The sequence below is a fragment of the Leiobunum rupestre genome, chromosome 6 (assembly GCF_980474605.1).
Source record: "Leiobunum rupestre chromosome 6, qqLeiRupe1.1.hap1, whole genome shotgun sequence".
NCBI lineage: Eukaryota > Metazoa > Arthropoda > Arachnida > Opiliones > Sclerosomatidae > Leiobunum > Leiobunum rupestre.
This window is the reverse complement of record NC_143389.1, coordinates 50,013,817-50,289,020: the sequence shown is the minus strand read 5'-3', so window position 1 is coordinate 50,289,020 and position 275,204 is coordinate 50,013,817. Positions and strand designations below refer to the sequence as shown.

The window sequence follows — 275,204 nt, the reverse complement described above, 5'->3', positions numbered from 1 at the left end:
ACGTAGCGCGTTATCTTCCCCGTTAGGCTTCAGCGGCGCGATGACCCCTATTTTCTTGCCCTCATCATACATCCTAAGAAATGTGGCCAGCCACCCTTACACTAAGAAAACGGTATCTTCACCAAGAAAAAAATTCTTAAAATATTTCCTAGCTCTCAGTTATGTTTTTGTTCAAAAATGTATATATATATACGCAACTTGTATTTTTTACTCTCGCCGATAGTTTTCGGTCAAGCGGAGAAGCTGACTCTCAGGTGGCGTACCGGTTCTGATAACGGGGGTTAAAAGGGGGGACGGCAGAGTGAAGGGAGCTTGTGGAGAGTCCGAACTCGAGAATTACCGGCCAGTTGGATCAAACGCTGGGGATCCACCACGTCGCCTTTGATGGAGGAGTCGGGTAATCGGCGTCCTAACGGTACAAGGGGTGTCCCCCCCCCCCGAGTCCATCCCCGGCTCGTGCCATCGACCTAACATCTCCGCCCCCGACGGACGCGATGTGGAGATCGATCGAAAAATAGTTACCGCCGAGACCACCAGGGTACGCTCTTTTCTAGAGCCGGCTTTAATCCCGGCCGTTCTGTCTTTTCTCGAGTATTTTCGCTCCTATTTCCCTCCCCCCCCCCCTTTCGACGTTTTCAAACAGTTCGGGTCTCATACACTTCCGAACTTCCAAGGTTTTTTGCCTAGCGCTCTCTCCGAGCGAACCGGAAAAAAGGAAAATACTGAGCGAAGAAAAAGAGGCTTGGTACGGTGAAGCAATCGAAAATTCGTTTTCCCTTTCGTAAGAGAGAAGCCTAGGTCTCTTTTTCATTATTACGATTCCGACGAAAATCCTAAAAAGTCCCCTTATTATTTCGCGCTGTTTGTTTATAAATACGCCAGAATCTTAGGCGTCGCTAGTTTATTGACCCCTCTCCCTCCCCCACCCGTCACAGGGAAAGATGGGCGTTCTGCTAAAACGGAGAACCTTATAATAACCTTCAACTATGACTTGACGAGCATTATAGAACGCGGAGTTGGGCATTTTCATAAAATTTATTATCAGCTCATAAATGGCTCGTAATAACTTTCATAAAATTCTCTTGCTCCGCTCTTTTCAGCGCGGTTCTTGTAATATCGCTCTATCGTATCTGCTCGTATTTTTAGAACTAATGCTAGATTATCTGTTCCCTTCATCCTTTTACTTAAGAAAGTACATTCGCGCGGCTATGCAATAGGCTCCAATGGCTTTAAAATGGACGTGATCATCACAAGTATTTGAACTATCTTGTAGCCCATGTGTGTCCCAATAATATTGGCTCCTCACGGTATGAACTTGAAATCCAAAACTCAGTCTCTTTTATCGCTCAATATATCGTCTCTGAGCTCAGCTCATTTTCAAATAGAAAAAGACTCTCGTCCTAATGACCGTACAACCTCATTAACAGCTAAGTGCAGAAGTTTCTGGGCTCACTAGTAATAATTAACACTCATTTTGACTCTAAATTTTCCAACTGGCTCCCAAATGAGGTGATCCCGCCCAACACTGATAGAACCTAACTTTTCTCCCTTTCTCTTCCTTTAGCGCGCGCGCTCTCTCTCACTCCTATACGAAATGATTGATTCGAGTCCTGAAGGGGCAGTGGGGCTGGCTGATGAGCACGGCTTCGGTGTGCGTCGGTTGGAACACTTCTACAGGCGTTATAGCCTATTTTTGACCTACTTTGTTTTAAAAGCGAATTTTTCTCGGGTCGCGTTAAATTCGTTGATTTTTATATCAAGACAAAAGAAACTAAAAAGACGCTTTTTGGCCTATTTATCAGGCCGTTTCATCTCGGAATTCTCCGAAAGTCGATCGTTGTTGTGATAAAGAGTAGCGAAGGAAGCGTACTATTAAAATATGGGAGAGAATAACGGCTGTAATTATTTGCGCGCTACCGAGAAACGCGTAGATAATAACAATTAAGGCGAAGGGAAATTCAATACAACTAGAAAACAAAAGAGGGTGCTAACGTCGTATAAGTAAAAACGGGGCGAGTTAGCGGCGAAGCGGACCTATTTAGGAATTCTATCCGGCATCTTTATAAGGATGAAACAAAAAACTGCAGTATTTAGAAAAAGAACGAAGAGGAGGAAAACGCGTTCTTGTTTGAGAAAGTAAAGTAGATGGGTGCCGGAGGGGGCCGTAAAGAGATCCCCTGGCTTAATTTCCTCGAAGAAAGACTTAAGCCTCGGTGGCCCCACCAGCAGGCGCGGCGAGATGGAGATGCGTGGGGATGAAAGGGGGGGGGGGGAGGCAAGCGATTCCGCAGAAAGCGCCGCTAGAGAGAGAGAGAGAGAAGGCCCGGAATGAACGAGTTGCGTCACAAAAGGAAAAAAAGAGACAAAAATCCCCGTCGTTACAAAACAAAACTTGCTGGAGGAAAGAGCTGATTTTGGCAAAAATCTTTAAAGAGGGTTTCCCGCGGTAGACGCGCGCGTTTTTTCCCATCAAACTTCGCCGGCGAACCCGACGCGCGGAGGAATTTCTACAAATATATAGTTACACTCCCGGGCGCACGGTGTCGCTTTGATCGATGATAGGAAAAAACGAGTTGGGAAAAAAAATCCTTTGTGAAAAATCGGGGTCTTCGCAATCAGAAACGGGGAAATATTTTGGGAATACGAGATAATGGAATGGATAGTTTAGACTCGTTTTTATATACACTCCAGTAGGGTAGATATTAGATAAGTATTTATCAGGGATGTAAAACGCGTTCTTTTACAGAAATAAACACGGACGGCTTTCCGAGCGATGTAGGTTGTCCTTCCCGGCTTACTTTATCCAATATACCGTGCCGAGATACAAACCGGCAAATCCGCTACGAACCAAAAGCGGAGATAGTGTACACTGTACGTAAAAGAGAGGACGGAGGGGGGAGGGGGAGGAAAGAAAGATTTTTTCCCGTCGTCCTATTCTTACAATACATACACTGGCCACTTGATGTCGCGTCGTTCGGCTGGCAGCCTTTTCATTTTTAGCGGGGGAGCGCTTAATCTATCCGAAGCGGCCGCAGCAGGCCCGCTCAAAAGCACGACCTACTTTCGCGCCAGGCAAACTCTCTCTCTCTCTCTTTAGAGTACAAACTAGCTTGACAGCGCGATATAAGGCGGGCTCTAGATATTTTTCAAAGATATTTCCATCCATTCCCTTTAGCGTCGTAGCCGTGCCCGTGGAAAAGTTTGCGCCGAAAAGTCTAACTATAACTCGGTATAGGCTTTTCTAATCACGATGCCTGGGAAAGAAGGATATTTTACAAACCATATTACAAAAATATATTTCTAAGTGGGGAGTAGAAAAATTGGATTTCGAAAACGCTCGAATAAAGGAGAAAATTAATTATCCTAAACAGAGAGAGAACCGTTTTTGCGCGAGAAGCGTCTTTTAATTAAGTTCATTTCGAGAAATTTCCCAAATGAACTAATTAATGGAATGGGCAACGTTTCTCGATCCGGTAATGAATATTCAAACCGAAAATTGTTTATCTAGTTTGGCATCCCCGCTCGAAGGTTTAACTATACCAAATTTCGATTATAATACGGCGGTATACGGAGATAAATGAGGGCTTGAAAATAGCAACAGTAGGCGATTTATTAAATCCTACTAATCTTACGCAACGAATAAATCATCTAATTTCGGTCAAATACGTTGCAATAATTATTATAATTTACGAACACAATTTGAACGAAGGTAAAGGATCTGAAGTAACGTAAAATGTTTAAACGAAATATTTTACCCCCTTTTCAAACTTTCGGCTTCAATTTATTTTCGGTAAAAATAAATAAGTTGAGAAGCGTCTTTAACATAAATAATGGAGTATACGCCGAAAGCTAGAGTTCCCTCTCTAATTGAAATAAATCGTTATTTGACGGAGTATAATATTCTACGAAACTTTTGCAATTTTTGTTTGCTGGACAAAAATGACAAACCGGAAAATAGTAATAAATCTAGCCGCCGAAATTGTAGAGGCGCAAACACTCCCCCCCCCCCCCCCGCAAGATAATCGTTGAATATCCTCCCCAAGGACGTAGAGGCTATTTCGGCTTTCATTGATTTAAATATTGGCGCGTCAAATAGAGGAAAGCAATACGACGGCGCCATCTAGCGTATTAATTCAAACCAAATCTTAAAAAGGAGGATAATATAAACCTCGTACCCTAGATTTGCAATAACTGTCTCGCGTATTACCCACTTCCTGCCGGAGCTCCGAAAAAATTATTTATAGTTGGTAACTATGGGGCTAAGATCACGGCCAACTTTGATGACGCGCTGTTGGCCCAACAGAGCGTCATCAAAGTTGGCCGTGATATTTGGTTAAATGTTGTGAATTGTTTTTAAACCGTGCTCTCTTTAATCTTGGAGGAATAAAACAAGTATACAGGAGTTGCGGAGAGCTGCGAAATCGGTTTCGTCAGTGACCGTGAACTCGCGCGAGACGGAGGGGTTCAAACGCGACTAGCGCCAACTGCATACGGAATTTTGCAACTATTATCGTTTTATATCATTGTTTTCGCGTCGTCTGGTTTGTTTTATTCCTCCAAACAAATACGAGTCATTTTGGAAAAAGGCGCAAAGAATTTAGAAATGTTTCAAAACAAACCAGACGACGTGAAAACAATGCTATAAAATGATAATAGTTGCAAAATTCCGTATGCAGTTGGCGCTAGTCGCGTTTGAACCCCTCCGTCTCGCTTGAGTTCACGGTCACTGACGTAACCGATTTCGCAGCTCTCCGTATACTTGTTTTATTCCTCCAAGCTTTAATTTGGTGACGCCGCCAAGATTTCAAGGTATTGTACCAGAAGTAAATGAACCGAAGTTATTTAAATAGCGCTCAGAATCGGAGGGCGTTTTCCTTATGAAATTGATGAGAAAATCGAGTCAAATGAAAGCTAATTTCCATCCTGTTCTTTTGACGTGATAAATTTCACTTGAGGATTGTGGGTATAGCTATTTATATGTATAAAAAATGGTTTCTTAAAAACGAAAAGGTTTTTTTTCGGCCTAGGAGCTCACAAAATTTCAAATTCGAGGTAAAAATGTAACTTCATAAGGAAAACACCTCCAGCATGGGCAGTATAGCAGTCTGATAACTTCAGTTTCGGTTCATTTACTTCTGGTTGTACTTTGTACGGGTTTACCATTGAATCTTGATAGAGGCCGATTTTTCGGAAGTCACGTGCCAGAAGTGGTAAACGCTTTTACAAAACCAAAGATAATTTAAACTCGTACCCTTGATTCCGAGAGCTTTCCCATTGACGGTTTTGTTACGAAGCGTTTACCCATTTCCGGCACGTGACCTCAGAAAAATCGGGCTTCATCGGTTGCGGTAAGGTGCAAACCATGGAGCGAATTTTTTCTGAGTTCCAGAGGGAAGTGGGTAAACGCTTTCGGCAACGCGCGAGAGAGTGATTTCGAGAAAACCGTCAATGGAAAAGCTCCCAGAATTCGAATGTACGGTACGGCGTTCTATATTATCCTTCATTGATCATACAAAATTTATTCGCAATTTTCGAACTAAAAGAAATAGCATAGAAAATCATAAAAACAATTTATTCACAAAGAATGTCATTTATCCATTACACGTTCTTTAAAAAGCGAAAAATTATAAAGTTGACTTTTAGATAAAATATTGTACAAAGAAAATATTTATACTGTACACTTGACTAAACTGGTACACCTGACTCTTACATACATTAAATACAAGACTCCCTTTTTAAAATTAAAAAAATAATCGTAGGCAAAATATACAAGGATTATATACTTGCGCGTTTAAAAGTAAAAACCCTATTGGTTACCTTTAAAATAATCTTAAAGCTACGGTACATATTAAACTAAGAGTTACTGGGACTCAAGTAGTCCGTGATTCCCGGATGAAACTTCTCACCAGCCCCTAATATCACACGTAGATCCGCCTCTCGACACGATGCTTTGGAACTTCCTGATCCGAGGGAGTTTGGAATGCCCAGAAGCCATTGTTGAACCGTCGAGCGGTCTAGTCTCTTATCATTGCTATTACGACTTAATTTATGCTTTCCTTTATTACTATCGTAACATTGAGTAATCGCTTTGGAAGCCAAGGCCCCCTTCAGCCTCAAATGCCTGGCAAATAGCGAAGTGCCTTGGAGGTTGCTTATATCCGTACTAGTTCCAGTCATTGAACTTTCTACTTCGGGAATCCACTAAAATACGTTTTTTACTCGTAAATAAATAATATTTCTATAAAAAAAAAGGAATTTAAAATGAAATCTTACCAAATCAAGAAATTCTGTAACAAGTCTTCCAGTATCAGAGCTCAGAACAGTTCTGAGCTGACTTCTGCAATTTTTAAAAATATTTTCTTCTTAGGACTTTAATTGCGTTGGAGGATGGATTTTTTGCAGGAATAATATGCCAATCATTCATCAAATAAAACAACTACTACATGCCACTGGAAAAAGTGGAAACTATTCCACGACTGCAAATTAATACCACACGCATAGTAAAGGAAATAGTGAAATAAATCACTGCAAGCTTGTGAGAAAAACTAATAACGCAAATTAACAAGAATATTTACCTTTCGTTGCAAGGAGTTAGTACAGTGTTAGGCTGATCAGGATCCGAGCCCTTAACTTCAACTTCGTGAATATGACTACCTTTCACAATTGGTCTTGATAACTGTCTAATTTTACGTCGAGCTACATCAACCACCGACGGCGCATTTGGGCTTTTCAAAAGCTCTTCAATCGATATATCTCCATACTTATCAGACCACTGAAATTTATGGCAATGTACGTTAGAAAAAGAAAGAGGGATTAAATTTATAAAAGGTAATTATTACTTTCATTTTGGTTTGCAAGAACAGCCCTGGGCAAAAGCTGAACATTCCTTTATCTTCCTTAACGGGAATTGCTGATAAATCAGTGCATATTTTCTCTTCCTGGATAAGAAACTGTTCTAACAAATGCGGGACCTTCAAAATAAGGAAAAAGAATTTTAAAGTTCTAAAAGTTTATAGGAAAAATATTTATATTTAACTCACTTTAACAGAAAGGCTGGTACAAATAAAACCATTTTTGTCATCACAGATTAAAGATGATATTGGGGAATCAGGTTTCTCCAAAAGAACCAAGGAACAGCCCATTTGCAAGTGGGAAACTAAACACTTGGCCAAAAACATTGTTTCTTTTTCCTCCTCTAACTGTCCCATTCTTATCCTCGATCTCACAGAGTGCACGCTATCGGGACTCGCATCAGGGCTTGGCACTGGTGGTAATGACAAGGAAGTTTTCTCGTAGCTAAGACGACTTAATATTGCATTTAGTTTTTCCATCTCTTTACTAAGCACAACTGAATCCTCAAGTTTAGACTGAAAATTTAAAAAAAAAGTTGACAGCAATTTATATCGTTTAAAAACTCAAAATTCAAAGACCCACTTTAGAATATGATAAGGCTTTGACGGTAGAAGCTAAAGCCACTTCCACTATGCTCGAGAGTGACCATACTAAAGGAAGGTCTGTTGTGGAATAGACTAAGAGAAGAGCTAAGGGGCAGTCACTACGAAGATCCTTCAGAACTCTCGCGTGGGCGACTCTGTTTTGTTTAGCCTGAACGAGAATTTTGCATCTGGGATTGGAAAAGCTATCTTCTGCCGGCAGTGCATCTGGATGCAGAATTCTGGCTACCAAGTGTTCCAGATCTTTATGAGACTCTGATGAATTTGATTCGTTGTTTGGGGTCCATCTGTGAACTACCTGAGGGCCCATAGTGTGAGACCACGAACACAATATAGACCATCTTATAACGTGCCTAAGACTGCTTGATTTCAAAATAGCTGGTGCTGAAATATCACAGTGAGTTTTACCTACAGTGTAATTAATTTACACTGCGGGGTCACAAAAAGAAAATACTTACAGCTTAAAGAGCTTTTAATTTCAGATGTTACCGTTTTCTCTTCATTTGTCATTTTGCATTGGTAATTAGGAGCATTTAGGAATAATCATGTAGGGAACTTACAGTCTTCGCTTGTTTGGCACTAATCTACAAAAGAAACAGGAAAGGCGTAATTTTTACATTAAAAAGAAATTAATAGGATAAGCTAGTCAAAAATGAAAACCAATGCAAAATTATGTAACAAGAAACATTGCAGAATAGTTGCAGCAACAGGAAAATATATGGCCAAGGCTTAATCAAATTTAACTAATTTCAGCTCCCTTATTGTATTTCAATAAAAAGACGATAACCAAATTTAAAATTTAACAAATCCTACCAATCAAATTAAAAGATTATGAATTAAACTTTGGTAATAACAGACATAGTTCATCATAAATTGAAGATAAAAAATGTACGATTCATCATGGCGTATGGTAAAGAGTCGCAGCTCCGAGGTTGTAGAATTATTCTTGAAAAGTAGCAGACGGTGTTTTAGGCGTATCAGAACAGAAAATCAATAGAAAAATGACCCCCGTTGACCCCGTCCTGGGGAAAACTGGTCTCAAAAGACTAAAAAGCCCGCCAATTTTAAACGTTTAAATTCGTTTTGTATTTAAATAAAAATTGTAATAAAATATAAATAAAGTAATAAATTATAATAATAATATAAACAAATGATCACATAAGCAATATGATCAACTGTTCAATTTCGATCGGAAAAGCAGGTGTTCAAAACACTAAAGTGGTTTCGATAAGGGAAAACGCTAGGCAAAAAACCCTATATATTTCCAATATTATAAAGCCTTAATTTTTTTCTTTTATACATACTGCCTTTGGTTGGTTGGCCATTTGGCAAAGTCCCTAAGCATTCCTAATACTGTTGCCAAGCAACTCGTTGAAGAGCAAAGTCAACAGCGGAACAAATAATCAGAGAAAAGGGAGAGAAAGGTAAAGAGTGGAGGAGACGCGGCTAGCCGCCACGCGACCATATTTTTTTATCCTTTCATAATCTCCTCTTCTGGTCGGTATTAGGGGAAACGCGGAACTCTTTCAACCCCTCTAATATAAACACTACACTTTACCGCGATAAATAAAAAACAGCGTTCAAACTAGACCAAAACATTCCCCAAGAAAATCTGACCTATTTTTTGATCTAATCGGCCCCTAAAAATGCGGATGCGTCTTACTTCCGCGTGTGTAGGAAGAAACTAATTCTAAGGGGCACTCTTAAAAAAAATGAAACGGATTTTAGCATCTTCCGATTTAGAACCGTCAATCTAACTAGGTTAAATAAATTAGTCTAAGCCAAAAGGATAATGCTGCGTAATTAATTAACACCGTCATCGTGGTCGTAAAAAAGACGAATGATATTATCGGATCAGGTTCGAACGCGACCCTAATCGAAGGGCGTGATGGAAAAAGGTGGTTTCTAATCTGGACCGACCTTTGGGATTTACAAACAAAGCCAGCTGTCGGGGGTTACAATCATTTATTAAAAACTCGAAGGGCACCGGCCACTACTATCAGATGGCTTCCGAACTTCTCGGGATTACCCGCGCCCAAGTTTGGATACCTTAAACGTATTCTCAATTACAATCTATGGATAACCGCAATATGGGACAGTTCTCCGGTGACTGACAAAGAATTAATATTTTCGATTCGGCCAAGACAGGCATTATGTCGTAAAGTTCTCTTTCAAAAACCCGATATTATGCTCGCCTTGGCGAAGTGGAAAATATGCAAATTTCAACTCGTTCGGGATTTGAATCCGTGAATTTATCTACAGATAAACGGATAGAAGGTCTGTAAATGTCATAATTCGTAATTTACCACTTGAAATATTTGTCAATAGCATAATTCCCAATTTTTTAACTTCACAGTATTTGTAAATATCACAATTCGAAATTCTCCATTTCAAATAGTTATAAATAGCATAATAGGTAATGATACACTTGAAATATTTTAAATATCATAATTCGTTATTTTCCACTCGAAATATTGGTAAATAGCATAATTCGTAATTTTCAACTTAAATATTTGTAAATAGCATAATTTGTTATTTTCCACTCGAAATATTGGTAAATAGCATAATTCGTAATTTTCAACTTAAATATTTGTAAATAGCATAATTCGTTATTTTCCACTCGAAATATTGGTAAATAGAATAATTCGTAATTTTCAACTTAAATATTTGTAAATAGCACAACTTGTTATTTTCCACTTAAAATATTTGTAAATATAATTTTAGGTACCGAATGTTTTGAATTCCACTTTAATGTAACTAAATATATAATATTGTATATTTTTTTGCGTAAATAAAGTTTAAAAACTTTTGTAGAGAGTCTCATTTTAGGCGATTCAAAAAAATCAATAGTATCGGGTATCCTTGTAGATTTGGGCGATAGTCTAGCAATTAGTCTAGCCAAAAATCTCTAGTCATTTAAATAACCCTAAAACCGCCATTCAAGCAAGCTTATTTTGAGTCTTCTCCAAAAATCTATATTGAGAAAGGTTGACGACTTAAAAACGTGGAGAAAAAAAATAACCAAAAGAACATTCCGAGAAATTAATCGGCGCGAGGCCCAAAGTTGTTTACCGAACGAATTTCGGGAGATCGCTATCGACTAACATTCGCTATTTCGACACTCCATTAAAGAAATTTAATTTAATTTATTCAGAATTGGAAGTACTTGGAAGAAGAAGGAGAAGAAGGAGGTTTTTTTTATTTAAAATTAACTGAGAGTGAAAAAATAATTCGCGGAACTGTTAATGAATAAAATTAAGACGGATATTTTCGGTAGAACTTCCACGAAGGAAATATAAGGAGAGCCATCTCCTCATTTGTAGCACGAAAGGAGATTTTTGAAATGCGACGCTAACGCCTTCTACCGTCAGTCGTTTTTTTTAAATTTATTTTAGTGGTGAGAATTTGAAAAATTGGGGGATCTCATCATGATCTCATCTAGGAGCAACAAACACCGCACCCCACACCAGGAGAACGCAACCCGTCAAAATTCGTGCATTTTCTTGCGTACAGTTTTCATTGGTTAGACGCTTTAGCGCCTGCTGCCGTCGGAAGGGGAAAATTCGAAAATCATCTCCCCCCTGCCCGTAAAACGTTCCGCGTAAAGGCTCGTCCAACAAAATTTGTACACAACACTGCGTTAGCTTGTTTAAGGCTAGCTGCGTTCTCCTTGTGTTTTTCGCTCCTAGATCTCATTATCTCGTGGACGGTGGATAAAACAATTTTTGCAGTGTTACCAGCCATTTTTCAGAAATGGGCTGAGTTGGATAATATTATGAAAGCTCCTTCATAATGAAAAACGACGACAACCGCCACCAGATAGCTTAAAGAAGCGAGTTAGTGGAACTCGCTAATTGGAATTTGCACGACTAAAAGCAGCTCCTACAAGTACGGGAGTTCTAATTTTCATTCTACGCTTTCATTTAAGTCATAAGCCTATCATAAGGTCCCTCTCAGTAAAGGTCTAGTTCATATTGGCAGGAGCATTTAAGTGGTAGGAATTTATGGCAATGCCTAACGTACTTCCCAAAAGAATTTTGCGAAATGCACCAAGAATGCGAACAATTCTTGCGCGAACGCTTTAACATTAAAATTATGACGCTTTGAAAGTTGAAAATCACTCTTATACTTGGGCAAAATATGAGCGAATTATTGAATCTGTACCTAAAATTCATTAATTATTATTTTTTTAAATTTGGGACTTAGACCCGTTTTTTTCTCGTATTTATCGATATCACCCTAACCGTAAGTAACATTATAACAATAAGTATGACAATTAACGATACTTACAATCAAACTGATTTTCATAGTTATTGCGTAATCAAGATGTTTTCTCAGCACAGAGCCCTCTAGTGTCTAAAATACGCGAGACTTCCACAAAGCCGAAATATCTGGTTTCCGATAGATAGGCGGAATATTAGGCTAAAATGATAAAAATTAAAAAAGGTTTTCTCAGCGCCACGAGCTCATGTTTTCTTATCACGCGTGATTCGCACGCGGGCTTCAAAACAAAGCCAAAGCCCCTCGCGATTCCAGAACGTGCTCTCCGATATTAGGCTTAAATTTTTATCAAAACGTAGTCATCCAACACGGTAAGTCGCGAGTCCAAGTCACAGCTTGAAGAGAGTATCAGTGCCGAAAAAAGGTTCGGTTAGAAAATTAGCATTAAAGCAATAGGAAGTGTCATACTTATTGTGATTATGTTACTTATGCCTTAACCTAGTAATATTTCTTGCAAACTAAAAAACTACGGTCTTCTTTATGGAGGATAATTTTTTCAAATGGAGATGGCGCTGCTATCTTATCGATTTTCGTTAATTTTTCATTTCGATTGGACCTATACTTATGATAGTCTTATGTTTAGAGAAATAATTCATTTTGAAAATATAACTTTATCAAAACAAATAAGAACTGCAGTAGCCATTTATTTCGTTGGTATGATAACGGAAGCCTTCAAGAAGAGGAAATAATAAAGGAGTAGAAAACAATAGCTAATTAGAGATACAAATTGGCATATGCTAACTGTGCCATGTTTTTTCATTTTTTGTAATATTATTAATTCAAGTCAAAAAGTAAGGTCTGAATTTTTTAGGGGCCCCAAATTCTACTTTGCACAGGGCCGCCAATAGTGTTCATCGGGCAGTGACGTAGCCAGGGGGGGGGGCATGGGGCACAGGGGCACATGCCCCCCCCGAAACGTATGGTCGTACGTACAAATATTTTTATTTTTTTACTTTTTTTTCAATGGCGTGCCCCCCCTCCCCGAAACAAAATCCTGGCTACGCCACAGTAATTGGGCTCTGGGGATAATTACTTACGTAATTAAGTTCAAATAGTTTTAGAAAGATAATACATGAGGTATTTAGTGCCGCGTCATTTTTCTTCAGTAACGTATTTTAAAATATTAGCGGGATAGGTAGACGGATACTTATCTCGTGAAAGATATATTATATACTTCTGGTATAATTAAATTATTTCGAAAGAAAAATGGCAGAATATAGATTTATATTAAAATGTCGTTATATTATCTAAAATCTATTTCGCGTAATTAAGGTTTTTACTTTTAGATTCATTTCTTTAAACCGTGTGTTTTTATGGCGCAGCAGGGCCGTCTTAAGGCATGGGCTAAATGGGCTACAGCCCAGGGCCCCCAGCCAGTTTTGAGGCCCCGGAAAGGCCAGTCATACATCCTCTACTCTAGAGATAAGGGTTTAGTTGGTTAAATAACATTTATGCTCATTTAATATTACGTATCTTTTAGTTACGTCTAAAGTAATTTGACTCATCGCCACATCGCGTATCATACGGTACCAACAATTTCTAAAACCTAACATCAGCGAGTCACTGTCAGTAAAAATCTTATTTTCAGTAGGACTATGTTATACTTTTGAAATTAAAAGTTTTGGTTTGATTATTGTGTAGTTTAATTTAGACAACGGACATACAAAGGCTGACCGTTGGGGATCGCAAAGGTCTTAAGAAATAATTTAGCCCAGGGCCTCAAAGTTCTTAAGACGGGCCTATGGCGCAGAGGAAGTATATTTGCCAAAATAAGAAATAACATATTAAAACGTATCTCGTAAGAGATAAATGAGAAACGTCTGATGTTAGCGAACTTTAATCTAGACTCTTCGCTCTCGCGTCTCCTCTAGCCACTTCTTTCGAGATTCTTCATCCGCAACGAATAGAGAAACTCGGAAACCGAGATAATTTATCAGTAGAGAAGAAGCTTCCTGTTTAAATCCACTTACGAAGCCGTAACCTCCTAAGCGGGCTCTCCTCAACCGACCCGTACCCAAAGATTGCGAAAAATCGACTTACGCAATTACTGTCACTAGAAGAATCGTTTTTTCCCTCGTCTGATCTCACGCCGATTTTTTCCCTCGACAAATTTATCACTTCCCCGCATATACCGAAGCGTATGTAACATAAATATGCCATAAAGGTATTTTTACTAACGAAACCTCGTTCTATGGATATATTTTTGCATAAAACCGACTATTTTGCCCCCCTGCTGAACGTTTCTGTCAGAACTTTAATTGCAGTTTTGGCAGTATAATGAAAAACCTGTTTAAGTCCAGTCGCGGTAGTGCAAACTTTATAATTGACTTTGACGGGGAAGTTAATGGAAACATCTATTCGGAAACTTTTGGACGCGCGGCGTGACGGAAGACGAAATGTACGTCGTCAACTTTTTAGATCGGAGACGAAAGTTATAGAAATGTCTCATCATAAACGTTATTGAAACCTAGGAGCAACAAACACAAGGAGAACGCAGCTAGCCTTTAAACACGCTAACGAAGGGTTGTGTACGAATTTCATTGGACGAGCGTCACGAGCCTTTACGCTGAACGTTTTACGGGCGGGGGGGGGGGGGAAGACAATTTCCGGATTTTGCCCTTCCGACGGCAGCAGGCGCTAAAGCGTCTAGCCAATGAAAAACGTACGCAAGAAAATCCACGACTTTTGACGGGTTGCGTTCTCCTTGTGTGGGGTGTTGTGTTTGTTGCTCCTAGGTGGCAGTGACAAATTTATATCACGGAAATCTAGGATACGAGTTTTATATTATCTTTGCTGTAATCAAGACAATTCCTATAGAATCCAATTTAGTTTGGATTAAATAATTTGGATCCAATTGGAATAAAGTTGAAACAAATGCGACACATTTATGAATAGGTCAAATAGATGCTTTTAGCGTTATTTCGCTAAAGTCGAAAGCTTGAAGAACAAGTTAGCCATGCCATAAGATAGGTTTGCGTTGTACTTTACAAACGTCTTAAGCTTCTTTGGTCCTACTTATTATAGAAATTAGCTTGGAACATTCCAGACGTAGCACTGGTATGAAAACGTTGCATCGTGAGGCTCGCTTTTCAACAACAATAAAAAACGAATTAGGGGCCATATAACTAACAATTGTAAGGAGTTGCCATCTCGTTAACTATATGGAAACGTTTAGGAGTGCCTATTAAAAGGACTTACAAAAAAATATAAATTATATACGAAAAAAAAAGGGAAATTAAAAACCAATTTGTAGTTCCGGAAAGCGTTAAAAGGTTGGGCCCGAGAGGAAATCTCTTTAAATAAAAAATTGCCAGTCACGGATAAAAGCCAAACCATTTTTCTCGATTCTTTTCAGAGTTTCAAAAGAGTTTTCTAACCCTTAAAAACTGGCAATTTGTTCGACGGAAAAGAAACGTATAAAAGGGAAAATCAAAATGAACGAAAAATCGGACTCAGCAGAAATGGAATCCTTTAAAAATGAAAATTCGCCCTCGGGGTTTACCGTCTCGTAAATCTCGAACGTAAAAAGGGTCGTCTAACCATTACCAGCTTCGAAGTAAAAGTACTAAAATATCCATCTTAATTAAGCCTAGAACGACGCCATCAGGCCGATATGATGTACAACCTATAATCAGGTCGATATGATGTACAACCTATAATCAGGCCGATATGATGTACAACCTATAATCAGGCCGATATGATGTACAACCTATAATCAGGCCGATATGATGTACAACCTATAATCAGGCCGATATGATGTACAACCTATAATCAGGCCGATATGATGTACAACCTATAATCAGGCCGATATGATGTACAACCTATAATCAGGCCGATATGATGTACAACCTATAATCAGGCCGATATGATGTACAACCTATTTTAGTTAAAATGTATCTTTTAAGTGTTTTAAAAAACTTCTGGTTTTGGTGTTGTACCTTTAATTTGTTTAAATAATTGTCTTTAACAAGAAATAAAAATTGAATATTTAAAAAAAATTTAAAAAACATAAATTTAATTTAAACATATAGTTTTGGAACTTTTTTAAACTGTAATTATAGCTTTAGATAATGGAGAGTGTATATAGGTACCGTTAAATGAGACATAAACCAGTATTTGAAATCGAAACCAATTTTTACAAAAAAGTGATTTTTTACAAGTGACCATTCGGACGCTAAATTGATACTCGCTAATATTACTGCTCAAAGAACTGTTCAGGACTGAGCTCTGACATCAGCAAAATTTGCCGGACGGTTCGGGACTAGATCACGAATAGTCTAACCTAAAATAAAATTAAAAAATGGCGGCCTTAATGGGCATGTTACTAAAGTTAATTTATTAATTTCATTTATATCAAGCTCAGAATCCTCCTCTGATGATGAAATGGAAGTAATAGAAAATGTTTTAAGTACGGCACAAAATTTCCGTATGAGTATAATGAATTATGATAGTTTAATTGTTAATCAGTATCATGAAATTGAATTTAAGAGTATGTTTAGAGTTAGGCCTATCATTTACGAAGAGCTAGTCAGGAAATTTGGTACATTCTTCAGGGATGTTTCATTACTTAATATTGTAATGGTTTAAATAAAATTATAACATAATTATAGGGAGTGGAAGACGGGTATTGTCACCAGATAAACGTCTATTAGTATTCCTCTAGTTTGTTGGACATTGTAGTGTATCATTCCATGAAACTTCAGACAGATTCAACATAACATAAAACAGTGTTAGAAACATTGAGTTGGGAATATTAATCTAGAGATCCAATCAAATCTGCTCCCCGCGAAACAAGTTTTTGAAAAATACGAATGTGCCGTCTGCTCTAAAATGACGAGCAAACGTTATCATATGACCCGTGGCGCCATCCATTATTTTGAAGAAAAAAATCTTTTTGTTTGAAAACGCGTCTTATTTGAACGAATCATTGAGAGATAGACGGCGCCACGGGTAGAATGATAACGTTTTCTCGTCATTTGGGACGCCGATGGGAGCAGACGACAGTATTCTTATTTTTAAAAACTTGTTTCGCGAAATACTGAAATCCGACGTTTCGATTGGACCTCTAGATTAATATTCCCAACTCAATGGTTAGAAACATCTTAAAAAGACTCAATACATTTTTTGATAATAGGTCTGCAAGTATAATTCGTTAGCCAGAAGATAAGGAAGGGACGGTTTCAACAGATATCATTTACTATTTAAATAAGAAATACAAATATATTTTAGAGCTATAAATATTGAAGCAAACCCCTCTATTGATGTATGTTTTTGACCACTAATCTCATTTTTTTAAGAATCTCCATTTCACATAGGCTTTAATGTATACAATCATAAGTTGATTATACACTTATGATTCAACATATGCGGCTTTCGTTATTAAAATATTGAATCATTTTCTGTTCAGCTATCCTCCGTTTTACTTCATGTACTGAAAAATTTCAGGGGATTTTAGTGAACTCTTTACTCTAATTCAGGACATATTTGAAAACAAACCTTCAGCAAAAGAAAAACAATAAAACTAGTATAACCTTAAATTCGTTTTACTAAATTGTCAATTTTTATAGAAAATAAAGGAGATTTACCATTGATCCATCAACCAATTATGTGTTAATTTATTTTGTAATATGGTTGGCCTGTACTTGTAGACCTTTATATATCGATAAAGTAAACTGAAAATCCATTTGGAGGCAAACCAATTTTATTTGTTCTTACTATTCACATTTTTACAATTTGATTCCCTCATAGTTGCTTACTTTTTTGCCTTATTTAGAAGACACAGGTTTATCCAGTTGTAGAAAACATGTAGGGGGATGTTCTAATTGTTCCCAAACCTTAGTTGGGATTTCTGAAAGCAATAACTAAAAATTCAAAACCTTGTTTGGAGGTTATACCTGTCTAGTTTTGAAAATAATACTGAATTTTTGGCACTTATTAATATCACAATGCTTATTACAGTAGATATACATAGACTAGTTTAGCCCGCTGTAGAAAACTTGTAGGAGTGTAGACTGTACGCGATAAAACTATCTTCACTCGAATCACTCCTACAAGTTCGGTACACATTTTATAATCTAATTTCTATAATAGTAATTGTTAATTTCACAATGCTTAAAGGAAAAGTCCAGGTTGGGTAAAACTTGGGTCTATTTGAAAGATCATGTTTAAATATACTCAAAAATATCAGTCGTAAAATTGTATCTTTTCTTAATGACGATAAATTAATTTTTAAACGAGTGAAATTTAACCGCCAAGCGAGCTGCCATTTTCTTTCACCTTCCCTCCGCAGACCGCACGCGGAGCAAGCGCGCGCAGGGAACAGAGCGCTGTTATAGCGCGAACAGCGCGTGATTAAAGTCCTAAAACGTCACCGCGAAACAAAATGTCAGATCGCTTGGTGGGTAAATTTGGCTCGTTTAAAAATTAATTTCTCGTCTTTAAAAAAATATACAATTTTACGACTGATATTTTTGAGTTCATTTAACCATGATCTTTTAAATAGAACCAAGATTTACCCAACCTGGACTTTTCCTGTAATATACGCAGTTGAAGAATGAATTATTATTATCTGAGAATACGCCTGAGACTACAAGGTGCGCACTGTCTCTCACCCCTTAGCCGTGAAAAAACAAAATGAAATATAATCGATTTAGTTTAAGCATAAATTGGGTTCTCGCCAGTACCTGCTTTTGAGTAAGTACTGCTCGGACAGTCCCGAACGATCCGAAAACCGAGTGGCGGACTGGGTCTAATATTTAGGGCTGCCAGAAGACAAAGGGCCCCAGCTTTAATAACTATAACGCTATCATGTTTGAGGGGCCCACTTCAAATATATCATAAGTAACATAATAAACATAAGTATGCCACTTCTTATTCACTCAATGCAAAGTTTTGCTGATAATCTGTTTCGCCAATGACAACGTAAGCCATTACGTACCGACGGACTGACAACTCTCCGCGAACTGCTTCTAGTATTTGGAGGATATCTGGAAAATCGACGACGGTCCGCCGGCAGCCTTTTCGACGGAAAATTGAAATGCTTTCCAAAGTGTAAATAACATTTACTTTTGGAAAATAATGATGAATTCTTGAATTGGAAGATAAAAATAACTATTATAAACACTGGCTCCATTTCGTAAGTTAGTTATTTTAGAATTTCGTATTTTTCGCCACCAAACTAACCAACTATTTTGCCAACGGAAAGAGTAGGAAGGGACGAGTTTCCTGTTCGGAAACTTCCTATTTCGCAATCACTCCACGATAGACTATCATTAACCGAATTCGTTATGTGCCATACTTATGTATATTATGTTACTTATGATAAATGAATAACCAGAAAGCGTAGCCAAACACGGGTGTAATGCGAGCTGAGCCCTTCTACAGACGTGCGTAGGTCAATAATAGGTCAGTTAACGCGTGAAGAAAGCTAAAAGAGATCTTAGTAAAAGCGTGAAACGCGGCCGACAAGCGTGGGAGAAAAAGGTCCGTTAACTTCAAAGGCCGAAGTGACGCGAGGGTGTATTTATAGTGATCCCGAGAATGATACAGACACAAGCGCAAACGCGGCCAAGTTTAAAGCGTGTCAAATTTAAAGGTCTCGAAATAGCTAATTTTACCGCCAAAAAAGCGGCTCCTCCAACAAATCGTTCATTATGGGGCGCGCGGTCCAATTTTCAAATATTTCCTCTTTGTGGTACACTGCCTTTAAACTAAAGCGTGGGAATTCGGCGATAGCGCGAACAGTCTTCTGGATCTCGTCCAGGAATTTCTCCTCCGCGCGTAAAGAAAAGGAGAAGGTCGATATTATCTACCCGAAATTTTCTTCAACCGCTCGGAACAGCTCGAGTGTTAGAAAACGCGTTTCCTTTGACGGCCGGACCGAGGCTTACGGTTGACATTTCAACACGACGAAAACTCACTTCCTGATTTACAGTTTCAGAATTTCTCGTCTGAAAGTCCTCAGTTTCCCATTAGGCATTTCCTGTCTTTCGTCATATCATAAGTGGATAATAAACAAAAGTATGGCGCGGAACGATTTCGATTAATGTAGTATGTCGTGGAGTGATTGCGTAATAGGAAGTTTCCGAACAGGAAACTCGTCCGTTCCTACTCTTTCCGTTGGCAAAATAGTTGGTTAGTTTGATGGCGAGAAATACACGTGTTTAGGTTTGAAATTTGAAAACCACTAACTTCTGAAATGGAGCCAGTGTTTATAATGGTTAGTTTTAGCTTCCGATTCAATAATTCACAATTATTTTCCAAAAGTAATCGTTTTTTACATTTTTGAAAGTATTTCAATTTTGCTTTGGTTGGTCCGTCGAAAAGGCTGCCGGCGAACCGTCGGCGATTTTCCGGGCTTCCTCCAAATACTAGGAGCAATTCGCGGAGAGTTGTCAGTCCGTCGGTACGTAATAGTTTACGTTGTCATTGGCGAAACAGACTATCATTAAGAAATTTGCATTGTCATACTTATGTTTATTATCCACTTATAATTGTAGAAGCTTCAGCTATTTAAAACGCTCTTTCAATCTTAAATTAGACATTTATAATCTTTTATTACGTTAAGAAAATACATTAGTTTTGGAATATTTACGGCTACTTAATTATTGAGACGTAACTTTTTCGTAATTAAGCGGTACTATCCAAATAATCAACGTCTAAATGTAACGCGATACTGTCACGGAAAGCGAACGTGAAGAATAAATTGTTCTCCGGACCAAGGAACTAGCCGTGGCCATAAATTAGGGGACGCTTATTTTGGCAATACGAATAGTTGTTCGGTTCTTTAGAGCCATCGTTCTTCTCTGGAATTCCAACTGCAAATAGTACCAGAGAGAAGCTAATACAAATCACTTTTTTTCTTCTCCGTTCTCTCGCGTCTTCTCAATGCGACTGTAATTAGTCGTCTTTCGAGGAGAGTCCGCGTTCTGCAATTGAATTCTCAATTTGGAATTCCTGACGTCTACTTATTTAGAACAAAAAAGCTTTCTCCGTCGCGCGCTCTCTCTCTAGTGGCGCTCCCCCGTGGCGAGACGAAAAGACTACAGAATTAATTCTCGCTTCGACCTCCACCTCCCTAGACTTTCCGTTAATTAAAAGCTACTGATGGCAACCTACGAAATCTCATTTCGAAAGGTATTTACATCGGGACGTTTGAGATGGTTGCCCCGACGCGTTACGGAGTTAAGAAACGGTAAAATAGACTGTCGTTTCTTTAAATAAAATCTTTTCGAAACAACAGTCTCTCGTAACCCTGCTACAGCTGTCAGTTCTCTAGCTGGCCTTGACAGGCAGATACATCTATCGGGAAAGTAAAATATTAAATGGTGGAATTTTGACCTTCAAAAACGAATGTTTCGATATTTATTGAATAAGATAGCCCGCTGAAAAGAGGTCAATCGCGTGGCTGATAACACTTCCCGTAATTGGTGTACCAGCTCGTACTCTGGACTGTACTAAATTGATTACGTAATTGATTACAGATTTAGTATTTCCATGAGTACTTGTGGCACTGGGTGAAAACTCGGAACAACTCCTTCCACGTTGAGTTTGCAAGTTCTCTCCCCACTGGTTTAAGGGGTTTTCCCCCGAGCTCTTCGGTTTCCCCTTCCATAATAAACTTGTTGAGGTTAACGGTAATAGTTAGTGCAGGGAGCTGTTGGCTCGATCGCGTGGCATGCAGGGCTTGCCACCACCCGGCCACCCGAATTAAAGGCTTCAAGAGTCGCTTGATGATTTAGGCCTAAGGTGGTGCCTTGGGTATTAGCCTAGTTGATTATTATTTGTTGCGAGTCCAAATAGGACTTGGACAAGAGCCGTTTCGGTGGAATAGGGGGTACAGGGGTACATAGTACCCTCCTAGAATTCCAGCGTGGTTCAATCGGTGTATTTGTACCCTCCTCCAATTTGTCCTTCCAAAAATGTAAAAAATCACATTTTAGTTTAAAACTTTCCAAAACCCTCAGAAATAATAATAATATTATACACAATATATATGTGTATAATAATATAAATTAAGAAAGTGATTTTTTTTCGACTGTTCAGTCTCCCCCTGCCGATAAAAAGGGGAAGATGCCACAAGATTTAAAGGTATCTCAAAAGAAGCATTAGTGTTAATCTTTAAAGATTTCAAGACGGCGAGTCACAAAAAAGAATGGCTTGAAATGAAAAAAAAAAGCTTTAGAAGAAAGTAATACGGAACAACAACTAAAAAATTCTCTACTGAAGAAGAAAAACCAAGTTAATTAATAATTTACTTTTTATAAAAGTACGCCAAACAAAAACAAAGAAGAAATTTCTCAACGTACCCGTTCACGGTTTAAGAGCGGATTTTAAAGTTCACTAAAAATCGATGTTAATTAAAAATGAAACGGAAACTTTAATTTGGAACATGCTTTCTTAATTTGGTTTTTAGAAGTCAGATTTCGAATTTAAGTTGGGCTACATTTTGGTTGACGACAGGGCTGGTAAAACAAGGTTTAGTGTAGACGCTGCTTATAAATCCGCTTTAAATTCCGATTCTTTAACCAAATTAACATTTTTATACCGAAATATGTACGAAAAATTAACTTAAGTGCACTAAACCTTGTTTCATAAGCATCGTATACACTTAACCTTGTTTCATAAGCATCGTCTACACTTAACCTTGTTTCATAAGCATCGTCTACACTAAACCTTGTTTCATAAGCATCGTCTACACTAAACCTTGTTTCATGAGCATCGTCTACACTAAACCTTGTTTTATAAGCATCGTCTATACGAAACCTTGTTTCATAAGCATCGTATACACTAAACCTTGTTTCATAAGCATCGTCTACACTATACCTTATTTTATAAAGTTTCCATTATTTCAACAAGCACTGTATAAACCGTAACTTTCAGGTCCTAACGTTTGGACATATAACTTCTTGGCGATTTCCTCAAGAAGATGTTTTATTTAAGCGCCTAATAGTCTCTAGTGGCTGATGAATAATTTAATCCTAATTTAAAAAAGACCAATTAACTAATATACGTGTATCGAAATTGTCCTTTCTGTTTGGCGGCGCTTCAAAAATTATCTTTCAAGTTTTGGTAAAAAAGGAGAGGGCACGGAAAAGTCCCTATTAAGCTCTCTTATAGCGAAGCTGATAGGTATACAGTTTATCTGGGCGCGATGCCAAAGGCTGCAAAGCACACGGGTCATCTATTAATTAAAGGGACACCCGTAAATCTTTTGGGCTAAAGCGCTTCCTCCGCTACCCACGCCGGCGGGGAGGGGAAAAGCAAGAAAGGCCTAAAAGCTCGAGTGGATTGATACCCCCCCCCCCCTTGGGATCTGCCGCGACCAGCCAATGGCACTTTCGAGAAATAAGAATCGTTCTGTTAAAACGGGAGACATTCAATGGCGTTCGAGTGATAGCCCATTCTTATCCTTTACAATCTTATTTCTCTCAACATTATTTCCTCGGTTATCCTTTCTTCTTTTTTTGATTTCCTTTCCATTCATTTGACCCTTTTCCCCATAGATGGGGTAACCGGAAGGTCGTCTCAAAATGTTAGACGTACTTTTCCGCGCCCGTTTCGCTTTAGATTTCAAACTATAATACGAAGTGTAAAACCGAGGTTTACTCGTGGGTAGCTACTACAATCGCGATATCCGTTGTCATCGTTGACCGCCGTTTATTCTAAATATCGAAATAAATAGTGCGTGTGAAACGTAACGCCTGTAATTAATCGATATTGTTATTGGTTAATGCAAATTTGTGGGAAAATTAACGAATGAGCTAGTTTCAATAACCACACCACCCTCTACCGGTTTTAAAAATAACTATTATTATTGTATTTTTCACAACGAGGTCACGCTGAGGCACGGTTTATAGAATCTACACAGGTTGGAGCTCCCTGTACCTTCGTACACGCTAGCGATTAGGTCCCCTTATTTTCTACTGCCTGCCAACCATGTTCCAGACTTAGCTATCTATGCGCCACCTGTATTTTATAAAGAGTACTAATGTACTTTATATACAATTTGTTAAAAATTAATTTGAAATATAAATACCATAAAATCTTCACCTGTTTTTTTATTTAATTTATATATTTTAATATTTTAATTTAAAACCAAGGTTATAGATAGAGGTCGGTAACGGTTAATTATTATCCATGTTTAAATTGATTTTTTTCGGGAAAAAATGTAAACAAAGAAATTTACCGGTTAATATTTCGGAAAATGATTAAAAAACATGTATTATTCGTAAAATTTGAGCTTTTTATCGAAAAAAACGTCGTTTTTCCAATTAATTTTACAAATTTATCAAAAAATTAATCGGATAATACAGAAATATAAATTACTTGATCAAAACGTTTTACGAATAATTTTTGGGAGCTTTATCTATTGAATAAAAGTTAACCATCCCCGACCTCTAGTTATAGAGAAAAAATCCACGTGTCTATCTACTCTAAGGCCTAATAATAATATCATATTTTTAACAGGGAGCTTAAAACACATTCCAAAATACAATTTTGAAAATTATATAAGGTGTTTTAGGATTAAATAATATGAAAAATAAAAAACTGAAGCATTCAGTAACATTAAATCACTAGTTTTCGCCAGATGACGCTTTCGGCTCCTTAGCCTGATTTCAAACTTCTAAACGCGGGAGTAGCGAGTAAGTGGACCCTCCCATGTCTCAAGCGCCCCAACCTGTGTAGATTCTATAAACCGTGGCTGAGGCATGCGTCCGATAGAATTGAGACTGGCTTATTAAACTAAGAATTTGAAGGCAGTGTGAACTTCAACTTTTATGGTTGATTAACAAATTTATCATTTCTGCCATCAGGTTTAATATTAGCTAGGGATAACGGCGTTAAAAACAAGTCGTAGCGATGTGTTAGCGGATTATTTATTGATTTAGTTTAATAGGTTCTCTAATAAATCATCCTTCCAGGAAATCGCCAAGAAGTAATATTTCCGGAAGCCAGGATATTGTTTATATAGTGCAACGGTTTAAACTCACCTCTCTCGGTACGCCACGCTAACCGCTCTCATTTAATCGACGATCACGAATTATCTAATGTTAAGAGGTAAATGACTACGAGAAATTACCATGCCAATGGTCATTTATTATACCAATTAAACTCTTAAACAAATACAATATTAAGCACCTAAACAATTTCAATCACTATCGACAAATAACGTGCAAATCCCCGACAATCCCAACCCACATGCATCATCATTCCAAACCCTCATTAAAATAAACCCCGACGCTACTACTATACAAAATCATTAAACCGATACTAGTAAAATCTTATAAAAACTATTTGCCAAGCCAGCCATGTATTATTTATAATTGTACTTATCACAATGGTCGGTACCGACCGCCGATGCGTCACCTTCGGAAACGGAATTTGAAGAGTTGAGTACAGTTGGCCACAGAGGAAGACTAGACGATTGAAGATAGAAGCGACGAACGATGGCTCCGACAACGAGACAGGTGGTGTTCGCACATAGCGCGACTAACGAGCGAAAAAACGGATATTTATATGGTTCAACTACGAACTCTTTTAAACGCACATTTGACCCTTAGGTCCAAGCCCCATACTAGGGTTTTAATTTTACGAAACACTGTAAGTTGAGTTTTAAGTTGAGATTCCGGATTGAGAGACAAGTAAAGATAATAATAATAATAATTTCCACAGTTCCCTGGTTTTGATGTCAAGGTTCATCCGGGAATCTTGGGTCACGTGTGGGTGACCCAATCGCTGACCATGGGTGGAGTTTATACTACCCAATCCAAAAATTACGAGTTGTTACAATAGAGTTCTACAATTATTTGTGATTTACAACTGATACTAAGAAATTTTAAAAGTTATTCGGAAGATGGCTTTATGGCTTTATGGCTTATTCATCATGGCTTGGCAGTTGGCTTGGCAATTACCCCAATTACTAACCCACCAAAATACACTAATAAATTATATAAAAAGTAAAATCCCCTGACAAGTAAAAATATTCCCACAAAAACCTAAGCGTACACTTTCAAAACAAAGTCATAAATTCGTCAACACGAAAGGTGAAATATTTTTCCCGAGAAACTCGGACGTTTGGCGATTTGACCATCGGCACGGTATTTTTTTTTTGAAGAAAGGATTAAAAAGAAAGGTTGGGGGCTCCCTGGCGGCAATTACGTGGGGGAAGGGGGAGCACTTAGGACGGCGACCAAAAAAGGCGATTCTTATCTACGCCGACCGAGCGGGTTCCAAGAAATGGGCCCCACACCACTTCATCTCAAACGTAGGGAGGGGTTATTCTACTATTTTACCTCCCCGTATAAAATTAGGACTCTTATTTCAATAACTCTATTTAATTCAAAAATTTCGTTGCAATAGTGCTTGTGGAAATGATGGAAAATTTTCGCCTGTAAACAGAACTTCGTATTTTTGCCAAGCCTTAAAGGGAATATAACCTCTGTTATTTCTGTCGCCCTCCGAGGGTTCCAATATTGTCCGCTGCCTCCCATGGCTTTTCACACCGGCGGCGCTGATAATCGCTGATTGTGAAGGGAATAAAGGAAATTGGTGGGGTCTTCCATAAAGAACGCGTTGGAGGTGCTATTCCCTTTAATATGTCGAAAAAGTTACCCGGTTAAAAGGGAACGCCATGGGGAACCCTTATTGCTGCCGTAAAGGTAAAACATTTCCATTATTTTAACAAGCACTATATAAACAGTGACTTGCAGGTCCTGGCTCTCGGAAATATTACTTCTTGGCGATTTCCTGGGAGAATGATTTATTGAAGCGTTTATTGAGTATTGAAGGCAGCGCGATGCCGTAAATCTGATAGTGAAACGCGATATGGTCGTGGACTTCTTGTTTATATTGAAATCGAGCGGCTGCACGAGCCAGATTGTCGCTGTGTGTTTCCGATACGAGAGAGGACAGTTATAAAGAGGGGAAGTTGACATCAGCTGCTTTCAGACACAATACTCGAGTAGTGGCTTCGTCACTTTTCCTTATACATCACACTTATATATATATATACAAACTTCACTCTCCCCCGGAACCTTCTGGCACTTTGGCTGTTTCCGTAAAACAACAGGCCTGCATTTGCTGTTGCGCGTAAGCCAAAAACTACTCTGTTCTTTCCCTCCAAACTTCCACGACTCGTCTGGAGTAGTTGTAGCTTTCAGAAATGTCAACCTTTTCCAACCTCCCTCAACCCTCCTTTCCAATTTCAAAGTAATTCCCACAATCTCCATGTTTGAAAAATCCAGAGTTTAAATTATATAAACTTAGTGAAAATATTTCCTATTTTAGATTAAATAAAATTAAAATTAAATTAAATTAAATTTGGATTTTAGATTAAATAAAATTAAAATAAAATAAAATTAAATTTGGATTTTAGATTAAATAAAATTAAAATAAAATAAAATTAAATTTGGATTTTAGATTAAATTAAATTTGGATTTTAGATTAAATTAAATTTGGATTTTAGATTAAATTAAATTTGGATTTTATATTAAATTAAATTAAATTTGGATTTCATATTAAATTAAATTTAATTTGGATTTTATATTAAATTAAATTAGGATTTTATATTAAATTAAATTAGGATTTTATATTAAATTAAATTAGGGTTTTATATTAAATTAAATTTGGATTTTATATTAAATTAAATTAGGATTTTATATTAAATTAAATTAAATTTGGATTTTATATTATATTAAATTAAATTTGGATTTTATATTATATTAAATTAAATTAAATTTGCATTTTATATTAAATTAAATTACATTTGGATTTTATATTAAATTAAATTTGGATTTTATATTAAATTAAATTTGGATTTTATATTAAATTAAATTTGGATTTTATATTAAATTAAATTTGGATTTTATATTAAATTAAATTTGGATTTTATATTAAATTAAATTTGGATTTTATATTAAATTAAATTAAATTTGGATTTTATATTAAATTAAATTAAATTTGGATTTTATATTAAATTAAATTAAATTTGGATTTTATATTATATTAAATTAAATTAAATTTGCATTTTATATTAAATTAAATTACATTTGGATTTTATATTATATTAAATTAAATTAAATTTGGATTTTATATTAAATTAAATTAAATTTGGATTTTATATTATATTAAATTAAATTTGCATTTTATATTAAATTAAATTAAATTTGGATTTTATTTTAAATTAAATTTGGATTTTATATTAAATTAAATTAAATTTGGATTTTAGATTAAAGTAAATTTGGATTTTATATTATATTAAATTAAATTAAATTTGCATTTTATATTAAATTAAATTAAATTTGGATTTTATTTTAAATTAAATTAAATTTGGATTTTATTTTAAATTAAATTTGGATTTTATATTAAATTAAATTTGGATTTTAGATTAAATTAAATTTGGATTTTATATTAAATTAAATTTGGATTTTATATTAAATTAAATTTAATTTGGATTTTATATTAAATTAAATTTAATTTGGATTTTATATTAAATTAAATTAGGATTTTATATTAAATTAAATTAGGGTTTTATATTAAATTAAATTTGGATTTTATATTAAATTAAATTAGGATTTTATATTAAATTAAATTTGGATTTTATATTAAATTAAATTTGGATTTTATATTAAATTAAATTTGGATTTTATATTAAATTAAATTAAATTTGGATTTTATATTAAATTAAATTAAATTTGGATTTTATATTAAATTAAATTAAATTTGGATTTTATATTATATTAAATTAAATTAAATTTGCATTTTATATTAAATTAAATTACATTTGGATTTTATATTATATTAAATTAAATTAAATTTGGATTTTATATTAAATTAAATTAAATTTGGATTTTATATTATATTAAATTAAATTTGCATTTTATATTAAATTAAATTAAATTTGGATTTTATTTTAAATTAAATTTGGATTTTATATTAAATTAAATTAAATTTGGATTTTAGATTAAAGTAAATTTGGATTTTATATTATATTAAATTAAATTAAATTTGCATTTTATATTAAATTAAATTAAATTTGGATTTTATTTTAAATTAAATTAAATTTGGATTTTATTTTAAATTAAATTTGGATTTTATATTAAATTAAATTTGGATTTTAGATTAAATTAAATTTGGATTTTATATTAAATTAAATTTGGATTTTATATTAAATTAAATTTAATTTGGATTTTATATTAAATTAAATTTAATTTGGATTTTATATTAAATTAAATTAGGATTTTATATTAAATTAAATTATTGTTTTATATTAAATTAAATTTGGATTTTATATTAAATTAAATTAGGATTTTATATTAAATTAAATTTGGATTGTATATTAAATTAAATTTGGATTTTATATTAAATTAAATTTGGATTGTATATTAAATTAAATTTGGATTTTATATTAAATTAAATTTGGATTTTATATTAAATTAAATTTGGATTTTATATTAAACTAAATTAAATTTGGATTTTATATTAAATTAAATTAAATTTGGATTTTATATTAAATTAAATTAAATTTGGATTTTATATTAAATTAAATTTGGATTTTATATTATATTAAATTTGGATTTTATATTATATTAAATTAAATTAAATTTGCATTTTATATTAAATTAAATTAAATTAAATTTGGATTTTATTTTATTTTAAATTAAATTAAATTTGGATTTTATTTTAAATTAAATTTGGATTTTATATTAAATTAAATTTGGATTTTAGATTAAATTAAATTTGGATTTTATATTAAATTAAATTTAATTTGGATTTTATATTAAATTAAATTAGGATTTTATATTAAATTAAATTAGGATTTTATATTAAATTAAATTAGGGTTTTATATTAAATTAAATTTGGATTTTATATTAAATTAAATTTGGATTGTATATTAAATTAAATTTGGATTGTATATTAAATTAAATTTGGATTTTATATTAAATTAAATTTGGATTTTATATTAAATTAAATTTGGATTTTATATTAAATTAAATTAAATTTGGATTTTATATTAAATTAAATTAAATTTGGATTTTATATTAAATTAAATTAAATTTGGATTTTATATTAAATTAAATTAAATTTGGATTTTATATTATATTAAATTAAATTTGGATTTTATATTATATTAAATTAAATTAAATTTGCATTTTATATTAAATTAAATTACATTTGGATTTTATATTATATTAAATTAAATTAAATTTGCATTTTATATTAAATTAAATTAAATTTGGATTTTATATTATATTAAATTAAATTTGCATTTTATATTAAATTAAATTACATTTGGATTTTATATTATATTAAATTAAATTAAATTTGCATTTTATATTAAATTAAATTAAATTTGGATTTTATTTTAAATTAAATTTGGATTTTATATTAAATTAAATTAAATTTGCATTTTATATTAAATTAAATTAAATTTGGATTTTATTTTAAATTAAATTAAATTTGGATTTTATTTTAAATTAAATTTGGATTTTATATTAAATTAAATTTGGATTTTAGATTAAATTAAATTTGGATTTTAGATTAAATTAAATTTGGATTTTATATTAAATTAAATTCAATTTGGATTTTATATTAAATTAAATTAGGATTTTATATTAAATTAAATTAGGGTTTTATATTAAATTAAATTTGGATTTTATATTAAATTACATTTGGATTTTATATTAAATTAAATTAAATTTGGATTTTATATTAAATTAAATTAAATTTGGATTTTATATTAAATTAAATTAAATTTGGATTTTATATTATATTAAATTAAATTAAATTTGCATTTTATATTAAATTAAATTACATTTGGATTTTATATTATATTAAATTAAATTAAATTTGGATTTTATATTAAATTAAATTAAATTTGGATTTTATATTATATTAAATTAAATTTGCATTTTATATTAAATTAAATTACATTTGGATTTTAGATTAAAGTAAATTTGGATTTTATATTATATTAAATTAAATTAAATTTGCATTTTATATTAAATTAAATTAAATTTGGATTTTATTTTAAATTAAATTAAATTTGGATTTTATTTTAAATTAAATTTGGATTTTATTTTAAATTAAATTTGGATTTTATATTAAATTAAATTAAATTTGGATTTTAGATTAAAGTAAATTTGAATTTTAGATTAAAGTAAATTTGAATTTTGATTAAATTAAATTTGGATTTTAGATTAAATTAAATTTGGATTTTAGATTAAATTAAATTTGTATTTTATATTAAATTAAATTTGGATTTAGATTAAATAAAATTAAATTTGGATTTTAGATTAAAAATTAAATTATATTATATTAAAATTGAATTATTTAAATTAAATAACGCTTAGATAGTAACGAGGATAGTAAATAAAGATCATTTTTATAAAAGACAATTTAAAGAAGCAGTAGCTATTAAAAAAACTTTAAAATTAAATTTAGATATGGGTAAAATATGTGTACAAAATTGGGAGTAACTAAAACCCCTAAATGTACAAAAAATGAATTTACGATAAGGAAAATGTTAACTGTGATAAAATTATTACAAAATTAGTCTGTATTTAGACGTCGCTCGCCAAAGAGGTTTTTAACCATTTTTGTCGAGTAAAATGACATTTATTTTATAACGCTTTTACCAATTCCACCATAGACGCTGAAATTCCCACAAATATCAATTTTCACTAAGTTTAAATATAATAAATATAATAAATTTAATATACCAACAGCGCGAGAAGACGCAGGGTTTATGGAACCAATTAAATACAGGGCTGATTGGATTTTTAAGGGGATTCTTCAATACATTCTTGATGATATAATAATATTAACAGATTGACAAAGCGGTATACACTTATTGTAATCTGCATTTACAACGGATACGAAACATACAACATAAAGATCGATTCACTTCTGTTTCAATATTTTTATTTATACTAGATGGCGCTTATTAATTTTGGATATTTTTACATAAAACCACTGTTTATTTTAAATGACAGGTATGACAGACGCAAGAGGAGGAGCTACGTGAAATTTTGATCGAAATTTTTAAACGATTTTTATTTAAAAAATGTAAACGAAAGATTCTGCCCTAAAAAAAAACACGGAAAAATTAATTTTTCGCTTTTTTAGGTAATTTGTTTTAAGCCGTTGGCGCCATCTGTTAAGACTTCGAGTATTCAAAAATCATCCTCTAATGGCGTTACCCCTGACAGTGAAAGGATCTACTCTCTTGACAAATATAGTGAAGTGCCTCGCGGAGGAGGTCAATCGAAGCCGTAAAAATGATATTATTGTTGTTATTGACTTATGACCCCTCCGCGGGAGAGATGAAGGGGTGGGTGGGGTGGTTTTTCCAATATCGCGCGTCCCGAAACGCCCATGTTTACTGTACTGAAGCCACTTCGAAGTCAATACATTTTATACGTATGCCAAAAGAGAAAATAAACTCTACACTTTGTCAGGTTGCTTTTCGCAGACTTTACCTTGTGCCCGCTTATCAGTTAACTGCGAAGTTATATTTAAAAGTAAACAATGATGAACTTATTTTGCGAAATTGAGGTTTCGCTGGATGTTATCAGAAGTGTATAATATCGTTTTGGGGAGAAGTAGCCATTTTCCTAAATCGATCGTGTTATTTTTGATTGAAATATTTACCTTCGCAGGCTCCCACGGGGTGAAATAAAAATAAACCAAGGGCGTATCCAGGATTTTATTACGGGTGGGGTTCAAACTTTGCAACCCCCTGCCGAGTCCTATATTAACTTACGTTTTGATGCATCCCCCTGGGGGAATTAAAAATAATGTTACGTTTTATTTGATCCATTTCGGGATCCAAAAACCTTTCCTACCTATTTCTAAAACTATTACATCGAGAAAATTTGGTTTATAAATTAATTAATATAACTATAACTTTTACATTTTACATCGTTAGGCACGCTAATACACTTTCTTATAAAATTTTGGATCAGTTTGGTCGGCCATTTTGAATGACAGGCGTCTCTAGAATAACTACATCATGATCCTTCGAGTCATGTGGAAATCGCAAACAGTTGAACCATAAGTCTATAATATTTTACTGAGAGCTAGTAACGGAATGAGGTCATCACAAGAAGAAAATCTCCCCCTAGCGAGGCGCTGTCAAAGGCGACGTGTGACGCGTGAGCGCGCGGACGCAAAACGGTGACGAAGCCCGTAACGCAGTCTGTCTTTTGAATAGCTCTCAGTAAAACTTTTACATGTGAAGAATAGGAAGCGTCACACTTATATAACAATATTATACACTTATGGTTGAACGTTGCAGTTGATTTTCGAGCAGTTATGTATAGATTTAAAGGGAACGCGTATTTACCTTCTGTTTAATTTTATTCCAATCGCCTTCTCAAAGTGGAAACGCGTGATTGTCGGTTGTATCAGAAGTAAATAACAAATATCGTACGTGAGAGCAATCCATATAGACTATATAAAATGAAACATGGACATACGCAGGATCGAAGTAGTTTTTAAAGGGAGCTATTTCTCGCGGATGCGTACACCGCCTTACGTTTAACCATATTTTTCGAGATGTAACAGTTTTGTAAGTCCCTCGTTCTTATTCTATTATACGTAGTGTTGGGCATTTTCATCAAAGAGCCGCTCACGTCTTTTTGAGCGGTAAAATTTTCGCTCTTCTCTTTCCGCTCTTTTTTTGAGCGGTAAAATTTTCGCTCCTCTCTTTCCGCTCGTTTTTGAGCGGTAAAATTTTCGCTCCTCTCTTTCCGCTCTTTTTTGAGCGGTAAAACTTTCACTCTTATCTTTCCGCTCTTTTATTGAGCGGTAAAATTGGCGCTCCTCTCATTTTTGTTTTGCGCTCTTTTAAAAAGATATTTTACCGCTCATTTTCACTCATAATAACAAATCCGCTCACAATGAGAGGAGCGGTGCCCAACACTGATTATACGGAAGAAATTTGGTGTACAAATAGTGAGAAATCGAAATAATTATTTCCGGAAATATTTGAGATATTTCTGGAAATCTAGAAATACAGGATAAATATTAGAAATCTAGAGAAATAAACAGAAATATTTTCGATATTTCTAGAAATCGAGAAATCCAAAGAAATATAAGGAAATCTCGCGAAATCGAAAGAAATATTGGAAATATAGAAAAATAAAGGGAAATATTTTTGATATTTCTGGAAATCTGGAAATATTTAAGAAATATCGGAAATATTTAAGAAATATCGGAAATATTTAAGAAATATCGGAAATATTTAAGAAATATCGGAAATATTTAAGAAATATCGGAAATATTTAAGAAATATCGGAAAATATTTTAAGAAATATCGGAAAAAATATTTAAGAAAAATCGGAAATATTTAAGAAATATCGGAAATTTTTTAAGAAATATCGGAAATATTTAAGAAATATCGGTAAAAATATTTAAGAAAAATCGGAAATATTTAAGAAATATCGGAAGAAATATCGGAAATATTTGGAAATCAGAAATCTGATGTACAATTTCTTTCGAAGTGGAAGTAAATTTCGAAAAATCTGCCGGAGCCCGAAAACGTACGAGTTTCGAGCGATGAACATTATCAATTGCAGTGTAAGTAGGAGGATGTACTTCTTCGCTATACACGTCTGGTTATATCTTTAGTCTACTTGACGTAGATAGGAAGAGACGAGGCAGCGAGTTCTTCAAATTGACTATACGATAGTCGAAGTAAGCCAATTTTTATCGTATTGACATAATAAGCAGCGGCGATAAAGAAGAAGACGATTGAATTATCCCTTTTGTTATACTTCCTTTTTGACGAAGCGAGCGATTCGCCGTCAAACTTCGCCGAGAGAGAGCGTCCAATCCTATTAACGTCAAGCCGATGGAAATTTTCTAAAACCGCATTGACGCGGACGCGGCCATCTGCGGAAAAACGCGACTCTTGAAAAGGGACGGATAAAGAACACGGGCTTTTTACGCGGAGGTACGCCTCCTAGTAGGAGGGATCGGGACGATTGCTTGTCCGCGATTTTTAAATTCTGCTACGATTAAATAGAGTTTCTCCTAACAGAGTAGTGAGGAATTGTAAAACCTCGCGTATACCTGATTAGAGTTACGATGTCAGCATTTAAAAGGCCTAGGTATTCTTCCGCCTGTCACCCTTCAAATTTACTTTCCTGCCAAACAAATACCCTGGTGGTAGGCCAACCGCGGAACACATTGGCCTATCACCAGGGTATTTGTTTGGCGGGAAGTAAACTTAAAGGGTGACAGGCGGAAGAAAACCTAGGCCTTTAACTGAGAGCGGGCCCTGGTCCCGGTAAAATATCAGTTCCGGACCCCAAGAGAGCCGTTACTACTGGAGATAGCTATACGTTTTCGGAGAGAAACACGTCAGAAGTATACCCTATAAGTTTCCCCGGGCCCCGGTAATGTGTATCGGCCGAGTGGCAGATCACTTTGTTAAAGGGTGAACAGTGGCGTAGCTAAGACACCCTAGGCCCCCCGCGAAATTCTTTTCTGGGTTGTAGTCGCTATATAGCATATTATTTGATAGGTACTTAGGGGCCACCTGAAGCCCTGTTACCCTCCTGCACCGCGGGGTCTGCTGGGGGCCTTATTTACGCCACTGGGTGTCCTAATAATCACGATTAAAAATTTAATAATGATTTAATCATTTTCAATCTTTGTACAGCCAAAGCTACAAATTTAATTTTAATCTGATTTAATCATATGAGGGTGTCTTAATAATCATTGGAGTGAACTGTGGGCCCCATATTAAACCTTTCAAAATTTTAATAGCCTGGTTAACGCGAGGTAGCTCTGACTTCCTGGGCCCTTGAAAATTAAGTTGGGGGTTCGCGAGTAAAATGTTAAGTAGGCTATAGCTTGAGCAGCCCGACACTGCCTGATGCCTATTTTCGAAAAATGATCCGTGATTTCCAATTATTTCTAACAGTTATTTACGTGATTTCCAGTGAGTGCAGGTTCGGGTCTTCGTGGTCATATACTTTACGCCCTTTTTTTTCTCCTGAAAATGTGTATTATTAATGTGTAAAAAGTTGATCTTACTGCCTTCGTAGACCCGTCTGTGTAGAAAGTCTAACGCGCAGGGGCGTAGGAACGTTCTAGAAGTTGAAGGGGCAAAGATAAATGAAAAGGGGTCTGGATAATGGTTTTTAATTTTTAATGGAGTGTAGCTTCTCCGAATGCGTGTGTACTTGTTACTACTATGTAAATTGGCGGGAAAAGACTGCAATTTAAACACAGTTGAGGTTCTATAAACTGTATATGCTTTTAACATGATAATTTGAGCCTTTTGAAGATTTCAACTGACCACAGGTTGGAGGGGGCAATAACATTAGTAGTTGCCCCTCCCAGCAAAATTCTAGGGAGGGGCATTGCCCCCCCCGGCCCCTCCCGGTTCCTACGCCCCTGCTAACGCGCCTTTTGATAAATCCGACTTTGTTTTAGTGATTATTCGATTGACAAAAACCCGGCAGAGTAGCCAATTACCACGTACCAACTTTTCTTTAATTAGAGCTAAGTAGATAAAATAATAATTACTGGAAAAAATATTGTACTTTTCAAGTGAAATTGATTACGCATCTCTCTCGGTAGGAGATAAGCCGCAGCCAGAGGAACCGAGTCGCGGAAGGAAGGAAGAGCGAGAGCCTGATTATTAATACATCCGTAAAATCTTCTTGGCACGCTCTTCCAGGGCGCCTCTCATCATCCTCATCAGCCAGACCAGGCCAGGACAGGACTGAAGACTTTCGCATCACCGATGATGCGAATTCGAATTACCAAAAAAAAAAAAAACAATATCTGATGCGCAGCTTGCCCGATATAATATTCTTAGAGCGTTTGATTCCCGACGTCCCCCTTTACTAAAGTGTCACTGAATGTCAACTTGCCAGTAACGCAGACTGCACCTTTGGGACTAGGTACAACAGCGCTGTCGTTTGATTCTCGACTCGACTATAAATGTACGGTTTCCGTAGTGTTTATGGATTTCTCTCTTTCGCAACCCCCCCCCCCCCCCCACCTCTTCCTCTACGGAGAGAGAGAGCGAGAGAGAGGTTTTGGTAGCAACGTCGTCTGTGGCAAGGCACTCTTTGCCGACGCTAGTCCCCGAGGCAGAACCGTAAAGAACGCGCGTGGAGTGGGACCCCGAAGTAAACAGTGTGCGGAGAGAATCTCCACGAGGTGCGGACCGAAACGCGCGACTTCGAACTTTCACTCTCCATTTCCCAACGCGCGGGAACAGGACACGCCAAATATACAAAGTGTCTTTCTCCGTAACTTAAATACTCGTATCGAAATATCCTACGACCGTCTTTGGACGTGACGTAAAAAAATATGAAACTGCTCGAGTGAAGCGTCACCTTTCGTTTGGCCAGATACGTTCGGGCTCTTAAGCTTGGCTCGAAATGTAGCCGCGACCGGAGAAAGTTCCGCCAAAAAAACCAGGAAAATTACGCGTTTCTACTTTCTATTAATTTTCTCGCCGACGTCCAAGGTTACGTCGCCGCCGAAACGACTTTGGGCCCGAGACGGAAATACTCAGCGCGTGTTTTCTGGCCCGAGGGCCCACGGATCTCTCGACACGTGATAATGGCAATTAAAATTTGTTGATAGGGAATTTATAATTATTTATCTTCTTTACCTTTCGACGGATTACTCGCGGTCCGTTCGCCGGGATTGACTCGAATCGTCATGTCGGAAGCGGTGGCTATCGTGGCGTCACACGCCAACCCGGCGCCCAGTTCCAAGACTGTCAACAACCACCATCCGGGCCAGAGTGGCAGCCCGGGTTCACCCGGACCCATCAGGGACAGGCAATTCGGCAAGCACTTGCAACAGAGGAGAGGACGCAGGCATACCTTAGCTAATGTGCTGCGGTAAGTGCTATCTCTATATTCAACTATCTTTGAAGTGTTTGTGTGATTATTCTACGGTGCGGGTAATTGAACGAAAAATACTTTGTAGAAAATGGAATTTTATATGTAACTTACATTTTTTGGAATATTTCCTCTAACACTTGGGTAAAATACCTTTGGTTTGGGATATTATTAAGTTCATACTTAAACTATTGAAAATCGTTCTAGATATAGGTAGTGTTTTAACTATCGCGCCTCAACGTAAACAATGTTAAAAATATTAATCTAAAAATAATATCTACAGAATATAAATTATCTTTTATAACAGACAACAATTGGAATTACCGCGTATCTGAATAGATAACCAATGAAAATATTATCCAAACTTGTGCAGACAAAGCTGAGTTTAAAATGCTAAATTTTGTTAGTAGAAGTTGGAGGAGCTACACTATTACAACGTGGAATTGCATGGTCTTTAACCGATTACAGCGAAAAAAGTAGCATTTTTAAACCTTATATAAAAAGTTCTATTTGTTTTTTAAAGAATTAAATTATTTTAAATGTATCTAATAACATTGATAACTCAAAATAAAACTATTAATAGTTGAAAATTTATCATCTAGATAATTGTAGTTGTCAGGAGTACGGCGTAAAAACACCAATTCATCTTGTAATAACGTTTAAATGACTGCTTCGCAATCTTATCTGACGAGCGAGACCTGAAATATCAAAAAATTACGCGATACTATCAATAATCGGGAATTTCGCGCAAATTTGGATGTTCCTTACTTTTCGGCAGCCGCTTAATTCCATCAAAACGCGGCTAACATTGGAGACGAGCGGGAAAATAAGAGCTTTGATTGATGCGGCAACCTAATATTGAAAACCTCAACTACACCGTAAAATCCTTCGCGTTTCGCGATAAAACGATGACGTATGAAAAATCCGTGATGTAATAATCGACAGGTGCGCTTCTAGAGTTTAATCTAACGTGAACCGACTCTTCAGTCAAACGTGCTAATCGGGTAAAGTTTGCGCTTGAAAGTCGTATTAAATCGATTTTAACCCTTGTTTCTAAAAAATATACGCTGGAAGCAGCTGAGTGAGTACGGGAATAAACGAGATATTTTTTAGAAGGAAAATAATATATTTCATTCGCGGGGAATTTCGTAAATAAATTCTCGTTGATAACGGTACTAGGAAAGCCATATTTTGAAACGTAATATATCTCGTTTTCGGTTTTAAAAACGTCTGTTTTCGACTGCCGTATATATAAATAATGCGTTTGTGGATGAACCCTAAAATATTTAATAATAGTCAATAGCGTCGCCCTATTTGACCATTCTTATTAGACCATACACTAATAAAATAAAATATAAAATATAAGAAATAAATAAGAACCCCTCCACCAGGTTGTATACTATTGGACCAAATCCCGTTTGACCGAATCCCATTGAACCGAAAAGTATTTTCGTTTATAGCCCAACATGGCGGGATTCAGTTGAATGGGAAATTTCAATCTGGTTCGTTTTCACTTCGGGTAGGTTAGTTCAGGTTGGGTTAGGTTAGGTTAGGTTAGTTCAGGTTGGGTTGGGTTAGGTTAGGTTAGGTTAGTTCGGGTTGGGTTGGGTTAGGTTAGGTTAGGTTAGGTTGGGTTAGGTTAGATATGGTAGGCAACTATTTCACGTCGGGTCTTATCAAGGTTATTTTCCAAAATTAAACCCGGAAAATATCAAATTTCAAGGGAAAATATTTTACACGTCGGTACGAAATAATAAATATTTAAGACATAGTTTAGTCCAAATTAGATATACTATCGTCACGTAACCTACGATATATAAATATTTTGCGCGGTTTTCGGTCGATTGGAATTCGGTTGAATGGTACATTCGGACGAATGGGATTTCGGTCCAATGGTCTACAATCCCTCCGCCATAGTTCGGCGTTAAAAATAAGATTGGGTTTCCAGAAGTCGTTCAGTCACTCAGTACATTATATTCCAAGTGTTTATGGACGGATGGAAATTACCTTGTAATAACATTCGTAGTTAATGGGATTTCAGCCTATATGGTGTTATTTTTGGCAGAAGCGTAAGGAACTCTTAATGACTTAGAAGGTAGAACTAGAATAAACATAATGGATTATTTTTAAAAGTCCAATTCGAGCAAAGCCTTCCTAAGCTCCTACCGCGCTTGACAGATGATTTCTACGATTCTTTGAATTGTCGAGATGACGAAAAAACTAACACGATTTAGGTAATAAAAGAATGAACCGTTAAAATGAAGTTGGAATTGCTGACAATAGGGTTAAAGTCGTCTTCTACCCACACGTTTAAAACGCGTTAAGCCGGTTAATTCAAAGGATCGTTTTTGATCCCACGTGTTTGCGTTAAAAAACGCTTTTAATCTATAAAATATTGGCCCGAGAGCGATTGGAGGGCAAACGGCGTAAAGATGCCGATTTTAATGATAAGCTCGAGAGATTTATCCCCGTCGGTACGTATCAAATTGGCGGCGTAGGTGCTATACGTGGGATAATTACGTCCAAAGTCATTTGATCAAAAAGAAATCCCTTTAAAAGAAATATACCGTACGTACAAAGAAGAGATTTTTGAGTGACGCCATCGAGAGAGATCGAATTTTCAAAGTTGGAAAGCCAATGCGTAAAAACCGTTTGACTGACAGATTTAATTTTAGCAAAAGTGGATATAAAACAGAAAGTCTGGGAGGACCCGGTAGCCCTGTTCCATCAAAAATGAGGATCCCCAAGCATGCCCCTAGTTTGTGCCTACCCCCTTTGGCGGAGCATTACAAATGGCGCTTTACTCGCATGTACCTGCGTAAATCGGCTGATATATTATAGTTCTTCTTCAGTTCCTTATCCACCTGATTATATAGTCTTTGGGCTGGATTTGGTGAGTCTGCTCTTTGTGAAAATTCACATGTTTGGCAAGGCTTAGGTAGATAATTGATAAAAACATTTTGTTTTGTTTGAATGGGGTGTGCGGCTTAAAGTGTTTAACGAATTTAAAAACAATGGAACTTTAAAAGAACTACTAGAAGATATGTGTTCTCAACACGAGTTGTTACATTCGCATTACTCTGAAGAAAGAGGAGGATAGTGGCTTTCTGTACGCATGGAATAATTGGGTATACAATTTAGTACTTAATGAAGAAGGAATTGACCCAGTTATAATTTATGACCCAATATATGCAAATGAACTCTCCAATGTAGTACATTGGATAGCTTGGCCAAAAACTTCAATAAAATCCCTGTAGTTTTGAGGGGAATTAACAACGGAGGTTTATTTATTGCACATGATTCCCTAATGCCATATGTGTCAACAGTTACAAAAATGGTTATCGGATCAGTTTCGCCTCTCATCTGGTAGAAATAATCCAGGGAAAACAATTAAAGAAACTACTTCAATTGTGAAATATGATTAAAATTTAAAGAAACATTTTTAACTATAATTCGAAAAGTCCCAGCGGTGATTGAGAAAAGTTTCAATATAAAATATTATACACGACAGGCTACATGGGACATTATCAACTGAAGTTAGTAATTTAATCGGGGTGCAGTTATCCACTTTTTATTTCTTCAACAGTGTAAAAGCTTCATCACAATTTGTCTCCTTAGCAGCTTCATTTGGCTCACATTTACGTTTAGCACATTTAAGTTTATTAGTTGTAAAACAATTAATTTCGTCCCCCTTTTCTTGAGATACAATTGAACCCAAAATCTCAGTTTGCGATTCTGCATTATTACCTTGGTTATTACTATCATTGATTAAATAACCTTATAAGGTTATTTAATCCATGTTACTATACTAAAATTTGTCTGTACATCCCTATCTACTGGAATTTTAGTTAAGCCTTGGTTTAAATCTTCATTGGTTTGTATAGTACCAATTGAATACAAATCTTTTATAAATAAATTACACTGACTAAATTTACTTTTCGGCTTTAAAGCTAACTCTTCTGGTGTATATTTCTTACGAGCTTGAGCCACGCTGAACTTAACAGAGGCAAAATTTTTGAAAAAGGATTAAATTAACCAACGTGACAACGTCTTCGGGAATTTTACCAAGGAATGCTTCTTGGTTTTACCGCTAGGTTAGCTAGCATCGCCCATCTGAACTATTTCCTCTGACCGTGACGTCATGAGACATAGGCCAAACGTAACAGAGTCGTTCCTGATTGGCTCAATCATTGTATAGGGGAAACAGCTCCTCATTTTTGAAGGAAACCACTGAGAAAGCTAACGAACCCTTTTCCTCCCAGACTTTCTGTTTTATATCCACTTTTGATTTTAGCTAATCTTTTCTTCTTGAAATCGACGCGCCGAGATAATATATCAGGCAGGCAAATTTTGGTTTTCGTTGAAAGTAAACGGTTTCTCGTTAAAAGGGTAATAGACACGTAAGGATACCCACAGGGCACAGTTTTACCCGTTGCCCGATTTGTACGAAGCCTTTGCTTCAATTACATTTTGAAATAAGAGAATAATAATAAGCTATCGCAACAGGCCCGAAGCCCTTTTTCGCGGCGATACCGGCGAATTTAAAACGCGTAAGAGAGTTGTGGTCAGCCGTGCCACACACTAACTATTACTTTAAAACCTCTACAAGGAAACCGAAGCTGCTTTATCATACTATGCGAAAGTTATAGTCACTCTTCAAATACCATATATTTCATAATATATTTTATATTTTTTAAAATCACCGAAATTTGTTAAGTGTTTCTTTTTATTTCCAAATATTTTTCGAATTTAATTTAACTATTGTTAAAAGATCGCGTTAAAAGCGCTTTTTGTGTTAGATCAGTATTTAAAAACCAAAACAAAATGGTGCCCATTTAGTATAAATAAACGCAATTAAATCGGATCTCTAATGGCTTCGATATAAATATATGTTTCCCTGTTTGAAATTGGTGTATCGGTTTATTTACGAAAGGTTATACAAATATTTGAAGGAGTTGTAGGGGGTGAGTTGAGAAGTATGCCAGTTTTTTCCCATTTTCCTACGATGAGTGACAAGAGCGCCAGAGAGCTTTAAAGTGTGGCCTACTAGCCCCTGGAAGTAGGCTGCAACAAGCGCAAAACCAAGCAGCAGGGACTTTAAATACTGTTTAAGTTTACTGTTTTACGCTGGTTACCTCGATTTGTTTACAAAGTCCTTTTTTACCTATCACACGAACCCAAACCTTAATGTTCGCATTTCCCTGCGGCATACATATACATACATAAATATTTTCCTTTTTATTTTACAAACCCCTTTTGAAACAGGGGGAAACCATTTAAATATGGATTCACAGGAGTTGATACAAAAATAAAATTTCAGAAATATTTACACACAGAGGTAATGTAGACATATTATAAAACACTAAAAATGAAGAAATTAATATGTATACACAAATATACATGGTCTTATATTCTCCAACTCCCTCCGGCCGGTCACGGGCAGAAACTTTAAATTTGAAATCTACAGTTTTTTAAGCTCGAGACCACCCCAACGGCCTAAAATTCGCTGCTTGGTTTTGCGCTTGTTGCAGCCTACTTCCAGTCGCTAGTAGGCCACACTTTGAAGCTCTCTGGCGCTCTTGTAACTCATCGTAGGAAAATGGGAAAAAAACAGGCATACTTCTCAACTCCCCCACTACAACTCCTTCAAATTTTGCTTAAACATTTCAAACACCCTGTATATTTTAATATAAAATTTTGGGACGTGTCATGGCGACCAAGAAAAAAACACGTATCGAGAAATGAAATGAAGAAATTCCAAGAACTCTCAAACGGGAAAACAAAACAGAGAAGACGGTCGAGAATTCTTTCATTAAAATAACAGAGCGGCAGGCGGGTGACAAAGCGGTCGTGGTCTTTCGCCGATATTACAGTCTCGACGTCAAGGTCGACTCGATGCGCGGATGTAAAACGAGTTTAATAAGAAAATTGAGTCGGAGGAGTGACAGCGTCTAATTTGAGAGCTCGTTAAAGTGTTAGATATGGAATCACGAAACGAATTATCCGGGTTGCTATGGCAGCGGACGATCGCCTTCGAAATGACACTCTTCGAAACTAGCCATTTTTGGCCTTATTGTTATTGTCTTTATTTACGAATTAAATATTCGTCGAAAATTATTGATGAAATACTGGATCATTTACCATTACGGTTTAAGATAATACCAAGAACAATTTAATAATATAATAATAATAATCAGCTACGCTAAAGCCCAACGCACCACCCTAAGCCCAAGTCATCAAGCGACTTTTTAATGCCTTTCCGCTGTTATGCACATGGCCTAAAATCCTCATGTTTCACCCTCTGGAGGTTGAAAAAGTAGGATATTTTAGGTATTGAATTGGGAAGTTTTAAATATCCCGAATACCAGGCTTAATAATAGTTTTTTTAAACATTAAATATAAAATATTCCGATAAACGTTTTAAAGTTTTCAATAGTTAAAGCAAATACTAAAAACATTTTTACACTCAAAAACTATGGTCTAAACGTTTTTAAATGAAATTACGCATAGATTTTTCTTTCTAAAACAAAATTAAAAACATATTACTCGAGGGTTCAGGGATTTGACCACCAGATATTAGTATAATAGCATTGTCTAACGTACTTATTGACCTAAATCAGTTCTCGCGAATACCCTTCTGTACCGTCGCCCCGTTTTGTCAGCCTTTCACCCGTTTAATTGATAAGAAAACCACTGATAAGCTCACACACTCGATCGGATATGTAAGTGGCACTTTTCAGTTCTACAAAAAGATATTTTCGGTAAATCGATATTGACTTATTTCCTAACACGTAACAAAACACTCGAAGACATTGAAGAGCGTTAAACCCGCAACGCGTACAAGTGCAAAAACACGCTGACAAAGATTAGGTTTCCGATAGCCCAGTAGCGAATTCTCCAATTAATCGGTTTCCGTTAAGAGACGAGATTTCGTCAGCGTTAGGCCAATTAGTTCAGGATTAATTGATTTCTGCCAGTTGATGGATAAACCAGATGGTCTGATTTATAAAAATGACAATTACTTCTATTCTGACTTCGAGGACATTCGTGTAGGACTGTGCGAGTATGATTTTAGGCAATCGAGTCGAGTATCGAGTATGAATGTTTTTTATCGAGTATTCGAGTCGGATAATATTGAAGTCAAGCCGAGTAAGGGGAAACTTTCTCTTATTCGAGTCAAGTAATTCAGAAAAATTCTCGAGTAATATTTTTAACGAGTCGGGTTATCGAGTACTTTATTCGGAGCTGGTTTTATTCAAGAAATTAGGAAATTAAATTTAAAATGAGTTTAACTGACTTTCAATGCTGAAAAATATTCTTTTAAATTAAATGAAATACAGTTTTAGTAACTTTATAGTGACTAGTGGGATATAAAAGACTAGTATACTAGGCTACTAGCTGAATTATAGTAATTAATAGTAAAATAACAATGCAATATACATTTTTTTGTAATTATTAATTAAGGCTTCCGAGTACTAACGCCGGACGACATCCGAACTCGCGAAGAGACATCAAAGTGACACTCCAAACCAAAACTTAATGATATTGTTTGGAGAGAAACCGCGCAAGCGCACTACGTATTAAAAACCTTGATCCATCCCCAAGGGCATTCAAAGCATTTGTTGTTTGTACGTCTTGTAGGTACCGTTTATTATTACCATTTAAAAAAGCATTGTATTTTCTCAGTTACCCAAATTTTGTTAAAATTTAACCAAAATTGATAAATTTTAGCCAAAATCATCGATCAATTTTACCCAAAGTAGGTCAAATTCATCTTTTTGAGTAGGTTTTGAAAATTTAATTTTTTCAAATTTTTTAAGTAAGTGAAACCGAGAAAATCCCATGCTTTTTTAAATGGAGATTTTTTTGTTTTGAGAGATCAAAAACATTTTCGGTTGCCATGGGAAAACTAAAGCCCATTGCAACTTTTCCCTTTGCCAATTTTCATACTACCATAAGGTCTACCTAACCCCCGAGCTTCAACAAAATCGGTGATAACCACCTCGGGTAGTCTCCTTGTTAGAGCAGCTTATTCGAGTAGTCGAGTACCCGATAATTTTTTGTTACTCGATAATCGACGAGTATTTTCCAATTACTTATTCAAGGTCGAGTTCGAATACTCGACCTACAAAATGCCAAGTAATCGGTGATGTTCGAGATATACACTTCAATTACAATTTCTAGTTCTATCACTTCGATTGCCAATTCGAGTTGTACACAGGGCCGTCTTAAGGCATTTTCTAAGTGGGCTACAGCCCAGGGCCTCCAGCCAGTTTGGGGGCCCCGGAAAGGTTATCCATACCGCCTCTACTCTAGGGATAAGGGATAAGTTAATTAAATATTATTTATACTCATTTAATAATCTGTATCTTTTAATTACGTCTAAAGTAATTTGACTCATCGCCACATCGCGTATCATACGGTACCAACAATTTCTAAAACCTAACATCAGCGAGTCACTGTCAGTAAAAATCTTATTTTCAGTAGGACTATGTTATACTTTTGAAATTAAAAGCTTTGGTTTGATTATTGTGTAGTTGAATTTAGACAACGGACATACAAAGGCTGACCGTTGGGGATCACAAAGGTCTTAAGAAATAATTTAGCCCATGGCCCCAAAAGGTCTTAAGACGGCCCTGGTTGTACACTTCCATTGCCAATTCGAGTTGTACACTTCGATTGCCAATTCGAGTTGTACACTTGGATTAACAATTCGAGTTGTACACTTGGATTAACAATTCGAGTTGTACACTTCGATTAACAATTCGAGTTGTACACTTCGATTGTAAATTCAAGTTGTACACTTCGATTGTAAATTCAAGTTGTACACTTCGATTGTAAATTCAAGTTGTACACTTCGATTGCCAATTCGAGTTCGACCCTTCGATTACCAATTCGAGTTGTACACTTCGATTGTAAATTCAAGTTGTACACTTCGATTACCAATTCGAGTTGTACACTTTGATTGCCAATTCGAGTTGTACACTTGGATTAACAATTCGAGTTGTACACTTCGATTAACAATTCGAGTTGTACACTTCGATTACCAATTCGAGTTGTACACTTCGATTACCAATTCGAGTTGTACACTTCGATTGCCAATTCGAGTTCGACCCTTCGATTACCAATTCGAGTTGTACACTTCGATTGCCAATTCGAGTTGTACACTTCGATTAACAATTCGAGTTGTACACTTCGATTGTAAATTCAAGTTGTACACTTCGATTGTAAATTCAAGTTGTACACTTCGATTGCCAATTCGAGTTCGACCCTTCGATTACCAATTCGAGTTGTACACTTCGATTGTAAATTCAAGTTGTACACTTCGATTACCAATTCGAGTTGTACACTTGGATTAACAATTCGAGTTGTACACTTGGATTAACAATTCGAGTTGTACACTTGGATTAACAATTCGAGTTGTACACTTCGATTACCAATTCGAGTTGTACATTTCGATCGGCAATTTGGGGAAAAATAGTTTCAGTACGAAGCAGAGGCGTAGCACAGGGGGCTCGTGCCCCCTTGATCCATAATGCTGGTTATGCTACTGTTACGAAGGAACTAAATTGTGGAAACGAGCCTAATTAATCCGCCTCAGAATGCGGTTTGCGCAACCTTTGAAACGAGGCTCACTTTGAGCGGCCAACAAGAAGGCTGAAAAAAGGCGCGCCATATTTTTCTCTTTATGAAAAATAAACAAGGAAACGCCACCATCAAGAGCAGCATAAAGTGATTACATTTTTTCCTATACGCGTACTTAAAAGCATTTTAACCGCGTTGACGGATGAGGGAGACCGCGCGGCGTAGAAAATAAAACAGGGGGCGCTCACATACGCGCGAAAAAGTTGCCGAGGAACGAAGAAAAACAGAGAATACGCGTAACGTTGTAGGTCAACATCCGGTAGTCAAGGCGAAGAACTGGGGAAGGTAGCGTTGTCTCGTGGTGTCAAGTCCACTCCGCGAGTGCGACGGGAATAAGAAGCGAAAAATAGAAAAGGGCCCCGACTGAGTGTTAGAGACGAATGATGCCGCCTTGACGCGTTTCCCGCCCAATCGCGCTATTTTACTACAATATTTGGGCTACTTTTGAAAATTTGTTGAGGTTAACGGTAATAGTCAGTGTAGGGAGCTGTTGGCTTGCAGGGCTTGCCACCACCCTCCTACGCATTTAAAGGCTTTAAAAGTCGCTCGATTACTTGGGTATTAGCCTAGCTGATTATTATGTATTTAATTTATTTATTACGTTTATTTCTATAAAGTAACGCGGCGTTATGGTTTTAACGCGGCTCTTACGTCACTGACTCTTACCAGAAGTAAATGAACCGAAGTTATTGAAATAGCGGTCAGAATCGTAAGGCGTTTACTTATGAAAATGATGAAAAAATCTAGTCAAATAAAAGCTAATTTTCAATCCCGTCTTTTGACGTGTTAAATTGCACTTGGGAATTGTGGTTATAGCTATTTCTATGTATAAAAAATGGTTACATAAAAACAATAACCTTTTTTTGTCGGCCTAGGAGCGCGCAAAATTTCAAATTCGAGGTAAAAATGTAACTTCATAAGGAAAACGCCTCCAACATGGGCAGTATAGCAGTCTGATAACTTCGGTTCATTTACTTCCGCTCTTACTTTTATAAAGTCTAAGAGCGCGTGCTACAGTCGCCGGTTTAATAGGGGCTTGTCGCTGTGACGTCATTGAACGTCACGCACGTTTTTTCCCATAGATAGATACTTTATACATCATGATTAAAGCCAATTCTATAGAATTTCTACCACTCAGGGAATTCGCGTGAAAGCTCTGTTTCACCATGTAAGAGCACCATTTTATATATTTGTATAATCTTTTCACTTCATAGAAGTAATTAAGCATATTTTTAGAATGAAGGCGAATTGCCTATTTTGTGACACGAACTGGCGGGAAATGGATATGCGTGGCAACCCTGTTCGTCTCAAAAATGCGCGAAATGGAAAAATAAAAAGAAAAGAGTTTGTTGGCTTCTGGGGGGAAAAGGAGAAAAGTCGGCGAATCTTTTATTAAAAGGCGAGTTTCTCCTTTAATATACTTTGCAGGGAGTCGACGGAGTTCGGGAAACTGGGGAAGAAGAGCGCTAAAGCTCGCGCCTATTTATGCTAATGCAACGATAATATCTTTCCCACGGAAAAAGGGGGGTGCTTAGGAAATATGGGGGAGCAGTCAGATGACTTTCGTAGATTAAGACGCCTTAGGTGTCTCTCATCAGTTTCTTGGCGCTGTGGCCGGAGGGAACCTCGCGATTCGTGTTCGCTCCTCGGCGCTGTACAAATTGATTTCGTGATTAGGAATTACCTTGGCTGGAAAAGCCAACAGAAGGACGCGTTCGGGAGGGAAGACTAGTTACTGGGCGTTCAGGGACCAGCGGACGCCTCCAAATTAAATGGCCTGGGACGAAAGGACATAAATACCGGGCTTGGAAGAGAATAATACAAACGGGGACTGGATTGTTAGATAGGCGTAACGTATTGCTCGAGCCCGTCCAAGAAAGAGGAACGTCAAGGTATACTCCCTTAATTAGCTTACGAATGGAATGGCCCGTTGTACGCCGGAGGAATTTAAATTATGTTAATCTCGCGACAAATTTAGATAAAATACGACGACATTTCTGAATGGCTTCGAATAAACACGCGCTGCAAATTATGGAACGCCTCTAACGAGAATGCTCGATCAGCGTACCCAATTTACTACGAATCTGGTAGCTTAGTACGATGTAGACGCGCAAGGTGTAAGGTGGAATTATCGAACTAACCTGTGCCGTATTAACTCCCGACGGGGCCCCTAGGCTTTGAGCCGCTTTGGTCCTCTTCCCCTTGTGACGCGTGGGCCCCTACTTGGCTCGTGCTCGTAGTGGTCACTTGGGCTTCAGCCTAGTCAGCCTTATAGTAAGTGTAAGGTGGAATTAGCTAACTAAGGTTACGTGTTAGACGAGAGGGTAGGGGAAATAATCCCAGGACCCCGGAAAAAAGGGCCCCATAAGCATGTTTTTAGGGGCCCGGTATGATAGGAGCCCATCGTCTTACCCCTCCTTGAAAATTCCAGATGGAAGTGGCCGCGATGACACAATTTTCCCCGAGGCCCTAATTATCGATTTTCGCCGCAAAATATTATTAACAATAATGTCACCCCTTAAGGACACGTAGCTTTGATGTGAAGGAGATTGGAGCTCCTAGGAAAAACAAACAGTCCGGGGAGCGGGGGGACGCGTCACAGTTGGCCTACTTTATACTTGTTCCCTTCAATCACAATTTCGATCAAGTGATTCGGAGAGAATAGGATAGATTTTTTGCGTCGAATTTTGTAGGCCGTCGATAAGGGTTTAAAAGGATATGGAATTACGCCTAATTGATTTTCAATAGCTTCAACGTCGTCACCTGATTAGGTTACCAGCCGTGTTAACGCGCCCGTGCAATCTAATAAAGAGTCAACGCATTATTTCTACACTGTTTGTCCGGAATATCATTATAGTTAGTCCCCGAAGGGTGTAAATTGTACACCCCTTTCCTTAAACATTTCATTGTTTCCACTCGTTAGCTTCTAATTAGCAGCCAAACTATAAATCTCCATTACACCCCCTCCCCGTTTAATCCACGTATTTATATAAGCTTCAATTAAATTGCGTATTTTCTATTTTTAATTAAACTTGGAGTATTTAAAAATCAGTCGCGTTTGTTGGCTTACTTCGAAGAGATTGCCGTTAAAGGTGTAAATCTAACGCCGCTCGCAGTCTTCTCATTAAAATTTGATTTCCGCTCGAGGAAAGGTCCAGAATTGGCGATAAGGTCCAGAATCAAAGTCATTAGAGAGAAAGTTCAAGCGAAGCTAATTCCAAAAGGTAAAAGAGGACTACACTAAACTCATTAATTCCACGTACGATTTAAATTAAAAATCTCTTTATTGGAATTTATTTCCCCCCGCACAATTTAAAATAAATTACGGATTTAAAAGGGTACGACGCGCACTGATACGTATCGAGTTTAAAAAAGTAGTAGCTATACTTGAGCAAAATATATTTATTTAAGTGAAATGACAACGATATTAAAAGTGCATCAGAAATTTATTAATGATGGATCAATAATTCATTAAAAAGTAGTCGGGTTTCATTATTTTTATTTTTCAAATAAATTTTTAGTACAATTCCAAATTTTTATTTTTTTAAATCCGTACACTGATACGTATTAAATATAAAACTATTAAAGATTAACTTTATTTTTAGCAAATGTAAGGCAAGTGGACTTTGGGGAAAAATTAGAAATAATTCCCCTCGAGCAGTGGCGTAGCCAGAATTTTGATTTGGGGGCCGACTTATTACTTAATTTTGATATATATTTGTAAGCTTTTCTTTTTATTCGTGGTAATTATTTGATTACTGTTAATATTCTAGTTATAAAAAAAAAACAGTTTTTCCTAAATAGTCGTTTGTAGATTTGCTCCCAGGTGATTACGTATTTCGGTAATATTTTTGTTCTGCAAACGGACGTTCCACATTTAGCAACCAATAACATTAAGAGCTCTACTAAATACAACTTTAGGTGGTTTCTTTTCGCCTGTTCTCGTACTCGTTTTACCCCAAACCATTTTAATAACCTGTTCCGAGAATGAGAATTACTCCGTTCTATAAACTACTCGCTTGTTCCGGAGTATTAGGGCTACTCTTTTTACCCCTTCTGAAAAGGAGGTGTAAGGGAGTAAATCGGATTTTGTCGTCTGCTAGCCAGAATTTATCTGCTGAAAAGGCCAAAGGCAGCCATTCTGGAAAAACGTTTTTACTCCGACTCAAACTATTCGCCACCCCAGAATCGGAGTAAAATAGCCTTACTCTTCTTACCCTACTCCTTAATGCAGGAACAAGCGAAAATAAACCACCTATTAAGAGCTCTACCAAGAATGTATTTATTTATACTCAGGGAGAATGAATATGTCGAGATTATTTTTAGCGTTTCTCCAATTCCAAGCGTTGGGGCCCCCGGTATGCTCCTCCGCTTTAATAAAATCCAATAATACTGCAATCTCATTGGCTCTTAAAAATTACGTTTTTCGACGCGATTAACGCTGCTGCGAGGACGCAAAAAATAAGACCGCGTCCTTTTTTCCTCCCCCCCCCTCCCTTAGCGTGACGGGGTTAGGGCCTCAACGTGTCCGTCGATAGTCTCGACATATTCATTCTCCCTGAGTATACTACTAAATACAACTATACTATGTATACTAGCTTTAATACCCGGCTTCGCCCGGGGTCTTAGTTTTAATGAATTAGATCTGATTTGTACGTAAGAAAGGTAAACGCTGTAGCAAAAACGCAGCACACGCGTAGTAAAAACGCAGCAAACGCGTAAAGCTCGTTTTCCACTAGCGCGCGTCATATTGTTATTTTCTTTACGCGCGTAAAAACGTTTCAGCGTTTCGAAGCTGAGAAACGCGTCGTTGCGCGCGCCAGTGGAAAACAAGTTTAACAAAAACGCAGCACACGCGTAGCAAAAACGCAGCACACGTAACACGTGTAGCAAAAAGTCCTGAACTACTTAAAAATCCCAACTAAACGTTCTTTCACACTAACTCCCCTTCTACGAATTTCACACTAATCCGTTAAAAAAGTTTAAAGGTCGGGACGGGCGCGAGGAACTCATGCGATGAGATAAGGGAAGCAAAGGGGTCGTCCAAAGTCGAGTAAAATAAAATTGAATTATGACTAAAATTGAATAAGATAAATAACCATGTCAGGTATTTGGAATTAGGGGCGTTTAGTTGGAAATCAGGCCCTGAACATTGAGTTAAAATTTCAAAGCTCTAGAGCTAACCGTTCTCGAGTTTTTAGGAACATGACATACAAATAAATAAATAAAAGGACAGACTTTAAGACTTAAGCCCCATTTTCATGCTCGCTGGTAGCGGATAAAAATCGTCAAAATTCGCATCCGCCACTCGCAAGCGTGAAAATAAAGCTAAAATATCTGTTTGAAACAGATCGACGCGGAAAGTGAAAAAGTGTATAGATGAAGCGGATTTTTTCGATTTTTACCCGCTACCAGCGAGCATGAAAATGGGGCTTTATAGTTATAGATGTATACCACTTCATTATTCTCGAAACTATATTTTTGAAGGTCAGTTACTCAAATATAGCTCGAGAACGAGACAGAGGGAGAAGTAGGTATACAAAAGCGTATAGAGCGTAGACGTTGTCGTGGCCCGTACAAGGTTGAATTTTTCATCGATTGACCCATATCGACACAATGAGAACGTCGTGGTATAACCAGGCTGGCCCGCTCCCATACAAACGTACAGTCGATCGTCTTTCGTAATTGGCAGTCTGAAAAGCCGTCTTGGAATTTAAAATTAATAAACGGGCGAAAACGGCACGCGCCGAAGCCAAATGGCCAAATTCCGGGACTCATTCTAAAGGAAATCGGAAGACGCTTCTACCAGTGCCGTATATACGCCTAGGCCAACCTAGGGGCCCATCCTTGGAAGGGGCCCTCCAGTGACCGTAATTACTGAATTCTAAGGCATAAATCTATAATATCAGTCGTAATTTATATTGGAGAAATTCCTAGGTAGAAGATTTCTGCCAGGCAGTTTACGGACGCAGCCTTAAATCTCAATGTTGCATAATTATCACATATTCAGTCGACGATTGTTAAGAGCTTTTATTTAGTAATATATCCGTAGAGCTCAGACTTCTACGCTGAATCAGGGAAATTCTGGCACAGCTATAGTTCCAGGGATAAAAGTAAATGCAGCGCTTGAAAAGGGGGCCCAGACTCCTTATCTGCCTATGGGCCCAGGATCTCTAAGTCTGGCCCTGGCTTCTACACTATACGGCGAAGCCCGCCTTATCAACCTATATTTTCATCATATTTAACGTCGAATACTATTGTATAACCTTGAATTGAATTAATCTGACTGCTGGGGCGATAACCGATCGCGTTAGAGAAGGCAGTTTGCCTCGGAGGACGAGACAGTGAAATTCGTTATTATACTTTATAAGTAGGTCGAGCCCAATATCGATCTATATATTATCGATAAAATTCATAAGGACTAACGAGTTGAGCGAAGGCAGCGCCCTCTCGCTTTTGAAGATGAATTGATTAGAGCGGAAGAAGAACCCCATTTCCCCGAAACGTTTATTGGAGTTTCGCCCCTCGAGTGCTCACGGAGAAACGAGATCTGAGGAAACAATGAAGATTCTACGCGTATATATCACCTTTATTACCTTCATAATAGATAGGTTAAGCAACCGACGCTATGAATGGGGACTGGCTAGTACTTTTCAGATGGCTCGTCAAGCTAACGTCAAAACGTTCATGTACAAGGAAAATAAACTTTTGGATCCATTATAATATACTTTCTATCGTATATCTAATCGGAATAATCGATTAGAGTTTAGTCCGATTACGTTGATTCAAACGTAATTTAATTTATTATTTTAAATTTAGGAAATTATGGTTTAAATCTCCTCTACCGGTTATATAGGGGATTTGCGCTCGTGAAACGGCGCCTGTAAAAGTGTTCTACACGTACCGAATGAATGAATGAATATTAATTTGCTTCTTTTACAAAAGTCCCTTTTATAAAAGAAAGGAATCTAATATAGGATTAGAAGCAGAGATAAATATAACAAGTTGGCAAGCAATGAAGCGTAACTGTATTCGTGGTTCTGCGGTAGAACGCTCACCTGTCGTGCAAGAGGGCTCGGGTTCGAATCCCGGCCGATTAAAAATTATACTACACCCAATGACAAAAAGAGGGCGCTTTTGGAAAAACCTTTTCCCTGATTCTAAGAAACTGGGTACGCAGTGATTACCCTTTGCCCCGACAGACAAACAGACAGACAGACCCACCCACAGACAAACAGACAGACACGGTGGTTGTATAACCCCTCCTAGGGTACAAAGTCCCCTCGGAGAGGTAAAAAGAACAAGTTATACACTAATAGAGCGTCTCGATAAAAAACGTTAAACTAACGCCACCTTAGTAAATTTACAAATTTACACAAATTAAATTACAGATATTTACAACAAATATTATTTACAATGTATAAACCGGTATTCGAAGAACATACTAACTAATTGAGCTCTTTAAGCGCAGGCCACCCCAGCGACCGATAATTCTTTTTGTAACGACTAAATCAGGCGCAATTTGAACCTGAATGAATGAATGAATATTTATTAACACTTTTTTAACGAACAAATCCCTTTCATAAAAGGGAGGAAACCATAAATATGGATTCACGAGTTACATACTTTAAAATATATTTGACATCGTCAAAAACTTATTATATACAATAATTTCGTTTGAATATAAGATATAATAATAAGGTAAAAAGCTATAGAATTTGGAAAAATAAAACAAAAAGATGGATATGACAAATAATAAAGCTATTAACAATATGTACAGCTCATATATGAATGAATTTGCAAGAGGGAAATTTTGAATCTGGCACTAACTATAAAAAGGTTTAGTTTCCAATTGTCCCCAACGCCCCAGAATTCGTTTCGCAGTTTGAACCACGGCGGTGTTCAGGGAGAAGCGTCCCACCAAGGGTGAAATCCACGATTTCCTACTTTTTCGACTCCACGAGTTCTATCAAAACGAGGAATGTAACGTCAATTTAAATTATAAATGGTCTAACTTCTTAGAACCTGAGAAGGTCATATCCACCGCGGGCGGAGTGATTAAAAGAGGTGGTTGTAATCGTAGAGTCGAAAGGCGTACATTGTTAGTGGCATTGAAGGGGAAACGAACGGCTAAGGGCGTATAACGTACGGCACAAACTATGTCTAGGCAGATTTGTCATTGTCATCGGTGGTCGGGGAAGTGGACTGACAGGTTATTCGCTAATACATTCCAGGAACCGGATACGTCACGGAGATAAATTCTTCGCCGTCCACGCCGTAGTGGCGTGACGAGTGACGTATTACAAACGCGCTCGTTTAGGTTCCAAGTTCTTCAGTATATCACGAACTAAAACAATATCCGGCCAATGGCTAGAGTACTTCGTGGAATATCCCCAATTACCGGACAGCGCGGTTAAAGGAGGATGCCGATATTACTCCATTATAGTTAGAAATAGTTCAGTAATCCGCGCGTTTTGTCGACTAGCGCAATGATCTAAAAACAATAAATGGGCGTCCTCCATGGTCAGTGGTGGAGGGGGCACGTTGTTGGGTGGGGGGGGGGGGGGGCAGGAAGGGAGGGCGGGGGTTAATGGTCCGGTGCTCTGTTCCATCATCGGTGATGGATGGATGGTGTACCTAAAAAGCCCTCTTTAAGCCAAACTCCCGCTGAACTTTTATATCCAGTCGCCGACGCGTCAGACTAAGGGCTTATATAATAGATTATGCCTCAGCGACCGACGTATTCCTCAAGGCGAGGCGGGTTATAGCGACGGCCATGGATATACAGGGTGTCCACTAAAAATGATCCAGAGCTTATAATTGAAAAGCTATTTTTCCTAGGAATTGTATATTTTCAGATCGCATAGCACGAGCTGGGGGTCATTATATGAAACAAAACTCAATGACCTTGAACCATGTCCTCAAGGTCATTTACAATTTACGTCGAGAATCGTTGGGCTAAGAGACTCGGTTCCAATTAGAAAGGTGTGCGCCATCGCATTCTATGCCCAAGTGGCTCTGAACCGATGTAATTTGGCCAATACGAAGCCAAAACAAGAAGGTCATATTAAAATGTTCAATGACTAATTAGCAAAATTAACATTTATTTCAATTAAGCTCAGATTAGTTCGGTTAACGTAAATTTGGACCTAAAAAGTGATGGCGCACACATTTCGAATTGAACCCACCTTCCAAACCTAACGGTTTTCGAGGTACATTTTGAATGACTTTCAAAACATGGTTCAAGGTCCACCGAATTTTAATAACTTAAGATCTTACCAGAGTGAATTGGTCCTGAAAATGTCGATGCCGTAGCACAAGTGTTTTCTAAATTATTAACACCTAAGCATGATCTTTTGGACATTTATGTCCTTCTTGTTTTTGGTGTTTATTTTCCTAGCTTCCTATTGGCCAAATTACATCGGTTCAGAGCCACTTGGACATAAAATGCGATGGCGCACACCTTTCTTATTGGAACGGAGTCTCTAAACCCAACGGTTCTGGAGATAATTTTGAATGACCTTGAGGATATGGTTCAAGGTCATTGAGTTTGGTTTCAACTAATGACCCCTACACGTGCTATAGGATCTGAAAATATTAAATTCCTAGGAAAAAAAAGCTTTTCAATTACTAACTCTGGATCGATTTTTAGTGTACACCCTGTATATATGCAATAATGTTCCAATAAACGACCATCCCCGAAGACGCCGACATTATTTTCTTCACTATATACTTCTTTGGGGCGTTTCGATAACGCGTATGAAAATTTTGGTAAGAAAATCACTGTCCTAGTGAAGCAAGGCCGGTTCGATAAGAGGAACGAAGCCTAGAGCGTCACCTTGGGAGTTTTTTGACAAAATTTTATAAAAATGGCGGTTAACGAGCAACTACTATTGGCAAACTGATTTCCCTGATATTACCAGGTTTTCCCATTCATATTTTCTTGATTTTTCCAGGTGCAAGAGCACCCAAGGTTTTAAGATAACCTTAATAAAAACAATAAACACTTACCTAGTGTAACTTTCCATGCCATTGCTAACTTAACCAATATTAATAAATAGAAAATAATAAAAATATAAAAAATAATAATTCATGAAGAAGTATAGGATCACTAATTCCACGATTGGAAATGTAAGATAATTGTTGTAAATTTTTACTCTTTAGAGTAAACTCTCTGAATCCTCATAAAATTCACTGATTTTCCTGATTTTTACTAATTAGTGGGAATTTTCTTGATATTTCCCCGATTTTTACTAAATAATGGGAATTTTCCTGATATTTCTCTAATTTTAACTAAATAACGGGAATTTTCCTGATATTTCCCTGATTTTTAACTAATTAATGGGAATTTTCCTGATATTTTCTCGATTTTTACTAATTAATGTGAATTTTCCCGATATTTCCCCGATTTTACTAATTAATGGGAATTTTCCTGACATTTCTTTAATTTTTAATAAATTGTGGGAATTTTCCCGATATTTCCTTTATCTTTACTAAATAATGGGGATTTTCCTAATATTTCCCTGATTTTTCCTAAATAATGGGAATTTTAATGATTTTTACTAAATCATGGGAATTTTCCTGATATTTCCCTGACTTTTCTGTAGACTATCGAATTCCGTGATATTTCCCGGTTTGCATCAACCCTGTAATATTTTAAATTCCAATATATATCGTGAATAATATTAGCTTCATAATTCAAATCAGCGGGACGTAAAAATACAATTTATTTGTCAGTATTTCCATTTATTGGGGGTAATAAAACGAGATTATTTGAATGGCGCGGCGTAGATATATTTTGAAGGTCCTGCTTTTGACGTTCGGGACATTAATCACGAAACGCGTCATAGCTTTGATGCTGAAAAAACTGATCACTAGGTAAAAGAGAAAACACTTTTAAAATATTTGGTATATTAATAACGTTTTCGAAGGTATGCCGAAAAAGGGGAAGCCACGGATCTCCAACGTCAAATATGAAGTTCTAAAAAATGATCGAAATTTCACCCGCTGCGTTATACATAGAATTGCAAAACCCGCCCTAAACTATACGTCTGACTAGAAAAAAAGTATATTTAACAAAGTATGTTTCCACATAGTCCTTGGAATATTTTATAGCTGCACACCAATCTCAAAATTGTCGTTTAGACAATTCATGGTTAATACATAGTTTGCACCTAAGGGAGGGGCCTATGGTCTCCAGGGAAACCGGGAGGGGGAGTAAAAAATTCGAACCATTTTGCCCGTAGCTTCTAAATAAGTTGCCATTTTGTTGGTCATCTCATCGAAACCACAACACGTACGAAAATTAGATTTTTGCTTTCACATTTTTAAATTAATATCATGAAAGGCCCTAAACAAAATAAGATAAGATTTTAAACCCGGGTTATTTAAATAAAATAGCAAATTACGACAGGAATATCTACGAAAAGAAGTTGGCAAAGTTTATCGAATAAAATGACAATTTTCGGTTTTCCTTTTTAATTGAACTACTCGAACAATTATTAACAAGGCAGTTAACCAATTTTAAGGTGTAACTAAATTTTTAATCATTTTAAAATTAAAAAAATCCGCAAAACGACGATTAAAACTGTCAAACCACTAGTTTTACTAAGAAATCTACACCAGCAAAATGGCGGCATTGTACGGTTCATTCTTGCTCAAATTACATATTTATTCTTAGTGCATATATCTATACTTGGAACTGCGTCATCTATGACGTAGGGACCAGCGTTTGCAAAAACAAGGGTAGAAATTAAGTAGCTCTTTCATGCCTGGTGCTTAGGGGTGTGCGAATAACCGAATTTTAGAAAATTATTGTTTTTCGTTTCAAACGATTAATTGAATCGAAAGCCGAATATTTCAATTAAAAAAAACTACTAACCGAATTTTAATCGAATCGAAAGCCGAATATAAAATTTCAAAAAAGCGACTAACTGAATTTTCGAGGATGATAAAATTAGCGAATAAGTAGATTAGTCCATTATGAAAAGGGATAATAAAGCTAAATCCTAAACAAATTTGAAGAAATAAAAAACTTACTAATAGCTCGTACCGATAGGTCTTCGAGCAAACAGAAAAAGACGCGAAACTCGAACCAAATAGATCTTCGAGTGAAAAATTAAATTAATAATTTAATTTTTCACTCGAAGATCTATCTTTTTGTTTGCTCGAAGACCTATTGGTACGAGCTATTTGTAAATTTTTAAATTCCTTCAAATTTGTTTAGGGTTTAGCTTTATTATCCCTTTTCATAATGAACTAATCTACTTATTCGCTAATTTTATCATCCTTTACAATGCAGTCCATAGGTGGTTCAGCTTAACTGAATTTTCGAATATTATTAGTTTTTCTAAATGATTAATCGAATCGAAAGCCGAATATTAAATTTCAAAAAGCGACTAACCTAATTTTTGAATATCATTAGTTTTTTAAACGATTAATCGAATATTAAATATAAAAAAGCGGCTAACCGAATTGAAAACGTTTATTCGGAAAAAATCTTGTAGCCGTTTTTTAAATGATTACTTATTATTAAGCCGAATAACCGTTATAAAGCGAATAGAAAATGGTTATTTTGTATTCAAATGTTGTGGAAACTAGTCACACAGATTGCGATTTTTCGAATAACCGATTTAGTTTTCGAGTTAGGGATTACTATTCGAATCGGCTTGAAAACTCACACCCCTACTCGCGATAGCGGATCCTACCAATCATTCCGGGATTTTCTCCGTCTTATTTCCGGAACTCGCCCCGGAAAGTAGTAACAATCAAACGGCGGTGTGGCCCTTTATGATAGGGTGGCCAACGTTAAACGACTTTACCCTTGGCCAAGTTCCGCGCGCTGTGACGCGTGTATAGACCTATGATAAAAGCCAAGCTTAGGCGGATACATAATGGACAGTTTTAGCGAAACGAGCGAAGCTGCCGAGTAGTAGGATTTAGATGGCGAGCCTATAATACGAAAGCGGTACATCTCGGCAATCCTCTAATAACTATCTATTCGTGGCCCTTGGGTTAATCTATCCTGACCAGCATCAAAGATAATATAACTACGTACCCTAGATTCGAAATCAAGCTCCTTGCACGTAAACGCAGGCTCTTACTGAGTTCCCGGTGGAAGTCGGAAAAAACTGCCTCCATCGAGCTGGCAGGGCTACCAAGGACAGTAGATAGAGGGATGAGAAAGCAGGAAAATTTTTTCGATTTTAAAAGTCTTCATATTCACGGGGAGTTAGATGTAAACAAACCGCGGCCATTGTTAAGACGTGGTTCACCATGGACAGTATTATTGTCAGGGCCGTCTTAAGGCATGGGCTAAATGGGCTACAGCCCAGGGCCCCCAGCCAGTTTTGGGGCCCCGGAAAGGCCAGCCATACAGCCTCTACTTTAGGGATAAGGGTTTAGTTTGATAAATATTATTTATGCTCATTTAATGTTATGTATCTTTTAGTTACGCCTAAAGTAAATGGACTCTTCGCCACATCGCGTATCATACGGTACCAACAATTTCTAAAACCTAACAGCGAGTCATGTCAGTAAAATCTATTTTCGGTAGGTCTATTTTATGCTTTTGAAATTAAAAGTTTTGGTTTGATTTTTGTGTAGTTGAATTAAGACAACGCACATTCAAAGGCTGACCGTTGGGGATCGCAAAGGTCTTAAGAAATAATTTAGCCCAGGGCCCCAAGAGGTCTTAAGACGGCCCTGATTATTGTAGTTAGTTTTTACCATTTTGATGTTAAATTAAAAATAAAACTACGAGCGTAATTAAAAAAATGCCCATTTGTTTTGAACACTTAAGCCTCGTCAAGAACCGCTAAAATTAGGTGACCGCCATTTTTTTTGTTTACAACTAACTCTCCTGGCGTTTAGGTCGTTTTAGGTGATATATTCCAACAGAGGCCGCCAATACACTTTCTCGTCCCTGTATCTACGGTCCTTGGGGCTACCGACATCTAGTTAAAACGTAAAGTTTTAGTGAAAATTGCGCCTTGGTTTTTGACTCGCGGTTTTCAAGATACCAGATATTCTTGCGTTATATTGTTTTAAAACAATAATGGATCATGCCTGTAGCTCTAAAAATGTTTCTAAACGAAAGAAAACTAAAGGTGAGTAATATAATCTTGGGTTATCTATTAAAATTCCTTATTTCTCACCCTGCTATGGAGCACGAGTTTTCCGACTTCCGGCGCGAACTCAGTAAAAGCCTCACGAGAAAACGGGCTATCGAGAAACGCCGAGATTTCGAATCTAGGGTACGTAGTTATATTATCTTTGCCAGCATCGAAATGACGAAAAGCCTCGAGAAGAGTCTCAAATCTTAGTATTGGAAAGAGGATACCATAGGTTCAACGGCGCGAGAGAAGAAATTCAAACTGTGGGAAATCGGCTTTCATTTTGAAATCCCTTTCGAAGTAAATTTTCCACGGGACTGAATTTCATGGGCTCGTCTTCAATCGCTTTTTTCCTTCTTCTCGCGAAATTAAAGATTTAACCGCGAAAGTGGTTGGATAATTCGAATTTGAGGTTGAATACGAAATTTAACTTATTACAATTTTAATTAATGATGGAACAAATTAAAATTACCATCGATAAGGAGTTATTCGGGATAAATTTAGACAAGATGGTGGTCATGGCACCTAGGAGCAACAAACACAAGGAGAACGCAGCTAGCCTTTAAACACGCTAACGAAGGGTTGTGTACAAATTTCATTGGACGAGCGTCACGAGCCTTTACGATGAACGTTTTACGGGCGGGGGGAAGACAATTTCCAAATTTTCCCCTTCCGACGGCAGCAGGCGCTAAAGCGTCTAACCAATGAAAAACGTACGCGATAAAATCCACGACTTTTGATGGGTTGCGTTCTCCTAGTGTGGGGTGCTGTGTTTGTTGCTCCTAAATGGCACCTAGGAGCAACAAACATAAAGAGAACGCAGCTAGCCTTTAAACGAACTAACGCAGTGTTGTGTACATTTTTCATTGGACGAACCTTTACGCTGATCGTTTTACGGAAAGGGGGAAGACAATTTCCGAATTTTCCCCTTCCGACGGCAGCAGGCGCTAAAGCGTTTAACCAATGAAAAATGTACGCAAGAAAATGCACGACTTTTGACGGGTTGCGTTCTCTTTGTGTGGGGTACTGTGTTTGTTGCTCCTAGATGGAACAATTTAAAATTACTAGTGTTGTTAATTTTCCGGAAAAATAAAATGCGGAAAAGTTTCCGCAAAATCGGAAAAATTGAAACATAAATTACTTTTTAAGGGTTTTTAATGTTTTTAACTTTTTATCGATATAAAATGTCTAATATCAGTAAAAATACTACAAAACATTAATAGTGTTACATTGCTAATCAGTTTAAACTAGTCTAGAGGTTTAGTTTTACTATCAGATTCGAAACAATTAGGCGAAAATGCCGCTTTATTTAAATTTGCAAATAATATATTAGACTGATCATGGAATGAAAACTTTTTTTAATTTTTTCGGAAAAATACGGAAAATTATCCGAAAAAAAAGCCTCGGTCATTTTCCGGAAAATTTTCCGAGCGGGAAAATAACCGAATGATGTGAAGAAAGTGCCCAAACAGCCGAGAAAAGAGTATCGGATAATGTTTCTTCCATCGTTCCAAAAATCCCACTCTCTCGTGTCTTGAGGAACCACTTTATCGGACATGTAATTTTTTTATTTGTTTCATCCTATAGACTTTTAAATGGACCCTCTATAGAGTTAAAAAATGACCTTACGAGCGATCAAAACCGAGAGAACTGTGAAGTCTACGCGGTGCAAAGTAACAAATATCCAATCTTATGTCCGCCCTACAAGCTCTTAACGGGGTTCGTTTCGGGTATTACGATCACGAGCGAGCCAGAGGAGGCGAACATCGCTATTTAGGAATTCCGCGTATGAACCTGCCGATTTTCTTCGGCGAACTTCGTTATTAACGATAATCGCATTTTTAAAACTTTGGGGACCGCGTTGGACTCCTAAAGAGATCATTACTTTTTTTGGGGGGATGAGGAGACCGAATCATTTATCTGTCTAGAATTCCAGCCGGGAATCTTTTAAACATGAAAGAAAATTAATAATTTGTTGAATTTCGTATATGGGTCAAGGCGAAGATCAATGAAAATGTCTACGGATATGAAGGGGCCTTTTAGATACGTATTTATTTCTGCCTCTTGAGATTTGTTAGACGCGACTATTAACATAAGTATCTTAACACAATATAAGTGTGACACTGCCGGTCGTAGAGTTATTAGCTAATTATTTGCCAGGTTAATATAATAAAGATAAATATGAACAAAAACCAGGGTTGGAAAAAACCGGCTTGTTTAAAAATTAAAAAAAAAACCAGTATGGTTAAATGCGGTTGTAACCACTCATAAAAAATGCTCATATTGCTTATATCTAGCCCTCATTTCTTCTAAAATGCTCAAATTACGTTTTTGCGCGTGACAGTACCTTTACTTTGTGAGGTATAGCAGGTTTATTAATAACATCGCGGCGTATTTTCACGCGCCAAATGAATTTTAAGATCCCCCAATTGCTTATATCTAGCTCTCATTACTTACAACAAAAAGTCAAGGTTAAGTTTTAGTTTCGTTTCGGAATAAAAAATGCAGAATATTATATTCTGAATTTTTTATTCTGCATTCTATTATATTCTGCATTTTTTATTCTGCATTTTTTATTCTGCATTCTATTATATTCTGCATTTTTTATTCTGCATTCTATTATGTTCTGCATTTTTTATTCTGCATTCTATTATATTCTGCGTTTTTATTCTGCATTCTATTATATTCTGCATTTTTATTCTGCATTCTATTTATAAATAGTATTTAAAATGTTCAATATTTCTAATTCATTTCTCAATATTTTTTAATAAAAAAAAGTGGATTTAACCATTTTTTCGGCGGTTTAAACCAGTTTAAACCAGTCTAACTGGCTCTTGCCAACCCTTAGGTTTTAAAATAAAAGTAATTTAAAACTGACTATTATAAACACTATTATATAGGTTTCGATTTAATAATTCAATATTTGGCCAAAGCAAACGTTATTTTTACTGTTGGAAGCGTTTCAAATTTTAATAAGCCTTGCTTGGCTGATAATGCAAATGTGCTGTAGGCGGTGATTACTCTGGCAGCCTTATTTGACACTTCCAAAGACGAGTAATAACTGGTGTAGAGTTCTAAGTCCATGTAATTATTTACATGGTCATTGGCGAAACAGACTACTATTGAAAATAATTTACGTCGGGATAATATTAAGTGTCATACTTATTTTTATTATGTTACTTATGGTATTTACAACGACGCTCCCCGCGAGATGGGTAGAGCGTTTGACCTATTTTTTCGTCTATTTCTTATATTTTAGAATAAATATGAGAACCTTAATTACTCAAAATGTAGTATCGCGAATATAATGACATTTTTGCACGCAACCATGTGGTTAAATGGGAATTTATACTCCTATTTATAAATATACATTTTTTGCATTTTTCATTGAAAACGATTTAATTATACCAGAAGTATATAATACATCTCTTTTGTGAGAAGTATACCTTCTCTCCCAAGTACCGCGTTTTGAATTTTATTAAAAGTGCGATTTTTTTTTACCTTCGTTTTATAATTACATCTCTCTATAGCGCTAATGTTATTAGCTTGAAACATCTACCTTCACCGGCTTCCGTGGATTTTTCAAAATATCCACCCGAAAAAAATAATAAAGCATATACTAACTTTTAAAAACTATTAGTTCGGGAGCTTTACTTGTCTTTTATTAACTTCTGTTTATATTTATTATTTCCCTACTGGATCAAGAATGTATTTATTTAAACTTAGAGTTTAAATAAATATTTTTTTGGACTAGATGAATATACTAATTAGTAAATATTTACCAAACCTTGTGGCGTGTCTTTAAAGAAAACATTTTCCGCAATGACCCTATTTCAAAACAAAGCGAGGGGGAAATAACTTGAATAATCTGGTGTAATCAGTGTAATCCCTCAGGTAATCCCAAGAGAAAATAGTAATTTCAAGTAATATCTGTTATTCCATAATAATCTCAAGTAATATCTGTTATTCCATAATAATCTCAAGAAATGTCCGTAATTCCATAATAATCTCAGGTAATATCCGTAATTCCGAAATAATCTCAAGAAATATCCGTAATTCCATAATAATTTCAGGTAATATCCGTAATCATAATGAATTTCGATGACGTAATCTCTTTGAATCTAGCGTTATATCAGTAATATCCAGTAATCATAATAGACGAAATATCAGTAATCATAATAGACGAAATATCAGTAATCATAATAGACGAAATATCAGTAATCATAATAGACGAAATATCAGTAATCATAATAGACGAAATATCAGTAATCATAATAGACGAAATATCAGTAATCATAATAGACGAAATATCAGTAATCATAATGAATCTCGCGTAGTATCAGTAATCCCTAGTAATCTCGCGTAATCTCTAGTAATATCAGTAATCCCTAGTAATCTCGCGTAATCTCTAGTAATATCAGTAATCTCTAGTAATATCAGTAATCTCTAGTAATATCAGTAATCTCTAGTAATATCAGTAATCTCTAGTAATATCAGTAATCTCTAGTAATATCAGTAATCTCTACCCAGGTAGCAAAATGTGGTTAGAAAACCGTTTTAAAACCGTTGATAAATAGTAGGAAATCAAACGTTTTAATAACGTAGATCATGTCCGGTGATTTATACTATAAAAAAACCGTTAGAAATACGTTTAGTTAACGTTAGTATTTTTCTAATAGTAACGTTACTTGTGCAACGTAAATAAAACGTTATACAAAAAACCGTTTATTAAACGTTCAATAAACTACCATAACGTTAGTGCTCTAATTGAAACCAACTGTAAATCAACGTATTTTAGGAGTTAAAATAACGCCGTTCTTATACTAGAATGTATGCCTTTTACATACTAATTAAAGCAGGCGTGATCTCCGAAATGGCTCAATTTTTATTTAATGTATCTCTCACATAAAAATATAAACAGACACTGGAAAAAATTTAAGTTAAGAAAAGAACTGTACTTTTTATAAAACTTTTGGGTTACAATGCAATATGAACTACTAAAAAATATCAGTTAATTAGATCAACACAAATCACTTTTCTTGAAAATAAAAAATTGGATCTACTTAAAACTTGAATATACGTTATTTAAAAATACTTAAATCGTATTTCCAATAATCGAGAATATTTGAAACTAAACATTTAATTAACGAATTTTAAATATTAATTTCGATGCATACAGCGAATATAATATCTCACTTGTTTCTAAAATATCACAAATCGCTTTTTGCGGAAAATATACACGCTATTTATTGCAATTTTTAATCTTAAATCTCCATCAGTTTGGTCAAACATCTTAAAAAAGTTTAGTCTTACTTGTCGTTACTTCCTAAATATTTAAATCTTATTCAAATTAATAAAAAATACTTGGAGATAATCTTAAATCCCAATTTTGAAAAGCATAAACATATGGTATCACAAAATCTATTTCATTATTGAAGGTACACAAATCACCTTAACTCAATGACAACAGAAAAAAAAATTCTAAATATAACAATAATGACATTCCTCAAAATTATTTAGTACTAACTAAACAATATAAATTTCTCTATCCATATAAACAGAAACTGCAGATGAAGATTGATTTTCATTTATCACAGCTGACTATTACAAAACTTTTTTATTATGAATTTGTGATGGCCTATAGTATTTAAGATTAGCAGTAAATATAGCCCTAATGAAAATAATCCCATATTTTAGGGTTAAGAAAAATGTAGAATGTTTCCAAATTTCAACTCTCAACATTGAATTAAAAAGCATTATTTCTAATTTTTTTACCTAAAATAACTGAATGCAAACATGGTGAGCTAATGTAGAGACATCAATTTGAGAATGGAATTATATTTTCCCCCAGACTTTGAAATTTTTACTTTAAATACAGACTGCGGTATTTTGCTCACCCGCTGTACACATACTAAGAATCATATGTAATCAGAGCTAAATATTTGAATTTTTTATCACAACTCTCTATTGCTAAACTTTTAAATTAATAATATGAATTTCTGATGGCCTATAGTATTAAAGATAAGCAGTAAATATAGCCCTAATTAAAATAATCCCAAATTTTAAGGTTAAGAAAAATGTAGAATTTTTCAAAATTTCAACTCTCAACATTGAATTAAAAAGCATTATTTCTAATTTTTTTTCCTAAAATCACTTAATGCAAACATTGTGAACTCATGTAGAGACATCAATTTGGGAATGGAATTATATTTTCTCCCAGAATTTAAAATTTTCACATTAAATACACTGGTATTTTGCTCACCCGCTGTATCGCATACCAAGAATCATGTAATCAGAGCTAAATATTTGAATTTTGTTTGTCACAACTGTCTATTGCTAAACTTTTTAATTAATAATATGAATTTGCGATGGCCTATATTTTTCAAGATTAGCAGTAAATATAGCCCTGGTAATAATAATTCATTTTTAAGATTTAGAAAAATGTAGTTTTTCTCAATTTCAATACTCAACATTCAAATGAAAAGTATCATTTCTAAATTTTTAACTTATTGGAAACAAATTGAACCTACGTTAATTTATTGCACACAATGTGAACCGATTTATAGCTTGAATAAATTCATAAAATCAAAGTTTTTAAACAAAGTTTGTTAATGCAAATGAGACTTTGGAAAGTGATACAAAGGCTTAACTGCTATTGCCTGGGTCACGATAATCCATTATTAAATACCAAGCGATCTTGTCAAATGACATTTAGTAAATATCTATTAATGTTTTATAAGCTTATCATTAACTTTATAATATATATAATACTTATAATTACCATATTCATTCAAATTACAGCACTATCTATTAATTGTTTAAAACCGACCGTGCTAATGCTTATTGCCTAATGGCGCGATACTTTTACCACTGCCTATAGTACAAATGCGTAGGTACTGCCAAGGTGTATCCTCCTTGGTACTGCTTTTACTTTCACTTTAGATAATCTCTACCTGGGCAGAGCCACAGCCGACTTCGATTGGTCGCATGTATAGGGAGTTGTTAGTCCACGTGCGCGTGGCATGAAGGGCTTGCCACCACACTCCTACGCGCATTACAATTGTAACATCTAGAATCCCGTTTCGGGGTACAAAAAGTGTTTAATCACTTTCTATACCAGACAATAAAATTAATTAATATAACACATCACTTGAGCTATGCTTGAGCTAGGGGATGAAATGAATTTTTTTCTATAGATGGATAAATTACGAATAGGCAACTTAATTCGGGTGAAAATATGGTAAATGACAAATTGTAAGACCAAAAATAAGTTTTAGAGGTTTTGCTGTAGTATTTTTAACAACGATATACTAAAGTATTAAGTTAAAATTTGAAACTTTATAGTTGAATTAGACTCTATAAGAACGTTTATATGGTTATTTATCCTTGATGAAAAAATAGTTTTTAACAAAACCAAAAAGAAACGTTATATTTTCGTCTAAAAATAAACTTGGACGAAATTTATTAAAAACAACGTTATTTTAACGTTAAGAAGTTTATTGGAAAATTTGGTTCGAAACAGTTAAATTTATAAACTACAATTCAACGTTAGTAGAACGTTGAAAAAATAACTCATAACGATATTTCAACCAGATAACCAAAATTTAACCAAATTGCAACGTTGCTTTGCTACCTGGGTAGTAATATCAGTAATCTCTAGTAATATCAGTAATCTCTAGTAATATCAGTAATCTCTAGTAATATCAGTAATCTCTAGTAATATCAGTAATCTCTAGTAATATCAGTAATCTCTAGTAATATCAGTAATCTCTAGTAATATCAGTAATCTCTAGTAATATCAGTAATCTCTAGTAATATCAGTAATCTCTAGTAATATCAGTAATCTCTAGTAATATAAGTAATCTCTAGTAATATCAGTAATCTCTAGTAATATCAGTAATCTCTAGTAATCCTAGTAGTAATCTTTAGTAATCCTAGTAGTAATCTCTAGTAATCCTAGTAGTAATCTCTAGTAATCCTAGTAGTAATCTCGCGTAATCTCTAGTAATATCAGTAATCTCTAGTAATCCTCGTAGTAAACTCTTGTAATATCAGTAATCTCTAGTAATCTCGCGTAATCTCATAATAATCTCTAATAACATTTTTTGGTTTACTCGAAATAAGTAATCTCGCGTAACTTTTGGTAATCTGTAATTTTTTAAGTAATCTCTTAAAATATGTAATTTGTTGTTGTCTAGGTTAACGGTAATAGTTAGTGTAGGGAGCTGTTGGCTCGATCTCGTGGCATGCAGGGCTTGCCACCACCCTCCTACGCGTTGTAACCCGCCCACCTGAATTAAGGGCTTCAAAAGTCGCATGATGACTTAGGCCTAAGGTGATGCCTTGGGTATTAGCCTAGCTGATTATTATTATTATTATTATTATTATTATTATTATTATTATTATTATTATTACATTTTCAGTGAGATATTTCCCCCTCGAAATAAAGGCGCGTATCATCGTTAAAAATAAAAGTGATTAAATATGTATGCAAACTGAATATTGTTCGTTTCTAATAAACAGTTTAACCGAAGCGTATAAGTATTGGCCACTCTCTCTCTCTCTCTCTCTCTCTCTCTGGTATAATTCGAACGATATTCGCTTTAGCGCCGACGGCCATATTGTTCTTTATACAATTAAGGCGTGGTAATGTAATAACCCGTGGTAAAATGAAATTGAGTCTTAATTGGTGGCAATAGCGGCGGCTGCCCAATCCCATTCGCATTATACGCCACTCATTCTATTTGCTCGCGCCCAATTTGGCCCGTCCACCGGCCTCTCGAAACAATCAAAGCCCCCCAAATATAGCCACCAGGACGCCAGCCGCTGCTTCGGACATTGCCGAGAAATGGGGTGAAGTCGACTCGTCCGAGGGAAGAACGAAACGTCAGATGGAGGAAATCAGTCGACGAAATGACGCTTCCCTATTTTAGGCAAATTTGCGGTTTTTGATAGCTAGGCACAGTCCCGGGTTTCTCGCTAAATCGATTACGTAAGAGTCAAGGGCCGAGACTAAAACCCCGGATTCCCCCGGGGGCTCCCTTCCCAGCGTTACCTCCACCTGGCGCCACCCACTCGACGCCGCCTTTGACTGACGATCCCCCCTCTTAATTATTGCGCGTCACAAGGACCGGGCGCGACAAATCCGAAACATTGGGGGGAAACGGACCTTCCAGGCGGACACAGCCTCAAAAAGCCGCTGCTGCCGCTCAAAAGAGAACCCAACATCAGGAAGTCGGAAACGGGGGGATCCCCTAGATGTCGCTTCTCATTAAAATGAATAGTTTCAATGAGAGACGGGGGTTGACGCCCGGGGGCGGAAATTGGCTCTTTTACGATCCTACGATGACGTCATATCGCTTCGAACATCTGGGCCTTCGACAAACTTTTAAATCGATCGGGGGGGGGGGGGGGGACACGTGCGCCGCGATGTTTGAGGGTGAAAAGGAACGAGTTTAAGCCACTACATTTCAGACGTCTTTATTCGAACGCGTTCGGGGGGACTGGGATAAATACCGAGGCGCGTTTTTAGGCGTTTCGATGACGAGTTCAAAGTCTGTCGCGCTTAATCTCGGTGCACGCGAGCTCAGATTGAAACGGGGCAAAGTCGTCCGTTCCGTGTTGATAACGACGGAAGTGTAAATGAGAATAACGAATCCAAACATTGAGAGACAGGCCCTTCTACGCCAAGGCCGAAAAGGAAACGCCACTGATTTGCATACGTTTCTCCGGATAGCCAGCGACGTGCTCGGAATACGTACAGCGAGATACATACGAGGCGGCTTATGCTCGGGATTTCATTATGAAAACGACAAATTTACATATATTATGTCACACGAGCGGGATACGATGAAGGTTGATCCCGCGCCTTTACAGTACAGCCGCGCAAATTGCAACTTTCTTCAATTGTAAAAGCGAAGATGGTTACGCGGGTCGAATGATGATTCGAATTAAGTTAACGAACGTCCATTTAGGACCGCCCAAAATCTTTAATGGTTTAGCCGGCTTACGAAATATTCGAGGTATTAAATTTATTATAAAATTTAGGATTAAAGTTAGACCATAGGATGACGTTTTGATAATAATCAATAACCCGCTGGCGAATTTTGATAATGAGAAGATAAAGCCTTTTTCTAACACTTTGAGGGGAAAACCGCGTTAATAGGAGTTTAACCCCAGCAAGGATGGCTATGCCAGGGAAGATTAAAGAATGGAAAGCCAGTCTGGCGGAATTTTGCAGCCTACCCGTTCAAGGAAATTTCGAACTAGTCGGGGGTAAAAAAGGGCAAACGATCTACGATATTAAGTAGCTACTACCAAGGACAATAGATACAGGGACGAGAAAGTGTATTGGCGGCCTCTGTTGGAATATATCACCTAAAATGACCTAAACGCCAGGAGAGTTAGTTGTAAGCAAAAAAATGGTGGTCACCTAATTTTAGCGGTTCTTGACGAGGCTTAAGTGTTCAAAACAAACGGGCATTTCTTTATTTACGCTCGTAGTTTTATTTTTAATTTAACATTAACTAACTACAATAATACTGTCCATGGCGAACCACGTCTTAACAATGGCCGCGGTTTGTTTACATCTAACTCCCCGTGAATATGAAGATGTTCTTGGTAATACCTATAGGAGCAACAAACACAGCACCGCACGCAAGGAGAACGCAACCCGTCAAAAGTAGTGCTTTTTCTTGCGTACAGTTTTCATTGGTTAGACGCTTTAGCTCCTGCTGCCGTCGGAAGGGGAAAATTCGGAAATTGTCTTCCCCCCGCCCGTTAAACGTTCAGCGTAAGGGCTCGTCCAATGAAATTTGTACACAACCCTGTGTTTAAAGGCTAGCTGCGTTCTCATTGTGTTTGTTGCTCCTAGCTAATACCATCTACTTTTGGCTTGAACCAAATGCTGTGTATTCTGCTATATTATCTAAATTTTTCTCGAAATTTTGGCGCGTAAAAGCGATAGATTCCCACAAAGTATGTTTCATAATAATCTTAAATAATGGCCAAAGTTTGTGTGTTTATTTTAGAAGAATTCTGAATAGCTATCTTAAATATCGCTCCGAAATTTAATTTTAAAAAGGTCGAATTGTATAGTGGACCTAAAATTGAAAAGTATTTAAAGCGTACTTATAAGCTATTAAGCTTTGGCGATTGGCCAAGGCCTAAAAGCAGGTATTCGTATAAGAATAGGTACGCAATAAATATTTCCAAGGAAGAGTAAAGAAGATTAATTACAGATTCTTTAAACTTTCTTTGATATTTCTTACTTTTTGAAATATCCAAATCTTCCTTCGAATAAGTATGATCTCGTTTAATCGAATAGATGATATGATTGATATCACAGTTTTGCTTCTGATTAGATTATGCACCCGTATTATACAGGCCGTATGATGTCGCTAGTTCCGTCTGATCTAAAGAGATTTGAACGGGTAGGCTGCAAAATTACATTCTTTAATTTTCCTTGGCTATATGCTTCCTTGAATACTCGCTATTGACGCGACAGTATAATTATGTCTTACTTGTTAGTTGGAAATTACTATTTTCCATCCTGTTCCAAACAATATAGAAATAACGCGAGCAGTGGGAGTTTCTACTACGTTCTCGACTGTCGCGCCACGAGTGAGTATTTGCGAAAGCTTGAGCTTCCCCGCTGCTAGGGTTATTCTCCCTTTAAGCTTAGTTTCCGCTAAAGCGCGTAATAATTTATTTTTGAAATTCGTTCCGTGGAAGCTAAGCATTAAATAACTAACCAACTTGACCTGTATTACACGTCAGGCCTTTTCCAAACTCAACAAGGTCAGTTTTCGTACGCCTGTATTTTTTCCCGCCAAACGCGAATAAACTATCTATAAAAAAGATTAAAGGTAAGCTGCGGCAACACAATACAAATGACTTAATTCCGTGACTGTCAGGGTTGGATATTTATAAATATTTTGGGCTGCGTTTTTGGGAAACAATACACGCGAAGGGTCTCAAATTCCTTTTATCTTTTCCGATAAAATGATGTTTATATGCGATGACGGGCGACCTACAACGTATACTCGAGATAGAGCGCGTAATAACGAGAAGAAACCCATACAGGTTGATCTCTAATCAAGGGAAAATCTCTTGCTCTAATCTGTTCGCTTTTAAATAAATCGATTAATTCAACAGGAAATCTGGGCCGCGGTTTCCAAATAGAAAATGTTTCCCTGAAAGTAAGGATAGAATTAATATTTATTGACTTTTACATTACATTGTAATCCCTTTTATATCAGGGAGGAACCCAGTTACTGGGTTCGCAAGTCTCTACCAACACTTTTCCATAGATGGAATACGATTTTTATTAATACTCCTGGTTTTTTTACATAAACGTACATATACTATATCTAATATATAAAGATAAGTGTTTATATATATATGTGTGTTTGTCCGCTATAGGAATCTACAGTTTTCAAGTATTTCAACTTAGGTCGACCACATTTGGTATACTATCTCATGGTACCCTGACTGTTTGTTTCGACGGTTACGGTCGGCCAAACAACTTTAATTGATTTAATTTAATAATTAGGTATATCCGCTACATGCAAGTAACTACACTTTGTTCATATAGCCAAAATACCGAGTTTCTTAATTATTTAGGCATACACACGAAAAAAGCTTAAATTATTGCAATTTGTTTTTAAAAGCCTTTTTCTATAAACACTAGGCCGTGTAATAAAAGGCAAATTATTATGTAATCAACGTATAATTGGTTAATATTGTCATTAACCAGTTGGTTATATTGGGTACGGTGCCATGCGTGGACACACAGTTATCGCAGCGTTCTATTTTCGTGATGAATGTGTCAGAATTTCGTCACTGATGCTCTTTACTCTTTTAAACAAATAGCCATAATTCCCCGGGAAATAATGGAGGTTCGTTACTAGCGCTTTTACATTGATTATATAAATAGCCATAATTCCCCGGGAAATAATGGAGGTTCGTTACTAGCGCTTTTACATTGATTATATAAATAGCCATAATTCCCCGGGAAATAATGGAGGTTCGTTACTAGCGCTTTTACATTGATTATATAAATAGCCATAATTCCCCGGGAAATAATGGAGGTTCGTTACTAGCGCTTTTACATTGATTATATAAATAGCCATAATTCCCCGGGAAATAATGGAGGTTCGTTACTAGCGCTTTTACATTGATTATATAAATAGCCATAATTCCCCGGGAAATAATGGAAGTTCGTTACTAGCGCTTTTACATTGATTATATAAATAGCCATAATTCCCCGGGAAATAATGGAGGTTCGTTACTAGCGCTTTTACATTGATTATATAAATAGCCATAATTCCCCGGGAAATAATGGAGGTTCGTTACTAGCGCTTTTACATTGATTATATAAATAGCAATAATTCCCCGGGAAATAATGGAGGTTCGTTACTAGCGCTTTTACATTGATTATATAAATAGCCATAATTCCCCGGGAAATAATGGAGGTTCGTTACTAGCGCTTTTACATTGATTATATAAATAGCCATAATTCCCCGGGAAATAGTGGAGGTTCGTTACTAGCGCTTTTACATTGATTATATAAATAGCCATAATTCCCCGGGAAATAATGGAGGTTCGTTACTAGCGCTTTTACATTGATTATATAAATAGCCATAATTCCCCGGGAAATAATGGAGGTTCGTTACTAGCGCTTTTACATTGATTATATAAATAGCCATAATTCCCCGGGAAATAATGGAGGTTCGTTACTAGCGCTTTTACATTGATTATATAAATAGCCATAATTCCCCGGGAAATAATGGAGGTTCGTTACTAGCGCTTTTACATTGATTATATAAATAGCCATAATTCCCCGGGAAATAATGGAGGTTCGTTACTAGCGCTTTTACATTGATTATATAAATAGCCATAATTCCCCGGGAAATAATGGAGGTTCGTTACTAGCGCTTTTACATTGATTATATAAATAGCCATAATTCCCCGGGAAATAATGGAGGTTCGTTACTAGCGCTTTTACATTGATTATATAAATAGCCATAATTCCCCGGGAAATAATGGAGGTTCGTTACTAGCGCTTTTACATTGATTATATAAATAGCCATAATTCCCCGGGAAATAATGGAAGTTCGTTACTAGCGCTTTTACATTGATTATATAAATAGCCATAATTCCCCGGGAAATAATGGAGGTTCGTTACTAGCGCTTTTACATTGATTATATAAATAGCCATAATTCCCCGGGAAATAATGGAGGTTCGTTACTAGCGCTTTTACATTGATTATATAAATAGCCATAATTCCCCGGGAAATAATGGAGGTTCGTTACTAGCGCTTTTACATTGATTATATAAATAGCCATAATTCCCCGGGAAATAATGGAGGTTCGTTACTAGCGCTTTTACATTGATTATATAAATAGCCATAATTCCCCGGGAAATAATGGAGGTTCGTTACTAGCGCTTTTACATTGATTATATAAATAGCCATAATTCCCCGGGAAATAATGGAGGTTCGTTACTAGCGCTTTTACATTGATTATATAAATAGCCATAATTCCCCGGGAAATAAAGGAAGTTCGTTACTAGCGCTTTTACATTGATTATATAAATAGCCATAATTCCCCGGGAAATAATGGAGGTTCGTTACTAGCGCTTTTACATTGATTATATAAATAGCCATAATTCCCCGGGAAATAATGGAGGTTCGTTACTAGCGCTTTTACATTGATTATATAAATAGCAATAATTCCCCGGGAAATAATGGAGGTTCGTTACTAGCGCTTTTACATTGATTATATAAATAGCCATAATTCCCCGGGAAATAATGGAGGTTCGTTACTAGCGCTTTTACATTGATTATATAAATATCCATAATTCCCCGGGAAATAGTGGAGGTTCGTTACTAGCGCTTTTACATTGATTATATAAATAGCCATAATTCCCCGGGAAATAATGGAGGTTCGTTACTAGCGCTTTTACATTGATTATATAAATAGCCATAATTCCCCGGGAAATAATGGAGGTTCGTTACTAGCGCTTTTACATTGATTATATAAATAGCCATAATTCCCCGGGAAATAATGGAGGTTCGTTACTAGCGCTTTTACATTGATTATATAAATAGCCATAATTCCCCGGGAAATAATGGAGGTTCGTTACTAGCGCTTTTACATTGATTATATAAATAGCCATAATTCCCCGGGAAATAATGGAGGTTCGTTACTAGCGCTTTTACATTGATTATATAAATAGCCATAATTCCCCGGGAAATAATGGAGGTTCGTTACTAGCGCTTTTACATTGATTATATAAATAGCCATAATTCCCCGGGAAATAATGGAGGTTCGTTACTAGCGCTTTTACATTGATTATATAAATAGCCATAATTCCCCGGGAAATAATGGAGGTTCGTTACTAGCGCTTTTACATTGATTATATAAATAGCCATAATTCCCCGGGAAATAATGGAAGTTCGTTACTAGCGCTTTTACATTGATTATATAAATAGCCATAATTCCCCGGGAAATAATGGAGGTTCGTTACTAGCGCTTTTACATTGATTATATAAATAGCCATAATTCCCCGGGAAATAATGGAGGTTCGTTACTAGCGCTTTTACATTGATTATATAAATAGCCATAATTCCCCGGGAAATAATGGAGGTTCGTTACTAGCGCTTTTACATTGATTATATAAATAGCCATAATTCCCCGGGAAATAATGGAGGTTCGTTACTAGCGCTTTTACATTGATTATATAAATAGCCATAATTCCCCGGGAAATAATGGAGGTTCGTTACTAGCGCTTTTACATTGATTATATAAATAGCCATAATTCCCCGGGAAATAATGGAGGTTCGTTACTAGCGCTTTTACATTGATTATATAAATAGCCATAATTCCCCGGGAAATAATGGAGGTTCGTTACTAGCGCTTTTACATTGATTATATAAATAGCCATAATTCCCCGGGAAATAATGGAGGTTCGTTACTAGCGCTTTTACATTGATTATATAAATAGCCATAATTCCCCGGGAAATAATGGAGGTTCGTTACTAGCGCTTTTACATTGATTATATAAATAGCCATAATTCCCCGGGAAATAATGGAGGTTCGTTACTAGCGCTTTTACATTGATTATATAAATAGCCATAATTCCCCGGGAAATAATGGAGGTTCGTTACTAGCGCTTTTACATTGATTATATAAATAGCCATAATTCCCCGGGAAATAATGGAGGTTCGTTACTAGCGCTTTTACATTGATTATATAAATAGCCATAATTCCCCGGGAAATAATGGAGGTTCGTTACTAGCGCTTTTACATTGATTATATAAATAGCCATAATTCCCCGGGAAATAATGGAAGTTCGTTACTAGCGCTTTTACATTGATTATATAAATAGCCATAATTCCCCGGGAAATAATGGAGGTTCGTTACTAGCGCTTTTACATTGATTATATAAATAGCCATAATTCCCCGGGAAATAATGGAGGTTCGTTACTAGCGCTTTTACATTGATTATATAAATAGCCATAATTCCCCGGGAAATAATGGAGGTTCGTTACTAGCGCTTTTACATTGATTATATAAATAGCCATAATTCCCCGGGAAATAATGGAGGTTCGTTACTAGCGCTTTTACATTGATTATATAAATAGCCATAATTCCCCGGGAAATAATGGAGGTTCGTTACTAGCGCTTTTACATTGATTATATAAATAGCCATAATTCCCCGGGAAATAATGGAGGTTCGTTACTAGCGCTTTTACATTGATTATATAAATAGCCATAATTCCCCGGGAAATAATGGAGGTTCGTTACTAGCGCTTTTACATTGATTATATAAATAGCCATAATTCCCCGGGAAATAATGGAGGTTCGTTACTAGCGCTTTTACATTGATTATATAAATAGCCATAATTCCCCGGGAAATAATGGAGGTTCGTTACTAGCGCTTTTACATTGATTATATAAATAGCCATAATTCCCCGGGAAATAATGGAGGTTCGTTACTAGCGCTTTTACACTGATTATATAAATAGCCATAATTCCCCGGGAAATAATGGAGGTTCGTTACTAGCGCTTTTACATTGATTATATAAATAGCCATAATTCCCCGGGAAATAATGGAGGGTCGTTACTAGCGCTTTTACATTGATTATATAAATAGCCATAATTCCCCGGGAAATAATGGAGGTTCGTTACTAGCGCTTTTACATTGATTATATAAATAGCCATAATTCCCCGGGAAATAATGGAGGTTCGTTACTAGCGCTTTTACATTGATTATATAAATAGCCATAATTCCCCGGGAAATAATGGAGGTTCGTTACTAGCGCTTTTACATTGATTATATAAATAGCCATAATTCCCCGGGAAATAATGGAGGTTCGTTACTAGCGCTTTTACACTGATTATATAAATAGCCATAATTCCCCGGGAAATAATGGAGGTTCGTTACTAGCGCTTTTACATTGATTATATAAATAGCCATAATTCCCCGGGAAATACCGGGTACCCTAGCTAATTTACAATGAAACATTTAATACATTTTAAAACATATATCGGGTAAGGAAGGAAGGGTATTAATCTTTAGGGGTACTCTAGTGATAGTAATTCGACAGTGATAGTAATAGATAATTAAATCAAATTTATAGTTCGATCACACTTCCCAATGCTATATCAGCTAGCGACTCATTCTGTTGAGCCTTTGGCCAGCCCGTTTGACAATGATACTTTAAACATATTTGACAAGGGAGAATATTCTTTCACAGGGGTTACGCCATTAAAGGTAGATTTGTAAACAACCGAAGTTTTACCAGATGGCGTCAGTAGTATGAAACGTACATATTTTCAATTATTTAAAATCACCGAAATTTGTTAGTGTTTCTTTTTATTTCCGAATTTTGATAAAAGAATGCGTTGTGTTAGATCAGTATTTAAAGACCAAAACAAAATGGCACCCTTTTAGTATAAATAAACGCAATAAAATCGGATCTCTAATGAGTAACGGCTTCGATATAAATATATGTTTCGTGGTTTGAAATACAGGGTGTTTCAAAAGGTTATGCAAAAATTCTGAGGAGTTGTAGGGGAGTTGAGAAGTATGCCTGTTTTCCCCCCATTTTCCTACGATGAGTTAAAAGAGCACCAGAGAGCTTCAAAGTGTGGCCTACTAGCCCCTGGAAGTAGGATGCAACGAGCGTAAAACCAAGCAGCAGGGACTTTAAATACTGTTTAAGTTTACTTTTTTACGCTGGTTACCTCGATTTGTTTACAAAGTCCTTTTTTACCTATCACACGAACCCAAACCTTAATTTTCGCATTTCCCTGCTGCTTGGCTTTGCGCTTGTTGCAGCCTACTTCCAGGGGCTATTAGGACACACTTTGATGCTATCTGGCGCTCTTTTCACTCATCGTAGGAAAATGGGGGGAAAACAGGCATACTTCTCAACTCACCTCCTACAACTCCATCAAATTTTTGCATCACCTTTTGAAACACCCTGTATATAAAAGGTAGCGCCACCTAGCTTAGACATAATTGTTTATATATATGACAGTGACGCACCCAGAACAGACGGATTAACCAAGATTGATTTACTTAAATTACTTTTCATCCGCGCCTTCTACAAGCTATCACCCCCCCTCCCTATAATTAAATGTTGGGTCCGCCACTGATCTCTGATGCGTGTTCTAATGTCAAAGTCCCGAATTCGGAAAAGCTCTATAACCTTAAAAAAGAAGGTTAAAAACGAATATTCCAATTTAAGAAAAGAGAGAACGTCTCGAGAGTAAGAGTTCGCTAAACCGTGCAAATCGCGAAAAAAGAATAGCCCTCAAAGCGAGCATTTTTACGAACCTGGCCCTCAAAGTAAATTAAAGAGGGCGCGGGAAAATGGCGATTGGAAAATTCCTCCCGGATCAAAGACGGAAATAGATTCGCTCTCTTCAATATATTGAATGACGTCATACTCGTTCGAAAATAAACTTTCAAACTGAAACACCAAAACAAACAACTGCAATAAAAATAAATTACTCAAAATTCGTTTCCCGGCACTACAACTCGTCACCATCGCGACTGCCTCGACAGACCGTAAACCTCATTACAATCTCTACATTTAACAAAAATTAAAAAGTTATAACAAGCAGCGTTCAGACTAGGTGAAAATATTACGTTTGCGTCGATCGTGTCGGTTTTTTCGATTTCTTACACCGTTCAGACTTCTCAACAGAGACTTTAAATTTTCGCGAGTGTCGTTTACATATTTTCATTTCGTTGCGGACTGCCTAGATGGCGTCTCTGTTTAAAGGTCCAAAGGTTCATAGCAGACAATTCAGGATTTTAACGCGGGAACTCAGGGAAGACATCGGCTTAGGAGGAGCACAGACCTCTAACACCCATTCGCGTCGGAGTAAGATTGTGGAAATTTCCATCTTTCTCTCCATCTGTAAAAATCACTCATCCAAATTTCCCAATTTCTTCGGTTTTTAATTCTATTGATCATGAAGGGCGCAAGTATATTGTTATTATTCAAAATTAGCGCCTTTCTATTATCTGTCGCCATTGTAGCCTATTTCAATTTTTTCGCCATTATTACTGAGCTCTGATTGGAATCTCCGTGCAAGGTTGGTTCCTTTCTGAACAGTGAAATGAACGAACCGACGCGACCAACATAACCGAAACGATACGACCGACGCTAATGTAACATTTTCACATAGTCTGAACGCTGCTTAACAAATTCTACTAAACACGCCATTTTGCGACACTATCATCATAATGTAAATAACGTAATACGCGTAAGTATGAAATTGAAATGTTTTCGATAATGGTAGTGAGTCGCGAAGAGATTCCGTAATAAGAAGCTTGCTAACTCGTTATTTAATTCGTTGGCAAAATTACTGTCAGGTTAGTTTGATGGTGATAATTCGAGTGAGTGTTTACATAAGTGTATAATATTATAACATAAGTGTGACACTTCATATTCTTAACATGCAAAGGTTTTACTGACAAAGGTTTGGTTCAAACTCGGGTGGTAAGTAGACCTTCGTGTAACTTGAAAATCCTTAAAAGGGTGGACAAGAATGGGCTTTCGTTTTGCCATGGCAACGAAAAAGGTTTTTCGCAACTTAAAAACTAGTTTTCTCTATGAAAATTAACATGGGAAAATCGAAGATTTTAAGTGTCCCCCCTAACAATATTTTTCAAAAAATTAAAAAAGGTTCATCAATTAGATACATAATTCAGATCATGGCTAAATCTGGTACATTTGGACCAATATACGTCAATTTTGGTAAATATGAGTATTCAGTTTTTAAGTTGTGAAAAACATTTTTGGTTGCCATGGCAAAACGAAAGCCCATTCTTGTCCACCCTTTTAAGGATTTTCAAGTTACATGAAGGTCTACTTACCACCAGAGTTTGAACCTAATCGGAGATAACCACCTCGGGTAGTCTCCTTGTGAGAGCTATTCGCAAGACAGACTGCATTACAGGCTTCGTCGCAGTTTTGCGTCCGCTTGCTAACGCGTCACACGTAACCTTTGACAGCGCTTCGCTAGGGGTAGATTTTCTGCTGGCGATGACGTCACTTCGTTACTAGCTCTCAGTAAAATATTCCCCAAAGTGACAAACTTATGGAACAATATTATAGACTTATGGTGTTTGTAATAGTCAATTTTAATTTTTAATTCTAAAAGCGTTTATATTTTTATAAAGCATCGGTTGATCCGTTTAAAAGGCGGACGAGATTTTACGGACTTGGCCACATTATGATTTACGCGGTTATTGGCGAAACAGACTATCAATAAAAAACACGTTAGAATAACATTAAATGTCATACTTACTACGTTAATTATGGTCATAATACGTACTACCGCCTAAAATTAATACTAAGACTACTAGTATTATAACTAGAACCATATGTTACATAATCAAAAACTCCGTGACGAAAAACGCGTCACCCACGTTGTTGATGGGAAGAGGAAGTTTGGAAAGCGGTTTTTGAAACGTGCAGAATTCCTCGCCCATTTCTGCCGTTGACAATCATGCAAGGATGACCAGAATTTAAAATATTTAGGTCCACTTATTGTATGTTCCGTGCATACGGGCGCGTGGTAAGAACACGGAAGAGACAGCTAGCAGAAGAACCATATTTTCTGGATGCGCTTCGTAATAGTGCCATCTTGTTAAAAATTGGAAATTGTAAAATATTTTCTGGATGCGCTACGTAAGTGCCATCTATCGGTGTTAAAATTTAGAAATTGTAAAATATTTTCTGGATGCGCTTCGTAATAGTGACATCTATCGGTGTTAAAATTTAGAATTTGTAAAATATTTTCTGGATGCGCTACGTAATAGTGCCATCTATCGGTGTTAAAATTTAGAAATTGTAAAATAATTTCTGGATGCGCTACGTAATAGTGCCATCTATCGGTGTTAAAATTTAGAAATTGTAAAATATTTTCTGGATGCGCTACGTAATAGTGCCATCTATCGGTGTTAAAATTTAGAAATTGCAAAATATTTTCTGGATGCGCTACGTAATAGTGACATCTATCGGTGTTAAAATTTAGAATTTGTAAAATATTTTCTGGATGCGCTACGTAATCTATTACTTACGAGTAAGTACGAAACAATGGTTGATTTTTTAAAATAAAAAGTGTTCTTGCCCAACTTTTTAAAATGTCGCTCTAACGTCACAAGACACAGCTTTATTAGTATATTCTTCGCACGAGCAATTGGCACGCGCGCTAGAGAAACCTACATTCTTCTGGCGACTGTATCACGCGCTCGTTGGCTTGTAAAAGTAAGAGACTGTGACGTCAGAGCCACATTAAAACAAGAAGGCCACGCTACTTTATAAAAAGAACTATTTGCCAGTTTCAATAATGTAAAGGTATTTTCAAATACCACAAATACAGTCAACTTAAATAGGTTTGACACGCACTTTTATTTTATCGCAATATGGACTTGGCAGCATGACGTATATAATACGTCACCCATGCTTTTTACAATTGGAAAAAAAATATTACCAGCATGGCGGTCATAGTCAAAAGTATGGCGTGACGTCATGCTGCCAACTAGGAGCAGCAAACACAACACCCCACACAAGGAGAACGCAACATGTCAAAAGTCGTGGATTTTCTCGCGTACATTTTTCATTGGCTAGACGCTTTAGCGCCTGCTGCCGTCGGAAGGGGAAAATTCGGAAATTGTCTTCCCCCCGCCCGTAAAACATTCAGCGTAAAGGCTCGTCCAATGAAATTTGTACAAAACACTGCGTTAGCGTGTTTAAAGTCTAGCTGCGTTGTTCTTGTGTTTGTTGCTCCTAGCTGCCAAGTCCCTATTGACCAAGATGGTACTTTAGCGCGAGACTAATTTTAAGAACGCGCTGCCTTATTCGGTGCTAAATTTTTCAAACCGATAGATGGCGGTAATGTTATTGAAACTGGCAAAGAAACGTTCTTTTATGGTCTGGTAATTAGGGTCCAGGGTGGGGAGACACCGCCCTTATAGCCGCCACTGCGAATGCGCCATCTAGTTTCTAAAGAAAAACATCTCGATTTAGTTGAACTTTGTTCGCTAGATCCCGAATAATATGATCAAACTTTCACCAAACAAGTTTCCCTCGTTGTTTAAGAAGAGAAAGTGATTTCTGGGCAGATGTTACGTTTAAGGCCCAATTAAGTGGCTTCTACGGCGGAGGGGCCAAGAACCGGGAGGCTGACATCGAGAGAGATATCCCACCCGCCCCCTTTAGCCTTTATCCGTCCGCTAATCTCGGCGTTCTCTCTCTGGAGGAGATCTCCGTCCAAACTAATCTGACCTTTAAAATCGAATATCCCGTTCTCATTGGATGGAAACGAGTATCCGGAGAGGAAGACACCAGGCAGCCGCTTCTCGACCCGAAGAGAGTTTGGCTGACAACTCGGCCGCATGCGCGATATATCAATTAAGGGATAATTTATTAACGTCTAACGATCGTCCACGGTCATTATTCTCGGCCAAATTAACGGACTAAAAAAAGGGCCGCCAAAGAATAGAATGGCTCTTTAACAAGCGAGAACGACTTTAAGAGAATAATATAATTTCATTAGCGAAAAACCTTAGCAGTCTTTATTAGCCTACGTAAATTGAAAATTAAGCTTTACGGTTATTGTACGAATTCGCTGGTTTTTTATAATTAAAAAACCAAAGAATTATTTATTTGCACTTACAATCATTTCCATAATTAAAACATTTTTTAGAAGAGTAATTAAATGTAAAAAAAAGAGTACTTGATTTGAATTTATATATCAGCTCTAAATTCAAATCAAGTACTCTTTTTTTTCAATTAATTACTCTTCTAAAAAATGTTTTAATTATGGAAATGATTGTAAGTGCAAATAAATAATTCTTTGGTTTTATATATATATATATATATATATATATATATATATATATATATAAATATAAGAGTAATTAAATTTAAAAAAAGAGTACTTGATTTGAATTTATATAAATATATATATATAAATATATATATATATATATAAATATATATATATATAAATATATATATATATAAATATATAAATATAAGAGTAATTAAATTTAAAAAAAGAGTACTTGATTTGAATTTATATAAATATATATATATATATATAAATATATATATATATATAAATATATATATATATATAAATATATATATATATATAAATATATATATATATATAAATATATATATATATATATATATATATATATATATATATATATATATATATATATATATATATATATATATATATATATATATATATATATATATATATATATATATATATATATATATATATATATATATATATATTAAATAATAATAATAATAATAATAATAATAATAATCAGCTAGGCTAATACCCTTGGCACCACCTTAGGCCTAAGTCATCAAGCGACCTTTAAAGCCTTAATTCAGGTGGTCGGGTTACAATGCGTAGGAGGGTGGTGGCAAGCCAACAGCTCCCTACACTTACTATTACCATATGTAACATAATTACTCATAAGTATGCCTCTGTATAATATTTCCATTGAAAAAAATTCAATGAGACTTTGTTTCACGCGGATACATTAAGTGGACCCAAAAATGCAAAACTCTTACAATCCTTGCGCTATTGAAAAGGTTACCATGGAAATGATATCATGTGATCGCGAGGCACGAGCTAAACTTGACACGGGCAAAGCCAGAAACGCGCGAGGAATTATCACTAACTTCCGTTTCCCATCAGTAAAGTTGATGACGCGTATTTCGTCACGGAGTTGTAAGTGACGTAATTTACGTCATATCCCGTGAACAAGGTTTCATTAACGAAAAGGCTTTTGTGGCATACTTATGAGTGATTATGTTACATATGCTATTACCGTTAACCTCAACACTTTTTTGTGGAAAGGGAAACCGAAGAGCTCGGGGAAAAGCCCCTTAAACCAGTGGGGAGAGAACTTGCAAACTCAACGCGGAAGGAGTTGTTCCGAGTTTTCACCCAGTATATGTCTAATAACATTTTAGACCAAAATACGTTGAGTAGTTTTTCGCACGTTAACCAACCATTCTTCCAATATTAATTGCATTAATAAAAGATTTCGAATAAATATAAAAGTTATTATTATCCGTGGTTTAAGTTTCAATTAGAAGAATTAAGCGTGGAATAAGTTTCTTTCAATTAAAATAAATTTTTTACCTCGACTCATAGCTTGAGCGGATATTGAATTTGCAATTTACGAAGGAAGTGGAAAGTGAAGGAACTCAGGCCCGGGGAGGAGCGGAATGGGGTACTTTTACGAGTTTTAAATCACGATTTATTAGACTGGTGGTCTAGGAGGAAAAGGATTAAGAAGAGCTTGCTCGAGGATGCTCCTAAAAAGCAGTTACTCTAGAATGACGCCCGCGAAAACAAGACGTCGCTTTAAACAAATATGAAACTTAGCCCACTCTATGTATTCATCAAAAACTAATAAAAAAATAATCGGTTAAACAGAATTTGTTTCGCAACAAGGACTTTCCAGTTCACCATTATAGAAACATATATTACATGTATATTTGTTTGAAATAGGGTTTAAAAAAACCCAGCCCATTGGGCTTATTTGGGTTTTTTACCTAAAATGATACCCCAAATCGATGATTTACTTCATTATTATTTTTTATTTTCAATTTAACACTACTTATTACTCGCTCTTATTCTTATCTTTCGTAGACGTAAAGTATCGTCTGCTCCATGTTCTGCTAAATATTGATTGAAAGTTGCAGAAGTTTAAAACTTACTGTTTAGTTAACACTGTGAACTTGTTACTGTTTGATTAGTGTTTACCAAAACACTGGTAATGTATTTGGTGTAAATACGTTTTATAAAAAAGCAATATTTTTATAATATTATAGAATTTAAAGAATTAAAGTTTAATTCTTTAATATAGTTTAATATAGTTTAATTATTAAACTATAAATTTAAACTTTTTTCGTCATTTTTGAAATTTTTTAAGGTGGGTTTTTTTAAGTGGGCTTTATTGTGGGTTTTTTAAGGTGGGTCCAACCCAAAAAAACCCGTGGGTTTTTTTGGGTGGGTTTTTTAAATTCGAACCCTGGTTTGAAATCGAAACAGATATTTTAAAATAATTGTGAGGTTTTTCCCCGACTCTATACAATCATGCTCCGATGTCAGACGGACGGGAGTAGCGAGTTTCAGGAACGGGCCTAAAATTAGGCAAAAGAAGGAGGGCTGCTTTTCTGGAAACATTCGCAAGAAGGGATGAGATATTTCACGAGCTCGAGAGAAAATCCGGCAACCGCAATATTCTCTCTTTTTTACGAGAAAGGGAAATTTACAACTAAATAAAAATATCTCAACGAAAACCAGCACGGTAATGACTCGTGTCTACAATTCACGTCGCCCTATCACCTAAAACTCTGTTTGGATGAAGGACCGCGTAAACTCTACCCACTCCGAACATTCGACAGCGACTATAACTTAAACCTCACTTTAGAAATATTAAAAGCGACCTAAAAAAGTGATCGAAAAAAATACGATAAATCAGCGGTACCATTAAGCCTTTACCAAAAGGAGTTAATTTTTAACGGAGAGAAAGGAGTGTGGATACAAAAAGGAAGTCGGAATTTAGGTTTTATTACCGGACCATTAAACCACTTACGAAACAAAATACCGCGGTATAAAATGAAGATAAATTGGGAGGTTTAGCGGCCAAAACTGGCCCTCCGAGGCGAGCAATTTCCCATAAACTGAAAATGTAATAGCGGTTCACGTTTCACTTTTATCGCTGCAGTTTCGATTTTTTTAGTGTTGTAAGTCGGAAAATTTTGCGGAAAATGACAGAGGCCTTTTTTCCGGAAAATTTTCCGTATTTTTCCGAAAAAAATAAAAAAAGTTTGCATTTCATGATTAGTCTAATATATTGTTTGAAAATTTAAATAAAGCGGAATTTTCGCCTCATTTTTTCGAATCTGAAAGTAAAACTAAACCTCTAGACGAGTTTAAACTGATTAACAATGTAACGCTATTAATGTTTTGTAGTATGTTTACTGATATTAGACATTTTATATCGATAAAAAGTTAAAAACATTAAAAACCCTTAAAAGGTTATTTATGTTTCAAATTTTTATTTTTCCGCAATTCGGAAAATTTTCCGCATTTAATTTTTCCGGAAAATTAACAACACTAGATTTTTTTAATTAGTGGAAATAATTATTATTATACAGCGCTTGAATTTCGCAATTTTAAATTACAATACAAATAAACTACACCAAAAAGAGGTATATTTTCTTAAAAATAAATAAAAATATTGTTACGTAAAAAAAGAATTGAAAAAACCACGAAAAGTGGCACATCGCGAATTTTGGACACTAACATATAGACCTACTGTCACAAAGACATCCCCTTTTATACGAAAATGAAGTAAATTGGAGAAAAAACCGCTCGGAGCGGAGATGAGAAATGATTTTAATGTCTAAGTTGGCTCCGACAGATGTCTATATCTGGCGAGGAATTCGACTCCGAGTCCTGATTATACACATATTTTTTCCCCATTCATTCTTCGCTCGTGCCACCCCCACACATACTAGCCTCCAGCGCCATCTAGCCCCGATTCCCGTCATTTTCCGGATGACTAGCTGTAGGAATAAATCCCATTTGCGGCACCCGCACGCGAACAAATTCCGGGATTCTCTCTTTTTCCGCAGCCGCCATCCGCCGCAGTCAGTGACGTCTAGATTTTTGCCGTTTCTAAATTTACGCCCTTCGTCGAGCACCGCGTGGTCAAAAATTCCTTCCCAATTAAAGAGCTAAGCGACGCTACATCGTTCGAAGTTTTTGCGCGCTCTTTTACCTGGCTGAATGTAGAAAAGTTTAAAATATTTTTCGGTCGAAATTTTTTTTTGTGGAAAGTTTTGAGAAATGAATTCGTCGTTTCGTTCGCCAATGTCATTAATCATCTAAATTTAGTTCCGTAAAACGTCTAAAAACGAAGAGTACTAACTTATTTCTTTAATATAATCCACGGATAGCGAGAACGGCCTGACAAAATGAATGGTGAAAGTTGAAGCTGATCGTTCATTAACGGTTGAAGTTTCGAGAGGTCAGTCGGTATTGAAAAATTACGGGTAAAGTTATAGTGGCGTAGATTTCACCCTGTTTGCGGTTTTTGAGTCTATTGCCAGCTGATTTTTACGTACGACCACGTAAGCTCCAAAAAAATAGGTGGATCGAGACTAGCGTAGATGTCCGCGATGACAAACTCAAGGTCGTCTTTTATGAAAAATGAATGGAAATATTGAAAAGAGGAGCGTGAAATTTTTTAAAAATAGGGATGGTTAGAAAATTGCAACCCAGGGTTAAAATGGAATAGGGGCGTAGTTTGTCATTCAAATTTAAAATTAATAATTGTAAAATATAATGTCAACTTCAAAAACTTACTTAAGCGTCAATAACTAGCTTAAAACCAATATCTATTTATAAGCAATGTTCGTACGTAGTTGGTATGGACTGCACAAATAAAAATACAATATTTATACGCAGTGTTCGTACACTGAATAAATAAAAATATTTCCTTTTTTTCTACAGTCATAAAAATAGTAATAGTTAGTGTAGGGAGCTGTTGGCTCGCGTGTCATGATGGGCTTGCCACCACCCTCCTACGCATTGTAACCCGGCCACCTGAATAATGGCTTAAAAAGTCGCTTGATGAATTAGGCCTAAGGTGGTGCCTTGGGTATTAGCCTAGCTAATTATTTAAATTTTTATGGGAAGGGGAAACTGAAGATCTCGGGGAAAACCCCTTTAACCAGTGGGGTGAGAACTTGCAAACTCAACGCGGATGGAGTGGTTTCGAGTTTTCACCCAGTGCCACAACCTGGCTCCTCTTTCTGCGAGGCGAAAGTGCAACCCACTCCTCCACCCCACAAACATCGAATTCGCTATAAACGGGTTTCGCAATACGGCAATTGTATCGGGCAAGTTGAGAAAACCTATAAATTTTCGTAGAAGAAAGAAAAACTGTGTATACAAGAAGAAAACTGTGTATATACCAGGAGAAAAACAGTGTATACAAGGCGTTTCCTTCCCGGCTAATAACAAAGGACAACGAGAGGTTCGCGCGTGTTACCAGCACCGCCAACCACGAGTACAGCTGATTATTTCCGTGGCTTCTTGGCAACGCCTGTCTTCTTTTTCATCTCTGCCTCGTTTTTAGAACGGTAAAAACATCTCGAAATAGCTCCGAAAAGATCGAGTTTGTTTCGACACAAACTCTCCCTAATAGCAAAAAGCCGATACTCAACGGAATAACGCTTTAAACGATTTTTTTAACAAGAAACGTATCCAACACGCGAGAAACAACTATTACGTAATAGCGAAACTTTCAAAGTACTTAAAAAGCGAGAAAACTTCGCCTAAAAGGCCCAGAGAGTCAAATTATCTTATCCGAGGAGCTCGGAAGGGGTAGGAGTGATAAGTTGAGAGGAAGACTTTTCATCAACATTTGGGTAATATTCGAAGATACGGCGCGGAAAAATATTTTCCCGTCAAGAAATGAAGTATAAAAAATCGAAGAAGGGCCCAATTGCGGCCGTTGCCGAAGCAATAAAGAGTATCGGCGCCTGGCTGCGACCAAAGACATAAAAGGCATTTCCCCAAGGAGAGGATTTTCTCGCGGTTTTTCATCCAAAATCTGCTGCCTGTTTCTCCAGAGAAATAGCAGTTGAAATATTATTTTACTATAACCTAGTAACCTACTTTTTAAGCCTCGGTCAAATATTATTTACATTTTAAATTATTTAAAAATAATTTAATTTTCATTATTTTCAAATAATTTAATATTCATTATCTAAAAATAATTTAATTTTCATTATTTAAAAATAATTTAATTTTCATTATTTAAAAATAATTTAATTTTCATTATTTAAAAATAATTTAATTTTCATTATTTAAAAATAATTTAATTTTCATTATTTAAAAATAATTTAATTTTCATTATTTAAAAATAATTTAATTTTCATTATTTAAAAATAATTTAATTTTCATTATTTAAAAATAATTTAATTTTCATTATTTAAAAATAATTTAATTTTCATTATTTAAAAATAATTTAATTTTCATTATTTAAAAAAAATTTAATTTTCATTATTTAAAAATAATTTAATTTTCATTATTTTCAAATAATTTAATTTTCATTATTTAAAAATAATTTAATTTTCATTATTTAAAAATAATTTAATTTTCATTATTTAAAAATAATTTAATTTTCATTATTTAAAAATAATTTAATTTTCATTATTTAAAAATAATTTAATTTTCATTATTTAAAAATAATTTAATATTTATTATTTAAAAATAATTTAATATTTATTATTTAAAAATAATTTAATTTTCATTATTTAAAAATAATTTAATATTTATTATTTAAAAATAATTTAATTTTCATTATTTAAAAATAATTTAATTTTCATTATTTTCAAATAATTTAATATTTATTATTTAAAAATAATTTAATTTTCATTATTTAAAAATAATTTAATATTTATTATTTAAAAATAATTTAATTTTCATTATTTAAAAATAATTTAATTTTCATTATTTAAAAATAATTTAATTTTCATTATTTTCAAATAATTTAATATTTATTATTTAAAAATAATTTAATTTTCATTATTTAAAAATAATTTAATTTTCATTATTTTCAAATAATTTAATTTTCATTATTTAAAAATAATTTAATTTTCATTATTTAAAAATAATTTAATTTTCATTATTTAAAAATAATTTAATTTTCATTATTTTCAAATAATTTAATATTTATTATTTAAAAATAATTTAATTTTCATTATTTAAAAATAATTTAATTTTCATTATTTTCAAATAATATAATTTACGATTTGTCTACCATTCATTTTCTACGAATTAATATATTTATTTGCATAATTAAAATTAAATAGCTGCTTCATCAGATTACCAAAGACTCATTTTCTCGACACCCGTGACCTTCGTGAAATCACGTGGGATTATATAATTTCTTATTTAATCGTGTCACCGATAGAAGGCGCTTTCCTCAATTTTTACCTCACGACTGCTAGGTCTTGCTTGCACGAGCGCTCCGTGTAAAAATGTCTATGGTAGGAAAGTACCATAACACTTTCAAATCATTACCTAGATACAGCCAACTCCAATTACTATAAACATCGAAGTTGGATGTACATTTATAGCGGCCTGTACAGCCAACTTCGAACACGCGCGAAATCGAAGTTGGCCGTACCCAGGTAGCGCCCCGGTTCTTTTTTTAGGACTACACCACTGGTCAATTAAGAGCCCCGCTATTCAAATACATTGAATACCTCCCTCCCGATTTTGATCGTCCTTTTTCGCAACCACCACCAAAAGGTCGATTTTTTCCCCGAGACTATAATTTTGAAACCATGTATCAATTATGTAATAATAATAAAATTCTATACCAATAGACCGATGAAGGAATGAATATTTATTAGCTCAATGTACTGTACCAGGGAAGAATCCATTTCTGGATCCGCGAGCAGTTTAAAACAAAAAAACCCGATATAAATGTTATATCGGAAATAAAGTTGCACTAACAATATTTAAAAAAAAATCCATTATTTACAAAACATTTTATAATTCACATTTGACAAAGGGGAAGCTCGTTTGTCAGGGGTAACGCCTTTAAAGGCCGATTTTTGAATACCAGGTGGCGCCAATATTATGAAACGTAAAATTTTTTAAATTATAAAAAAGCGCTAAAATTATAGTTGGTTTTAATACCGTTTTTCTGTGTTGAACTTTTGTTTGTATTTTTACATTACACATCGTTTAAAATAGTGTTAGAAACTGTTATATATTTTATAATAAATTTGAATTTAATTCCTTTCCACCGACAAGTTTAAACTAGCGCCATCTAGTACAAATAACGGCATTAAAATCGAACCTCCAATGGCTTCGCTCTAAAAGTTGGTTTAATTTGAGCCATTTTTGAATCGATCTATTGGAAAAGCAAGGGAAACTACCAAATGTAAATAGGAGCAGTGAGTTTTGAACTGACTGCTGTGATTGACAAGATTTTAAATGAGCTCAGGAACACGTTACTCAAAGATCCAATAGAACTACTATTCTTAAAAATACTGCGCTCTTCCAGAGTCTGCATGCTGGGTAAATATTTGAGCTCTATTGTAAAATAAGTAATTATTGTACTTTGATTATTTTTTATTAAAATCTGATTTATTGTAGCAAAAGAAATTTGAAGTATCTAATTTTGTAAACACCAGGGCTCCCGGCGATTATTTTTTTTTAATATAAATTATAGGAATTTAACACAGAAAATATATAACTTTATAGGAAAAATCTCTGGAAAAAATAGGATTATATAGGAGCATCTTCCCCATAAAAACACTTTTACCAAAAGTAAAATACTTTAAAACTTTAACTTTAACATATCGTATTTATCATGGCTTCAATATTTACTTAAAACGTGTTTCAAAATAAAAATAGGAAAATATTTTAGTGTTTTTCTTTAAAAAAAAAAGATTCCATAAGAATGTCATAACGCTGCTTACAGCAGCCAGGGAAATAAGTGCTAGCCCCAGTCTTAGAGGTAATATACATCATTATTATCAAATAAGTCGAGGCCCGCTAAGTGATTTTTTTAAAGATGTTCTATAATTAAGTTAAGGTGTTCAGTACGTTCTTCATAAGCGTTTCAGCAGGTATCGAATGATTTTTTTTAGACTATAGGGATTTATAGGAACAATTTGAAAAATAAGAAAAAATAGGAACAATTTGAAAAATAAGAAAAAATAGGAACAATTTGAAAAATAAAAAAAAATAGGAACAATTTGAAAAATATGAAAAAATAGGAACAATTTGAAAAATATGAAAAAATAGGAACAATTTGAAAAATAAGAAAAAATAGGAACAATTTGAAAAATAAGAAAAAATAGGAACAATTTGAAAAATTAGAAAAAATAGGAACAATTTGAAAAATAAGAAAAAATAGGAACAATTTGAAAAATAAGAAAAAATAGGAACAATTTGAAAAATAAGAAAAAATAGGAACAATTTGAAAAATAAGAAAAAATAGGAACAATTTGAAAAATAAGAAAAAATAGGAACAATTTGAAAAATAAGAAAAAATAGGAACCATTTGAAAAATAAGAAAAAATAGGAACAATTTGAAAAATAAGAAAAAATAGGAACAATTTGAAAAATATGAAAAAATAGGAACAATTTGAAAAATAAGAAAAAATAGGAACAATTTGAAAAATAAGAAAAAATAGGAACAATTTGAAAAATAAGAAAAAATAGGAACAATTTGAAAAATAAGAAAAAATAGGAACAATTTGAAAAATAAGAAAAAATAGGAACAATTTGAAAAATAAGAAAAAATAGGAACAATTTGAAAAATAAGAAAAAATAGGAACAATTTGAAAAATAAGAAAAAATAGGAACAATTTGAAAAATAAGAAAAAATAGGAACAATTTGAAAAATAAGAAAAAATAGGAACAATTTGAAAAATAAGAAAAAATAGGAACAATTTGAAAAATAGGAACAATTTGAAAAATAGGAACAATTTGAAAAATAGGAACAATTTAAAAAATAGGAACAATTTGAACAATAAGAAAAAATAGGAACAATTTGAAAAATAAGAAAAAATAGGAACAATTTGAACAATAAGAAAAAATAGGAACAATTTGAAAAATAAGAAAAAATAGGAACAATTTGAAAAATATGAAAAAATAGGAACAATTTGAAAAATATGAAAAAATAGGAACAATTTGAAAAATAAGAAAAATAGGAACAATTTGAAAAATAAGAAAAAATAGGAACAATTTGAAAAATTAGAAAAAATAGGAACAATTTGAAAAATAAGAAAAAATAGGAACAATTTGAAAAATAAGAAAAAATAGGAACAATTTGAAAAATAAGAAAAAATAGGAACAATTTGAAAAATAAGAAAAAATAGGAACAATTTGAAAAATAAGAAAAAATAGGAACAATTTGAAAAATAAGAAAAAATAGGAACAATTTGAAAAATAAGAAAAAATAGGAACCATTTGAACAATAAGAAAAAATAGGAACAATTTGAAAAATAAGAAAAAATAGGAACAATTTGAAAAATAAGAAAAAATAGGAACAATTTGAAAAATAAGAAAAAATAGGAACAATTTAAAAAATAAGAAAAAATAGGAACAATTTGAAAAATAAGAAAAAATAGGAACAATTTGAAAAATAAGAAAAAATAGGAACAATTTGAAAAATAAGAAAAAATAGGAACAATTTGAAAAATATGAAAAAATAGGAACAATTTGAAAAATAAGAAAAAATAGGAACAATTTGAAAAATATGAAAAAATAGGAACAATTTGAAAAATAAGAAAAAATAGGAACAATTTGAAAAATAAGAAAAAATAGGAACAATTTGAAAAATATGAAAAAATAGGAACAATTTGAAAAATAAGAAAAAATAGGAACAATTTGAAAAATAAGAAAAAATAGGAACAATTTGAAAAATAAGAAAAAAATAGGAACAATTTGAAAAATAAGAAAAAATAGGAACAATTTGAAAAATAAGAAAAAATAGGAACAATTTGAACAATAAGAAAAAATAGGAACAATTTGAAAAATAAGAAAAAATAGGAACAATTTGAAAAATAAGAAAAAATAGGAACAATTTGAAAAATAGGAACAATTTGAAAAATAGGAACAATTTGAAAAATAGGAACAATTTGAAAAATAGGAACAATTTGAACAATAAGAAAAAATAGGAACAATTTGAAAAATAAGAAAAAATAGGAACAATTTGAACAATAAGAAAAAATAGGAACAATTTGAAAAATAAGAAAAAATAGGAACAATTTGAAAAATAAGAAAAAATAGGAACAATTTGAAAAATAAGAAAAAATAGGAACAATTTGAAAAATAAGAAAAAATAGGAACAATTTGAACAATAAGAAAAAATAGGAACAATTTGAAAAATAAGAAAAAATAGGAACAATTTGAACAATAAGAAAAAATAGGAACAATTTGAAAAATAAGAAAAAATAGGAACAATTTGAAAAATAAGAAAAAATAGGAACAATTTGAAAAATAAGAAAAAATAGGAACAATTTGAAAAATAAGAAAAAATAGGAACAATTTGAAAAATAAGAAAAAATAGGAACAATTTGAAAAATAAGAAAAAATAGGAACAATTTGAAAAATAAGAAAAAATAGGAACAATTTGAAAAATAAGAAAAAATAGGAACAATTTGAAAAATAAGAAAAAATAGGAACAATTTGAAAAATAAGAAAAAATAGGAACAATTTGAAAAATAAGAAAAAATAGGAACAATTTGAATTGGTTACCTAAAACTGACGTCTTCCGACGCGTTTGAAGCACAAACCGGTGACGTTTTTCCTTCCCCCCTCTCACGCCGACAGATCGTTTCAAATAGCTCTAGCTGATCCAAGACGAATACCATACGTGCTCTGAACAACGCGATCGATAAATGAAAAACCACCAATATCAGGATAAATAAAAAAGGTTTATTTTAGGAAACTACTTTATTTTATTATAAAATTTGAAAACAACTATGGCTTTCTATAGGAGGGCGGTGCCATTGCAATTAACTTCGGTTTTTAAATAATATTCGTAATTAGAAAGCGAAATTATTGGATAAATTTTAGGCTGGAAAATGAAGGTGTGGTTAAATGGTATACCTGTTTCCAATTAGGGCTCGTAAAGTAATTATCTTAATTATGATTGCCGCGATAAAAACAACAAACAAATTTTTACCGTAGAAATTAATGGTAGGCTATAGTCACAAGAGTGTCCAAATTGGTTATGGTCACGCAAAAGTCAATTAGTATCTTCCCAAAGTGATTATTAGTGGAACAGCTTCCAAGAACACAAAAGAAAATAATATGGGTGTGTATGGATACTAACATCCGCCAGACTGGCTACCCTCGTCTAAAAATAGATGTAATCACTTAGAAGTAACAATATCGAATTAAGCTTAATTAAAAAGTAAAAAACAGAATTAAATATAACATTAAGAATTATAAATTATTTTCTCTAGCCGTTGTAGAAACGCCTGTCAATAAGTCATACTCTTCCCCCCCCCCCTGCGTAGAAAGGGTGAATTTTGTAGATTTGCGGATACCGCCCTCTATGGGAAATAAATAGAAGATCCTCCTAAAAGCTCAAGAGAGGGGTTTATTAATAATGAAATTTAAATTCCTTAATTAACTTTTAAATATATAAAAATATTCTTGATAAATTATGACGCAGTTCAATCAAGATGGCGCTCGCGTCAAATAACGATTAAAGAAGGATCTGACTTACGGGTAACGGTCGAAAGCTCGCGTCAACCAACCTTCTAAGAAGTAAAATAGCCACGCTTAACTGAAAAATTAATTTTAAGAAAGACTATTATGTCTGGCTTTTTAGTAATTTGAATCCTATATTGAATCAAGTTGAAAAACCAACATTGCCACCCCATCAAGGTTAATTTACCACAAAATCGAGGAAAATGACTCGTCATCATGATTGCAGTCAGTAAGCGCGAGTTACCGTCATTTCTTCATTTCTATCCCACCGTTACAAAGAATTCCTATCATTACTTATAATGAGACCAAAATGCCATTTGTAACATTCTTGAAGTTTATCCCTGGGCCTCGAAACGCGCTCCTCCTGACGGTAGATAAAGTAACTAATTGAACGAGAAATATTTCAAATTAAGCTCCCTCACGCGTGGTGACAGATAAATTGATTTATTGTAAACGTCTTTTTAAAAAAAAATAATCCTAAAAAAACTGGGCTAAGCCTTGGGTTTTTTTTATTTTAAAAATGGGAATGAGCAAAAACTGTCAAAAGTCTACGTATTGAGAAATTCTTTAAATATCTTCGAGGACAAGATTGCGTTAGCAACGATAAATTAAAAAAGAGCGTTTTAGGAAGTAAAGGTTGGAGATGATAAATGGAGGTGAAAAATCAGCGAGTCGCCGAACTTCATTAAGAAACGCTCGAGTTTCGTTCGGGACTAACTAATTAGCCAGCGCGAGATGCTGATAACGGATTAGAGATAAGCGCGCGCTCGGAAAAGAACTTTTCTCATACGTTTGTAACTAATTCACTTCATTAACCCGACTCGCGCTAAGGGAAAATATATTAAAAATGTCATTTGTTAAGGGTTAAAGCCCTTGTACTCTCAACGTAAATCATTTGCTTTAAATTTATAACTTTGCGAGTCAGTTTGACACTCACCAAAATAGCTAGATGAACAATTATTAATAATTTTAAAGCGATAATTTCCAAACAAACCTACGCTTTCCAGCTTATGCCCCTTAAAGTCGTTAGACACTGTTCATACTGGTAAATAACAAGATGTCACGGATATTTAAGTACACACAATCCAACCGATGTGTTAAATATATTTTAAATATTAAATTTAAATTTGAACAAATTTTCATTCATATTGTTCAGGATGGTTTTGAGTTACCTGGTTTTGGAAATAAGGTAGCAAAACGCGAACATGTTAATTTAAATTAATTTTTAGACAAACCGAACTTTTTCAGTTACTTGGTTTTGGAAATAAGGTAGCGAGTTGTGGGGTTTTGCGAATTGACCAGAAATCTCAGTTAAAATTAAAATTTCTTAATTAAAACGTAGTTCAGAAATGATCAGTACTAAATAAAAATATAATATACAATAAAGTCGCCCTTAATATAGAAAAAAGTATGTACATTTTAAGGCTAAAATCGCCAAAAATCACTAAAATGGGCATATGCCCCACCAGGGGCGTATCGACCTGGGGGCAGGGGACAGGGGGGGGGCAATGCCCCTCCCTAGAATATTGCTGGGAGGCGCAACTAATGTTATTGCCCCTCCCACTTTTTGATCAGTTGAAATATTCAAAAGGCTCAAATTCTCATTTTAAAAGCATATATAGCTTATAGAACCTCAACTGTGTTTAAATTTCAGTCGTTTCCCGCCAATTTACATAGTAGTAAACAGTACAGACGCATTCGGAGAAGCTACACCCCATTACAAATTCAAAACTATTCTCCAGACCCCTTTTCGTTTCTCTTTGCCCCCTCCAACTTCTAGAACGTTCCTACGCCCCTGTGCCCCACTTCCAGGGCCCCGATCTCACAAATGTTAACAATGCCGGCGAGGATATGATATTTGCAATTGATTGCGAAGTTGCGAACACCGGCGGCGGCGGCGGACACAGTACGTGAAACTAATACACACAAATCCCATAAGGATTGCGTGTAAAAATCGATAAAAACTTTAAAGAAAAAACCGTTTTACGCGGGAAGATACTCGGTTTATCTTAACTTTATAATACTGAACCAAAATATAGATATTAAAAGCTTGGAACATGGACAGTAAATTAAGAGGACAGGTTTTCGATACCCTTCCACAGTGCATTTTATTTCTCCCCGCGTATCAATCAGCTCGAGAGACTCCGAGGGAGTCTTGCAAGGTCGTTTGTACCACGTGATCTTAAAATTTCAAAATGGCAATCTAATTTTTAATTTTGGTTTTTTAATTCAATAAAAACTATCAACTGATATTTAGTATATCATATTTAATCTATAAAAACGTGAAAAAATACCTTTTGGCGTAAAAATGTACTTCGTGTTTATATTTTTTCTTTTTTCGAACAGTATCGTCCACTCTTAGCGATACTTGTTTTTTCAAATAACCTTGGACGACTCCCTTAGTGTGATTGGCTTTCGGGGGCTAAAAACCAGGCTTTTTACCGATCCTCTAAAATCTACTATCCATGCTTGGAATAAAATTTTTAAGTTTTTCTAAGAGACGTACTAAGCCCATAGATAAAGAAAACGGAATCGAGGCATAAATATTTATCCTTTCTTAGTGTTTCCAACCCGGGGCTCCGCATTAACCGGCGGACAAATCCCCAGTTCCATTATCGAGTTTTTGCGGAAAAGGATTTTAGAGAGAGAGTCGCCATTTTTGTCTTGATGTATTCTACATAGAAACGAAGGGAGTAAGATCAAAACCTCCGGGCGCAATATGACGGCTATGAAAACCTTTTTGGGTGTACTTGAGATCCGTGTGTACTGTGTACACGGAAAATATTACTGTCCAGGGAAAAGCTTCATACGCGTTTTTCTTCCGTTTGCTCTTACTCCCAATTTCGTTACGGGGTAAGCTGATAGTTAAATCCAGAGTCGGTAGAGGGGTTGAGTTTATACCTTACTACGCTTAACAACCGATTTACGCGAGGAAGAATGTGGGACTTATACGAGCTTATAGCTTCCGTGATACGCTGTTATACCGACTATTTCAGCGTCCATTTTGATTTTAGGTTTAGAGTGCCATCTCTTGAACGAAACACGAGACAAGTATTATTATTTTAAATATTATAATCATATTATTTTTATACATTATTCATATTTTATAATATTTGCGTATCGCGTATAAATTCATTAATAATTTAATTTATATTTATGAATTATTTTGTAGATTTTTTAATATTTTTGAATTTTACTCATAATTAATAAATATTATGAAAATAACTTAGTTTATATAAAATTATCGCTACAAAGTTAGAATTATAAATACTTTCGATTTCGCTCACTAGATGACGGCATCTAACTCTTCCAAAAATAAATAAAATAATTTGGTAGAACTACATGTTCTTAGTTGCATAAATTGGTTCTTGGTACGCTTGATATGTTTCGTCAATGTAATATATTATAGACTTATAGACCCGCTCATTCTGTTAAATTATATATATATATATATATATATATATATATATTCCCCATTGTGTTCTTGAGCCAGACTTTCAATAAAGTTAATAATTTCGGGAACTATTATCCCGAACGGCAGAAAATAAATTTCCCTAAACACGGCAAACGGGAGAGCAAACTTCATTATAAAAATTGATAAAGTAATATAAATATGAACCATAGCGGGGGACTTAATATTACCCCAAAAATAAGAAACGCAATTTATAAGGTAATGAAACGTGCCAATGGAATTGTATACAGGATGTTTTTTAGGGCTGTGCGAGTACTCGAACATTAATCGAGTACTCGGCATTTTTTGAGGTCGAGTACTCGAACTCTACCCCGAATAAGTAATTGGAAAATACTCTTCGATTATCGAGTACCAAAAAATTACATAGTCGGGTACTCGACTACTCCAATAAGCTGCTCTAAGTTCAAAGAGGGGTTTTTTGCAACTTTTTGGGTTGGTAATAATAAATGGTTCCTACAAGACGTACAATCAACAAATGCTTTGAATGCCCTCGGGGATGGATCACGGTTTTTAATACGCGGTTTTTCTCCAAACAATATTATTAAGTTTTGGTTTTGGTTTGGAGTTCCACTTTGACGTCTCTTCGCGAGTTCGGATTTTTAGTACCGTTCTTCTTTAGGTATTATCATTACTTCTAATCTTAATTTTCATCAACATATCTCTACCTTATGTTCTCGTGCCAATAGTCTCCTTGCTGTAATTAAGTACAAACTTACAGGTCTCTCTCTAAACAATATTACCTTTTTGTATAATACCTTTGCGCGACCTCTTCTCGAGTCTGCTTCCTGTTTATGGAATCCCTATCATGCCCAGGGCATAAGGCAACTTGAAAATGTACAAGCTCGAGCTTCTAAAATACCCTTCAATCGCGTGGACAGGCTTTCGGCTCTTAACTGGCCCCCATTAAAACTTCGCCGTCTCTATCTGGACTTAGTGACCTTATATAAACTGCTCAGCAACCCTGGCCAGTCCTATACTTCTCTTACGTGGCTTCTACTATCTCAACGAGAGGGAACACCCGCAAACTCTGTCTACCACATTCCCACCGTGATTCGTCCAAATTCTCTTTTTTCCGACGTGTCATTATTCCTTGGAATTATCTTCCTGATGAAATTGTGTGTGCGGGCTCTGTTGAATTATTTAAAAAAAAAACTTAAAACTTTCATGACTGACAATATCCCCTCGAATTATTGACTATTAATGTTAACCGAATGGTCCCCGTGGGCTGTATGGATTTTCGCCCTAGCCCTTCCCAAACTCTAGAGAAAAAAAAAGGCGAATTTCTTTCTTAAAACGAAGGTCCGTTTTGTACAGTCACCCTGTACAGGGCGGTACGGTATTAAAAATTTAGGAGAAAAAGCACTATAGTCCGACGTAATCTAATAAATATATTTGACGGGAGTCAGTGAAAAAGGCCAGGAGTGTGGGCTTAGCGGCCACTTTAATCTTGGGAGTAATAAGGCGGAATTGGAAGCGCGGGATATGGAGTTATTTAGGCGGCGGAGAATATCTGGACATGGCCCAGGAAGGGCTTCGCCAAAAAAGGCTTGATTTATTTCAAGCGTCAGAGAGCTATAAACCCGAGAGTGCGCGGAGCCTATATATATTACGCTTTTCCGTATTTATATCCGTCATTGTTCTTGGCAAATCTTTTGGCCCTGCGCGCGCTATATCCGCCAGACTACAGGGATATTAAGTACTTCACTCCCCGGAAACGCGAGGACAGTCGGAATCTCTTTTATTCCGAACGTTTGCGCGGTTCTCTAGATTAGAAATAAGCTTACGATATTGACCCGAGCTTTACAGAACCAATAGGGGGTTTTTTTCCCCTGTTCTCGGACTAAAAGTGTATTCTTTTTACCCTAAATCGTTTTTTTCGCCTGTTCTCGGACTAAAAGTTTACCCTTTTTACCCTAAAACCGTTTTTTTCGCCTGTTCTCGGACTAAACGTTTACTCTTTTTACCATCAAACGTTTTTTTTCGCCTGTTCTCGGACTAAAAGTGTACTATTTTACCCTAAATCGTTTTTTTCGACTGTTCTCGGAATAAAAGTTTACTCTTTTTACCCTAAAACGTTTTTTTCTCGCCTGTTCTCGGACTAAAAGTTTACTCTTTTTACCCTTAAACGTTTTTTTCGCCTGTTCTCAGACTAAATGTTTACTCTTTTTACCCTAAAACGTTTTTCGCCTTTTCTCGGATTAAAAGTGTACTCTTTTTACCCTAAAACGTTTTTTCGCCTGTTCTCGAATTAAACGTGTTCTCTTTTTACCCTAAAAAGTTTTTTCGCCTGTTCTCGAATTAAACGTGTACTCTTTTTACCCGTAAACGTTTTTTTCGCCTGTTCTCGGACTAAAAGTGTACTCTTTTTACTCGTTCTGAAAAGGAGGTGCAAAGGAGTAAATCGGATTTGGTCGTCTGCTAGCCAGAATTTATCTGCAAAAAAGGCCACAGGCAGCCATTTTGGAAAAACGTTTTTACTCTGACTTAAACTATTCACCACAGAATCGGAGTAAAATGACGTCATCAGTGCCGGATTTAGGTGTTCGTAGGCCCTAGGCAGTTAGCTCTAGATTGGCTACCGTAAGCTCTTAAAGCTCTCTATCAGCTCTTTCGTAGGCCTTAGGCACTGTGCCTAAAGTGCCTAATGGTATGTCCTGCACTGGACGTCATAGCCTTACTCTTCTTACACTACTCCGAAATCCCGGAACAAGCGAAAAGAAACCACCTAATATTTCATATTCGCTAATCCTACACTAAGGGGCAGATCACTTTTTACAGGGTTTCCTAATAATCATGATTAAAAATTTAATCATTTAATTTTAATCCAATGTAATCATGATTTAATCATACGATGGTGTCCTAATAATCATTGGAGTGAGCCTTCACGGACAATGAGCGTTGGAGAATATCGTATACACAAAATTAAGAATATGATAAAGCAGTTTGAAACTCAAACACCCAGTTTCGTCGTAATATTTAGTGGCGAAACGGTTCAGGAAATATTTTATTTATACAGGTAAGGAAGGAACTTAGTTCGTAACAAAAACGAGAATCTGGGAAAATGAAATCGAGAAAATGTGAAGAGCATCTAAACTGAAAAGTTACATACTGGCAAAAGGTCCATCTGACATTACGGTAAAAGGCGAGGTATTACCTTTACTGAATAGTAATAAAATGTGCGGGTAAGGTTTAGTTCCCGAATTTTTATTGGACGTGAAAGTGTCGTAGGTAACGTTATCATCAAAGAAACACGAGCACTCGCGACGGAAAGTAAATATTAAATTGTAATTGAAAAATTGCGCTGAGAATTTTTACCATTTCCCAAAAGGTATCGTCATCTACAGCGTGGTTACGAAACGATATCTCATGTACCTTAAATAATTATTCCTTACGCCTTAGATGGAAGAAAGCGGTTAGTGGCATCAGTGGTGGATTAACCAATAGGCTGAACGGGCTTAAGCCTACATAGGGGCCCAGGAAGAGGCTAGTGCGTGTTTCAGGGGGGTGGGGGGTTAATAAAGCTAAAGCTTAGGGGCCAAGGAAGAGGCTAGTGGACGTTTCAGGGGCTTAATAAAGCTCAAGCATAGGGGCCCGGGAAGAGGCTAGTGGACGTTTCAGGGGCTTAATAAAGCTCAAGCATAGGGGCCCGGGAAGAGGCTAGTGGACGTTTCAGGGGCTTAATAAAGCTCAAGCCTAGGGGCCCAGTAAGAGGCTAGTGGACGTTTCAAGGGGGTTTAATAAAGCTCAAGCATAGGGGCCCGGGAAGAGGCTAGTGGACGTTTCAAGGGGGTTTAATAAAGCTCAAGCATAGGGGCCCGGGAAGGGGCTAGTGGACGTTTCAAGGGGGTTTAATAAAGCTCAAGCATAGGGGCCCGGGAAGAGGCTAGTGGACGTTTCAGGGGCTTAATAAAGCTCAAGCATAGGGGCCCGGGAAGAGGCTACTGGACGTTTCAAGGGGGTTTAATAAAGCTCAAGCCTAGGGGCCCAGGAAGAGGCTAGTGGACGTTTCAAGGGGGTTTAATAAAGCTCAAGCCTAGGGGCCCGGGAAGAGGCTAGTGGACGTTTCAGGGGCTTAATAAAGCTCAAGCATAGGGGCCCGGGAAGAGGCTAGTGGACGTTTCAGGGGCTTAATAAAGCTCAAGCATAGGGGCCCGGGAAGAGGCTAGTGGACGTTTCAGAGGCTTAATAAAGCTCAAGCATAGGGGCCCGGGAAGAGCCTAGTGGACGTTTCAAGGGGGTTTAATAAAGCTCAAGCCTAGGGGTCCGGGTTATAGTTGCTCTACCTCTAAGTTGCAGAAATTATCTATAAGTTACCTATATAAAGCCTCGATATCTTTATGTAAAATAAATAAAACCAAATTTGAAAAACCAGTATTCAACAAACAGTGATAAATTCAAGTCTAGGGATTTGCGCATCACCTCGTACGAGAATGAAGATAGCGAGATAAATAAAATCATAAAATTTAATAATGGATTCCGATATAAGATGTTTAGGTTTGTAAGAAAGCTAACGGAAGTGTAGGAATGCGAAAGAACGAGAAAGAGGAGATACGGGGAAAAAAATATATATTTCCCAAAAATTGGTATATTTCATCTTGTCACTTACTGGGGGGGGGGGGGGGGGGTCCAATGGCCACGCGTCACAAAATACAGCCTCGCGAGATCTCCCAAAATAGTAGCACCCGTTCCTCTATATATTGGTCTATTCTTAAAAATAGATAGCGAAGGAAAATAGCGCAACTCTTCTACGGGTCGGCGTAGATCGGAGAACAGGCTAACAAAGTTTTGACACTCTTCTACTCGAGTTGGAAAGTCAAAATAAACTGAAAATATTTATGGCTTTTTTCCCTTCCATTTTTCGTCCCCGGCAGAAGAAAAACGAGTTGTATTTCACGTTACTAGTCGTAAATAGTACGATATTCGAGTTATTTATACGGCGAAGTAAACTCCCCCTTTTCCCCCACGAGCCAAGGATTCCTCCGCGAGTTTCGTCATCAAAAGAGACCTAACTCTTTTAACCTTCCGCGACAGTGTAAACAAGTAAAAACTGTTACATCATATTAAAATACTTTTGAACAATTTTGCGGTCCGAAATCGGTACAGTTTAAAAATTCAGAACGTCCTTCTTCAGCTACGCGACTACCAAAATTGCTCGTAACTCTGGCAGTGGCGGCTTAAGAAGGCTGGGTCCCCGGGGGGCGGCAGTGTTTTGGGAAACCCCCCAGGACCGTGCAGAAGTTTTCACGGGTCCGTCTTCTGCAAGTTTAATCGTTCGAGCTTCTCCGATGGCACCCCTGGCTACCCTGGTACCCGGGGCGGACCGCCCCTCCCCTTAAGCCGCCACTGAACTCTGGTCGGAGTAGTGTCCGGTTTTCCATACTTTTCAACAGTTATTGAATAACTTGTGGGCCGTCATCCAGCCACGCCCCAACAACGTTCTACGAAAAGTCAAATATCACAGGCCCTATATAATTCGGGTAAGGTTGTCCTCGAAGGCGTAGATATATCCGCCGCTTCGAGGACAACCGAGAGAGAGAGAGAGAGAGAGCGATAAGGAATACAACGTCGGGCCAATTCCCCGTTCAAATAAGTTGATCGCTCGACCCTGGTAGTGGGACCAATTTGATGGTGTACGTAAAGAGAAAATTGAGCACCGGGCTGCCCATTATTCGGACAATAAATTCCCTTTTCTAGACGCACCCGAGATTGCCAGAAGAACAAAAAGTCGCCGCGACAGTAGAAAGAAAATACAGTTGCGATAATAATTACATAAATGGGACTGCATTTCCCTTACCTTACGAGTTTACCAAGCTGCAGCGTTGCTAAGATATATTTTCCATCGGCGCTTTCAACTACGTCGAAAGCGAAGTACAATAATACGATACGTTGTTAATGTCTTTGTAGCCGTTAAATTAGAGTTGTAAGTCGGAAAAAGTTACGGAAAATTATCGATGCCTTTTTTATGGAAACCTTTCCTTATTTTCCAGAAAAAAATGTTCATTCCATGTATAGTATTTTAATTTGTGGCATTTTTTCCCGTATTTATTTTTTCCGGAAAATTAACAACTTCACGTTAAATAGAGCTCTTAAAGGGGATAAATGTATTAGCTAGTGTAGAGTCGGTTATTGCTTACTTCGAAATCAATGTTACTCGAGACTACCATGGATAGTAGATTTTAGAGGATCGGTAAAAAGCCTGGTTTTTAGCCCCCGTAAACCAATAGAAAAAAAAGTATCGCTAAGAGTGGACGATACTGTTCGAAAAAAGAAAAAATATAAACACGAAGTACATTTTTACGCCAAAAGGTATTTTTTCACGTTTTTATAGATTACATATGATATAATAAATATCAGTTGATAGTTTAAAAAAACCAAAATTAAAAATTACTAAATAGGGTCAGTCCCCCTATTATCGGACGCTCCTATTATCGGACAGAATTCTTTTTAATATTATACAAAAAAAATCCCGCGAAAGAAAAACCAAACAAAATACATTTTTCTATAGGTGGTATCTCCATTTATATTTCAGAATAGTTAACAGGGGCGCCAGCCCCTGTAGCAAGAAGAAAGCAGCATCGAACCAGGGTCACTAAGTTTTCTTTGTTTTAAATTAAGAAGGGGGAGAGGAAATTACTTTCCCTACGGTTTTTGGATATTATTTTCAAGTGCTTTAGTAGTTGTTAATTATACATTCTTGGTATCAATGAAAAGACTGAATATTTCACTATAAATTTTTATAGTAAAAATGGCTTTGCGTTTTCTTATTGCAAAGAAACAATTCGATTACGTATTGTAATTAAAACCCTATTATCGGACACGTCTTATACTAATTTTCGGATTGCCTGTCAGACATCTATCATGAATATTAGTTCAGGGAAATAAGGATTTAACGTAAAAAAAATTATAAACAAGGGAAAATAAACGGGAATCGATTCCTTAAATAAAGTTAAATAAGGGGGGAGGACATTTTCCGACGTCAGAGGGGTGAAACCCCCCAGAATATTTAGTCTTTGTTTAACTTTAGGACACTACCACGAGAGATATTGAAATTCACGAAAAACCTAAGCTCTTCATGTGGCATAGCTCGCTTAGGGGGTCACTGAATAACGAAAATACAATGACCTTGAACCAAGTCGTCAAGGTCATTAAAAATGATTACTAGAACGATTAGATTAGTTACAACTGAGAAGTGTGAACCAGATCATTTTACATCGAAATGCCTGTAATCCGAGGTGAATTATCGAGGCTCGATGATGCCTAGGGGCCAAAATATAGGACCAATGCCTTCTAGAGCCCGTAACGAGGTTAATTGATATCTCGGGTTGGTAATTAGGTTTTATGCTATCTGGGGCCCGTAATGAGGTTTGAAGCTATCTGGGGCCCGTAATGAGGTTTAATGCTATCTGGGGCCCTTAACGATTTAATTGATATCTGGGGCCCGATAACAAGGTTCGATAAAATCTGGGGCCTGCAACGATGCTCAAAGCTTTCTAGGGCCCGTAGCGAAGTTTGATGATATCAGGGGCCCATAAAACGTTCTGCTGATACCGGGGCTCGTAACGAGTTCCCATGATATCGGTATGAAGAGCTATTATTAATAGGGCCCGCAGCGAAGCCCGATATTGTACAGGGCCTTAAAGAAGCTCATTTATTAAGAGGGCCCGCAATGAAACCCGGTTATGTCTAGGACCAGTATCGAAGCTCTATTATTAACAGGGCCCGAAACACGCTAGATGAAGTCAGAACCAGTGGAAATGTAGACAATGTCCGGTCTTAAGGGCCCTTTGTCCGGTTGAAAGGCACCGGTGTCCGAAACTTAAGTTCATGTGTCCGGTTCTTAGCTCCTAGTGTCCGAACCAAACGTACATCGTCCGATAAAAGGACCAGTGGTGTCCGATTCATTATCCAAATGTCCGATAATAGGTACTCGTACTAGCCAATTAATTTTTCAATTTAGAACTAATTTACATATTTTTTTAAAAACAATTTCAAAAGCATCTAGTCAATAATGTTCCATATTCCATAGTTTTGAGGTTTAAATAAGGCTCTCTGCTGTTTACCTTAGTTTAAAAATGAATTTTCTATAAGTTGTCCGATAATAGGGGGACTGACCCTATAAAGCGCAAACAATTACGTAACAATATCAACCGCTTTAGATTGCCATTTTGAAATTTTAAGATCACGTGGTACAAACGACCTTGCAAGACTCCCTCGGAGTTTCTCGAGCTGATTGATACGCGGGGAGAAATAAAATGCACTGTGGAAGGCTATCGAAAACCTGTCCTCTTAATTTACTGTCCATGAGACTACTGAAGTGGTTGACTTTTATCATTTATAAACATTCGTGGAGTTTCACTAACTGCTCGGTAGATGGCGTGAGGCGTCGGTCCTTTCTTTAGTGGCGCGATTTTTAAATCGGGGCATCTACACAAATACAACACTCGCAACTTACCGACTATGCACTCTAAGCTCACGAAGAAAAATTAACACGTTAATTTGCATAGAAAACTAACTGTTTTTCTGTCTGATTGTTAGTCTTTGTTTTCATCAAAAATTGATTTAGTTATACTTGAAGTGAATATGTTGAATTGAAGGGGAGGAGGTACATACATTGGGATTAAAATTTATGATCGTTAAGTATAAATTTCTACTTAGTTCTTCTTGTTGTTAGTAATTATTATCGCAATGCAGTCCATAGGTCGTTCTTATTAACTTTACAATAAAGTTCGTATACCAATTAGTGTCAGACAATATATTTCATTCAACTCAAATTTAAAATTAATTTAGAGTTATCACTAAATCTGGTGGACTATATTTTCGGTGAATGGTGAAAAATAAACGCTTGGTTAACGTTAATAGTTAGTGTAGGAAGCTGTTGGCTCACGTGGCATGAAGGGCTTGCCACCACCCTCCTACGCATTGTAACCCGGCCCCTGAATTAATGGCTTTAAAAGTCGCTTGATGACTTAGGCCTAAGATGGTACCCCGGGTATTAGCCTAGCTGATTATTATAACATTGCTGAGAAACATTGCATGATAATTCAGAAGTATTGTTATAATTATTAAATGACCTTGGAATTTATCCAGTTCACATAGACCATGTCTTAATTGGTTATAAAAATAGACTAGATTTTTTTCAACTGAAGGGATTTTCAGACTTTAAACTAAATAATTGGTCTTTTGGAATGTAAAAAGTTTTTCGGTGAATTTTTTAACTTTATCGTCCAGCTAGGTTTAACAAAATTGAATAGTTTCATAATTCCATAAGTAACATAATAAAAATAAGTATGACACTTCATATTGATTTAATGCTAATTTTCTAACCGAACCTTTTTTGGGCACTGATACTCTCTTCAAGCTGTGATTTGGACTTGCGACTTACCGTGTTGGATGACTACTTTTTTATAAAAATTTAAGCCTTATATAGGAGAGCACGTTCTGAAGTCGCGAGGGGATTTGGCTTTGTTTTGAAGCCCGCGTGAAAAAAAAAACATGAGCTCGTGGCGACGAGAATTTTTTTTTAATTTTTATTATTTTAGGTTAATATTCCGGCTATCTATCGGAAACCAGATATTTCGGCTTAGCGGAAGTCTCGCGTATTTTAGACAGTAGAGGGCTCTGTGCTGAGAAAACATCTTGATTGCGCAATAACTATGAAAATCCATTTGGTTGTAAATCTCGTTAATTGTCATACTTATTTTTATTATGTTACTTATGATAATTCTTATTTGTTTTTTATTTGCCTCTTCTGATTGTAAAGTATCCCATTTTCTACATTTAGCTTATTTAGCTTAGCAGTGTAGTTAAAAAAATAAAATAAATGATAACCTCGACCGTACCATCTAATTATCCAGGGTATATATTATTTTCTAAATTCCTATTCCGTGATGAAAAAACAAACCGGGTTCTAATCAGCTAAGCTAATACCCAAGGAACCACACAGGCCTAAGTCAACTAGAGACTTTCGAAGCCAATTACCGGTGGCCGGCTCAAATTGCGTTGGAGGGTGGTGTCAAGCCTTTCAAGCCACGCGAGCCAACAGCAGCTCCCTACACTTACTATTACCATAAGTGGATCATTCTCTCTAAGTAGACAAAACGCTATGCTACCTATGACTAGAGTCTTTGTCGGGGTCGGTCTGGCAGCCCTTTACAACCGCCCTATACTGTGTATCACCTCAACTTCACTCTGAATTTATACTGCCGAATCTAACGTTTCTCACATTTCTTATGGTACGTTTCACGTCTGAAACATGTCTCGAGGGCCCGAGAGAGATAAATTTTGGGGGTTGGCTCCTCGAATTTTTTCCCCCAAAAACCTATACCATATTTGTTCAAGGTCAGTTTCAGATACAACGGTAGAGGTTTGTTCAATAAACGACCCTTTAGTTGCCGTCTTGACCACTCGGTGGCGCCTCCGCCGAAATATTTAAAAAAAAAATTATCTTTGGAGTTGGCTCTCTATACAAGCTCTGACGTCACGAAACCCAGACTAAGATACCCGACCGAGACCCGGAATTTGTATACTTAGAGAGAATGATCCACTTATGCTATTACCATTAACCTCAACAAGTTTGCGACAAGACGCCGCTAGATGGCGACGGGACGCGGTATTTTTTTCCATTGAAACGTCCTTCAGAGAAGCTTGATAATTAATCCGCTCGTAACTCTAGTGCGATTGGGCAGAAAGGATCAATTTCCGAAGCAACTAATTAGCCACGAATTAGAGTACAGGTTTAGATGGGTAAGAATAACAAAAAAGTATTTTCTGGATACGGATCAGTTCACGTTTCGGCGATTTTTTCCCTTTGTCTCCACTTCAACAAAAAGAGGGACTTGGAAATCTAAGACGACACGGCGAACTCTTAAAGAGCGCCTGGATATGTCCAGGGAATCCGAAACTGTGCGGAGCGGAACGGGTCACGAGCCCTAGTTTCCGGACTAGTCCCCAGAGGGCGAAAGGAACGGAGAAAGAGATACCGATAATGGAATGAGATATTCCAACTGGTCGCGCCATCTAGTAGAATGATAAAAAAAAACTATTTCCGTTTCTGAGACCCATCCCGCATTTAGTACGATTTTACCCTTTGGCCCGAGAAGTAGAAAAAAGTATAGACTCAGTGTAAAAACCACGTTATTTTACTCCGCTATTCGCTACCACGTGCTAAATTCGGGCCGAATTTTTCAAACGCCGGTGTGGCCCTTTAAGTCGTTTTAAAATTAAAGGCTGGTTTTCGTTAGGGCAAAAACGCCACGACGGTGAAGGTCGACGCAAAAAACTCCCGTTAGGCCTAATGCAATATTTTTGCGTCGACTCTCACCGTTGAGACGTTTTTGCCGTAGTGAAAACCAGCCTTAATACATTCTTAAAAAAAAACGGTAACGTAAAGCCCACGTAGGCAGTGTCGTAAATAAGGCCCTAGCAGACCCCGCAATGCAGGTGGACCTCAGGCAGGGTTGCCACAGTTTTTTCACAATCAAATTCCCGGACTTTTCCAAGTTTTCCCTGACCATCTCCGGATCTTTTCCCTCACGCATTTTGTGTTACGATTTTGTATTTTTTTAACCAATATTTTAGTAAAAGTTTCCGAAATTAAATTCCCTGACTTTTCCCTGATTTTCAGACTGATTTTTAAAATTCCCTAACTTTTGCCTGATTTTTAGATTAATTTTTAAAATTCCCTGACTTTTCCCTGATTTTTATACCCATATTCAAATTCCCTTGATTTTTTCAGGAATTCCAGGTTTTCCAGATACGGTAGCAGCCTTGTCAGGGCTTCCCTAAATTCCTATCAAATAATATGTTAGATACCGACTAAAACCCAAAAAAGACATTCGCGGGCATAGTTTGTCTTAGCTACGCCACTGCGCGTAGGTCGGGAGGTTGTAATAGTTTCAAAACAGTCCTAAGCGATTGAGATCTCCTTCTAAGCTCAAAAATACGAAAATCAAGTTACGTCATTTACGCTTTCAAAATGAGAAAAATCGACTGAATTTCGGAGGTTTTCGTCACGTGCCGCCATCTGGAGCTAATACAATCGGCAGTTCCTTTTCAACGTTATTTGAAAGTCAAACTTTCTTATTTGTAACTGGGCGACGTGATTCGGTTACCTTATTTTAAACAGCAAATCCTCAACAAAAAAAAGGTGGTTTGTTTTGAATTATTTATGGTCTCTCTGTTGGCTCTCTCCAGTGAGCGCGTACTTTTAAATAAACGCCCCCAACTTTCAGTCTCCGAATGCGCTTTTTCAAGACAGAGAAACGCTTCCATCAAATGGCAGAGGGGGGCAGGGTGGATGCGGGAAAATATGTTGGAACGATCACAACTCGAAAACTGGCTCGGATATTTAAGTGGCATGTTTAGTTCTTCACTGTCGGGGGTTATTAATCAATAAAAAGGCGGTACCCTCCCAAAAATGACTGATAATATTCTACAAGAGTATAAAAAAATATTATATAAAACGCGGAATTTCGATCTCGAGAACGAACCAGTCAAAAGCGTAAATTTACAAAAGAGAAAAGCGTAATTTATCGAAACTTTTTAAGCGTGTCGAATGTTACGTGAATGGCATTTTATATTCAGGCCGAAAAGTGAAATCACGGTAGTGCCCCGTTACATGACGTGTGGGAAATCAGTAGGATATCTATTTTGTGGGCGGGGTTACCGAGTTGCCCCAATCGAGATACCCAAAGGAATCTAATTTTGAGTTTTAAAATTATATAGACCTACGAATTTATTTCTACTGTGGACTGAAGGGGTGTTATCAACATTAATCTCAGTGTATAACCTCAGTGGGTCTCGCGCACGTCACAGGGTTTAAAATATTGTACCGGGCCTAATGAAAATTATACGAATTTTGCCGATGATAAATGGTGGACCGCTTTCGCTTACATTGGCGCTTGTCACGAAAGCCATTATAGGGAGCGCAACACGCGAAACTACTTGTGGGTAGGGCTGAAAGGTCGCCCCCTGTGTGCCACGATAGTGGAAATTGCGGCCAGGGCGAGGTCAAAATAAGAATCAATCCATAACTGCCGAGGCTTACCGAATAAAAATTGACGATAAAGTTCCGCTCAAATGCCGACGTCCTCCCTCGGATCGATACGTCCAGTTCCATCGATTACTCAATAACATCAATCTATAAAATTAAAACAAAATTATCGAGAAGAAAACAGTATTTAAATTTATTATAATTAATAATTAAGCGGACGATCAAATAGCGTGAACTTAGGCCTAGCTATAAAATAATTCCGGAGTTTGGCCACCGGATGGCGAGATTTAGTGGTCGACCTTCGTACCCAAAAAATCAATGCGTCTTTTTTACGTTAGGCCTAAAGCTAGGTTTATGAAAACTTTAAAAACTAGCGTAAAGAATGGTTTTAACAACGTCTGCTCTACAATAGACGCTTATAAAACATCTTCAAGAAAATTGCTAAGAAGTAATATTTCCAAGAGCCAGGACCTGCAAGCTACTGTTTATATAGTGCTTGTTGAAATAATGGAAACTTTTCACTTGTAGGGTATGCAACCAGTGTTTCCTTTTAACCAGGTAGCTTTTTTTGCACATATTAAGGCTTAGAAAAAACACGACAGGTGAAAAGTTTCCATTATTTTAACAAGCACTATATAAACAGTGATTGGTAGGTTCTGGCTCTCGGAAATATTACTTCTGGGCAAATTCCTTGTAGATGTTTAATTGAAGCGCCTATTCCGCATTAGATGATATACGTTTCTTCGTAAGCCTATCATAAGGTCCCCATAAGCAAAGGTCTAGGCCAAATTTTTGACGATCGCATACCCATTATTAAGAGGTAGGTATTCAAAATCTGCACCTCCTATAGTGGGTATTTTCTCAACTAGGCATTTCCCAAAATGAATTTCACGCGTTGTATGATGAATGGGCAGAAGGCGTGCGCGAACGTTTTTAAACAAGGCTTATTCAAAATTTTATCACTTTCAAACTTAAAATTCACACTTATCGTTGTAAAATGATTCATCAGAACCTAAAACTAGCTTTTAGAAATAAAAGAACTTATTTCTGAAAGTAATTATTTTTCAAATTAAAGATTTAGACGAGTTTTGTGTGGCTGCTGCTCTACCAAGTAAGGTAGTATTTTAGATGTAGAAATTTTGGAAACAAATATGGCGCTACTGCCCTATCGTCTTGTGTTAATCTTCTTATACGCATTACAACGCCGTTAACACGGGCCCCTATGGTAGACCCAAAGATAATTTAAACTCGTACCCTAGATTCGAAATCACTCTCTCGCGCGTTGCCGATAGCGTTTACCCACTTCCCGCCGGAACTCAGAAAAAATTCGCTCCATGGTTTGCGCCTTACCGCAACCACGGCGAACTTCGATCACGCGCTGCCACGCTATATAGTTGGCCGTGTCGCAACCGATGGAGCCCAATTTTTCTGAGGTCACGTGCCGGAAAAGGGTAAACGCTTCGTAACAAAACCGTCAATGGGAAAGCTCTCAGTATTCGAATCTAGGGTACGAGTTTAAATTACTTTTGCTTATGGGGACCTTATGATAGGCTTATGGTTTCTTTAATTATTTCTAGTTATTTAAATGAGGTTTTTTTTCTAACGAAAACTGAAAATTAGCGTAGGCCCAGATTACTTTTGTTTGTCTGATTATGAATTTTGTTTTAGCAAACTGCCTAAAACTTACGAAATTGAAATAAATTGTTGGAATAATTTTTATATTTCTTTGTTTTCACGCGAGATTATCCCGTCAAAGCAGGCTGCGCGAAGTAATGGCTTAAAGTCGGAAAAGTCGACGGCCAGGCTACAAATCTAATTAGTGTTCCGAAAATGTTGGCTTAAATTTCCTCGCTTCCGAGAACATCTACTGGTCCTCCCTCCCAAATTTAAAGCTACAAATCTGGTCCGACACAGTAGAAGAAAAAATAAAAGTAGCAAAAAACTCATTAGCCCCAGGGTTTATGCTGAGTTCGACAATTAGATAAAGCCTCCAATTTCTTCCAAACCATTAGACGAAACGCAATGAATAAAACGAGGAAACATAACCGAGAATGGTTACTAGGATCGAGGGAAATTATTGTTTACCATTTTATAAAGAAATCCTAATCGCTAAATACGTGGAGGGTGAATTTAATTACTTTAAGTGGCATAGACCCCTTCATCCGAAGATAACATAACAAAGAACCTACTTAGGCCTCTAAGAACCGTGAACGGTAGAACTGTCTCTCGCTGCTATGAAGTTATATCTAGGAGTACGAAATACATACCCCCCTAAGGAGTCTGAATTTTCGAAATTCCACTAGTTCGCATTGGTGTACAAATCTGATTGGATACTAAAAATAGTCACGGAACCAATCATATTTATTTTTTATTTATGGGCTGATTGAGTCTGAGAAGACCGCGAGCCCGCCGTAGACACCCTCTGATTAATCAGGGCGAGATATGTGTAACGGCCACGCCAACGGGGGGATACGTGGGGACAGGGGTGGGGACACCCGTGGCGGAAGTATTCCGACCACCCGTTAGGGGATTGGTGGTTGTCCTCACACGGCCATCCACAAACTCTGCCTCCCGGACACCTGGGATTACAGGAGTGAGCCACTACTCCCGGGGAAATCATATTTAAGATTCACGCAGACCTATTGTGTCGGTTGCTTTTCTAATTTGTAGTGGTATTTGTATTAGCATAAGTATATAATATTTCCTATTCTTCACATGTAAAAGTTTTACTGAGAGCTATTCACAAGACAGACTGCATTACGGGCTTCGTCGCCGTTTTGCGTTCGCTTGCTAACGCGTCACAAGTAGCCTTTGAGATTTTCTTCTTGTGATGATGTCACTCCGTTACTAGCTCTCAGTAAAATATTCCCCAAAAGTGACAAACTTATGGAATATATTATAGACTTATGGTATTAGGTACTCCTAAGTGATACTTATCAGAATGAACAAGCCTTAAAAATCCGAATGTAGCACCATCTTCACGTTGCAAAAGTAGGATATTTTTGTTATTGAATGACTCAAATTTCCGATCCATCGGGTAAACATATTTTGAATAAAAGTTTTAAAAATGTATGTAATGTGGTATAAATTTGTATAATTTCTTTACATGATTTTTTTAAAGCGTCAAACCCAAGGTGTTAAGCAACTAAAAATAATTAATTTTTTAGCAATCAAAAACTTTAATTAAAATGCTTTTAACAAATATTTTTTTATTGAATTGAAATTATGTAGATCTTATAGTTAAAAGAATTTGTAAAAAAATATTACCCGTCTGATCCGGTATTTGAATAAGAAAATATCTAAGTTTTCCAGCAGCCAGATGGTACTACTGCTTGCAGATTTTTAGGCGTGGCTATTCTTTAAAGTGCCTTGGTTCAAGCACTGAAATGAAGCAAAGACCCACAAGAACTTTTTATCCCCGGTAAAACACATCATCATCTACCATATATTTCCCAAAGTTTGTGTCTGTCAGGCTGTCGTTCAAGTGCGACCCTAAACTACTAAAATAAAGGATAATTTTTTGTCTAATTCCTCACGGTGGCCTTTTTTTGACTCCAGTTAAAAGTGAGCACGGCAAGATGGAAATTTTTTGTTAATCAATTTTGGCCTCCAGTAAATTTGCTATTAAATTGTCAATGTTTTTGTGCATGTATTGAGATTTTGAGGTAGAGCGAAACGTGTTAACCTCGCTGAAGAAGGGAGTGGTGGCCCTTGGAAAATGTTTGACTACCTTTTCAATGGAATTTGTTTTATGACCCTAACCAGCGTAGAAAAGAATAACACCCAAATACTGTAAAACTCAAATCATATCAAGCAAATTTATTACAACTTATTTTTAGTACATCCTTCAATCACTTGTAGAACACTGGGGTTCCGCTAACAAAGGATCCAGCGATCTAATTAAGGCGACTGGTTTAAACAAATTCCATTCCCTCAAAACGTGGCTGTGGAAGACCCGATGTATATAGTGCTTTCCACCGATTCTCAGATAACGCAACCGACGAAATAATAGCTCTTTCTATAAAATAATATATACGCATACATGTATAAAAAGTGTTATTTTTTGGAGCACGCGCTTCCTAATATTTCCGTGTAGAGGGTCTCGTGCGTTTTCGCGCGAGCTCAACAAAAACAAAAATATGCGCGCGCTCTTTAACTTTAACTGCACGATGAATCTAACGTAATCACGTGACCTCCCGTATTTTATATAAAGAGCTATTAATATCGACTTTATCTCTCAGACTCTCAGATATTATCGAGGGGCTAACCACTTCCTTAAATTCTGTACACCGATTACAGCGAGTACAGCCTTTGGTAGAGCTTAATCTGTAATCGATTACGTAATCATTTTAGTACAGTCAAAGCTACGGGCTTTTACCCCGATTACGGATAGTGGTCAGCCCCTCGGATAGTATCAGATCAGTTGATATCCGTCAAAATGCAAACCATGTTGTTTAAGCCCGAAACGTATAGAATGTGAGCAGTTATCAAGGATAAATTCCTTTAAAAATTTTAATTAGTTTACTTTAATTTGCTTTGCAGTCTTAAAATGGTTCAGAAAACTGAATCTGGCGAGATGAACTATAGGAGATCATTTCAGTTCCCTTACATGGGAGAACGTTAACAAAATATTACCGGGATTTGACTCAGTGGAGTAGCCAGAAATCCTTCAAAGGAGGGGTTTAAACTATGTAAAATACCTAAGGGGGTCGAGAAGGGGTGAAATTTTAATACAGTCAAAATTACACCCAATTAGGGGTTTTGACACGGAAACCCTTCCCTTTTCTACGCCACTGATTTTACTAGCAAATTACCTTCAGGTATCTGAAAATTACGACCAGAATACCTCCAGGTATCTGAAAATTACGATCAGAATAGCTTCAGGTATCTGAAAATTACGACCAGAATTACTAGATCAGTTGTCGTTGGAATCCCTAGCTCTATAGCTGTTGTTGCTTAGAGACGTCTATCCGAAAAATTTACAAGAGTTTCGCCTTCCAATCCCTAGATGGCGCCACCACTCAAACATAAAGGGAAGTAGAATGAAAGTTCCGGGAGAAGCTCACTTAAGTAACGCGCTCTCCACATTAAAGAATGCCATTAAATCCCAAACGATAAATAATATAGCGAGATGGGGGGTGGGTGGAGACCAAAGGGAACACTGAAACAGCGTTCCTCGTGCGGGTAAACTGCGCTATTAATTAAAGAAGATGTTGGCCTCCCGCTAATAAACGAGTGCCGAAGAATGTCCATTCCCCTTCCACCCTTTAACGAGTAAGTTCCAGAATCGAATTATTTATCCTCTCGAATGCGATTTCGCACACTAGACAATGTCCCTCGTATTTTTATCTTGGGGGAAAAATAGCTGCAAAGCCGTGTTGAGGAATTTCATAAATTCTCTAAGTACGGACCGTGGATGCTATTCGATAAATTTGGAAATAATGGAGCCGAAAAAAGCCCATACATATTTATAAACTCGTGACTTGGAAAACGGACTGATTGCGCCGAGCTATTTTCCAATGTAAATATACGCTTTTTCGACAAAGCAAATCCATTCTCTCTATATTTATATTCTTATATATACATATATATATATATATATGTATGTTTCATCCCACTAGGATTTTTGCGTATAGTGAAAATGGCAATTTCAATATTTATATACGCCGATATAGACGCTAAAAGAAATTATTCACTCCAAAATAAAAACCGTCAAAAGGAAGGGTTTTTAAATTAAAAACGCGTGAATCTCGATGATATCGCCCATTTTTTCGTCGCACGTGTAATTATTTATTCTGATAATAAAATAGAATCACGTGGGCTTAGCAATATTTATCCGCATTTGTCTTAGCCAATAAGATTATCCCTTCCGAGCAAGCACGCGCCAATTTACACAATGTAACCGTTGAATTTTTTCAAATCAATTTCTTTTAAGATCTATTACAGACGATATAAATAAAAGGCACGATGAAAAAGAACAATTTTCATTTTTAAATATAAGTTTACCTTAGAAGTTTCATTTCCATATACTGCTAATGTTATTCGCTGGTTTTACAAAATGTGTTTCAGAACTTTAGAATAAAATAGTACGGGACGAAATGCATAAAATATTGACTTTCTATACACTCTTTTATATCCTTATTTGCGAGAGCTGCCATTTTATTACAAGTCTGATTTCAAATAGTGCATGCGAGGCCGCTTCACGCGGTCAAGTGCACGCGACGTCTCGAGCTGATGAGCACGTGCAGGCGCCCTTGCCTGTACTATTTTAAATTAGGCCTGTAATGAAATGGCCGATTTCGTAAAAGAGTGAATAGCTATTGCCATAAGAATATCAAGGCGCCCCTAATCGTGAAACGAATGGGATTTTAACGTTAGGATAATGACTGGCCAAACTGGCTACGTGAATCCACCTGGTGGTGAAAAACTGAAACATCCCGAAGTGTAACCCACCGATTTTGTTCAAACTCGGGGGATTGGTAGACCTTCATGTATCATGAAAAATCCTAAAGGGAATTTATTCAACCGAAAAATGTTTTTTACAATTGAAATTTTCCCATTGAAAATAACATGGAATTCTGACCGATTCCTAGCCTCCCCCCCCCCTGTGAAAAATTTGAACAAATTTAAAAATTTCTAAAATGCCAAAAAAAGAAAAAATAGACGAAAATTGACAATAAAAACATCAAAATTGATCAACTTTTGCTCAATTTGATGGGAAAATTTAATATTTTGTATTGTCAAAAACACTTTTCGTTGCCATGGCAAAACGGTTGCCCATTGAATAAATTCCCTTTAGGATTTTTCATGATACATGAACGTCTACCAATCCCCCGAGTTTGAACAAAATCGGTGGGTTACACTTCGGGATGTCTCCTTGTAAGTGTATGTTCCGTGTGAAACAAGGTCTTATTGAATATTTTTCTACGGAAAAGTTCTAAAGAGGCATACTTACGAGTGATTGTGTTACATATGATAAGAGCTATATTATAAATTGAAAATTTCCCTTCGAAAGTAGTTGAGATACTGATAGGGTGAAGACGTAGCCTCTATTTCCGCTAGTCGGTCGATATCTGACGTAAGAGAGAAACTTGGAAAGCTCTATGACGTCAAAACGTCAGTGAAAAGCGCTCTGACTTTTGATATGTTGCCGAGTTTCGAAATAAAAATGTAAAATGAATTGTTACGTTTTTATGTAAAGTAGAAAGTAGTTGCGTGCACTGGGAGGGTTACAGTTTGGGAGAGGAGCCACGTTGAATAACAAGGGGTGACCTCCAATCAAGGAAAGTGCCTCGAAAGAAAAGTTTCGCGTGTGGTCTAATCTGGGCTCCCAAGAGTGATTGAGACCTCAGAATCGTCTTTTCTCCTTTAACCCGAAGAAGATAGTAAAATCCGTATTAAAGGTAGAATCTCTACGCCCTTTCTTTCCAGTCAATACCGAGTCCTCGAGAGCGTTGAGGGAGTCACCGAATAATTTTTCGGACCATCTAAAAGAACAAAAACATTATCGGAACCTACCACTACGTGTGAGGGTATTCGCGCGTGTTCGAAGTGATTGGAATCGTGACCGAATCAAACGCGAAATAAATAGAAAACACCGGATAATGGTATTTTATTTATAATGACAAGGCGATCAATTTAGGGATGATCGTGGTAAGTAGGTCGTCATTACGAAGGTCAAGCGAATGGAGGTCGTGACCATACAATCAAGGTGGGCTCGGCGTGCCATTATTTATATCGACGGTGTTTCCGCGAGGAAGGTTACGTCCACCGGGTCGCGAATATCCCTCCGTCCAATACATTTGCAGTCGCGCGAGATCCGAATCTCCTTTATACGGAGGAATATACGGCGGCCAGTTGAGGAAAAATCAATTCCTTTTGCTCCTCTCTTCCTTCTGTTGGAATCCAAGGTCCTTCTTGAGCCAGCCGAGCGTTGGTAAAAAGATAAGAGTGGGGGAGACACTAGATATATAAATATATATGATCCCCTCGCACCCCCGCCTTCATATATATATAAATATATACGACAAGGGGGGTCTTATTGAGCGAAAAACCTGGTTTCTTTTAGAAGCCAACGATAAAAAAGTTAAATATCGCCTTGGAGATTTCGCGCCCGAAAAGCCCACGACCCTCTCTCTTTCCCGCTAAAATCCCCTATTCTTTTTATACCGGACACTACATGAGCGTATAAACTACGTAAGGACAGTAAGGACCGAAGTTGGCTTCTAATAGAAAATTGTGTCCGAGGCTTAACACTATTCCGGATGCGGGAAATTGAGAAGCTTCGCCCATTTATTGCCTTTAATATTTATTACTGGAAATCCGCTGTTTACGACGCGACTCCAAAGACATAAAGAGGACGCTATTATATCAACGGGAGGAGGTCAAAGTTTTCATCGCTTCAATCGCCCAAAGGCGAACCATAACGTCAGTAATAGAAACTACAAATATTGTAAATAAAATGAGCCCAAGTTCACAACGTCGGCGTTTGGATTTTAATAGTTTCGGCGCGAGCTCTGGGAATCGGGTTGGAGACATTGAGTTGGGAATATTAATCTAGAGATCCAATCAAATCTGCTCCCCGCGAAACAAGTTTTTGAAAATTACGAATGTGCTGTCTCCTCTAAAATTACGAGAAAACGTTATCATATGACCCGTGGCGCCATCCATTATTTTTGAAAAAAAACTTTTTACCGGAAAACGCGTCTTATTTGAACGAACCATTGAGAGATAGACGGCGCCACGGGTAGAATGATAAAGTTTTATCGTCATTTGGGAGCAGACGGCAGTATTCTTATTTTTTTAAAACTTGTTTCGCATAATACTGAAATCCGACGTTTTGATTGGACCTCTAGATTAATATTCCCAACTCACTGGTTGGAGATAGGTCACAATATGATTGGCTGGATCTACTACCATCTATGTTTTTTAAACGCCGTTGTGACCCTTTAACTAATCTAAAATTATTATAAAGTTTGGTTTGAATTTAAATTCTTACGAAATCAGAACAATTTTGGTACATTAAAACATAAACCAGCCAAGCCACCATTACAGCTATTTATTTAATTTGTTATCTATTGTTGGCTTTATAGTTTGATATATTTGAAAAGTTGGCCAACGTCCCTGGCTTTACATAAACATAAAGATTGTCTAAATTACGCCTATTATATCTGTGGGTAACGTCACTGGTACCCTAAAAGTGTAGATGTTTTGTAGCAAAACCTATACTTCCAGCTAAGAGCCAAACCGCCACCGCCGAGCCATTTACTTTTTCAGCGCGCCGCCGATAAATTTTGATCCCGCCGCCCAAGTTCTTTTGAGATTTTCTAAGTAACTTGTAAGGTTATTTAATCCATGGTTGACGGTTCTAGTAACGTCACAGAAATTATATCCAATGTCAAATGCTCTGCGTTGCCAGGCCCTAAAAACCAAATTATTGTACCAAGGACAGAAAATTATCGATATCAGTATAAAATTATCGTACGCTTGTAAATTCGATGTTAATTTTATTTTTGTGTTAATACTGGCGTTAAACTTATAGTGGAAGGTTACATTATGAAAAATAAACAAATAAAATAATATTAAAAGTTAAAAAATAGCACACTATTCGCGACCAAAACGAGTGTAGATGGCGTAACGGCACTAGCTTCTCCGAGGTAACATCTATGATCTAGCGCCTGCTACTGACAAATTAAAAAATCATAAGAACGTTTTTCTTAAATAATCTTATCAAAATATAAGCAAACGATACAAAAATTATATTAAAATGCAATTATCATTATTTATAAAGTCAAATTTACGAATAACGATGAGGAAAAACTTATTCGCGACAGAAACGAGTCTAGGTGGCAAAACGGCGCTATCTTCTCCGATGTAGCGCCCATGATTTAGCGTCTGCTACGGGCAAATTAAAAAATCATAATAATTGTTTTTCTTAAATAAACTTATAAAGATATAAGCAAACGATACAAAAATTATATTAAAATTCAAGTATCGTTATTTATAAAGTCTGTTTTAGCCGCTACCTATCTAGATTTCAATGGCGAACATAGAAATGATGGCGAACCAAAAGGGGCGTAGTGATAGTTTTCGGTCTCGAATATAGAAATTTCTGGCTAAAAATTATCATCGTGTACGATAATTATCGTACGTCTGGCAACGCTGCAAATAGTTGATAGTGTATAGGTCCCAGGATCGTCGTCTCCGCTTCAAAATAACCCGTCATTGTTTGTGTTAATGCCACTGATAAATAATAGGCCTATCCGCGATAGTTCAAGGCGAATCCCATAAAAGCATTAATGCGTCTGCCCTTTACAACGAGGAAAAAGGAGGGGGGGGGGGGGGCTCGTTCCAGAATTAATAAAAAAAGAAGAACGCGTGGGGTGGGAAGGATTGAAGAAGAGGGGATATTCGCCTCCGAGCTCGGCTCTCGTTACGGAAGATTTATAGGACGACATTAAGGACGTCTGAGTGCTACTTCATCAACTAACTATTTCCAGTTCGATCCGAAGGAACCCCTTACGGACACACTTCCAAATAGTGAAAAGATAAAAAAAGAGGGTTATGGGCGCACCTCTTATTGGACGTCGCGTCTATTTCGACAAGACGCCAATAATACGGATTTCGATCAAATTGCTCGAATTGGACCACCACCGATTTTCGAACGCTGGAGAGCTTGCCAGTAGCGTATCCCGGATATAGGTCAGCAACACTTTGGGTCTTTAGTCTCCGTTCCTCCAGTCACCATCCCGACTAGAGGTCCCCGGTCTCCGGTTGTCCAGTTTCCAATGGAAGGTTGGGCCTCCAGTCTCCATCACGAATTAAGGCACCTGGTTTCCAGGTCTCCAATCACCATCTCGACTTGAGGCCTCTGGACTCCAAGCCTCCAGTCTCCATCGCGATTCGAGGCCACCGGTCTCAAGTCACCATCTCGACTCAAGACCTTCGGTCTCCAGGTCTCCAGTCTCCATCGTGACTTGAGGTCTCCAGGTCTACAATCACCATTTCGACTAGATCCCTTCAGGTCTGGAGTCTCCATCGTGACTAGAGGCCTCCGGTCTCCACGCCTCCAGTCTCCATAGAAATCGCAGGTCTCCGGTCTCGGAGGCCGCAGACTGGAGGCCGGAGCCTCCGATGTAAGATCCCGGATTTCGGTTCGGGGGGGCACACAATTGTAACACGTATCAAGGGTGCGCCCCCCCCCCCTTGAGCTCACCCATAATATTAATTGCTTGTGTTTTATATTAAAAAATTTACCAAAATGTGTGCCACACGCCGAACCACGTACAAACAAACATTTCGCACCTCTGATATCTAACTTCACCCTGTACTCCGATGCGAAGCGGTTAGAACACTTTTACGGGCGAATTAGGCGACTTGGTCTAATTTTAAAATTCAAGTTGTATCAGGGAAGCTTAAATCAATTTAATTTCAAATTCGTAAGAAAAGGGCGTAAAACGCAAATCGAAATTCGAAAATTTTACCGATTTATAAAAGTAAATATATAAAAAAATGGCGTCTCCAATGCGTAAAAGGCGAAATTCGTCTCTTTGGCTTTCACCTACTTCACTTCGATTGAAAGGCGATTTAGGTTTGAGCCCGATCAATCTCGAGGACAGCGTTCTTCGAACCAAAACAAATGCGAGTGTATTACATCAAAACGTCGAAACCACTCGTAAAACGAATCTACTTCCTTTCCGTTCCTCAGAGAGGGCGCTGTACGCCTGGATAAATTGAAAAGCGCGAGAGGGTAGGAGCCAAAATTCCAATACCTTCGCTATCCTCCTCCGCCCGTTCGCTTAAGTTGACTTTGACAGTGTGTGACTGCACGCTGGAGAAATTAAGCCTCTTTTTTTCAAAGTCTACCTCTACCGGCAATACCCCCTCCCCAGGAATTGCGTCAGCAGCTAAATCTCTCGGGGGATCGGGCTGGAGGCAATTCTAACTTATTATGGAAACACGCTTAAAAGAGAAGCCATTTACGTATAGCTAACATCTACGCTAAAAAGCTTAAAATCATAGATGTTGTAAACGACATTTTATATCAAAATAATATCGATATTTATTTTACCTTTTAAAACGGAACTCGCCTCGTTTGATCGCGTTTCGAAAACTCAACCACTCATTATAGGTTTTAGTAAATTTATAATTTACACTGTATCGTTCGTTTAAAAAGTTCATTCGAAGCTCTTTCGTAATTTACGTTGTACCGTTCGCCCACAACGCTCATTCTAGGTTCTACCATAAGTGTATAATATTGTTATAGAAAGGTTTTACTGAGATCTATTCACAAGACAGAAGCCCTATATTACGGGCCGTTTTGCGTCCGCTTGCAAATGCGTCACACGTAGCCTTCGACAGCGCCTCGCTAGGGGGAGATTTTCTTCTTGTGATGATGTCACTCCGTTACTAGCTCTCAGTAAAATATTTTCGTTGTAACGTTCACCCGCAACGCTCAGTCTGGGTTCTACTAAATTCGTAATTTTCGTTGTAACGTTCACCCGCAACGCTCAGTCTGGGTTCTACTAAATTCGTAATTTTCGTTGTAACGTTCACCCGCAACGCTCAGTCTGGGTTCTACTAAATTCGTAATTTTTGTTGTAACGTTCACCCGCAACGCTCAGTCTGGGTTCTAATAAATTCGTAATTTTCGTTGTAACGTTCACCCGCAACGCTCAGTCTGGGTTCTAATAAATTCGTAATTTTCGTTGTAACGTTCACCCGCAACGCTCAATCTGGGTTCTAATAAATTCGTAATTTTCGTTGTAACGTTCACCCGCAACGCTCAGTCTGGGTTCTAATAAATTCGTAATTTTCGTTGTAACGTTCACCCGCAACGCTCAGTCTGGGTTCTACTAAATTCGTAATTTTCGTTGTAACGTTCACCCGCAACGCTCAGTCTGGGTTCTACTAAATTCGTAATTTTCGTTGTAACGTTCACCCGCAACGCTCAGTCTGGATTCTACTAAATTCGTAATTTTCGTTGTAACGTTCACCCGCAACGCTCAGTCTGGGTTCTACTAAATTCGTAATTTTCGTTGTAACGTTCACACGCAACGCTAAGTCTGGGTTCTACTAAATTCGTAATTTTCGTTGTAACGTTCACCCGCAACGCTCAGTCTGGGTTCTAATAAATTCGTAATTTTCGTTGTAACGTTCACCCGCAACGCTCAGTCTGGGTTCTACTAAATTCGTAATTTTCGTTGTAACGTTCACCCGCAACGCTCAGTCCGGGTTCTACTAAATTCGTAATTTTCGTTGTAACGTTCACCCGCAACGCTCAGTCTGGGTTCTAATAAATTCGTAATTTTCGTTGTAACGTTCACCCGCAACGCTCAGTCTGGGTTCTAATAAATTCGTAATTTTCGTTGTAAAATTCACCCGCAACGCTCAGTCTGGGTTCTACTAAATTCGTAATTTTCGTTGTAACGTTCACCCGCAACGCTCAGTCTGGGTTCTAATAAATTCGTAATTTTCGTTGTAACGTTCACCCGCAACGCTCAGTCTGGGTTCTAATAAATTCGTAATTTTCGTTGTAACGTTCACCCGCAACGCTCAGTCTGGGTTCTACTAAATTCGTAATTTTCGTTGTAACGTTCACCCGCAACGCTCAGTCTGGGTTCTACTAAATTCGTAATTTTCGTTGTAACGTTCACCCGCAACGCTCAGTCTGGGTTCTACTAAATTCGTAATTTTCGTTGTAACGTTCACCCGCAACGCTCAGTCTGGGTTCTACTAAATTCGTAATTTTCGTTGTAACGTTCACCCGCAACGCTCAGTCTGGGTTCTACTAAATTCGTAATTTTCGTTGTAACGTTCACCCGCAACGCTAAGTCTGGGTTCTACTAAATTCGTAATTTTCGTTGTAACGTTCACCCGCAACGCTCAGTCTGGGTTCTACTAAATTCGTAATTTTCGTTGTAACGTTCACCCGCAACGCTCAGTCTGGGTTCTACTAAATTCGTAATTTTCGTTGTAACGTTCACCCGCAACGCTCAGTCTGGGTTCTACTAAATTCGTAATTTTTGTTGTAACGTTCACCCGCAACGCTCAGTCTGGGTTCTACTAAATTCGTAATTTTCGTTGTAACGTTCACCCGCAACGCTTAGTCTGGGTTCTACTAAATTCGTAATTTTCGTTGTAACGTTCACCCGCAACGCTCAGTCTGGGTTCTACTAAATTCGTAATTTTCGTTGTAACGTTCACCCGCAACGCTCAGTCTGGGTTCTACTAAATTCGTAATTTTCGTTGTAACGTTCACCCGCAACGCTCAGTCTGGGTTCTACTAAATTCGTAATTTTCGTTGTAACGTTCACCCGTAACGCTAAGTCTGGGTTCTACTAAATTCGTAATTTTCGTTGTAACGTTCACCCGCAACGCTCAGTCTGGTTTCTACTAAATTCGTAATTTTCGTTGTACCATGCTCCTGAGCAGCTCATTCGAGGTTCAACTAAATTCGTAACTTTTGCTGTACCGTTTCATCTGAAACGCTTATTAGTAATTTATTTAACCACTTACTTCAAATACTACCAAATGTGATTAGAAACTAATCTTAAGCAGCGTGGAGATCTTTATTCATCAGACTCGGAGTACTTTTTTTCTGCGAGCATTCATTAAGCGAGAATACAAGTCGTCCGTATTTAGAGGAAGCGGGAGCGCGAGGTGGGCGGCGCGTGACCCTGGATCTAATCATAGCCCTAATGGGAGACCCGCCAAAACCCGTCTTTGTAAACAAAGGTCGCGCCAAATCTTAACTAATGTGTGACGCGGCTGAAAAGACTTCGGGGATTAAAACGAAAGTGGCTGTCCGAAGACGAAGAAATCCAAAGTTTGCGCGTGCCATATTTTCGCACCCATCTTCTCCATCCGTCGTCATCCGGGTCCCCCGCGGATGATAAATTAATAACCTCCCGAAAATAATTCCCTTTCTGTTTTCTTTTCTTTCAAACGCGCGTATTTTTTACTACCTTGGATTTACTGGGAGAAAAAGGGAGAGCTTAATGATTAATTCCGTCCAGAAATTTATTTCCAGGGTTTCGTTTCCGGGCGAATCGCGGGTTGGCACGTGTAACCCTCCGCGCGAAAGAAGAAGAACACGTTGTTGGCCTCTTTAGAAGAGTAGTAGCTTGCGAAGAGAAACAGCTGATTAATGTTAGACGACTTTGTTGATATTGATTTTTATCGTTCCTTTTTGTGTTGGATTTATATCGGTTGCGAGTTGATTGTCTGGAAACAGCTGGGATAGTTTTCGTAATTAATATTTCAATACCGGACTTGTGTGGTCGAGGGTTGTCAAGGCTGTTCTAAAAATAGAGTTAATGTGGCGGCGATTCTGTGGGGGTTCCGGGGTTCGAGCCCCCACAAGGAAATATTTATAATCTCACTGTGCAACTAGGAGCAACAAAACAGCACCCCACACAAGGAGAACGCAACCCGTCAAAAGTCGTCTATTTTCTTGTGTACAATTTTGATTGGCTAGAGCCGCTAGACGCTTTATAGTGCTTGCTGACGTCGGAAGGGGAAAATTGTCTTCTACCTTTCCGTAAAACGTGCAGCGTAAAGGTTCGTCCAATGAAATTTGTACACAACACTGCGTTAGCGTGTTTAAAGGCTTGCTGCGTTCTCCTTGTATATGTTGCTCCTAGGCTCCTAGCTGTCCAAATAGTTGAATTTATAAAATAAAAAGTTGCTCTTGCGTCACAGAAAATCGCGTCGTCGTGTACCCTGTTTTACACAATTATCTAGATAGCGTAAAATACTTTCGTAATGCACGTGGCCAAGAAAGGTTTAATGATCTAGCCTCGATCCATGTACACAGAGATTTTTCTGAAAATTTTTTACCAATGAATTCATTAACGTATGAGGTATTAGAAATAACACTTTTTAAAGAAATATAGTCAGCTTTCTAAAGATTTAGAGCTGTGCATTTTCTCGCTTAAGTTTGAAGTATATAATTTGTTTCGACCGCCACCGCTGAGTTAAATTACTCATTTTTCGTAGATCGGAATGAAGAAGGTTTCCTTTTCGCTTGTTCCGGAATTTCAGAGTAGGGTAAGAAGAGTAAGGATATGACGTCATTTTACTCCGATTCTGCGGGGGCGAATAGTTCGAGTCGGAGTAAAAACGTTTTTCCAAAAGGGCTGCCTTTGGCCTTTTCAGCAGATAAATTCTGGCTAGCAGACGACAAAATCCGATTTACTCCTTTACACCTCCTTTTCAGAAGGAGTAAAAAGAGTAGCCCCAATTCTCCGGAACAAGTGAATAGTTTATGAGCCGAAGTAATTCTTATCCCCGGAACAGGTGAATAAAACGTTAAAAGAGTACACTTTTAAAGTCCGAGAACAGGCGAAAAGGAACCACCTTGAGTCGGTTTAAAGTGACACTCACGCGTTAAATTATACGGGGATTCATTACTTAAAGAAAAATCAATTTAAAATATAATTTTAATAAACACGTGTATTCGTCTAATGGCTTACGTTACACTTAAGACTGTTTTACCACCAGCTAGCTGATCAAAAATTAACGCGACAGTTTTGAGACGGGAAGCCAAAATTACACGGTCTAAATTCCCTTTGAGATATGTCCGACCAAAACACCGTTAATAATAAATAGGATTTTCCGAGTAAATTTCTCTCCAATGATATGTCCGTTTTCGCCCAGACAAACTTACACGATGTATTACTACGCCTTTGATTTCAAGGTTCTCTAAATTCGTATATTTTGTTGCACCGTTCACCTCAGCCGCTCATTCGAGGTTCTACTAAATTCGTAACTTTTGTTGCACCTTTCACCTGAGCCGCTCATTCGAGGTTCTACTAAATTCGTCACTTTTGTTGCACCGTTCACTTCAGCCGCTCATTCGAGGTTCTACTAAATTCGTAACTTTGTTGCACCTTTCACCTGAGCCGCTCATTCGAGGTTCTACTAAATTCGTCACTTTTGTTGCACCGTTCACTTCAGGCGCTCATTCGAGGTTCTACTAAATTCGTAACTTTTGTTGCACCTTTCACCTGAGCCGCTCATTCGAGGTTCTACTAAATTCGTCACTTTTGTTGCACCGTTCACTTCAGCCGCTCATTCGAGGTTCTACTAAATTCGTAACTTTGTTGCACCTTTCACCTGAGCCGCTCATTCGAGGTTCTACTAAATTCGTAACTTTGGTTGCACCGTTCACTTCAGGCGCTCATTCGAGGTTCTACTAAATTCGTAACTTTTGTTGCACCGTTCACTTCAGCCGCTCATTCTAGGTTCTACTAAATTCGTAACTTTTGTTGCACCGTTCACTTCAGGCGCTCATTCGAGGTTCTACTAAATTCGTAACTTTTGTTGCACCGTTCACTTCAGCCGCTAATTCAAGGTTCTACTAAATTCGTAACTTTTGTTGCACCGTTCGCTAGGGGCGCTCAACGCCGAGAGATAATTTTGTTCGTAGGATAACATAGAAACTTCAACGAATGGGTTGGCCGCTATTGCGCGAGTGTCAAAGTTGGCCGTGCCTCAATAAAAGCGGATTAGGTGGAAAGAACCCGAGGGTGCCATTGCCCGAATCCCCAAGCGATTGAAGTTGGCAGTCATTTGTTTGTCCGGAACAACGTAATTAAAAACAGCGAGCGAGATAAAAAAAATATTAAGAAAATTCCGGACACTCTCTATACATTCTAGTTATTTAAATGATATGAGAGATAAGAGGCGACCTCTGGTGGGAGTCGGAATCGATACGCGGTTTGTCCCCGAAATTGTCACTTTTCGCTCCCCTCAATCGAAGCAACTAGCCAACGCGTCAGTACTGATTTCCAACCGCGCGGATATTTCTGTCTTGGTTGACGCGAAAGCCTCGGAATGATTAGTTCGGGAGTTCCAGTATTCGGACGTGCGACTTAATGGCGCCCGTTCCGTGAGGCGAAAGAGATCCGAGAGGCGGACGTTCGATCGCGGCTGCCTTGACCCTTTGAACCTATCATTAAAAAGACGTTAAAGCCACCGTCTCCCATTTAAACCTTTTCCTTCCGAACAATGTCCATCAGGATGTTTCCCTCCTAATCCCGGGCTTCACCGTTACCAATCTAGCGCCGACTATACCCTTCGCCCTCCTTTCACAAAGCCACCGGATTAGTTTGAGGATAAAACGTTAGGTTGATGATTAAAAAGAAGACCGAACCTTCCTCGGCGATAAGAAAATCGTTTTCTTTTCTAGACGTTCTTTTATACGATCATCATCACAAAAATAGATAATTAAGCAATAAAGATACCCGGAAATTTGCGATAAATTTCGGAGGCACGGGGATTCATTTCTCGGTATCTGTAGTGAATTTTTGTTGACTAGTACGAAAAGTGTTCGATCCTCCTTAGGAGTTAACGTCATGAAACCCTCCCCAGTAAGTGAAAAACGATATTGGTGACGTCATCTAAATTCACGTATCTAAATATCCTAAATCTATCAAATATCAACAATAACCTAAAAACCATAGTAACAATTTTGAAAGACAAGTTGCGGTGCATGGATCCAGTTTATAGATTTATTTAGTGTTGTAAGTAAAATTTTCCGGGATATGAAAATTTTCCGTATATTTCCGAAAAAATAAAAAAAAAGTTTTAATTCCATGATTAGTCTAATATTGTTTGCCAATTAAAATAAAGCGGAATTTTCGCCTCATTTTTTCGAATCAAAAAGTAAAACTAAACCTCTATAACTGATTAACAATGTAACACTATTAATGTTTTGTAGTATGTTTACTGTTATTAGACATTTTATATCGATAAAAAGTTAAAAAATTTAAAAACCCTTAAAAAGTAATTTATGTTTAAATTTTTTATTTTTCCGATTTGCGGAAAATTTGTCCGCTTTTTATTTTTCCGGAAAATTAACAACACTAGATTTATTTTTTAAAGAACAGTTGCTCGAAACATTTACATCAATTCACAGTCGTCTTCTAGGCAGTATTTGTAATTTAAACATGAACTAATAATTTAAACATGAACTAATAATTTAAACATGAACTAATCATTTAAACATGAACTAATAATTTAAACATGAACTAATAATTTAAACGTGAACTAATAATTTAAACGTGAACTAATAATTTAAACGTGAACTAATAATTTAAACATGAACTAACAATTTAAACGTGAACTAACAATTTAAACGTGAACTAACAATTTAAACGTGAACTAACAATTTAAACGTGAACTAATAATTTAAACGTGAACTAACAATTTAAACGTGAACTAATAATTTAAACATGAACTAACAATTTAAACGTGAACTAATAATTTAAACATGAACTAACAATTTAAACGTGAACTAATAATTTAAACGTGAACTAACAATTTAAACGTGAACTAATAACTTAAACGTGAACTAACAATTTAAACGTGAACTAATAATTTAAACGTGAACTATTAATTTAAACATGAACTAACAATTTAAACGTGAACTAATAATTTAAACGTGAACTAACAATTTAAACGTGAACTAACAATTTAAACGTGAACTTATAATTTAAACACGAACTAATAATTTAAACATGAACTAATTTAATATTATCGTAATTAAGTATAACGTTACGCGAATTGTAATTCCTTAAAGCGACGTTCAATTTTAAAAACAACTTAATAGGTTGCATCTCCGCAAGTTTTAATTTCTAATTCCTCAACGTACTCTGAAAACCGCGATGGAAATCGTCGGAATCCCAATCGATACGACAACCTTCATAGACAAGTCCGACGCGTTTTTCTTAGTAAAGTCGAACGCCCAAACCGCTTTTCACTCGTCAGTACGGGGAAACGCGTATAAGTGGGAGAAAAAATCTATCGACACGATCTCCCACCTCGATATCATTATGACGGGTGTGGGTTTGAGGAAAAGAGATCCAACAGGCGTCGTCGGATGAGGGGAGAGAATGGGAGCACGGAGAGCGAGTTGAGGAAATACAGTCCAGACGCCTCTAGACGCGGGGCGGTAAGAAGGTGCCAGAGAGGATCTTCGCGGCGTTTAAAGGGCTGCTACGAAGACATCGATTCCCAGTTTCGCCCTCCCCCGGCGACCCCTAGCATTTAACCTCCCCCGCGTTCCCAGCCCCCCTTTTTACGCGAGGGGGTCGAGGTGGGGAGGGAAGCATTTTCAACTGCCCTTGGCTTTCCACATCTCGCTTCGTCTCTGGCGTTTCGAATAAATGAAGTTAAATTACGCGAGCTTTCGTCGATTTTGCAGGCGTGACTTATTGAATCGAGGCTGACCAGGCACTACGTTCAAAGGTGGACAGAGGGGGTCAAGTTTAACGATAATGGGCGTGAACTTCCGATTAGATTACGGAACTGGACGCCGGGATATTAACGGTCAGAAGCTGGCCGTAGCTACGTGTTTGGATAACACGCGTCACCGTGTGGCCGTATTAATAATAATTACGAGGTAATTACCTTAATGGGTTAAAAGGATTACGGATATCCCCCCTTTTACGGCGAGACAACGAAAGGTCGAAACTTATCGATTAGACCTAGATTCGTGAGTCTCTAGTATGGGAAGACCTATAAAATATAAGGAAAACTTTGACGGTCCAGCCTGCGCGGGTGATCGAAAACTTGATGCATTATCGATAGACATTTTTGTCCCTATATTTTCGCGCCATTGTTTGGTTAGGAAAAGGTATGAAAGATTAGACCGGTGATGGCTCGTCCTACGGACAACGTGAAGGTCACGCTAATGTCCTCCCTTTATTCTATACCGCGTATATTTTGAGGAAAGAGTCGTAAATCACGAAATTTAATTTATGCCGATATTTTTATCCCCGCGTCGCGTATGAGCTAGATAAAACTTTTATTGCTAAGTATAAAATATGAAATATATACTACGATGTAGAATAAAAATCAATTCAGTTTTAGTATTTTTTTAAATCAATAGATTTCTAAATAGGAATGAAGGTCCAACGTCGCGCTCAATATTTTGAATAATAATTTAATTTCCGGCACGCTTGACGAAGCGTGGTTGCGTGGGAAAGGCAACATTCCGCAAATATCACGAACAACAAGCGTGAACAATTACTTCCACCGCACACGCGATTCGAACTGGCAGCAACGCGACCGAATATATCTATATAGTTCCTAGGTTTGGCGAATCACCGGTAGAGGGATCCACGTTCGTCCACCCGCACCGCTAACAAAACGGGCGATTTCCTCGCTAGTTTTTGGCGGTGAACGAAGGCGGGCTAGAGAATACAAAGGGGCTCTTTTAGCGCTCGTAAGCAACGAGGAAGATACACAATGCGCTAACGCGAGGGAGACGACCGAGATTATATAGGCCGCCAAAAATACGAGAGGGGGATGCTGAGAGAGAAGCCAGAGAAATCGGAAAAGGGGGTTCACTTTTCGGGGGTTGGCACCCGAGTTTAATGGCCAGCTTTCCCTCTCCGACTCGTTGGTTCCGCAGCGCTCCTTCTCATCTCGAGGAGAGCGAAGCTCGGCTGCTCCCGAACGTAGCCGGCTCCGAGTGGCTCGTGTCTGCGAGGAAGATCTTCCTTGGTGTCTGTCTCGGCGGTGGCCCGAATTGAAGGCACTCTCTCCATACAGACAGGCTTCGATTTTTATTTTCTTTGATAACGGTATTTTTGAAGATCGAGCTCCGGTAGACGGTTGACGTCCCGTTCGAGGCTCGAAGGTCGACGGAAAATCCGGCCCTAACGAGGTCCCGCGCCGCTATCTAGCGAGATCGTTCGGCGCCTAAAACTTGACACGTATCGGGGGAAAACGCCATGCCAGAGAGATAATACCCGAGGATACGTACGTATCTAACGTTCGCGTTGATCGAATTACTAGAAGCATTCTTTCCCTTTCTAAGTTTGACGAGGTAAGGATAAAATATATATTCCGTCTATATATCGAATGTGATGTGTTTAGAAAAACTGTAACGATTATTTCAACCTTATTTTCTCCCCCCCCCCCCCGCGTAAACGATCTGTGCGCGACGCGAAGAATAACTCAGGAAACGATAAGGAAAAACCCTTTCTGCTACTTTCATTTTGAACGCTTTTGTTTTTAATATTTTCTACAATCGCGTTTTTTTTTGGATTTTTTTGTCCCCGCTCCTTTGTGTAAAAGAGAACGAAAAAGAGTCTTTTTTGGGAAGCAAAGATTTTTTTCTTTTATGCCCGCGCAACGAGCGCCGATAACACCGACACCGTTTTCCTCATTACGAAGAACTGGAAATATATTCGGTAAAAAAAACCCTTTTATTTTCGCGTAAATATCCGCACCCAGAAAGAAAGGTCCATCGTTTCGAGGGACTTTGCGCAAAATGAAGGAGACATAAGTCTTCTTGATAGAGAACCTTTCTATTTACGATCGGACGAAAACGATTTTCTCGGAACAAATAAGTAAACACGCGACAGTACGAAACGGAAAAGCTATATAAGAGTGACTTTTCCGAGCGGCTAAAAGGGAGGATTTGAAGTAACGAATCCCGTCGATTAATACTCGGCTTTCCACTATTTGTTCGCGCCGTCCATCCGATAAAAGCCATTTAGTCACGCTTCTCCTTTTGCGAGAACGAAGAATTAAATCCCCGAATCAGAAGAAGAATAAAAAAGGCGGCATTAAAGAGAGTCGCCACGTTTTGTCGACGTTAAAACCTTCGCTTTCTCGGATATCCACCCTCTATTTTCTCATACGTGCCAACAGTTTGTATTTCTCCGCCGATAAACAACCGCGCGAAAAGCCCTCATCCTCCGAATCCCGCGCCGAAGAGAGAACATTTTAGGACAGTCTTTCTTTCCTCCGAGTGTGGACGCTCTCCGCGGGTCACGTACAAATTCAAAGGGGACTGAGAAAATATAGCCGAGCGAAGGGAAAGAAAAATATCCAGACGCGAGAGAAAAAAATGTGGTAGCCCCTTCGAGGAGAGGAGGACCCTACAGCTTGATATAGTGAGAGCGAGAAAAAGGCGGATACCTTTAGGTCCGCGACTATATAGAAAAGGAGAGATAGAGAGCGTGAGAGGGGGGCCAAAATTGGGAGAAAAGGGAGCCCGTAGAAGGCGAGAGAAAGGGGGGAAGTCAGAATGCTTCGCCAATTACCGGCAATGTCTCGACTGTCCGTTTTTTCGTCCACGAGACCAACAATATCTCGAGGCATCCTGCAGCGGCGGCCGACTTTCTCGACTTCGATCCAACCTCAAGTAGTGGAAATGCAAACAGTGGCGAGAGAGCCAGTGTCTGGATTGGACGTCCCATCGGCCACGGGTCAAGAAGCGCTTCGAGAGTCCGCCGCCAGAAGATCGCTCGAGGACGATAGCGCCGCTCGATCGTACCAACCGCAGCGAAGGAACTTGCCCTTCCGACGGGTCGCTCGGGTTCCGCGTCGGCCTTAAGAGCGCGTCCACTAGATTCCATCCACCGGTGCCGACGGGCATCTCGGACAAGCCAGTCGCCGACAACCCCCGCAACTTCCGCGGCCGCGTCTTCGACTTCGTTCTCCGGTGCTGCTGTTGTTGCGGTCGCGATCGGGCGGCTCGCGTCTCGTGCTCCTGCTCCAACTGTTGCCGACACGCGCCCCACACGAACGCCATCGTGGTCGACCGCGAGGACGGTCAGTTCGTCGACTGCGCGGGAAAAAAGGTCGATTCGACCAGCCTCCCTCCCCCTTATACTCCTCCGAACGTGGTCGACGTCGACATGTGCGACGTCTTCTTGGCCGAAGACGAACAGAGTTTGGTCGTCTGCCCCATCGTCCAGTGCGAGGTGGAAGAAAACGACCACGCGGAAAAACAACACGAAGAGAACGAAGTTGGCGAATATGACTCGGAATCGGCGCGGGACACGGTGCCGGCCATCCGGGTCATGCTCACCCCGGAAGGAGCCGCCATGGCTTCGAACCACCACTCGCTCGGCTACCATCGAAGAGGCAGTGGCGGCAATTCGGCCACCAGCCCGGCGGGCTCTTCCATCACCCAGAGCATCGGCACCAAGCCCTTGCTCGTCCCCACCGTCGTCAACCCCAAGAGAAGACATTCGTGGATATGCGGGTAAGTCCACCACTCTAAGCCGAACCCTCGAACCCTTTCAACGTCTTTTTCTATCGTAGCTCGCTCGCTCAAAGCATTTATTTCCGCTCCTTAATCAAAGCTCGACATCAAAGCGCGCTCTGAAAATCAATATACTTACTGAGAAACTGTTTTTCAGTCTTTACGCGATCGGATCAACTACAATACTGTTCTTAAAAACCTTTCCTATTATTATATACTATTCCTAATAGCTCAGACGAGTATCTGTTCCGAATTAAATTATACTCATCCGAACGACGGAAAAGAGTTAATAAGTAGTTAAGAAGCCCACTAACGTAATTGTATTGTAAAAAAAGATTAATAATTAACTTTTGACAAATTAAAGTTTTAATCGAATAATGAGGAAAAAGGGGAGTCCTTGAGCCGGAATATCATGTGGGTTAGTAATTAACGAAACTGCTTCTAAAATCTGTCTCGGAATCCCAGGAGGGGCTCTCGTCGGAAATTAGCGTTTCTTTTTCTATTCTAAAATCGAGAGTTTTGGAAAATGGCAAAAGTCAAAAGTGGTGTTTGCAAAAATAATTAATGACGTTGCGTCTAGAGGGAGCCTCTATACGCGAATAAAAGGGCGGAGCTTACGTAACGGAGGAATGGTACCGAAAGGCTTTTCGGCGGCCCCACCCTTTCATTGAAGAAAGTCACGCTCGGAGCCCAAAGACAGACGCTGCCCAAAATTTAACAAATTTATAAACCAGACCGCCTTGATTGAGTCACCTGACGCCTTAGATCACGTTGAAAACGCGCTATTCGGTAACACCGAAATGATACGCTCAAACTTACCCGAAAGCGACGGCCGTAGAGTTAGCTAAATCCCCGCGCCTTAGACAAAAGGATCCTCTAGCCGTACTCAAATTCGAAATGTCAACCCTTTGAGCACACACCCGCGAATCTAAAAAGTAGGTGGGGGGGAATTATGAAATATCTAGGTCGTTACTGGAGCACTAATACTAATACGGGGGGGGGGGGACGATATATCACTTTATTAAGCCTCCTGCCACCGCTATACGTATAAACCCCATAAACAGGCTAAAGTTAATAATGGCTTAACGTCAGCTTTCATAGTCCATTATATCACCCCGGAAGACCGGTGTCCGACAAAACAGAGGGTACCACGCGCGATGGAAGTTAAGGCATGGCGCCTGCTTCTGTGAAAAAAAGTCCGTGTTGGAAATCGCCTCAGACCGTCCAAAATAATGGACGACTAACACTTAAAAGGGTGGTGGGTGGGGTAGAAATTTTGACGCCTTTTTTCGGACACTCCCAAGACATACTTGGTCCGTTGCATCTCCAGTAACCTCGGCTCCGTTGTAGTTCACACCTAAAGAGTTAAAGGTTTCGCTGGAAAGTTTCGATCGCCGAAACCCCGAAGAAATCATTATAAGGGAAGACGCTCTGAAAACTTAACATACATTCCCCATTATATCTCGCCCGTCGCCACTCCCAAACGGGTACTTCTCATCTCGCGCTACTAATGATCATTAAAGAGAAAGTGTACCCGAAGGCGATACGAGTGTGCCCTTTCGCCTTATTGAAATATTATGTAAAACCAAACGTCTTCGCTTATTATTTGCCATTAAGATTATCATTAAAAGCAATACGGTCTGGCAAGCCCGGAACTTCGATATTCATTGTCAAACGACCGACGGCAGTGGCGCCGATCCCATGGGGGCGGCGGGGCCGAAGCCCCCATTTTTAAAACCGCCGATGTTAAAGGCCATTTACTTTTAAGCATCCGTAGCAAGAAAGTGTTGCCAGCAGCCTCATTCCAAGTTTATTAGCGAGCTTCGGCCCCCATTGGGTTAAAAAGCGAACGGCGCCACTGACCGACGGTAATCGATAGTGACGTCACGAGTATCGATTAAATTAAGGATCGATTTCCGGAAATTGGTATCTTTAGCGAACGGTTTCTGTGAACGGATTACTTAGTCTAATGACGTGAGAAGCCATTTTTAGCTGAGCCGCAACCGCGAAAATCGTTCAAAGTAACTACCATTACTATTCGCGTAATTCGGTGTAAATAACTCGCCGTTGATTCTTTCAAGCCCTGAATTAATTAAAGTGTGTTTAGTGCAAAATATGTTTCAGCTAATGAAACAAAGAGGTATTAATTATTCTTTACGCAAATGTGTTGAATGGTATACCTCTAGCGACAAAAATAGTTCTTTTTTTACGTTATGATTCAATAATTAATTATGTTTTCATTAAAGTTAAGCTTTAGTTTTAATTTTGGAAGTATTTTAAATTTCGGCCATTGTTGGCGGAGGCGCTTTTATTCGCAGAAGTACAGTTGACGAAGTCTGTACCGATCGAAAAAGAACGGCCGAAGTAAAACATTATCCCAAATAAATAATTACGAGGGGATAGAACAAAAAAAGTATCCCTGATTTCTGATTTCTAAATATTCTTCATATTTCCACTGGAATTCCATATTTTCCGATATTTCTCAAATATTTTCGACATTTTTTCAACTATTTCTCCATATTTTCGACTATTTTTCATCTATTTATCCATATTTTTTAAAAAATATTCAGATATTTATCCATATTTTCGACATTATTTTAGCTATTTCTCCATATTTCCAAATATTTACGACATTTTCAAAATAATTCCGATATTTTCCAAATATTTCCGATATTTTCCGTTATTTATCATTATTTTCGTCATTTCCCCGTTATTTCTCCATATTTCCGACATTTTTCCTGCTATTTCTCCTTATTTCCGATATTTCACAAATATTTCCGGCATTTCTTGTGGATTTCTGGAATATTGAAAACTTTTCTACGGATTTCACGAGATATCTAATATTTCTCAAGATTTGTATTACTTGTTAATTTCTGGACTTCCAGAAATATTGAACACATTCCACCGCATTTCTTGAGATTTCTAATATGTCTACGTATTTCCCGAAATTTCTAATCTTTTTACGTATTTCCCAAGATTTCTAATATTTATCGAAAATGTTCCATATTTCCGATATTTCTTATGGATTTCTAGAAATATGTATTTGGATTTCTAGCTACTTGAACACCAGATTCCTTGAGTCGTTAACTCTCTAAGTGTTACTTATTTTACATCTAATTAATAATAATGTTGCATTCTTGACCTTAATTTTAATAATAAATTATAATCGGTTTACCTATACGATCAAAATTATCTCGAAATTAAGAAATTTAAAGATATATAACAGTTAGGTAAAAATAGATCAAATCGCCCGTAAAGATGTTTAAATCGCTTGACAGTGCTGTACGGAACTTGAGCTTTCCACCAGGGGTTCATCCGCCGTTAATAGGCGTTTTTGCGCGAAAGGCGTAACTTATTATTTGGTCTATATTTATTCGTCTAACATTATAAGCGTGAAAATATGACCACAGCGATACTCGTATACTTCCCTCGAGTGAGAGAGAGAGCAAGAGAGGGCAGTTCAACACAGGCGCTATTTATAGAGTGTTACATCGATAAATCACACGTATTGCCAGGAAAAAATTGGAAAGAAGGAATTTGGGCCAAATACGAGAGTCGGTAACGTCAAAATGACGCGCATCGAACGAACGCTTTTGACAAGTGCGTTGAAAGAATGCCCTGCCAATTCTCTCCCACCATTAATTTAACCCACGCTTCCCTCGTAGGCTATAACCAATCGTAAACAACATTTCTTAGATAAGGTTAATTTCAAATATTAAACTAGAGTTTTAAAAACCATGTTTCTAATAATACGGTAAATTCACTAGCGATCAGATTGTGAAACGAAATAGAATATTATGACATGTTTAATGTGCACATACAAGGATATACATAGTGTTCGGCAGTCGATTAATTTTTATCCATGAATAAAATAAGCTCGGCTATATTTAAATAATATTTATTTAAATAACCAATATATTGGCTATAGTTGAATAAAACTTGTAAAATGTTTAAATAATCGAAAGTGAATAAGCCTATTATTTAAATAAAACCAACAATTATTTAAATAAATACCACTTTTATTCAAATAAATGCTTGGTTGAGTAAAAAACATAATTAAATAAGTTAAAATGATATTCTGTTTACCAACGTTTTTTAAATAAATCGGAAAATTTGTGGATAATGAATAAACAATTCCGAACACTAGATAGGCATTTTGAAACATGTATCGGGTGTCGCGCAAAATTTTTTTCGGAATGCTCTCACCCATACCTGTTACGACATACTAAACTCTGAAGAATCCTTGTTTTTCATTGCTCTTAATGGCAAGTAACGTTAAAAGATTATTTATTTACTTGCAGGAAATATTTATTTAATTCGAATAACATTTTGATCAAGGGCACTCTGCTCATAAACTTCGAGACAGTGCAATTGCAGATTACCCTCCATTGAAAGGTTATTCAAAACAATAATTTCGTGTCATCTGTTAAAATTCATTAGCTCTAGTTATGTGCCAAATTTTAATATTTTGCCTTGGTCGATGACAAATATTTGGCCATTTGAGTCGGTGTTAATCAAGCTTCACTTCAATTAGCGAAATGTGCTTGTATATTTCCTATATATTCAACCGAACGTTCCTATAATATTTCCTATAAATTCAACCGAACGTTCCTATAATATTTCCTATAAATTCAACCGAACGTTCCTATAATATTTCCTATAAATTCAACCGAACGTTCCTATAATATTTCCTATAAATTCAACCGAACGTTCCTATAATATTTCCTATAAATTCAACTGAACGTTCCTATAATATTTCCTATAAATTCAACTGAACGTTCCTATATGTACAGTAAAGAGCGATATAAAGATTGTACGCTACGTGTATACAAAAAATTTACACGCAAAGCATATTTTTTGTAAGATGCAGATAAAAATATTTTAAAATAGGCAAACTAAAATTATAAACTCGGGGTAGCTTCTAAAAAGCAAATTCGGCTTACGGGGGAGCTACTTAACGAAAATATATTTTATTGAGAGAAAAAAATATCTTTTACGTCAACGTTGTAGCCGTAAAAAATGTCCCTCTGTCGGAAAGAAGGCTAATTACATTTTTTATAACGAGCGAGAGAAGTGAAAATAAGCAGGATGTTTGCAAGCGCGGGCTTCACTTTGGGACGTAAATAGAATACGCACCTTTCCCGATGAGTTCCTTTGACGAGGTCACCTGCCGACACTTTACTATTAATACACGCTTGTAGTGAAATAAAGAAAAATATTATCAGCTGAAGCTCCATATACCTGCCATCCTTGGCGTAATTTTAAACCCGTCGACAAAGCGCTTTTAATAGAATCCTTAATTTCAATTAATTCAGCGCATCCTCTTTTGATTAAAAATAAGTTAATTCCTTCTATAGCACGAAGATAAATATTTAAAAAAATAATATTACAAAATAATTAGAAAGCAAACGGGATTTGAATCAATTATCATAAATTAAATTTAAATTTTGGACGAAATCTAATCTAATTAATACTTCCACCAATGTTTATTATTTTCAGCGATAGAATGTATTTATCCTCGGGTTAGTTTCGCCAATTTCTCGAGACGGTACGGAATCGATATCGAAGGACGGATTGAAGACGTTGACGCGAAATAATAATAATGAATAATTTGAACATCCGAAACCGTGTTCGTTTAATAAGAGTTTAAGATGTTTACGCAATCAAGACAGCCAAGAAAGGACCCCACCCTGACAGTTTCGCAAATTAGGGCAGCCCGCATTGACACCTAAAAGTGCCCGGAGCCAAATTCGGATCGTTCATCCCGGGCTTCTCTCATCGATTAAAAATTTCCTTCATCCTCGTTATCACCCTTCTTTCGCGTCGTTCGTTTTATGAGCTCACCTATAACACGCCATCGATTCTCAACTGACGTTACGTTCGGAGGTCTAGGGCGATGGTAAAATCTGCGCCCGTATTTATACGCGACCAAATGCGAGGTCACTCCGCTACGAAGCGGTTCGATATAGTTTCGGAGGGGGACTGAAATAAACTTAGCAAAGAGTGCGGAGGAGAGCGAAAGGTTTTGGAGTTTTGGCGTGTATCATCAATTCAAAAGCTATTGATTTTCAGCGCGCACAGGGTTGTGATTGATGACTAGGAACTAATTCGGGGACGGAAAATGCGAGATTGCGATATAAGCAACCATTATACGGTTGCCAAGACGATGTCAAGCATTGCATTTTGGTTTTTAAGTAATATTCTCTCCATTTAAGGGGGAAGAATACAGTAAAAACCTCTTTTTCGTTCAAGCTGCACGTTTCTGTTTAACAATTACATGATTTAATTATATTTTTCTTATTAGGCTGAACCTTCCTCTAGTGCTTAAAATAACTTTGATAATTATAATATTAATAGTTGACGAAATATAAGGTCCTAACTAAAGGGTAGTTTGGACGCTTGCCCAACTTGTTTAGCTCCGGGGGTCCGAATTAAAACGTAATAACTTAATTACTTTTAAATTTAAAATCGTCAAAATTATTTTAGTCACTAAACAAGAGGCTGTTCTACACTTAAATATTAATTTTATATTTTAAAATACAAAATTAAAAGAGTTTAGCTTGAAATAGAGCGAAAGTAGACAATGGCCACTGTAGTCTTCCCCCTTTTAAGACATATGGTCCGTTACGCTCGTGAAGTTTATAATTACAACCGTGTTTATTCGCGTTTTAGCTGCGTATAATAAACGGGTCTACATTTGCCGTTCTCATTGTTCTTACACTCGCTCGCCTCCAGGGAGATTGACCGACCCCTTTTACGAAAACGTTTCAAGTAGAATAATAAATAGAAAAAACATCCAAGTTTAAAATACTCGGTATTATTCTAGTCTATCGAGATCTAGGGTCTTAATGGCCGTTTACATTATCTTAAGGAAGTAGTCGTTTTACAAGCTTTGGAAGGCTCTTAAGACTTCAAAGTCCAGACCAAAACAACCAACGTCAAATAAATTGCAACGAGTGGCTGACTTTATAAAAAGAAAGTGAACCTACCCCGTATCAGAAGTAAATAAGAGAAAAGGCTGTTGTAATGTTTGGGTTAATTTGAAAGAAAATGGAAGGTAATTATTAATAACTAACAACAGATTTATTTAGGACGAGGCAGTTTTTAGGCCCGAGGTATTATTTTATCTGATTATATATAATTAGGTGTAGTAGGACACAATATTCAAACCGGTAACGGGTAGACAAAACTGCTTAAAAGTTTCGAATATTCTCATAGAAGGAAGTCTCAACCATATTAATACAGGGTGTTTCAAAAGGTTATGCAAAAATTTGAAGGGATTGAGAAGTATGCCCAATTTTTTCCCATTTGCCTACGATGAGTGAAAAGAGCGCCTGAGAGCTTCCAAGTGTGCCCTACTAGCCCCTGGAAGTAGGCTGCAACCAACGCAAAGCCAAACAGCAGGGACTTTAAATACTGTTTAAGTTAACTTTTTTACGCTGGTTACCTCGATTTGTTTACAAAGTCCTTTTTTACCTGTCACACGAACCCAAACCTTAATGTTCGTTGCTTGGTTTGGCGCTTGTTGCAGCCTACTTCCAGGGGCTAGTAGGACACACTTTGAAGCTCTCTGGCGCTCTTTTAACTCATCGTAGGAAAATGGGGGAAAACCGGCATACTTCTCAACTCAAACCCTGCAACTCCTTAATTTTTTTGCATAACCTTTTGAAAAACACCCTGTATACAACGCAAATTTTAGTAGGCGCGTATTTCCCCCCAAACATCGGCTTAACATTTACTAGCGATGTAAAAAGTAGGAATATTTAATTATTAATAAACCATATATCCTCGATTTAAAGGGTACTGCACAATTTTTTCTTCTTAACCGTGTTTCGAAAAATCAACGTGGGCTAAGGGCCGTGTAGAGTGGACAGTGCTGGCAAATTCCGTGGGGCCCTTGCCAAAAGTGCCGAAAAGCGTGCTTTTTAGGAGCCCTGTATGATAGGGTCCCATCGCCTTGCCCTTCACAAGTAACCCCCTTGAAAATTCCAGTTAAAAGGGCCCGTGATGACATAATTTACCCCGGGCCCTGAAATGTCCCTGCATGGCCCTGCAAACGTTTCAAACAAATTACATTATCAATATAGGGAGACGCATACTTCTAGTAAGAAATGTATTATTCGCTTCTGGCCGTACTTGATTTAAAATATTTAATAAAGCCCATATTTACGGTCCTATGCAAAGAAAGTCCCCGAGATATTACGCTCACCAACAACGTTCTTTACAACATTCTTATACGCGTGTACGGGAGATGTACTCGTAGGCCTGCTTTTCACGGCACATTTTCCCCCGAAATTCCTCAGTCGCGCATACATAAACCGAATCTGGGATTCTACCGAGATTCGCGTCGTATTCTCGAGAACGGCGCTGCTACGACACAAAAGACGCTCGAGATTCTCCCAAATCAATATAAAAGGAAGAAATGAAAAAAATCCTACAGTCTGCTCGACTTTTTGTTTGTGTCCGTCACACGTGACGCGTCAGAAAAAGGGACGCGAATAAAACCTTTTGGAACGCTCTCGGAATGATTTCAAATCTATTTTCGTCAATGCACGCGCCGTATCCGCCAAGACGTTTTCTTTTTCAAATGATAGCTACATTTTTTTACACATAAGTAGGGTGAAATGAAATATAAATAGCAGCCAGCAGTTACTTGATATTAGCGCTGAATAATCAGAGCGAGGTAAACGCTAAGAAGATTTCGGTTAGAAGTCATTCCCTCTAACTGGATTATGTCGAACGGAAAAAAATATATAACGAGTTTGCCAAATCGGAGGAAATCTAGCCCAATTGGCTGTATTTTAGGATTAGCTGATTATTATTACTGAAGTTGACGGAGCTGCAGCGAGAGCATGGACCAATAATCTAAGATTGTTCCCGATATTTGGACACGGTAGGCGTGGCCCAAATCGGAAGACTTACGGAGGTACACCAGCCGCTTTGAAGCGCCTCAAGAATTCTGTTCAACTATCACTACGAGAGGCTTAGTCGGGGTTTATGCGTCAAATTTTGTTGTGTAAACTCTATTTGTAATGAATTTTTATTGCGATTGGGTAGCCACCATATTTGCACCTTGCATTGAACACTTAAAATGTCAATAAAGTATATATTTAGGCTTAGTTCATTAACATTTTTAAATTTATAAATAAAATGGATTATAGCGAATTTGATTAAAAAACCTCAGCCATATGCGGCTTACTTTTTAATTTTACTTAACAGAATGTATAATTACCATTACTTTAACTTTTAAAGAACCAATTTAAAATATAAAAGCTCTAAGACTTACTAAGCCTAATCATTTAATCGACAACAACGGCGCCATTTTGTCAAAATTGAACGTGAACGCCTCCAGCTTCTCTTCGAAACTACGTCGGAAATTGACTTCAGTGGCGCCAAGTTTGTCCACATTGAACTAAAATTAACCGTGATTTTTAAAGCCTGAACAGTGAGTCCCCTTAGATTCTTGGTCCATGGCGAGAGTGAGTTCAGGTAGTCATACTCCAGGACAGCTATCTTCTCGAAAAAGCGTCTTCCCAACGTAGCCCTCGACTACTAGCGCCACCTTTTGAAAAAATGTTGCAAACGCAGAATTACATCACTATGGGTACAGCTTAGGTCATAGACGTTTTAAACGGAATATAACCTTAACAGGGGAGGTACAAAGAACGCGAGGGTGGTATCTGGGCCTAATGCTAGTGTTACCATATTCTTAGCAACCTGAATTAATTCTTGGTTGTAGATAGTTAATCTGGCAGACTACCAAATTAAAAACACTTAAGCAACTTAGTCCTATAGAAAAGCATAGAAAAAATAGAAAAAGTTTACTCGAATTTCGTTTTTTAATTTTTAACCAGGAATCCATACCTCTACTTGGAATGCTTTTCGCGCAGATTTTCGTCTTGATGTGGCGGACGGTTTTTTTGACGTCACTATGTTAACTTAACAAACAACAACGGGAGAGGGGAGCGCGCGCAGAGGGGATTTTTTCTCTCGTAGGCGGGGCCAAAGCCGTCAGAGTGATCTTACCAACAAAAAAATACATTTTCGATGTGCATTTTGGGCGATGCATAAAGAAATAAAAATATCTATTCTATTCTAAAATAAGCTGTTTTTCCCAGCTGGAAGTTTAGTCAATTGAAATTGAAATCTAAGCCAACCACGTCTTAGGATTCTAGAACAAAATATCTGATTAGGAAAGCGCCTTTCAGGCACTCTGTCCCTCGTTAGCCTGAGCGTCTTATTCTTTGGCTCAATCTCTCAGCTCGAGAGTCTCATCGGAATCCGCCTCTTGTTTCCGTCTCGCAGGCGGCATGCATCGCTCCCTTCATCATCATCAGCCCGCCAGAGGGAGCCGAAGCCCGAACATATTTTCAGCTAGTTTCTCGGCAAGGAGAGCCCAAAAGCTCATAAAACAGGCGCGCCGATAGAGTCGAGAGGGTGCCTATTAAGCGTCTTCCCTTTAATGTTTCTGGCCCCGATCTCCAGGCGGCGCTGTCGCCTTGACGCGTAATAAAAAGAGAGTTCGGATGAAGGCCGCCAGAGAGCGTCCGAGATCTTCCGTACGAGAAAAAGTAGGAAACGGAATCAGGGACGATTGGCCTCGGTGCACCGGCAGGAAGAAACCCATCTTTATTTTTGTTTGCTTCGCTATTTCGCGCCTACATCGCGCCCAGAGTACCGACAAAGTGCGTATTTGTACGATAAGAGCCACGGTGCGAGCGGCCATTACGAAACTATTTACTGACGCAAAATGGCCGACCATCTAAGAGTTCTCGAGGGGAAATGACGATAAGCGTACGCCATCGCGATTTTTAAAAGTCGTTTCCGAGAGCCTTTGTTGACGCGCATTTAAATGTGTAAACGAAATAGGAATTTTACTACTTTCAAGAACGCTCGACGCAAACCTAGCGTTGGAGCGCCATCTGTTGGACGAAAATTGTTTCTAATTTTACACTCGACGAAATTCGAAAACAGACGCGAATGGCGTTTGTCAAAACCCGAAAAGAAAATTAGCTTTTCGAGTGAATTCGGGTCATTTGGCGCTTGTATATCGTAATGAGAATTCGCTTATCAGCCCACCACGCACGCCACCAACGCGATACTTTCGTTTCGACACTTTATTACTTTTTACTCTTTATCACGTTGAGAAAAGTAGAGGAACAGCTTTTTCTTAAGATTAAAGACGCGTCAGAATGGAATCCCAAAGGGACTTATTTCCCAAAACCGCCGGCTTCAAATTTAATTACGAGAAAGCGCCACCCGGCGACGAATGTTGGTATTTTCGAACAAGATAAATAAAAAAATCCATTTTACGGTTCTACGGTCTAAATCCCTTTATTTTGTTCACGAGCAATCGCTAAAACGACGAAGGAACAATAACATTCGCCCGATAAACAAACACCAAACCGACTATCGAACCTAAAATAAAAATGCGATAATTTCCTAAATTCTTTGAAGAGACTGCCAACATCTCGAAACAACCTTAACCACAAACATAAACTATAAAGGAGCGAAAGGGTTCAGCAAACAGCCGGCAGAGGGTGCGACAGTTGTACATGGGTGGTAAAGGGGAAACTTAAAAGAGGCATTCCAAAGACCTAATAATATAACACGGCCAATAAAAACGGGGGGATAAAAAGGACGCGTTGCGAGGAGGGGATCGGGGTCCGGGATAAAGATGGAGAAGCTCGAGAGGATGGAAGAGACGAGGGAAAACCCCCCTTTCCTCCAATTTCGCGGAGAAGGATCGTACCACCCGGATGAATTTTCCCTATAAGAATTATTATCGTTTTCAGAAAGAGGCTGGGGGTGGGGCTATTTTGGCACGAGCCGTCGTTCAGTTCGTTGAACCAAATATGACACCGATGGGAAGGGGAGACATTTCGCTGCTGGATACGTAAATTTCTGGTACAGCGACGCGATTCGAGCCGACCGACAGAGTTATAAAACTTTTTAATGACTGTCGTGGAAATTAATACGCCATTTTAGAACGGCGTTATACAGCGCCTTCTAACGACTGCAGACGACCATTAGAATTTTTATTAGCCTGCAGACCGATAAATCTCCTCTTTCTATCTCGGGAGATCCCCGAACCTAACCTCTCCCATCTTTTCACTTTCTTTCGCCGGAGTTCGCCGGCTTTTACGATCCACCTTCGCACTCCTGGAGATTTGTGTTTAACGTCGAAAACGAATGTGAGAGAACGAGCGTCATTTGAAACAGCCGCCGATAACGCGTAGGCGCGGATATATAAATGACACTTGTTTCCAAACAAGTCGTTTCAAAATATTTTATTTGATAGAGAAACGAAGTTTGTAAGAGATAGCGAAACAGATAAACAGATCAGTCTCTTATCTCGATGTTTTCAAAGATGTAAACGTTATTAATCGGGCATTTTTGGGGCAATTGTTTTAGTGTTGTAAGTTGGAAAATTTTACGTATTTTTCGGAAAAAAGAAATAAAAGTTTTCATTCCATGATTAGTCTAATATATTGTTTGCAAATTTAAATAAAGCGACATTTTCACCTCATTTTTTCGAAGCTAAAAGTAAAACTAAACCTCTAGACTAGCTTTAAACTGATTAACAAAATACTATGTTAAAAGGAACCACCTATGGACTGCAATGCAAAGGATGAAAATATTAGCGAATGAGTAGATTAGTCCATTATGAAAAGGGATAATAAAGCTAAACCCTAAACAAATTTGAAGAAAATTAAAAACTTACAAATAGCTCGTACCGATAGGTCTTCGAGCAAACAAAAAGACGCAACTCGTTTTGAAATTTTTTATGTTTTAGTTTCTCTTTTCGATGTTATAGTCGCAAGCCAGCCTTCCCGCACGGCACTGACGAGTCCCAAATAGGACGAAACCGGTCTACCGTTGTAAATTCTGGCTATTTTATTTAATTGAATTTAGTTTTTCACTCGAAGATCTATTTGGTCCGAGTTTCGCGTCTTATTGTTTGCTCGAAGACCTATCGGTACGAGCTATTTGTAAGTTTTTAATTTTCTTAAAATTTGTTTAGGGTTTAGCTTTTTTATCCCTTTTCATTATGGACTAATCTACTTATTCGCTAATATTTTCATACTTAACAAAATACTATTAATGTTTTGTAGTATGTTTACTATTATTAGACATTTTATATCGATAAAAAGTTTAAAAAATTAAAAACCCTTAAAAAATAATTTGTTTCAATTTTTATTTTTTCGAATTTGTGAAATATTTTCTAAAAATTGTTCCGCATTTTATATTTCCGGAAAATTAACAACACTAAAAAGCCTATACAAAATGCAGTTAATTCGATAAAATTAGAAGTATATATATTTTACGAGGTAAGTATTTATCTGCGAATCATCAGGCATGATGCGTACACCTAACGTTGCGAAAAAAAAATAAATTATTGACTTATTTATAAACCATATTTTATCGGTGAAATAGTTTCGGAAAATCGCCATAGCAACGTATTTCACCCCTCACTAATTTTTCTTCCAAGATGTATTTGAAAAATCAGAGGAAAAAAAATGCGAAGTAAAAAAATATTATCAGTGTAGGTAGGTGAATACTTCTGAGAGATTATATACTTCTGATAAACCAATCAGCTTGCAAGACGTTTCCTCGGTGAGTTTGGGTGCATTGCGGAACAAACAATCTTAGATGGGTAGACTGCGAGAATAGAGCATCTTATCAAATTTGTCCGATTTGATTAGTGTCCCCCCCCCCAATTTCTTCTTTCGGGTTTTCTACGAGTATTTTATCCCTTTTTGTTTCCGTACTTTATCCACTGACCCATCGTTCCATGAGCCAGGACTCACGATAAAGAATTATTGATCAGCGCAAAGCGGAAACCTAATAAAAAGTGAAGAGTTCCCATCTCTCATAACTCGAGGACTGACTAGTATTCGAAAGTTAGCTTTGATGATAAAAGTCGGCTCACCCTTAATTTCATTTCATAAATTGTACGATTAAACCATCTATTTCCATCTATTTCCATATTAATACTATATTAATTCATCGAGCCTAAGTACGCCAGAACAGGTCTACAGGGTGTTTCAAAAGGTTATGCAGAAATTCGAAGAAGTTGTAGGGGGGAGTTGAGAAGTATGCCTGTTTTTCCCCCATTTTCCTACGATGAGTGACAAGAGCGCCAGAGAGCTTCAAAATGTGGCCTACTAGCCCCTGGAAGTAGGCTGCAACAAGCGCAAAACCAAGCAGCAGGGACTTTAAATACTGTTTAAGTTTACTGTTTTACGCTGGTTACCTCGATTTGTTTACAAAGTCCTTTTTACCTATCACACGAACCCAAACCTTAGTGTTCACATTTCCCTGCTGCTTGGTTTGGCGCTTGTTGCAGCCTACTTCCAGGGGCTATTAGGCCACACTTTGAAGCATTCTGGCGCTCTTTTAACTCATCGTAGGAAAATGTGAAAAAACAGACATACTTCTCAACTCACTCCCTGCAACTCCTTAAAGGTTTTGCATAACCTTTTCAAACACCCTGTATATTGAAGTAATGATTTTGCTCGGATTGGGAGACTGTAGGTCGAGAAGTTCCTTCAAAGGATGTCAGGCTGTCAGCTTATTAGATAAGAAGAAAAGGAAGACTTAGCAATACCAAAGAATTTAGGTTAGTTGATAGTCAATCCATACTTACGCGGAATATTCCCCAAAGCCCACCTACCGTTAACTGCAGTGTCAAATAACGACCAAATGTACTAAGAAAAGTAAAGATAAGACTTAGTTAGAAACGCGGGTACAGTCTACCTACAAAATACTAAGCCAGTTGATACGAGAAGAAGTGTGAAGAAGGCTGACCGAAGAAGATGGTGGCTTCCTTTGGAACGTCGAAGAAAAGGGCTCGTCTTAACACGCGCTGTCATAAAGCCGGAGCCTTTGTATTCTGTTACATTCGTTGGTTGAATTGCTTTTCCGCGCACTTTCTCAATAGCCAAAAACTCCGACCAGGGAAAAGATGAGGTGAGCCGGACCAACTCAATTTATCAACGCTACATACGGCCGTAACGCAATATCGTTTCAAAGAATATATCGAGAGCCTGCTTCCGAAGAAAAGGTACGTTCGATTCTTCATGAAATAAACTTTTGCCAAGTCGCCGTAATCGAATACAGCTGGATAAACGGTAAAAAGTCAAAGATGGAAGTTACCAGACTTAACCTTTTATTAAAGGGGAACGGCCAAGCTTTTCCAAATATCGCCTTATTTGAATATCAAAAGATCAACAAGACGTTCAATATACTTACACGTACCTTATTTTGTCTTGAAAAAATAGTTTTTGGCCTAAATAGTTGAAACGCAAAATAACGCCAAGTATTTGGGGTTGAAATTTCGCCGCCCTCTTAAGGTGTATCGCCAGCGCCAGCAGCACCTTAGTGAGCGATTTGCGAACTATCCTAACTTTAAAATCGAGCAATTTAGGCTTAGGTCTCGTATAACTGAAACGCGCTGCGCGTGCAAAACAAATTTTTCGCGTCTTCAGCAGCGCGCGCTTTTATGTTATTTTCCTGTCTCACCGATTTCTCACCAGGTGTAACGGCGGACGCGCGCTTTTCAATTTCCCGAAATTTCTTTATTTAATTAAAAATTACCCACTTAATATTTTTTATGCGGTTTTCGCCATAAATTTTAGTTTTTTAACTGGTTAAAGCTTGTCCGTTCCCCTTTAATAGCAATAGCTTGAATTGGGGTATCATCTAGCGTTCTAGCTACACGCTTTTATTGACGAGCTTAATCTATCTCATTTTTACGTGTACCAGTAAGTACGGGAGAAAAACAAGGTCTTGGAAAAGGGCCAAAACAAATTCAGACACTTTCAACTTTACCAAATTAAACAACCAAATAAATCGATTCGTCAAATAAGAATTCCGATTTAAGAACTTAAAGATATCAGGCTTTAGCCTAAGCTACCCTCAAAGCTAAATTCGTACGTCGAAAAAAAACAGATCCTTTAATCCGAAATGGAAATAAAAAAATCAATTTTGGCAGATCTAACGAAGAAGCCTCAAACGAATGCAAACGTCACTCAAGGTCCTCCCGCCTAAATCTAATTTGGGAACTCTACGAACGTCATCGCGATAATGCCACGCGTAAACAATCCAAAACAAAGGCAGTATTAACGCGAGCCAAAACAAAATTGGACAAATTGATTTTTCGAGATTGAAAACAAAATAAGTTCAAGGCTTAAATCTCATACGCTAATCGGATAAAGAAACAGAAACAAAAGATAAAGGTGATTAATCAAAATTGAAAACGCGTTTTTTTGTGATGAAAGAAGGGAAATAGAAATCGAGATTGAAAAGAGTGGGCGAAATTCCCTCTGACGTCATCGGGTTGAGACGAAGACGTCAGAGGAAAGTAGGAGATAAAGGCAGGGTTTGGAGGGCTCCAGGGTCAGCCGCGGTCGATCAGATGGCGAGATCGGAGGCGGCGCCGAGGCTGGATCCGGGTTCCGGAATCCGGACCGGAAGTCGTTAAGCCCCAGCTGATGTAGGCGTGGGGGGGGGGGGGAATTTAGGGATATTCCCCCCAAAAGGAACCGGAAGATGCGGATCAAACGATACAAGATTGCATATTATATTTATTTTTAACAATATGAACAATGCCATCGGGGATCCATTGTCAACGTACGCGAGACTTAACTGCCAAATCGGCTTTTCAAATGTACGTTTTAAGATATTGATTCTTTACTATATGAAAACCATAATAAAAAATAAGGATAGTTAAGTAAGCGGTTACAAATTTATTTTGCTATGGAACCCTGAATTACCCACCTAATTCTGGTGGAACCCCAACTATTTTTTTTTACTTATCTTAAAAGACTCTTGACACAAACAAAGATGGCCGCGCTGCGAATTGTCGGAACCCCTGTGACCCTTCCATGGAACCCCTGAGTTAAGTCTCCATGCAAAAACCGTATTGAAAGGGGAAAAAAATTATAAATAATATTAAAGATAAATAAATTGTAAATAAATAGTTTTATGTAGTTATTACATAGACGTTACACACTCAAAACTAACTAACAGCAAATACGGTTTATAATTTACTGCAAGGTGCAGTTGAAGTGGGTTAACAGCACATTGTCGTAAAATTTACAGCTTTCTGCTGTATTTTGAAGAAAACAGTAGCGACTGTAAAAATTCATATTCGTGCTGTTTTTAAAATGACAGTTATATTAAAATTAACAATATGAAACCGTGGTTGACGTTTTACTTAAAAAATGCGTAAAATTTACCACACGTTGCTGTTTTTTCTGTTATAAACGGCTAGCGCTAGTATATAAAACAAATAATTATTATTTAGTTGTCAAAACATTTTTTAAAATCGCGCAAGTTTCATTTTAGTTTTAAATATAATAATATCCGATAAAAATATTTTTATATACTCTTTTGTATAAGTAGCATCCCACGCAAAATGCTATATTAATTACAACCCTTGTTCATGGTGTGCTTAATCATTTGAAACCAAGTTAATAGTTTACTTTCCTTTGGTTCTCCCTATAACTCTAAACTACATAGGCTCGAACTAGACATGATCAACTAGAGTTGTAGTAATTTTTGATATTTTCGATAAAAAAATTTATTGGATTACGAAAATATATTGTTAAAGTTTTGGTTATGTTAATTTTATAAGTGATAAAAATTTAATATATTTGTATCATGAATTCGTTAATAAAATATTTTAAATTTTTTAATTAAACCAATGTGATAATGGTTTGATCCGTAAAATGTTTAATGACATTTTAAGGTTGTGAATAGGTTCTGTACTAAATACGTTTGATAACTAAATCTACGGCAAACACTGGAATTTTACAAACATTGGATTTGACTGTAAAAACTGCATGCATTTACCGTATTAAATACGTCTGGAATGAAGGTTAAATAAACAGCAATACTCTGTAAATATAACTTTATCTTGCTGTATTTTTAAACAGCAGAGTGTCCAGTAAATTTAACAGGAAGCATGACAATAAAAAAAAACAGTCAGAGTTGGTTGTGAAATTAACAGCATTCTGCTGGCATTTATGCTGACCGCAGCTTACTGTAAAATTTACAATAATATTTTTCTGTGTGTAACTTCAAATTTGGCCTAAGATCGCCTGTAGAAGTGTTCTAACCGCGGAATGAATGAATGAATGAATGAATTTTATTTACCCAGAAGATCCCTTTTAAATCAGGGAGGAGCAAAGGCTCGCAGGTACAAAATGGTATTACGGAAACCAAAATAAGAAACGTTGATATAATAGGTTTCGAGTTAATATAAAAAAAAGGGGTTAAAAAAAACAAAAACCAAAAAAAACTTAGGTTAAATGAACAAGTGCTATATACAAATATATACAAAATGGTAAACTATTACTTATAACACGGTCAGGGGGGGGGTAAACACTATGGCATAACCTTTCTTTTTTCACCGCGGACGGTCCACCAAAGCTTCAGAAGCGTTTTTGTATTATCAATCAGCCGGATATCGGGCTCATTATCAAACGCGAGGAGAGATTTAAGCGTTAACCGTCGATGGTCTTCCACTCTGGCGCGATCTAATTCTGGACAATCTCGGATAATGTGGAGGAGGTCTTCATTTGGCGCCCCACACAGAAGGCAAGCCGCGGCACGTTGGTGTTCAGGGAAAAGCCGACTACCAGGGTTTTGTCTTACGGGTCAGCTACCAAAAATTTATATAGTTTGGGTAATAAAGATTCTTTATTACCCGGATAAAAATATATTACCGGGAGTCTAGGTTATACAAAATTTTCAATAGCTATTCTTTATTACCCGGATAAAAAATATATTACCGGCAGTCAAGGTTATACAACCGGCAGTCAAGGTTATACAAAACTTTCAATAGCTTGGACCACCGCGACATTAACATAAATTGATCTAGGAAAATTGTCAAAAAAAGTCCGATTCGTACGGTAATCTCTAAATCAAAAGAAAGCCGGCACATCACATAAAAGCGAGCGAGATAGTTTCATCTTATAGGACGGAATGTATAAGATAGTATAAATGTTTTCCAAAGCCAGTCGGGAAATCCTCGTGGATCGTTCCGGGTTTCAAAGAGGCGCGGGTCACGACGGGGATATGCAAAACAAAAGGGGCTTTATGGACTGAGGCTTTCGGTCAGGAATGGCTTAAGGGGCCCAACTTCCGTCCTTAGAGGGCTTTAGCCTATCCGAGACATGTACATTTCGTCCTGAAAGAATGTTATTTGGGCGCGCGTGCCGGGGTCTCCTGATGGGATTTGCCGAAAGTGATAGAAATGTTCTCCTCTAAGCTTGATAGAACCCTTAGAGCGTAAAATGAATTTACCCCCCCCCTCCTTCCCTCAAATTACAGTATATTTTTATTCCTGTTATTCGTTTTGTAGGATCCAAAAATATTACGTCCGATTCAAGACGAGGTTTTTGAGTAGTGAAAAATTGATAGGAGCAACATGGTCTAGTATTCCCTCGGCATGGAGAGGTCGGAGTAAAACGTGACTGGCGTGTGTTTCAATGCAGGAAGGGAACGAATGAGATACCAGACCGATTTGATTTTCTTTTAAGGGGAGGAGCTTACTGTTAGAGCGTGAAGTGGAATGGCAGAAACGCTCAAAATCGTCTCACCAACGTTTGCAGATCTGGTCGCTCTTGCCTTTGCCTTTAAAAATGTTTGGCTTTATTATACAGGGAAATTTAAAAAATTGAACGCTTAATTTAGTTAGTTAATGAGGTAACTAAATAACGCGTCAGCGGAGACTTGGACGATCTTGAGGGGAAATCGGAACCGGATTCCATAACGAACCGAACTTGCTCTTTTAGATAAATTAAAAAATCCCTTACATTTTGTAAAGACCAATTTTTGCACACAATCTCTAAGGCTTTTGTGTACTAAGATCACGTAGCCGCCGACGACGACGAAACTTACATAAAAATTAGGTCTAGAAGGGTCAGTGATATATCAATCGACAGAAAATATCGATCATCAATAGCCCATTATTCATAGCCCTCAATTTTTTATTTTTGCCCTAGGGGGCCCAAAAGTGGGTAATTTGCCCATTTTAGTAATTTTTGGCGATTTTTAGACTTTAAATCTACATTTTATTTTAAAATAAGAAAAACGTGGTTGAAAATTTTATTTTTAGTTATTCCTGATCATTTTGGATGTACGTTTACGGTTGCATCGATAAATTTTAATTTTAAGTGAGATTCATATGCAATTTGAGGGGACCCCACAACCCGCGTACGCACTATTGTCATATTTGAATTCCGTACCAATTCAATATTCAGAAACCAGCGCCATCTGTCTCCAAATATTTGATCTTTGACCTTGGTAACCTCAACGAACTGTATCCATTGTCTTCTCCTTTCAGCGTTCTTATTACGGCACCGCGCGTTTGCTATACAGAGTGGTGGCTATGCTACGTTTTGCTGTCTTGACTACTGTTAGATGTGGGCTATGCTATTTTATTAGTACTTAGCGCCGCCGATACAATGCCGCCGCCGAATCAATTCCTTTTTGGCGCGCTGCCGTTCAATTTTGTTCCCGCCACCGAAAGTTTTTTTTAAGTTTTTCTACTTAACTTTATTTTTTTTTCTTTCAAGAACATTTTGGAATTTTTTTTTTAATTTTCAAAAAGGGGGAGATACATTTGTTCCCCTTTGGCGCCGCCACCGTCGGAAAAAATCAACGCCGGCGAGGATTTTTGAAAAATCGGCGCGCCCCGCCGCCGCCGACCGAAGTCAAATCGGCGCCGTGCTCTATATGTTATGACATTTTGGATTTACCTATGTTTATAAGGTAATTTCGGTGTTTATTTTAAATGTCGCCAATTATCTTATACAGGGTTTTTTAATGATAAAACTAATTTTTCACTGAATGACAAGGTGATTAGGATCGTTGTTAATGCACTAGGTTGTTGAGAGAGTGCCCTGATTATTTTAAAGGACAGGGTGATTGAGTTATTATTGATATTTTGCTATAAATTCATTTTAGGTTATTATAGTGTTCTTATCAAGCTAATGTACAGGGTGTTTTTAAATATGGTTCCTAATGAAAATGGTGATTGATATGGCGCTGTAGATTCCTGTAGTTATTTTTTGGTGGTAAAGTTACTCTTCGGTTGTCGAGAATTAGTTCCCTGATAATGTTAAAGGACAAGTTGATTAAGTTAATGTACAGAGTGGGTGATATTTTAATGAAATTTACACTTAGGTTGTAATAGTGCGTTTATTCATTTAATCTTCAGTGTGATTGAAATATTCTTCGCTCGATGACTTGGGCCTAAGGTGGTGCCTTGGATATTAGGCTAGCTCATTATTTATTATTTATTTATTTATTAATCAATGGACAGTGTTATTATTTATCCTTGAGTAAAAATTAATCTTTGGTTATTAATGCTTCGTGGGTTAAGCCCAGTTCACACTATACAATTAATTGGGCCACTTAATTGAAACCAACTAATTGTAAGCAAGAAAATTGTCCAGTGTGAACAGAAAAAGTTGGAACAATGGTTACAATTTTTCTGTTCACACTATTCAATTGTATTGCTTACAATTCGGTGGTTTCAATTAAGTGACCCAATTAATTGTATAGTGTGAACTGGGCTTTAGTTTTGTTAAACGACGAGCTGATTGAGATAATGTTTATAATATACAGGATGGTTAGGGTGTTATAGTGCGCTTACTAATAAAAGGGACAGGGTGATTGAAATTTTGTTCATAATTAATGTACAGGGCGATTACTAAAATGAGGTTATCGGTTTTTCTTTGATTTAAAATTACTCTTTGGTTGTCGAAGTGAGTTAATTATGTCAAACGACCGGGTGATTGAGATAATGTGGTTAAAAACCGTAATTTTAGACCATATTCATCTTAGTTTATTATAGAACCTTTATTAAATTAATGTACAAGATGATTAAAAATTGATTCAAATGTAAATACATCGGGGGGGGGGGGATTGTGTGTACTCAAATGTCCGTGACATCTTGTTTCATTCCCGAACACCTTCAGTAAGTTAAGTTATTGGTAGTTCTGAAATACATTTTCTGGCTGGTTATCAGATTCCTAGGCCTTGGAGAAACCCAGCTGTCGCTTGCGGTTGGCGGGCATCAGCACCGATTCTTTGACTTTAAAAACCTGTAAAACATTATATTTATTAAATTTCAATGTTAAAGGCCGACTACATAAATCTTCGGTTTACTCTGTCTTTCACTGGAAGTAGGCTGACTGCATGGCACAGGTGTATTGCAGTAAGCCTACTTCCAGTGAAAGACAGAGTAAACCGAAGATTTATGTAGTCGGCCTTTAAAGGAAAAATATGTAAACCTGGTAATAATGAAACATTTACGTAATTCATATTTTCTCCCAGCATTCCAAATTAAGCGTTTTTACGTTACAAATAGTGAAGATATTCACAGAGAATAAGCCTAATTAACCCTAGACCAAAAACGCCAGCTAGATCTACGGAACAATTTCCAGCGCTTAGACGCGTCTTTGGTTGTATTCATCCGCGTAAAAACTCCAGAAATGAGAGACATTCCAACTCTTTCTATCCAATTGGATTACAGCGGGAAATTAATATTTTTTCCAATCGCGAGGAAGCACATGGAATCTACTTTGTTATATCTTGTCAACCAGCAAAGAATGGCACCATGTTGGCAGAGTAATTAAATATAAATAATTTTAAACCAATTTAATTTAGATATTTTTACTTATTATAATTTTTTAAATTTGAAAAATATATTTGGTTTGTCCAAATATTCCAATAATCAGTTTATAATTATGATTTTTTAAAGAAATATTTGAGTAATAGCATAAGTGTATAATATTTTACATAAGTGTGACACATGCAAAAGTTTTATGAGAGCTATTCACAAGACAGACTGCATTACTGGCTTCGTCGCCGTTTTGCGTCCGCTTGCTAACGCGTCACACGTAGCCTTTGACAGCGCCTCGCTAGGGGTATATTTTCTTCTTGTGATGACTTTACTCCGTTACTAGCTCTTATCCAAAGTGACAAACTTTAAAACTTATGGAAAAATATTATACACTTATGATAATAGGAAAGCCAATTACGTGAAAAACGAATTCAGATTAAAAATGAATAACCGACGACAGCGTCAACTTGAAGAAATGTTTCGTCAGCGCGCGACGGGCTTAAGCAAACAAACTAAATGCGAAACGCTGTTGCCCGAATCACGTACCAATTAGCCGGCAATAATCGCCTTTCGGAACTTAATCCAACAAATACAGAACTACAGCAACAAACGGAACCAAATCAAAACGCAGTCGGCTTTATTTAGCAGTTAAATTAGAAGAGATAGAGAAAACTCATTCGGTCGAATTAAAGCTTCGAAAATTGAAATTGAGGAGAGAAATGAGTTGGCGTGGCCGTTATTTCCAGCCGGTTGAATTGAAACTGCGAAGGCGACTCTATTTAATAGTAGCGGAGACAGGCGCTGGGTGGCGCTCGGCCATCGTCGATCCAAGATTCCAAGCGCGCATCGATTTACTATTAAGACGGCGCGCACCAGCGAGACATTCGGAATGGGTCACTCTCTCCGAGGGACTACCGAAATTCACCGTAAACTCGGCCTCGACTCTCCACCTTCGATTAAAGATACGCGTTTAAGGAGACTCCCCTACTTGTCGGTCCTTCAAACGCCAACGCCTAGTATTAGAACATTCGGGGAATGATTCGCGTACGGGATGGAGTTGCGACAGACAACTATAAACTTCCTACGTTGTGGTTTCTAGTCTAAAATTGAATCCGCGATGAATAAATAATGCTGGTTATATAAATATTCTGTATATATATATATATATATATATATATATATATATAGATATATTCCTAATGTCATTATATCCATTAAAACTCGATTTGGGAGAGTGCGGGTGGATGGAGTCAAGGCGGCTTATTGGCCAATTGAAAGTACTCGAGACCTGGCTCTAGGCGGATGTCCGTCACCCATAACAGGCGGTTTGGGCTAAGCACCTTCGCCAGCATTGAGTTTTGACTATAAACAAACGCGAGGAACTCGAAAACGCACTTAAAATGCAACGTCAGTAAGCCGCTCCAAGGGGTGGGCTCCCCGATTCTTAGTCAATCAATATTTCACATTTTTATCGATAGAGGGAGCTGCCGCTACCAGTTGATAGGTTTTCCTCCCCCCTCTTTCTTTTCAAGCTCTAGTTTTTTAGTTCCACATGATTATATATATCGACTGGAACTATTGGTTTCGTTGCAAAGATGTGAATGTCGTGGCGTCGTCAACCGCATTTGAAAAAAAATTAAACACCTTCCATATCTTTTGATCGGGACAACTTATCATTAAATTATTTTTTCTAAATAGTCAGTAGGTTTATCCCTTCCTGCATGACTAAATTTCGCAGGATTAATAATAGTTACAGTATATTGGGCAGAACTTTTAATTCGACCCCCTTTAAAATATTTACGCAGTCTTATAAATTTAGATCCGATTGACTTTTAAATTCCGTTTTATTTTTAATCTATATTGCTGCTATACCTCTACATTATGTGCACGTTTCGGCTCTGTCTGGTAAACAGGGGGCGCAACACTCCCATTTTTTGGATTTTGGGCGTTGATTTACTCACTCTAATTATAACCCAACTGAGCGACTTAAGAAATTGGTTTATTTTTTAAAATATACTCTAATGGTGTGCCATGTTTCGGTGCCCTAGAAAAATTAGGGGCGCTTGGGCGCCGTATAAACCACATTACCGATGACGTTCGTTTTTGCCTTACGCAGAGTACGAAAGTTCACAAAAAATCTCCCTGAGAATGGGTTATTCATAGACTAGTTTCTATTGGATTTGAGATACGGATCTTAAACTTTGAATATAGGTAAAGAAGCTTACGTTGGACACTATTTTTAACCATAATAACATGTGCCAAGGCTTATATCCTATAGAGACTACAATAATTTTCTTCGTAGTTTGGATTTGATTTGAGATACGGGACTCAAACTTTGAATATAGGTAAAGGTGGTTACGTTTGGCACTATGCTTAACCATATTAACCTTATAGAACCTACACGAATTTTCTTCAAAGTTTGGATTAGATTATAAAATTAAATTTCACCTCATCGATGTGGACCTAATAATACGGCCTTGGCCGACTTGTTTATTATACGGTTGATTCGTTGTGGAAAAGCGTAATGGAAGTTGTTTTTTTGCTTCATTCTTTTTGGGCGAATGGAAAGGGAGGGTTTCTGAGAAAGAACATGTTCCTAAACATAACGGTATTCGGACCCAAAGAGGATCTCTTAATACAGTGGGGATCGTAGCGCCATCGTGTAACGGGTCGTGAAGATTTTATACATTGTTAATAATGGGGTGATTAGGGTTAGGTGTGAATTGGCTACAATTCGGAATATATAGATACTTCAATGCTACGAAGTTTTTCAAATCGCGCCATGTCATAGCAACAGGTTTAGTTAAAATGTATTTATTTAATAAAAGAAACACGACACTTATTGAATAAATTTAAATTATTTAAATGCAAATTTAAATTATTTAAATACAAATTTAAATTATTTAAATACCAAATTGAGTTATTTGAATACCAATTTGAGTTATTTAAATACCAATTTAAATTATTTGAATACCAATTTAAATTATTTGAATACCAATTTAAATTATTTGAATACCAATTTAAATTATTTGAATACCAATTTAAATTATTTGAATACCAATTTAAATTATTTGAATACCAATTTAAATTATTTGAATACCAATTTAATTATTTAAATTATTTAAATATTTAAATGATTTAAATTCAAATTTGAGTTATTTAAATGATTTAAATTCAAATTTGAGTTATTTAAATGATTTAATTTCAAATTTGAGTTATTTAAATGATTTAAATTCAAATTTGAGTTATTTAAATGATTTAAATTCAAATTTGAGTTATTTAAATGATTTAAATTCAAATTTGAGTTATTTAAATGATTTAAATTCAAATTTGAGTTATTTAAATGATTTAAATTCAAATTTGAGTTATTTAAATGATTTAAATTCAAATTTGAGTTATTTAAATGATTTAAATTCAAATTTGAGTTATTTAAATGATTTAAATTCAAATTTGAGTTATTTAAATGATTTAAATTCAAATTTGAGTTATTTAAATGATTTAAATTCAAATTTGAGTTATTTAAATGATTTAAATTCAAATTTGAGTTATTTAAATGATTTAAATTCAAATTTGAGTTATTTAAATGATTTAAATTCAAATTTAAATTATTTAAATATAAATAATTCAACAGCTTTATTTAACCCCATTACGCGGGAAAATAATTATAGTGACGTCACACTATGTTTCGCGTTGGACAGTCACGTAGAATTTTTTAAGTTTATTCCAATCTTAATATTTCAATTAATTAATATTAATTAAACCATCAAAACGCCGTAAATTGTTAAAATGATAAAGAACGTCATTAATTAAAAGGTTTGATTAATGAAGTTTACAAACCGCGTTAGGAATCGAGAATTTCTAAATAAACGTAAATAGAGTTTGGAATATAGGTCACTATAATTTCATTCTAATAAACGGGGGAGTCAAAACGTCCTTGTATGTCAATCTCTTTTCAAAGTTATTCATTCGAAACAAGCGTCCAAACATCTGGACCATGTACGGAATAACGTATTACGTTATAAAGAGCCTTAGGCTAACGGGGATGCTAACCGTACATTCATTGGCTTCAACTACCGCAACTCCACGCGAAATTTGGACCATTAGCGGAGACGGGCCCCCGTAATCCCTTCCCCGCCATAACACGACCAATCCATCATCCCAGAAATAATAATCTTCGAAACAAGGACGGGAAGGGGAAGACTGTTCTTCTCAGAGAGTCTATGGCGCCCCCCCCCCCCCCCCCGACAGAGTTTATCCTTTGTTAACAATATTTGAACTAAGCCGATATCCCTCGGTAAAAAAGTCAAAACGCGTCTGCCTTTACCCTCAAGAATAAAAGCTATTGGGGCTGTAAAAAACCGCGCTGTTTGAATAACTTATCTGAAGCGGAAAAGGAACCTAACTCAAACACACAAGCGGGGGACCTTTTTGGGGTGGGTACGGTTGGATACTGGGTGGCGAAATCGAAGGGGAGCCTTTCCTTGGATCAGGAACAAGATGACTAAAATCAATGGCTACTTCCATCGACCGAATTATGGGGGATCAAACGCAAAAAGCTTGGGATCAAAAGAAACATCAAAGATCAAGGACCTAAATTAAGATCCACATGGTATATACAATCACAATATAGTTTACGGTAATTTCGAGTGGTGTACGTTGAAAAAACGTTGAAAATTTACCAGAAATTTAGAAAATAACAGCAGCAAGAGGAGCATGGTTTGATCCTAATTTGTGGCACTGGGTGAAAACTCGGAACTACTCCTTCCGCGTTGAGTTTGAAAGTTCTCTCCCCACTGGTTAAAGGGGATTTCCCTCGAGTTCTTCGTTTTCCCCTTCAAAAAAACTTTTCGAGGTTAACGATAATAGTAAGGCTCGCGTGGCATGAAGGGCTTGCCACCACCCTCCTACGCATTGTAACCCGGCCACCTGTTTAAGGGCATTATAAGTCGCTAGATGACTTGGGCCTGCCTAGCTGATTATCATTATTATTATACTAAGAATTCTCAAAGATAATAGCTCCCGCTAATCGAATTGAAGATCGTTTCAGAATTATCTCGTTCTCAAAGATATATTACTTTAATGTTTTGAAGTACCCCAGGTTACAACGCTACGACGACGACAGCGTGTTTCCTTATTTCATAAGCTTTCCCTTCGTGAAAAAAACGGGTTTCGGATTAAACACCGAAAAACTGATTAAATTTCAGTCCATTGAGTACAAAGCCCTCAGCGAGTTTGATACCACGTCTTTTATTCTCACCCAATTTTTATTTGCCTTGAAATGAAAATCCACCGTTGCATCTGTAAAGAAAGAAAAAACAATTCTAGTTTTGAAGATTGAAAGAACAAGATGTCACCGACACATGAGCACACACAATTCCGCTGATTGCGCGACTAGAGAAACCACGAAAAGATGAGGTGGGGTGCCAAGAGGAGCCGGGTTCGATCCCAACTTGTGGCACTGGGTGAAAACTCGAAACTACTCCTTCCGCGTGGAGTTTGAAAGTTCTCTCTCCACTGGATTAAGGGGTTTTCCCCCGAGTTCTTCGGTTTCCCCTTCCATAAAAACTTGTAGAGGTTAACGTTAATAGTTAGTGTAGGGAGCTGTTGGCTCGCGTGGCATGTAGGGCTTGCTACCACCCTCCTACGCATTGTAACCTGCCACCTGTTTAAAGGCATAATAAGTCGCTAGATGACTTGGGCCTAAGTTGGTGCCTTGGGTATTAGCCTAGCTGATTAATTTATGACCTAAATTTGTAAATTAAAATTAATAAATGGCAATGTAAAAGAGGTCATGGTCCAACTATAAATACAATTTTCAATTAAATCTAAGTTAATTTTAGATCTCTGAGCACTGGCCAGTTCCGGGCCTCCGATCGCCGAAATAATGATAAATGGAGTTCGCGTCATTTTTGAACGATTGATGTATAATTTTCTATTTTAATGCCAATGTTGGAAGATTTATGTACAATACACTCAAATCCCCCGACGGGTTTGTGAGTAAAAACTCATCAGAAAAATGTCATTTCTATTTTAAGGGAAAATATATTTCGCTTTCATATTTTTCGATCCATTTTTTTAAACCAGACATCAATATGAATTGCGCGAAAATAAAGTACGACTTTTGATCAAGAATCGATTAGAAAGAAGTTCGAAGAGAAAAACGAATACTGGTTTTCTGTCCGTCGCTCAAACGAATTTATTTGCCACGAAAGTTAGACTTCCATTGGAATTGTCAAATTGTCAGTTGGGCCTCGATAAAGCAAAGAGAGAATATAAATTAGTCAGAATCCGAAAAAATACTTGACAGCGTCAAGGCGAAAATACTTCAGAAATTTATCGAAAAAAAAGAACACTATTAGGAAAAATTTTACTTTTAATACGGTCATCCTTGTAAATATCTTAGCAGATCAAAAATTCTTCACTGCACGTTCATTAAGTTAAAATAAATACAATACATTTTGTGCGTAAAACTAATTTTAATTATTTAAAATTATTTAAAAATTGTCGAAAATACAATAAATTAAGCTGATTTGTTTTAACTTGATTAACTAACAACGATTTTTAATTGGTTTTTAATAGTGTTGTAAGTCGGAAAATTTTCCGTATTTTTCCTAAATAAAATAAAAAAGAGTTTTGACTCCAGGATTGTTTGCAAATTTAAATAAAGCGGCATTTTCGCCTTATTTTTTCGAATCTGAAAGTAAAACTAAACCTCTAGACTAGCTTTAAACTGATTAACAATGTAACACTACTAGTATGTTGTAGTATGTTTACTGTTATTAGACATTTTATATCGATAAAAAGTTAAAAACATTAAAAATCCTTAAAAAGTAATTTATGTTTCAATTTTTTATTTTTCCGCAATTTGAAAAAAAAACATTTTAAATTTTTCCGCATTTTATTTTTCCGGAAAATTCACAACACCAGTTTTAATAATCAAATTTAATTTTTGAGTAAAAATTAACGTATTGGTGTCATTTATTGTATCTTAGCAGTTCCTCGAATAGGTAAGCACGCAATTACTCGTCTAAGTCTACGTATCTAGCTTTCCTAATCATAATTTTAGCCGTAAAAGCATCCGCAAATAACCGTTATCTTTATCTACGGCGACGATTTTATTCCGCTAAGATTCGCTGTTAGATAAAAACGCAACGTCACAGAATGGCGTAAGTCATTCCGACGAGACGTCGCGATTGAGGTTGAAATAAAGAGAAACACACGCTATCATCGCGTTCAATGATGAGAGCCCGTTGCGCCACCGGAGCCCCCCCATTACCCCAAATTTGTCTCCCGTCACCCATTCCAGAGAAAAATCAGCGCGAATCCTTGGAAAAACACCGCTCTTCCAAATTGGTAACAAACAACGCGTCATTTCTCCATGACGTCACTGTCAAGTCGACTCCACGTTCGAATTCCTCTTCGCTCATTCCGCGGACGACACATTCGCCAAATAAATTAAAAAAAACCCGATGCGAACGTAACCCTTTATACGATTAAATAGCCAAAAACCGCTACATCGCTCGCGCTTGCCAAGTAGTTTTACCCAATACCGAAGTCAAAGGGTAGTCGAAGGTAAATTACGAATACGTTCGAGGCCAGGTGACCGGAGTCCAAAGTGAACTCGGGTGCGCGTTCCCATTTCGCGGAAGATGGTAGACGATGAAAGGAGCGAATGTACATTGCTGATAAGAAAAACACCCTAGAGTATGAATAGGCAAAAAGTATAGAAGGACTAACTTGACTAGATCTCTTGAGGTTGACGAAGTAGCCGAGATATAAAGACTCTCGGAAGGAGTGCGCTGCCGAGATACAGAGGCGGGAAAAAAACCAAGGAATTCTTCGACAGAGCAGGTTGCTATTTTTGGGTACTCCACCTTCTCAACTACTCTCGGGATCCTAAATGCTGCCAACCAGCCCCTTCTCGTTCCAATCCGACGGAGGAGATAGAACTTCTTCTCGGTGTCGTAGCGAGAAACCTTCCCCAAATTTCGGCAAAGGTCCCCCTATACGTCGCTCTGATCCGTTGTCTTCGTAGAGCTCTCGGCGACCGGGAAACCATCCGCCATTGTAGACGTATGACGACAAACGACACTTTTAACCGTATTCCTCGAAAGAACGAAACTGCAACGGTTAAATGAAAATGTTGGAGAACAACTGCCGGGAATGACGCGGAGTGGTGAGCGCCTACAACGCGTTCTTAGACGAAAGCAAACATCCCTCCACCCGGAATAATCAAAACTTCGCTTTCGCACCGAGAAGAAGAACGGGAAACGAAGCAAAAACTGGAAAAATAGCAAAAAATGTAAAGAAAAAAGTGTCGCGAAGTCGATCTTGTTTAGATTCGCTACGTTAAGTTCTTGGTTCCGCTCGTGTCCGCCCTTCTTCCGGCGGATTGCGCTCGAAGGAATTAAAGACTACAGCCAACAAAAAGGGATCCAGAAAGATAAAATATTGTTTTTCTTATTCTTCCCCGCTCTTCGGTACCTCCTCGCGCTCTCGTAAATTTGAGTCGGTCCGACCGCGACGAAGACAATGCTTTCCTCCGGCGGTTTCTTAGCCGACCGAGAGACGCGGGCTCGGGTCTTTGAAGAAGTAAAAAGATAAAAGGTGAAAGAAGGAGAAACAGATATCCCATTTCTCACGGCGCGTTTCACTTTTGGAAAATAACACCTCGGATAAAAGAAACGCCACTTTCGGTTCGCGGGACACCAGTCGAGTAAACAAAGGGATTATGGCTCGAAGATAAAGTCGGTCACCGCGTCTTTGGCTAAAGGATATACACCGAGGAAATAATTGTTGCCGCGATGAGCAAACAGGAAGCCGACGTGATTACCACCAGGACAGTGACCACCGTTCAACGACGAAAGCTGTTCATGAAGAAAACGTCGTCCATCTCCATCGGGTCCTCCGTGGAGGACTGTTCCTCGCCCGAATTGAGCACCGCAACCGAGGCACTCGCTACCGCGTCGAGAGTAGTCCGAAGTCCGCAAACGACGCGAAAGGCGAACCAGGTCGCGCCCAAGAGCGCTCCGCCGGTTGTCAGTCACGCCAAATCGTCGGCTCCGTCTTGGGTTCAAAGGTCAAAGTCCGTTATGGACAGTCCCAGCGGCGCCATGCAAACGGCGTACACGCGGAGGATGCAGCAGAGAACCTTACAGCATCAAAGCGGACATCCGATCAGACTCAAGTTACACAATGAGAAATCTCTGTTCGAGTAAGATCACTTTAGAAATGGTCGCCTTTCGTCGCGTGAAAAGGCCTATCGTTAAAAATTTTAAGATTCGACGTAGACGCAAGTTAGTATTTGTAGGTTTCTATCGCAATTAACTAAACTCCAAAGCTAAGATTAAATCCACACGTACTGCAATCCTCAATACGAGGATTTTAATCAATAATAAGGGAGCTTTGTCCGCGTAGCTATTAGGCGAGTCAAAGGGTTATATACGAAACGAAATTCTTGATAATGGTCCTCTCGCTATTGTCCACACTCGCGTAGCTTCCGCTAATAGATAAACACCGATTGGGCAATAGGTAGGCAATTAAATGAATCGCGAGACTATTTACGCGCTGGCCATTTATCTCCGTTTCTGCAATTAGCGAAACCGATAATTAGGGCCGACAATTTACAACAATACTCACTCATCATCCCGCACTATGGCAATTATCCGCTCAATCATTTCCCCGTCGGAACGCGCGGCTCGATTTAATAAATTTAATCTCTCTCTCAAAGTCACGTTAATGCTAGCCAATGCATTCCGGGCAGAGATATCTCTGGCGCGCTTCCGAAACTAATACCTTTCAAACCAAGTCGCCACACTTTCGAATTATTAAAACGGTCCTTCTCGTTTATTATTTAATGGCTTCGAGGCGAGCGGCAGGGAAAGGAAACTAAAGCTACGTTCACACTACGAGCTACTTTTCGTTGGTCTTTTTTATATAACAATTTTTATTCCGCCTATTAGCCGATTCCACGCTGTCATCAGGGCAGTGATGGGCACTTTTATTAAAGAACCACTCAGCTCGCGCTCGTGTGATCCGCTCGCGTAATTTTCGATAATTTTTAGCAGTAAAATATCCGCTTATCTCTTTTCGCTCTTTTTTGAGCTGTAAGATTACCACTACTCCCTTTACGCTCTTTTTCGAGCGGTAAAATTTCCGCTCCTCTCTTTTCGCTATTTTTTGAGAGGTATAAGTTTCGCTCTTTTTTGAGCGGTAAAATTTCCGCTCCCATCTTTTCGCTATTTTTTGAGAGGTAAAAGTTTCGCTCTTTTTTGAGCGGTAAAATTTCCGCTCCTCTCTTTTCGCTATTTTTTGAGAGGTATAAGTTTCGCTCTTTTTTGAGCGGTAAAATTTCCGCTCCTCTCTTTTCGCTATTTTTTGAGAGGTATAAGTTTCGCTCTTTTTTGAGCGGTAAAATTTCCGCTCCCATCTTTTCGCTATTTTTTGAGAGGTAAAAGTTTCGCTCTTTTTTGAGCGGTAAAATTTCCGCTCCCATCTTTTCGCCTATTTTTTGAGAGGTAAAAGTTTCGCTCTTTTAAAAAGATATTTTGCCGCTCAATCAAGCTCAAAAGGACTAAAAGGCTAAAACTACATCCACAAACACGCGATTTTAGGGGTCCTGAACGATAGGGGTCCATCCCCTTCCCTTAATCACCACTAGAAGGGCCCGCGCCGGGGCCCAAAATGTATCTACACGGCCCTGGCTGTCATAGAGACTAGCGAGTCTCAGCCCCAAAACGTGGCGCCATCCCTTGATCTATTGCTGAACTATAAATTAGTGACGCTCAAGCGATTCTAGAAACTATTATCTGCTGAATTGTGATTCAACAAAGAATTACAAAAACACTTTGACCAATCTATTAATTGAGTAATGGGAATATTAAGAAAGTAATTAAACCGACCAAAAAAAAATAAAACCCTTTTAAAGGGGAATTGTCACCACCCTAAAATTGGTTAAAAACCATTTAAATGGATAGAGGACATCCGAAAATGGTTATACAAAAAATTTCATGTTAATATTTCCAGTATTTGATTTATTATTAGCAACCAAATTTTGTGTTTTATCCCCCCGACTCGAGAATCTCAGAACCGCTTGGTTGAACCTACCCGCAGCGCCATCTCGTTAACAAAATATTATTTCCCCCGGTTTTTTAGTTTTTCGGTCGGAACTGTCGTCTGCTACGACATTCTCCTTGGCTTTTCAACCGAGTTATACTCGTAGATTGTAGTTTATCGTGTTTTTAAAATGCCATACACGCCGCACTTTCTCAAATTTTTGCCGCTTCATTCTTTTGGCGCTGCACGTAGGTTCAACCGCGATTTCTGAAATTTTTGGAGCGGTTTGATGTAGGTTGCGGAAAAAGTAGCGTAACTTTTTAAATACTTTTCCAATAACTATAAAATTTCAGGGAGATAATCATTAATATATTTTCTACCATTCTGTAGAAAAACCTCGTAAATTTTGGTTTTGGTGACAATTCCCCTTTAACGTAAAAACCGGCCGTTCTTCAAAAATCAGTAAAACAATTCGTTAATTTGCCCAACATGTTGTAGAACTTGATTCTAAGTTGTTCGATCCGTGCTGGCTAACAGTCTTTTCCGAATATGTTGGCTCGTGCGAATAGGGCTTGGTTTTAAGGAAAATAAAAAGTGAGGTCTGTCTCCTCTCCGCTTTGTCCCTAAAATAGAGATATAGAAATCCGTTCTAACTAGGTCCCGTAGTTAGATCAATTATTGCAAAGTCACCGTAATAAACGTCGCCCTGGGTTGAGGTCCGCGAGAATATCCTAGGGGACGCGTCAGACTGTATAGTAATAACAAAGGCTTATTATCTTCGTAATGACTGCAGTGACCCATACCATTCCTGGTTCTCCGCCACCAGATGTCGTTTTCAGAGAGAATAATACGGCGTTACGAGCCACGCGCGTCACCGTACAGCCGACCTTTTCGACTGGAGTCGTCCGTGCCTGACCAAAGGAGGCGGAAAAAGATATTAAAAAGGGGGCCCTTAATAAGTTCACTGTCAAATAGGATTAAAAAACAAAAGGGAAAAACGCCATCTATCGGACACCTTCTGATCTTTTGAAAGGGTCGCGCTACAAATCAAAACTCGCTGGCCAGGCTGGCGTCCAGAGCCTCGGTGTATCCCAAAGTACTATCATAAGTCTATAATATTGTTCCATAAGTTTTTCACTTGGGGGAATATTTTACTGAGAGCTAGTAACGGAGTGACGTCATCACAAGAACAAAATCTCCCCCTAGCGAGGCGCTGTCAAGGCTGCGTGTGACGCGTTAGCAAGCGGACGCAAAACGGTGACGAAGCCCGTAATGCAGTCTGTCTTGTGAATAGCTCTCAGTAAAACATTTGCATGTGTCACACTTATACAACATATTATACTCTTATGCTATTACTCAAAGGTTTCCTTAAAAAATCATAATTAATTATAAACTGATTAATGGAATATTTGGACAAACCAAATATATTTTTCAAACTTAAAAAATTATAATAAGTAAAAATACCTAAATTAATTTGGATTAAAATCATTTATATTTAATTACCCTACCAACATGGTGCCATTTTTGCTTGTTGACAATATCAATATTATACACTTATGGTGCTTATGTATCGTCGGTATAAACTGTCACAGACCAGCCACCCCAAGAGGGACCCGTATCTCCGTCATAAAAGACTGGCTCAAACGTTGTATTTCCTGAAAACTACAGAGCGCCATAGTGTGGCTACTGTCTCGTTTTTATCGTAGTTATAATTATTTTGAAACCGTAATATTGAAATGAAATCAGTCGTGATGCAGCGTGGTTTTAGTGCCATTATCCACACGCTTCAAAACACAACATTTGCGAATCAGTCGCCAATTTATTTTCGTGTTTGTACCATTGAATTGGGATTAGTACCACTAGAATTACATAGGCGCGTTCGGGAGTCGCGAAACAAATTCTGAAATTTCGAGTCGGCGCACTCAGTCGTCAACTCTATCATTATACGGTGACGCCATCTATCATTTTTGAGGTGGAATATTGGAATAAGTCATTTTCATAGGATATAGTTCCCGTCGCTAACAGCGGATGGCGCCACCGACAAATGATAGAGTTGTCAATTTTGAAAAATTGGTTTCGCGGAAGGCAGATTGAAACTGTAATTCTAGCGGTACTATTCCCCATTCAATGTTTTGTACCTTCAAAATTTCGCCTGATAACCGGTAGATGGAGCTCGGTACGCTTGGGTGGAAATAACCCTTATCACGCGCCTTTAAAACTATTATCGAAAATACGAAACCTTCTCGGGTGGATGGTCCGTTCTACTGTCCAGTAAGAAGCGTCGACGAGGAAAAAGCAACGCCGTGACGACGGTTGACTGGACAGTGGATGCGGAGCTATAGAAATTCCTCTTATTACGTTCAGAAGCCGGAACAAATTAAAGAACTCCTCGTATAGGCTACTGCGCGTTCTTTTAACGCAAAAGGGTAAAACTTAAACTTTGCCGTTACGCTAAGACACGGTGCTGTTATCGATTATGACGTGCTCGAAACGAAATACATCCTTGGCCAAAGGGAGATTCTTTGAACTATGGCCTAATCTGACGGTTTGTTGTAGCCCGTAATGGGTAACCTCCGCGTTTTATACGCAATTGGCGGGTAACATTCGATTGTTGCGCTGGTAAAAGGAAGCGACCCGCAACGGCCAGTGGATGAATTATGCATGTGAAGGGAATAAATGACCCCTTTGTATCATACCGAACCTTCAAAAGTCCCGCGAAAGCGTTGAATAATTCAAAAATACTCGAACTTGGCCGCTATTTCGGGGCGCGCGCCATAGAGCCAATCGAGCTAATTATCCTTATTTCGGATAATGAACGGGCGTTTTAAAACTCCCCGGCTATTACAATACGAAGTAGCCGAGTAACGTACGATATTTGCCAACTAAGGCTCGGACGCATTCATCCGCGGAGGACAGATACCATATATCGGCCATCCGCGGACTATCTCGTCCTTTATACCACCTCATTTCCTAACAGGCGAGCGCCGACTTTCAAGTATTTTATAAGTGGCCTCGTTTTGCGAAAAGCACAACGGCGCGCGGGCTCAAATGGTTTCGCAAATCGACGGCCTCTTTCCGAGCCAGCTTCCGATAAGTATGCAAATTTGCCCTGTTCCCAGGAATAGACGACCCGCATTGATTTTGGCGTAATTGTTTTGTTAGAACGAGTTATTTTGTTCAAAACTATTATTGCTAAAAGTATACAAACCCAATAGAATTAGAATTTTTGGAATCTTATTTTATTAAAAAATTTATGGACGAAAATGAATTTTTAAATCGGGATAATGGTTCTGGAATTGATAAATTTGATAAATGGAAAAAAAATTGTTATCTTAAAAACCAAAAAAATAAAAAACGAAGTTATACCAACCGAAACTAGTCGGGTTTCATTTTATAATTATTTTAAATAATTTTTTTTGTGTACTTTTAATCTTCGTTGTCTTTTACTCTTAATTAGTTAGAGTAGCTAGAAATATTTTAAATTAAAAAGATATTTTTGAAATTTAAAAAGATATTTTCGAAATTTAAAAAGATATTTTCGAAATTTAAAAAAGATATTTTTTAAAATTAAAAAAATATATTCTAAAATTAAGAAGTATTGAAATAAATAAAGATTTTACTTAATTACTTGCGACATAAATATTTTTTTTAAATTCTATATTTCGTGCAAAAATACCCTGTATATTAACCGAGCTTACAATCAGCGTCAGAGAACATTTCCGAATGCTGTCTTAACGAATCAAAATAACAGCGTGACCGTTCAAATAATAAATCAAACTGGCTGTTTTAATAAGGCTGACTTAAACCCCTCCCCTACTCGCCCGGCTTCCTAGCAACTATCGTCTCGAAATTATTACAACGTCGTAAAAATCAGAGCGTTTTCTCAAACTCTCAACTTCGTTTATTTTTATCCTCGTGAAAGACGTTCATTCTCTAGAATGAGATTTATTTTTCTCTTTTCATTTATTCGGGGCTAAACTCTTAAAATAACACAAATTTCCCATTTATTTAACTCTCGCTCGGAAAAAAAATTGAACCTTCCTCCCCTTCCATTAATAAGAACGTCATAATCTAGATTTCGAAACTTGTCAAAATTCTTTGGGAGGGCTCAAATGGAATGAAAATTGAGAACCACGGGACGCGAGAAATAGGAAATTTTCAACCCTTATTGATACACGGGCGTATATACCGTAGATATAAAACCCAGCGGGTAAATTGAAAATAGCGTCGATGGTCAAAAATGATTTACCGATCTATAAGTTACGAAAAACCTCAGAGTCGCGAGTTTTTAATCAAAGACTGGCAAATAATAAATAGAGTTTTTCCATTTGCGATTTGTACAAAGAGAGGCTGCGAATGAGAGATAAATGAACGCAACAATTATTCGTCCGCGGTCCATTAATCAGATGCTGGGAGCGGTGATATTCGGCGTCATAATACAATAGACGAGCAGCCCGACGGTCATAGAAAAGTATTCTTGCCACGATACATCAGCCACAAATTGGACTTGTACGCTTTCGCGATGGAAACGAATACGCAATATCGATTATTCTTCGACGATGGGTCGCATCGATCCGTTTGAATACACCCAACGCAAACGGCGCCGGAGGAGAATACGCAAACTCCCCCTTTAAATAAATTTGACCTATTTTTTATTGCAATTTGAAATTAAAGTTTTTTAGAATCAAACAGTCGTTGAAGAATTTCGGTTTATTTCTTCCCGTAACCATTTTCATTTTAGGAGAGCGTTTGATTTTAGCGAATCGGACTGAAACAATCCACTAAACTATCGTTTGATCGAATTGGTGAAATAACTAGTGAAACAGTCTATTTAAAACCGAGAAATATCGCTTTATTTTTTAGGACCTTTATTTTTTACAAGGTGAACGCTTTGGCGTCCGAAAAGTCAATGCTTTAGTTTTCTCCGATTGACAGTGGTTCTTTTTCATTGAATGCCAGAAGTTACCGCTCCCCCCAAGAGATGACACTTAACACGTGTCTTGGGCCTTCTAGAAAAGGAGCATCCGCGAACAATGCGGGGGTCCCGGGTCTCATCTGGCAGCCATTACAAGGGCTTATCGAACTCGAACACGTGTACGAATACATCATTAACGACAGAAAGACAAGTTTAAAAATACAAAATACTTTTTAAGAAAACCTTTAATTTTTATCTTTTTGACATTTAGTTTTGAAACTTTTAATTCTTATTTTTAACATTCCACATAGATGATAGTTTTAACAGTTTCTTAACAGTCGTGACACGGAGTTTATAATTATTTTTCATAAGTGTGTCAGTTACTCGAAATAATTTCACATAAATATCTGTGGATGTAGAGTTGACGTCATACCCCAAAAGATTAGCGCGCCTAGCGATAAACATAGGCAACTTAAATAATAATTATCAGGCGCTGGTATAGGATGCTAGAATGAATGAGCTGAAGTAATGTAATTTTGCACGCTTCTGACCAAAGCTGCAGTTATCATAAAGTGGCATGCAGTGGCGTAACTATACCATCTGAGGCCCGTGGCAAATTCTTTGGATGGGGCCCTCCCAGTAAAAATCGTCACATTTTTAAGTACCTAGGTACAATATTTTGTTAAAAAAGTTAGGCTATTTCTGAACTCGCGGCCGCTTGGGCCGTGTCCCTCTCGGTTCGGGGGCCCGTGGCATTTTGCCAGCCCTGCCGCCCTATAGTTACGCCACTGGTGACATGCCAAGTTTGCAAGCTATTTACCAGCGCTGTAGTTATCCTAAACGGCATGCCAAATTTGCACGCTGTTAACCAAAGCTGCAGTTATTATAAAATAACCTAGCAAGTTTTGCAAACTATTAACCAAATCATAAAATGTTGTTCCAAGTTTCCACGTTGCAAAAAATCATAAAATGATCAAACCCACCATAAATGCAACACATGGCAATACCCTTCTCCTTGCGTGTGACCCTGCTTGGACCCTGCTCTTGGTCGACCTGTACATCCTTATGGATAATGTGCATGGCCCTGCATAAATGTGAGTGATCATTCTAGAAATGGGCTCTCGGTAAAATTTTAATACTCGGTAGATAGGGAGCTGGCACACTTATGTTAAAAATGATTATATATTTATGGTCGTACTTGTGAACTATTTAAAAACCCGGCTTTACTCTCAGTGCTCGCGCAATTAAGGGAAAATCGGAAACGATCCTGAGCCACAAAATCGGAAGTTATAATGACATATTTTTCCGCTGGAGAAATATTAATGTGTTTTTGACGTTAAAAAAAAACAAAAGAGGTCGTAGGGGTGGGGTGGGGGGGGCTTCTTCCTGACTAAAGTAAAGAGGTAAAGAGCCCACGCTCTTTCGCGGGAATCTCTTTTTGATGGATAGAGGCCACTTCCGTAACGAAAAAAAGAGAGAAAAAGTTCGTCCGGAAAACTTTGCATTTAAAGCAAGCGTCCTCCGTATCGACGAATCCCGCCTTTTTAAAGTCCATCTTTCAAAGAGAAGCCGACTTCCCGCCATCTATGGACAGGGTGCTTCGCCGATATTTCGTTCAGTTTTAATATCCGAAGCGGTGTAAAGGGATGAAATACCACATCCAAGTAATATCCATCACGGAGCGTCAATGAAATTTTAAGAAGGACGGTTTCGTAATAAATATTTAGGAGCGCCGGGTCGCAGTTCCCTACCGAGAACCATTTTTCACGCTTTGAAAAATGGTTTATATTTCTCTACTTAGCGCGTTTAACGGGGGGACATCCAAGCCACCATCTCAGTACACGATAAAAAAATTACCCATTCCACAGGGGCAGAATAAACCTCGCCGTAGCAACTTTGTAAAATTCCCAGAGGTCAGTGAAATGTTTTAAGGTTCAAAAGCGAGAATACGGTACAGTTTGCGCTGTCAGAATTTTTCCTATTAATTACTTAGACGGAAATAATAAAAGTTTGACTAAAAGTATTGACGGGATAGAATTGTATTTATTCCGCATTAATGTATTTGCTGAAGCGAGCGACTTTCGATTCCGACTTCTACGGAAAAGGCCCCGGGAAAATTAATATTTAAACTCCCAGAGTAAAGCGCACTGATATCAGAGAGCGAGAGGTTAAGCTCGTGCTATAGGGAAACGTCTAAGGAGTGTAGACTGTACGCGATAAAGCTGTATTTGTAAGATACACGCGCGTAATTGCCAAGCTTGGCTTTAGGAGTTTAGGAACCCATAACCCGGCCCCGCTCTATACACATTATAGGAATATATACACTTTAGAAGTTCGTACAATCTCGGCTCGGTCTCGGGGGCATTCCAGCCAGATCCGGGCCTAATTCATCAGCGCGCTCGCTTGAATAATAAACGGACTCGAGGTTTTATCTACCATTACCACCGCCCCATTCTGAAAGGATGAGGATTCGGAGGAGCCAAGCTTGGCCGAATGACAGGAGTTTTCCGCAAACGGCGCGAATTTAGTTATAACAATAATAATACGGATATTTTTATAAGTGGCATTTCAACAAATATCCGTTTAATTTGTTTTTATCCATAACCGAAAATTATCCGAATAAAAACTTTTTTTGCATATTAAATCGTTGTTTAACCGCGAATAATATCCATAAATAAACAGTTAACCGAATCTGAACCAGGTGAAAGAGTTTTATCCTTCCTGCCTTCGATCTTTCCTACACTATCTATCAATTTATTTATTTTTAAACCTAACCAAAAACAAGGGTTCGAAGTTTATTTAACACTTAAGTTTAAACAATTTACCTATTTTACAAGGGTTGTGAAAAATATTTGGTGAGACCAAATAATTCGATCGAATATTCGATTCGTTGAATCGAATAGCACTTGTAAAAGTTCGCGAATATTCGTTTGCCTGATCAAATAGTCGAATAAGGGAGGGAAAAAGTATTTGGTATTTTCAAATAGTTTGAAAACTGAGCAAAAATCGTCGAATAACCGCGGGTCTTTTTAATACTATTTGCTATTTGATCAGTTAACTGGCTTCGATTTTTGCCCAAAAATATTCGACCTAATTATATGACGTTTTAAATATTCGATTTGGTATTTGACGTGCCTTGAAAAAAACATATTTGATATTCGATTCGATCCTCTAAAAATGGTATTTGCACATCTCTATATTTTATTTGGTATTTTTAGTGTTGTAAGTCGAAAAATATTCCTCCGAAACTTTTCCGTATTTTTCCGAAAAAAATAAAAAAGAGTTTTGACTCCAGGATTGTTTGCAAATTTAAATAAAGCGGCATTTTCGCCTTATTTTTTCGAATCTGAAAGTAAAACTAAACCTCTAGACTAGCTTTAAACTGATTAACAACGTAACACTATTAATGTTTTGTAGTATGTTTACTGTTATTAGACATTTTATATCGATAATAAGTAAAACAAAATTAAAAACCCTTAAAAAGTAATTTATGTTTCAATTTTTAATTTTTCCGATTTGCGGGAAAAAATCTCCAGAAAATTTTCCGCATTTAATTTTTTCGGAAAATTAACAACGCTAGTTATTTTACATTTTCCTCCCACTAAATACGCTTGCTTTACAAGATCTCCAATGGAACAAAAAACCGCCTAGAATCAGTAATTACGCCTTGAACAGTAAACCGCAAATGAAATTCAACAGCCGTACAAATTTGAAAGTACGATTTGTTTCGACGGAACATTAGCTCGAAAGAGCATTGTTAATTGGAAGCAAAACGGCGGATTCGCGTGTCAACGTTTCCAATCCCGACTAAAAGGCGAGTAGTCGCTTTCGACCGTCGACTAAAATAAGCTGAACCGCGCTACTTATACGTTGAAGAGTGACGTCACGAAGGAGTCTATTTTTATATTACGCTTCGCGCGCCACCCTTTGGCTCGCAATGTGGAAAAAAAAAGTTTGTTCGGCGCGAGGACGTCGAAACTTTGCGGGGAAAACAGGTAACTAGGAGAGAGTGGGAAGGGGGTTCTTTTCGAGGCTACAATGGCCACGAATGAGAAATGGGGCTGGACTAATAGCGTCGCTGAAGAGAGTCTCCCGAATCCGAGCGCGCTGACGCGAGACAGATGTCGCTCCTCTCTATACAAATGTTGGTTTCAATGCTAAAAACTATACTTCAAGTTCTAACTAGCCGCTACCCTCGGCAACCGCGACGACAGTTCGATTCGAGACAGGCTTTACCTACTTCATACCCTTAACTAATACAATACGTCGATAGCTACTCTTACTATAGATACCTCGGCGATGGTGGAGAGGGGGTCTATTCCGAATGTACAGCGTTTTCCAATCGCCGGAGAAAAGGGGCCTTCGGTTCGGGAGTCCCCGTGCATTCGGCCAGGCCCCTCCCACTGGCGCAGCGAGGATTATATCGTCTACAGGGGATAATAGCCGCGGCGCTACCTGCCGGACATTCCCGTCAAGAGCCGCCTTCCACCCACTCACCAAAACATTTTACTCCAGGGATCTATTATAAGAGACAGCCCAGGTAGGGTTACATTGTAGTTGCGGACTCGGCAGGCACCCAACGCGCGGAAGACCAACGGACAGAAGGAAAAGAAGCCCCCAAAAAAATGGCGCGCGTGTGCTATCTTTCACGACACGCTCTGACGCGGAATCGCGTTTACCATTATTAAGCTAAGCGTAGGGAAAAGACGCGCGCCGCGAGAGAAGCGAGACGCCAGGTATAGCGAGTTGATCTTGGATGCTAATACAAGCGGCGCGGAGAAGGGAATTAGTTTTCACTAAGTTCTCCGTCATGTAAGGTCGCGTTTTGGTTTTCCTTCGCTATTTCGCGACCGACTAAAGATTCTTCATCGATTAAATACTACTTATATAGTTGAACGTCCGTTTTAATCATTCAAATGAAAACTCGGTAACTTTCCGCGCGAAATGGATTGGCGGATCTGTTTGAAATGAACTCGGGATCGAGGTGGATAAAAGGCCGTCGAGTCGAGTGGTGCCGGGGTCATCTTCGCCTCAAAGCGCCAAACTGATTTATTCGGGAAAGCGAACGCGCCCCGGTGGTGGGCCTGGGGCCGGAAGTTTAGATCTACCGGAAGCGGAAAGCGCTTTCGCCGGATCGGCCACATCCAGGTCGCCATCGCCGTCGTCATGTTTCCTCTCCGCCAGCCCCAGGCAGCTGCTCATCCTTCCCAGACAACACAGGTGAACGGAATATATTTTCTTTCTCTTTCGTTAGAAATTTTATCGTTTGAGCTATAAAACTTCGCCTTGTAAAATTGATCATTCTTAGTTTGGGAAACGCGCTGTGGAACTCCCCCGCGGTTTGAACTTCATTAGCATATATAGAAGGGAGAGAGGAAGCCTAGCTAGAGGCTCGTAACGAGAGACTATAGCGTCAAATTTTAATACAACGCTAGACGGGCGTGTGGTCGCGCATCTCCAAATGAGAAATTACCGAAATGGAAGTGTCCACCGCGCTCGTCTCGGTAAACACAAATATTTCGGAGCAAATAATAATATCTCTCTCTACTATACGTGACTGGGTTTAACGCGGATTATGGAGGAAATGGCAGGTTCAACCGTTTTAAGAATAGTCACTCGTCGCCCGGACTGCGCCGTTAAAATTAATTTCCGACGAGCGCTTATTTTAATGGTTTTTGAACGTTCCAAAATTTGCATTTTTGCCACTTGGGAAAATGATTAAGGTTAGTGCTGTTTTGGAAAGTGCTAAATTTCGTCAGATATTATTTTGATCATTTCCCCCAAAAGTCTTAACAAGATCCATTACGCGCGTAAAAACGTTTGAACGTTTCAAAGCTGAGAAACGCGTCGTTGCGCGCGCCAGTGGAAAACAAGCTTTATACGTCGTCATGAGAACCTAATTCACGTCATGATAATTTCCGCGTACGAATAGGTTGCCTTTTAAGGTTATTTTAATCTCCTAATTTGGTGGAATTATTATAAGGCTTAAGTGAAATAAGACTATTTATCTTTCATCGATGTCACATTGGCCAGTATAGCGTATTTGTCGATTTAGGCATAAATTTAGTTTGGAGAAGACTTAATAGAATCAACTCGAGCGACTTAAGTAGATCGGCGCGATCACGGCCATTTGGACGCGGGGATTACGGCGGTATCGCCCTATGATTGGAAGCAGACCTTGGAAAATGAAGGCTTTATCGGCGTCAGGATGACCAACTGTTATACAACGAATATACGGCTTAAATTTGGGATTAAATCAGGGGATACAGTGAGACACATTGAATGGAAAACGGGGAAAACGAGCTTAACCAGTGCCGTATAAACTCGTGGCAGGGCCTCTAGGCTTCGACCTTCTTTGGGCCCCTCGAAATCCCCCTCTCCTTCACTACGCGTGGGCCCCTACTCTTGGTGGGCCCCTAGACCTAGTCAAGCCTTATGGATAATAATAATTACCCTAAGTGTGCCATTAAGAGCCTTTCCCGTAGAAATTCATCAATGAGAGCTTGTTCTACACGGACCAAAGAAACGTATGACTCGCGAATTCCGATGTAGTACCCGATGTGGTCTTTGTAATGTTCCCGCCAATTTCGTCACTGGAAAAAGGGACGTCATTTACGTCATTTCCGTTAAACAAGGTATCATTGTAAAATTTATTTTACTGACACACTTAGGGTAATTATGCCACTTATGATAATACGGCTTTCAGCTTGCAAATCCGTTCCAACGCCGCGGTGTTATGGAAATTAAACGCTATAATTTTTTATTTCACGGTTTATTTCGGCCTTGACACCCGCGGTAATAGGCCCTTCCATAAATTCGCTACGACTGTCCAACTTATTCTTGAAATTGTGCAGTCAAACCTACTGACGATTTCATTCGATCTCTTTAGTGGGAGAGCTAGGGAAGTGTGAAAAAAACAGTAAACAAGAAGGCCACGTTAATTTATAGAAAAGCCTATTCGACAGGCTGACAATAATATTACTACAATTAGTTTATACTTTCCGAATAAGCCGATCCTAATTCTAGGTCGGTAAAACATATTTTAGAAATGCAACCTATTGTGAAGTCTTGTCATAACGGACGAGAATTTGTAATTACACTCTAGATTGGTTGATGAAACACCATTAAGTATACGATAGTTTCTAAAATTCAGATTAGTTTTTGCGAATTAATAGTTCAGCAATTACTCTAGGGATGGCGCCACATTTTCATAGGTGAAGCGCTAGTCGCCATGACTGGTTGGGGCCTCGGGGTGGGGTCGACTAATTACTTTTAAATAACGATAAGTATTAAAACTTGATGAGTTTAGCGGTAATAGTAAGTCTTGAGAGCTGTTGGCTCGCGTGGTATGAATTGCTTACCACCACCATCCTACGCGTTGTAACCCGGCCACCTGAATTAAAGGCATTAAAAGTCGCTAGATTACTTGGGCCTAAGGTGGAGTCTTGGGTATTAGTCTAGCTGATTATTATTATTATTATTAAAATTAGTAAAAACTATCCTTGAACTGATTTTCGGAGCTATTGCACAATCTAGGTTTAATTCTTAGCACAGAGCCCCCTAGTGTCTAAATATGCCCAAGGCGAAATACACCAAGGATGATAATACGCAGCTTGGCATGAGTCTTAAAAATGTTCGATAAAAGGAAATAGCGTAAAAACCATAGGAACTGTCATACTTATTGTTATTATGTTACTTATGGTTTTACTACTAAAATAGTGCCCATTGTGTACTTAACCCGGGAGAAATGATTGTTTAGCTAGTTTCGAATTTTTTCCTACTAATTGTATAAATAATTTACATCTAAGCAGGGTATTGGTACCCTTAAGCTTGTGACCCGAGATTAGGCAGATGTAGCGTTATTTGTTACTGTCTACACGGGACTCTCTTGAAACGTTTTCTCGATAATTATCTCAATTTTATTTTTTTACAAATGGATAAAGAAATTAGCGCATTTCTAATGTTTCTTAAAAATTGTAGAATAAATTACGGGATGGGATTGATAACTTCCCGCTTGGGGCTTCAAAGCTCCATATACCCATTATTTGAAATAGCTATTAGATTTAGCTAAATTTGCATACGCGGCGCTAAACTAAACACGCCTCTGCGATATCTATTAACTCTTAGTCCTTAGTCTTTAGGCATTGTACCTTAATTTCTACATAATATATAACGTCCTCAGTGGCCAATAAATCCCTCAAAACATATTTCGTAATACTACCATTAGGAATGGCCTAACGCGCTAAAATACAACGACCGACCGTCGATGATTTCAAAATAATATAAATTAAATTCCAAATATTTCAAATTAAAAATTCATTTTATAGCGGAACTAACAAAGCGTTTGAAACAAAAGGATATTCATCAATTTCCTGGTCTGGTAACATCTCCAAACGTATTAAACAAACATATAACAAACTGCCTGGATATTTGCCAATGTTCGAACGAAATCTCTGAAATATATTTCCTTCAAATAAAACTAGAGATTTATATTTTGAATTTACTTTTTTAACAAAATAAAATAAAAAAGCGTGAGTCTCGTAGATTTGTTTAAAATATACAACTGATTTATGGACTGCCGCGTATCTCTGTAAAAGTTAGGCGCATTCCGTAATAGTATTTCAGCGACGACGCGTTAAGCCTTGGCAACCGTTACATCGCCGTAAATCATATAGAGGCGCGAAAATATAATAAATAACGTTATCCGGTAGTCGCTTTTCGTTTGGCGAAGAAACCTTGAACCATATTGCATCATGAACGGCGCTCACTCTGAAGTATCCCTATTATACTCGAAGTACGCTAGGGTGGCCGCTATTCAAGATCGAATAATAGGTACCCCCGCCAAAGCAATCGCTGCTGGAGTCGAGTCTAAGGACGAATTTTTCCGGCGAAACTCTTAAGATTTTTCCATCGTCCCCTGGGAGTCGGGCTTATCTTTCGTACAATAAAAACGCTCGGCTGGGAAACGAGACTCAAAGGGGAGAGACGCCGTATCAGACAAGAATTGCCCGCGGGTCTCACGTCCCCGTCCGAAGCCCTTTTCCTTTTAATATTACGCCGTTAGATGGCTCTTTTTCCATACGAGTAGATAAGGACCACTTGAAGCGGCATACTATACTAGTAATAAGAACGAGTCGAAGATAGTCCAGCGAGTGGTCAATTTGGGTCATTCGGATGATCAGCTCCGCTGTACCGCTTAAAGGGCAACCTACAAATTCACCTTGGCCGTATCAGTTTGTTAAGGCCTGTTGACGCTATACCTAACATTTTTGTCCTACTTATATTTTATACGCTAGACGGAAAATCGTCGATAACGAAATTACAAAAATACATTTTCTTTACATTAAAAAAGGGTTTAATTTAACCATTTTCATGTATGGAAATTATGGATTTAAAGATTAAGTGCTATAGCTTAAAGATAAAAGGAATGGTGGATTACCTACCACCCGGGTCCCTATTATGGCCCATCTCATCTTGCTAGATCTAGCCTCATCGCGGGCCCCTACCCTTGAGTATTATGAGGGACCATCTCACCTCGCTAGATCTAGCCTCATTTCGGGCCCCTAACCTTGAGTATTATTAGGGACCATCTCACCTCGCTAGATCTAGCCTCATTTCGGGCCCCTACCCTTGAGTATTATTAGGGACCATCTCACCTTGATAGATCTAGCCTCATTTCGGGCCCCTAACCTTGAGTATTATTAGGGACCATCTCACCTCGCTAGATCTAGCCTCATTTCGGGCCCCTACCCTTGAGTATTATTAGGGACCATCTCACCTTGATAGATCTAGCCTCATCTCGGGGCCCCAAGTTTTAGTATTATTAGGGACCATCTCACCCTGCTAGATCTAGCCTCATCGCGGGCCCCTACCCTTGAGTATTATTAGGGACCATCTCACCCTACTAGATCTAGCCTCATTTCGGGCCTCTTCCCCTGAGTATTATTAGGGACCATCTCACACTACTAGATCTAGCCTCATTTCGGGCCCCTTCCCCTGAGTATTATTAGGGACCATATCATCCTACTAGATCTAGCCTCATTTCGGGCCCCTACCCTTGAGTATTATTAGGGACCATCTCACCTCGCTAGATCTAGCCTCATTTCGGGCCCCTTCCCCTGAGTATTATTAGGGACCATATCACCCTACTAGATCTAGCCTCATTTCGGGCCCCTACCCTTGAGTATTATTAGGGACCATCTCACCTTGCTAGATCTAGCCTCATCGCGGGCCCCTACCCTTGAGTATTATTAGGGACCATCTCACACTACTAGATCTAGCCTCATTTCGGGCCCCTTCCCCTGAGTATTATTAGGGACCATCTCACCTCGCTAGATCTAGCCTCATTTCGGGCCCCTACCCTTGAGTATTATTAGGGACCATCTCACCTCGCTAGATCTAGCCTCATTTCGGGCCCCTACCCTTGAGTATTATTAGGGACCATCTCACCTCGCTAGATCTAGCCTCGTCTCGGGGCCCCAAGTTTTAGTATTATTAGGGACCATCTCACCTTGCTAGATCTAGCCTCATCGCGGGCCCCTACCCTTGAGTATTATTAGGGACCATCTCACCCTACTAGATCTAGCCTCATTTCGGGCCCCTTCCCCTGAGTATTAATAGGGACCATCTCACACTACTAGATCTAGCCTCATTTCGGACCCCTTCCCCTGAGTATTATTAGGGACCATATCACCCTACTAGATCTAGCCTCATTTCGGGCCCCTACCCTTGAGTATTATTAGGGACCATCTCACCTTGCTAGATCTAGCCTCATCGCGGGCCCCTACCCTTGAGTATTATTAGGGACCATCTCACCCTACTAGATCTAGCCTCATTTCGGGCCCCTTCCCCTGAGTATTATTAGGGACCATCTCACACTACTAGATCTAGCCTCATTTCGGGCCCCTTCCCCTGAGTATTATTAGGGACCATATCACCCTACTAGATCTAGCCTCATTTCGGGCCCCTACCCTTGAGTATTATTAGGGACCATCTCACCTCGCTAGATCTAGCCTCATTTCGGGCCCCTACCCTTGAGTATTATTAGGGACCATCTCACCTCGCTAGATCTAGCCTCATTTCTGGCCCCTACCCTTGAGTATTATTAGGGACCATCTCACCTCGCTAGATCTAGCCTCATTTCGGGCCCCTACCCTTGAGTATTATTCGGGACAATCTCACCTCGCTAGATCTAGCCTCGTATTGGGCCCCCAAGATTGAGTACTATTAGGGCCCATCTTATACATTGCTATATCTAGCCTCGGCTCGGGCCCTCGTTCCTTTTGGGCAAGTTGGGGACCCATGGCTTAAGCCTACTCATCCTATTGGCTAATTCACCACTGATTTAAAGTCCACTAACAAAAGCGTTAGGATTCCCAACGTGTTATGGACGTAAATCCAAAACAATAGACAGATTAAGCCACCCTCTCGAAAACGTGAACGGGAAACGTGTAGGAGTTGTAGCCAGGGCCGTGCTTAGGGGGTGGCGAGCCGGGCCGTCGCCCAGAGCCGCTAAAAATTTACCATAGGGATGTATATACCGGAGGGCCGCTACACTCGTCAGTTTCGCCCATGCATTTCGCCCGGGGCCGCGAGACCTCTAAGCAAGGCCCTGGTTGTAGCAGTCGCCTTATTCCGTACAATCTACACCGCTACAAGTTCCCCCGTTCACGTTTACGAGCGGTGGCGTTTCCCGTCTGTTTTCCAAAGATTTTAATAGGCTGGTATGGTTCTCTATTACGCCAATGCGACATCCCGAAGGAACGCTGCGGATAAACACAGCATTCCTTAGCTCAATACGCTTATCTGTCAATACGCGCTGAATAATAAATAAGCAAAAACAGAAAGGTCCAATACGAATCGACGATAGCGCAAGCTTCTTCCTAATGACTCAATATCGATTGGAAATACAGTTCGTAAATTTACAATTCAAAAAGTGGAGCTTTATGCTCCCGCCGAAGCGATTCGCGCCAAAACATTCCGAAAAAGGGTTATTACGAAATTTCGTCATTAATTTTACGGCCATTGAAAAGGCAGAAAATACAATTTCATACTGCTTAAGCGATTTTCGAAGTAATTTGGCCACAACACGCGATAGGGTATAAAATGAAGAAGGAAAATGCGTATATCTCGAGACCATTCATCGGAAAAAAATTTAAACTACTTTTCATATTTTATTATGAAAAAATAAAGGTCAAACGGTAGCGTTGACCACTTCAACTCCACTTGGTAAAAGCGACAAAGAAATCTTTACACTTTTCGATAGTCCGGTCGGTGTGACCGAATTTAACAAAAATTTTCCCCAGTTTGTATAAAATCAAAAGATTTTTTTTATAATTTTTTTTTATTATTTCAAGTACCCTGTACTCTTTTAGAATAGCCAATCAAAGCTAGACCTTCGATGTCATGTAGTTTTACGTCATTTAGACAAAATCCACCAAAATTTGTATTCACACATAGATAATAAGGCTAGTTAGTCTATGGACCAACTACCGTACTTGTTACTATAGGAAATTCCATCAAAATGAGTTATGCGAACATTCTAAACTCCTCTGGATAAGGCATAAGCCTTTACCAGTTATCATTGGAAGAAATTACGATACTGCATAATTGTAAAATATTTTCAATAATAAATAAGGGAAAAGCATTTAACAAAAGCTCCTCGAATTAAAATCGTTCTGTGACACCAGATGGCGACAGTAAAAATTGAACGTCACGTCATAAAAATTATTTCGTGACAAATAGAAGTGTGGTAAAAACAATATTAAATTAAATTAATTTTATTTCAATTAGAAAAATATACAAAATGGCTACAATGAAAAACGAGCCTTTTAATCCTCGTATACCGAGTATCACATCGCCAGAGGGCACCACGCGTAAAAATTCCTATATTTAGCTTACGTTTGTTTCTGCAAAAACATCTACCGCGTCCCAGCCGAGACTATCCGCAAATTTTAATTAAAGCAAGAGAGAAATGGTTCGAAAACTATTTTCATGTAAATGAGGAGGGGCAGGGGGCACGCGGGGGGAAAAGGAATTAAAAAATGCGTCATCGTACTTCCAAGACGTGAGACACTTTCTTGAGAAAGTGAACGCGGTACCTTCGGAGCTCGGAGAATTAAAAGTAATGATGCCTAAATAATCCGTTTTGGTTGTGGTATTAAAATCCCATATAAAGCCAGCCGTTCATCGCAACAGCACTCCGTCCTTTGACGGCAACACATTGTTTTCGTAGGGTGACTGGGTTTCCGTTAAGCTTTGGATTTCCCGTTAAGCCTCGGCGATCTTTCGGAATAACGATTCGGTGACATCTAAGGGCTAGGCGTAAAGACACGTTTTAATGCGTAATAATTTCGTTTAGTATAATTTCTTAGCTTTAAAATTTAATATAAACAATGACTATATTTAAAATGGGGAGAAAAATTTAATTTTTTATTTTTACACGTATATATCTGCGCTGTTTGTGTAAACGCTCTTTCTTCACCTTGACAATGGCATAATGTTATGCCAAAACTATAGTCGGTTTTTAAATAAATAAACCATTTACTTACGCATTTATTTCGTGTTTATTATTTTATTTTAACTTTATTACTTTTAAATTTAATATTGTCAAAATTATTTTAGTCACTAAACAAGAGGCTGTTCTACACTTAAATATTAATTTTATAAGTTAAAATACAAAATTAAAAGAGTTCAGCTTGAAGTAGCGCGAAAGTAGACAATGGCCACTGTAGTCTTCCCCCTTAAAGGGACAAATAGAGCATAGGTCCGATTTGATTTGGGTCGGTGAAAATCCTCCGGTGGCGTTGATTTTTATCGGCGGCGGCGGCGTCCTTTTTTGAAAATTTGGGGAAAAATTCCAAAATGTTTTTAAAGGAAAAAAAATGAAGTGAAGTAGAAAATCTAAAAAAGAATTCGGCGGCGGGATCAAAATTTATCGGCGGCGTTGGCGGCGCGGTGAAAAGTAATAGACTGGGCGGCGGCAGTTTGGCGTCAGAGAAATTATCGGAGACGGCGGCGTTGGATCGGCGATCGGCTCTATGTACGAATTTGACATTTCTGCCACCACGTTTAACAGAAGCTAGGGATGATTGGCGCTAGTTACGTAGCGCGTGTTAAAATACGAATTTTGATTTAGTTCATACTCCCCGTAAGTACGTCCATAATCCCTAATAGAACAGGGTTTAATAAACCAAAGTTAATTTTTAAAACAGGTTTACTAACTGTATTAATTTCTGGCTTAAAAATAAACTGAACTTGGCTTATTTTATGATCGCATTACGCGATTAGCGTCTAAAAGAGGCGGCGTTTAGATGAGCTATCGAATTATGCAAGTTTCAAAATTGGCAGCATGGGGTCTGCCGATGGAAATATTACAGAGTTTCAAGAACCCTACGTTACGAAAGGTAACCGCTAAACTTTCACTCGAACTTTGAAGACGCTTCGTCAAAAGATAGATACTTGTGACATATTCTGCGAATAATTTCTACACTAAATCGAACTATTCGCTGCTTAATATTCGAGTTTGGAGCTATTACATGGGTGTAACAGGCGACAGTTTAAATTAGAGTACACGCGAATAGTTTCATTTGGAATACATGCGAATAGTTTAATTTGTAGTACATGCCTAGGAGCAACAAACACAGCACCCCACACAAGGAGAACGCAACCCGTCAAAAGTCGTGCATTTTCTTGCGTACAGTTTTCATTGGTTAGACGCTTTAGCGCCTGCTGCCGTCGGAAGGGGAAAATCTGGAAATTGTCTCCCCCCTTTCCGTAAAAAGTTCAGCGTAAGGCTCGTCCAATGAAATTTGTACACAACACTGCGTTAGTGTGTTTAAAGGCTAGCTGCATGCTCCTTGTGTTTATTGCTCCTAGGTACATGCGAATAGTTTCATTTCGAATACATGCGAATAGTTTAATTTGGAATATATACGAATAGTTTAATTTGGAATACATGCTAGTAGTTTCATTTCGAATACATGCGAATAGTTTACTTAGGAATGCATGCGAATAGTTTCATTTGGAATATATGCAAATAGTTTAATTTGGAATACATGCTAATAGTTTCATTTCGAATACATCGAATAGTTTAATTTGGAATACATGCTAATAGTTTCATTTCGAATACATGCGAATTGTTTCATTTCGAGTACATGCGAATAGTTTAATTTCGAGTACAGGTGAATTATTTAATCTGTTGAACTCACGAACCGTTTAGTTTATAACACAAATTGTTACACCAAAGGGCTACACTCGATTCTCTACCTTTAAATAGCTGAACAAGCTAAAGGTATCAGTTAAATTTGGCAGTGCTATAAAACTATTCGACATTTCGAATAAAAGCTCGTAATAACTATTTTTATTTTCGGTGCCAAAATAACACAACGAAAAGCGAGTTTTGTAATAAAATAAAAATATGGGAAAGGCTGACTGCGTGATATATTCATGGTGAGGGGCTTTGCGCTCGGATAAGTGAACAAAATAAACGTGCGGCAACTGCAGACAGTAAAACGAAAATAAGTCTTGAATAGTTAATGCGTTTTGTCAGGCCGAGCTACAGCGTACTGTCTGTTTCTGCTCCTCAGCGTTTCTTTAATTTGCTTATGTAGCTTGTATCGTAGAAATTCCCTGCTATACAAGTTTCAAACTGAAATTAAACTCTCTCGATCTATAGCGAACGGATTATGGAAGCGCTGATGTGACAGAAAACCGACCAATTCCGAATCTAATAAATTGCAAATGGGCGCGCCGCCACTAGTTCAGACCAAGCACTTATTTAGGTTACAGAGAACCCTTACGATAGCGAAAATTACCACCTAGGCCTGAAAATTGCAATTTTAATCGAGACTGTAACGCCATCTGTTTGGCTTTATGCAAATTTTAAATCGTTGAATTCAGCTTTAATTACAGTTGCACGAATTAAATTAATAGGTTAATTTAACTTTAATAATCACTGGGTGAAAACTTGGAACCACTCCTTCCGCGTTGAGTTTGCAAGTTCTCTCGCCACTGGTTAAAGGGGTTTTCCTCCGAGGTCTTCGGTTTCCCCTTCCCATAAAAACTTGTAGAGGTAATAGTAAGTGTAGGGGCCTGTAGGCTCGCGTGGCATGGTCACCACCCTCCTACGCATTGTAACCCGGCCACCGGTTTAAAGGCATTAAAAAGTCGATCACTTGGGCCTAAGGTTGTGCCTTGGGTATTAACCTAGATTATTATTACCGCCTTAGACCTAAGTCATCAAGTTTCTTTTAGGGCCCTTCATACCACGCGAGCCAAAAGCTCCCTACACTACCTATTACCGTTAACCTCAACAAAGTTTCCGTACGTGTTTTCTCGCAAAAAAAACTAGAGGGCGCAATACTATTTGGAAAATAGAAAGTTTCCTTTTGGGAGATGGTGCTTTTAGGCTAGCGAGACTCGACTAGTCCATTCTCGGTAACATAGATATATTCTTGATAAAACCCACGTATATCACAGATATTATTATTCAATAAGCTCTCTTTCGAGATACCTAACTCCCAAAACATTTTATGGGGTAAAATATATTATGACTGGCGCATTTTTAGTTGATTAATTGAACTTATTCTTCGTAAGCCTGTAATTAAGCGCTGTAATTTACCCAAAACTGTAAGCAAATTATTTTAAAAATAATGTTTCATCGTATTGTGTTTTTGCGTTTTAACGGGAAACAAAAATAAATTCAACGATAACAAAAAAAACACCAGCGAAAACAATGGTTTTCCATAACAACGAATACAAAAGTCCACGTCGAATTGAATATGAAAGTCGATATGAATCGAGCGAATCAATAGTGAGAGAGTAACGGCACCGCTTTAGAACGTGCCACCTTCTCGACAATGCAAACGGAGGGAAAAAACATTTAGAACAACTGACAAGAGGTAGAGGATAAAAAGCGAGCACGCAACGCGTCAAACGGCCGAGACATCTTGCAACCAATAACTGCGTTTGTAGAGAGACTAGTATCGAAACTTGGTTGTACTAGACGTGGCGGTACAAATTCTTCGATTATAATGTCACAAACCAAAAAAGTCTAATAATTTAGCCGCATCAAGGCAAAAAAGGAAAAGTCAATATTTCTCGCCTGATTGGCTGGGCCACCGTCATGCTAAAGTCAAATGTCAGCGTTCACGGTGTAACGATTGAGTACAGACTTCACCCTCTTACCTTCTTAGAATTAATAATATGGTATAGCGAAACCCCTATAGAACACATCGTTAGTATATATAAAAAAATTGAGATAAGGGGGACGGGGGAGTTAGTTAGTCTCGCGTCAATCATCCGCCGTGACGTTTCTATGGGGGGCAGGTAGACGCGAAAACGTGGATGAAGTAATTCCAGTAACAATAGATGGGCCCGAATTCGCTAGTTAATGGAATCAACTGACAGTATTACCGAAAGAAGGGTGAGGGTATAGTATGCGTCGTAAAGTCAACGTTGATTTTCGTATTGACTTTAACATTATGGCATTTTTATAGCTAATAACGAGATAAAGGTGTTATATAATAATATAATGAAAATTTTTGACATTGAACGCGAAAGAGCTTTTAAAGGCTTAGCGGAAAAAAATTAAGTACTTTGAACTTTCACTTGGAAATAAAAAGGTTTTAGGGTTATAGAGTATCGTTTTCAAACTGCGTGAAAAAAATCCTATTTCGGAATAGGGGGAATGATATTTTCCCAGTCAAATCGCTTTAGTCAAAACGGACCGAATAAATATATAAAATTTCCTCGCCGAAAAGGAGGCCTTAGAAAAATAATCCGATAATTGATAGAACATTTTCGAAGCCGCCTTTCCATTAGGAAAATACCCATTCTTTCAAGGTTCAAAATTCCATCGAAAGATGGAGCGTCTAGCTTTTTGCGGTTCTAAGCAAAATCAGCCAGCCTTTTTAAATAGTTCAAAGTTGATGGCCAGAATTTGGGCGTCAAATCTTTACCGTTAATACATTAGCGCAGATTTTAATAGTTCTTTGATCACGAAGATAGCTTTTAATATACTTGTATATATATTATAGTTAAAAAGGTTGGAAAAGATTAGAGCCACCTAGGGAGGAAAAATTGAACTAAATTCTGAACGATCGTTAACGTATTTTTCTTCTTTCCATTGACTTGATTATATTATATCTGGATCAGAAAAACTAACTCCGCGTATAATATCAGATTGACCTTTTGACGGAACTATAGCTACGCCTAGTTTAAAAAACTCCTTAGAAATGAGAAGAGTAACCCGACTTTCAAAGACAAGTAAATCGACTTACGCGTATATCCTCTTTTATCCTTTTCCGAAATTACATTTCATCCCTTATTTATACCAAAAATATTTAAAATGTTTCCGATATATTTAAAAGGTTTTTGCTAGTTTAAATAATATTTTTTGATATTTATATAACTTTTTTTCTTAATTTTAATACTTTTGAGATACCTGGTTTTAGAACGAAGGTAGCGCCTTAAGATTTAATTCCCAGTTTTTAATATTCTACGGATAAATGAATTTTAAAAATTCAAACGTAATTTATTTTCATTAATATTCATCGTCATTATTACGATAATAGAGTTGTTATTTTAATTATGTATTACAATCGCGATGAAGTGGAAAAAGTCTTACATCATCCAGGTTGACAATAACAAAAACCTTTCGTCACGTTACTTAATAGATATATTACTTAATTATATAATTAAACCAGTTATCGAAATTAAAACCAGGCTTTCAAAACTACAACCTATAAAAATAACTAGTAGTGTTGTAAAAAAAAAATTCCGGAAAATGACCGAGGCCTTTTTTCCGGAAAATTTTCCGTATTTTTCCGAAAAAAAATTAAAAAAAAACGTTTTCATTCCATGATTAGTCTAATATATTGTTTGCAAATTTAAATAAAGCTGCATTTTCGCCTCATTTTTTCGAATTTAAAAGTAAAACTAAACCTCTAGACTAATTTAAACTGATTAACAATGTAACACTATTAATGTTTTGTAGTATGTTTACTGTTATTAGACATTTTATATCGATAAAAACATTAAAAACCCTTAAAAAGTTATTTATGTTTCAATTTTGTATTTTTCCGATTTGCGGAAACTTTTCAGCATTTCGGAAAGTTTTCCGCATTTTATATTTCCGGAAAATTAACAATTCTAAAAATAAGCCTTAAGAAGCTGTACAATAGACCTAAAAGTGACGCCTGTAAAAGTGTTCCAACCGCAGCACTCCGGTGAACGTTTAGGCCAACGCTAGCCAACTTGCGAGGGGTAAACTGTTTACGTATTGATTTCTGGCGTTGACTAGCGTCGTGCAATAAAAAAAAGGCTGGAATACACGCCTAATATAAAAAAAACGGGTCTGCTTTCACGGAAAAAAAGATTAGACAATTTTTATCATTTCTATTAACCCGTTATAAATCCCCTCTTTATGTCAGACGCAAGAACGGGGTAAACGTCTTTCTATCCAGAGCAATTTATGCAGAAAACAAAAAACAACGTAAAGATAAGCGGATTTTCGCGAGAAACAATAACAGAAAAGACGATTCAATAGATAACGTTTTTCTCCTACACGCGCAACTCATTTAACGAGGTATCAAAAAAAAATATATATAATAGATGAAATACAAATGTAATGGAAAAACGCATTTAACGAGAAAAGCTTTGGATATAAAACCTTATTTATGAAAATTTCCAACAAGTAGAGAAAGCCTTGAAAGCTTTTTTCCCAAAGTATATAAAATAAAAGCATCAAAGGAAATGTATTAAAGAAAACATTTATCTAATAACGATTTATTTTTGCTTAACTTCAAATGGGAATATTTTCGAAGATCAAAGGAGTACCGACTTTGACATACGTAAGAGATAAATTAATTTAAAATAAAAAATATATATATTATATTAAAGCAAATACACCTCTCCGATGTAATATAAGAATATGAAAGAATTACGTTATCAAAGCTATAGACAGTTTTCGGTAAAATATTTCGTAGATTTGTATACTAATCCGTGGTTGACATTAAAGACAAGCTCGGTTGGGGGTCCTCTTTCTTTTCAAGAAACTCTAAATAGGTGTGTTTTTTCTGCGGGACTCTTGGGGGGAAATTGCGATTCTCTTTCCTTTGATTTTCGTCGCCTAATTTGCAAAGCAAAGCGAAAGACGTTCGATAAACCGAAATCAATCGGTAAAGTTTCTTAAAGAGGTCGAAGAGAGGGGGGCCTGGAACGAGGGGAAAAAACTAAGAGCAGAAGAGAGAGAGAGTGAAGGAAAAGGTGGAGGCGAGAGGTGGCGAGTAATAGACGATGAGGCGATTTAAAAGGCGGTGTTGGCCGATGGGAGGTGGGTGGTTTGATAGTATGGAGAGAGACGGAGGAATAGAGGGATAGTTAGAGAAGGGTGATGCGCGCGCACCTTTCAATCTACGGGCGTATTTACTCCCCCTCGGCGGCCGCACCACCACCCACGGCCACCGATTCAAATTGGTGCCTCCGCGAAAGGACGGTGTTGCGCGCGGGATAGCGAGGGGTGGCTTCTGCAAACGGGAGAAGCGAGAGAGCGAGGATGGTGGCGGCGGGAGAGACGAAAGCCAAAGTTACAAAATGGGAATTCAGTCGTACGACTGCCGACCAAGTATACAGACACGACGTTTCCCCATAGACTCGAGCCGAAGCTCACTCGCCATTTCTATCAGAAGCTGAAGGAACTGGTAAAGTTCGTTCGTGCCATCGTACGAGCGACCAGCTAAAGGCTATAAAACTGTCGCGGCGCGAGGGGGATTACTTTTGGCCTAATTCCGGTAGCCCCGAAATCCGTTCTCACCCAATCGTCCCTCGCGATAAGGGAAACTCGAGGGGCCCGTCCCCCTCGGAGTGAGTCCCCGCGTAGTCCGTCTCTGTCTGAGATATAAAGCCAGGGGTTTCCGCTTCCGCTTTTCTTCGGCAACGCTCGCCTCCCTAACGACGTTCGACGGCAAAGTCAACTTGACAGCGACCGAAAAAGATTCGTTCCGTCAGCCTCCTTCGCGACAAATCCAGAGGACACGCCATTCCGTAAATACCGCCCGTCAGATATCAGTTGTAAATTATGGACGGAGGCGAGTCGATCTTCGTTTCTCATCCGGGCTTTTCTTCCTAACTCGGACGCGTATACCGGAAGACACCCTTAATTAAAAGGTACCGAGAATGACCCCCTAAAGGTCACGAGTACTTTAACGAACCCCGCCGAAAAGTTAGTCAACGAGGAATATTTAAAAGCGTTCGATATTGTAAAACAATATAATAACAATGACAACGTACATCGTAATTTGGGTTGAATCCAAAATCGGCCAAGGTGTTATACAATCGCGCGTATAATAGCTTAACCACGCGTAACTAATAAATGCGTCCCCGTCGTTTTAACGCCGTTTGTTTCGTTATAAAAACGTCGTAAAAAACCAAAGGTGGGGATAGATAATCGTATGCAAAGAGGAAGTTGATGAAAAGCGGTTTTCCTCCCAGATAAAAGCATTAAGTTTAATATCGCGCGAGAGATTCATAAAGGGCGGCCGGAAAACTCTCGGCTTTTATTCGAGTCCTCGCGAGTCGGTGTAGCGCCGGTGTACCTCTCAAGAAAAGAGAATGCAGCCAGGCGACGCGAGTGGCGTTATTGCCGCGGTGGCAGCCCGCCCGCAGTTGTTTTTCGACGCCAGCATTCTAAGCCTTAATCGGATGACGATCGCGAATCACGTTGGTTTGGCGGGTTTCTCGACTTTCTCATAGCTTCGTCCGTCGTTCGGAGTAGATACGAAGTCGTCACCGTCATGCTGGGGACCATTTTGATGTTGTTCGTGGCCGTAGCGCGCTACTTGGGTCTAAACGCGACTCCGGAACTTTTGGTGACCCAGTACATCAACCTGCCCTATTACCGGTCTCGCCGGCGACCTTCTAGTCGTAAGAGTGACCCTTTACCCTGGTCCAAGGACGACCCTACCTCCGACGGTCAGTCGAGTCAAGGAGGGCTGATGTCCCCGCAGTCGGTTCAGTCGGTCTGCATGGTGAGCAACAGCGGGCGTCGGTCGTTGGGTTTGCTCTACAGGTGTCCGCCTCTTCCTGGGACCCAAGTTTCGAGACAAAGGGCCTCTTCGAGGTGAGCTTATCCTCCAAATTAGTCAATCACACGTTCGATGTATTCGTGGATGTTGTAATACTCAGTTTGTATTAATGGTGTCGACGAGGCCAGATTGAAATTCGGAAGTGGGGTTTCTGTTGATCGTTTATATTTGTAGTTTAGATATTTGCACGCCGCTAGAAACGGGGCAAGGCGCTCGAGGCGAACCCTAGGGCCCCATTTTCAGTGTCAAACCTTTTGGGGCTCCTATTTCATATCTTGCTGCCTAGGACCCCGCACATCCTAACACCGGGCCTGGCTAGAAACCAGTATGGTATCAAATTCTATAAAAAACAAAATAATCCTATTGTAAATATATAGAAGCGTGAACTATAAATATATAGAATTTCCGGAATCATATCAAACATCCCTATACCTGGAATGTATAATTGCCCCGAAAAACAAATCGGGAAACTTATAACGCGCGAAAGATAAAGTTGACAAAATTACCGTCAATTTACATCGAAAATTCCTGCCCGTTAACGAGCGAACAAATGTAAATTCCCGAACATTCCTTAATCATTAAATAACGGCCAACTCTATTTGATTAACGTCATCAGCGCGACGTGGTGGGGGAGAAGGAAAAATAAAATAAAATATAATATAATAAAGATAAATATTACGTTGAAAATAATCCATTATCGTTTTAAAACCTTCGGCGGCTCTAACGTCAGCTATTAATTTCCCTCTCCGCTCATTCCAATATAAAAATATATTTGTCCTCAGTATTCCGTTGACGTCGTCGAGGGGGGGGGCATTCGGATGGGAGGGGGGAAGTGCCCTGGGCGAAGCGGGTGGGATAAATTAATTTTATCCGGGGAAATTTTTCCACCAAAATAAAAATTTAGTGGAAAAGCGGTCCCCCGGGCGGGAGAATTCTGTTGATCTCTAGAAACTTTCTAAAACGATACCAGCGGGAGGGCAACGAGCCTCTTCAATGCAAATACACTCTCTCGCCTTTCATTCAAAACGCAAACATTGTCGGAGGAGATACACTCCACGGAGAAGACTGCTTTTAAAATAGATTTACTCTCTCTCTCCGTCTATGTATATATATATATATATACTGGGATAGATGAGATCCCTAGTGGAGGGCATTTTTCCAAATAGATTTATACCTCGAAGTTGGCTCGTTACCGCTTGGGATACGAGGATCATACGTTATTAGTTCCTTTTCTCAATTTTGAATACACGTTACCAGAAGTAAATGAACCGAAGTTATTGAAATATCACCCAGAATCGGAAGGCGTTTTCCTGATGAAAATGATGAGAAAATAGAGTCAAATAAAAGCTTATTTAAATCCCCGTCTTTTGACGCGATAAATTTCACTTGGGAATTGTGGGTATAGCTATTTATATGTATAAAAAATGGTTTCATAAAAACAAAAACTTTTTTTTTCGGCCTAGAAGGCGCAAAATTTCAAATTCGAGGTCAAAATGTAACTTAATAAGGAAAGCGCCTCCAACATGATAAGTATAGCAGTCTGATAACTTCGGTTCATTTACTTCTGACGTTACCCGAGAAAGATAGTCAAGCGTGTCTAAAAACGAGGTTTTTGTTTTGAATCTGGAATAAAAACAATAATATGATAATGAAAATGTAATATAATAAAAAAGGTTAAAAATGTTAAGTTAGTATTAATTAAATTAAACCGAGGTTTCTTACTTCATATTTTTGAAAAGTTACGTATCTTTACTCGCTTTATTTTGGCTCCTAGTTGAGATCATTTAAGAGCAGTAGTCTACTTAACGGAAATCTAGTTAGCACCCTTGGTGTATTGTTTAGAGCAGTGCCGCTTGTAGCGCCACGGTGTCTGATATAGGAAATATATTAACCCAAATAATAAACCAAACAAGTACGCGTTATAATAAATGAAAAGGTTAGGCCATGAATCTATTTAACACATTTTAATTGATTCACGGCTATGCCTATTAAATTTAAACGAGGGTGCTTTGTATTTGGGTGGAAATGTTTCGCGATTCTCACGGTAGGAGAGCTGGCGGGGGATGTAACTTGAAGAATGAGGTTTTTCTTTATGATTCGCGTCCCGTAGCTCATTTGTCCATAGTCTTAAAACGAACTTAAAGGCCTAGGTGTTCCGCTGTTGGCCTACCACCGGGGTATTTGTTTGGAAGGAAAGTAAATTTAAAGGGTGACAGGCAGAAGAAAACCTAGGCCTTTAAGCCTAGTTTAAGGGAAGAAAACTAAACTTTATCTTTTTCGAGTAATTTATTATAAAGAGCCACTTGAGTTTAAAGACCCGTATTTTAATTAAAAACAGCATCATTATTTTATTTTGAATCGGCTAGCTCTTAGCAATCCTTTCAAATAATAAGTAACAGTGCCGAAAGATACGCAAAGATGTTTCCAAATTATAATGTATAATCGAGAAATTGTAACCCATTCGCTTTCGAAGTGGGCTTGGAAGTTGACGGGACGCGGCCATTAGGAAGAATTAATCCTAGACACGGGAGTGTAATCACGTATGGTTTTCTCGATCTTGAACACGACCAGTCCCATATAATGGCCACCGTCTTTTGGCGTCAATCTAAGAAAGCTGGCCCTTCCGAGTCAATTCCGACGAATCGCGTTGTTTTCCGTCTTTTGTGCGCGCACCAATTGTTCGCTTGATTAAGCAAAGGAGGGAGATGTAGAAAGCGACCGACAAAAAGAAGACGGAGCACCAACTGCTCGGGGGGATGGAGAAAGCAAATGAAGAGCGGAGAACGAATGAAAAGGAGGAGGAAGAAAATAACACGTTCAGGGTAATTTAACTCTATAAGATTGTCTGATCCAAGATTAAACCGGGGAGGGAGGGGGGGGGCTCTTCCGCCTTATAAAAGAAGCCCGCGGACATTGAGGAAAGGCAAAGGGGGGCAGGCTATAAGAGAAAAGGGAAGTCCCAATTTTGACCCCTAATTCTCCTTCACTAACAAGGAGACGACGCGAGATGTATCACACGGATTTTGTTCAAACTCGGGGGTTTTGGTACACCTTTATGTTACTTGAAAAACCCTAAAGGTAAATGTCTCCATAGGCAACCGTTTGGCCATGGCAACCAAAAATGTTTTTGACAACGCAAAATGGAAATTTCCCCATTGAAAATAACATGGGAATTTTTTTTCACTTTGTACCTCGAAATTTACTCAAATTAAAGACCCATAATGATGATATTAATGGGAGTTGGTCAACAGTAAGTACATTCTAAAAATTATCTCGCTGTAAAGTAAAAAACGTTACACTGGAAAATATATATTGATTACACCTTTACTCCGAGTCTGCGATAGAGTAGTAACACTACGTGGCCGCCATTTTTGGTGTAATAATTCACTACCTGAGAGGAAAAGTCAAGAAATTAGAATCCTCAAATGATAATATATTATACTTTTATCCCCCATATTTTAGTGTATTTAAATTAATAGATTACCATTGTTATTATTCGAAATTTAAACAAAAAACTCGTTTTTTCTCAAATAGAGGTTTTTAGATTTAATTGATAGTTACTTTCAGGTAGAGAATGGTTTGTCTCTACCCGGTCACCTGAATTAAAGGCAATAAAAGTCGCTGGATGACTTGTGCCTAGGGTGGTGCCAAGGGTATTAGCGTAGCTTATTGTTATTATTATTGGTCACCTGACAGCGATACACATACCATCCTATCAGTCTATTAGTAATTTAATTTTTATTAGATTTATTTTTTATAAAGACAATGCCAATACCATAATACCACTTAGCTACATAAATAACTATTAATTAAATTTTTCATTTAGCCCAAAGGTGTAAAGCGCAAAAAAAAATATTTACATTTTTGCTCATTAAAATGTATTTTCCCCACCCCTCCAAGTTGTGCCACCGAAGACCTTTCCGGCAATTACAGTTTAACCGTCTAATTTGGCAATTTTCTAAATTAGCGAACGTCAGAAGAGAGGGAAGGTTATTTCGTCCGAAAAAAACATTCCTTTTCAAGCCAGCCTCGAGATAAAGGTATAGCCCATCAAAATCTTTCCTCCAATTAAGGAGTCTACGAAGATGAAAATGGAAGAGACAGGATTTAAAAGTACCCGATAGAGTAACAAACGAGAGAGTACAACGAATCGATAATGAGATGGATCAAAATATATTTTTACTCGGAACTTCTTTTTCGATAAACGAACAAGATGGATTATTATCAAACGAAGAAAAAAAAACGGAAGCTCATTTTCGGAAGAAAATAAAGACTTACAACTTTCAAATTGTCAAAGTTTACGTAGCAATATATTAAGGGGTTTCAAAAAACAGAGTGATTTTCTTAAAAAGAATGAATAATTTACTAATGATTATAATTTAGATAAGTACTAAGGCTTCTAATAACGTGACGTTATAGTCTTCGCACGGGCGATTTGCACGCGCGCTAGAAAAACCTACATTCCCCTGGCGACTGTAGCACGCGCTCGTGGACTTGTAAAAGTAAGAGACTGTGACGTAAGAGCCTATGACGTAAGAGCCACAATAAAACAATAAGGCCACGTCACTTTATAAAAATAACTATTAGTTCTTAATAGTAATTAATAAGAAACTAAAACAAAAATTTATATAATTGGCAATAGTTTTTAAAAGGAATATAACATATTAAAAAAAAAGTATGACACTTCCTATTGTTTTAAATGTAATTTTCTTATCGAACTTTTTTCGACACTGACATTCTTGACCGGCTTCGACTTGGACTCGCAACTGAACCTAGTATTATATTATCCTCCTTGGTAGTAGTATATTCATCCTTGGGTATATTTAATCACTAGGGGGCTCTGTGATGAACGGAAATTGATTGCTCAATAATTCTAAAAATCAGTTCAGTGGTAATATTTGCTAATAGTCATACTTGTTATTATTATGTAACTTATGCTTATAGTATAATTATAATAATCAACTAGGCTATTACCCAAGCCACCACCTTAGGCCCAAGTCAGCTAGCGACTTTTAACGCGCACTACTTTGGATTTTGACATTTTGGGCGTTGCTTGGTGGTAATCCCTAAAATTGTTGAGGTTTTCCGTTGAGGTTATATTCCCTTCGCAATTAAAAAAATTAATATTGGTTCTGACCGATATTGGAACTCGCGCATTGCCTACGTGAAATGGAAAACCAAATTTTGTAGTATAATAAAAAGCCATTATTTAATGGTTTAAGTATCTGTGTCCCTTACGAGGAAGCGAGCGAGACTTGAATAGCAATAAGAAAATAATATTTTTTTCTTCAAAATGTCCATTAAAAGCCGAATCTATTAAAAGGATTATTTTTTCTTTCGTCCCATCTGGTTTAATTATTATTTGTTCCTTACTGTGTTATTTTTGGTCGTTCACTTTCGTGCCTCGAGGGGGTGGTTCGGAGTTAGAAGAGCTAATACAAACCACATTCCGCAATTTACAAGAACAAAAAAAAAATACGAAGGGAATTCGGGAATTGTAATTGAATTTTGGTGGCCCAAAGGATTCCCGCTCACTCCTGTATAATGGTTTTCAAGTTTTTTGGTTATACCCCTTCTATAATGTGTATATATATTACCTGTTAATTATAGCGAATGAAATGAAAGGGGTACAGTTTATGGAAAAAGATAGTATTTTGTAAAAAAAATTGTTTCTGAGCAATTATGGAAAATATAATTGCACCAATTTTGAAAATTAATTTCAGTTGCCAGCGATTGATATTTAACATATTTCTATCATTAAACATTCATCAAACTGCCATTAAATTTGATATTTCAGTTTTAAATCGATATTACGAACACGATTTTAATTTAACGTTATTTCTGAAGGTTCCAATTTCAATACGACGGAGTTTAAGCACCACGCGTGTGAACGCCAAAGTGTAGACCTCCGTAACGCTAATCTACTTTCACACGTAAGCGGTAGAAAACGGTTTGAATCGGCTTAAAACGATCTACCCTAGTTCACATATCTCCTTCAAAACGTTTCGAATCGATTTGAATTGTAGAAATAAAACCAAACAAACCTTCCAAATTAAAATAATTTAAAACCATATATAGCTTATATAATTACGATACACCCGTTAATTACGAGACAACAATTATAAACTCTTTAATACGAACGTACCATCATTTAACAAACTTACTTTATAGCCAGACTTTGCCAAAAATGAAAACGATTTTTCATTTCTACAACGTATCACCCCTTCCCTCTTTCGCCCTCTTCCCCCCCCCCCGCGCTTTTAATTTGAATACGGCAGTTGCCAATTAGCAAAATGCCCAAGGGAGGGGGGGGTGGGAACTATAACAGTGAGTTCCTCGTAGGGGCGAGCGAACTAAATTAAAATATATGGCGACAGGCTGCGAGGTAGACGGAGAAACTACAGCACCAGCTAATGTAGTTGAAAGTATAATTAAGAGAAAACAGCTTCCTCGATCTGAGGTTGCACACTCACGCCGGAATGACCTTTCCGTCATATTTATGAACTGGCGTGTAAAGGAGAAAATGATAATTTCGCGACATCTTTTGGAACGGTGCCCAGAAATGCCAACAGCTAGAGCTCATCCTATTTCGCTGACTAAATATTTTCTACTATAATTAGCAAATTTCCCTCCATTTTTAAAATACCAGACAAACGAAAAACCAATCGCCCCAAGAAGCTAAAAGAAAATTACGCTCGGTATCTTATCCTTTTTTGGTCACTTATATAATACCATAAGTTACGTAATAGACATAAGTATGCCAATTGGCCTTTCTACAAAGTAACATTGGCCTTCTTATTTTGATGTTGCTGCCGCGTCACTGGTGACGTATCGATGACGTTTACTATGAAAAGCCCTGGACATAAGAGTAAATTAGACGAAGCACCCTGTTTTTAAGCATAAACTGAACTGAACTTTACGTATTTCGTGACGAATGAGCCACGTAAAAACAAGTTCAGCATGCGTAGCTTATTTTATAGAAAGGCATATTTGTAAAAATTATCCACTGATTTTTGGTGTTATTGCGTGATCAAGGTTTAATTATCAGCACAGAGCCCCCTAGGATATAAATATGCCAAAGGCGAAATATACTACTATAGTGAGTTGCAGGCTAAGAAAGACAAAATATATAGTACAATCGGCGCAAGGATGCCTCAGATCGTTTCCGGTCATTCCACCGCGCGAAATTTGAATATGGCCATTTTACGGTCAAATTCGAATTTTGCTCTTTTTGTCGTCTTTTAGCGCCATCTAGAGACCGAAATTGGAATCTTTATTTTTTAATTTCATAATTGTGGTGGCGAGCAAATTTAAAAGATAAGGCATTCCTATCATTCTTAAATTTAAAATAGTATGTATAATTATTTAATTTTGTAAATTTATTTCTACGTCTTACCAGTTAAATCGGCAGTTTCTTTTAAAATAGTTACCACGCTTTCTTGGGGGTAACGTTGTCTTAATGAGCTATAGACGTTTAAAATTATATTTTTATCTTTACCTGTTAACAATAAACCTTTATCATGCTTTTTATAGAAACCTCTTGGGCTATTTAAAATATTTGGAGCTTCAATTATCGAACCTTCTTTAGCTGCATTCAGTAATGAAACTCATGACAACATGAAATTAAAAAATAGATTCCTATTTCGGTTCCTAGATGGCGCGAAAAAACGATGAAACTCACGAAATTTGAAATTGACCGTAAAGTGGTCAAATTTAAATTACGCGCGGTCGACTGGCCGGAAATGGTCTGAGGTATCCTTGCGCCGACTGTACTATATATTTTGTCTTTCTTAGCCTGCAACTGACTATACCAAGGACCATATCGTACTACTTGGTTTAGTTGCTAGTCCAAGTCGTAGCTGTATGAAACTGTCAGTGGTTAAAAAAGGTTCGGTAAGAAATTTTGCATTAAAACACTAGGAATTCAGTGGCGGACAACTATAACGCTATCATGTTTGAGGGGCCCACTTCATGAACGGTCCGTGGGGCCCACCTGCCATCGGGCAGGTTCACTCTATGGCCAGTCCGCCACCGTAGGAAGTGCTTTACTGATTACGTAACTTATGGTCGTAGTAAAAGTATTTTGTAATGAAAATACCAGCCGTTTTAAAATATTCAGTTATTTAATTAAATCAATCAATTAATTTATTTATTTCTGCTTTTTCAGCTTCGATGTGGGAGACGCGGAACACGGGCTTCCGCCGTCGGGACCGGGCATCCACGTGGGAGGTCACCATGTGGGTCACCGGGGCCTGCTGGACGCCACCAGCCCTTCCTCGGCGGCAGGGCTGGTGCTGCAAGCCTTCCCTCAGCGCCGGGAGTCCTTCCTCTACCGATCGGACAGCGAATTCGAAATGTCACCCAAGTCCGTTTCGAGGCATTCTTCCTTTGGCAGCGAATCGTGAGTACCATTCTCTCTCTCTCTCTTTATCATTCAGTCTCGGAACCATCGATTTGTATCTACGCCATTTTCGCGCGGATCGATCAACCGTCTAGATCAGTGGCGACATCTAGAGAGAATGAATCGAACTTTACAATGCTCGTTTTGAAATATTTCTAGCTATTAATTACAGCGTTGCCACACGTACGATAATCATCTTACACGTCGATAATTTATATTTAATTTTAAACTATCTAGTTAAATTTTTTAACCGTTTCGATAATTTCAAAGGCTTAATAATAGGTACCTTATTTTCGATAACACGTCCTAAACGAAAGGTCATTTTTGAAAGGAAAATTGTAACAATATTATTTCAATTAAATAATAATAACTTGATTTTTAGCGTTATTAAAATTTCCTATCTTTTACCAATTGTATCACTAACATTCCGACAAAATTCAAATTTAGCGCCAATTTTCAAACATGAAAATGTTTCACCGCGGTCGATATTTTGTTTTGTCCTTGGTACTATAATTTGATTTTCAATACTTCAATTACGACATTAATAATATATATTGTCATAAATATATTGTTAAACTTTTGTAATAACAAACCAAATATCGATCGACCCATTTAGGTACTAAATAGTTCGTCTTAAACGGATCGATAGAGTATCGATTGACGAAATATATAAGTTGGTGGGGATTTATTTTTATATCTTTCCCTGTTTGGCAGCACGAGGTTTGAGCTCGTTAGTTATAAATACCCAAATGTCAGCGTGTCAAGGAGAGACTTAGCGACGGATTTCTTTGAGAAATACGAGTGAAAGAAATAATCGTCGCCATTTGGCATATGGTCCTTTTCAACATTCAAAATGTCCATACGCGTACGTCATCTCACTTTCGCTAAATAAACATTTGATAACGCCTTTAGATTTAAAGGGATATTTGATTGGATTTGAAGTGTCGTCATTGGGGGTATGCAATGTATTTGGTGACTACAATTTTATCGAATATCAAATCAAATAATCGTTTCTCTTCCTCAAATAGTCGAATATTTGAAAAGGGGATAGCAAGTATTTGCTTTGATTTTTTTTAATTTCAAGGTCGTCAATGAAATAAACTTTAAAGGTTAAATACGAAATTAAATTTACCACAAAGTCATAATATCATTGAAAATTTCTAGTTTGCGAATAAGTTTTATGTTTTTCATCGTTTTATTGCAAAATATGATAATTTGATATTTAAAATATTATTTAGTATTTGATCGGTTAACCGGCATGGATTTGTCCTTAAAATATTCGTCGATTTGGTATATGACGTCTCTAGAAAAATATTTGATATTCGATTCGAAATCCGAAACATGGAATTTGCACTCCACTTTACGAGTGGCTTCTTCGAAGTCTCTGGGCGCCATCTACGTTCGGAAACGATAACTAATACAAATAGGGAGATTTAGTTATATCTTCTAAATATAGAGGGTGGCAGGCGAAAACGACTTGGCAGCTAGTTCACAAATTCGTCAAGGGGCGCGGGGTGTTAGACTATGTAAAGTCAAAGCTACGCCGATTGGTTCTGTTTGTGAAATTAGGTGAAAAGGATGTTACTTAGACGTTAGTTCATGTTTCTCCTTAGATGTAACATCCTAATAGTTATTTTACCTGTCGACAGATGGCGATGCTGTAATCGCCACTCACTTTTATATATATAAGTATATATTTAGTTTAGTGCAAAACCTACGAGAACTCATATGATAATCAAACTTTGTTTTATTGAAAGTACGAATGAAATTGTTTAAAAAATTAAGTATCAAAATAAATAAATATATTAATTTTATTAGGAGGAAACTTTTCGTTTGTTCCGGAACAAAACGAGTACACCTTTTAGGCAAAATTAAACTATTCGCTTGTTCCGGTGGAGATAGTTACTCTACACCGTGAACTATTCGTCAAGGTATTGGAGCTACACTTTTTACTCCTCCTGAAAAGGAGATGTAAAGCGAGTAAGCTGATAAAATTCACTAAAATGGCTACAGGCAGCCATTTTGGGAAAACGTTTTTCGACCTCAACTCGAACTATTCGCCAGCACAGATTCGGAGTAAAATGACGTCATATGGTTACTCTTTTTACCCTACTCCGAAATCCCAGAACCAGTGAAAAGTATCCATCAAATGTTACGGCCATTTTATCATTTCATGTTAGATTTGTATTACTTCAAAAAGAACATCTCACGGACGCTTCGCCTGCTAACACGCGATAAGATTTCATTTAACGTAACTAACGCCAGCTACCCTTAGTTTTTAATAAACCTGGCGGCAGAAAACAAAATAAAGTAACCAACACTTTACACTCCCTTTAAGAAGAACAAAACAGGACCGCAAAAGAAAGTAAACTAAAAGATGATCGAACTTCATTTCAAGTTGTTTGAAGAAAAAAATCAAAAAAATTACACGACAGCTAAAAAAACAGAACAAGATGTCACGGACATTTAGTACACACATTCCCCCGATGTATGAACTATATTTTAAATACTAAATTTAAATTTGAAAAAAATTTCAATCATCTTGTACATTAACTAAATAAACCCAATTTAAGACATTTTATCGAAAATGAATTTTTCGAGTTACCTGGTTTTTGAAATAGGGTAGCGAAACACGAACACGTGAATTTAAATTAATTTTTTGACAAACCGAATTTATCAAGTTACCTAGTTTTGGAAATAAGGTTGAGAAACGCGAACGAGTTAGATGGCGCCCGTATCAATTGCCACGAAATTAAAATATCACAATACTGCGTACGCGGGTTTTGGGGTTCCGCGAATTTGCCAGAAATATGTAGTTGGATATCATCAAAAATTACTAACATGGGAAATGATTAACTTGCGGGCCCCCGATCTCCAAAATTCATAGCGGTCTACCGAGAGCATGATATGTCCTTTCGATTGAGATATCTCAGGACCTTCTAAACATAGTTCTTGGAGAGCTATGTGGAATCCGGCGGCGGCGACATCGGCTACACTATACGTGAACCCAGTACGCGCAAATCCTTAAGGGATTGTGTGTAAAAACCGATCGAGCGAGAGAGCGAGAGGGGAGAAAAACCGCGAAATTGGCCACTGTCTTCCTCGGCGCGCGCAAACAAAACACAGCACCCCCCTTAGCCCTTATACAAGCAAAACGGCCCACAATATAAACGGTATGTCGGAATCCCGTTATAAAATAAATCATATTTATGGGGCGCGGTAATAGTTCGGAGTATACGCGAGGGTCCGATACGATTGCGTATAGTAGAAAGCTTCAGTTCAGATCCTATAATAGCACGAGCGTCCTATAGAAGGCCTGAGAGACACTAAAGTGCTTTATCCCGTGTCGAAATACATGTACGCATCGGTGAAAACAACTCTGGGATCCAAGCTATTACTCGAGATGCTTTTAACGGAGGAAAAAATCGCTTTCTCATTTAGTGTACTAAACTTATAGCAAGTTGCACTTAAAGGCAGACTACATAGTTTTTCGGTTTACTCTGTCTTTCGCTGGTAGCTGCTTGCATATGAATGAGTGAATATTTATTAGATCAATGTACTGTACAAATCCTTTTTAAAACAGGGAAGAATCCATTTCTAGATCCGCGAGCAGTTTAAAACAAAAAAAACGATATAAATTTTTTAATCGGAAATAAAGTTGCACTAACAATATTTGCAAAAATTTCCGCTATTTACAAAACATTTTATAATTACGATAAAAATAAAATAAAAAGGTTAAAAGGTTATCGCACCAGGATTTTTCCAACGCCGAGTGGATACGCCAAGTTTTCTTCAACGATTTGATTCTTAGGCCACCCCAACGACCGAGGATCCTTTTTGTGTTTTGCAGCGAGCCAGTTTCCAGTGAAAGTCTTTGCTCCAGGGTAGTGGTTTACACTCTTTATAGGTAATCTATACGTTATATACGTAATACACCCCAAAATATGTGTATTGCATTACTGTTTTACCTGGCTACGAATAAAATAGGAATTAAATTAAGCTGGAAATAAATTATGTATACTATAATGGACTTATAAATGGTTTAATTTTGTATATTATTCCGGTTAAATGTCAAGGGAAGGTGTAAACATCTATTAACTTGTATAGTTAATGCGCGGAGACTTTACCCAATTACCGGCCTTTAATGAACTGTCAAGTTAAATCGCACACCTTTGAATTTCCAAAACTGTGGAGGTCCGGCGTCGGACAAGCCTATTATTGGAAGGCGGGATGGGTACGTTCCGAAAATGGTCGCGTTTACTTTTCAATTAAGAGGTCAGCGATGACGTCAGTACGACCTTCCGAATTTTTTATTCGATATATTTTTGCACTCGGTTTCAAACGTCATAAACGAAAGTACCTACGTAAGAAATACGTCACTTCCAATCCAGCCCTTTCGCGGTTACCAGGGCAACGGCTTCATTGATTTTTCCCACTAATACCCGAGATCTTCCTCCCTCGCTCAATCCCGGTCCTTCTCTCCAGCTTCCTAAATCCCCCAACGCCGGAGAGAATGGGCGTGGCTAGTATCGGCTCCCGAAGCAGGATGGAGACTGATGGGGGGACCCTCCTATTCCTCCCATCAATCCCGCCGCGAATTCCAGCTTTCGCTACAAACAATAAATAAAACACTAGAGAAGCGGTGTAGGGTGGGGTGGTTCGCCTTGGGAGGTTCGGAGCTTCGGGACACCTCCTCCAATTACCGGAGCGCCCTTCAATTTTAATTAATAATTACGTCTCGTTGAGATGGTAAATATTTTAGATACCTAAGACTCCAGATATTTCTATATTAATTAATATCGACAAACTTACGTATATTGTTGAGTGTTTAAAAGCCGAGGGGCCGGACATTCCCAAAAAAAGCGTACGGGATTTCGAAATCTCTGTGATTTCGCGATTTCGTCAAATATTTCTCGATTTCGTCAGATTTCCCGATTTCGTCAAAGATTTCGCGATTTCGTCAAAGATTTCGCGATTTCGTCGGAGATTTCGCGATTTCGTCGGAGATTTCGCAATTTCGTCAGAGATTTCACGACTTCGTCAGAGATTTCGCGATTTCGTCAAAGATTTCCCGATTTCGTCAAAGATTTCCCGATTTCGTCAAAGATTTCGCGATTTCGTCGGAGATTTTGCGATTTCGTCAGAGATTTCGTGATTTCGTCAGAGATTTCGTGATTTCGTCAGAGATTTCGCGATTTCGTCAAAGATTTCGCGATTTCGTCGGAGATTTTGCGATTTCGTCGGAGATTTCGTGATTTCGTCAGAGATTTCGCAACTTCGTCAGAGATTTCGTGATTTCGTCAGAGATTTCGCAACTTCGTCAGAGATTTCGTGATTTCGTCAGAGATTTCGCGATTTCGTCAAAGATTTCGCGATTTCGTCGGAGATTTTGCGATTTCGTCGGAGATTTCGTGATTTCGTCAGAGATTTCGTGATTTCGTCAGAGATTTCGCAACTTCGTCAGAGATTTCGTGATTTCGTCAGAGATTTCGCAACTTCGTCAGAGATTTCGTGATTTCGTCAGAGATTTCTTGAGAAGTGTACGGGATTTCGTACAAATGTCCGACCACTCGTTAAAACCCCCTTTTGGTGTACCAAAAATATGCCCAAACTTTGGTGCAATTTGAAAATAATCAGCCAAAAACAATGACGCACTTTTCTGGGAAAGGGTAGAACGCGAGAAGAATTAATTTGCGAGACTAAAGTGACAATTGCTTGTTGGCCAAGGGCGACGCGCCTTTCAATTTCCGACGATGGTATTCAGCACCGTAACCAGGATTTGATTTCAGGGTGGGCACGCAATGGAAACAAATAAAAAAAAAAATTGTACATACAACCATACGGTCCAGGGTGGGCACGGCCGGACCGCCCCCCCCCCCCTGGTTACGGCCCTGATGGTATTTGCGAAGCAAAACCACAAAGAACGGGCTGTAAAAGAGGGAGTTCATTAAGATAGAAGTATTCAACTGCCGTTCAGTCGTAGACGAAAACGCGTACCGCTTCAAGCGAAATTTGTTACAATTCCCGTGAAGCTAAAATAAAATTGCGGTGGAACGAATTATTTTGGAGGTACAAAATTTAAAAAAAAACCCAAAAAAATAACTAAAATCCATTTGTTAATAATGTACAAACAGTTACTCTGTTACTGTCCTAAAATAAATAACTTAAAAAATCGATTAAAATTGCTATGTTTAAACATTTCTTCTTTCTCGTGGTTTTTGTATTTCCGCCTTTATCCAAATTCGAATCAGGAATCCATACCTCTACTTGGAACGCTTATACTGCCGTATCGCGTATGGTAAGATCACTCGGACGGCTTTGGCCCCGCCTACGAGAGAAAAAAATCCCCTCTGCGCGCGCTCCCCTCTCACGTTGTTTTTTGTTAAGTTAACGTAATGACGTCAAAACAACCGTCAGCCACATCGAGACGAAAATCTGCCGTGATAAGCATTCCAAGTAGAGATATGGATTCCTGTTCGAATATATTAGGAAAATTAAAGGGCTCAATGTCATTCATTAAATGTTTGGCAGTGCAATCTGGGGGTACAATGTACCCCTGTAGCCCATATTCCACTGCTAAAATTGTATTAGAAATCCACCATTGGTCATGGCGCTACCTATCGTACAAAGGCGAAACTAAATGAGTGGGGTGGCGGAGTGGTTAGCACTTTAGCCTCGCAGCAAGAAGAGCCGGGTTCGATCCCAGCTTGTGGCACTGGGTGAAAACTCGGAACAACTCCTTCCGCGTTGAGTTTGCAAGTTCTCTCCCCACTGGTTTAAGGGGTTTTCGCTCGAGTTATTCGGTTTCCCCTTCCATAAAAACGTGTGGAGGTTAATGGTAATAGTTAGTGTAGGGAGCTGTTGGCTCGCGTGGCACGAAGGGCTTGCCACCACCCTCCTACGCATGGTAATTCGGCCACCTGAACTAATGGCTTTAAAAGTCGTTCGATGACTTAGGCCTAAGGTGGTGCCTTGGGTATTAGCCTAGCTGATTGATTATTATTATTATTATTATTATTATTATTATTATTATTATTATTAAAAAACGTGGTAGCCAATGAAAATTAAGATAAATATAAATATAATATTAGAACGACTATAATGATTTAAACATTTTATGAGTGACCTTTACATTTTAACCAGAAACCAACGGGACAAAAATAATTACTTAATAAATTTAATTTAATTTATTTTATTTTATTTTTAACGACGATGTCTCATGTAAACATACGATGAATACTCTTATCATAATGAACTCCTGGTAAAAGTAGTCGTTGGGAAGAAATTGTGTTGAAATTAAGGTATTAGTAATTTAAAATCAGCGCTGCATGGATCATGAAAGAGGTGGCTCCCTCCAGCGGATACTCTTCACTTATTAATAAGAAGTAACGTGACCCGGCGAGGATAAACGATGGGGATGCTAAGAGGCTTCTTAGGTAGAAATACCTACATTGTTGACTGTTACGTCGAACGCCGGGAAGACGGTAAAGTCTACGTCAGTTCCGTTCGCAGCTCTGAGTCCATCAGTCTCTGGCGATCACGCACCTACTGTATGGAAATTAGGTCATTCTCGATGGATTTTCCCCAAAAGCTTAACGTTGCTAAATCCCCTATTTTTCAAGAAGGCCAATCTAGTATTATTACCTAATTAATCTTTTATTATGAATTAATCCTATTTTTACGAAATATGATATTATATATAAAGTTTGCAAACTTTAGCTCGGGTACTATTTTGGAAGAGAAAAATGTTTTACGTCGACGAGTTAAATTTGCGTAGAAACTCGCAAAATCGATGATGAGAGGGCGTGGACGTGGGATTAAATTATAAGCCCCCGCTGACATTGGCATCTTTCTGGGGAAAGAAATTTGGAAGACCTCTCTGAAAAGATTGAAAAATATTGCAGAAATAGTTTTATTTTCTTTCTTATTTTCGAGAAGAGAGTTGGTTGTGGATTAATGTCACTTTTAGCGACGTCCGATTTCTGAATAATTAAAATTCTAAATGTACTAAATCAATTCAATTTCAAAAGTTTTATTTATTTTAGTGTTTCTTGTACATATTCGAGGGCCAAGGACTTATAGCCCTCGTTTGCATGAGGGGAAAAAATATTTTAAAAATTTCGTAAATACAATAAAAAATTATTTAATAAATTGTAAAAAAAAAACACACACACACATTTTTAAATTTAAATCTAATCAAAGTACAAAACAAAAATAAAAAACGTTAAAAAAATAAACAATAAAAAATCAGGGCAAATAACTTACTTAAAGGCCGACTACATAAATCTTCGGTTTACTCTGTCTTTCACTGGAAGTAGGCTGACTGCATGACACACGTGTTTTGCAGTAAGCCTACTTCCAGTGAAAGACAGAGTAAACCGAAAATTTACGTAGTCGGCCTTTAATATCGATAATTATATTTTTTATGGCTTTTTTTTACTGATTGAATTGAAAATAGGTTTTTAATTGACTGATAAATTTCATTAAATGATTTTATCTCTGAGTAGAAAATTGATGTAAATTTTTTAGAGGTGCGACAATTAAATTGGGAGTTCTAGTACTTATTCAAATTTTACAGTCTGCTAACGAATTTCTGACAACTCTACTGGACCGTACTTCCCCATAACCCTTTGGTGTATCCCACAAGTAAATCATAATGTATAAAAACTATACTCAAACTGTACAATTTAAAAGAATTTAAACGGGTGATATGGTCGCGACCTTTTCGGTCGTACAGTCGGAAACGCTTAAAAGGCAATATTTGGTACATCACATCGTAAAGTCCCAATTTACAAGTATAAATATTTATAAGCTCGGAACTTTATGAAGGAAGCCTTGGAAAGTGGCGTCTAGATTTGAACGTAATGTTATTGGCGCGGTTTCGCCCTGGATAACGAAACAAAGGGGTCTATAGAACCATTTTCTACTGGTGAAGGGAGAAACCTGAAACGTGTTAAACCGTTTATATCTCACTTAAATCAAGTTTCCTGCCGATAAAGCCGGCGACTCTCGGCCATTTTGGTTTCGGGCACTTTATATATAAACACGTAAGCCAGAGCCCCGAACAATTTTGGATGCGGATGAGATGGAAAAGGAGAGAAGTAAACACGATTTTCTTTTACATTCTTTCGAAAAACCTCTATGTTTTATCGTCCACTCTGAACCAAAAAAAATATGGGAAAAAATTGGATCGCTACACTTCCAATACATATATGATGGGGTTTATAGCCGTACGAGTTTGGGATCCTGCACGAATCGATAGCGAAACCTCCAGAGTTTGTTAAAAAGTAAAAAGGCTCCCGAGATAAAGTCTAACCGCGTTTTTACTTTATTCCGAAGTAGATTTTATTACAGTCGCGAAGGGAAATCACAGTTTATGCGTATACAATCGGAGGGTAAAAGCTGCGTGTTATTTGTTTATCGCTCGTGGCTAAATCCTAAATTCCTTTCTATTTTTCATTAAAAATAGAGTTGTTAATTTTCCGGAAAAATAAAATGCGGAAACATTTCCGGAAAATATTCCGCAACTCAGAAAAATTAAAAATTGAAACAAAAATTACTTTTTAAGGGTTTTTAATTTTTTTATCTTTTTATCGATAAAAATGTCTAATAACAGTAAACATACTACAAAATATTAATAGTGTTACAGTAGCTGAAAACGATTCGTGAGTTCTGAACCGTTAAGAGAACGGCTTAGGACTAAGCTGTGACGTCACGCAAAAGTTCTGGATAGTTCAGAACTTTTGGACGAATAGTTGTGATTCGTACGATTTGACGTACGCAGCCCGATGTGCAGACGAATTTTAGAGATTTCAACCTTGAGTTCCGGCCAGTACTTGCTCTTGAGCAGGTACCATTTAGAACGGTTCCGAACGGTTCAACAAGAGGTTCTTGTCTGCGAATAGTTTGCATTTGGGTAGTTCTAGAATTTTTTTGCCGAATAGTGCGCATGGGTACTGGTTGAACGGTTCAGAACTCACGAATAGTTTTCAGCTATTGTTAATCAGTTTGAACTACTAGTCTAGTGGTTTTGTACTTTTAGATTCGAAAAAATGAGGCGAAAATTCCGCTATATTTAAATTTGCAAACAATATTAGACTAATCATGGAATTTCTTTCGGAAAAATACGGAAATTTTCCGGAAAAAGGCCTCGGTCATTTTCCGACTTACAACACTAATTAAAAACGAGAATAAATCTTTAAATAATAGGAATTTGTTAATATTTAACTGGCGGATAGAAAGAGTGTTTAAAATTATCTTGACCAGAATATCAGGTGAGATTATATTGAAGAAAGGTATTTTTAGTCTTCGGTAGCCTGTACTTCCCCTACAAGAGTGCAGGGGTGGAGAGAAAGTGGTGCGGTATTGATTGTCTGAGCGTACGTGATTCTTTTACTGTTGCGATCAATAAAGAAATATTTGATCGTGATAAAAAATAAATAATATATTTCAAGTCTATGGGCAGAAAGCTCCCCGGCTTACCTATGGCCCGGCGAAAGGCAACATGTAATAGGGTGGAAGGCGGAAAACAACGGTTAAGAAACGTAGTGTTAAGTTAAAAGACCTATGGACTGCATTGTAAAGGATGATAAAATTGCCGAATAAGTAGATAAGTCCATAATGAAAAGGGATAATAAAGCTAAACCCTAAATAAATAAATTCGGTGTTATAGTCGCAAGCCAGATTTTATTTTTTATTTAATTATTCACTCGAAGATCTATTTGGTCCGAGTTTCGCGTTTTTTGTTCGCTCGAAGACCTATCCGTACGAGCTATTAGTAAGTTTTTAAATTTCTTCAAATTTATTTAGGGTTTAGCTTTATTATCCCTTTTCATTATGGACTTACCTACCGGGGCGCAATTTTCTCACGAGTCAATATTGAACGAATCTGGGACTGACCTTAAATCATCTAACCAAATATAACTATAAAGATAGACTTAGTTTAAACTAAAACTAAGAAAAAATCACTTCTGTGTTGAAATTCATAAAAATATTTAGTAAGAAATCTAAGGTAAGAAAACGTTTTTTGCTTATCATTACAAACTAAAGCAGTCGAAAAAATATAATGGTTAAGCGGCTTAATTAACCACTATATTTTAATAACATATTCTGGTTAATACTTCAAAATAATAATCTTTACCTCCAGTAGGACTCGCGAAAATATATTTTAGATTGAACTAAATTATTATACATATGAGTTTCGCGACGGACGGGTGGACGCGAGGGGTCGGACATTTGCCTGTTTTGTGTACCGGATTTTGGATTTTTTTAAAATCCAGGATTTTTTATTGTGGATTTGTCATACAAAGTCTATGGGAGCAAAATTCTTGGATTTTGGATTTGTGGATTTTTTTCCAAATTTTGTACGGGATTTTTCCAAATGACCGACCCCTCGGATGGACGTCGAAGTTGTCGCATGTTTAGTCGGTGGTTATATCTCCAATGCAATATGATTTCTGTTTATCAACATTTTTCGGACACAGCCTATATTACAGGGCCAAAATATTTTGGGAGTCATCACCCCCCACCCTCCATAAAAAATCCTGGGTGCGCCACTGGGTACGAATACACAAATACCAGAGTAAAGACGACATACCAACGGTATGACGCGTGTAATGACGTCAGACTTCGATTTAAGCGGGAGATCAGTAATACCATAAGTCTATAATATTGTTCCATAATTTTGTCACTTTAGTTAGTAACGGAGTGACGTCATCACGAGAAGAAAATCTCCCCCTAGCGAGGCGCTGTCAAAGGCTACGTGTGACGCGTTAGCAAGCGGACGCAAAACGGTGACGAAGCCCACAATGCAGTCTGTCTTGTGAATAGCTCTTAGTAAAACCTTTGCATGTGAAGAATAGGAAGTTTTTATGTAACAATATTATACACTTATGGTAATACCGGACTCTGCCACTAGGCGGAGCTGAATGTCATCCTACGCGGTTAATTATGAAACTTATCACATAATATTTTTCAATCTTTAAACTTTAATTTATTTAAATAAGTTAGAACTTAAAGCCCCATTTTCATGCTCGCTGGTAGAGGATAAAAATCGTCCAAATTCGATTCCGCCACTCGCAAGCGTGAAAATGAAGCTAAAATATCTGTTTGAAACAGATCGACGCGGAAAGTGAAAAAGTGTGTAGCGGAAGCGGATTTTGTCGATTTTTACCCGCTACCAGCGAGCATGAAAATGGGGCTTTATACTCTATTAACTCGAGTGAAAAGAGTATTAAGTTTTAAATGAAGTACTTTTATTAGTATTTCGATTTGGTAACTAAACCTACCATTTGAAATTTAGTCAACGTTAAACCAGTCGCGTTATCATTCCATACCTGTACGGCTCAGATATTTTAACGGTGTCGACATACGCGCGGGGATGCTATTAAGGTTTAAATTGACGCGCGACTACGAAATTCCGGGTCTATGACGCGTATCTCCCCACATGTTCAACCACTCCTCTATATTTCAACCTAATAAAATTTTGTACCAATCGAAAAACAACTAACTCTAACAGCCGCGTTCTACGTGACGTATACAAATTCTGTATACTCTATTATCACTCCAAATAAAACTTCAAAATTCGAAAAACTCTAATACAAAACCGAACTTTTCAAAGATGAGATACACGACTAAAATACGTGTTCATTACAGGTGAGGGCAATGTTATTTATATTCTAAAAAAAGTAATCACGATGAATCAATGTAATTAAAAGAAAATATAGGATATTTTACGACGGCGGTATATAAAAGCATTCTCTTTTTAGCAAACGAGGAATTTTTGGGGTGATAAAAATTGTCGGCAAGCTTCTTACGTAAACACAAGTGATGAAAATTGATTAACTTTCTAATAAGATTGAATCCGCTCCAGGCTCAGTGGACTGTAGTAAGAAAACATTTCGAGTTTTTATCTTTGTTAAAAAATAGATAAAATATATCACTTTATAAAATTTTTGTAAGAAGCGAACGTTGATTGGAATTTCGTAATTAAAGATTTATCTTTAAGTATTATTATTTTAAGGCTAATCAATAACTACGAATAATCGAAAAATAATATTGTGGCTTTATAGACAATCAAACTGAACCATACGCGATGCTCTTATATTTCTTCTTTTAATCCTAAAAATAAAATTCAAATTGAACTCGTTCCTTCTTTATACTGTCATTCAACCCCGATAGAAAAATTCAGAAACTTCGATCGGGTCGTTGAAGAGCCGACAGTTTTCGGGACTCGGGAGAGACCTTGCTTTTCTGAGCAAATTTCGAAACTACTCCCTCTATCCCTCTCAAAAAAAGTGGAAAATATGGCCTATAAATAATTTATATTTGATAATATCGCGATGAAAAAACTCCAAATTACCGTAAAACGAAATCGGTGCCTCATTAGAATCGAAGATTTATTTTCCACGTTTGGCTGACGTTGAAGTTATTTGGGGGGGCGGCATTCGTGGGAGGGTGGGAGGCACCAACGGCGTGTTTTTAAATACTGGGCTGATGTGATTTTTTTAAGGGGAAAAGGCGCTTACTGTTAAAGGTCGCTTGGAAGAAACGCTAAAAATAGTAATTCCCCCTAAGTTAGTATAAATACATTCTTGGGTTGAGTCAAGTTCCGACGCTCGACCTGTGGCCAGGGTGAGACGTCGATACTCGCAGCTGAGAATAGCCGTCGCCCAGCCTACCGCCCAATAGATTAATCTTCTCTCTGGTACATTTTGCTCTGGCCGTAAAACGTCGCCTGCCCCCGGACGCGGGTCATTTAGGGTCGGGGTCCCCGCTGAATATGACGTCCGCACTAGGCGCGGCCATGTTTACGGAACGCCTGACCCAAGGCTATACTGAAAATCAGCCTTAACAAAACGACCCTGGAGCCTTGGGTAATATCAAAGCTGGATCGCGGCCAATTTTGGCTACGGAATAAACTTTGGGTCGTACTTAGAGAGTTGACCAAGTTAACGGGACGGAATAAAATGACGCCGGTGTCAAAAACCTCTCGCGTTACGTGCCATCCTATATTGGTATTAGCGCTTTGGATACAAACTAGCCCTAACACCGCTCCCGAGATTCACGAAAACATTCTCGCTTCATCCTGAAAAACAACACCCACTATCCGAAAGTCTAATATTAGAGAGGGATTAGCTTCGTACATTGGCCTACGTCTAGTATGTTAAAAGTCGCTCGATGACTTGGGCCTAGGGTGGTGCCTTGGGTATTAGCCTAGCTGATTATTATTATTACTTTCGTTAAAATAACTCCGGATAGCAATGATGCCAGATTGAGGGACATTTCCGACATCTAGGGAAATTTTGACCCCTAAAACCGGTAAAAAATTAAAATGGATTTCCGAACAAAAATTTGCAAAATCTAGGGAAATTCGAGGGGGAAAATTGTTTTATTCAAAGCTAACATAAAAAATGGCACACCTTCATTAAATAGGCCATTCTATAAAGTAACATTGGCCTTATTGTTCAGATGTATCGGGCGCGTCACTCGTGACGAAGAAAGTGACGTTTCACTATGATAGCCAATTGACGCTAGCATATAATCTATTTATGTCTTATTGAACTTGTTAAAAAGGTCCACGCGCGTCTTGATATTTTAGCGTAAACGGGCTCGAGCAATTTCGCGCGTGCTCCCCGAAATAAAATAAAAACGCGCGAGCCTTTTACGCTGAAATATTAAAGAGCGCGTGGAACATTTTAACAAGTTGAACAAGACGTGAATTAAAATTCGACGAGTCGCCCTTTTTATAAAGATCTAACCTTCAAAACTGAACTGAACTCCTACGTATCTCGTGACGAAAGCGATACATTAAAACAAGTTCGGCAAGCGAAATGACTTTATAGAAAGGCTTATTGACTTATTATGAAAGAGTCAATTAATACAATCATAAGCAGTTTGTCGGATTCGCTTTGGCTGGCACCCCTGCAATTTTTTGCGGTAATTTGGAAAGTCGTCTGCTAAATAACTGGCCCATAGGAACGAGTTCGAACGACTAGTACAAATTATGATTTTTATACTGGTAAAATTGTTCCTAGTTTTTAAGTATTATTTTCTTCAAGACATTTGTTATTTTTGTTTTACAACATCCATATTAATTGTTTTATGCAAATAAAGCCAAATATCATTGTTTTTAGTGTTTTCAAAAGTAACATAAGACCCAAAAGTGTGTCAGAACGGTTTAGTAGTTAATGAGAGTTTGTCGCAATGTAAAAAGGGGAAACGAATAGGGTTCGGAAAATACGTCATCAAAATCGAGTTGCTCCAGCGCCGCCGAGTGAGGCGTTTTAGAACGTATTTCTTCGGGCGAGTAAATCTAAGAGTGAAAATCGCGCCAAACTATAGACTAAATATAACGTTGCTAGTACTATTCCAACTAGTAAGTTATGTAGTCTATAGTGTGACTAGGTCTCACTAGAAAATTTAATAGGCGCGAAGGTACAACTGACACACTTTTGGGTCTTACGCTACTTTTGGTGTTTTGGAAAACTGGCGAAATTTTAGTCCAAAAAGGGAAATTTCAAGGGTCGGAAAGGGAAATTCCATTTTCGCGACCTGGCATCACTGCCGGATAGTCGCGGTTCAGTTGGTTGAATTGGGTTGCGGATATTCACGCGACGTTTAACTCGACGCATTAGCTGAAAACTATTCGTGAGTTCTGAACCGTTAAGAGAACGGCCCAGGACTGAGCTGTGACGTCACGCAAAAGTTCTGGATAGTTCAGAACTTTTGTACGAATAGTTGTCATTCAAATTAGAATCGTACGATTTGACGTACGCAGCCCGATGTGCAGACGAATTTTAGAGATTTCAACTTTCCGGCCAGTACTTGGTCTTGAGCAGGTACCATTTAGAACGGTTCCGAACGGTTCAACAAGAGGTTCTGGTCTGCGAATAGTTTGCATTTGGGCAGTTCTAGCATTTTTTTTGCCGAATAGTGCGCATGGGGACTGGTTGAACGGTTCAGAACTCACGAATAGTTTTCAGCTAGTGTGGTTCTTGGTGTGGCGTCCAAATACATTTTCGCGCGTCAAACACTGCATCGTGGATAATCGCATTCGTAGCGTATAACGGGCTGGCGGAGACACCGGTGCACCCCTGGCCCGCTACTTCACAACATAGCGGGATCGATGGGCCAAGAATAGGTTTTCCCAAAGCGTGGATCCTTTCCGACTGGATTCGGCACAGGCCTAATGCAACGCGCCCGCCAGAATGATCCGATAGAGGAAGACCAATAAAAAAGAGACCTTTAACATAAAACGGAGGAGGGTGGAAATGGGGAGAAATATACGCGGTAAGAGATACGTCAAAGGGGTGGACTACTCCATTGAAGAAGCCCTCGTTCTTATATTCCAAATTACTTCTAGGTAAGGAAAATCCAATCGCGGATAACCCTGCGAGGCAGCTTCCCATTACAACCCCTACATTAATCCTGCTCTCGGAAAAGATCTTGCCCAAAAATGTGAAGAGTCTGAATTCCTTTACATCCCCCTCCCGCCGCGGAATATGGTCTTATGATTTGATTGTTATACTTCTCATTACAATTTCATATTCTCAACCAAAAAAAACCCCGTAAAACCCGAAATTCCAATTTTAATAAAATAATAGATAAAACGTATTTCGAGAATTTTTAATTAAATTTACGTTCAGTATATTGAGTTTTAAATAAAAGAGATATTATTCAGTTGGTTGTAACACGTTTGTACACCCGATTTCCGATTTCCGAAAGACGTTTTCTGTGATTTGCATTCATTTTTCACAATTTTTCTGTGACTGTCAGCTAGGAGCAACAAACACATAAGGAGAACGCAACCCGTCAAAAATCGTGCATTTTCTTGCGTACATTTTTCATTGGCTAGAAGCGTTAGCTGACTTAACTCCTGCTGCGGTCGGATGGGGAAAATTCAGAAATTGTCTTTCCCCCGCTCGTAAAACGTGCAGCGTAAAGGCTCGTCCAATGAAATTTGTACACAACACTACGTTAGCGTGTTTAAAGGCTAGCTGATGCGTTTGTTGCTCAAGGCTGTCTGTCGGTGATTTCTCACAATATTTCGGTGATTTAGTTATTTTCTTGAGTTATTTTTACCTACGATTTGTACACCTGATTTTCTCCTCAGTTATTATTCAAACATAACATTAGAATAGGAGTAATTTTAAATCTTTCAAACTATTTCTCCACACGGGAAGATGGTAAGATTTTTCGCGTAGGATAAGATTACGAACCAAGTGATATTTAACTCCTAATGGTAGGTTAACGAAATATTTAATTAGAAACTTCCTTTTCAATTGTAAATGAAAAGGTATCGGTTCTTTGAGGTATATACTACTACGAACTGCGGTAAGCCCGAGAGTATTCGTAGCGAATCAAAGTTTCATTATCCAAAGTAACGAAGTACAAAAAGTTAGCGGAGTTCTGGCTACCTCTTTTCCGGGTCGTTCAAATGAACAAAAGGAGGACTCCTGCCGAGATAAAAGGGAATTGTGTCGCCAAAGAAAGGAGAGACAGAATGAAAAAAAACTCGGGCTAGTCTGTCACGAGAATCGTATAAATAAAAGTCGACGCGGTTCACTTCAATCTATTATTAATATCATTAAAACGGGACCGCAGATATGGCCGTACGATATTAGAGCGGCCTGGTGTGGATCGAGTGAACCCCTGGCTCCGCATTATTGTAACGCGGTGAAAAAACACATTGTCAAAAAAGGAGCGAGTGAGAACGAGGCGGTAAAGAACGACCGTTATTTTTACGGGGTAAAAGGTTTCCGCGGAACAAAATCGTTAAAAGCGTTGAGGCATGCGGAGTTCCACACCACTCTCCTCTCCTCCTTTACAGTTCGCTTCTCCTCCTAGCGAGCTTTTAAAGCGCCCTCTTCCGACGGAGTTGGCGATTTGAGGAGCGATCCGGGTGACTATATAAATTGTATCCTTTATTACGGGAACGTGATATTTTCGAAAGCAGTTTGTAATCTTCAATTAAGCCTTTGAAATCCCGGGAACATCCAAAAATCAGGGCTGATAATAATAAATTTATAAACGTAGCCCGTACAGGTAGAGGAATTTTTCAATAATTTAAAGCCGACACGAAAAGGTAGGAAAGTAACGGATAACGGAGGAAAAAATTCCTTCTTTTTAGAAAGCGTTTTAAATATATATACTATAAATAAACCTTAGCTTTTAGTATCACGAAAGGCTAGAGTAGCCCTCTCTTTCATCGTCCGGGTAACGCGGATTGCCAGTAAGAAGAACGGCTAGTAGAGACCTAAGTGGTTTTCAACATTTCATTATAATAGGGAGTTTTCGCTCCCTGGAGATGCTCGAGAAATATTTCAAGAATAATTTACGTACGAGAGAGATAGAGTTGGGGTCGAGGGGGTGAAGGGTTATATAACCTCATATCATTAAAGATACGGAATAGAAGGAAACTTTACCCACCAGTACGGCTTTTCCCGAACTGCCAACTAAGGAATATTGAATAGGAAATATAACTTAGTATACGACTATTGTATAGGGTTTCTCCCTCCCCTAATTTGGGAAGCCCGGGAGAATAAATTCCCCCGTGAATTCGCCTTTCCCTCCGAGTTCACCGTTAGAATGATAACGACGATATTCTCGCGGCGCTATTCTACTCTCGCTTCATTCTGAAAAGCTTCCGCGGCGAAACTAACGCGGCAGGGGCGTGTAAAGGGGGCACGATGAGAACGAAGGGGGCGCCAACGGAGGGGACTCGAACCGGAGGAGAGAGAGAATACATTTTCGGCAAAAGCGCAAGGATCGGTGAAGTCTCCAGTTATTGGGTGATCTCTCGGAGCATTCGGACAGTACGGCGAGACACTCCACGCGTTTCTTGCAAAACGAATCGCCGCGACGCCCAAATGACGTAAAACTGGAGCGACCAGGTTGTTTTCAAAATGTTCGCGTACGGATGCGAGTGACAGTGGATAAAGTAAATCGCGTCATAACGACTTCGTAAATACGGACTGTCGCGATTGGAAGGAGCGCGTGTGGGTGTTCACCGCATTCGTCAATCTTGATCGAAGAAGGAACCCCAACGCGCTATCCGACACCGGACCCGAAGTAGGGACTCAAAATTAATATCGTCGCATAAAGGTCCACCGATTGGTAAAAGTGATTTTTCTCGCGGAATACATATTGCTTTGGCGGATCACCGCTGGTAGACCATTGCCGAATTAATATCGGGCCCGCTTATTAATAACAACAAAAAAAAAGGCAGAAATACTCTCGACACAGTTTGTAATAACGTCCTGAGTGAGAGAGAGAGAGCGATAGCGATAGAGCGATTGGCGCGCGCGCGCATTTCGTCGTTGGCGGTAAGCGCGCTGTAAACATTACGATTAAAGCTGTATAGAGAGTCAATCAAATCGGTTATCGCGTAACTCTTTAAGATATACGAATATAAAACGTGAATAAAAAATAAAAAGAAGATAATAAAAAGGATTTACCATTCCTCAATTATAAGGAAAGATGAGTCCTGGCGATGTTATCATCAGTCGTTGATAAATAGGACGCCGATACTGGTCGAGTGTGGTTTTTCGAGTACTCGGAAGGGACTGCTCTCGTTGCGTATCCGGAGATAGCGAGCGTCGTGGGGCAATCCTCTCGACAAGAAGGGCTCCTTCTCAAATATAGAACGACGCCCGAAGAGACAAAGAAGAGTTTTATTAACGGGGCAGCCTCTTCGCTATTTTATCAGTTTGCTTAATTAGGAAAAAGGAGGCCCGACAAACGCGTAAAAATAGGACGTCTACCCACGGATAAAAAAAGAGTTCTTTCAACTTATATTCAGAAGTAGAGAAGCGTTTTCTCCTTCGCGCGTCGTGGATAAACATACTCGAACTATTAAAAGTGTACTCGAAGACTACGACGCGTAAAGAAATATTGACGTTGGCGCATCCGTGATGATGACGAAAATCAGTACGAGTGACTCCTAAAGGATAAACATGAATCGCAGGTTAAACTGTCGCAAGGCCTCCGAGCCGACCATTCCCAGGACTCTAAGCACCAGCGTGCTCAGGGTGAGACAAAGACAAACATTTTGGGAAAAATTACTCGTGGACGAGGTCTTCAATCCGAGGTATTATTGGGGTGTGGGTTATACCTTGTTATAAATTAGTTGGAGAAACGCTTAAGAGCCCGTCGCGATAATAGAAACGTCCAATTTAGCCATTAGAATGAGATTGACAAACCAAATGTCCGCGCACGAGCCGTCGGCATACGCTATATCATCCAGAAATCGCGGTGAGCGTCAATAAGGCGAATTAAGAAATAACAGAGGCCTCTTTAACCGGGCAATTAGCGAGAAATTCGTCGACAGGAAACGAGTGTTAACTCGATTACCGGAACTCTATCCCTCCCTCTCCCGCGTGCCGAAATAATAAGATTTTCCAAATGCCAGGTAATGGGCCCCCTCCTCGACCCGATGGAAAATCCGCGACGCCTTCGGGGTCAAAGTCGAGCTTCGATTCGTTCTCTCAAAGCCGCGACAGACGTTTTCCACATGGAATGCGACCGAGCTAATGCGTTATTTTTTTCTCTCTTTCTTCCCTTTAATTTCCGGCGTGTGTGCGAGCAGCCACGGCGAAGATCTGATAGTGACTCCCTTCGCCCAAGTGCTGGCGAGCTTGAGAAACGTACGCAACAATTACATCTACCTAACTCACGTGCAGCCCGCCAAGTAAGTACGACTTGATTTCATTCTCAGATTTTTTTTTAAAGAGCCGCGTTCTTATCAACGTTCCCTCGCTCTCTTTATCGCGATTTACCGCGTTTTGCTTTTCCGACTGAGAGAGAGATATACAAAACTGATCCCGAAATGCCTCCGGGCTTTTCAACCTTGATGACAGCCCCCCTCCCCGATTCCGCCCCGACAGAGAGCGAGCGAGCGAGGGTAATTTCGCGGAGGTGCCTCTTTAACTAGCGTTGAGGCTCGCCGTTATTTAGCGAATTCAAGGACGCGTTGTTTGACGATACGTTTCGCGGCGTTTTTCTCAGGTCCAGAAGGTCGTCCAGTAATAGCGGCAACCAGGCGAGCGTCAAGCCCATCTCGGACGATGCGTACACGAAATTGGCGTTGGACACGCTGGAGGAGTTGGATTGGTGTCTGGATCAGCTGGAAACTATTCAATCGCATCGGTCCGTCGGCGACATGGCCTCCAGCAAGGTCGGCAATTTCCTCCTCTCCGCGGCACCCTTCCCCCCTTTTAGAATCACCAGATTCAATCGTGATAGTCGAGGCTCTTTTTCCGTCCGGATCACCGTTTTCCCCTTCGTCGTCATTAATGAATATCTTTCCGCTTCGACGATAATGAGCGTGCCTTTATTTTTGATTTAAAATAGTTCAAAAGAATGCTCAATAAGGAACTCAGCCATTTCTCAGAGTCCAAATCTGGCAGTCAAATATCCGAGTACATCTGCAGCACTTTTCTCGGTCAGTCGATTTTCGTATTTACCGTAATTGCGATTAACGTTATCGATTATTCAAACTCGTTCGTTCGTTCGTCGGTGTGTGTATACAGACAATCAGCAGGATGTGGATTTGATGAACCTACGACCCGACGAAGTCATGAGAGAAGCCAACGCACTCAGCGCCGTGACTTCGGCCGGCGCCGGATCCAACTCGACCGGCACGATGGGCGTCCTGGCGTCGAAACTCTCCTCAATAACGGGTCGAACGTCGCCCAGAAATCGTCCCGGTTCAACAATGTCCCAAATCACGGGCGTCAAGAAACCGCTGTGTCACACGAACAGTTTGTCGCAGCTTCCCAAATTCGGAGTCGAGACGGCCTTCGAAGGCGACCTGGGAACGGTAAGCTCGCTCATTCCCTCGAGAAGCCGCGATTTAAACTAACGACGGGGATTCTTCAATCGACAGATGTTGGAGGAAGTTGACCACTGGGGAGTTGACATCTTCAAAATCGGCGACTTGTCCAACAACAGACCGCTGACCGCCGTCTTGTATTCTATATTCAGAGTGAGTACGAAACTATATAAGCGCGACGACGTACAGTTACGGCTTCTAACAATTTTTTTGCGTTTCTCGTACAGGAACGGGATCTACTCAAAACGTTCAAGATCCCTTCCAAAACGTTTCTTAACTTCCTTTTGACCCTGGAGGATCATTACTTAAAAGTTCCGTACCACAACAGCACGCACGCCGCCGACGTATCTCAATCCGTTCACGTTCTTCTACTGTCGCCCGCTTTAGACGTAAGCCATCCCTTCTTTTATCTCGTATGACTATACGCTGTTGGTCATTCCAACATCGCCGTTCTTGCTAGCGCTTGTCCGGAATTTTTGGAGGTCGTAATTAAGATTTCCTCCCCTTTATATCGCGCCGCGACGCTGAATTCCGAAAAACATTCCCCGCTTGTTCATTATTAAGGCTTAGATTCGTTTTGAAATTGAGGTCGAGAGTAGTGTTGTTGGGCGTATACAAGCTCATTCATTTATTTATTTTTTATTTCTCGAAATCGCGTGGACAGGGAGTCTTTACGGATCTGGAAATCTTTACGACGCTTTTCGCGGCAGCCATCCACGACGTAGATCATCCGGGAGTAACGAATCAATATCTCATCAACTCCAGTAAGTACGGCGCCAGCGATTCCACTGACTCGGACCTAATTCGAGACCGGCGTAAGGACCATTTCGCTTTCCTTTTCCTTAGGTTCGGAGCTAGCCGTCATGTACAACGACGAATCCGTTCTGGAAAATCATTCGTTGGCCGTCGCGTTCAAACTGTTGCAAGACGAAAACTGCAACATTCTGGCCAGTCTCAACAAGAAACAAACGCTCACCCTCAGGAAAATGGCAATAGATATGGTTAGTTCGAAAACGCGTCAAAAATTTGAAAACCTCGTTACTAATACGAGTAAGACACTTTAGGTTCTAGCGACGGACATGTCGAAACATATGACGTTGTTGGCCGACTTGAAAACGATGGTGGAAACTAAAAAGGTAGCTGGTTCCGGCGTGGTCCTATTGGACAATTACACGGAACGTATTCAGGTACGATGTCCGCGGATCAATTTCCGAAGAAACTGAATATTAAGGGATATTATTTAATTCTAAAATAGGTGCTTCAAAACATGATTCACTGCGCCGATCTGAGCAATCCGACAAAACCTTTGGACTTATACAGGCGCTGGGTTGACAATATCATGGAGGAATTCTTCCAACAAGGTGACAAGGAACGAGAACTAGGCTTAGATATCAGTCCCATGTGCGATAGGCATTCGGCAACGGTAGAAAAGTCACAGGTAATTTGTAGAACATTCGACTTCCGAGACGAACGTGGATTATTAACGCTCGGTCTGTTCGTAGGTGGGTTTCATCGACTACATTATCCATCCACTGTGGGAGACGTGGGCGGACTTGGTGCATCCTGACGCCCAAGAGATTCTGGACACGTTAGAGGAAAACAGGGACTGGTACCAGAACATGATTCCTATGAGTCCCACGAGTAGGAGTCAAGAGTTGTTGGAAGCGCCTTCGGAGTTTCAAGAGGAGGAAGAGGATGACTCGTCCCTTCGAGAGGGGGACGATTCGGAGGATGGTTCCGCTCAGTCTCAGAGACTGGCGGCAGCTGCTGAGAAAATCAAGTTCCAAATCACCATTGAAGAACCGGAAGACGACGAAGACACCGAAACGGGGGAAAACTGAGTTTACCAAACCACGAAAAGGTCAATTTTTCTTCGAGACATATGAAGAAAAAAAGGAACCCGGAGATCTTCCGTCACTGGAAAATACAGCAACGTTCAAAAGCCAAAAAAAGATGGCTGAATATATAAGAAAAGAGAGATATATAAAACACTCATCGCCCGGATTAATTTATTATTCATTACCACTAAAAAGGACCTTAATATATATCACGCAGCCCCTCCCCCTAAAAGCGAATTACGGGATGATTAACAATGATAAGAATGGTGCTGCCTTCTACCGTCAGCCAATGTGATGTTCGTACGAAAGACTGCGAATTTTTCTCTCCAAAAACCAATGGGCTGAAAATGTCAGTGGTTGAGCTTTTTCCACGAAACACGAAAATAATCAGCCCAAGAGAATAAATTTAAAAAAAAAATCAAATATTTGTGTCCATCGTAATATATTACGAAGTGGAACTACCTCGATTTGTATTATCATCAAAAAAGGCAATACCGAAAACTAATATGAATCAAGCGGTGGTTAGATAGACTAAATATAACGAGAAAGGCTATAAAAGCAGGCACAAAATAATAAATATACGTAGAAAATAATTTAAAAAAAATGAAATACGTAATGAAAAAAATTATTTCATAATAATGCTATAAAATAGATATCTTAAAAATGGTGAGAAAACTACTTGTGCTCTATCTTTAACAATGTTATTAATTACTCTATGCATGCACGTGTTTTACATTGAAATTATCGTGGCTTTGTTTATTTAATTTTTATTTTCCGCCTTGACTGGCTTTAAGACAATCGAGTGTCGTTGGCATTTTTCTTTTCCCCCCTCTTTATAAAACAAATATGATAAAAAGACGACGAATGTGTCTAGAGTATTAATGCAACAAAAAGAATCCGCTAAATAAAACCATACATGGTGAAAACTCGCGTTATATTTTGTTTTTCCAAAAGTAATAATAATAATATTAAAATGTGATCTCGTTAAATCAGTTTCAACAAAGATGGGTGCTAGAAATAATTCTTTTAACAAAAAAAAGGTCTAATATAGATGCAAATGCGACATTTTTATAGAGTTGGTTATTTGTTAACCCGATTGGTTGTCATTTAGTTTTCAAAATGAACCTAATTAGTTCAAAGAAGCAACTGTTTTTAAAAAAAGCTGGTTCTGGTAAAATCAGCTTCTCGCACAAGTAGGCCTAGTTGCACAACGAAATGTTTTGGGGAAAAAAATTAAAAAGAGGTCTATATTTTGACGCGTTTAATTCCTTCGTAAATGTACAATGTCCTTCCATTAACATAAAGAAAAATGTCTATAGATAATAACGAAAAAGTTTAAATGGCAAAATTCATAATTATACGACACCTTAATGGGCCTGGCTGAGCTAACTAGAATTTCGCTACTAAATCGTGTTAAAAACCTTAAATTAAAGGGAAAAATAATTGGATTGTGAAAAATTCAGAAAATTAACCGTAGTAGGACTAAAATACCTTTGACATAAAGATCTATATAAAATGTCAGAAGACATTCATTATTTTGTAAATTTATCGAGTATGTGGAAAATAAGCTAAGTGTAATTGCCAAAGGCCAAACAAAAAATCTATTTAAAACTATAAACTCGCTGCTTGTACAACCAAAAGAGGTTTGCGCCCTAAAAGAACCCCTTGTACATAATGTTTAAATTCGTAAAGACAATATTTACGAGTTTTCTTATATATTATCATAAGTGAATGAATTTTACTTATGATGAACCATATATGACAAAATACGTCATGTGATAAAAATAACGCAAAAATGGCCACAATTTAGGTAATAGTTATTTGAAAAACAAAATGTAAGATTGCCTATTACCGTGTACACGTAGTTGGAACTAAGGGCTCAGAAACGAAAAATATTTGTTAGATCTGACAAATATTATAAAAAGTACCGATTAAATCTACGATGAAAAAATAAAATATGGGAAGAAAAGGTGTTATTTTTTCAGTTAAGAGTTATTTGGAAAATCCCATCGATTATTTTTTAAAATCTGGTATCGAAAATATCATTAGGAGTAGTCGAAATACTAAAAACTAGAGTAACTAACAAATATTGCTTGAATGTGACCCATGGTTGTGTGAAATCAATTATGTACACAGTAGATCTCTATAAAAAAAGTCTAGTCAGAGATGGTTGTTGAAAATTAAATGTTGATTCAATTAGACCCCTGGTCTATTAAAATGGTCCACTTTGGTTTTCTTTATACTTTTTAATCTATGGTAAAACTCGAGAGGTCGGACATTGGCCAAAATCCCGTTAGAAAGGTTTTGTAAAAATCCAGAAATCCAAAATCTAAGAATTTCCTTCCCATAGACTTTATATGGAAAACCTGGATTTGGTTAAAATATCCAAAATCCCGTCGCCCAAATTGCAAATGTCCGCCCCCCTCGGTAGAGCTTACCGCAATAGATAATTTTTCAAAACATTTCCGATTGAAGAAATGTTACTTTTATAAATAATATAAAGCAATGAGGCTATACCGTAAAATGCTATTGTTAACATATACCGCGTGACCATTGTTGAATAATTGAAATTATATCTTCCGAATAGCTAATATTTTAAGTGTAAACCCCAGATTTGATTTAAAACAATCAAGGGATAAATTATTATTGGCCAAGCGAAGCTACTAGGCTCAAAATAAAGCGACCTTCGAAAAGTGTAGGGGCCTCTTGTTGGTGTGTAGACGTAGCTTTATTGTGTACAATCTACAACCCGCGCTACAAGTTCCGGCGTTCACGTTTTCGAGGGTGGATTAACCGGTCCTACACGCCCGCATCGCTGGCGGAATCTCAAGTTAATCGTAAGTTTTATATTCGCCAGGCAGACCTATCTGCCGAAGTACCAATTAATTTTGCTAATAATTCTCAGTTACATACAAATTATTGGTCTTTAGTACTTCTCTCTCTCTAGTCCAAGGGTCATTCGCATCAATTCTGCTATAGTTGTTATTGAAAAACGCGATAGGAAAATATTTGGGGTCTTACAGTTCGTTATTGCGCCGAAATAAAATCTAAATAATTATAATTGTACGAGTTAAAATATTTTACCATGGTTAAAACTATAAATAAAATAGTAATAAATTTATAACGCAACTTCAAGGTAGTAAAACATTTTATATTTTTATTTAAAATATGTTCCCCCTTTTAAGCAAACGGTCAGAAATATGTAGGGCTCAGCGTTCGGATAAGAAAAAATCCCTTAATTTATTTTACATCCATATCCGAAAATTCTCCGAATAAAAACTTATTTGTTGCGTATAAAATCGTATAATAGTCGCGAATATTATCCATAAATAAACAGTTAATCGAATTTGTTATGATTAATTGAAATTTTGGCGGTTAATTTATCCGTTTCCCCGAGATCTAGAAATATGCTTTATTACAAACTAATTTCTAACGTTAAATTTACCTTGGTTTACTTTTATCTTATCTACATTTGTTCTTATGGGACATTTAATTTTAGACCCGCCTATGTTACTGCACATACTTTTCCCTTATCTAGATTTATTTTTTCTGCAATTTTTATTGCTGCTGCTTCTTTAAAATTTCGTTTAAACAATCGACCCAAATTTGCAATGAAATTTCGAAATTATAAAAAAATAAAAGCAGCTGCAAAGGGGTAGAAAAGCTTGAAAGTGTTAAGTTCTCTTTTAAGAATCCAAGGTACGCTACGTAAGGGAAAAACAAGCTATGCGAGTATTTTTATAGCGTATTCCATTGGACTAATGCAACAGGTTTTTAAAATTCGTACGATTTATTCCCGAACTGAATCTTGAATAGTTGATTTTATAAAATAAAAAGTGGTCTTGCCCAACTTGTTAAAATGTTGCTCTTACGTCACAAGACCCAGCTTTATTAGTGTATTCCTCGCACGAGCGATTTGCACGCGCTCTAGAAAAAGCTATATTCCTCGCGACTGTAGCGCGCGCTCGTAGGCTTGTCAAAGTAAGAGACTGTGACGTAAGAGCAACATTTCAACAAGAAGGCCACGTTAGTTTATAAAAAGAACTATTCAACACGCCAAAAAACGTGGCCACGAGCGACTAGATCGCGTTGGAACACAAAACGCAAATAATTTGCCACGAGAGCGATCTCTTAACGAAATTCAGTTACCTAATGTGCTCATGATAAAGCACGTCGACCTGTTTCGTTAAATGATTTAGAGTTACTTTTACCAAGCATTTACGACTGTTACGTGTTACTGCTTCGATTTATAATGAAATTTAAACAGTGACATAGCTGTAAACTTTGTAGTGAGTGTATACAGATTTTTAATACCTCGATTAGGTTATTTTTCTTGAATGAAGGTGAAATCCTTGAGCCACAACTTAGTTTTATCAATGACCTATGTCCCACGAATATTCTTCGTATAAGAATCTATACGTTCATCAGTTCCGTGCGACCCTTTTTAAGGCACTTAATGGTTACTACGATATGACTTTTGTTAGTACAGTAACAAATAATTGTCTGGGGATCGTCAAATTGGTCTATTTGTACTTCCAAATCATTTTAATGGACAGAACTACTTAGACATTCTTCAAAACGAAGTAGCGAACGAGTTGAACGACATTTTCTGGTCGATTACAGACTTTATTGGTTCCAGCATGACGGTGCTCCAACACATCAATCAGACGCCTGTTAACAGCCTGGAATCTTTACGCCCAAGAATCATTTAAGCTTGCCGTCATGTATCTGCGGATAGGATACAGAGGTCATTTCGTAATGTACTTCGTTGTGCTGAGATCTGTAATGCCGCAGATTAACGAAACATACATTTAGAATCAATAATCTCTCGCAACCTTGGAATTCATAAAATAAGTTTTGACATCTTGTTGAATTCTAAAACATAAAAACAGACATATATTACAAATATTTTCTATTAAGTCTCCGCAATAAATTATTTTGGATCATACCAATATAGTGAAAACTGGGCACTTTACAAAAGAATCAGCTTATTTTGTTTATAAATATGCCTCAGGACTTTATCAGTTGAAACCTATTAGCTAAAATATACTGGTAAAAATTAAATTAAACTAAACCGCAAGTACTACCAAACGAATGACAATGTTCATTCAATAAATAGCAAATCTAAGAAGGGACAGATGTAAAAATAGTGATGGAGTTCTCGACATCGGAGGTCATAATTACCGTGCAAATTCGATAATAACTTTTTGTCGTACTTTCTATGAGTAATAACTGTTATATGTTAAAATGAGGGTTTTGGAGAACGTTACGGAAGAATTCACTTACTTTGATCACATCTTTGAAAGTTATTTTTTCAAGGTGAAGTGCAAAATATGGGGAGAAAGGCGAACATTGTGTTCGGTCTAGTTCTATAAGATTCTGACTGTTTCCATCGACTGAAGAAATAACAAACTAGCCTCTTTCGAGAAACTATTTTGCTCGGCTAATGTTATTTTCGTTGAAGAAAGGCACAGTTTTGATGTCTACTAAAGCACTTCATTAATATTCTACAATAGCTTTCTTAATATGGGCAGGGCCGGATTAGTCAAAAAGACCACCAAATCCGGGCTTGGGACACCAGGGATACTGGGGGCACCATGCCTCTCGAAACTTTAGCAGAGCTGGCAATATAGGATTAATTTGGATAGAATCATCCGCAAGAACTCCCCGCCCTTTTCTTAAATTCCAAAAGAGAACACCAAAACGTGCCTGGGCATGGCGCCCTGAGAGGTTTTAATCCGTCACTGAATGTGGGTCCTACGGTTAAAGGTTGATCTTTTCACTACGAGCTCGACAAATATGGCTGCATCCAGTAAATTTGAAAGAGTACATATCTTATCTTGAATTAAATATAAATACACCCGTAATTAAATTAAGGAGCGCCTCATCGAATCCCAAAACGCCGATGGGTCAGGAATGGACTGTATCTTCCTCCAGGAAATTTTGTTGCGGTGATTTGAAATTTTCGTTGCTTGGGTAGTGTTCGTAACCTTGGTCAGTTCTGTGATCTACGAAATAGGGATATTTTCGTTTTTCTGTATCGAGATGACCGATTTTTCCTTTTGGTATTTCGGCGGTCTTTACCAGTCCATAGATAAAATAACTTCGTATATAGATAGGAAACTATATGTTGTAGAGGTGACTCCAGAATTTTGTCCGACATCTGGTGGCGGCACCCGAATAATATTATTTGGTGAAGTTCGCACTACTCGAAGTCCGTACTACTCTTAGCTCAGCGTAAGCCTTGGCTATAAACATTGCTTTAATGCTTCAGCTTGGATTAATAATATAAACTTATGTTTTTAATCCAAAATCTCTGGCTTCCATAAGTTATGACTTATACGAGCTTAGGATAAAAAAAGTATGATGAATTATAATTATTTAGCTTTTGTTATTAATCCAAGGTTAAGGTACGTTAAAAAATTATATAAATGATACTAAAATTTACTGAATGTATATCGCAATGCCAATTGCAATGTCTTAAGTGAGCTAGGTGTATTAAAAGTACTTTTTTCATGTACTGAAAGCCAATTTAAAATAAGCACAAAGAAATAGCATTCAGTAAAGATTTCTAGTTTGTTTTACACGCTATTTCTTGTATATTTGAAGGCATTTACCTTTATAAATAAGTTTATTAGCAAAAACGCCGACTTTAATTCCTACATACTTTCTACGCTCTTGAGAACACAGCCAACTGGCGCAGTCACTAGATGTCAGGCGAATCTGGTGAAAGTCAGTTTGCCCCATTGAAGTTTCCTATCTATATACGAAGTTATTTTATCTGTGGTCTTTACAGTGGTGCATTCTTTTACAATTGATGCATTTTTGTTTGATCAAAAACTAGATACTGAGCACATTGGGCCACGTGTCATACAGAACTATCACCCGGAAGAACCTGGCAAAGTTTCCGTATCTACGACGCTTCAAACATTGACATGGGCCTGTCTCGTAGTCATACAGAAAATAAGGTTGGCTTTGGTCACCCAAACCTAGAATGCTAAAGAATAGAGTCCTCCATTGGCCTTTAGGGCTTCCAGAATATTTTTACAAGGAGACTACCCGTGGTGGTTATCACCGATTTTGTTGAAACTCGGGGGTGAGGTAAACCTTATGGTAGTATGAAAATTGCCAAACGGTTGCAATGGGCTTTAGTTTTCCCATGGCAATCAAAAATGTTTTTATCTCTCAAAAAAAATATCCTTTTAAAAAAGCATGGGATTTTCTCAGTTTCTCAGGGTACTTACTTCCTTAAAAAATTTGAAAAAATTAAATTTTCAAAACTTACCCAAAAAGATTAATTTGACCTATTTTGGGTAAAATTTATCAAGGATTTTGGGTAAAATTTATTAATTTTGGTTAAATTCGAACAAAATTTGGGTAACCGAGAAAATCCCATGCTTTTTTAAATGGAGAGGTCAAAAACATTTTCGGTTGCCATAAGAAAACTAAAGCCCTTTGCGAATTTTCATACTACCACAAGGTCTAGATAACCCCCGAGTTTCAACAAAATCGGTGATAACCACCACGGGTAGTCTCCACAAGTTGGGCAAGACCGAGGGGTAAGACACTCTGCGAACTCGGTGTACACTGCCGTACCTTTGACAGTACTAAATGGAACTCGCGAACTCTTGAAAATATGTACCTTTAACAGTGCTAAATGAACGAACTCGGTGTACAGATTATCTGAGACTGTCTTACCCCTCGGGCAAGACCACTTTTTATTTTATAAAATCAACTATTGCGTTTATAATTCAGTTGATGTCTTTGTAATGCTGATACAGCCGTGATAAGAAGCTCTCCATTTCTTAAGCGCCTTCAATTCAACAACGTGTTTTCGCTGCAAATGATGTAGCGCCTTTGTACCAGCCATGAGGAAGTGAGTTGATCCAGCCTTAGATTTTATCAAACGAAAAGGGGTAACGAACAGCTGTGGTCAAAATACTTCCCTGGAGCGAGCCTTTTTTTTTATCTCGCGAACCGCCTCACACTCAAAATACCGATTATCTTCTGTACTGTCCTTATGGTGAATCATCAACCACGTTGGGCATGGACCGGTAGTAAGCTAAGGCTTACAAAACAGTAAAAGCGAAATGGGGGGGGGGGCGGTAAAAAAACTATACGGGGACACGGGGACTCGGAGAGAGAGCAAAGACAGAAACAAACAAAAAATAAATCCGAAAACAAGACGAACAGAACACTGCAGCTTGCCTACAAGCCCTACATTCAAAGCAATGTTGAATATCTTTCTAACTGCATGATTGTGATACGACGCGATTTAGACGACACTACTGCCGAATGATAAAGATGACTAGTCCATAACCAAATCTGGTATTATTACCAAAAAAACTTATCTAAGGTAGACCATGGTCACCCGGATATGATTATCATAGAAACGGAGATTTATCTCGCGACGTGCTCAGCTAGATTCGGCTCCTAGTCGACATTAAGCCTTGTCTCGAATAGAAGACTCACTTATCGCCTTTGCTCTTTTTTAAGCACATAAATAAGTTATTTATCGCGGAACTAGATAGTTATGTGTATTGTAAGAACTAATCGGAGTGTTTCAAATTAAATTTCTGCTAAGTCTTTTTTCCGAATGAGTTTTGTTCAATTATTTTCCTCGTTGCAGTTCCTTAGTGATGGCAGTCAGTCAATTAATTTTAGAAAACGTGCTACGTCTTACATTCGACATGGTCAGGGCCGGATTAAGACTTTATGGGGCCCTAGGCCCTAGTTAATTTTGGTGCCCCCTTTCAATAGCGAGCGAAGCGAGCTAGGCGCTTCCTCAATTTATAATTGAGAAATGGAAGGAAAATTCATTTTGCTGCCAGATTTAGTATGTCGTCAGGGGCTAGACGGCAGCCCGTCAGAGAATGTGAAAATCAAACGTTTTTGGTTCATACGGGTGGACGCATTTACTAAAATAATTTGTGAAAAGTAAAAGTTTTGTGCTTTTATTTTTTTCGAACCCTCTTGGTGCCCCTTGTAGGCTTGGTGCCCTAGGCCCAGGCCTATTCGGCCTATTGGTTAATCCGGCCCTGGACATGGTTTAAGCATCAGTAGCTTGTCTATGGTTTAAACATTACAAGTGTGTATATATATATAGTTTTCGAATGTTGCGTATGCTCATTGATATATTAAATGCTAAAATTAACAATTTTGAAACATTTTTGGTTAAATGTACGTGATTTTATTATTCACGAAAGCAAACTATCAATAAAGATAATTTAAACTCGTACCCTAGATTCGAATACTGAGAGCTTTCCCATTGACGGTTTTGTTACGAAGCGTTTACCCTTTTCCGGCACGTGACCTCAGAAAAATCGGGCTCCATCGGTTGCGGTAAGGCGCAAACCATGGAGCGAATTTTTTCTGAGTTCCAGCGGGAAGTGGGTAAACGCTTTCGGCAACGCGCGAGAGAGTGATTTCGAATCTAGGGTACGAGTTTAAATTATCTTTGCTATTACTACGCCTCCTATTAGGTGGTTTTTTTTCGCCTGTTCTGGGTTTTTTGAGAAGGTTAAAAAGTGTAGCCATATGACGTCATTTTACTTCAATTCTGTCTTGACGAAAAAAACGAGTTGGAGTAGGAAGGGAATAGTTAAAGGTTAAAGGTTATTTACAAAAAGTTTCCCGTCATATTTTCGTGCAACGAAATTTAAGCAGACGACAAAACTAGATTACTCCCTCTATACCTCCTTTCGAGGAGGAGTAAAAAGTGTAACCCTAATACTCCGGAACAAGCGAACAAAATTCGGGACAGGGTAAATCTTAAAACGAGAACAGGCGAATAAAACGTCTTAGGGTAAAAAGTTTACACTTTTTGTCCCCGGACAAGCGAAAAAAAACCACCTATAATTAGCCATTAATGCCTAGATAGGTAGTGGCTAAAGCAGACGCTATTAGTTTTTCCTCATCGTTATTGGTAAATTTGACTTTATAAATAATGACGCGCATTTTAATACAATTTTGCATCGTTAGCTTATATTTTGATAAGTTTATTTAAGAAAAAACATAATTATGACTTTTTAATGTCTATAGCAGACGCTAGATCATAGGCCTCGGAGAAGCTAGCGCCGTTACGCCATCTAGACTCGTTTCGGTCGCCAATACCTAGTTCAAATTTCGCGCCTTACTATTTTCTAATATTAATTTGGATCACCAATAGGTGGCACTTTACTATGGCTTACCAAAAAATTATCGGTCTTCTGCTACTCTTTCCCAAGAATGCCAAATTCTCAACTCAAGTAATTTATTTGGCGGGAAAGTAACGTTATTTATAGCATAAGCCAGCAATCTTTTGACATGCTCGAATATTTATCATAAAAACAAATAATTCTATGTTATTAGAAAATGGAAGAGGAAAATATAGTAGTAGTGAATGACGAGGAAGACGAAAAACCAACTGAAGATGTAATTATGGATGATGACGTTTTGGAACCCACTCATGAAACGGACAAACCTGATAAACTACACAGGCTTCCTTTAGCTAGAGTTAAAAACTTAATAAAATTAGATCCCGATGTTCATATGGCAAGTCAGGAAGCTACTTTTCTTCTAACAAAAGCTACCGTAAACAAATCCAACATTAAGAAATTATGCAAAATCTTAATAACTTATCTTATAGGAACTTTTCATTGAGGTACTTACGCAAGAAGCTTATTCCTTCACTCAACAAGCTAAAAAGAAAACTCTCCAAAAGAAAGATTTAGACTCGGCAATTGATCAAATTGATGCCTTGGTATTTTTGGAAGGTAAGAACATCTCTCATCTTGCGTAATACAGTAATTATCAGTTAATTTGTTGTAGGTACATTGGAAGATTAACATCTCAAGTCAATTTTGTGATATAAAACGTTTTTATTGTACATAACCTTTCGTTTTAAATAAAATTTTGCTATCAGTTTCATCTCAAATTTTTGACTTTTGTATAAAAATACTTTTTTTGTGCCTATCTCTCAACATGTTTCCATTTTCTAATTCATTACACACGGTCACACTCATTTGGTTTCATGCCAAAGGAAAAATCATGGGCAAAAACAATATTCCAAAAAAGTAATTTTAAATGAAGTCAATAACAAAAAGGTGTATATACCAATAATATTAAATTACTTCCTCCTTCTTCCACCAGTCGTACTACCTTGTTTACGAGCTTTACCACTTTTACCTTCGTTGGATTTTTCGGGCCCTCCGCTTGTCGTTGTGAATGCATTTTCCTGATTTCCTTGTCTACTTTTGTTAAGAAGATCATTGACTAGATCCTTAAGGTCTTCCATTCTACAGAGAGATGGAAGTGTTGAAATAATATGATTACTGAAGAAGCCAAGTCTTTCTACTAACCTTGAATGAGCTGAAGTTCGATTTTTATTTTTAGGAGTGGCTAATCTGCAGGGCACAGTATGAGTATTTGCTTCTACAGTTGACATAAGATCAGTTTGACAGGTTACCCACTCGGTGACATCGTAGATTTCATTTTCCAAATACGCATAATAATGCCATTTGAAACCAAACATGCTTGTTTCAGCCCATAAGTCACCCTGTAATGAAATATCTTCTTAAGCATAATGTCTATTTCTCAAATAATAAAACTAATGTTGGCTGATTTCGCAATTTTACCGATTATTTAACCGATATTGGAGATTCAGGTCAAGGTTAGCAACGCCATCTGTCTTGTTTTTGAGAAAATCGGGAAAATCGCGATATCACTAAAAACTTACGAGACGAGCAGCATGGTGTGTTTTGCAAGAAGCGCAATATCTCGCATTGTCAGCTTGTTTCTCTGTCTTATATCTTTTGTGACTCTTACCGCATGAGCGGCAACCCAAAATGCTTTGTATCTAAAAACAAAGATAAAAGTTAACACTGGAAACTTTTAATTTATTTAGTTTACCCTTACTTCTTCAATATTCTTTTGTATCCTTTCTAAAAATGAAGCCATCTCTTCATTGCCTTTCCTTTTAACATTATTTTCTTTGTCAAATTCTGCTCTTTTATCCTAAAAAAGATTAAAACAAGAAATTCCATTTGTATAAAAACTACAATTTTGAAATAAAATTAAGCTACCGTATTTCCTAATATTTCAAAGGCACTGGCCAAAATTTTAAAAGCTTCTTCAGCTCCTGGAAAATGGTTTTTGTCAGGATGAACCAAAACTGCTTGAGTTTTGTATCTTTTCTTTATATCTTCGTCCGTACAATCCGGAGTCACTCCCAAAATTAAATAAGGATCTTGGCCCTTTAACTTTAAAAGTCTTTCAACAGCTTCGTTACCTAAAATTAGGATGATAATTTTTTCTTTTCAAAAATTGACGATGGTGAGAACTTACCATTGCTAGGCAACTTTTCAAATTTAGAATTATCATTTAATTTCATAGCGGCTTTTGAAGCGTAGCTACTTAGGCCAGGTGTTTTTAAAAAAATGGTATGCACAATGGATAAAGAGTTTAGCTTAAGCCACTCGTAACCCTTCCCAGCGTATGATGAGCATAATGATTTAAACGCTTTAAATCTGTGGAAAAAATTAAAGTAGATTCAATAAGTAAATATAAAAGACAGCAGGGCCAAAGCTTACCCTTCCCAGGCTATCATGCCAAAGACGCACAAAGATCCAACCACAACGCCAAATAATGAAACTGCACCATCCATAGTGTACTTAAACCAAGGTTGTGTACTCGTGTGATTTATAGCTGCGCATAAAAAGGCTGCAAATTTTTAAATTTTTTAACATATTATTTGTAATGACAAAACAAAATTATTAAAAAATACATACAATACAGTGAAACAAAGTGATCTAAGAAAGATTCCTTTTCCGTATCGTTAGAGTGTCTTTTTCGGCTTCCACTATGTCTGGGTAGTTTTCCCCGGTCTGTGCGTTGACGTCCCTTAATAGAAAACCCTTTCCTTTTGGCTTTTATTTCCATTTCACAGTCAGGCTCATCCAAAGAATCTTTCCGTAGACCATTAAGTAGGCTTTTCCCTTTAGTCTTCTTAGCCTTAATATTTTGGTTCGCTTTCTTTTCTCTCTCTTTCCATAGCGTTTCATCTCTGGACAAATCGCTTTTTTCTTTTTTAGTCTTTTCCTCATGTTCAAATTCGTGTTTTGCTTTCTTATGTAAATTATTAACATTCAAGGGGCACTTGATTCCGGAAGGACACGAATTTTGAGGAAGGGTATTGTTTAGAGCTGCGTTAGGGCTGGATTTATTACAAGCTTCGCAATAGTTACGTTCAGAATCAGTGGCAATATTGTTAGCACCATTGTTTTCTAACTTGATTTCCTCGCTCATAACGAAATCCTCCTCTTTAGTAGATTTCTTTTTAATATTTTTCTTATGAAAAGATCTAGAGGCCGCCATGTTTCTCTGTTTCGGTAATTCTTCTTTTACATCTTTATTTTCTGAAGCTTGAAAAACCTGGGAGGAAAAACCAACTGACGACTTTTCAAATGGGAAACTGGTTTCATTTCCTAATCCTTTCTTAAGCTTTTCTGAGTAAGATTCAGTTGGCCTTTCACTGCTCAAGTTTATATCATTTACATTATCAGTTTCTTGACTTTCAACACTTACTGCGGAAACCTGACTGGAACGTCTTTCATGTTCAACTTCATTAAGCAATTGCAAATAGTAAAGATAATTCCAACTATTTAAATTAGTGTTTTCACAATGGTCCCCGGATGCTTCAACAGAACCATCATCATAAACTGGCTCTTGGCTAAAAAAATGTCTAGATGAATTAGACGATGCCAAAGATCCAAAAGGCGGCATTGTTGGTAAGGCAAAGTTATTGGTAGATTCTGGTTGTGTAATAGTTTCAGAAGGCCACGCATTAGTAGGATTTACAGTAGACGAAATCTCATTCTCCTCAAGATCACTTTGACCGAAAAATGAAAGCCGGGAGTTGTACCATGCGCGATATTCTGCAGGTAAACTTCGAAATGCAGTTTCAAATGGAGAGGGATTTTCACTCATGCTCAGGCCAAATGTTTCTACAAAAAAAGAGAGAGATTCACCATTAACGAATTTACAACTTACAAAGTTACAAGACCTGAAAGTATAACATCGTGTTAATGCAATTAATTAAAATATGCTCACTAAAATTGGAATAACTAATCAAAACGGTGAAAATATATTAAATTAAAACGCTTTGGAGTATGAATGTTGTAAGGGGGGGCCCTGGAATTTTAAATTGTCACTGGTAAACAGTAAACTACAAGGTCCAAGGACCAAGGCTAAAATATATTAAGCCTTTGTTGAAGTGAAAATTCAAAAACTAAACACGTTTTTATTTAACTTTAGTTAATAAGTATTAACAATTAAATATTTTGTTTAGACTCGAAACTATATATTTTTTACCTATCCATAAAAGGGAGTAAAGCTAGATTACTATAAAACTTACATTCCAAAATAACTTTGGCATACAAAATCTCACACAATTTTTTAACTATCTCCACCAATGGCACCAAAATGTTTTATCGACTAGTCTTTGTTAGTAGGAAAGCTTACCTATCAGGATGTTTGCTTTTAGTTTCAGCTGGAAATTTTTTTTAATGTGTACAAAATAAACTAACATATGGTTATCAATAATGAATATAATTTATTTTTTGACCAAAATTCTTACATTTATTGTTCATAATAAAAAATACACCAAAGAGTTTCTAAACTTTTTGAGGTGTTGGAGTAACTGTCAATCCATCTAATCTTGGTAAAACCGGTAAAATAAGGTTTCCAAAAGAAGAATCTTGAGTAATAAAGTATCCAACAGAGTTAGCATGAGCGTGCTTTTTAAATAGTAGTTTTATTAGTAAAATCACTACAGTTTTACAACACAACTTCAAATATCAACCTGTATTGCAGTTCTCTGACTTGCTAAAAGTGTATGAGACTCAACTGTTCCCGGTACAACAGCCTATTAATAAATTAAACAATTAGAAATAAACCATATTAATTAGGATAATGTTTGTTTTCATACAGAAGGAATTACACCAGGAATTGTAGAAGCAGTGACTCTGGTAACATACAACAAAAAAAGACTTGTTTTAGGAAATAAATATGAATAAATTTTCAATTTAAATTGTATTTTCTAACATTGGAGTAGTCCCTTGTTTTAAAAGAAGTTTTTTAGTCTGCAATTCTTCGAGGATTTTCCTATTTTGTAATTCTGCAAATTGATAAAATATTTTTTGATGTTGCAATTTAATAGTTTGTATTGAATATTATACCTTGCTTTGAGCTTGGTGGTTGAAATGCCATTTTTACTATAGTATAAACATGTAAATTTAAAAAATAATTAGAATAGATTTATTTAAATAAAAATAAACAGAATTTTTACCAGTCTGAGCAGAAAGTATCTAATGGACAAGAATTGTTGGATATTACTCCTTGGTCTGGGAGAATGTAAAGTCTTGTAGCTTAGGCTTAAGCATTTTATTTATCCAATGAAAAAATTAATTGCCGTGTAAGCGTGGTTGCGTATTCCATAAAATGCTTTCAAGAAATTTTTCATCGATAGGATAGCTTATCAAGGGAGTAAACCAAAGAATATATTCTTTGAGTAAACCAACAAAGTTGAAGAAAGGAAGCTTTACCTGTAAACTCCACCAGAATGCTATCGCCATCTGGGTTACTGAGAATATATTAGTCGCTGTCTTGACACAACTTAATGTTATAATTAAATTCAGCTTTAAATAAACTGTCTAAATTAAATTCATCTTTAAATAAACATTCTAAATTAAATTAAAAATGAAATAAATTTTTTCATAACATATAAAAGAAAATGTTCTTACTATTGATACTAGATGGCACTATAAGAAAATATAGAGTTTCTAACTCTATGAGTTTAAGTAGGGCAAGAAGAATAATAGACGCTTCTTTACGGAGAATATTCTTGGGTGGGGTGCATTTGGCCGACTACTCATTTGGCCGAACATAGAAATCTCATAGATAACTAGAATGCTGCCGCCTACGGCCGAGCTTGTCGCCAGTTCGTTTTGAACCTACAGCCAATGAGAGGCCGTAGAGTGGTTCCGCCAAGGAGGATAATAATCCTCCTTGGTTCCGCGTAACTATCGCGGGAGCTAGGAGACGTCATTCTCTCTGGTGATATTAAATTCTTGGCAGAACCACTCTTTGAGCTCTGATTGGCTGAGATCTGGCTATCGTCTGCCACGGCGTTTGGTCCATTTGCCAGTTACACGGTAGCATTCTAGTTACCTATGAGATTTCTATGTGTCCGAATGCCCATTTGGCCGACAGCTCATTTGGTCGACTGTTCAGTCGGCCAAATGAGCAGACCATATGGCCGACTACTCATTAGGCCGACTACTCTTTTAGCCGAAATTCTGGTTGGCCAAATGAGCAGCCCATTTGATCGACTGCTCATTGACCAACTGCTCATTTGACCGACTGCTCGTTTGGCCGACTACTCATTTCGCCGACTGTAAATAGTTACAGTATGTACAAGATAGTCTGTAGATATATTTAGTAATCATTTTAACTTTTATTGTTATGGCTCCTCGGTGTCTAATTCCGACGTGCAAAAAAAATATTCGTCGGGCGCGAATGTTTCCTTGTACAGGTAATATAGTGGTATACTGGTATAACCCTCGGTTGGAAACGGCGGGTGATTTGAAATGTTTGTTTATAACTTTATTTTGAGGGTTATCAAAGCAGTGGGCTATTTTTACGGAGTTCAATTTAAGTAACACAGAACGATTTAAAAATTGTTTAATTTAATTACAAAATATATTCCCAATGCTGGTATTGCGGAAAGGAAAATTATACTTATAATCATTGTGATTTTGTTGCGTTGGAGAGAAGACTCAGTAAACCCAACTGGAATGGATTCCATTTCCATAAATGTCTTTGGAATTTGATTGTAATGAAATTGATGGCTGTGTGTTTGGCAAGCATATGGCTATTGTTAATCCATAAATACATTTTGAGAAACTTCCTTATCTTTGCAAAACATAGTGTGGTTATAAGCAACGTAGCCCCAAATTGTTTCATAAACGGGACTGTATCACAGATTATACCAAAGACAGTGATTGTGGCATATGAAATTTGTGGTTAGATTTGTGTTTATTCTATCAAAACATTTGGAATTTTAAATTAAATATTGACAAATTTGTTGGATTTGATATTAAGGCAGGAGTTCTCTGAATGAATAAAGTTAAAGTTAAGTAGTCAGCGCTAGAGTGATACAGCATTACTATTATAATAGAGGGATTATTGTTTTGGGCAAGATAGACACAAGCCTAAGGTTTTATACAGTGCATTTAAAATTAAATGTTTTCTTATACCAAATCCCATTATTTCCACAAGCACTATACAGGGTGTCCACTAAAAAATGAACCAGGGCGAATATCTCAAAATCTGTTTTAGGTACGAATTTGAAATTTGCATGTCGCATAAAGTGTGCAGGGGGGAACCCTACTGCGAAAATTTCGATGACCTTGAGCCATTCTTCAAGGTCATCTAAAAACTAACTGGATAACCGTAAGTGTAACAAAGTTGGTTCCAATTAGAAAAGTGTTCCACGTGACTTTTTATCTACAAATAGCTTTGAGTTGATCGGATTTGACCAATAGGAAGCCGAGAAATGCTAGGTGAAAAACAAGAAGGTCGTTAAGTTGATAACGTGTCGAAAGCGAGGTTCGGGAGCTGATAACTCTAAAGATACTCGTGTACTGAAATTTGCTACACATCCTCATCAGGATTGAGGGTCTTTAGTTTAAAAATTTCAATGACGTTGAACCATGTTTTCAAGTTCATCCAAAAACTAACGCGAGAACCGTAAGTGTTAGAAAGTTGTGACGGTTACCCATCCCTGTTTAAATTAATTTTTTTCGGGGGAAAAAATTTAAACAAAGAAATTTACTGGTTAATATTTCGGAAAATGCTTAAAAAACATGTATTATTCGTAAAATTTGAGCTTTTTATCGAAAAAAACGTCGTTTTTTCGATTAGTCTTACAAATTTATAAAAAAATAATCGGATAATACAGAAATATAAATTACTTGATCCAAACGTTTTACGAATAATTTTAAGAGCTTTATCTATTGGATAAAAGTTAACCATCCCCGACCTCTAGAAAGTTGGTTCCAATTAGAAAAGTGTTAAACGTCTTCAAGGTCCTCCAATTTTACAAACTTGAAAAACTCCCACCATAATAAGTTTGTCTAGCAAATTTCTATGTAACACGAATTGGTTTCGAGTTATGTGCGTTTTCTTTCAATTTTCTTTTTAACAACCTTTGTGATTTTGAAAAACAGTTCCTCGACTTCCTATTGGTTAAATTTGATCAAATCAAAGCTAATTAGGCCTACAATGTGACGTGAAACACTTTTCTAATTGGAACCCAATTTCTAACACGTACGGTTCTCGCGTCAGTTTTTGGATGACCTTGAAGACATGGTTCAAGGTCATGGAAATTTTTAAACTAAAGACCCTCAGTCCTGGTGAGGATGTGTAGCAAATTTCAGTACTCTAACACGAGTATCTTTAGAGTTATCAGCTCCCGAACCTCGCTTTCGACACGTTATCAACTTAACGACCTTCTTGTTTTTCATCTAGCATTTCTCGGCTTCCTATTGGTCAAATCCGATCACGTCAAAGCGATTTGTTCTTAAAAAGTCACGTGGGACACTTTTCTAATTCGAACCAACTTTGTAACACTTACGGTTCTCGAGTTAGTTTTTGGATGACCTTGAAGACATGGTTCAAGGTCATTGAGATATTCGTCCTGGTTCATTTTTTAGTGGACAGCGTGTATAAACAATACCTTGCAGGTCCTCGCTCTCGGAAATATTACTTCTTGGCGATTTCCTGGGATGATGATTTATTTAAGCACCTATTGAATTATCCTTGGTTAGGGAGATCACAGACCACCTACCCAAAAAGAAGGACTTGTATAAACCTCGAAAAAAATTGTCTCAAAAGTGTTGCAGCTTTTATTTTATCAAATAAATATAAAAAATTCGTGCGCGAGCGAGCCTCTATATACAGCCCCTTTTCGCCCCTCTCTTGTCACGTATTTAGACTGTTTACAATCTCTCCTGCCATCGAAGCATCAAGTGTGTTCGAATCGCACGACTCCCTCAATTTTACCTCACAGGACTTCACCACTATATACCGCTCTTCTCACAAATGCCAATGCCCTGATGTCCGTTTATAAGCACAATAAGCTCTCCCAAATCCTTCTGAATCGCAAAGCTGTTCTTGCAGCTGTAACTGAGACTTTTCGGACCTCCGACATTCTGGACAGTGAATACTCAATTCCAGGCTACTCTCTCTACAAGAAAGACAGGGGAATTAGTAGCTACGGTGGCATTAACTTGCACAACGTTTCTCTAAAAATATAACTCCTGCTCGTTTCCTGTTCGCACTGTACTTTTAATTATATCAATTCATTTTAATTTAATCTAAATAATAAAAATCTTGCTGGTTCAATTAATATATATAATAAATAATATAGAATAAATGACGTTAATGAATTCATAAAAACGTAAAGGAAGACGGACTTTTCCCAAAGTTGTTTGTATAAGTATCGTTGCAACATAATTTACCGTAACCCTAAGCACTCGGCCCGTCCCAAAAGTAAAAAAAATTAGGAGTTGGAGAGAAGAAGCCCCATACTTAAAGAACATACACAACATTCACCCATGTCTGAACACAAACACACAGTACACAAAACATTTCAAAAGCACGAATTCGAATACAAACGTTTGAAAGCTGGCTTACACTAACAAGTAAGCCAAAACCGTCGTTACGGTGTACGTTAACGTAAAGAAATATATCAGATGTAACGAGGAGTTTAGCCGTTACACCGGTTTTGCCCTGGTGAACCTTTTCTAAAGTTCATGAAAATGCCAACGCGGTTAATACACTTTGCCAACAGACACACCGCAAAATTGTAAAACCCCTCCTAGGGAACTCTGTTATGGGAAAGTCTTATTAGATGTAGGAGTTATAAAATATAAGTCTAGAAGTATTTTAAAGGATTAAATCAATCACGTTTGTATAATTTGTAACGCACGTGGGCTGGGGGTATCTATCTACACCATAGATATAGGAAATGTATATAAAGGTCTAGATAAAATATTTCAAAGGGATCGAGTGAATACGGAGGTGACAGCTAGCAGAAACGCGTAATTTCTGTAGGCTATCCTTATAACGCGCTATCTATCGGTAAGAAAGCTCGTGCTATCGTCGCGAGAGCCATTGTTTCCGGGTTAAACTATACTAAAAGTCACCAACAGATGGTGTCTAAAGACTACGGCCTGCGGAAAGGTCAAGCACTTAGTACTAAAATGCTAAGAGAGCTCGCGCTCTTGGTCACGTGCCTTCCTCGGTGTCTGCTAGGTGTCAATTCCGTATTTTATGTTAGGTTTAGACGCCCCGAAATTTATCTAGACCTTTATATACATTTCTTATATCTATGATCTACACCAACTAGTTAAGGGGATTCTTGTTGACACCTTGGAAGAATAATGCAGAAAATTACATATAAACCAGACTATATTGTAAATACTGGCAACTAACTACTTTTAAAAAAATATTAAACCACATACATTAATACAAGAGGCCTTTTTAAACTTTTCTGTAAGTACAATCTCAAGAAACAAATGGTATTGATGGTCTTGTCTCACGCAGGGCCGTAGCGCACATAGCAAAGCGGAAACGTTCACTTTTGTGCCATTCGCGGCGCGCGAATCGCGATTCACGTGCCAATAATTTAAAAGTTAATTACTTGCGAATCCGCATCGCTGGATCCAGCACCTGGATCCAGCAGACAGAAAAATGCGCTGGATCCATCTGGATTGCTGGATGAGGGATCCAGCAATTGCAATCCCTAGTGGCAAGCCCTTCCTGCCACGCGAGCCAACAGCTACCTAAACTAACTATTACCGTTAACCTCTACAAGTTTTTATGGAGGGGAAACCGAAGAGCTCGTGGGAAAACCCCTTAAACCAGTGGTAAAGCACAGAAAGGCAATGATGATAGAAAGTGAATTATATTGTTCGATAATCATAGTCGATATGAATACAAAAACGGCCGCAAAAATGTGCCGTTCCTCCATATTCCCAATCTCTCCTAACTACGCCACTAATAACAATCAATAATATGGACTTGGTATACATGTAGTTCTAGTATAATACTAGCAATTTTAATAAAGGGTACAATCAACATTTGTTTGCTAAAAACAATAACATCAACGAATGGGAATTACGAAGAAAAAAAATTTAACCGTTTAAAAATCGCTCATTTTCATGCAGGGATGTCCATGTCTCGAGGATTGTTTCCCAAGCCCACGGACCTCTTGGCTTACATCTCCAGCATCTCCTAGGCTGTTTCTTATCTACAAAGGCTTCGGCAATTAAAACTCGTGTCAGGCCTATCTGGGAGTATGGCTCGTGGGTCTATGAAATCCATAAGCTCTAAATGGTCCATAGGAAAGCAGTCCACTTTGCCGGCTGCCGCATCAATTGGGTACTTCCGCGATGTCCTAATCCATTGGTCCGCTCTCGTGTCAGATCATCGCCTCAAGCGCGTTATTTTAAACTCGATCATACACAAAGCAAATGGGGCGTTGTCATGGACGAGAGCTCCCGGTGGTTTGAGATGTGGTCCTTCTTGGGGTAGGTACATTTGTTCGAATTTCAATGGCCGAAATAAAAAATGTTTCAATCGGTAGCATCACTTGTCCGAATTCTGTCGCTAAATTAGTATTTCTTATTGCTGTTTTTTTTTTGGTCCGGATTTTTTTTTATGCAAGAATTAAAAATAAAAAACTACATTGTAAATATCTTTGTTTGATCAAGTTGTTTTTTCTTAATTGCTGCGGTTAGGTTAGGTTAGGTTAGGTTAGGTTAGGTTAGGTTAGGTTAGGTTCACGTTAATGTTACTATTTTCTTATATTAACAATATTTAAAAAAAAACACACAACCAATTCCTAATGTTCGAAAAAACGGACAAACGATTATTCGAACAAATGAAATTCGCCAGTAAAGTTAACATAAATTGAACGTCTAAATCACCAACAAAAGTTGTGAATTTGTTTTCGGGCAAATGAAATACGTTTTCGGACATACGATCCTGTTTTCCGGGATTCGGACAAATGGTCATTCGGACATTTGTACCACCGTTCGGACGAATGAAATACGAACAAATGTACCCAAATCTACTTCTTATATCCTTCCATTTATGAAGACTAAGCTCCAGTGGAACCAATTTGCATCCTCTTTTGTCCGTGACTATATCTCGCTGCCGGATCCTCTTAAGTGCCTTCCAAACCGCTCGAAATGTGCTCGCGAATTAAAGGTCAACAAAATCTCTTGAAAAATTCGGCATGAATTTCAGGTAGCTTAACTCATGTGACTCAGGCATACGATTTAGTTTACCAAACTACTGTCTTGATTCTGTAGGCTCACCTTCAATATTCAAACGAATCTGTAGTCCTCGAACTTCTCTACGCTAGTTATCTGGCGTGATTTGCTTTGCTTTTTTTTAAATAAAGAATAATTATGACAAGAGTGTCATCCCAGCGGTCAAACATATGATTATCCAATGAATTATTCGAATTTGAAAAAAATAAACTGAATTTGTTTTTCCTGAATTTTTGGATTTTTCAAAGCTTCTAATAAATCAGGATAATTGCATATTTTGATGGATTTGTTTTCGTGAGTATTGTGGATTTTTCGTAAAATTTTATAAAAATCCAAATAATTTCAAGGATTTTCCTGCATTTTGAGCTTTTCTATATATTCGTGGATTTTATTTCGAGGAATTTGTGGTTTTTTGCACGGATCTCGTGGATTCGTTTAAAAATACAGAATTTTCCGAAAATTCAAATTCATTATAAGGTTTTTCCTGGTTTTTAAACTTTTATATATTAGGCCTTTTTATTCTATAAAGTAACATTGGCCTTCTAGTTTTGCTGTTGCTGCTGTGTCACGGGTGACGTATGGATGACGTGTTACTACGAAAAGCCCTGGACATAAGAGCAAATTAGACGAGGCACCCTGTTTTTAAGCAGAAACGGAACTGAGCTTCTATGTATTCAGCTTATTTTATAAAAAGGACTAATAGCTATTTTTATAAAGTAACGTGGCCTTGTTTGAATGTGGCTCTTACGTCACAGTCTCTTACTTTTACGAGTCTACGAGCGCGCTCTACAGTCGCCAGAGGAATATAGCTTTTTCTAGCGCGCTTGTAAATCGCTCGTGCGAAGAATATACTAATAAAGCTGTGTCTTGTGACGTAAGAGCAACATTTTAACAAGTTGGGCAAGACCACTTTATATTTTATAAAATCAGCTAAATAAGTATTCGGACGTTCTGAGAAAATACGGGTTCATTACCTGTGTTAGAGAAAACATGTGTTAACTCTAACACAAGCATTTTCATTTAATGTAGAACGGATTTCGAAATTCCGTTTACACCAAACACGAATTTACTACCTCTATGAAAACGTAGTCTATGTAATACTTTGTAATGAATGTCTTTAGCAATCATTAATAGTCTTTAAAAAATCATTACAAGTATGAGGTTGAGAACTCTACGCGATATATTATTTTGTAAGTGCTAGCATTTTTAACTGTATCTTCCCATTGCCGAATCCCATTCGACCGAATTCCCATTAGACCGAATGTTTTTTTGATGAAATTAGCCCAAAGGCAGGTTTTGTATTTTTCTAATCGACCGACGCAATATTCACAATTGAGCGCACGCAAAAAAATAGTTTTTCTTTCTTCTCCTTTTGATTTTTTGTGGAAGCGTTTTAATATATTTTTAAGTCTGTTGGAAACGATTTTTTGGTCTTCTTTTAATTAAATGTTTTTTATTAATACTATTAAATTTGAAGTATTTTTTGTTAAAACGTAATACCTTTATGGTACGCTCAGTTCGCAGTTTGTTGAAATGGAACCTAGGTTAGGTTCGGTTAGGTTAGGTTAGGTTAGGTAACACTGCATGCTGTTCTGACAGATGCTGAAACGGATAAAACCGAATCCTAAATCCGCCAAAGTGCGGCTTTTTCGGTCGAATGGGATTCGGCGCAATCGAACAGATTCTTTTTAACGGATTAGCCAAAATTTATTGAAAATTTTAGTGTTTTATTTTTCCGGAAAATTAACAACCCTAGAAAATTTAAATTAACGCTTATTTTGCCAAATAAAAATGAATAATTGAATCGGAAAACTAAATTGACATTTGCATCGTTTCTGAAGGCAGTCATGAACCCCGTCGCCCATGCGCAGATATAGTAACTAATATTTTCGTCGGTAGAGGGAAGGAAATAATTGTGTGCTTGATTCGGAAATTTAGTGGCAACAAAACGTCTCTGCGAACAAAATATTACGGCGGCGGCGCCTAAAAAGCAAAAGATTCGGCGGACGTGGTGCGGCGCTAACGTAAAAAATGTCGGCGGCGGGGTTTGAACCACGGCGCTACGCTCTACTTACGCACTTTTCACCGGTAGAGGGATGCTAATAACTAATATAATTTAGGCGGCTATTTCTGCACATAGCCGTATAAAGAACTGAGAGACGCTAATGTACATTTAATATAATTAGTTGAAGTCCTCAAAAGCCTCTCCCCTCTTTCTCCCCCCCCCCCCTTTGATATATTTCAAAATTTAAACCTGTATCGTATAAAAGTATTTTACACCTTATTATTCCATGGTTAAAAACTATCCTTTAAGTAGTTATTGACATTTTGATTAATGAATATCTCCATTGTATTCCAAAAATCTTCAAAAATATATTATACCAAAGGTAGGATTCAGGACCACAACGCAATTTCGTAGCCAAGCCCTATCGATTTTCGACACACGCCACCGGATTTCCTTAATTAAGGGTCAAAAGAGCCCTGATTTTCACAAAGGAACACGACAAACCACTACGGCGCCCTTTTGTTAAGAATTATATAAAACCCCTCCCATGATACGAAATTATTTCATTCGCGTACTGAGACCAGTCAGGTCAACACTCTAAAACACCGAAAATGCGTTTCTGATAAACTATGGAGAAAATTAAATTTTTTTCGTTTCGATTTCCTCTAGAAATTTTCATAACCGCTCTTTTATTACTACTGGTACAGTCGCAAAAAGGTAAACCGAGCAAAAATCTGCACTAAGACGCAAAAAGTACGCTAATAATTTATTTATTTGTAGAGGATTGGGCTTGCGAAGAAAACTTCGTGTCAATTGGCAGTTCTTGCTACCATTTCCCAGGAAGCGAAACGCGTATGAACTTCACCATGGCCCAAGCGTTTTGTCAGTCCATGGATGCTACGCTGGCGGACTGGACCAAGAATGATACGGTTAATTTTCTGGATCTACTCGTTAAATCCAGTTTCAGTCAAACATCGCTGACTCCGATTTGGGTTCAATCAAGCGACAAAAGCAACCGTGCATCGGAAGAATGTAAAGTTGTTAGTTTCCCCACTGACATCACACGCTCTAAGAATTATTCGTGTACCATAAACGCCGCGGTACTTTGCCGAAAACCTGGTAAGAACAATTGAGGTTTCAAAACCTAATGTTTAATAGACGCTTAAGTCCATATAATTGTAATTTTTCAGCTTGCGAAGCGGGTACTATGCCCTGGGGGCCCGTTTGTTACTGGATGCACACCTCACCATTGTCTTACGCCTCCGCCGAAGAGATATGCAAAACCGAGAAGCAATCCCCAGGCCGCTTGGCCATCGTCCACAACGCCGGGATTTTAGAAGTACTATCCAGAGTGGTCAAAGCTTATCAAGTAACGGGTTCTACTTGGTTGGGAATGAATGACCGGGAATCGGAAGGAGTCTGGAGGTACTCGGATGGGTCGCTGGTTCGGAAGGAAGACGTCGAAAGACTTTGGTTGAAGGGAGAACCCAATGGCGGAGCTTTGGAGAACTGCGGAGTTATTTTTGGAAGAAACTGGAACTTTCTCCTCGGAGATGAAAGTTGCAATCGGACCCACCCGGCTTTGTGCGAAGTCGACGCCGAAGACTTGTCCGTCGATTTCGGTAATCCTGACCAAACTAAAATTTACACATACTATACTCAAAACTCACCCGTGAAGAGAAGGGGTTAATAACGGATGTCACAGCGACAAGCGGGGGGAAGGGGGTAGAAATTAGTTTTTCTTTTTTCTTTTGTACCGCGTAATATAATAAATTAAGTTTATCATTTCATACAATTTTGTTGGGATTATTCATTTTGTAAATAATTGTACAAAATGGGAAGGATTTGATAGCACGAACAATGGAAGAAAAATATCATTAATATTCAACATTTCAGGTCCGTTTACGCTTCAGTGCCAAAGGAGTTTTAGGTATTTCGACGGCCACTGTTACAGTTTGATATTCGAACAAGAGCAAAATTTCGTTCAGTCCTTCGATCATTGCACGTCTCTGGGCTCCACCCTCTCATTGGCCCGATCAGAGGAAATAATTAAATTCATGACGGCCTTGGCAAACGAGATTCAACCCAAGAACTTAACAATGGCCGACGGCTCGCTGATGCCACCCGTTCGAGCTTGGATAGGAATGATTAGAGACCCATCTTCTTACTTGAACAGAGGTAACTTGAAAACTTGGTTGTGGTCCGACGGAATCTACCAAGCTCCCGACGTTTTGGCCGCCCCCAATATGATCGTCAAAGAATGTCCGCCCAATCTCGATGACATCTCCCGATCAAGGGTATCGGGAATTACCACCAATAAAGAAACAACCAGGAAAGGATGCGTTTCATTCGTGGCTGCGAGCAACTTCCATTGCAAACTAAGAAGCGAGTCCTGCGCGTCAACGATGAGATATTTTTGCCAACATACAGGTATTCTACAATCGTCACACTGGAATTCGGTCGGGTTAATTAACTGCAAATATCCTCTTAGCTTGCAAGTACGGTTGGAATCCATTTTCTATAAACACTTGCGTGGTTCTCGTACCATCACCGAGAACATACACAAACGCCACCAAGTACTGCGAAGCTCTGCAAAGCAAAATCGTCTTTGTAACGTCCAATCGAGATTTACAAGTACTTCGTCAACTTTTCTCGAAACTACTGAGGGCGGGTAAAGCCATGAACACGAGATCAGCGAGCACATGGATTCAGGTGGTCACCGCAAACCCATTGACAAAGTCGGACTTTTGCTATACAGCCAAGACGGACAACGCCAACGTTACAGTTCAAGACTGCGAACAAGTTTTGCCTTTTTTCTGTCAATCTCCGTCCTTGGATCAAGGAAGAGGAAGGGCCCAGCTACTCTTCGAAAGTCAAATGTTGAGCGACGGCTCATATTTACCCAAAGACGACGATGACGACAGCGTGACGCCTCTGATAGTTCCGACACTGCCAACGTACAACATAAGTAGGCCGACTAAACCCTCACCCAGCGGGGGTGCGGATTCCTCAACAGTATCCACTACTTCCGACGATTACGACAGTGGTGAAACGGAAGGCGACAACAACGACGTTAATAATCCGACTTCACCCAACGGAAATAAGAGGACTACAAGAACCAGAAGACGAAAAACGACGGTTTCACCCAGTGACAAATCCACCCGTCCCTCGCAAGGTGGGAAAGATGACGAGAAACCGAACGGAAAAGGTGGTTCTGACCAGACACCGAATGGCGGAAAGACAACTAGAATACCCAATGATTCTTCGGGGTTCAATCCCTCGTCTAAAACAACTTCCAACCCGCCAAGAACTAACCCAGACGGTTCCAATGGTAATATAATTACTATTATCATGGCAATTTATGTTTACAGATGCCTGGATACGTTATATAAAAGGTTTGTATGTTAAAACCCCAATCTCTCTCTTTTTCCATTGTCTCGTCAATTCCTGAGTGTGAGTGATGAATGAATTAAGTAAATTATAAGCCTATAAAACAACGCGTAAATTCGGCAAGAACAACGCGTTCGCAAGCGGTTTAACTGGTTTCAATCAAGACAAACAGGTAAAATAACAAATATCATGTTATCCATAAAACGTTTATAAAAACAGACTCCCATTCTTTTTGCACGCGGTAAGATAAATAATTCGTGACAGCAACGAGAAAATTCTTAACGAAGCGTAAGAAAAAAGAAAATGGAATTGGAATCGAGCCAAAGAAGCTGACGGTTATAAATAATTTCCTTTATAGGCCATGGTTAGCTCTCCTCTTGTTTTTACATCTGCCACATTTCTTTCAATTAGAGTGAGCGGTGGCCCACCACCTGTTTCCACGAAGGACTGAGAGTAAACCACCGGAGCTGTCAAATCATCGGCGCCACGACTTCTAGAAAGTACGCTTCACCTTCCGTCATCCTTATTTCTGGTCCCCGCCAAAGGTTTTTCTTGAGCTTCTTTTTCGTCCCTCATCTAGAGAGGAGTCTTCTTTTCCTCTTACCAAAATGGAACTAAATCTGGGACACCGGAAACTGCGTGCGTGATTAGACACGGGGTACGGAGAAGAGACGCGAGATGCTTGAGAAAAAACTCGCTTCTCGTTCAAGAATCAGGTGAGTTTCCTAGCGTTCTTTAAAGGCGCGCGAGCTCTGAAACACGGCTGAAAACGATTATGATGATTAATGTCTCCCACGCTTTTACCTTTTGCAGGAAGTATTTGAAACGAGCTTTAAGATGTTAGAACGCGTCGGATGGTCAAGTCATTGAGATGGATTCCTTTATCGGGCTGGGATTTGGACGTTGGGTGATTGTGGTGCGACTCTACTACGGGCAAGATCTGGAGGGCAGTTGGGAAAGAACTTACTTCTTGCATTCTTTTACTTTTAAAGTCTTGGGTAAAGTTTGATTTTCAAATAATTGTTGTCTCGTACTTCCTTACGTCCATTGTCGTTTAATACTAAACGTATTATGAATATTGGAAATTAGAATTTTTACGGATTTCTACTCTGTATTGTTTTGGTTTTTATGGTTAAATATAATCAATTTTTACGATATTTGGCGTGTAATAAAAAATATTCGATTTGTTATAATTCAACCCATAACGCGAAGCTATAGGTAACCAATAGGCGCGCACTGAAAAACAATGGGAGTTGTTCCTTTCCCTATCTTTAACTCCATTCCACTGAATCGACATATTGAACTACCCTTCGCTGGGCTTTCTAATACTTGAACATATTTATATTCCCTGAGCAAGGAAAAAACGTGGGAAAACAAAATAGAACTCATTAGCTTTCATAAAGCAACCTGATACGCAAAAACGGGAGGAAATGGGACCATGGTACCAGGCTGCCAGACTAGGTAGATTACTCAAGATACAATTTTTTAGTCCAAAATCGGGACTGTTCAAAGTAGTTTGAGATCAGTGTCGTTAGCGTCATGAATTCTTTAGGCATCGAGCGCGATTCGGCCCTCTACGTGTATCAACCCTTCATCGGAATCTTAAAGCTAGTCGGTTGCATGCCGGGAGTGACGGGAAAGCCTATCCCATCCTTGGAAAGCTGGTTCTTTTGCGAGTTCCCTTATTCTTGGCATTCGGTGGCGTACGGCTTGCAGCATTTCATTTTGGTGCATTACGTTTTCCGATGTTTTTTCGCCGTCGGCAGCGAGGAATTTTGGTCTATCGCCGTCGAATTTCTGAGGGCCTTCGCTTCTATTTTCACCGTTCACATCTTCACTCACTACAACGATACTTTCCATCGTCTTTTGAAAGAAATGGACATGGCCAAGGGATCAGCCACCGAGAATATTCGCATGGGTAAGACAGCGCGGCGCGCCTTGGGCCTCTGCGTTTTTTACATTATTGTTCGCTGTATCCTGGACATGATGCGTGTCGTGGCTCCCAAAACTGTCCTCGGACATCACGTCAATTTCACTTTCGAAGGCAACGACACCGAAGACTACGTTCAATTCATTCCGGCAACGAGTCGTTTGAGTGAATACGCCAAACATAACTGGTACGGGGCTGATTTGTCCGGGTTGAGTTCGTCCACGACCGCTTTCTTAGCTATTTACGGGTCCTTGGAGGTAGCGTTGTTTCGATTCTTAGTCAGTGGTAGTTTCGTTTTCGCCATGACTCTGTACGCGTGTCTTTGTCATCACTTCACCGTAAAATACACCTTCTTCAACGAAGAGATAGAGGATATACTTTATTCTAAGAACGGAAGGGCGGAATTAACCACGGAGTCCGTGAAAGGATACAGAAAGACTCTGGCCTTACTAGCCAGAGCCGTAAGTACCATGGATCAATTATACAACAAGAGTACCTTTTTGTGGTTTGTATGTAGTTTCCTTTTACAATTTTAATAGTAGCGAAAACGTAATTAAATAACGGTTGATTAAATAACGTGTATTAGAGCATGTTTCTGAGCGGATTTTGCGTCGAAATAACCGCTCTGTTCTCTGAAGTCTCGACGTCCCACGAAAAGGTGGAGGATGACCCGCTAGTAGAGCTGAATGTCACTATCGACGGTGCCTTCCTAATTTTCTGGTTCTACAACATATCGGTGGGTGGCTCCAGTATTTACGAGGCGGCAACGAAATGCGTCAGACCCTTCCAACACTTGAGCAGTCGAGCGGTAGATATGTTGTATCAGAAGTAAAAAATATAGTTTTTTTCCAAGAGGAGTATCCATCCAGGGAAAACAAAAAATTTCCCGCCCAGATGTAAAAATCACACTGCGTAGGAATATTTATATATAAACCCTATTTTATCATTTTAATAGTTTGACCAATAATGAATTTAAGTACCAAGAATATTCGAAAGCAGATATTCTAAGCCCCTTTCGATTTTTAATGGTACTCTTTCGCACAGATGATCGCTATAAATGTTTATATTTTGGGATTAAATAGTAGACTATCTTACGGAATGAAGTATGCGAGGATTATACCGGAAGCTAATGCTTCGGTACCTGGATGCATCCTTGGTTTGACGTATTCGTCCTGCACTATGTTTTCTTCCAAACTCTATTTTATAAAAACCATATAATTAACAATATTTGGGAAATGATCACTTCTCTCTAAGACCGATATTATTTACTTCCGTTGATGTGGATTTCCATTAAGCTTCATAATTTTTAATGGGGCTTACCCGATATATTTCCGAGCCAGTCCTGTCAAGACGTTGATATGGCCCTGCAGTCGAGATTGCTCTTTGATCAGCTGCAAAGCGTCAGGGTTGGTTTGACAGCGTGGAGCTTTTTCATCATTAACAGGGCCGCTATTCTCACTATAGGTATAGTATGTCCAAGCCAGCCACCGGAAATTTGCTGAATGAGAGGAGTTGGAGTGGATTCGTCAATATGACCAAAGCGTCTTTTTTGTTTCAGGGGGAGCTCTCATAACTTATTTGATCGTGGTTATTCAAATGAATCCAATAGCAGTCCGAATGCTATTGACGGCAACCACGTCTCAAGGAAACAGCACCCACGAGGAACTAGATTGAGGAAAAAAGCGTTTTTCGCATTTATATTAAAATATCTTACAACGGATAAATATTAAAAAACCTCTACACTTACCAATTTGAAATATTGCGAAATAGTAGATAGTTTAATACTACCCAAGAAAACGTGAATGGGGGAACTTGTAGGAGTAGATTGTACACAATAAATGTATGGCTATACTTCTACAAGTTTTTCCGTTCACGTTTACTAGGGTAGGTTTAACCTCTCTTATAAAGAAAATTGCACGTAGACATTTGTATTCCACAAATAGCAAATGCAATATTAAACTTAATAAAGTTAAAATGTCAGAGAATTCGCATCGAACTCCACCTATTTTTTTTCAATCTTATAACTAAAAACTATCAAATCTTCTAAATTACAGTTAAATATCATTGAACTGAGCGTTTGAAATGTTATTTTACCGATAAAATTAGTTGATCATTAATACCAATACGATAAACCACGTTACTATCTGGAGCAAAAAATTAATATTCCAAAGGCAATAATTAGAAAATCAATTACTCGGAAACCTGGGAAATCTCCCCGTAGTTGGCAGATTGTAGTTTGCCGGAATAGGTCGATAAGAGAAACGAAATGGCACTTCCTGATACAAAACAACAACCTAAACCTATTCAAAGTAATGACAAAAACCAAATATTTTTCCCACTAATGGATAGTCAATTATACAGGGTGTCCACTAAAAAATGAACCAGGGTGAATATCTCCAAATCTGTTTTAGGTACGAATTTGAAATATTCAGGTCGCATAGAGCGTGAAGAGGGAACACCTACTATTAAAATGTCGATGACCTTGAACCATGTTATCAAGGTCACCCAAAAATTATCTCGAGAACCGTAAGTATTAGAAAGTTGGTTCCAATTAGAAAAGTATTCCACGTTACATTTTATGTCCAAATAGCTTTGACCAGATCGGATTTGACGAGAAACATTTTACTAAAATCACAAAGGTCGTAAAAGGGAAAATTGCGCTAATAACTCGAAAACTAGTCGTGTTACATGATTAAAATTTGCTAGACAAACTCACCATGGTGGGATTCTTTAAAGTTTGTAAAATTGGATGAACTTGAAAACGCGGTTCACGGTCGTGAAAAAAGTATCTCACAATCCATTGTTTCTAGAAACCAGGTTTCAATTAGAAAAATGCGTATCACCACATTCTCGTCCAAGTAGCTTTGAACCATGTATATTTAGTGAACGTAATGTTTTTTTAAATATACGAAGGTCAATCCCGTTCCTACCATAGCCCTGATCGCGAAGACTCGATTTTGTTCTTCAAGGAAGTTCAAGAGAAAATACTCTCACATACTTAAAAGATGCCATGGTATTAACAGAACCTATTTCTCCATTATGAGACGACGGGATAATTTGACCATCGGCGTTATTTCAACGACCTATATGATTTGTCGGCATGAAACCAAACTACGATTAGTGGAGGTAGAGTGACCTAAAATAATGTACATAATGTGGACATATATAATTATACAAAAAGTTTCAGATAATTTTTGATCGATAAATATTCGCGATGTAGAAAAAAAATTCATTTTTTTCTATTCATTGGTTAAGGTACTTAATAAGCAGCCAATGATAGTGGATTAATGGAAATCCATTGTTAAAAAAATGTGCTTTCAAAAAACTGAAGTAGATGACTGCGACAGAAGACCAAGAGGCAAACGAAATTTAAAGGCTGAACCATGCGTTCCGTTGATATCTATCGGCCATTTTTTAACTTATATCGGTTAGTCGGTTGCATGCCGGGAATAACCGGTAAACCGGTTCCTAAACCCGACGACTGGTTTTTCTGCGAATACCCCTTGTCCTGGCACTCTTTGGCCTACGGTCTGCAACATTTCTACGCCGTCCACTATGTTTTCCGGTGCTTCTTTCGAATGGGGGAAGAAGACTTCTGGCCGACCTTCGTCGAGTTCCTCAGGGTCGTAGTGGCTGTCATAACCGTCCACAATTTTACGGAGAGAAACCCACAGTTCCACAAAGTAATACGTGATCTGGATTTGGTTCCCGGTTTTCCCAACGAGAACCACTACATGGCCAGACGCAGCCGTCGTTTCCTGGTCGGATTCTGTCTCTACCTCCTTGGAAGAATGATCCTAGACGTCATGAAAGTAGTGGCACCCTTGGCTCCGCCAGCTCCAATCCTAAATCCTTTCTACAACGCCTCGAACTTTACAGAGAGTGAGTTCCTGGTCCGTCATTCCCTCACTCGTTTGGAGAAGTACACAGACTCCTATTGGTATCATACTGACATCTCTTCGGTGGGCACCGCCGGAAAGTTCTTTATCGCCCTAATAGGGTCGATGGACGTGTCCGTTTCTAGACTCTTGGTGACGGCTAGCGTCGGTTTTTCCATGTGCTGCTTCGTGACGCTGTGTTACCACTTCTCTTTGAAGTATAAATGCATCAACGACGAACTAAGCGAAAGAATGGAACAAAACTACAAAGCGCACTGCAACGGAACGACCAAAAATCTATTGACGGCTCACGACATTTTGGATTTGCGGCGAAGGTACGCCTTGTTGGCTGAAAACATCTCCCTGACCAATTACGTCTTCAACAAATGCGCGTTCATGTGGTTTGCGGCATTCCTGAGTGGCTTTTGCGCCGAGATAACGGCCCTGTTTTCCGAAATGGCCAACGCCGAAGACGAAACGAAGAAAAAAACCGACGATGATCCATTGGTCGAGCTGAACGTGACTCTCGACGGTCTTTACCTCTTGTTCTGGATGTCCACTTTCTGCTTCTTCGCCGCTAAACTGCAGGAATCGAGCACGGCTTCTCTGAGAACCCTCCATCACTTGACTAGCTTGCATCCGGTTTCCACTGATGCTGATGTTGACCTTGCCATTCAAGGAAGTATTCTCTTCACTCAACTGAATTTCTCCAAAGTTGGTAAGGATGATCTACTGAATTAATTTATCATAAGTAAGATATTATATAACTATAACGTTTTTTCATAGGCCTGACTGCTGGAAATTTCTTTTACATAAATCGTGAGGTAGTTCAGGCGTATCAGTAAAAACATTTGGGACAAGCAACTATCAGGGAGACGGTATGGCGCATTCGGTCCTAATTCTATAAAAAACTCTGAAAGTCAAATTGTCTAAAAATAATCGCCATTTTCTCTACGCCAATTGAAAGCTCTTGCTATATTTCATATACAATGACTTTATTTACTATTTCTATCGGCTTCGATGAAATCCCATTTCAAGACGACACCATATCGGTTTCTGGATGGACATTTATTATTTAAACCCCTTATAAACGCAATATTTTTTCATACTACAAAGATTTGTCTTACATTCAAGTTATTGGTGATTGAAAACGAAGCAATAGAAGCTAGAACAACTCATTTATTATGCGAATTTTAATGAAAAACAATTTGGAAGGTGACCGCCGATCCCTAAGCTATTATTATGATATTTTGAATAATAATGTTCGATCGATAGACAATAGAGCGTTCTATAAAATCGGCCCAAAACTGGTCAAACTTTTCATACAGACTATAGAGCTAGTTCAGCAGGACTAACAACAATTGTTATTCTTTGGTTTAAGAGAATTCGGCTTAGGTCCTGTCTTTATATGAATATTTTAGAGACGTACCTTTTAGCAGTTGTAGGAGGGACCCTAGTTGTTGAAGTATGTTTGGGGTTAAGAATATTTTCATTATCTAAGTTTCTTTTTAAACCCGTGGATTTGGGACTACTATTTTGCTTATTTGCCATCATACATTTATTACAAAAATCATTAAAAATAAGAAAGCCGGAAATTAGTGAAGCCTAGGCTAGAAACTACGCTACTCCTAAAAATCGACTGCTTTCAATTTCTTACTGGTTTGCCAGATAAATATTTTTCTCTCGCACGAAAAACCGGCCAAACCTTCACCTCCTCCGAACTCAAAAGGTGGAAAGCACACCACAGCGATTTTATAGAACGCTCTATTTCACCACGTTCTCAACTCTTTACTTTGAATAATATGAGTTTTCAACCATAAATGTAGAACTGTATTAAAAATCATTTATATCACGTTCTTAACTATCAGCGTCATTTACATCCTCGGGGTGGGTCAATCTCAATCCATCGCAATTTAAGACGTTCGATAGACATTCACATTTAGAATCTTTGCGTGGTTTTGCTAAGGTACATTCTAGAAATTGAAGTGTAGCCCGGTGATAAGGTTTGCGGTGCTCAAAGCAGTGACCAGCTTTGGGATCCTCACAAACTGTTGTACTATCCCGTTACTAGTAAACACATAATGATTAATAGTTTCTGAATTTCTTAACTGGCAAAGCGAAGCTAGGATAAAGTTCACCTGAACTTCAGAAACCACCCAATATAAACAAATATTTTTGAACCACAGACCTGCAATGTGCATGGCCCAAGGTGGTTGCCTGGCTCATCTTGCCCTAGCCCCGGCCCTGAGTGTGGCGAAAACATGACGTAACAGGAACTGGGCAGTCAAGTTGTTGGATTGTAGGGATGCAACGGTTCGACATTTTTGGACTATCTCGGTTCCGGATCCGGTTCCGGTTCCTAAATTTTTGCTTTATCGGTTACGGTTACGGTTCCGGTTTCGGTTCTCAAAATTTAGAACCGATCGGTTTCGGTTCCTATACGGTTCCAGTGTGTTTAGTATTAATTAAAGTTAAATAGACAAGCAATTCAAATGAAGTTAAAGAGAACTTAATGTAAAATAATTAAAAAAAATTATTGCTACTATTCTCTCGTAGGGAACTCGTGTAAGCGCGTTATTTGTTTATTCAATAAAGTAGGGTAAAAATGAAAACTTCTGTTTGAAAATTCCCACTGTTTCATCGTTTCAATATGGAGGGGGGGGGAAATGATGTACTTTCAAGTTTTGGGGAGACATTGCCTTCCCTTCCGCTCCTCATTTCAGGGGCGTAGGAACGTTTTAGAAGTTGGAGGGGCAAAGAGAAACGAAACGAGGGTCTAGGAGCTTAGCCCCGGATGTAGAGTGAGTAATCGGTCGCGAATGTCATATAGGCATTAACAGTAACAACAGTTATCATACGAAGTGTATTTTAGTCTTTAGAGTCGTTTATGAATTTAAGATACACAAATCCACAATAATGAAATGAGAATGGTTTTGAATTTTTAAAGGATCGTAGCTTCACCGAATGCATGTGTTACTGTTTGACTACTATGTAAATTGGCGGGAAAAGACACAGTTGAGCTTCTATAAGCTTTATATGCTTTTAAATTGAGAGTTTGAGCTTTTAAAGATTTCAATTGACCAAAAAGTTGAAGGGGCAATAATATTAGATAAAATAGTAAAGTAATATATATTATTGAAGTGAATTTAATGCTCTACAACCCTATGGGCGGAATTTATTTTTTGGGTGCATCGTTGAAGGGTTATCCGGTCAAAAAGAGCAAAATATGTGAGGCAAAAATGTTTTTTTCCAAAATTACAGACTTTCAAGAGCGGATATCTCGAAACCTATGCAAGATATCAAAAGCCGTGACTGAGTAAGGCCTGTAGAAAATTTAATCAGCTTTCATTGTGTATAGAGTGATCATGTCGCTAGGACGCATAGTTTCCGAGATATAAGCGACAAACCGAAAAATGGGACCTTCAAACCCCCTCCTCCCCCCCCCCCTTCTCAAGGGCTACGGGCGGGGACTTTTGATATGTTCACCTCCTAACTAGTACAAACAAAGTTACCAAGTCAAAAATTGTGTTCCCAACATTTCCCTCTATACCTTTTCGTTGCCTGGACTAAAAATAGTCCTTTAAATAAAAGATCATACATAGCCTATTACAGTTTGTGCTGCCGCGACTGGACATGTAACAGGTTTGTCTATGGTTTCTCTTTATACTGCCAAAGCTGAGAATTTTCTACGCATAGATCTAGCAGCATTTTTCAACAGGGGGCAAGACGGTCAGAGAGGGGTTTATTTAACCGCCTATTGGCTTATTTTATTTAGTTCCTAACTAACTTGTTTTTCATTAAAATTCACATAATTGTATATTTTCTCTTCTATTGCTTCGATTTCTATTACCAAGAGCTTGAATGAAATCTTTATAGTATTGACGAAAAAATATTACGATTTTAATGTATAGTGACGGTTTAAATAATAACCGGAAATGTCCATCCAGAAATGTTTGGTGTCAACTTGAAATGGGCGTGTCATCAAAATAGCTACAAATAGCAAATAAATAAAATAGAGTTGTTAATTTTCCGGAAAAAATAAATCAGAAAAATAAAAATTAAAACCTATATTTATGGGTTCTTATTCTACACTAGCCAGGAGGTTTAGTTTTACTTTTGGATTCTAAAAAATTAGGCTAATCACGGAATGAAAACGGTTTTTTTATTTTTTTTCGGAGAAATACGAAAATTTTCCCAAAAAAAAGGCCCCGGTTAATTTCCGGAAATTTTCCAACTTACAACTCTAAAATAAATTATAGTACACTGTAAAAGCTTTCAATTGACGTATAGGACACCCAATAAAGACAACACAAACCGAATATATTGTGGATTTAGGATATCGCGGGGACACCATCTTGAAATGACTGCCATTTTGAGAGCGCATAAAGGAATTTCGGCTACAATATTGGATCATATATCAACCCTGGAAGTTTCGTCTGGTACCGATTTATGAGACTGAGCAACGCACTGGGGTCGTGGACTATAAAAATTGATAAATAGTTTCAGACATAATCCACACATCAGAATACCCTTCAACTTTTCCTGAATAGTGTAGCTTAAGCAAAGCTATTCATTAAAGTACGGTGGGTCACGCAGATTTAGCCCGTTCCGCTAACTTAAAACAGTACAATACTGAGACCGTTCTATTTCCTTAGAACCGTACATCTTTCGACGCGACATCTTTATATTGGAAATTAGGAACAAAAAGGTAGAAGTGACAGCCAGAGATAAAGAGTACATAATTTATATGTTCACCTGTAAGACTTTCGGAGTAGCTGGGACCACTACAGTATAATTAATGTTGGTTTTGGTTTTCCTACAATTAGTACCCCGTTGAGAGTTGCTTGTCCCAAATTGTTTCCAAAGTTAGCATTTTCAAATTTTAATTGCCTTTACGTTCTAAGGCGGTAATGACGACCAGCACAGCCTTAATCACCTACGTGGTCGTCGTCATTCAAATGAATCCGGTGGCCATCAAAATGCTACTCGACGTTACAACATCAAGCGCCAACGATACAGAACTGATGCACGACTAATTATCGCCGAAAAACACGTTCACTTCACGCTTAAAACAGCAAATCAACCATTTTTTTAGAATAGTTTTCCCTGGAATTACAAATAGCCGAGAGATCCACTAATTAAAGGAAGTATAACCCTAGCAGGGAAGGTCAAGCTTCGGTCAATACTCACTGGTGGCGCGACCGTCTAGAAAGTAGTCGAAAATTCCAATTGTGCTGCGTGATATCTCTTCACCAAGGTGATATATAGAAATATCGGTGGGGATTTACGCCTGCAACAGGATTTTCTACTACATTCTAGACTGTCGCGCCATGAGTGAGAAAAGGCGGTAATTTAACTTTCCCTGCTAGGTATATGCTCTCTTTTAAAACTAAAACTATAAAGCTGCGTTCAATGAAAAATAAACGTTGAAATAAAATCATCATTACATAGAAAACGATAGAAAATGTGAAAACGATCGAAATGGCCATTTTTTAATCAAAACGTCCCGCTATCGACAGCCTATAGGGAATCTCCAATTATTCAAGATCGAATCTCGAAAACCTTCAAATGCTGGCACGACTCTATTCCCGAACTATATTCCCATATTGAAATGTCTTAACATTTTCCCATATGTTTCGTAACATTTTATTAATAGTAACAATCGAATCGATTCATCTGTTCAAAATTAGGATCCACTATTGACCTAGAACCCTTTACCAAAGAAACGTTACGAAACCAGGAACAAGTTCCGAATATTCAATAATATCTGAAAACAATCTAAGTTTGAAATAGAGCCAGCTCTTGTAAATTTACTAAAATCCCGAAATCATTTTCCATTCTGGAGCCATCGTGAACACGGATCAGAAATGAGCAACTCCAGAAGCAGAAACGCTTTCAGCAAAAACGACGATCCTTCCGTGAGTTTTTAAAAGGTGAAAATGTTCGGAAAATTCCAAAATAATGGCAATTTAATTATTAGAGGGGATTACTGGCTACGGAGATCTACGTACCAATCATTCAAAGCCTGCGTTTAGTGGGCTGCATGCCTGGTTTGAGCGGAAGAGCGTCGGTTCCCGCTGACCAATGGCTATTCTGTGAATTCCCCTACTCTTGGCACTCGATCGCTTACGCCCTACAGCATTTTTACGCCATACATTTCGCTTTCCGCTGTTTCTTCCGAGTAGGACAAGAAGATTTCTGGCCAACGGTCGTCGAATTCGTTCGCGTCGTAGTGTCGCTTATCACCGTTCACGTCCTCACTGCCAAAAACTACGCGTTTCACAAAATTATCCGGGACATGGATTACGTGCAAGGTTCCCTGACCGAGAACAAGAAAATGTCTATGGTCATCAAACGAATCCTCAGCTTCTGGTCACTGTATCTCTTGTGCAGGATAATTTTGGATATCATGAAAGTATTGGCACCGATTAACTCCGGAAAACCTCTTCACACCAACCACACCGAGTTCTTCGACAGCGAAGTGTTCGGCGACAAAATCAGCAGTCGTCTGGAACGGTACGCTGACTCCTACTGGTACGGGAGCGACTTGACGGATATGGGTGTGGCAGAGAAGGGATTACTGGCTTTCGTGGGCACCTTGGACATGATTCTTTCGCGGTTGCTCGTCACTGGCAGTTTCGCATTCACCATGGTTTGTTGCGCCGTCATGGCCTACCACTTTCACATGAAGTACGAATACATCAACGAGTCGTTGCGAGAAAGGTTGCCAGACTCGGTGGATAAATTCAACGCCGGGTTTAAAGGAGTTTCACCCTTGACAACCTCGGATATAATCCACCTGCGCAGAAATTTCGCATTATTGTCCGAAAACGTCAGTTTGTTGGATTCCGTTTTCGATAAAGGCGTTTTCATGTGGACTTTTGGTAAAAAAGAACTCCTGACAATTCGGTCTCATAATTTCGCTATTTTTATCGAGCTCTTGTCGTACAGGTTTCATATGTGGTTTATGCGCCAACATGACGGCTATAATCACGGAAGTTGGCGAAGTCAAGGTCAAGAAGACCGAAGTCGATGACCCCATTGTGGAGCTGAACGTCACCTTGGACAGTGGATATATTTTAGTCTGGTTCGCCTTTATGTGTTATTTGAGTTCGAGACTTCACGAAGCTTCGACTGATTCCGTTCGTGTTCTTCACCATTTGACCAGTTTGGGACCCGTCGACGACGTGGATATGGCCCTTCAAGGTCGATTGCTTTTCGATCACCTGAATCACGTTCATGTCGGCCTAACCTGCGCCAAGCTCTTTCTTCTAAATCGAGGTACAATTTAATCAATTATACAGTAGAAAAAATATATAGCAAACTAAATACGAATTTTTCTCACTATGATTAAAAGCGGCCGTTTTGACCATTTTTGGCGCTTTGATCACGTACCTGGTAGTGGTCATTCAAATGAACCCTCTGGCCGTAAAGATGCTGTTGGACGTGACCACCACGGAAATGTCGGAAAATGGTACAATACCTGAACTTGAATAAAGCATAAGTGTTATGATAAAGCAAATCTATATGTTGACAACCCATGAAATGTGTTATCACCGTATAAATAAATAATAAAATTGGCGTATACTCGATCTGTCACACCCCAATATTAATTCTGTACACGTGCCTAAATAATAAAAATGTCACATTATCTGCAATTTTTTTAAGGATTCATTACTAAATCATCCCCCATAACAATCGCACCTTTCATACGATCTACAGAAGTAAAAAGAAGACGATTTGTAGAGAGGAAAAGGTTCGTTGCTCTTTCCTCTTTAGAAGAGATCCTAAAAGACTAATCTCGTCGCGTGACTCTCGATTCAAACAATGAACGAGACCATAGAGATAGAGATCTCTATGAACGAGACAAATAGTTATTTTTATAAAGTAACGTGGCCCTCTTGTTTAAATGGGGCTCTTACGTCACAGTCTCTTACTTTTACAAGTCTACGAGGGCGCTCTACAGTCGATAGGATTATAGTTTTTTCTAGAATCGCGCGTGCGAAGAACTTGCTGGGTCTTGTGACGTAAGAGCAACATTTTAACAAGTTGGGCAAGACCACTTTTTCTAATATACAGGGTGTTTCCAAAATGGTGGTAGGACCGAGCGTCTACGGGTTCTACAGATTATTTTAAGTCGAAAATGTTCTATGGCATTTTTCCGATTTAGGCCACCGTTTCGAAGTTACGAAACAATTGATGTATTGGCGACCCGTAATTTAACAATACATTTTAATTTCTAACGTAAATTAGCCGTTTCATTCTAAACATCGGCACGCGGCCGAAATTAAAAATCTTTCTCGGCAAACGTAACTTCTTATGAATGAATAAAAAATTCACGCGCTCACAGTGACTTCAAAATCATTTGATTGGGACGCGAACGCGCTATTTTTTTCGTTACCATGGCCATTATCTGTTGAACTGTAATCTTTTAAGAAATAATTGAAAATGAACTTTATTAAACCTATTAATACGGTTGGCAAAACAACTTTAATTAATTGAATTAATTTAATAATTAGGTTATACAAATTGGCATATTTCCCTGGGAAATACCGGGTACCCCAGCTAGATATACTACACTTAGACCTTAGCCAAAAGACTGAGTTTCTTAGTTCTTTAGGAGTACACACGAAATTAAATGCAATTTTTTTAAAAGCCTTCTTCTATAGACACTAGACCGTATAATAAAAGGCAAATTATTATGTAGTCAACGTGAAAATGGTTAATGTTGTCAATAACCAGTTGGTTATATTGGGTACGGTGCCATGCGTGGAGAAAATTATTGCAGCGTTCCATTTTCGTAATTAAAGTGTCAGAGTTTCACCACTAGCGCTCTTTCCCTTGGTTGTACAAATAGATATACATGTAGTTCCCCGGGAAATACCGGGTACCCAAGCTAGTATTTTAGAAAATCAACAATTCATCTATTTTTCGAATATCAGAATCGATAAAAATACTGAAGAATTCTGACAAGACGGTGTTCCCCATATCTCATCTATTTAAATGATAAAGTATCCAGAAATATATGTACACTCTGTTTGAAAAGTCTTCGACAGCTGAAATTTTTGCCCTCTTTTTAATTCTGCTAGAAAACTATAATAGATAGCTCGATGAAACCAATTGCAATTTTTATTTATTTCCCAATATCTTTCGTTATTTATCGGTTTCGTCCGCCAAAAATTAATAGTTTGGCGGGAACCGTCAAAACTCATTTTTGGCAACTGTTTAAATATTGGTTCTACGGCACTGACTCGCGCGTTTTTGAATTCACAATGGTCGGTTCATATTTAGAAAGTGGAAAAATTATCCCTCTACAACCAACGGTTGAGAAGTTATCGCGTTTCCAAATTGTCGTCGAAGTTGCGTTATTTATAATCGCTTGATGAATTTTAGGTGTTTCCTAGTTTCGAGGAAAGTTTGGAAACGCTATAACTTCTCAACCGTTGGTTGTAGAGGGATAATTTTTCCACTTTATAAATATGAACCGACCATTGTGAATTCAAAAACGGGAGAGTCAGTGCCGTAGAACCAATATTTAAAAAGTTGTAAAAAATGAGTTTTGACGGTTCCCGCCAAACTATTAATTTTTGGTGGACGAAACCAATAAATAACGAAAGATATTGGAAAATAAATAAAAGTTGCAATTGGTTTCATTAAACTATCTATTATAGTTTTCTAGCAGAATTAAAAAGAGGGCAAAAATTTCAGCTGTCGAAGACTTTTCAAACAGAGTGTACAAGTAGCCTTTTCATTTCACAAAAAGCAACCTAATGACCAACGCGAGCTGGATTTTCGCCTACTAAGCAGAGGCTATGTATTTTAAAATAATAATCGACTGAAATGCAGCAGCTAATGGAGTCTAGTGTTGGTTGTTACACATTGTATAATGGCGATATAACTTAAGAATATAATTTTGTTTTTCTTAAGTGTCAATTCCCTATGCTCGGGATTATAAATTTTAACAGAAAACTAGACTACCCGATTTTGTTGAAACTAGGTGAGTATGTAGACCTTATGGTAACATGAAATTTCACCAAGGGAAAAGTTGCAATGGGCATTAGTTTTGCCATGGCAACCGAAAATGTTTTTGACAACACAGTACGTATATTTTCTCATTGAAAATAGCATGGGAATCTGAACGCTTCTAAGGGGACCCCCTGCGAAGATTTTCAAAACCAAAAAAATAGATCAAAATTGACAAATGAACCAGCTCGTGATAATTTATTTTGAAGTTGCTTCTTTTTCTCGTCAGAGGCGTTATTTTTTAGGGTATGACGTCAATTTAACATCACTGTCCACATAGCTAAAATAATACGTAACATAATTACTCGTAAGTATATGCCTCTGTATAACATTTCCATGGAAAACATTTCAATGAGACCTTATTTCACACCGAGCATACAACAATTGAACCCAAAAATGGAAATGTCTTACAATACTTGCGCTATTGAAAAGGTTACCACGGAAATAAAATATCGTAATCGCTAAACTATGGACTGTAAACGGAATTCTGGGCGTATTCAAAATTCACTAACTTCCGTTTCCATTCCATTCGCGACCGAAAACTACCGCTACGCCCCCTTTGGTTCTTCATTGAAACCTAGATATGTATCGTTATTCGTAAATTTTACTTTACTAATAATGATACTGGATTTTTTTTTTAATTTGTCTGTAGCAGACGCTAGATCATAGGCGCTACCTTGTAGAAGCTAGCGCCGTTACGCCGCCTAGGCTCGTTTCGGTCACCAATAAAGTTGATGACGGATTTTTCGTCACGGAATTGGAAGTGACGCAATTTAAGTCATATCCCCTGAACAAGGTTTCATTAAAGTGAATGCTTTTATAGCATACTTATGAGTGATTAGGTTACATATGCTAAAATAATTATTTCGACTTAAAAACTTATGGAACATATTATAGACTTTTGATATCAGTGGCGTAGATACAGGAAGGTTTTCTTGTGAAACCCCTTGGCTTTGACTCTATTAAATTTTAACGTTCTTCCAAATTTTAAACATCTTGAAGACGAATTTCTAGCTATGCCACAGCATGATGTAGATGTAGAGTGTAAGGAGAGGGTGGAGAGACAAATGGGTAAGGAAGATGACCCGCATTCCGAAAAGGGGACCGAGGGCGCGAAAGTGTGTCAGCAAGGGATCCCCGAAAAA

The 275,204-nt window shown here is 37.8% G+C and overlaps 9 protein-coding genes and 1 long non-coding RNA gene across 19 annotated transcripts; 6 read left to right on the top strand and 4 right to left on the bottom strand.

Moving 5' to 3' along the window:
* Positions 1 to 5,586: 5,586 nt before the first annotated feature.
* Positions 5,587 to 8,408, bottom strand: LOC149941362 (uncharacterized). 3 transcript variants are annotated; one of them, XM_090178827.1, is made up of 8 exons: positions 8,268 to 8,408; positions 7,913 to 8,038; positions 7,435 to 7,838; positions 7,041 to 7,367; positions 6,840 to 6,971; positions 6,576 to 6,772; positions 6,274 to 6,337; positions 5,587 to 6,201 (listed from the first exon to the last, which is right to left on the bottom strand). In XM_090178827.1, the coding sequence occupies exons 2-8, from the start codon at positions 7,962 to 7,964 to the stop codon at positions 5,854 to 5,856; spliced, it is 1,524 nt and encodes a 507-aa protein (XP_090034953.1). In that variant the 5' UTR covers positions 7,965 to 8,038; positions 8,268 to 8,408; the 3' UTR covers positions 5,587 to 5,853. The 3 variants fall into 3 exon arrangements, with proteins under 3 accessions (XP_090034953.1, XP_090034954.1, XP_090034955.1); XM_090178828.1 differs by having other exon boundaries at positions 8,347 to 8,365; XM_090178829.1 differs by lacking the exon at positions 8,268 to 8,408 and adding an exon at positions 8,141 to 8,238.
* Positions 8,409 to 36,845: 28,437 nt separating this feature from the next.
* On the top strand, positions 36,846 to 232,524 carry dnc (phosphodiesterase dunce). Of its 5 annotated transcripts, none has more exons than XM_090179699.1 (13): positions 36,846 to 37,613; positions 206,551 to 206,784; positions 227,372 to 227,473; positions 227,791 to 227,959; positions 228,136 to 228,226; positions 228,315 to 228,604; positions 228,671 to 228,769; positions 228,844 to 229,005; positions 229,281 to 229,380; positions 229,463 to 229,617; positions 229,681 to 229,803; positions 229,872 to 230,054; positions 230,119 to 232,524. In XM_090179699.1, exons 1-13 carry the CDS (start codon positions 37,429 to 37,431, stop codon positions 230,455 to 230,457), a joined length of 2,232 nt encoding a protein of 743 aa, XP_090035825.1. In that variant the 5' UTR covers positions 36,846 to 37,428; the 3' UTR covers positions 230,458 to 232,524. The 5 variants fall into 5 exon arrangements, with proteins under 5 accessions (XP_090035825.1, XP_090035824.1, XP_090035823.1 ...); XM_090179698.1 differs by lacking the exon at positions 36,846 to 37,613 and adding an exon at positions 134,914 to 137,686; XM_090179697.1 differs by lacking the exon at positions 36,846 to 37,613 and adding an exon at positions 168,270 to 169,542.
* LOC149941361 (uncharacterized) lies at positions 159,695 to 168,221 on the bottom strand. Its single transcript, XR_016481380.1, has 3 exons — positions 168,066 to 168,221; positions 165,586 to 165,626; positions 159,695 to 159,807 (listed from the first exon to the last, which is right to left on the bottom strand). It is a non-coding gene; the product is annotated as an uncharacterized LOC149941361 (long non-coding RNA).
* Positions 232,525 to 233,228: 704 nt separating the features above from the next.
* On the top strand, positions 233,229 to 241,357 carry PolE4 (DNA polymerase epsilon subunit 4). Of its 3 annotated transcripts, XM_090177718.1 has the most exons (6): positions 233,229 to 233,291; positions 237,299 to 237,422; positions 238,210 to 238,330; positions 240,805 to 241,026; positions 241,082 to 241,208; positions 241,264 to 241,357. In XM_090177718.1, exons 4-6 carry the CDS (start codon positions 240,808 to 240,810, stop codon positions 241,278 to 241,280), a joined length of 363 nt encoding a protein of 120 aa, XP_090033844.1. In that variant the 5' UTR covers positions 233,229 to 233,291; positions 237,299 to 237,422; positions 238,210 to 238,330; positions 240,805 to 240,807; the 3' UTR covers positions 241,281 to 241,357. The 3 variants fall into 3 exon arrangements, with proteins under 3 accessions (XP_090033844.1, XP_090033843.1, XP_090033845.1); XM_090177717.1 differs by lacking the exon at positions 238,210 to 238,330; XM_090177719.1 differs by lacking the exons at positions 237,299 to 237,422; positions 238,210 to 238,330 and having other exon boundaries at positions 233,236 to 233,291.
* Positions 241,284 to 244,921, bottom strand: LOC149941358 (uncharacterized). Of its 2 annotated transcripts, none has more exons than XM_090177715.1 (9): positions 244,847 to 244,921; positions 243,222 to 244,436; positions 243,024 to 243,153; positions 242,779 to 242,960; positions 242,517 to 242,722; positions 242,350 to 242,448; positions 242,171 to 242,290; positions 241,794 to 241,990; positions 241,284 to 241,730 (listed from the first exon to the last, which is right to left on the bottom strand). In XM_090177715.1, the coding sequence occupies exons 2-9, from the start codon at positions 244,417 to 244,419 to the stop codon at positions 241,562 to 241,564; spliced, it is 2,301 nt and encodes a 766-aa protein (XP_090033841.1). In that variant the 5' UTR covers positions 244,420 to 244,436; positions 244,847 to 244,921; the 3' UTR covers positions 241,284 to 241,561. The 2 variants fall into 2 exon arrangements, with proteins under 2 accessions (XP_090033841.1, XP_090033842.1); XM_090177716.1 differs by lacking the exon at positions 244,847 to 244,921 and adding an exon at positions 244,543 to 244,637.
* Positions 244,922 to 245,039: 118 nt separating this feature from the next.
* Positions 245,040 to 245,956, bottom strand: LOC149941357 (uncharacterized). The gene is made up of 6 exons (XM_090178584.1): positions 245,780 to 245,956; positions 245,670 to 245,705; positions 245,536 to 245,608; positions 245,420 to 245,456; positions 245,294 to 245,356; positions 245,040 to 245,228 (listed from the first exon to the last, which is right to left on the bottom strand). The coding sequence occupies exons 2-6, from the start codon at positions 245,698 to 245,700 to the stop codon at positions 245,106 to 245,108; spliced, it is 327 nt and encodes a 108-aa protein (XP_090034710.1). The 5' UTR covers positions 245,701 to 245,705; positions 245,780 to 245,956; the 3' UTR covers positions 245,040 to 245,105.
* Positions 245,957 to 255,068: 9,112 nt separating this feature from the next.
* LOC149941356 (uncharacterized) lies at positions 255,069 to 259,248 on the top strand. The gene is made up of 9 exons (XM_090178905.1): positions 255,069 to 255,102; positions 255,508 to 255,555; positions 255,619 to 255,957; positions 256,029 to 256,460; positions 256,735 to 257,268; positions 257,330 to 258,563; positions 258,640 to 258,728; positions 258,809 to 258,944; positions 259,042 to 259,248. The coding sequence occupies exons 3-6, from the start codon at positions 255,693 to 255,695 to the stop codon at positions 258,244 to 258,246; spliced, it is 2,148 nt and encodes a 715-aa protein (XP_090035031.1). The 5' UTR covers positions 255,069 to 255,102; positions 255,508 to 255,555; positions 255,619 to 255,692; the 3' UTR covers positions 258,247 to 258,563; positions 258,640 to 258,728; positions 258,809 to 258,944; positions 259,042 to 259,248.
* A 1,287-nt stretch (positions 259,249 to 260,535) lies between these two features.
* LOC149941355 (uncharacterized) lies at positions 260,536 to 262,067 on the top strand. The gene is made up of 3 exons (XM_090178906.1): positions 260,536 to 260,966; positions 261,499 to 261,622; positions 261,717 to 262,067. The coding sequence occupies exons 1-3, from the start codon at positions 260,748 to 260,750 to the stop codon at positions 261,830 to 261,832; spliced, it is 459 nt and encodes a 152-aa protein (XP_090035032.1). The 5' UTR covers positions 260,536 to 260,747; the 3' UTR covers positions 261,833 to 262,067.
* Positions 262,068 to 263,511: 1,444 nt separating this feature from the next.
* On the top strand, positions 263,512 to 269,262 carry LOC149941354 (uncharacterized). The gene is made up of 3 exons (XM_090178803.1): positions 263,512 to 264,754; positions 264,823 to 264,860; positions 268,941 to 269,262. Exons 1-3 carry the CDS (start codon positions 263,542 to 263,544, stop codon positions 269,070 to 269,072), a joined length of 1,383 nt encoding a protein of 460 aa, XP_090034929.1. The 5' UTR covers positions 263,512 to 263,541; the 3' UTR covers positions 269,073 to 269,262.
* Positions 269,263 to 269,533: 271 nt separating this feature from the next.
* On the top strand, positions 269,534 to 271,640 carry Gr61a (Gustatory receptor 61a). The gene is made up of 4 exons (XM_090178410.1): positions 269,534 to 269,954; positions 270,017 to 270,920; positions 270,988 to 271,317; positions 271,394 to 271,640. Exons 1-4 carry the CDS (start codon positions 269,904 to 269,906, stop codon positions 271,531 to 271,533), a joined length of 1,425 nt encoding a protein of 474 aa, XP_090034536.1. The 5' UTR covers positions 269,534 to 269,903; the 3' UTR covers positions 271,534 to 271,640.
* The last annotated feature ends 3,564 nt before the right edge of the window (positions 271,641 to 275,204 follow it).

Excerpts from the sequence above, each read along its gene's own strand:
- LOC149941362 (XM_090178827.1), bottom strand. The coding sequence starts at position 7,964 with ATGACAAATGAAGAGAAAACGGTAACATCTGAAATTAAAAGCTCTTTA. Across the intron at positions 7,839-7,912 it reads AATTAAAAGCTCTTTAAGCT|CACCAGCTATTTTGAAATCA; the intron begins GTAAGTATTTTC and ends GTGATATTTCAG. Across the intron at positions 6,773-6,839 it reads TCTTGCAAACCAAAATGAAA|TGGTCTGATAAGTATGGAGA; the intron begins GTAATAATTACC and ends CATAAATTTCAG.
- dnc (XM_090179697.1), top strand. The coding sequence starts at position 169,133 with ATGAGCAAACAGGAAGCCGACGTGATTACCACCAGGACAGTGACCACC. Across the intron at positions 228,227-228,314 it reads CATCTGCAGCACTTTTCTCG|ACAATCAGCAGGATGTGGAT; the intron begins GTCAGTCGATTT and ends GTGTGTATACAG. Across the intron at positions 229,381-229,462 it reads TCAATATCTCATCAACTCCA|GTTCGGAGCTAGCCGTCATG; the intron begins GTAAGTACGGCG and ends CCTTTTCCTTAG.
- PolE4 (XM_090177717.1), top strand. The coding sequence starts at position 237,390 with ATGGGCCTGTCTCGTAGTCATACAGAAAATAAG. Across the intron at positions 237,423-240,804 it reads GTAGTCATACAGAAAATAAG|AAAATGGAAGAGGAAAATAT; the intron begins GTTGGCTTTGGT and ends CTATGTTATTAG. Across the intron at positions 241,027-241,081 it reads TTCTTCTAACAAAAGCTACC|GAACTTTTCATTGAGGTACT; the intron begins GTAAACAAATCC and ends CTTATCTTATAG.
- LOC149941358 (XM_090177715.1), bottom strand. The coding sequence starts at position 244,419 with ATGAGTGAAAATCCCTCTCCATTTGAAACTGCATTTCGAAGTTTACCT. Across the intron at positions 242,291-242,349 it reads TACAAAAGAATATTGAAGAA|ATACAAAGCATTTTGGGTTG; the intron begins GTAAGGGTAAAC and ends CTTTGTTTTTAG. Across the intron at positions 241,991-242,170 it reads CACACCATGCTGCTCGTCTC|GGTGACTTATGGGCTGAAAC; the intron begins GTAAGTTTTTAG and ends ATTTCATTACAG.
- LOC149941357 (XM_090178584.1), bottom strand. The coding sequence starts at position 245,700 with ATGGCATTTCAACCACCAAGCTCAAAGCAAG. Across the intron at positions 245,609-245,669 it reads ACCACCAAGCTCAAAGCAAG|AATTACAAAATAGGAAAATC; the intron begins GTATAATATTCA and ends ATCAATTTGCAG. Across the intron at positions 245,457-245,535 it reads AAACAAGGGACTACTCCAAT|AGTCACTGCTTCTACAATTC; the intron begins GTTAGAAAATAC and ends GTATGTTACCAG.
- LOC149941356 (XM_090178905.1), top strand. The coding sequence starts at position 255,693 with ATGAACTTCACCATGGCCCAAGCGTTTTGTCAGTCCATGGATGCTACG. Across the intron at positions 255,958-256,028 it reads GGTACTTTGCCGAAAACCTG|CTTGCGAAGCGGGTACTATG; the intron begins GTAAGAACAATT and ends GTAATTTTTCAG. Across the intron at positions 257,269-257,329 it reads ATATTTTTGCCAACATACAG|CTTGCAAGTACGGTTGGAAT; the intron begins GTATTCTACAAT and ends ATATCCTCTTAG.
- LOC149941355 (XM_090178906.1), top strand. The coding sequence starts at position 260,748 with ATGTTTCTGAGCGGATTTTGCGTCGAAATAACCGCTCTGTTCTCTGAA. Across the intron at positions 260,967-261,498 it reads AACACTTGAGCAGTCGAGCG|TCCTGTCAAGACGTTGATAT; the intron begins GTAGATATGTTG and ends TTTCCGAGCCAG. Across the intron at positions 261,623-261,716 it reads GGCCGCTATTCTCACTATAG|GGGGAGCTCTCATAACTTAT; the intron begins GTATAGTATGTC and ends TTTTTGTTTCAG.
- LOC149941354 (XM_090178803.1), top strand. The coding sequence starts at position 263,542 with ATGCGTTCCGTTGATATCTATCGGCCATTTTTTAACTTATATCGGTTA. Across the intron at positions 264,755-264,822 it reads ACTGAATTTCTCCAAAGTTG|GCCTGACTGCTGGAAATTTC; the intron begins GTAAGGATGATC and ends GTTTTTTCATAG. Across the intron at positions 264,861-268,940 it reads TCTTTTACATAAATCGTGAG|GCGGTAATGACGACCAGCAC; the intron begins GTAGTTCAGGCG and ends TTACGTTCTAAG.
- Gr61a (XM_090178410.1), top strand. The coding sequence starts at position 269,904 with ATGAGCAACTCCAGAAGCAGAAACGCTTTCAGCAAAAACGACGATCCT. Across the intron at positions 270,921-270,987 it reads CGTTTTCATGTGGACTTTTG|GTTTCATATGTGGTTTATGC; the intron begins GTAAAAAAGAAC and ends CTTGTCGTACAG. Across the intron at positions 271,318-271,393 it reads GCTCTTTCTTCTAAATCGAG|CGGCCGTTTTGACCATTTTT; the intron begins GTACAATTTAAT and ends TATGATTAAAAG.